Consider the following 229,374-nt stretch of genomic DNA (forward strand, 5'->3'; position numbering starts at 1 on the left):
GCGATCCCGCCCACCCGCTCAGTGCCGGCGTGCGTCTACAAGACGCACGCCGCACTAGTGGAAACGAGCCCTAACAGCATGCAGTCAGAGCAGGAGGAGAAGCGAGAGGAGAGCGAGGTGAAGAGGTCATCATTGGGGAAAAGCAGCTTGTTGTGCTGTGTGGGGATTCTGAACGCGAGTGAGGATGGAGGAGGCAAGAGAGATGGGCAGGCAATTGTTGGGTGCTGTTTGTCTGTCATTCCAAATCGGGAAGGGGGGGAGCATCCTCACAAGTTTTCCTCAGGCAGCAAAAAGTCTAGGACCGGCCCGGGTAATGACTGGCTGTTCCTGTGTCCCCCTATGTGGTCAGTGTATTAAAAAGAAAGTATACATACCTGGGGCTTCCTCCAGCCCCCTCCAGGGTTATTCCTCCTTCACCTTGTCATTCTTTTGCAATTGGCCCCAGAAAGTTCTCTGGTCCAGGGCCAACTGCAAATGCATGGCAGTGATGGCGCTGCTGCTCCTGGGCCTGACTGTGCCTGCGCCGACTGGCCATGACTGAACAACTTACCAGGGCCAGACCAACGAGGAGTCAGTGGGGGCATTGCCTGGAGGGGGCTGGAGGAAGCCCCTGGTATGTATAATTTGTCAGGTACACTTTAAATAGCATCATCATCTGCAGTGGCAGAATATAAAGAAGAAAAAATGATACTTACCTCGAGAGTGACGCCTCTGGATGACCCTCACCCCCCTCCACTTCACCATTGAGGACGAGTGTGGGCGCACTGCGCAGGGGCAGGATGGCTCGCGCCTCTGCGGTAGCCCAGAGCTGGCAGGAGAGGCAGGTGAGCGCGGCTGTCTCACGTGGCTGTAGTAGTGGCAGTAGCAGCACTATCTTATATTCTAGTTCTTCCCAACAGTGCAATGGGCAGCGGTTAGGCCCCTTTCAGACAGACAGCTGAACTGTGCACTTGCCAATTCGTTCAGCCTCCTGTCTGCCGCCCGCCAGTGCAATTCAGGTGCAATTTAAATTGCAGCGATTGCAACACCACGCGTGTCAAGCATTGACACCTGGCGGTGTTACTGGGCAGCGGAGGAACGCGGACACGCTCATATCTCACTCCGTGGGCGAGCCGCCTGTACAGCACTGGTGCCGAGCACTGACAAAGGGCCCTTACAGGTTAATATAGACATAAAAAGTATCAATGAAAGGACACATCCGGCGTAAAAAAAAAAAACCCAAGATCTACTTACCTCTGGCTACCTCCAGCCCCTGGCAGCCATTGTCCCTCGCCGCAGTTCTGCTCCCAGCCGGTGTCCTCTCTGATGCAGATGTCTTCTGTGCCTGTGCGAGTGCACAGCAGTGGCGCTTGCAGTTGCGTTCTGCACAGGCGCAGAAGATGCTGACCTGGCGAGGTCGGCATCTGCAACAGAGGGGATCCGTGGACACCGGTTGGAAGTGGAGCTGCATTGAGGGACAGATCGGCTGTCAGGGGCTGGAGGAAGCACCACAGTAAGTAGATCCTGTTTTTTGTTTTTTTGTTTTTTTACCTTGGAACTGTCCTTTAATATATTTTTTGTAAAATACAAAATTCAAAAGGAAAATTTCTCACTAAATTGCAAACAGTATGTGTCACTCATGGTAACCCTGGAGTTGGAAAATATATTTGGTCATTTTTGTACTCCAGTTTTAGCCGAACCCATCTGGCCAGGTCATTCTAGCTTATACAGCCAGTTTAACCTTTCTTCTTAACCAAAAATACTGAATGTTTACAGCTATGCTGTTGGACTGTAAACACAGACACAGTGCAAAGTCCCTGCTACTAACCCCCCAAGCTACATAATACTATAGATAACATCTATTCAGAGCAGACCTTGCACCTAAAGATAAGTCAGTAAACATGGTTGCCCCCATCCAGGGGCAAAGCCAGGAAGAATAGGGCCTCATAGCAAAATTTTGGTTGAGCACCCACCTCCCCCCACCCAAAACATTATAAGGCACCTTTGTGCTCCTCCCACCTCCCACACAAACCAGTTTTAGATAATAAGAGGTGGTGCCCCCCAGAATTAGGCAACCCTCCAGTATTGGTAGCTAGAGGTACACCTTGTAGTAGGTAGCCAGAAATGCTCCCAATTGAAGGTAGCCAGAGGTACTCCAAGTATCAGCAGGGCCGGTTGTAGACTTTTTGCTGCTTGAGGGTACGTTTCCACTCGAGCGAATCTGCATGCGTTTCCTGCATGCAGATTCGCTCAACCAATACAAGTGGATGGCGCTGTTTCCACTTGTCAGGAATTCTGTGCGGCTCGCTATGCAGAAAAAATCTGCACAGCAGAGCCGTCCGAATTCGCACGCCGCACACCCGCACGCGAATCGTCGATAATGTAACTAAATAGGAAAACCGCAAGCTCTTTAGTCTTGCGGTTTTCCCGGCGTTTCCGCGTGCGATTTCGTCTAAAAACCCATGTCAATGCTTGCCGGCATTGACATGGTTAAAATCGCGTCGTTAAAACCGCGGGCAATTCCGCGTGAAAATCCGCATGGAAACGTCAACGAATCCGCAACCGCATGCGGATTCGTTGACGCGGTTTCCGCGAGCAAATCGCGCCGCTCAAGTGGAAACGTACCCTCAAGCAAACTTGTGAAGATGCGCCCCCTCCTCAGTCAGGACAGCAGTGCCACCTCCTCTCTTCTGCTGTGCAAGTCAAATGAAACACTGCTGCCCTCCTGCCTCCCCCCTCCTCACTCACTGTCAGACTCCTCACACAGCACAACAAGCTGCTTTTCCCCAATGATGACCTCTTTACCTCACTCTCCTCTTGATTCTCCTCCTACACTGACTGCATGCTGTTACAAAAATGCTGCCCCTGTAATCTCTCTGCCTGATGCAAAATGTTTCACCTTGCTTCATGAGAGAACTACTACATTTGACCGATACTTTCCATCCTGCTTTTCAGTTGAGTACATTTGTGTATTCGACCAGATATCGTCCAATTTCCACCAATCGAGCAGAATGGAACATTATCGATTGTCCCCCGATACAATAAAATGATCGAGCCGAATGGTCGTTAAAACAGGAAAATTGAGTCGTATATAGGCAGTGGGCACCTTAATACACAGTGTGGCAAAAAAGTTAGAGACACCCCTTATTTGAAAGAGTCCAGCAGTGATGTAGAGTGATGTAACAATGCAGATTTGCTCATATAAGGAACGCTCAGGTATGGACGATGTAGTGATCATGGAAGTTAATGTCAAAATGGGTGAGACGAAAAGTTTAAGTGACTTTGAACAAGGGATCATCGTCGGTGCAAGAAGAGCTGCTGTTAGTGTCTCTGAAATGACGACTCTTAGGATTTTCTGGCCCAGCAGTATCTCAGGTTGTTAAAGAGAAACCGTGACCAAACATTGAACTGCATCCCAATCAGCAGCTGAGTAATACCCCCTTTTCCAGGAGAAATCTATTCCTTTTCTCAAACGGATCATCAGGGTGGTCTGTATGGCTGATTTTGTGGTGAAACCCCTCCCACAGTGTGATGTCAGCGCCTCACAGCACTGAGGTACTGACATCACACTGTGGGAGCCTTGTTGCATTGAGGGAAATAACAGCTGTTTACAACTGACAAAAAAGAAAGCAGCATCTCCTTCCACTGACATTATCACCTGCCAGCGGTGAAAATGTCACCATGTGATAAATGTCAGAATGTAAATCAGGGAGAGGAAAGATTTTACAATGAGCAAACACTGACTAAATCATTTATACAAATTAAGCACTTTTTTATTACATTATTTTCACTGGAGTTCTTCTTTAACCACTTGAGGACCACAGTGGTAACCCCCCCTAAATATCAGGCCAATTTTTACTAAAATGGCCACTGCAGCTTTAACCACTTAACTACCAGCTATCGGCTGGTCGTTTGTGGATTTCCATGGAGCGGCCGTTCCATTTCAGTTCATGATGGGGGGCTCCGTGAACAGCCTGCGAGCCTCCGATCGCGGCTTGCAGGCGAAATGTAAACACACGAGGAAGAATTCCCCAGCGGAGATCGGCGATCCCCGCCCTCTGTTTGGACGGGGATCTCCGCCGTCTGATAGGCTGAAGCCTATCAGAGGAGGTACAGGACGGATCGCCATCCTGTACCGCCCACAGAGAGAATGGGAGGGAGGGAAGGAGAGGGAGGGGGAATATCGCTGCGGAGGGGGGCTTTGAGGAGCCCCCCCCCCGCTAGGCCACACAGCGCGGCGGCGATAAGACCCCCCCCCCAGCAGGACATCCCCCTAGTGGGGAAAAAAGGGGGAAGTCTGGTCGCCCTGCCTGAAATCTGATCTGTGCTGGGGGCTGAAGAGCCCACACAGCACAGATAGTAGAAACATCATGCGGTCCTTATGTGGTTAAGCTCAACACCGCACACGAACCCCCACCCCCCTTTTCCTCCCACCAACAGAGTTGGTGGGGTCTGATCGCCCCCCAGATGTTTTTTTTTTGTGTAATAAATATTTGTTTATTTTTTAAATATTTTTGACTATTTTTTAGTTATTTTCTTATTTCCCACTCCCTCCCTCAGTCAGCCAATCATAGCAATTGGCTGTGGTAGGCTTCAGCCTGTCACTGCCGATCGCTCCTGTGTCCCTCAGGGGGACAACCGTGTCACACGGACACGGTTGTCCCCAGTACAGCGCTGCTGCAGATCGCAACGCTGTAGTATGTAAATAGATGGCGGTTATGCCGTCTAACAGTCTCCCGAGCAGCAATAGGCGCTCAGAGACTGAAGGAGGGGCGGAGCTCCGATCTCCTGCAGTAGCCGGCTCCAGGACTTGACGCCAATTGGCGTTAGGTGGTCCTAGGGCTGCCGCCGTGGCCACGCCCATTGGCGAGGAGCGGTCGTTGTGTAGTTAAAGAGTGGTACATACGATGCAATTTTCCGTCAGATTGACGATCAAATTGATTATTACCGACAGATCGGACCTGTCGGAAATAATTGTTTCGACAGTCAATCTGACAGAAAATTGCATTGTGTGTACCAGGCATTAACCATAGACTTCAGCCGGCACCCAACATAACTGGCACCACAAAAGTCCATACTGGTTCAAATCCCTGGCACCTCCCATGGGACCATCAGATAGCCAAAAAATCATACCTTGCGTATGGCTGTCTTTTGATCTTTTTTTTTTTTTTTACTCTCCTGGGAGGACTGATTGTGTCTGGACCAGTATGCAGTAATACCTCCCAACTTTTTGAGATGAGAAAGAGGGACACTTAAGCCACGCCCCTGCCACACCCCTGATCACGCCCCCATCACACCCCTAGTCAGGCATGCCATAAAGATTTCATAAGATAAATACGTTGTTTTATAATTCAAACCACACTGGTCCTTTCTATCCTGGTTAATTTTCCTTCATATTAACATCGGGTCATCGGGTGCCCCCTCCACTCACTTGCACTACTGCACAACAAGAGACTGAAATCCAGGGTATTGAGGATTGCCAATGATCCCTCGCACCCAGGCCACCGTTACTTCAGTTTGCGCCCTCTGGGCCGAAGACTTCGGGTCATCCCCACAAAGACTGCGAGACATAGGAACTCCTTCTTCCCATCGGCTGTCAGCCACTTGAACTCACTCCACATACTTCCATCTGTGCAAGACCAAACAAGCGGGGGGGGCGGGCTGCGCCACTCCCGATCGGTCAACTGAAGCAACAACCTCACAAGGCCAACAAGGCTAACCGCTGGTCAGCTCTAGGCCACAAATGAACTGTGATGTATGTAATTTTCGGACGCAAATGTAATGTAATCTATCTCTGCTGCTATGCACTCTTCTCTGTCTTCTTCCTGAGCTATATGTATGTGCCAAAAATAATTCCGGGCATGATTGCTCATGCTTGGCGAAATAAATGATTCTGATTCTGATTTTAAAATTAGTAATGATCAATTTAAAGGACGGGAATAAGGTTTAGAGTCAATCAAACACATTTTTTAGTAGAGAAATAGATATATTTACATAGAAAGAGGGACAAAGTCCTGAAAGAGGGACAAATGAGGAGGACAGAGGGACAGGGCTCCCAAAGAGGAACAGTTGGGAGCTATGTTGTGCAGTGCCCAGTAAGTGGATCAGTGAGTACATTACCTGCAGCACACTCCACCCGCCAGTCTATCACTAGTGATAATGTGTTTATCCAGAGAAAGCAAACAGCTCTCTATTGTCAGTTATCTGCTAACTGGATTAACTCACCCTGACTACTCATTAACAACCAGTACACACATACGTCATTGTAATCGCATACAACTACCAATTGTAATCACATACAACTACCAATTGTAATCGCATACAACTACCAATTGTAATCGCATACAACTACCAATTGTAATCGCATACAACTACCAATTGTAATCGCATACAACTACTTTGCCTTCTATTCTATTCCTCTGATCATCTGGAGTTTGAAGTAGCTTCTTGCATTACAGATAAAAAACGAAGATTGTATGGCTTGCTTTTATGCTGGGACTACACGGCTCGATTCTGAGCCATTTAGATGGCTCGATAGATAATTTCCGACATGTCCAATCTCACGCCCGATCGATTCCGCGCTCGATTCTGCATGGAGGACAATGGGAAAAGATAAGAAAAACGAGCAGAAGATAAAAGAACCGCCTGCAGAATTGAGCGGAAAAATCGACCCGTGTATTCCCAGCATAATACTAAATAGAGGTGGTAAAATTGGTAGGAACCTCTGCCCTCTGATAAGGGGGAACCCTGCTTTATGACTGCGATTTTCTGCATTGTTTTTTGTTTTTTTTGTGGGGGCGTTTCGCATTTGCAATTCTGTATGTTGCGATTTTTTGGAATGCAATTTTGTGCAGACCAATGAAGGTAATTTACATGACATTACATGTAATAACTTCAAATTTGCATGCGAACATTTGCAATTCCCATTGGCTTAATGGCTTGCATCCTATGCAATTGGCATGTTCTTTGCGGGAAAAAAAAAGAATACATTTTTTCTTCGGCAGAAAATTTTCATCTGAAAATTCTCACTTCAATGCAAGTCAAATGCGGCCCCGTTGACTTGTATTAGACCTGCGGGCAATGCAAATTTAGAAAAGCGGAAAACGCATGCGATTTTCAGTTGAGTCAGTTGAGTTTAGCCAAAGGATATGATTGTTTTATTAATATTATTGAGTATTTATATAGCGCCGACATCTTCTGCAGTGCAGTACAGATTATATTGTCTTGTCACTAACTGTCCCTAATGCTGGGAATACACGGTGCGTTTATGCCCCGGAATCGAGCCACTGGCTCGATACCGGCGCGTCTCCGCTCGTCCCCGTGGGCATTTATTAATCTTCCGTGTGTTTCTTCTTTTGTTCTCCCCGCCGGTATCGAGCGCGGAATCGATCCGGCGGGGTATCGGACAGGTCGAAAATGATCAATCGAGCCATCAGCGGCTCGATTGATAATTTCAAACAAACCGTGTATTCCCAGCATCAGAGGGGTTTACAATCTAATTCCTACCAGAGTCATACAGTATGTATTGTGTAGTGTATATATTTCGTAGTCTAGCGCCAATTTAGGGGAAGCCAATTAACTTATCTGTATGTTTTGGGGATGTGGGAGGAAACCAGAGTGCCCAGAGGAACTCTACACAGACACGGGGAGAACATACAAACCTCATGCAGATAGTGTCCTGGTTTTATGTTGAATTTGATGCGTTTATCGAGCCGATTATCTAATCGATTAGAACCATTGCACAGTGTATGTCTAGCTTCACAATAATCTGCATAAAATAAATATACTACCAAAACATGACATGTCCCCTACAGATAGCATTGGTCTTATTATGGACAAGATAACGGCACAGACGCAGTCCCTGCTCCTCTATCCACATAGAAAGTCTGGTGAGGTTAGTAAGTTTTCTCCTGCGGCGTCTGCCTTTCCCCGCACGTCTTCTGTCTCTCGTGCTCCCACCTTCCAGTTCTGTGTCCTCCTCTCTGGTAAACAAGCCTGCCAGCCAAGATTGCTGCACACCCCCTGACAGCTCCCCATCCCAGCTTAACCCACTAAGGCCTTGTTCATATTGCGCTCGGCTCGCATGTCCGTCCGCGCTGGGCTTATTTTGAGGCGTTTTTTGTTTCTGATTCCCAGTGCTTGGGTGGGCGATTCTTTTTTGTGGTTATCAGTTTCCGACGCGTTTTCCCCGAGCGTTTTGTTAATTCACTCCCTGACGCAAGTCAAGAAGTGAACTCTTTGATCCCGTAAATAATAAATACAATGTATTTATTCTTAAAAACGCCAACGCAATCGCTCCACAAAGTGGTTTTGTGAGCGGTTTTCCTATATCTTCTATTGAGGCAGAATCGCCTCAAAAATGGCTCAAGCACAGCTTCTCTAAACAGATCGGAAACGAACCACTTAGATATGAACTATCTCACAGAGAATCATTGTGTAAGCGCTTTCAGGGCGATTTTGAAAAATCGCCAGCGCTTAAAACATAACAAAAACACCTGCAGTGTGAACAAGCTCTAACTGCTGTATATAAAACGACTCTAAAGGGGCCCATACACTCTGGTAGGAGTTAGATTGCCGATATACAGACGATTCGATCACTGTGATCAAATCTGATGTGAAATCGTTGCGCAAACGCTGACCGAATGATCGATTTCCGTCTGAAATCGATCGTTCCGTCGATCTGTCCATGCTGAAGATTTCGCCCGATCGCCAGTGGGTCGGTAGCGGTGTTCGAATGTCCGACGACTGACACTAGCTGCAATACATTACCTGTTCCGCCGGCACGAGTCCCCGCTGTCACTTCTCCGCTGGGCTCCGGGCTCCAGCTTCACTTCTTCCTGTCCCGACAGGAAGTTTAAGCAGTAGAGCGCCCTCTACTGTTTAAACTTCCCCCGGCAGGAAGTAAAGTGAAGCTGGAGCCCGGAGCGGAGAAGAGACAGCAGAGACCGGGGGACTCGCGCCGGCCGGATCAGGTAATGTATGCAGGGGGGGCGGTAGCTCCACATATTGTGAATCGGTTTCATAGTGAAATCGATTCACAATCTGTTTGCAGTAAAGGCAGCCATACGATCCCTCTCTGATCAGATTCGATCAGAGAGGGATCTATCTGTTGGTCGATCTGATGGCAAATCGACCAGTGTATGGCCACCTTAAAAGGAATTGTCTTGGTTAACCTTTTCGGGACCCCGTGCATTAGATCCTACGCCACACTTCTGGCTGTTCTAGCCTGATGCGGTGTAGGATCTACGCCGGCCCGCCATTTCCGCTCTTGACGCGATCGTGCGCACCCGGAGGGGGAGATTAAGCTGTCATATGGCAGCTGACATCTCCCCGAGTGATCAGCAGCCATCGTGTATGGCTGCTGATCACGTGATCACTACGATCGCCGTCGGATCGTAGTGATCACTTTGACAGCGGCGGCAGGGAGGAAAAGAAGAGGATCCACTCACCTCCCTGCTGTTCCAGCAACGATCAGCGCCCCCCTCTGCTCTGGCCGGCATCTCCGCCCTTATGCCTCTCAGTTCCGGGTCCCGGCTTGATGACGTCATCAAGCCGCGACGCGGAACTGAGCGGCATTAGGAGCGGAGATGCCGACCAGAGAAGAGGAGGCTACTGCGGCTCATCGCTGGAGCCTGGAAGGTGATTGATGGCTGCTGGCAAAAGGGGGGACACCTGCCACCATGGGGGGACACACTGCACAGCCAGCCACAGAGGGGATCCGGCTGCCTGACCCCCCGAAACGCGCACCCCCCCCACCACAAAATGCCTGGTCCTTAAAGGGGGTTAGGCGGCCGGTCCCGAAAAAGGTTAAACTAAAGCTGCATACACACATGAGATAACAGTTTTTGAAAAACAAAAGATCAAAGATCACCTGCAGATAATCTTTTTAAAAAATAGTTTGCAAAAGACCTCCAAAGTTAAGGTGGCCATACATCAGGTGACTTGGTGGCCGATCGACCATCCAATTTGATTATTATAATCAGATCGGATAAAAATCAGTGCCACCTAGGGCAGCATGATCGATGATGTGACCAATTTCGAGAAGAAATTGGTCACGTGTATTGATCATGCTGATCTTGCAGCATGATCAATACATGTGACCAATTTCTTCTTCTCTTGGTAGAGCCAACACGCTCGATCAGATGCGCGGCGGTAAGGGTACGAAGTATTGGGACGAATGCAGCGGAACCTCCGGCGCAGTCCCCCCCTAGTGTGAAATGTACCCCGTGCAGTATACTTTACCTGTCGGTATCTGCGGATGGCTCTGATCTCCGCCCATATACACGCGCCCCATGTGGTTGCCAGCATAATGTGTGCGCCAAGCGGATCCGTGGAAACCAGCCTTATCAGCTGAATGACCGTTTGTACGCATGCCCGATTTGACTTCCAAACGACCGGTCTGAACAACTGGTCGTTTGGAAAAATCAGAAGTGTGTATGTACCTTAAGGCTGCTTTCACAGTGAGACGTTACAGGCGCACGTTAGTGCAGCCTGTAACGCTCCCCAACGCACAGCAATGTAACTGCAATGGGCTGTTCACAGTGCCCACGTTGCGTTACATTCTAACGCTGCACGTCAATCTAAAGTGCAGCATTCTACGGCGTTAGAGCGGCTTTGCCGCGTTAGCCTGCTTGCACAGGCGCAGTGATTAGCCACATGGCTAATTAATATTCAGTGCACTGTGCTGACGTCACTGGCGGGACCACGTGATGCGGAGTGTTCCGCTCACGTGGTCTCCACCAGCGCATGCGTACTATAGTACGCATCACGGACACATAAAAGCCGCTTAACGCGGCTCTTTGCTAACTTCCTCTGCCACCACCACCATGCGTTGCGTTAGGTGCACGTTATGCGACCTTAACGTAGCTCCTAATGCAATGTCTTAGTGTGTAAGTAGCCTAGCTGTGTACACACGTGAGATAAAGTCTTTGAAAAACGAAAGGAAAATAGTCATCTGCAGATAATCTTTGTAAAAAAAAAGTTTACAAAAGGCCTCTAAAGATAACGATGAATGGTATTTGTCTCTCAATCCTTCAAACTGAATAAAGTTGGAAGCTCAGAGTGAAGCAGAACTCCTAGGAGTGTGTAGCGATCCCATTCATACTCGGGCAATTTTTTGGGGAGGAATTGCGCTGCCTCCTAGTGGCTGATGTCAGTTGGGTGGCAATGGAAACTGTAGTATTTATAGCCATGCTAGATAAGGCTGTGGTTTAAAGTGGACCTGAACTCTTGCACAGGACAGAAGGAAAATAGCGAGACATGCACCCTGTAGCCTGTCTACTTCCCCCTCATCTGTGACTAACCACAAGTTATAATTTAATCTCTCAGCTGCGTCATCTGCCTGCCTCTGCAGAACTGCTAATTTGCAAACACAGGATGTTACCCCTATACCTGCTTCTGTGAGAGCAGGATGTAGACACACTGCAGATTTATTGCAGGATTTGTATCAGCTGTAACAGAGACATTTTTTCTTTAAAGGTTATTATGCTGTTGCTTATCTTTTTGAGCAGAGAGGAAGTTCTGAGTTTCGGTCCACTTTGACTGAGATCTGCAGTGCAAAACAGCAAACTAACTGCCGCTTTCTGAACAGGGTGTGTCTCCAATCGCTTGAGAGGTCAGGCTACATCGACCGTATGATTGATCGGATCAAATACCCTTGATGGTGCCAATCAATGACAATCGATTGTTCTACCAAATGTTCTGTCAAACTTTTAAGGTGGCCAGTAACGGTCCAATTTCTAGCGAAAAATCGTTCGAGCGATCAGAAATTCTGATCGGACAAAAAAACGTTCACTACACCGTCAACTAACCAGGCACCTGGCCCGGATGGCATGCATCCTCGGGTCCTAAGGGAATTAAGTTCAGTTATAGATAAACCCCTTTATCTTATCTTTTGTGACTCTCTTGCAACTGGCAGAGTCCCAGTGGATTGGCGTACAGCCCACGTTTTCCCATTATTTAAGAAGGGCAAAAAATCTGATCCAGGAAATGATAGACCTGTAAGTTTAACATCAGTTGTATGCAAACTATTTGAGGGGTTACTAAGAGATACTATACATGACTTCATAGTAGAAAATAATCTTATTTCTCAGCATCAACATGGGTTTACTAAAGACAGGTCCTGTTTGACTAACATGCTCAGCTTTTATGAGGTAGTGAATGCTAATATGGATATTGGGAATGCTGTAGATGTGATATACTTGGACTTTGCAAAGGCCTTCGACACTGTTCCCCACAAAAGTCTGGTGCAAAAGTTGAGGATGCAAGGACTGGGGAAGAGTCTGTGTTCATGGATAGGGAACTGGCTAATGGACAGAAAACAAAGAGTTGTGGTCAATGGATCATACTCAAAATGGGAGACTGTTAGCAGTGGGGTCCCACAGGGGTCTGTTCTGGGTCCAGTGCTCTTCAATTTATTTATTAATGACCTAGTAGATGCAGTAGTGAGCAATGTTGCTATTTTTGCAGATGATACAAAATTGTGCAGAATCATTAACTCTCAGGAAGATAGTGTCATATTGCAACAGGATCTGGATAGGATGGCTATATGGGCACATACATGGCAGATGAAATTCAATGTTGACAAATGTAAGGTCATGCATTTTGGACGTACTAATGGTCTAGCACCATACAAAATAAATGGGATACAGTTGGGGACATCAAACTTGGAGAAGGACTTAGGAGTACTCATTGACAAGTTAAATAATCGTACTCAATGCCAAGCAGCTGCAGCTAAAGCTAACACAATTTTGGGATGCATTAAAAGGGAAATAAAAACTCGAGATGCTAGCATAATATTGCCCCTGTTTAACTCTCTAGTAAGGCCACATCTGGAATATGGAATTCAGTTCTGGGCACCACATTACAAAAAAGATATTGCAGTTTTAGAGCAGGTGCAGAGACGAGCAACAAAATTGATGCGTGGGATGGAAGGTCTCACTTATCGAGAAAGGTTAGATAAACTGGGTTTATTTAGTCTAGAGAAAAGACGCCTTAGAGGGGATCTAATTAACATGTATAAATACATCAGAGGGCAATATAATACCTTGGCGGATGAGCTTTTTGTCCCTAGGCCTTCTCAAAGGACTAGAGGACATGATCTGCGCATGGAGGAAAAATGTTTTAGCCATTTATTTAGGAAAGGGTTCTTTACAGTAAGAGTGATTAAGATGTGGAATGCATTGCCACAGGAAGTCGTTATGGCAAACTCTATACCTGCATTTAAAGGGGGCTTAGATGCTTTCCTTGCGTTGAAAGACATCCATGGCTACAATTACTAGGTAATGCCTAATGATGTTGATCCAGGGATTTTATCTGATTGCCATCTGGAGTCGGGAAGGAATTTTTCCCTTTAGGGGCTAATTGGACCATGCCTTGTAAGGGTTTTTTCGCCTTCCTCTGGATCAACAGGGATATGTGAGGGAGCAGGCTGGTGTTGTACTTTATACTGGTTGAACTCGATGGACGTATGTCTTTTTTTAACCAAAATAACTATGTAACTATGTAACCAATCATTGCTTCCTATCTATCACGACCAACAAGAAAATCGAAATTTTGGTTCGACGAAAATTCAATCGGACGATTGTTTTTATAATCTTTCATTATCGATTGTGCCCATCAACTGAGATTATTTACAACCAATCCGATCAGAATTTCTGATCGCTCGAACAATTTTTCGCTAAAAATTGGACCAGTGGCCAGCTTTAGTCTGATCGGATTGCTTATCATTTTCCTCTCTATTGGTGGGCCAGACCAATCTCACAACAATCAGATTGGAAATTGGATGGTTAGTGCCCACAGTTCGAATGCCAGCATGTTGCTTTTTCATCAAATGCAAGCGTTAACCAGACAAGCAAAGATACAGCAATAACGATGAGGACAATGTACTAGTACAGACCCATACACATGCTAGATATTCCTGGGTGAAGACAATCGTTTTTGGGTCACCTCTGCTGAGCATCTTGTCTATGCATTATTAAATCTGTCTGTCTCTCTTTCGTTCTCATTTGTCCCTCTTTCAGGACTGATGTACAGATCTGTGTAAATACTGTATATGGATTTTTCTTCTGAAGAATGTGTTTAATTGACTCTGAACTTTATTCCCATCCTTTAAATTAATATATTTCTTATTTGTAAATGTTAATATGAAGGAAAATAAACCAGGATCGAAAGGACCAGGGTGGTTTGAATTATAAAACAACATACAGTATTTTTCTTTTGAAATCATCATATTACTAGCTAAAAGACCCACTCATCAAAAACAACTTTAAAACATTTTCAAGGGAAAATGTAGTCTTTTTCAGGCGCCTACAGTCAAGCAGGGCTGGTTCAAGTAACAATTGGGCCCTAGGGCAAAATTAGCCTGGGGGCCCCCCAACAGACACCCCCTGACCAAAAAGCGTCATTAGAGGCCCTTTGTTGCAGCCAAATCTCCCTCCTGGGCCCCTGAGCTGGCTGCTGACCCTCCCCCAATCACCTCCCAACTTAACAGACTCTGCAGAGTCCCTGGGGAGCAACAGTTAAGATGGGGGAGGGACACCTTGGGGGGCCCTACAGTACAGTGACCAGACGTCCCAGATTGCCCGGGGCGCGTCCCGGATTCGGGGTCCGCTGTCCCAGGCTGCATGAGGTCCCGGGAAACGTCCTGCTTTCAGCAGCGGGACGTCCCGGCCTCGGGACTCTGGCCACTCTATCCCTCATGAACTGGCAGCAGCGTCTATAGACGCCGTGCCAGTTCATTGCCCGCAGCCCCGCTCCAGCCTCCTTCTTTCGGTGTCTGTTCCGACACCGGCAGGCGAGCAGGGCTACGGCAAGATGGCTGCCGAAGCCCTGTACTGGAGACTATACGTGTCTCCAGTACAGGGCTTCGGGCGCCATCTTGCCGTAGCCCTGTCAGCGCGGGAGACGAGCAGGAGGAAGGTGGTCCCGGGAGCAGCGCGCCAGAGGCAGGAGACTTCTGCCAGGTGAGTAAATGCTTTCTTTTCCAGGTGAAATTTGCTCCCATTAAGTTTCTTTTCTGGTGAAATGTTTGCCCGCATTGCGTTTCTTTTCTGGTGAAATGTTTGCCCGCATTGCGTTTCTTTTCTGGTGAAATGTTTGCCTGCATTGCGTTTTTTTTTCTGGTGAAATGTTTGCCCGCATTGCGTTTACTTTCTAGTGAAATGTTTGCCCGCATTGCGTTTCTTTTCTGGTGAAATGTTTGCCCGCATTGCGTTTACTTTCTAGTGAAATGTTTTCCCGCATTGCGTTTCTTTTCTGGTGAAATGTTTGCCCGCATTGCGTTTACTTTCTAGTGAAATGTTTGCCCGCATTGCGTTTCTTTTCTGGTGAAGTGTTTGCCCGCATTGCGTTTACTTTCTAGTGAAATGTTTGCCCGCATTGTGTTTCTTTTCTGGGGAAATGTTTGCCCGCATTGCGTTTACTTTCTAGTGAAATGTTTGCCCGCATTGCGTTTCTTTTCTGGGGAAATGTTTGCACGCATTGCGTTTACTTTCTAGTGAAATGTTTGCCCGCATTGCGTTTATTTTCTGGGGAAATGTTTGCCCGCATTGCAGTAATTTTCTGGTGGAATGTTTGCCCGCATTGCAGTAATTTTCTGGTGAAATGTTTGCCCGCATTGCGTTTATTTTGTACTGACATGTTGCCCGCATTGCGTTTATTTTGTACTGACATGTTGCCCGCATTGCGTTTATTTTGTACTGACATGTTGCCCGCATTGCATTTATTTTATACTGACATGTTGCCCGCATTGTGTTTTTCTGGTGTCCGGGGTAACTGTTACTGCATTTATTATTTAATGGTCATAGATGGCTATGTTTGCTGCTTCGTGGTTACGGTATACTATTAGCATCACACAGTTTCTGCACACCCATGATGCAAAGTCTCGTTTGTCCACATCATGGCGTAAACACTGCTTTCTTATGCCTCGCTGTTACATCATTACGTTAGTTCCGCCCATACAATGTCATGGCCACGCCCATTTTTCGCCAAGGCTCAGTTGATTGCTCAGTTGATTATGCCCTAAATATGATGTACTAAACTTGCTTTTGACTTAATAATGTACTATGTTTTTCTTTGTACAATAAAGAATATATATATAAAAAAAATGGGCACTAGGCTTCCGCTGCCACCTCCCCACCCCGCCCCACCCCTGCAATGCATGTACGGCTGCACGCCCGTCCCCCTGCCCTCGTCTTCCTCTGCTCTCTGAAGTAGTGTTGTCCGGATCATGAACGATTCGGATCTTTGATCCGAATCTATTTTGTGAGTCGAATTATCCGAATCATCAAAATGAGTGATTCGGATCGCAAAAGGGGCGGGGCCAGGAGCGACACGCCCCCTCTCAGCGGGCAGCGGGGTCCTGGAAGCAGAGCAGAGATGGATCGCTCTGTTGGATGGGAGCCAGCCTTGCAGGGACAGGTAGAGGGGACATGGGTGCCACTGCCAGATATGTGTAGAGCACACATACTGGCTATAACATGCTGCTCATTACAGGCTGTCTGTTCCGTAGTGCTGCACAGTGAACACATTGGAAGCTTTTGGCACAGCTCAGTAACTTTGCAGGCACTGTGATTGCAGCGCAATATGATCCTCCTGCACTCGCTCTAAACAGCTGCACTTTACTTCTGGGAATGCTTTGGGGAATGCTTTCTTTCACTGCGACGTTTGCATTCAAAGTGTACAGATGAACATATAGGTGAAATACATGTAAAGCATATGATTGCAGCATGTGGGTATTGTGTGCAAACATTTCTGCTCTCTGCTCGTCCCTCCTCCCTTCTCTGTCCACTCCCTGCCCTCTGTCCATCTTCTCCCCTTCTCTGTGTGTCCACCCCCCTCCCCTTCTCCTGTCCACAGCAGGGAAAGACCTGTCCTGCTATTCATTTCACCTCCGAATGCTTTGGTAGTAAAATGATCCGAGATTCGGATCAAAGATCCGGATCTTTTCAATGATCCGATTCGAATCATCCGGATCATTGAAAAGATCCGAACTTCGCATCTCTACTCTGAAGTCTATCCACATGCCACGCATGCGCGCCAGGCACAACACACGGATACAGGCACAGGAGGACGCCGTAACAGGGATTTTATTATATAGGATGCGTGACTAGGAGTGTATCGGAGGCGTAATTAGAGGTGTGGTTTAAGTGTCCTTCTTTCTGATCTCAAAAAGTTGGGAGGTATGAAAGTCGGCATCCTGAATAATTGACTGCATTCTACTATATGTCACTGCAGGGCCTAAGTTCTTAGTCACATTTTGCCCGGAGCTCCTCCTTAATTTCAGCAGAATCCAGTGGAGATTCCGCCGTTATCGGTGTCTGAGTGGCGGCGTGTGTTGCAGTCAGGGAATGGGGGTCTCTAATCTAATCATCCGCATTCCTGGTATAACACAGCTCATACCATGCGGCTCGCAGCAGTCGGCTAATGCAACAGACACGGGACACGTGATAAATAATATCCGGCCCATAATCACACAGGCATCCTGTTTATTAGGAGGTCCTGCTAATGCTGATCATATACTGAATAGGCCAGCCACACTCCAGCCCGGATGATATACCATGTGGGGGGGGGGGGGGGGGGCAGTGATTACATCCCAACGCCAGATCACACTATGCTAGCTTAAAGGGAACTAAGCATCAAAAAATTGTCAAACGTAAACTTTTTGCTGTTTTTGGGATGCACCCTAACCTGCCTCCCAATGTAACCCCTTTCCTGATGCCTCACCCTAACCTGCCTCCCAATGTAACCCCTTTCCTGATGCCTCACCCTAACCTGCCTCCCAATGTAACCCCTTTCCTGATGCCTCACCTAACCTGCCCCCCAATGTAACCCCTTTCCTGATGCCTCACCCTAACCTGCCTCCCAATGTAACCCCTTTCCTGATGCCTCACCCTAACCTGCCCCCCAATGTAACCCCTTTCCTGATGCCTCACCCTAACCTGCCTCCCAGTGTAACCCCTTTCCTGATGCCTCACCCTAACCTGCCTCCCAATGTAACCCCTTTCCTGATGCCTCACCCTAACCTGCCCCCCAATGTAACCCCTTTCCTGATGTCTCCCCCTAATCTGCCTCCCAATGTAACCCCTTTCCTGATGCCTCACCCTAACTTGCCTCCCAATGTAACCCCTTTCCTGATGCCTCACCCTAACTTGCCTCCCAATGTAACCCCTTTCCTAATGCCTCACCCCAACCTGCCCCCCAATGTAACCCCTTTCCTGATGCCTCACCCCAACCTTCCTCCCAATGTAACCCCTTTCCTAATGCCTCACCCCAACCTGCCCCCCAATGTAACCCCTTTCCTGATGCCTCACCCTAGCCTGCCTCCCAATGTAACCCCTTTCCTGATGCCTCAGCCTAACCTGCCTCCCAATGTAACCCCTTTCCTGATGCCCAATGTAACCCCTTTCCTGATGCCTCACCCTAACCTGCCTCCCAATGTAACCCCTTTCCTGATGCCTCGCCCCAACCTGCCTCCCAATGTAACCCCTTTCCTGATGCCTCACCCTAACCTGCCTCCCAATGTAACCCCTTTCCTGATGCTTCACCCCAACCTGCCTCCCAATGTAACCCCTTTCCTGATGCTTCACCCCAACCTGCCTCCCAATGTAACCCCTTTCCTGATGCCTCACCCTAACCTGCCTCCCAATGTAACCCTTTTCCTGATGCCTCGCCCCAACCTGCCTCCCAATGTAACCCCTTTCCTGATGCCTCACCCTAACCTGCCTCCCAATGTAACCCCTTTCCTGATGCCTCACCCTAACCTGCCCCCCAATGTAACCCCTTTCCTGATCCCTTTCCTGATGCCTCACCCTAACTTGCCTCCCAATGTAACCCCTCTCCTGATGCCTCACCCTAACCTGCCTCCCAGTGTAACCCCTTTCCTGATGCCTCACCCTAACCTGCCTCCCAATGTAACCCCTTTCCTGATGCCTCGCCCTAACCTGCCCCACAATGTAACCCCTTTCCTGATGCCTCACCCTAACCTGCCTCCCAGTGTAACCCCTTTCCTGATGCCTCGCCCCAACCTGCCCCACAATGTAACCCCTTTCCTGATGCCTCACCCTAACCTGCCTCCCAGTGTAACCCCTTTCCTGATGCCTCACCCTAACCTGCCTCCCAATGTAACCCCTTTCCTGATGCCTCACCTAACCTGCCTCCCAATGTAACCGCTTTCCTCATGCCTCACCCCAACTTCCCCCCACAGTCCAACCTGGCACCTATCCTTCTAAGTCCAGCTAATAAAGCACACCTGAAGTGAAGCTGCCATTTTTATTATCTTTTAAATAATGCACATTGCCTGGCTGTCCTGCTGATCCTTTTAGAATTTGAAGTTTAGAGTCAAACACATTTTTTCAGTAGAATATTATACATATATTTCCATAGATCTGTACATGCGTTCTGAAAGAGGGATAAATGAGGAGGAAAGAGGGACAGAGGGACAGAGAGACAGGGCTCCCAAAGAGGGACTGTCCCTCCAAAAGGGACAGTTAGGAGCTACGGTATAACTGAAATCCTCTCAGCAGCAGTACTGGGTTGTGAAGTCTTCCCCTGTGTGAGCCTCAGAGCTCAGGTGAGGGGTAAGGTCCATGGGGACTGCGGGACGCTGTTCATATTTCACCAAGTTGGTGGAATGTTGCAAGTTTCTAAAAATACTCAGCACACCCGCTTCACACCCAGCCGCCAATGAGATATCGCCCAGAAATGTCCACATGTTCCAACAGCTGCAATGTCATCATTATTCACCTCAGCTGAGGAAATAAACACAGCCTACTGGAGGCCTTAAAGAGAACCTGAACTGAGAATAAAAAGTCAAAATACACATACTCAGGTCATACTTACCTCCTGTGTTTTCTACTCATCAATCTCTTTCTCCTCTCCTGTGTCCTGTTTGTCCACTGTGATCAATGGAATTCTCCATCCTCCATTTTGAAAATGGCCATTACCCATAACAGCTTCCGGGTCAGCACACCGTTAAACTGTAATATCACCCACTTGAGCCATAGGTAAACATGGACATTACCTTGCACATTCAGTTGTAACTGACAGCAGCTGATATATTTAATTTCTGGCAAAATCTTGTCAAAACTGGAAGGAATCGTTGTAAGGAGAAAATGGTGAGCTTCTGAGAGGACCTGACAGCGAGGTACGTGTGTAATATTCACTTGCAAGCAGGGCCGGCGCTACCATAGGGGCAAAGGGGGCAACTGCCCCAGGGCCCCAGCATCCATAGAGGTCCCCAAGTGTCCCCATAATCCACTAAATTATGTGGCTGAGCCCCATGCCCCATGTCCTCCCTCCTCCCTCTGCAGCATTAGGAGGCAGTGAGGACAGGAACACACTCGCCTTGTCCAAGTTCAAGGGCATGCAGTACCTATAATTAAACCTCCAGGAGGTTTGGGCGCAGGGTAAAGCCGAAAAAACGGCTCACCTTGCTCTTGCGTCCGGGCGGCATTAATTAATATCCCCCTGAAGGTCGCTGTCGATTGTGGTGGAATGATGTCAATCGGCAGCCAGCTATTGCTACTAGTTTTTAAAGTAATTTGGGCACTGTCTATTGATGCAGAGGTAACCACGCATTACCGCCGGACTGCCGAGGCAGCGGAAGTCATGTAAGTCAATGGGCGCCGCATACCTTTTAAAAAGGTTGCGGCGCGTATGCACGAAATGACAAAATACGACAGGGATCCCAGGGATATCCAGTGATGTACTTCCTGTCCAGCAGGGATTACATCACTGGGCGGGGAGTAGTGCGGAGCAACACTATGCATATGACTCTGTTAGCGCACTCCGCGGTGCAATGCGGTGGGGGCGGGGCATCACACTGCAAATGCACATCTCAAGAATAAAACTGGCCTATAGGAAACCTGATGAGAATACTGTGCTATACTTACCTGGGGCTTACTCCAACCGCCTTCAGGCCATTCGGTCCCTTGTCACCTCCCCGGGCTGCTCCGACCCTGCCGTTACCCCGCTGGACAGCCCGGTACATTGGCTAAGTCACTCTCCGTCATGCATATGCGTCCCGTCCGCGCAATCCCCTGCCTCTGGCAAGGTATGGGGCAGATTCAGTACTGTAAGAACGTGGCAAAAGCCTGATCTGTTTTATATAATTTATTACCCTGGCGTTCTATCTCCCCAGGATTTCTGTGCAAAAAGTGGTTCAATTAATTTCCAATCATTTTCAACCAATTTTTTTTTTTTGCAATCAAGTTATTGTATTGAATTCAATAAAAAAAAAAAAAAACAATGTTTGCTGCAAGATGTTGATGATGCTGGGGGGGGGGGGGGGTACAGGGATCGGGAAGGAGGAGGAGGAGAGGGGCCACCCACAGCCCACATAGAAGGGGACACCAAGCCCCCCCCCCCCCCCCGCATAGAAGGGTGATCCCCGCAGGCCACCACCAGCCCACATAGAAGGGGACACCCCCACCCGCCCGCACAGAAGGTGGATCCCCGCAGGCCACCACCAGCCCGCACAGAAGGGTAAACACCCCCCCCGCACAGAAGGGGATCCCCGCAGGCCACCACCAGCCCGCATAGAAGGGGAACCCCCCCCCCCGCACAGAAGGGGAAACAACCCCCCCACACACACAGAAGGGGATCCCCGCAGGCCACCACCAGCCCGCATAGAAGGTGAAACACACCCCCCCCCCCCCGCACAGAAGGGGGGTCCCCGCAGGCCACCACCAGCCCGCATAGAAGGGGACCCCCCGCAAAGAAGGGGGAGCCCCGCAGGCCACCACCAGCCCACGTATAAGGGGACACCCCCATCCCCCCCACCCCCGCACAGAAGGGGGATCCCCGCAGGCCACCACCAGCCCACATAGAAGGGGACACCCCCACCCGCCCGCACAGAAGGTGGATCCCCGCAGGCCACCACCAGCCCGCACAGAAAGGTAAACACCCCCCCGCACAGAAGGGGATCCCCGCCGGCCACCACCAGCCTGCATAGAAGGGGAAACACCCCCCCCTGCACAGAAGGGGAAACAACCCCCCCACACACACACACACACAGAGGAGGATCCCCGCAGGCCACCACCAGCCCGCATAGAAGGTGAAACACACCCCCCCCCCCCCGCACAGAAGGGGGGTCCCCGCAGGCCACCACCAGTCCGCATAGAAGGGGACCCCCCGCAAAGAAGGGGGAGCCCCGCAGGCCACCACCAGCCCACGTATAAGGGGACACCTCCATCCCCCCCACCCCCGCACAGAAGGGGGATCCCCGCAGGCCACCACCAGCCCGCATAGAAAGGGAAACCCCCCTCCCACACACACAGAAAGGGGAATCCCGCACGCATCCAGCACATTCTCTGCCCCGCTGGCTGCTCAGGGATTCCCCTGGGTGGCTGGATGCTAGTTCTGCATGCTGGGGGTAGCACAAATCGCTACCCACAGCGTGCAGACAGGCATCCAGCCATCCTGGGGAATCCCTCTGATCAGTAAAAAGTGCAGCGGGCGGTGCAGAGAAACAGGAAATCTCCCTGTCGGCGTGGAGGAGCTCAGCTCGTCATTACCGCCTTTTGCATGTTTTTCCTGGACGAACTCAGCTCAGCTCGTCCATACCGCCAGGGAGGTTAAAAAGAAAAAAAATGATGCATTGATGATTACAGAAAAAATGAAAAAGAAATAAACAATACAGCCAACAGTAAAATGAAAGCTACCATATTTATTTCCTTTTTACGCAATACCAGTGGGCCCACAACATCACAGCCAGATAGCGCCCGCTAGCCGTACTTTGGCATTGCCAGGCAGAGCGGAGGCGCCTTCTATGCCTACCATGCGTACATGATCTGCAGCATCCACAGCTGACATGGTGAGTCAGCTCGCAGCCAGTGCACAGAGACTATTGCATGCTAAAGCCTGACGGCAGTGCGAGATATGTCCAGCTGACCTCCCTAGACTTGTAGATGGGAATGGCCTGCACCTCACCCCTCCGTGCAACTTATGGATGTTAACAGTTGGAGTGGAGTGAACTTGAGAGTGACATAAGCCAGATGATCCATTGCAGCAAGGGATTGGCCCGTGGACAACTGGAGAGAAGTGGAGTGGAGTGGTGAAGCTGAGCTATCTTAAGCCTTGGGACACTGCAAGTATAAAAATATTAAAGTATGCATAAGATGATCTATGGGAGAACTTGCCCCATATAACAAGATTCTGGCTTGCATTCCTCTATCCCGACTAACGCTTGCTTGCTGCACTTTGCTCTATAACACAGGACTTATCCCCAATAGGGGGAGGCAGCTGCTGTATGCATGGAGCAGGGTGGTGTGTGAGTTGTGGGTGGACTGGGCTTGTGCGCATGGAGCAGAGGAGTCCAAGACAGACTCTGTGCACACAAGCTTAGAGCATTGATCTAGGGGAAATGTGGGATGGCTCCTTGGTTTTATTGTTCTAATTTCTGCGCAGAAATAGGTTTTTAATACTGTCTGTAGTTTGGTCGCAAAAGGTGTATACCGGCAGCTCTATATGTTTAATAAAGTATCATTTTTACAACTGAGAGGTACTAGGTGTATATGGCCAATTTTGTGCAATAACTCTATACATAAGTGTCTGAATAACACCAGAAACAAGCATGCAGCTAATCTTGTCAGATCTCACAATAATGTCAGTAACACCTGATCTACTGTATGCTTGTTCAGGGACTATGGCTAAAAGTAAGAGGCAGATGATCAGCAGGGCTGCCAGGCAACTGGTATTGCTTAAGAGGAAATAAATATGGCACCCTACATATCCATCTCATTACAGTAGTCATTTAAGTGTCTATTGGTCAGATCTAATCCTTAGGATCCTGCAACAACCAGTCTGTTGGAGTGACAGAGGGAAGTCTCTGAGTCCAGCAGGTGCTTCCTGTGTCTTCCTGGAGACCGCCACTGCCGTGCGTGGACCCCTGGAACATATCCAACAAGAACTTGTCAGGTATGTCATTGAGGCCATGTTCCATGCGTACAGGTGCGGCCATAATGCACCTGCAGAGTACACAAGCGGCTCCTTGCTACTACACAGGCACGCCCATAGTGGCGCAAACACAGTGCTGCTGCAGAAAGACACACACAGCCAGGAAATTTCAGAGGATCCCGGGGAGCAGTGATGGGGAGGAGAAGGACACTGAAAGCCTCTGGAAGGATCCAGAAGCGTCCCTCTTCCTGGGTAAGTATCTCTCTTTTGTGTTCCAGGCCACCTCAGGTTCTCTTTAGGGTTTCTAAATTCACAGTAGCTCAGTGACAGCAGTGAAGGAACTAGACATTTGCGAACACAGCCTTTTACCACTGCAGGTTGTGTTTCCCTTATGGACCAGAGCAGTTTTCACCTTTCAGCACTCCTCCCATTCATTTGCCAATAACTTTATCACTACTTATCTTACTAAAATAATCTATATCTTGTTTTTTTCACCACCGATTAGGCCTTCTTTGGGGGGTACTTTTTGGTAAGAATTATTTCATTCCAAATGCATATTAACGGGAATAATAAGAAAAAAAAATGAAAAAAATAATTTCTCAGTTTTCAGTTTATTTAAAATAAAAACGTGCTACTGTGGATAAAACCCACACATTTAATTTGCCCATTTGTCCTTGGCTCTTATAACATTTAATCAATGTCCCTAGTACAATGTATGGTGACGATATAATATTTGGAAATAAAGGTGTAATTTTCAGTTTTGCATTCTTTTAAACTACAGTATATCACTAATTACAACCCCTTATTTGCAAAAATAACAGCACTATATCCTCATGACATACATATTAAAAAAAAAGTTGAGTCCCTAAGGTAACTATTTATGTTTTTTTTTTGTATTTTTTTAAAGTGTTTTATTTTGGTAACTATGGGAGAGTGGGGGAGGGGGTTAATTAATGGGGGATGTATCTATTTTATTTACTGTATGTAGATGTATTTTTACTATTTGGCCACTAGATATCACCCCACTTTATTCCTGTGTTCTGTGAACAGTACACAGAAAGTAATGTGTTTGTGTTCTTACTTTCACCTTGTGAACACCTACTGGCATCTCACTGATGCTGGCGATCACTATCTAGACTGTCCCTGGTTAGCAATAGGGACTTGATTAGTAATAATTGCTATAAATACATCATTTGATGTTTCAACACCTTTAGCTTGGTATGTGCTGGGACACACATTAAGTTAAAATTGTGCAATGTCTTAGTAGCAACTGGCAAAGTGGAGGGGTCAGTGTGTATTGTGTTTTGCCTAGAGTACAAAAAAGGCCAGAAACTGTCCTGATATGGGGTCATATATGGTTATATAGCCACTCCACCTGCTAAGGGTGTTCAGCTAGTATTCAATATCAGTTACACATCTTCGGGCCATTCCATAGATGCATTAGGGCGCGGGTTTCAGGACACCACACACGCATCTCTTCACTTGGTCTGCTGTCTCCGATTGGGTCCTCTCGAAGCTGCATACAGCAGCTGTGGGACACCTAAAAATCTGACAGAGAAGCTTCTGAAGTAGAACCTGTAGTTCCATTTTTTCAGCTTCATCAAGACGATTCTGGCTGCACACCACGCCAATGACTTGAGTTGAAGGCATCTCAATCCTTGTCCTGATGTCCACCAAGATCTCCTTCACTTGGGCTCTGTTGTAGTCTTCTTTGAGGAACGTTGAGCTGAAGACCACCAGGATGAGCGGGTGCGGGAAAGACCTTGAACTGGAAAGTTGAGAACACTCTTCTGAGGTCATGATATTCCTTCTCAAATTCAGTCCTCCCTCATCACTAGATGGATTGACATCTTGGTCATCGAAGAGAGCTTTGATAAGTTCCTTGAAGGCACCAGCTTTTTTAGATGGACGGGTGGAAGGGCAAACGTTCCCCAAAAGTAAAAATCGTTCTTTGCCCCCAAGTTGGCAGACAAGATCTTGAAAAGACCTATCCACGTCATAATTTTGATATTCTGAGTAGAGTTCTTGACCTTTAAAACAAAGTATTGAAAACTTAAAAATCAGGTTATATGGCATTTTATACATCATTTAAAATAAAACATAATTCATATGAATACAGAACTTTTTATATCAGTAATAAAAATATATACTGTATTTATAAATATTATTGTGAGTAATATCAATTATTTTATTCTTTATCTTATTATTTTATATTGATTCATAAGGGATCAGTCTTTACCTATTAATTATATTACCTGTTATATCATCAAAAAGCAAATGTTTTACCTTCAGAGACAACAGGAATGTCTTGTCCTTCACAGAACAAGTGTTCATTGTGAAAAGTCCCCCAGTGTTATTCAGTATTGTTGATCAAGTCTGTTAAATGTTTGCTATCTGTTAAAGGAGATACCTGTTGATCTTGGGACCACTTAAAGGGCCCATACACTGGTCGATTTCAGCCTTTAGGGCCCATTCACACTTAGAACCGCAGAACGCCGGCGATTGCCGCCGGCGTTTTGCGGGAGTGATTTTCCCGCGATTGTCGCGGAAAAATCACTGGACACTGCGGCGGTTTTGGAGCGATCGCGATTAGCGTGCTTTGCACGCTAATCACGATTGCAAATCGCGGAACGCTCGTCGCCGGCAAACCGCTGCATGCAGCGCGGTTGCGGTTATCGCTAACCGCAACCGCGGCAGTGAGAACACTGCCATTCGCTACATTGTGTAGCGGTTCTTGCAGAACCGCTAGCGGTTTGCCGTGAGCGGGAATCGTGCGATTCCCGCTCAAGTGTGAATGGGCCCTAAGGTGGCCATACACTCGTTAGATTAGCAGCAGATAGATCATCAGATAGATTTCTGATCTATCCTATGTGTTTAGGAATTTTTTTTACTAGGAACAGATTTCAATAGATTTCAGTTTGAAATCTATTAAAAATCAATCTGATGGCATTTTTTTGCCATCAGATTTCCATTAGGGCCAATGCAAAATGATAAGCAATCTCAACAGATCGACCTAGCTTTTCCAACCTGCCAGATCGATTGAAATCGATCGAAATCGGCCACAAATCGGTCGATTGGTCAATCGATTTGCAATCGACCAATCGATCGATCGATTTTGATCGATCGGCCAAAAATCGGTTGAGTGTATGGGCCGCTTTAGATTGATTGATCAATTAGATCGATCAGAATTTAATTGCCGATTGATTGGTCGATCAATCAATTTGCGGCCGATTTCGATCGATTTGATCGGACAGGATGGAAAATCTAGGTCGATCTGCTGCTGGTAGCAGATCGATGGCCCATAGAGTTGCATTGGATCTAATGGTCCAGTTGGCTGATGGTGTAATGGTTAAGGGCTCTGCCTCTGACACAGGAGACCAGGGTTCGAATCTCGGCTCTGCCTGTTCAGTAAGCCAGCACTAATTCAGTAGGAGACCTTTGGCAAGTCTCCCTTACACTGCTACTGCCAATAGAGCGCGCCCTAGTGGCTGCTGCTCTGCTCTGGCGCTTTGAGTCCGCAAGGAGAAAAGCGCAATATAAATGTTATTTGTCTTGTCTTGTCTTGTCTTGTCCAATAATGCATTTAGATTGATTTTCAATACATTTCCAATAGATTTAATTCTGAAATCTATTGGAAATTTGTTCCTAGTGTGTGGCACACATAATGCTGGGAATACACAATGAGATTTTTCAGTTGATTTACTGTCCAATCTTATTTTCCGATAATTTTTCCAATCGATTTTCTTATCAATTTCCATTCACTTCTATAAGAAATCGATCAGAATGATCGAAAATAAGATTGGACGTGTCGGAAATTATCTATTGAACCATTTATCTGCTGAAAAAATGTATGGTGTATTCCCAGCATAAGATAGATTCCTGTCAGATTCAACTTGACAGGCATCTAACAGAAATCTACAGGGTCTGATGGTCGAATCTGTTGTAAATCTATTGTATGGCCACCTTTTATGTAAGCTAGAATGCGTTGTTTATCTTTGCTATTGTGTATGTAAATATAATAACAAACTAAGGTCAGGTAGGCAAACATACTAAAATGTAAACCATTGCGTTAAAGTAGAAAGCGTTGTTGTTTATGTAAATATAATGACAAACTAGAGTCAGGTTATGCCCTTCTGTACAAGCAGCTGATTGGTCTGTAGCCAAATACACTGAAATGTATAAGCAGCTGATTGGTCTGTAGCCAAATACACTGAAATGTATAAGCAGCTGATTGGTCTGTAGCCAAATACACTGATATGTATAAGCAGCTGATTGGTCTGTAGCCAAATACACTGAATTGTATAAGCAGCTGATTGGTCTGTAGCCAAATACACTGAATTGTATAAGCAGCTGATTGGTCTGTAGCCAAACACACTGAAATGTATACGCAGCTGATTGGTCTGTAGCCAAATACACTGAAATGTATAAGCAGCTGATTGGTCTGTAGCCAAACGCACTGATATGTATAAGCAGCTGATTGGTCTGTAGCCAAATACACTGAAATGTATAAGCAGCTGATTGGTCTGTAGCCAAACACACTGAATTGTATAAGCAGCTGATTGGTCTGTAGCCAAACGCACTGATATGTATAAGCAGCTGATTGGTCTGTAGCCAAACACACTGAATAGTTTAAGCAGCTTATTGGTCTGTAGCCAAATACACTGAATTGTATAAGCAGCTGATTGGTCTGTAAAATCCTGCATACACTGACTGTCTATATATACCTTGTTCCTAATACATAAATCAGAGCATTAACGTTGTACTTAGGGCATGCCTCGTTATTGTTCTCCTGCACACAGAGATCACACACATGAGCGACTTGGGAATTTGAGGGTGGAGCTAAAAAGTTGAGTTCTGATCACCTTTTCAGTGTGCCCTTATTTGACAGATTTGATTTGTTCAGGGGAATATCAATAGCCAGGGCATGCATAGCGACTGCTACATGGAGCAGAGTGTTCTGTACAGAGAGATAGGCACCAAGTGTAACAAGTTAGAACTCTTTACTGAAGAAAACCCTGCAGAGATAAAACATACACCACCGGCAGGAAATGCAGCTTACTTAGAGCAGAGAGGAGCAGAGAGTGAATACAGGAAATGGCAACACTATAGAGATCTTCACATCATTCTACAGACAGTGACATCTTGTGGTTGCTTTACTATACTGCAGTTTAATGTTACTCTGTTGATACTGCCAACAGGACCCACCTGATCCGTAATGTGCTCTCTGCCTTTTTCATTTTTCTGTGTTCCTCCACCAGGCTGTGACTTTACATCTCTGCTCCTCATATACTGTGTGCCCTGTACATTGCAAGTGAGTGTACAGTACATAACAATGTCTTGTTATTTCAATGGGGTATGAGCTGGTGCCAATACTAAAGACAGACAGAAGGGAGCTGTGAGTCTGCCCCTCCTCATGCAGGATGACAGACTGAAGGGAGCTGTGAGTCTGCTCTTCCTCCTGCAGGGTGACACAGACAGAAGGGAGCTGTGAGTCTGCCCCTCCTCCTGCAGGGTGACACAGACAGAAGGAAGCTGTGAGTCTGCCCCTCCTCCTGCAGGGTGACACAGACAGAAGGGAGCTATGAGTCTGTCTCTCCTCCTGCAGGGTGACACAGACAGAAGGGAGCTGTGAGTCTGCCCCTCCTCCTGCAGGGTGACACAGACAGAAGGAAGGTGTGAGTCTGTCTCTCCTCCTGCAGGGTGACACAGACAGAAGGGAGCTGTGAGCCTGTCTCTCCTCCTGCAGGGTAACACAGACAGACAGAAGGGAGCTGCGAGTCTGTCCCTCCTCCTGCAGGATGACACAGACAGAAGGGAGCTGTGAGTCTTCCCCTCCTCCTGCAGGGTGACACAGACAGAATGTAGCTGTGAGCCTGCCCCTTCTCCTGTAGGGTGACACAGACAGAAGGGAGGTGTGAGTCTGTCTCTCCTCCTGCAGGATGACACAGACAGAAGGGAGCTGTGAGTCTGCCCCACCTCCTGCAGGGTGACACAGACAGAAGGGAGGTGTGAGTCTGTCCCTCCTCCTGCAGGGTGACACAGACAGAAGGGGGCTGTGAGTCTGTTCCTCCTGCAGTGTGACACAGACAGAATGTAGCTGTGAGCCTGCCCCTTATCCTGCAGGGTGACACAGACAGAAGGGAGGTGTGAGTCTGTCTCTCCTCCTGCAGGGTGACACAGACAGAAGGGAGCTGTGAGTCTGCCCCTCCTCCTGCAGGATGATACAGACAGAAGGGAGTTGTGAGCTGGCCCCTCCTCCTGCAGGGTGACACAGACAGAAGGGAGCTTTGAGTCTGCCCCTCCTCTTGCAGGGTGACACAGACAGAAGGGAGGTGTGAGTCTGTCTCTCCTCCTGCAGGGTGACACGGACAGAAGGGAGCTGTGAGTCTGCCCCTCCTCCTGCAGGGTGACACAGACAGAAGGGAGCTGTGAGTCTGCCCCTCCTGCAGGGTGACACAGACAGAAGGGAGTCTGCCCCACCTCCTGCAGGGTGACACAGACAGAAGGGAGCTGTGAGTCCGTCCCTCCTCCTGCAGGGTGACAGAAGGGAGCTGTGAGTCTGCCCCTCCTCCTGCAGGGTGACACAGACAGAAGGGAGCTGTGATATAGATATAAAACACAGATATAAAGCAGTACTGTAGCACATGGAAGGGTAGCCCCAAGAAAGGTGGCCTAGGGGTGGTAAAAGTATAAGCCTTGCTTTGCTTGCTGAAATGGGGTGAAAGAGCCCTCAGCTGTCAGGGTGACAGGCATTTTTCCATGGAATGTTTGTGTAAGTAGCAGCAGGCTCTGAGGTATGTGTGAAGTGCCTCTCCTCTATGACCAAACAAAGTGAAGTGTGCAATGCTGATAACTGATAATAGCAGGAGGAGGAGAGGCAGAACTAGAACCAAGTATAGTAGAAAATGATGAGATGTGCGGGGCCCATGGGGTAGGGGTGCAAGCAAGCCACTTCTATACGTTTTGCCGCCTGAGGCAAAGTTTTGAGGATGCCGCGACTCCCACCCCATAGGTAGTATAATTGCCCCCCGGGATAGGCAGCTTGGAGGGGGTAGCAGCCAGGAAGGGGGAGCAGCGGGCACAGCGGTGGGGAGGTGGGTCGGATTTGCACAAAATTCAAGAGGTCCTTCCAGATTTTCTTTAAGCCCCCAGAAAGGAAGAAGTTTATTAAAAAGAATGATATTACATTGTACCTAATTTGTTCAATATTTAGTTGCTGACAAAATATTGTGTACATGGAAAATTATCTCCTTCAACTTAAAAGTCAATCAAACAGGGAGCAAGTGCAGATAAATCATAATGTTACATAAAGAGTTGGCTGAAAGGATGAGGGGCAGTTCTTTTGGCCAAACAAAGCCTGTAATATATATGCAGCTAGAATCAGATGGGAGGTTTCCTCATAGACTTCTCACAGCTTTATTGAACACCTGAAATGAAAAACAAAAGTTACAACCCCACAGGCCCCCACGCAACATGGAGCCTCCTACACCCCTCCCCCTTGCACATGGGTGCCAGTCAAAGCCTGCTCAACCCTCCAACCCCACCTTGCAGCTGGGTGGTGCAGGGAGAAGCGCTGCATTGGGTTTTCTCTTCCTCCTAGTGGTCACTCACTCTATGCTGCACTCCTAGCTGCTGATCATGTGACATGCAGCAGGAGGCTGAGGATGGCAACATAGAGCGTGCTGCTGCTGGGAGGAAAAGGAGACCCCACGCAGTGCTGGAGCAGGTACAGGTAAATATTACATGGCTCCTTGTGCTACTTTGCTAGGTAAGAGGAAGGAGTGTTCCCAACCCCAGGCAGAGGCGTAGCAATAGGGGGTGCAGAGGTTTGCGAACACATCGGGGCCCTTGGGACAGAGGGGCCCCGAAAGGCCCACCCTCAACTGCAGAATTAGCTTTCTATTGGTCCTGTGCTCATAATAATCACTTCTATAGATACTTTGAATTGTAGTAATCATTAACAAACTGCCCTTCTTGCACCTCTGACACTGTAGTTGCCATTGGTAGATTTTGGTGGCAAGTATCAATTATAATGTATAGAGTGCTTGGGGGGCCCCAATGTAAAACTTGCATCAGGGCCCACAGCTCCTTAGCTACACGACTGACCCCAGGGGTCACAAAGATTGCAGGGGGGGAGGGGCTTTTGTTACACTAGTGGATTCTTATCTCAATAATGAGAAAGCCTCTGGATGGTCTTCTTCAGATTCTTCAACATCCCACCATTCCAGCACTAGGTCCTTACTATAACTATTCGACTAAAAGTCCATACCCTAAACACGAATTTTACAAACAATTTTTAGCATCAAACTATTTTTTCCACAATATTTAAAAACAATATTTAAACGAAAATTTGTTGAACAACGTTTTACGAAGCACGCCAACCACAGCGATTGTTTATTTTTTAACGACAGCCATGTTGGATTAAACCGTGGATGATTGTTCCGATCCTCATTCACTTTTGTGGGTTTTGCCACGATCTTTTGTTTACGATGATGCAAACAGTGCTTGTAGATTCGGCCAGAGGGATCGGGGAGCGATCATTCTTTGGGGGGGAGACCCCCAATCCATCTGGCTGTGATCAGCCCTTGGGGGGTACTTAGCTTTAGGTTTCCTCTGACCAAGAGCGTCCAAGGGTCTTGGACAAGTACATCCAGTTTGAGCATGCGCAAGTAAGGTCTGCCTACAATTGTGATTGGAGGAATAGAGTAACACGTGAGCGCCTTTGTTCTGCTGGTCATCTGTAGACCTTACTCATGTATTCCCACCAGAGCCTGATTTGTACATTTTACTGTCCATGGCCCATTGTCACCAGTCCCCTCCCCCTTGGGCCTCGCCCCATCCTGTGCTCGGCCATCACGTGTTCTCCCCATCCTGTGTTGTGTTCCCCCAACACCATACCCCCCCCTCCCAACCTGTGCTCCGCTGCTTGCCACGTGGCCAACGGACCGGGTCTGTGACTGCTGCAGCTTAAATGTTTGGTAGTTTAACTACCTGAGTGTGCCAGCCCACTGCCCGCCCCTTGCTTTCTGGTGCCCTAGGCCATGGCCTTCAGGCCTTACCTCAAATCCGGCCATGATTCCCAGTCTGAACGTGCTGTTGTCGGGACTGCGGTAGATGAAGAGGGACCTGTGCAGGAATGGTGGGCTATAGAAGGATCTGGAAGGCCTCTGGACCATCCAGAGGCGTCCAATTTCCGAGGTGAGTATAGATACTTTTGTAATCACTGCAGGTGTGCTTTTATCGCTTGTGAAATGTGTGAGATAGTTGTGGCTCAAAGTTCCATCTGTGTGTTGCAATACAAAGATAAACACATAAGCACAGTACCTTCCCAGGAAATTTGGGTGGGATATGACAGATACATGATAACCTTCTATCCAGCACGGAGATTGCACGTGTGAGGAGATGGCTCTGTGGTAGAAAGCACAGACAAGGTGGCCTCTAGCTGCCTGTAGCCTCCAGTAAGCAGAGTAACGAGCAGCTCCGGCTTACTGGCGCAGAACAGCCAAGCTCGCGCTTGAAGTGGAGCATGGGTGGCCCCCGATCAGATTACCGACATTTCCCTTGTCAGTAATCTTTAGAGGCTCGGCAAAACGGGGTACTGAAGGATGCCTAGGGAAGCCTCATTAGGATCCAGTGGCTCGCCTCTCCTTAGATAGGAATGTGATTTTGTACACAAGCTTTGGTTCGGGGTACAGTTTAAATCAGAGCAAAAGCTAAAGAAACCTCAGCTCAAACTCACAGATTGCAAACAGATTAGCATAACACTTAAAAAAACGATATTGTTGGTTCCACATATCCCCCTTCCACCACTTGACCCTTTCTTCTCCTCCAGACTGCGTTCCAGGGCCATCAGGTTAGCAAAAAAAACCCCTCTCACCCTGGCAACTGCTATCTGGATCTTCTAACCTCAGTCAACTGCTACAGGTCCTTACCCACTTGGACCGCTAGACACCAGGGCCGGTTTAAGTAACAATGGTTTAAGCAACAATGGGGCCCCAGGGCAAAATAAACCTGGGGGGCCCCCAACAGATACCCCTGCAACTTTTTTGCAGCTGGTATAGTCAGGGTGTGAAGCCCCAATCGGTCGGCGCTCCACATTCTGGCTATCCCAGTCTGCATGGGGGACAAGGGGTCAAAAAGGTTCAGGAGGGGGGACCCCACATCATTTAAAAAAAAAATTCCCACACTCTAAACATAAAAAAAAAAAAAAAATTGGGAGAATAGGAAAAAATGCCAGGGATCTTCATACAGCCATATTGCGGCTGTATAGCGATCCCTGGCCAAAGCGCTGCGGCTGCGTATGGACCCCCTGGAAACCCCATCAGGAAATTCATTGCTTTTTCTTTTGATACATGTAAAATTACACTACCGCTAGGTTTGCTACTAAAAGTGACATTTACCGCATTTAAAAGTATACTTTTTTCCTTCTAAACTTTCAAATCGATTTTCTCAAAAACTATTAGGTCTTTTTGAAAACATTTTTTTTCCTCTTGTAGCCACTGGGGGCCACTACAGGCTCTGGGGCCCTGGGGCAATTGCCTTCTTTGCCTCTATGGTAGCGCCAGCCCTGCTAGACACAGAAACTCCTTCTTACCCCAGGCTGTTCAACTCCTTAACCTGTACCTCCAATCAGCCCTCCCCCCCCCCAGATCTAGGGTCAAAGCTATAGGCTTGCTATACACCAGCGGTTCTGGATGCTTGCCTGGCTTACAGGGGCATGAAGAGATCATTTGCATTTCCAGTAGTGGTGCATTGTGGGTAACCACAAATGTTCACTTAAAGGAAACCTAAACCGAAAAAAAATGAGTTTCACTTACCTGGGGCTTCTACCAGCCCCCTGCAGCCATTCTGTGCCCTCGTAGTCACTCATGGCTCTTCCGGTCCCCCGCTGCCAGCTAGTTTCGTTTTGCCGAATGGGAGTCGGCTGGCCACCAGGCGTACCTTTTTATGCATTCCTGCTGGTGCAGGAAGCCATCGTGGACATTAACACGTACATTTTTATGCGTTACGGGTGCGTTTGTTAATGTCCGCGATAGCTTCCTGCACGGGAGTGGGAATGCGTAAAAAGGTACACCTGGCGGCTGACCGACTCCCAGTCGGCTAAAACGAAACTAGCTGGCAGCGGGGGACCGGAAGAGCCATGAGTGACTACGAGGGCACAGGATGGCTGCAAGGGGCTGGTAGAAGCCCCAGGTAAGTGAAACTCATTTTTTTTTCGGTTTAGGTTTCCTTTAAAGGTGAATTATTGCAAGTTTCCTTCTGTTTTATGAAGGCAAATTTCACCAAGCATTGCTTATTAGTAGGAGGGCTTTTCGGTCTCTTTTAGCCACCTATACTTTCCTAGTGGTTTGGGTCACCCTGAGCTGCTTGGTAACTGGTAACTTGGTGGCATGATTGGACATATGTCTGATCAAGGGAAAAAAGTCTAAGAGTACACTTACCTGAGGTCGTCTGCAGGGCCATGAGCCTCTAGCCCCGTGGGGTGCAGTCAGACATAAGAGGGGAACCCACCAGCAGATTCCATCTGTGACCCCACACTCACCAAAGGGTGATGTGTGGGGTGGGATTAAATCGACCGTTAGTATAGGGACCCCTCTCTGAAATTGGCCTTGCCATTGGCAGAGGGGCTTACCCACATGTCTGGCGATATGAGGAACCAACAATCTCATTTTTTGAGGGGTTGTGCTAATCTTCTGGCTGTCAGTGAGTTTGAGTCGAGGTCACTCTAAATTTCGCTCTGTGTCTCTGCCCAGCCTCTTCAGCTCCTCCTATGTAAAGCCTGATACACACTTTCAATTCTGTTTGGCCAATCACTGGCCAATTTTATCCCCTCCAGGTAGTATGAGAGCTTACCTACACAATCTGCTCGTAGTATTCAAAATCTATAGGACCTCACACTACATGGAGATGGTATAATTGAATCATAATTGAAAATGTGTTCAGCCTTTAGTTATCAGCCTGAATTGAGCGACCACACTTCTTTGCTGGTTACTTAAATCATTAACTGTAATTGAGTGTTAATATTTTTCTGATTGAAAACAAATATTTCACTTTATTTTTTTAAAGGACAACTGAAGTGAGAAGATTATGGAGGCTGTCATATTTATTTACTGTTAAACAACTCCAGTTGCCTGGCAGCTCTATTTGGCTGCAGTAGTGTCTGAATAACACCAGACATGCAACTGGTTTTGCTTAACCACTTAATGACAATGTATCGTATTAAAACGTCATGTTTGGGCCTGTTAACGGCAGCATGATGTTTTAATACGTTGCTCGTTGCCGCCGCTGCTCCACTTGTTTGCGCGCCACTCCCGCCGCCGTTTCCGTCGGGATTCCATGTTCAGTGATTGGGGAAGAGGACCGAGTGGTCCTCTACCCAATCGCAATGCCTGGAATGAATGGACGTGACCGCGATCAGCAGCCACTTCCATTCATAAAACAGGAAACAGCCACAGTGTAGTTAGATGTAAAAAAAAAAAGTGAACACTTCCTATAATGGGAGAGTGTTCACTAGCACCATCTTGTGGCCAAAAAGTAAAATTACACATATAGGCACATACATAAATACATACACAATATTAATAAAATCAATAACTTACACTTCCAACCCCCCCCCACCCGGAAAAAAAAACACTTCTAAAAAAAAATCAGTTTAAAAAAAAATACATAAATAGTTGCCTTAGGGACTCAGCTTTTTTAATCTATATTTTATAAGGACAGATTACTTCTACTTTACAACATAGGGGCTTGTAATTATGGACCGGACCAAAAAAAAAAAAAAACAAGACAGAAAAATAACACCTGTATTTCAAAATAATATATTGTCGCCATACATTGTGATAGGGACATAATTTCAATCGTTTAATAATTGGGACAACTGGGCAAATAAAATGTGTCAGCTTTATCCACAGGAGAATGTTTAATTTTAAAACTATAATGACCGAAAACTGAGAAATAATGAATTTTTTCCATTATTTTCTTATTTTTCCCATTAAAACGGATTTAGAATAAAAAAATTCTGATTAGTAAGATGTACTACCCACGAAAGCCTAATTGTGGTGAAAAAAACGAGGTATAGATCATTTTCTTGTGACAAGTAGTAATAAAGTTATTAGGGAATAAAAGGAAGGAGCACTGACTGACAGGTGAAAATTGCTCTTGCCCTTGAGGGTGAACTGGTTAAAAGGAAGTAAATATGGCAGCCTCCATATCCCTCTCACTTCAGTTGTCCTTTAAACCCTTTTTTGTAGTAAATCTAAAAAATGACAATGTAATATAAACAATGCAGTCTATAGAACCATTTTTATTGTTAGAACACCACTTGCCTCTAAGTTTCCTTCCCAGCGTTCTGTCGATGGTCCTCTTTACCTCTTTAATGGATTCTGGTTGGAAACTGCAGAAGCAGCAAATACCCCAGGGCTGCTTTTTAAATATCTGAGTCATCAACTTGCCCAGATGCTCCTTGGCTTTCATAATGCTCTCTTCCTCGTAAGGTTCCTGAGAGTAGACAATGGCGACCACCACTGATCCAGACTTCCTGGTCCTGATCTGAACATCCTTCAAGACCTCCCTCACAAGAGTCGTGTAGGTGGACTCCCTTAGTAAGGTGTCCCGAAAGACAGGCAGAATGACAGGATAATCCAGCATCCTACATTTAGCTGGTGACTTTGAGGTAACACAGCTCAGGGCTTTGCTTGTTTCCTCACCAGCTCCTGCATCTTTCATCCAACTGGGATAGTTGCGGGGTTGGCCAAAGAGAGTGAAACAGAGTTCTTCCAAAACTCTTCTGTTCTCGTCATTATTTTCTGGGTTGACTCCCGCTTGGCCAATGAGGAGAATGTTCTCCTTTCCTCCCAGACTAGAGATACTTTCCTGGAAGAGCAAATCCAATGTTGATTCACCCACAGTTGCATATTCATTAAACTCGACAGGGTTCAGTGGTGGCATCGTCTGGAGTGGTTGGTTTTCGTTCAGGAGATGCAGGTGGCAAGACGTTGGCCTCTGCGGTTGAAAGATGGATGAAATCCACTGAGAGAAACTCATACTTCCCAGGCAAATGTCTCTTCAAACTCAGTCTGGGTCTTCTGCATCCACTGGTCCTGTCTAAATCTCGGTCTTTACGTAGTTCTTCTCTTCTTCCATTAACATGGTCTTCTCATTTCTCTATATCATGCCTCTCGTGTACCTGGTCTTAGAGTCTTGCATCATTGTGGTCAGTGGAGTGGCAGCATGCTTAGTCCTATTCCTAGCTCTCAGCACTTCATATCTAGCTAGAGCAATTAATCATTAATCAGGAGGAGCTTACGTTGCATTTAAAAATTTACATTGGAGTGAGCTATTAAGTAATAAGGTGGATAGAAAAGTAGGAAAAGGTAATTTGAGAGGCAAACTCTCAGAAAAGAAAACCCATTTTCCATTTTAAAGAGACACTGTAGTTACATATAGTGGAATGATTCGGGATACCCACTTTTACAGTAATTTTCAGCATTAAGTTTTAGTATCAGAAAGACTTCCTATATCTATATATTGCTATATAGTGGTATGTAGTCCTCCCCTACCAGTGATGCTTAGCCTAGGCTATTTAGCTATGAACAATTTCCTCCTGCCCACCAGAGCATTCTGAGAGACCAGGAATTATTTTCACTGGCTTCAAAATTCGCAGAAACAAACATTCTGCAGAGATCCCCTGGCAGGACTAAAGATGTCATCACGTGTGAGAAATTTCAGAATGTAAATCAGGGAGAGTAAAGATTTTGTAATGGGCAAGCACTGACTAAATACTGTATTAATGAATAGTGTAAAAAAAAAGCAATTTTTCTCACCTCTTACCTGGGGCTTCCTTAAAGTGCATCTAAACTGAGAGGGATATGGATGTTTCCATTTAAACAATACAAGTTGCCTAGCAGTCCTGCTGATCTCTTTGGCTGCAGCAGTGGCTGAATCACACACCTGAAACAAGCATGCAGCTAATCCAGTTTGATTTCAGTCAGAGCACCTGATCTGCGTCAGGCAAAGGGAAGGTGGGAGATTGGGTGGTAGTTTGAGGTTAGGGAGGGGTCGAGTGAGGGTTTTTTTCAGCAGGGGTAGTACATTGTCCTGTTTGAAAGCTATGGGGAAGGTGCCTGTGGAAAAGGAGATGTTGAACAAGGAGGTAAGGACTGGGGCCAGGCCAGGGAAGTGGGGGCGAAGGGTGTTTGTGGGTACAGGGTCAAGGGGGGAAGAGACAGGAGGCGAAGAGAGGCCTCTGATCGCTGCTGGAGCCATAGATGAGGTGAGACGTGCTGCTGTTATTTACATTTATGCACGGGGAGTGGAGGAGATATGGGAAGTTGCAGAGGAGGACACAGGGACAATACAGGGAACCCCCAACATTGTGGGGGGGGTTGTCGGTTTGTATCGACGGGCGTTCGTAAGTTGGGGCTTCCCGGTACTTGGCATATAAGACACAGGGACTTTTTCTCTCCATGTTTTGGGGAGAAAAAGTGTCTTATATGCCGAAAATTTGGTACTTACAGTACCTCAGTAGAGGGAAGTCTCTGGATAGTCCAGAAGCATCACACATCCTCCTCGAATCTACCCATTCAGGAGTCCTCCAAATACATTCAACAAGAGCTTGTGGAATATGTTCTTGCAGCCGCAATCCCATCCATGTACAAGCGTTGGCGCACTGCACAGGTGTAAGTGCGTACGTTAAAAAAGGGCGCACGGTTTTAAACGATAAGCATGAATAACTTTTAAAAAATAAATTGTGCTATATTTCGTTTAAAAATAATGTTTTATAAAGTTATAAATCATTAAATAATGTGTATGAAATCGACAATTATAAAAACGTTAATCTTCCGTTTAAAAAGTGAAACGTATAACGTTTAAAAAAAAAATACTAAGTAACCCTCCCTGTACCTACCCCTAACCCCTAGACCCCCCTGTTGGTGCCTAAACCTAAGACCCCCCTGTTAGTGCCTAAACCTAAGACCCCCCTGTTGGTGCCTAAACCTAAGACCCCCCTGGTGGTGCCTAAACCTAAGACCCCCTGGTGGTGCCTAAACCTAAGACCCCCCTGGTGGTGCCTAAACCTAAGACCCCCTGTTGGTGCCTAAACCTAAGACCCCCCTGGTGGTGCCTAAACCTAAGACCCCCCTGGTGGTGCCTAAACCTAAGACCCCCCTGGTGGTGCCTAAACCTAAGACCCCCCTGGTGGTGCCTAAACCTAAGACCCCCCTGGTGGTGCCTAAACCTAAGACCCCCCTGGTGGTGCCTAAACCTAAGACCCCCTGGTGGTGCCTAAACCTAAGACCCCCTGTGATAAGCATTAATAACGTTTTAAAAAATATTGTGCGGTTTTTCGTTTAAAAATAATGATTTTAAAAAAGAAAATTTTTTACAATTTTTCGTTTATAAATAATGTTTTAAAAATATTGTACTGTTTTTCGTTTAAAAATAATGTTTAGAAAATTATAAATCATTAAATAACGTGTAATCATGAGAAGCAGTTATAAAACATTAAAAGTCTCCGGGCGCCGCTTTTAAAACGTTATTTTTCTCCGGCGCCCTTTTTTCCTGTTGGGCGCCGATTAAACGATATTTATTATGGGAGTGAATGGCGGCGCCCTTTTTGTCCACCTGCCTCATGCGCCCAAATTTCCTGCTTCCGGTGTAAGTACGGCCTGCACCGGCACAGTAGCATGGAGCTTCTCAAGCACAATGGAGAAGAGGGTTCTGCTGGGCAGTGGTGGGGTGGAAGAGCTTTGGAGAAGTCCTTCCTCTGCTGAGGTAAGTATCTAACTTCCCCCACATTGGTACTACGCATGTGCGAGCACGGACTCACACATGCGCACTATGGACCCGTTCATCTACAGAAGTAATCAGAGACACACGGTATTTCCAAAGAATGTCCAAGGAGGGCCAAAGACGTATTCAACCTGCAGGTCCAGTGTTTTTATCTGTGGACAGTGGTGGAAAGAGGACACAGAGAGAGTACAGGGAAGGTTCGATGTGATCCAGAGCCTTCCCTCTACATAGGTGAGTATCTAAAGATGGCCACACACTTATAGATGGCTGCCAGATCGATCATCAGATAGCTCCCTCTCTGATCAAATTGGATCAGAGAGGGATCTATAGCTGCCAACAAACTGTACACAGATCTTCAATAGATTTTAGCATGAAAACTACTGAAAATTTGTGGAGCTCTTTCTGTGGCCTGCCAGACCCCCCAGATCTCCCCCACCTAATGTGTAACCCACAGTGTTGCAACATAGCTACTCTAACCTGTTCGGTGGTGCGCCGCCTCCCTTGTCTGGTGTCTTCTCTCCATGCCGCGCCACTCCTCCCTTTGTCTTCTATCCCGGGGAGCCTTTGTCCTGTGACAAATAGTATGGGCCGAACACTAGAGGCGCAGTGTCATGTGATAAAAGCTGGAAGCTGAACACTAGAGGTCCGGTGTGTCATGTGACAAACGCTAGAGGGCAAACACTAGAGGCCCAGCATGTCATGTGACAAATGCTAGAGGCCATACACTAGAGGTCCAGTGTGTCATGTGGCAAACACTAGAGGCTGAACTCTAGGGCCCAGCGTGTCATGTGACAAACACTTGAGGCCAAACACTAGAGGTCCGGTGTGTCATGTGACAAACGCTAGAGGGCAAACACTAGAGGCCCAGCATGTCATGTGACAAATGCTAGAGGCCATACACTAGAGGTCCAGTGTGTCATGTGGTAAACACTAGAGGCTGAACACTAGGGCCCAGCGTGTCATGTGACAAACACTTGAGGCCAAACACTAGAGGTCCAGTGTGTCATGTGACAAACGCTAGAGGGCAAAAACTAGAGGCCCAGCATGTCATGTGACAAATGCTAGAGGCCATACACTAGAGGTCCAGTGTGTCATGTGGTAAACACTAGAGGCTGAACACTAGGGCCCAGCGTGTCATGTGACAAACACTTGAGGCCATACACTAGAGGCCCGGCGAGTCATGTGACAAATGCTAGAGGCCAAACACTAGGGCCCAATGTGTCATATGACAAATGCTGAAGGCCATACACTAGAGGCTCAGCATGTCATGTGACAAACGCTAGAGGCCAAACACTAGAGGCCCAGCATGTCATGTGACAAACACTAGAAGCTATACACTAGAGGTCCAGTGTGTCATGTGGCAAACGCCAGAGGCTGAACACTAGGGCCCCGCACATCATGTGACAAACACTCGAGGCCAAACACTAGAGGCCCGGTGTGTCATGTGACAAATGCTACAGGCCATACACTAGAGGCCCGGCATGTCATGTGACAAATGCTAGAGGCCAAACACTTCAAGGCCCAGTATGTCAGGTGACGAACGCTAGAGGCCATACACTAGAGGCTTGCTATGTCATGTGACAAACACTAGAGGCCGAACGCTAGAGGCCCAATGTGTCAGGTGACAACTGCTAGTGGCCATACACTAGAGGTCCAGCATGTCATGTGACAAACGCTAGGGGCCAAACACTAGATGCCCGATGTGTCATATGACAAGCGCTAGATGCCGAACACTAGAGGTCCAGCGTGTATGCCTTGGTGCCTCTAGTGTTTGTGACATGACACAGGCTTCCTGGAAGAGAAGACACAGGGAGAAGTGCATAGAGAGACGATACCGGACACAGAAGGAGGCACGTCAGAGGTCAGGTGAGAGGTAACTCTGCTGCCAACACTCTGCATCAGTTGTCCCCATATGGAAATCCGGCTCCCAGCCCAACAGCGAGCGATATCTTCTGTCTTATACAACTGACAGATTTGATTGATTTCTGGTGGCGGGTATCGTTCCCAACATCTATTTATAGCAGGACCACTTGGGGACATGACTAGATCGCCTAGGTAGGTTGAACAGCTTTACCGGCAGACGGCGGTGGAACGATGGACCACACGGAGCGGAGGACTGGGTAGTCTCTATGCTGTCCACAGCTTTTCCTCTACTTAGGAAAGTATGAAACCTGATGTGACTTTCTCATTTGAGGTTTACTTTAAATGGCAGGTTCTCTTTCTCCCTTCGCTGTGCCCTTTAGCTTACCACCTTGTTTGTCAGCTACCCTACCCTGCCGGCCATTGTATCTCGAGATATTTGTATTTTACTAATCACAGTTTCCTGGTACTGGATGTACTATCTGGTTACCTGATTGATAATCCAAAGAGCAGAGGCTGCTTTGTAGTCTGTGTGTACCGATCCATTCTAAAGGGCCACTTCTGTGTACTTGTCATTCCTTTATTGGCACGCCGTAACCTTCACATGAGTAATATCGTTATGATTGTCTCTGTTATTGTTTTGTAAGTTAAGGTATGTGAAGAGATTCCAATATATTTTTTGTCTACACAACCCCCCCCCCCCCCTCCTAGAGTAAACAGTACATTATTGGAGATTAAAGCTGACCTGAACTCTTGCACAGCACACAATGAAAAGTATGTTCCACATATAGTTGCTGAAGAAATTCACTGATCTGTATTCTGTGTTTGTTTAGCCAGATCAAACTGTCTAATAAAGCTCTTATCAGTGACTGTGAATAGACTGCAGGAGAGCTGAGGCAGCCCTCCCCATACAGTAAATACTGAGGCTTAAAGGGATCCTTAAAGAGGAACTCCAGTGAAAATAATGTAATAAAAAAAGTACTTCATTCTTACAATAATTATGTATAAATGGAGTTAGTCAGTGTTTGCCCATTGTAAAATCTTTTAAATCCCCGATTTACATTCTGACATTTATCACATGGTGACATTTTTACTGCTGGCAGGTGATGTAGCTGCTGCTTGCTTTTTTGGCAGATGTAAACAGCTATTTCCCACAATGCAACAGGGTTCCCAGACAGGAAACTGCCAGGAGTACCACGGTCCTCAGAGTTTCTTGTGGGAGGGATTTCACCACAATATCAGCCATACAGCACCCCCTGATGGTCTGTTTGTGAAAAGGAATAGATTTCTCATGTAAAAGGCGTTATCAGCTACTGATTGGGATGAAGTTCAATTATTGGTCAAGGTTTCTTTTTAAGCCTAGGGAAAAAAAATCAGTTTTACTCACCTGGGGCTACTACCAGCCCCCTGCAGCTGTCCCGTGTCCTCGCAGTCACTCTAGGATCCTCTTGTCCCCAACCACCAGCTACTTTCATTTTCAGCCGACAGGCTTAATGCGCCTGCACAGGCCTGGCTACGCGTCTCCTTCTTCACATCCTTGTCCACAATAGCGGCCTGAACGCTATTGCAGACGGTCACGCATAGAAGGCTACGTGTGGCCAGGCCGGTCGGGCCTGTCGACGAAGTGAAAGTAGCTGGCAGCGGGGGACAAGAGGATCCAATCGTGACTGCGAGGACACTGGACGGCTGCAGGGGGTTGGTAAAAGCCCCAGGTGAGTAAAATGGATTTTTTTTCTTTTAGGCTTTAAGTGAACCATAGACGAAGCCCCCTCATGTATTTTACCATATATATCAGTGGGAACATTAGAGAAAACCCCTACCCTGCTCTCTGTTTCATTCTTCACTGCTCAGCCTGCTTGTTATCAGCCCTGATAAAATCCCCAAGGGAGCTAACGTAATGTATCCATACGCACCATGCACATACACAAGCATAAGCTGTGTGCATGCTGACAAACACATAAAGGGGAAGGAGGGAGTGCACTGAATTAGACCCTAGCCACAGGGGTCAGTAACAAGAAAAAAATACATATATCCAGGCACATCGCCTCTAGTTAGGACATTAAATAAGTTATTAAGGAAAGGGAGGTGTTGAAGGGGGTGTGGCCAGAAAATTAGCAAAAATCTATTTTTTTGTTTTTATTCTCGCATGCAAATGTTCAAACAAATGCATTCACAGATTCACTCATCCAGGCACAACTGTTATCCCTACAGCTAAGTTAAAAGCCGGGGTTTTAGTTCACAGAAGAATGTATTCTTATGCTTAGTCACCTATACTGCGCAGAAGTACCCAGGTAAACATAGGTGTCCTAACGCTGGCCCTGTAACATGCATAGTGCAAACATGCAAACATTCATTTTTTCTCTAATGTTCCCACTGATACATATGGTAAAATACATGAGGGTGCTTTGTCTCTGGTTCCCTTAAAGAGACACTGAAGCGAAAAAAAAAATGATGATATTATGATTTGTATGTGTAGTACAGCTAAGAAATAAAACATTAAGATCAGATATATCAGTCTAATTGTTTCCAGTACAGGAAGAGTTAAGAAACTCTAGTTGTTATCTCTATGCATAAAAGCCATAAGCTCTACAGAGGGCTGTTTTCTGACTTTTATTATCTCAACTGTAAGTGGACTATTTACTTTTTCTCTGCCAGAGGAGAGGTCATTAGTTCACAGACTGCTCTTAAAGACTCATTTTGAATGCTGAGTGTTGTGTAATCTGCACATATTATAGAGTGATGCAATGTTAGAAAAAACACTGTATACCTGAAAATAAAAATATGAGAATATTTTCTTTGCTGCTAATCTTCTAGTAATTATTCATAGTACACAACCAATTCACTATATCATATTTTTTTTTTTTCCGCTTCAGTGTCTCTTTAAGTGACTGTAAGTGCCTCAGTGATCCCTGCAACTTCAGGTTTTATTTAGGATTTCCATAAATTGTAATAAAGATTTTTTTCCCCACAAAGGTTATCATGCTGTGTGTAATCTTTTAGAGCAAATAAAAGTTTTGAGTTTCAGAAGACGGAGCTGAAGTTACTTTTAACACAATAATTCCTCTTCCACCAATTGCTGGAAGCCGAATTATTTCATTCCCCCACTATCCATGGCTGCCTGGAGGGGCAATAGTATTTAATACGGCCAGGACTTGTGCAGCAGCAGGATCAGTCATATACAGGCTGTATGATGTATCCTGCGCCCAGCTCTCCCGCGCCGATTCCTCTCATACGCATATAAATACATAATAATAATAATAATAATAATAGTATGGTAGAACATTAGGCTATGACTATGTTAGGGATAAGATTGTGAGCCCCTCTGAGGACAGTCAGTGACATGACTATGTACTCTGTAAAGTGCTGCAGAAGATGTCACTGCTATATTAATACATAATAATAATATGGTAGGACATTAGACTATGACTATGGTAGGATTAGATTGTGAGCTCCTCTGAGGACAGTTAGTGACATGACTATGTACTCTGTAAAGTGCTGCAGAAGATGTCAATGCTATATAAATACATAATAATAATATGGTAGGACATTACACTAGGACTATGGTAGGATTAGATTGTGAGCCCCTCTGAGGACAGTTAGTGACATGACTATGTACTCTGTACAGTGCTGCAGAAGATGTCAGTGCTTTATAAATACATAATAATAATAATATGGTGAGACATTAGACTATGCTGCTGTGAGACTATGAATATGGAAAGATTAGTGTAACAATTGTGGAATTATTCCCGTGGTCAGCACACAGGATGCGCACTGACACTGCGGAAATCCTCCACAAGCGTATAATCTGAGAGAACCCAGCTTTGGTGCAATGCACCTGTACAGGGGAATTCCCACCGGCAGATGGAGCTGTGGACTTCAGAGGAACAGATCCTCTGCACAGCCACAGATGCCAGACAGGAATTGTACGAGGGGAAGCAATGCAGGACAAGATAGCCCTTAAGCCCCGTCTACACGGGGAGATGTTGTAGCGATCCGGCGGCTCGATTAGCCGCCAGATCGCCTCTTCCGCGTGCCCGCCGCGTCCCCGCTCACCGCGCGTGCGCTGCATTCGATTCCCCGCTCGTGCCCGCTCGTCCCCGCCGGCGCCGCTTATCTCCCGCACGATTCCTTGCCATTGTCTCCTTGCGGGGAGCGAGCAGGGAATCGGCGGTGCGGAGATCCGTCCTGTCGGATCTTATCAATCAAACCGCATCAGCGGCTCGATTGATAAGGAGCATCGCGGCCGCATCTACTCGTGTAGATGCGGCTTTAAAGAGAGAGAGCACAGAGACAGAATGTATGTGTGTCCACCAATCTAGTCGCCAGAGCGACGATGAACACACAACCGTGAAGACCAGGTGGGAAAGCAATCGCAAGAGATGGCGATTGCTAACAGCGACACAAGACTGAATAAGCACAGAGAAGGAATGTATGTATGTCCACCAATCTAGTCGCCAACCAGTGACGGCGAACACACAACAGTGGAAACCAAGTGAGAACGCAATCGCAAGAGATGCGATTGCCAATGAGAATGAGCACAGGGACAGAATGTATGTGTGTGCACCAATCTAGTCGCTAACCAGCGACGGTGAACACACAACAGCAGAAGAAAAGTAGAAACGCAATTGCAAGAGTGGCGATTGCCAATAGTGACACAAGACAGAGTAAAGGTTAAACACAGTAGCAGAGAGAAAGGCACAGCATATCATACAATGAGAACGTCAACGAAAAAATAACAAACGCAATACCTAAACGCGGTCACCAGCGACAAGCGCGTTTACGGCGCAGTCTCCGCACTTTAAGCGCAACATCGACAAGCACGCCACCCTGACTAACTAAGGAACACAAATGAACAAATAACAGGAACGCTTGCTAAACGGCTGGCTTACCGCAGACAACCGCAAGCGTTTGCTCCAGACAGACAGACAAACGGAAAACAGGAATAGGTCAGATAAGATCCACCGCTCTTCCACCAGAGAGAGTGCGATCCGGGTTCAGGGATAGGACAGGAAGGATCCACTGCTCTTTCTGCCAGAGCGAGTGTGAACCGAGTACAGGAATAGGCCTAGCAGGATCCACTGCTCTTTCTGCCAGAGCGAGTGCGATCCACACGGCAAGACAGACAGAAGGAGCAACCAGTAGCAACCGCAGCTACGGTAAAACTCCAAGACATAGACTAGAGAGATCCACTGCCACTACCGCTAGAGCAAGTGCGATCCAGGTACTGGACCAAACGATTCACCATCGCCAACCGCTGGCGACAGTGCAATCGCAAGGACAAGACAAGACACGCAATACAGATAATACAACCTGACTGCACTAGAAGGATTGCCTAGTCCCCAGTAATTACTCTAAGATATCTTTAGCAAACAATAGCAAGGCTGACACTGCAGGAGTGTATAAACAAACCATCATGACCAGCAAAGGATTGTGGTATCACATGGTATTTATGCTGCAAGCCTTCAAAGGAGGCGGCTAGATAATTTGCATGACAAATGTATGCAAATTCCTCAACAGCAGAGCAGGTCTGAAACTTGCAAAGTGAAGACAGGTCTCTCTTCCAGAGACCTGCAGCCCACAGACTTGAGGAATGGTCAAACAGCTGTCTGCCTGTGCAGCCAGCTGAGCGGATCATTACAATTAGATTGTGAGCCCCTCTGAGGACAGTCAGTGACATGACTATGTACTCTGTAAAGTGCTGCAGAAGATGTCAGTGATATATCTATATATATAAAATCGGATGTGGGTATGTGTGTGTGTATGTATGTGTGTATGTGCCGCGATCACTCGAAAACTGCTTGACCGATTTGAACGAAACTTGGTACACAGATCCCTTACTACCTGGGATGATAGGTTCTAAGGGTCTCGCATCCCCCCTGCACACCTGGGCGGAGCTACAAACAGCAAATCAGATTTCACCCATTCAAGTCAATGGAAAAAATGTAAAAGGCTGCCATTCTCACAGTAATCAAGCCACAGTCCCCACACTTGGCACAGGTGGCCACTTGGTGACCGAGGTTACAAATCCATGAAAAGTGGGCGGAGCATACAACAGCCAATCAAATTTCAGCCTTTCATTTTAAAGAGAGTCTGAAGCGAGAATAAATCTCGCTTCAGACCTCATAAATAGCAGAGGCATGTGTGCCCCTGCTAAACCGCCGCCATCCCGCGGCTTAACGGGGGTCCCTGATCCCACAAATCCCCTCGATACAGCCAGGGAGCGCTTCCTGGTTGGGGCAGGGCTAACCGCCGCAGCCCTGCCCCACGCGCGTCTGTCAGCGTGTATCTCCGCCTCTCCCCCGCCCCTCTAAGTCTTCCTTCACTGAGAGGGGCGGGGGAGAGGCGGCGATGTGCCGCTGATAGACGCGACTGGAGGCAGGGCTGCGGCTGTTAGCCCTGCCTCCAGAAGCGACCAAATGTACGACCAAGTCGTGCGGGGGGGGATTTGGGGGTGAAGGGACCCCCGTTTAGCGGCGCGATAGCGGCGGTTTAGCAGGGGCACACATGCTCCTGCTAACTATGAGCTCTGAAGCGAGATTTATTCTCGCTTCAGAGTCTCTTTAAATTGGAAAATGTAAACTGCAGCCATTCTTAGACTGTTAATCGCAGGGTTCTCAAACTTGCCACACTTGGTCACTGGGTGAATGCGATTAAGATTCAAGAAAATGGGTGGAGCCTACAACAGCCAATCAAAATTCACCTATTGATTTTCAAGAGGAATATTTAAACTGCTGCCATTCTTACACTGTTAATGACAGAGGCTTCAAACTTGCTACAGTCGTCATTGGGTGACTGGGGTCCAAATTCACTAAAGGGGCGGGGCCAAATACAGCCAATCAGATTTCCTTGGTGGATAAACTGCTTCCATTCATGCATTTTTGATGCCAGGAACCTGAAAGCTCACAAACGTGGTCATTGAGTGACTGTGTGTCAAGGTTTCAAAAAGTGGACGGAGCCAAAAACAGCTTTTACTGGGAAAATATAAACTGCTGCTATTCTTACACTGTTAATGACAGAGGCTTCAAACTTGCTACAGTCGTCATTGGGTGACTGGGGTCCAAATTCACTAAAGGGGCGGGGCCAAATACAGCCAATCAGATTTCCTTGGTGGATAAACTGCTTCCATTCACGCATTTTTGATGCCAGGAACCTGAAAGCTCACAAACGTGGTCATTGAGTGACTGTGTGTCAAAGTCACAAAAAGTGGACGGAGCCAAAAACAGCTTTTACTGGGAAAATATAAACTGCAGCCATTCTTACATCGTTAATGGCAGGGTTCTCAAACTTTGCACAGTTGGTCATTGGGTAACTGAGATTAAGATTTTGGAAGGTGGGTGGAGCCTACAACAGCCAATAAAAATTCACCTTTTGATTTTCAAAGGGAATGTTTAAGCTGCTACCATTCTCTTATACTGGTAAAAGCAGATGCCTCAAACCTGGTACAGTTGGTCACTGGGTGACTAGGGCTCAAACTCAGAAAGGGGGCGGAGCCACAAACAGCCAATAAGATTTGTTTATTTTTAAATGGGAATATACAAGGTATTGATACCAAGGACCCCAAAGCTGATAAACTTAATAATTGAGTGACTGTATGTCAAGGTTAGAAAAAGTGGGCGGTGCCAACAACTACATTTTTAACATGGCAGGGTTCCCAAACTTTACACAACTGGCCACTGGATGACTGGGATGAATATTCAAAAATGTGGGTGGAGCCTACAACAGCCAATCAAAATTTACCTATTGATTTTCAAGGGGAATATTCACATTGTTACCATTCTTACACTGTTAATGGCAGAGGCCTCAAACCTGGTACAGTCAGTCATTGGGTGACGGGGGTCCACATTCACTAAAGGGGTGGAGCCACTAACAGCCAATCAGATTTGTTAGATTGATTTCAGCCATTTTGTTATTGGCAGGGTTCTCAAACGTGACACAGTTGGCCACTGGGTGACTGGGACTAATATTCAGGAAAGTGGGTGGAGCCTACAGCAGCCAATCAAAATTCACCTTTTGATTTTCAAGGGGAATATTGAAACTGCAGCCATTCTTACACTGTTAATGGCAGAGGCCTCAAACCTGCTACAGTCGGTCGTTAAGTGTCTGGGGTTCCAATTCAGTAAAGGGGCGGAGCCAAAAACAGCCAGATTTCTTTGCTGGATAAACTGCTTCCATTACCATAATTTTGATGCCAGGAACCCAAAAGCTCACAAACTTGGTCATTGTGTAGTGACTGTGTGTCCAGGTCACAAAAAGTGGGTGGAGTTAAAACAGATTTTTCTGGGAAATTGTAAACTGCAGCCCTTTTTCACTGTTAATGGCAGGGTTCTCAAACTTAGCATAGCTGGTTACTGGGTGACTGGGATTAATGTTCAGAAAAGTGGGTGGAACCTAAAAATACCAATCAAAAATCACATGTCGCTTTTCAAGGAGAATATTACAATTGCTGCCATTCTTGCACTGTTAATGGCACAAGCCTCAAACCTGGTACAGTTGGTCATTGGGTCACTGGGGATCAAATTCAGAAAAGGGGACAGAGCCACAAACAGTGAATCAGATTTGTTTCATTTCATGGGAAAATACAAATTATTGATGCCAAGGACCCCAAAGTTCACAAACTTGGTGATGGAGTAGTGCCTTTGTGTCCAGGTTACAAAAAGTGGGCGGAGCCAAAAACAAATTTCACTGGGAAAGTGTAAACTGCAGCCCTTCTTACACTGTTAATGGCAGGGTTGTCAAACTTTGCCCAGATTGTCACTGGGTGACTGAGATTAATATTCAGGGAAGAGGGTGGAGCTTATAATAGCCAATCAAAATTCACCTGTTGATTTTAAAGTGGAATATTTAAATTGCTGCCATTTTTCCACTGTTAATAGCAGATGCCTCAACCCTCCTACAGTTGGTCATTGGGTGACTGGGGTTCAAATGCTGGAGAGGGGTGGAGCCACAAACAGCCAATCTGATTTGTTTAATTTCTATTATTGATGCCAAGGACCCAAAAGCTCACAAACTTGGTCATTGAGTGTTTGTGCGTTAGGGTTAAAAAGTGGGCGGAGTTAACACCAGCCAAATACATACACAGGCAATGCTGGGTCATCAATGGGTGGAGACAAATACAAATTTCACTGGGGAAATGTAAACTGCAGCCATTCTTACACTGTTAATGGCAGGGTTTTTAAACTTTGCACAGTTGGTCACTGGATGACTAGGAGTAATATTCAGAAAAGTGGGTGGAGCCTACAAAAGTGAATCAAACTTTACCTATTGCTTTTCAAGGGGAATATTTAATTGCTGCCATTCTTGCACTGTTAATGTCACAAGCCTCAAACCTAATACAGTTGGTTATTGGGTGACTGGGTTTCAAATTCAGAAAAGGGTGTGGAGCCACAAACAGCCAATCAGATTTTTTCATTTCAATGCAAATTATTGATACCAAGGACCGCAAAGCTCACAAACTTGGTCAGTGAGTAATTGTGTGTTAGGGTTAGAAAAAGTATGCACTATGCAGAGCCAACACCAGCCAAATACATACCCGGGCAACCCCGGGCGTCCAGCTAGTAAATACATAATAATATGGTAGAGACATGACTACGGTAGGGATAAGATTAGATCCTTTGAGGACAGTCAGTGACATGACTATGTACTCTGTAATGTGCTGCAGAAGATTTTAGGGCTATAATAATGTGGGAGGACATTAGACTATGATAGGGATAAGATTGTGAGCTCCTCTGAGGACAGCCAGTGACATGACTATGTACTCTGTACAGTGCTGCAGAAGATGTCACTGCTATATAAATACATAAGAATAATATGGTAGGACATTAGACTAGGACAATGGTAGGGTTAGAGTGTAAGCTTCTCTGAGGACAGTCAGTGACATGACTATGTACTCTGTAATGTGCTGCAGAAGATGTCAGTGCTATATAAATACATAATAATAATAATAATAATAATAATAATAATAATAGTGCATGTGAAGCAGACCAATTGCTCTGAGACCAATAAAATCTTTGATCCGGGAATCTACTATCTGCACTAATTTTCCATGGAATGATTTGGAGATTATGGCGCCCACTCGTTTTCCGTTGTGTTGCTTGATTGCCATCTTGTGGCTGTCATGTAGAACTGCAGTGATCCAGATCAAACTACCACCGCAAAACACTCAATCTTTGTTTCAGTAGTTTGTTGCCATCTTGTGGCTCACAGCACAAACTGCAGTCAACCAGACCATTATACTGTAAATTTACATTATTATTGGTTTACAGATGTCAGCATCTTCTGTGGCACTGTACAACAGAAAACAGGGCATAACAATACAACATAAACCATATAACAGTTAAGAATACAAAACAATGGGGGAAGACAAGGAGGACATGTTAGCTGCACTTTTTTTTATAGGGGGACATGATCGCTGCACTTGTTACAGGGTGACATGATGGCTGCACTTGTTATAGGGGGACATGATGGCTGCACTTGTTATAGGGAGATATGATGGCTGCACTTGTTATAGGGGGACATGATGGCTGCACTTGTTATAGGGGGACATGATGGCTGCACTTGTTATAGGGGGAGAAGATGGCTGCACTTGTTATAGGGAGATATGATGGCTGCACTTGTTATAGGGGGACATGATGGCTGCACTTGTTATAGGGAGATATGATGGCTGCACTTGTTATAGGTTGACATGATGGCTGCACTTGTTATAGGGGGACATGATCTCTGCACTTGTTACAGGGTGACATGATGGCTGCACTTGTTGTAGGGGGACATGATGGCTGCACTTGTTGTAGGGGGACATGATGGCTGCACTTGTTATAGGGAGACATGATGGCTGCACTTGTTGTAGGGGATACGATGGCTGCACTTGTTATAGGGGGACATGATGGCCGCACTTGTTATAGGGGGACAGGATGGCTGCACTTGTTATATGGGGACATGATGGCTGCACTTGTTATAGGGAGACATGATGGCTGCACTTGTTATATGGGGACATGATGGCTGCACTTGTTATAGGGGGACATGATCGCTGCACTTGTTACAGGGTGACATGATGGCTGCACTTGTTGTAGGGGGACATGATGGCTGCACTTGTTATAGGGGGACATGATCGCTGCACTTGTTACAGGGTGACATGATGGCTGAATTTGTTATAGGGGGACATGATGGCTGCACTTGTTATAGGGGGACATGATCGCTGCACTTGTTACAGGGTGACATGATGGCTGCAGTTGTTGTAGGGGGACATGATGGCTGCACTTGTTATAGGGGGACATGATCGCTGCACTTGTTACAGGGTGACATGATGGCTGCACTTGTTGTAGGGGGACATGATGGCTGCACTTGTTGTAGGGGACATGATCGCTGCACTTGTTACAGGGTGACATGATGGCTGCACTTGTTATAGGGTGACATGATGGCTGCACTTGTTATAGGGTGACATGATGGCTGCACTTGTTATAGGGGGACATGATGGCTGCACTTGTTATAGGGGGATATGATGGCTGCACTTGTTATAGGCAGAGGTGGGCCGAACGGTTCCTGGCGAACTTCAGGTGGTTCGCCTTCGCAGGCGAAGGCGAACTTTCCCGGAAGTTCGATTCGCCCCATAATGCTCTATGAGGGTCAACTTTGACCCTCTGCATCACAGTCAGCAGGCGCATTGTAGCCAATCAGGCTACGCTAAGCCCTGGAGCCCCACCCCCCCTTATATAAGGCAGGCTCCGGCGGCCATTAGCCTCACTCGTGTGCCTGCTAGAGACAGAATAGAGACAGCTGCTGCAGACTTGTTCTCCTAGGGACAGCTTGCTTAGCTGAATCTTATTTCTATAATAGCGCCCCAGAAAAGCTCTTTTCAGAGCTCATCCTGCTGTGATCAATTTTTTTTTTCTGTGTTTGAAACTGACACTTGTGTTGTTTAGACAGCATTGCTAATTCATACTGTGTGTCCCACTGCCAGCAGCAGCAGCACATTCAGTGACTACTACCTGTGTGTGTGATACACTTGTGTTGTTTAGACAGCATTGCTAATTCATACTGTGTGTCCCACTGGCACTGCCAGCAGCAGCAGCACATTCAGTGACTACTACTAGAGTTGAGCCGAAATTTTCATAATTTCGCATTACTATAATTACGCATGCGAAATTTGCGATTACGATGCGAAATTACGGTAGCGTAATTGCCATTAAAATCGTAATTGAAAATACCGTAAGCGTAATTTTCAACGCGTAATTTCGCGTTTCGTTCATGCCGTAATTTCGCATTAAACCATACCGTAATTTCGCGTTAAACCATACCGTAATTTCGCGTTAAACCATAACACTCCGTATAATATAAAAAAGCCGCCGACTTTAAGGGTTAATAGCAAAGCCCCCTTAAATACTAAGAGCCTCAAATTTGGAGAATATTTTAAGGAGATCAGAAGGAATAAGAGGAAAAATTTTTTTTTTCAAAAAGACCTTATAGTTTTTGAGAAAATCGATGTTAAAGTTTCAAAGGAAAAATGTATACATTTAAAAACCCGCCGACTTTAACGGTTAATAGCAAAGCCTGCTTAAAGTTTAGGAACACCAAATTCCCAGGTTATATTAAGGGGATCAGTGGGAATAAGAGGAAAATTTTTTTTTTCAAAAAGACCTTATAGTTTTTGAGAAAATCGATTTTTAAGTTTCAAGGGCAAAAATGTCTTTTAAATGCGGAAAATGTCAGTTTTTTTTGCACAGGTAACAATAGTGTATTATTTTCATAGATTCCCCCAAGTGGGAAGAGTTTTACTTACTTCGTTCTGAGTGTGGGAAATATAAAAAAAAACGACGTGGGGTCCCCCCTCCCAGACCTCTTTAACCCCTTGTCCCCCATGCAGGCTGGGATAGCCAGAATGCGGAGCACCGGCCGCGTGGGGCTCCGCACCCTGACTATACCAGCCCGCATGGTCCATGGATTGGTGGGTCTCGGAAGGGGAGGGGCAGCCAAGCTTTCCCCTCCCCCTCCGAGCCCTTGTCCAATCCAAGGACAAGGGGCTCTTCTCCACCTCCGATGGGCGGTGGAGGCCGCCTTTTCCTGGTCGGGGGGGGGGTTCATGGTGGAATCTGGGAGTCCCCTTTAAAAAGGGGTCCCCCAGATGCCCACCCCCCCTCCCAGGAGAAATGAGTATAGAGGTACTTGTACCCCTTACCCATTTCCTTTAAGAGTTAAAAGTAAATAAACACACAAACACTTAGAAAAAGTATTTTAATTGAACAAAAAACATAACCACGAAAAAAGTCCTTTAATATTCTTAATTAACCATTAATACTTACCTGTCCCTTTAAATAAATGATCCCTCGCAATATCCTCGGAAATGTTCTATCAGTTACAATGTAACAAAGTTATTTACAATGTAACAACTTTGTTACATTGTAACTACGCCGCACCCGACGTCACTCGCCGCTCAGCCGCCGCATACACTTACGCGTCCTTGCAGGACGCTAAGTCCCCGCCGGCTCCCGCTGTCCACCCCGCCCACATCTGTCACCCACATGTGGGTGACATGTGGGTGACATGTGGGAGAGCCGGGGAGGGCAGCGGGGCCGGCGGGGACTTAGCGTCCTGCACGGAGTCTGGACCCGACAGAGCTCTGAGCTATATAGCTCAGAGCTCTCTAAGCATCTTTGTATTTGGGCTCCAAGGAGCCCCATTGGTCCTTAGCAGACCAATGGGGTTCCTTCTGATTTAAAGGAACCCCATTGGTCTGCTAAGGACCAATGGGGCTTCTTGGAGCCCAAATACAAAGATGCTTAGAGAGCTCTGAGCTATATAGCTCAGAGCTCTGTCGGGTCCGTGCAGGACGCGTATGCGGCGGCTGAGCGGCGAGTGACGTCGGGTGCGGCGTAGTTACAATGTAACAAAGTTGTTACATTGTAAATAACTTTGTTACATTGTAACTGATAGAACATTTCCGAGGATATTGCGAGGGATCATTTATTTAAAGGGACAGGTAAGTATTAATGGTTAATTAAGAATATTAAAGGACTTTTTTCGTGGTTATGTTTTTTGTTCAATTAAAATACTTTTTCTAAGTGTTTGTGTGTTTATTTACTTTTAACTCTTAAAGGAAATGGGTAAGGGGTACAAGTACCTCTATACTCATTTCTCCTGGGAGGGGGGGTGGGCATCTGGGGGACCCCTTTTTAAAGGGGACTCCCAGATTCCACCATGAACCCCCCCCCCAGGAAATCGCGGCCTCCACCTCCACCGCCCATCGGAGGTGGAGAAGAGCCCCTTGTCCTTGGATTGGACAAGGGCTCGGAGGGGGAGGGGAAAGCTTGGCTGCCCCTCCCCTTCCGAGACCCCCCAATCCATGGACCATGCAGGCTGGTATAGTCAGGGTGCGGAGCCCCACACGGCCGGTGCTCCGCATTCTGGCTATCCCAGCCTGCATGGGGGACAAGGGGTTAAAGAGGTCTGGGAGGGGGGACCCCACGTCGTTTTTTTTTTAATATTTCCCACACTCAGAACGAAGTAAGTAAAACTCTTCCCACTTGGGGGAATCTATGAAAATAATACACTATTGTTACCTGTGCAAAAAAAACTGACATTTTCCGCATTTAAAAGACATTTTTGCCCTTGAAACTTAAAAATCGATTTTCTCAAAAACTATAAGGTCTTTTTGAAAAAAAATGTTTTCCTCTTATTCCCACTGATCCCCTTAATATACCCTGGGAATTTGGTGTTCCTAAACTTTAAGCAGGCTTTGCTATTAACCGTTAAAGTTGGTGGATTTTTAAATGTATACATTTTTCCTTTGAAACTTTAACATCGATTTTCTCAAAAACTATAAGGTCTTTTTGAAAAAAAAAATTTTTCTCTTATTCCCACTGATCCCCTTAATATAACCTGGGAATTTGGTGTTCCTAAACTTTAAGCAGGCTTTGCTATTAACCGTTAAAGTCGGCGGGTTTTTAAATGTATACATTTTTCCTTTGAAACTTTAACATCGATTTTCTCAAAAACTATAAGGTCTTTTTAAAAAAAAAATTTTTCCTCTTATTCCTTCTGATCTCCTTAATATATTCTCCAAATTTGAGGCTCTTAGCATTTAAGGGGGCTTTGCTGTTAACCCTTAAAGTCGGTGGCTACCTAACATTGATCCATGCGTCAACTTTTCCGCTTGGGAGCATGGCCATACGCATTAATTTCGTAATACCCACTGTAATGCAAAAATTACGCGAAAATTACGCTTACGCAAAATTTCGCAAAATCATTCTTCATTACAATTATGTACTTACGCCCATAATCGTAATTACACTAATTACGCGAAAGTTCGCAAAATCGTAATTACGTCATTACGCTCATCTCTAACTACTACCTGTGTGTGTGATACACTTGTGTTGCTTAGAGAGCATTGCTAATTCATAATGTGTGTGTACCACTGCCAGCAGCCCACCAGCATTCAGCAGCACATTCAGTGACACCTGTGTGTGTGACAGGGAGCTGCACATTGTACTACCTACCCAGTACTGCATTTACCTACTACTAGTACCTGTTGTGTTTAGTTAACCCACCTCATCACTGCATACACCTACGTTTGTGTTGAGTGAACCCACCTCGCTGCACATAACTACCTTTTGTGTTGAGTGAACTTGCGTCACTGCATATAACTACCTTTTAAGTTGAGTGAACTCACCTCACTGTATATCTACCTTTTCTGTAGAGTGAACTCACCTCACTGCACATAACTACCTTTGGGTTGAGTGAACTCAGCTGACTGCATATAGCTACCTTTTTGTCTTCAGTGAACTCACCTCACTGCATATATAACTACCTTTGGGTTGAGTGAACTCACCTCACTGCACATGGCTACCTTTTGTGTTCAGTGAACTCACCTCACTGCATATATAACTACCTTTGGGTTGAGTGAACTCAGCTGACTGCATATAGCTACCTTTTGTGTTCAGTGAACTCACCTTACTGCATATATAACTACCTTTGGGTTGAGTGAACTCACCTCACTGCACATAGCTATCTTTTGTGTTCAGTGAACTCACCTCACTGCATATATAACTACCTTTGGGTTGAGTGAACTCACCTTACTGCACATAGCTACCTTTTGTGTTCAGTGAACTCACCTAACTGCATATATAACTACCTTTGGATTGAGTGAACTCACCTCACTGCACATAGCTACCTTTGGGTTGAGTGAACTCACCTCACTGCACATAGCTACCTTTTGTGTTCAGTGAACTCACCTCACTGCATATATAACTACCTTTGGGTTGAGTGAACTCACCTCACTGCACATAGCTACCTTCTGTGTTCAGTGAACTCACCTCACTGCATATATAACTACCTTTGGGTTGAGTGAACTCACCTCACTGCATATATAACTATCTTTGGGTTGAGTGAACTCAACTGACTGCATATAGCTACCTTTTCTATTCAGTGAATTCACCTCACTGCATATAGCTACCTTTTGTGTTCAGTGAACTCACCTCACTGTATATATAACTACCTTTGGGTTGAGTGAACTCACCTCACTGCACATAGCTACCTTTGGGTTGAGTGAACTCACCTCACTGCACATAGCTACTTTTTGTGTTCAGTGAACACTGCATATATAACTACCTTTGGGTTGAGTGAACTCAGCTGACTGCATATAGCTACCTTTTGTGTTCAATGAACTCACCTCACTGCATATATAACTACCTTTGGGTTGAGCGAACTCACCTCACTGCACATAGCTACCTTTTGTGTTCAGTGAACTCACCTCACTGCATATATAACTACCTTTGGGTTGAGAGAACTCACCTCACTGCATATACCTAGCTTCCCCCCAAGATGGACAAAATGGACAAACCAGGTAGAGGAAGAGGTTAGAGGCAGACCCAGAGGAAGGCCACCTGGCACTGGCAGGTCTGTGCGAGATGGTGTTGCTGTGATTTCGTGCGGACCTTGCCCAAAGTACAGTGCTCAGAAGAAGGCACGTGCCATCACTTCCCAAAATTGTGAGGACGTGCTTGAGTATTTAACACAGAACACCTCATCTCATGCAGCCACCAGCGCTACAACAAGCGCCACATCCGCTGCATTTGACACTTCGCAGGAGTTATTTGGTGGTGGTGGTGGTGGTGAAATCACTGATTCACAGCCACTACTGCAACAACAAGAAGAAGGCGCAGGTACACCACCTCATACGTCTGAGTTAGGTGGCGATAGTATGGGCGTAATGTGTGAGGAGGGGCATGATGATCCACCTGAAGTTGGTGCAGTTGAGGAGGTGTCTGAGGAAAGCGAAGCTGGGCAGGAGGATTATGATGACGATTATACGGATGTCACGTATGTTCCTAATAGAGGAGATGACCAGGGGGACAGTTCAGAGGGGGAGCCAGAGAGGAGTAGGAGGAGACGACTCCATGATAGAAGCAGAGGGAGCTCGTCCTCAGAAACAGCTGGGGGCAGTGTCCGGCGCCATGTATCGCCAGCTATGGCCAGCCAGCCAACATGCCCTTCAAGGTCAGCTGTTGATGCCACCGTAGTACCATCACCCCAGGGGGGCTCTGCGGTTTGGAAATATTTTACGCTGTGTGCCTCAGATAGGAGCAAAGCCATCTGTTCTCTCTGCCTCCAAAAATTGAGCCGTGGAAAGGCCAAAACTCACGTAGGGACAAGTGCCTTACGAAGGCACCTGGAGAAAAGGCACAAACAGCTATGGGAAGAACACCTGAGGAAAAGCAGCTCCCCTCAAAAGACAAGCCACCCTCCTTCTCCTCTTCCTCCTTCAGGTGCATCGTCTTCATCCGCTTTCTCCCTTGAACCTTCACAGCCACCCTCCTTCACACCGCCTCTGCCCTTGAGCGGTTCCTGCTCCTCTGCCCACAGCAGCAGTCAGGTGTCCGTGAAGGAAGTCTTTGAGCAGAAGAAGCCAATTTCGGCCAGTCACCCTCTTGCCCGGCGTCTGACAGCTGGTGTGGCGGATCTATTAGCTCTCCAGCTATTACCATACAAGCTGGTGGAGTCAGAGGCTTTCCGTAAATTTGAGGCCATTGGGACACCGCAGTAGAAGATACCAGGCCACACTTATTTTTCACGAAAAGGCCATACCCAAACTGTACCGTGCAGTTCAGAGGCAAGTGGGGTCATCTATTGCAAAGAGCGTTGGGTCAAGGGTCCACCTGACCACGGATGCCTGGTCTGCCAAGCACGGGCAGGGCCGCTACATTACGTACACAGCCCATTGGGTCAACCTGGTGACCGATGGCAGCAAGCAGGGAGTATGTGGCTGCGCAGCGGAGCGACTTGTCACACCTCCACGGCTTGCAGGCAGGCCTCCTGCCACCTCCTCTCCTTCTCCTCCAGCTACATCCTCTTCGCTGTCAACCTCCTCCTCCTCAGCTGAGTGTCAGTTAAACTCTAGCGGTGCTGCCATCTCCTCTTCCTCTCCAGCTACACAGCCCCATCTCCCCACAGCATGCCAGGTACGACGGTGTCACGCAATTTTAGACATGTCTTGCCTCAAAGCGGAGAGTCACACTGGAGCAGCTCTCCTGGCTGCTCTTAACAAACAGGTGGAGCAATGGCTGACCCCGCACCAGGTGGAGATCGGCAACGTGGTGTGTGACAACGGCAGCAATCTCCTTTCCGCTTTGAATTTGGGAAAGCTGACACATGTACTCTGCATGGCACATGTGCTGAATCTGGTCGTGCAAAGATTTGTCTCAAAGTACCCAGGCTTAGAGGACATCCTGAAGCAGACCAGGAAGTTGTGTGGGCATTTCAGGCGGTCTTATACGGCCATGGCACGGCTTGCGGACATTCAGCGGAAAAACAACTTGCCGGTGAGACGCTTGATATGTGATAGCCCGACTCGCTGGAATTCCACCCTGCTCATGTTCTCTCGCCTGCTAGACCAGGAGAAAGCCGTCACCCAGTACAACCACAGTAGAAGGACACAATCTGGGAAGATGGGGATGTTGTGGCCCAACAGCTGGACACTGATGCGAAATGCACGCAGGACCATGCTGCCGTTTGAGGAGGTGACCAACCTGGTGAGTCGCGCTGAAGGCACCATCAGCGACTTGATCCCCTACGCTTACTTCCTGGAGCGTGCCGTGCGTAAAGTGGTGGATGAAGCTGTGGAGGAGCGGGAACAGGAACAGCTACGGCAGGAGCAGGCGTGGGACCAATTTTCAGCCGAACCACAGGTTTCCTCAACACCTGCGGCACCACAGAGGGGGGAGGAGGAGGAAGAAGAGGAGTCGTGTGGGGAAGGAGAGGAGTCAGACTCGGATGATTATGAGGAAGGTGTTTCTGTGGAGGAGGAAGAGGCGGCAGCGGCAGAAGAACAACCGCAGCAGCCGTCACAGGGGGCTTCTGCTGCTCCACGTTCCCGTGGTATTGTCCGTGGCTGGGGGGAGGAAGAGGAGTTGCGTGACACCACTGTGGAAGAGCAAAAGGAGATGGAGAGTACGTCTGGATCCGACTTTGTGCAGATGGCCTCTTTCATGTTGTCCAGCCTGTTGAGGGACCCCCGTATCAAAAAACTCAAGGGGAATGACCTGCACGGGGTGGCCACGCTACTTGACCCTCGGTACATGCACAAAGTGGCAGACCTGTTACCAACTCCACACAAGGCAGAAAGGATGCAGCACTTGCAGAACAAGCTGTCAATGATGCTTTACAATGCATTTAAGGGTGATGTGACAGTACAACGCAATAAAGGTACCACTGGCAGTATTCCTCCTCCTCTTCACCAGTCCACACAGGCAAGGACAGGCCGCTCCAGCGATCTCGGGGTGATGTCGGACATTCTTTAGTCCAACGCCTCGCAGTAGCCCTTCGGGATCCACCCTCCACCAACGCCTGGACCGGCAGGTAGCCGACTACCTGGCCTTAAGTGTGGATGTACACACTGCGACTGCGAGCAGCGAGGATGAACCCTTGCTCTACTGGTTGCGCACACTTGACCTGTGGCCAGAGCTGTCCCAATTTGCCATACAACTTCTCTCTTGCCCTGCCGCAAGCGTCCTGTCAGAAAGGACCTTCAGTGCAGCTGGAGGCATTGTCACTGAGAAGAGAAGTCGCCTAAGTCATGACAGTGTTCAGTACCTGACCTTTATCAAAATGAACGAGGCATGGATCCCTGAGGGCTATTGCACGACCGAAGACTAAGTCAGTCCCCACACACAGCATCTCTGCCTGCAGGCCGTTTGACTGCCTTCTTCGCCACCACCACCAGGGTCCAGGACTCTAGGCGGATTCCAGAATTTTTAAGGCCGCTGCTAGCAGCGGCCGCTATACTAATTTTTCTTGGGCATGCACATGCCTGCCTAATTTTTATGGCTGAACTGCAGGCGGCTGCAACAAAAAACAAAAGTGCAGGCGGCTGCAACAAAAAACATGTGCCCATCCCCCTTCGTGATTATTACCTTGCCGCGGTGAAGGGGCTTGCGTATCACAATGAAGCAATGACCGCCGGCTATATGAGTGTCTCGGGTGGGGGTGGCACACCAAAGATAATAAGGTCGTTGTTTCATTGTGGTCAGACCAAATTTGATCAGCTGGACAGTCACTGTTCTGTCATTCAGTTACATCAGCCGGGCGAGCATATGGGCTGAAAAGCCACCATCACCTGCACTCTCGTCTCGTCATGGTGCGCACCAGTCCAGCACGATCGTCACTACACAAACGGCTGTTTGCAGTCACTGCATACCTTTCACTGCATCTGTGACTGCACATTATACCTGGCAGTCAGTGCATAACTTGCACTTGAATGGATACAGTTTCAAACAATTTAAAAATACAACCATCTAAAGTTTCAAACAATTTAAAAATACAACCATCTACATTTTCAAACAATTTAAAAAAATGCCAACAAAAATTGCCCTCCGTAAAACATTCTTGGCAAATGCTTTCGACTTGGTTTGTCTTCCGCTGGCTCAAGGGTCCATCTGACCACAGATGCCTGGTCTGCAAAGCACGGTCAGGGCAGCTACAGCATGGGTCTCAGCAGGCTCCCACTTCGGGCCGGAATCCAACCTTCATTCCCCGCGGTGACAATGTCAGACTTGCCCTCCATAACGGATTCTCGCCGGAGACCAACCTGGTGAATCGCAGTGAAGGCACCATCAGACTTGCCCTCCATAACGGATTCCCGTTAAAGGATTTAAAGTTGACTCATTACAATTAGGGCCTCAAAAGGTCCTCCTGAGTCCTGTATTGTTGTTTTTGGTCACTACCTCGGGGCGGGCGGGCATGCCTGCCTGCCTGCTGCCCTCCTTGCCTGGATGTGTGGTGGTAGCCGTTGATCAGGCTCCAACTCCGGAACGCAATACAACCATCTACACTTTCAAACAATTTAAAAATACAACCATCTAAAGTTTCAAACAATTTAAAAATACAACCATCTAAAGTTTCAAACAATTTAAAAATACAACCATCTACATTTTCAAACAATTTAAAAAAATGCCAACAAAAATTGCCCTCCGTAAAACATTCTTGGCAAATGCTTTCGACTTGGTTTGTCTTCCGCTGGCTCAAGGGTCCATCTGACCACAGATGCCTGGTCTGCAAAGCACGGTCAGGGCAGCTACAGCATGGGTCTCAGCAGGCTCCCACTTCGGGCCGGAATCCAACCTTCATTCCCCGCGGTGACAATGTCAGACTTGCCCTCCATAACGGATTCTCGCCGGAGACCAACCTGGTGAATCGCAGTGAAGGCACCATCAGACTTGCCCTCCATAACGGATTCCCGTTAAAGGATTTAAAGTTGACTCATTACAATTAGGGCCTCAAAAGGTCCTCCTGAGTCCTGTATTGTTGTTTTTGGTCACTACCTCGGGGCGGGCGGGCATGCCTGCCTGCCTGCTGCCCTCCTTGCCTGGATGTGTGGTGGTAGCCGTTGATCAGGCTCCAACTCCGGAACGCAATACAACCATCTACACTTTCAAACAATTTAAAAATACAACCATCTAAAGTTTCAAACAATTTAAAAATACAACCATCTAAAGTTTCAAACAATTTAAAAATACAACCATCTACATTTTCAAACAATTTAAAAAAATGCCAACAAAAATTGCCCTCCGTAAAACATTCTTGGCAAATGCTTTCGACTTGGTTTGTCTTCCGCTGGCTCAAGGGTCCATCTGACCACAGAAGCTACAGCATGGGTCTCAGCAGGCTCCCACTTCGGACCGGAATCCAACCTTCATTCCCCGCGGTGACAATGGCAGACTTGCCCTCCATAACGGATTCCCGTTAAAGGATTTAAAGTTGATTCATTACAATTAGGGCCTCAAAGTCCTGTATTGCATGCCTGCCTGCTGCCCTCCTTGGATGTGCAGTGGTAGCCGTTGCTCAGGCTCCACACCGGATTCCATCCCTCATTCCCCGGCCATTACCCGGGGTCACAAATGGCAGACTTGCCCGCCTCCATATGATTCTCGTGAAAGGAATGTGGTGTCATCTTTGCCCACCATAACTGGTTCTCGTTAAAGGATTTAAAGTACATTCATTTCAAATACACAGCAGGGCCTCGAAAGTCCTCCTCCTGTATTGTTATTTTTGGTCACTACCTCGGGGCGGGCGTGCACGCCTGCCTGCTGCCCTCCTTAGATGTGTAGCGTTGCTCAGGCTCCACACCGGATTCCATCCCTCATTCCCCAGCCTTTACCCGGGGTCACAATGTCAGACTTGCCCGCCTCCATAGGATTCTCATTGTAGCGGTACTGAACAAGTACACAGCAAGTAGAAAATGTAATTTAAAAACAAAACGTAAGCTTTTTAACAGTGCCATGGAAAGTTGAGAAGGAAGTCATACATTACCTGACATCACTGAGTGAGGAAGAGCAATCTCGCCATGTTGCGCAGTAGTCCAGCACGGCCGTCACAACACACAACAAACAGCTATTTGCGGTGCGTTACACAGTGAGTTTGGTGTGTCGGTGTGAAGCAGTACTCTAATTACACTCCCTGATTGATGTATACACATGCAAGATGTTTTAAAACACGTTAGGCCTGCAATTTAGCATTCAATGTGATTTCTGACCTTAAAACGCTGCTTTGCGTCATATCCAGATTTTTCCCCGGGACTTTTGGCATGTATCCCACTCCGTCATGCCCCCCTCCAGGTGTTAGACCCCTTGAAACATCTTTTCCATCACTTTTGTGGACAGCACAATTTTTTTCTATTTTTCAAAGTTCGCCTCCCCATTGAAGTCTATTGCGGTTCGCGGACTTTTCCGTGAACCGAACCTTCCGCAGAAGTTCGCGAACCCGGTTCGCGAACCTAAAATCAGAGGTTCGGCCCATCTCTAGTTATAGGGGGACATGATGGCTGCACTTGTTATAGGGGGACATGATGGATGCACTTGTTATAGGGAGACATGATAGCTGCACTTGTTATAGGGGGACATGATGGCTGCACTTGTTACAGGGTGACATGATGGCTGTACTTGTTACAGGGTGACATGATGGCTGTACTTGTTATAGGGGGACATGATGGCTGCACTTGTTATAGGGGGACATGATGGCTGCACTTGTTATAGGGGGACATGATGGCTGCACTTGTTATAGGGAGATACAATGACTGCACTTGTTATAGGGGGACAGGATGGCTGCACTTGTTGTAGGGGGACAGGATGGCTGCACTTGTTATAGGGGACATGATGGCTGCACTTGTTATAGGGTACCATGATAGCTGCACTTGTTATAGGGGGACATGATGGCTGCACTTGTTATAGGGGAACATGATGGCTGCACTTGTTATAGGGGAACATGATGGCTGCACTTGTTATAGGGGAACATGATGGCTGCACTTGTTATAGGGGGACATGATGGCTGCACTTGTTATAGGGGGACATGATAGCTACTCTTGTTATAGGGGAACATGATGGCTGCACTTGTTATAGGGGGACATGATGGCTGCACTTATTATAGGGGATATGATGGCTGCACTTGTTATAGGGAGATACAATGACTGCACTTGTTATAGGGGGACATGATGGCTGCACTTGTTATAGGGGGACATGATGGCTGCACTTGTTATAGGGAGATATGATAGCTGCACTTGTTATAGGGGGACATGATATCTGCACTTGTTATAGGGAGACAGGATGGCTGCACTTGTTATAGGGGGACATGATGGCTGCACTTGTTATATGGGGGACATGATGGCTGCACTTGTTATATGGGGGACATGATGGCTGCACTTGTTATAGGGAGACATGATAGCTGCACTTGTTATAGGGGGACATGATGGCTGCACTTGTTATATAGGGGACATGATGGCTGCACTTGTTATAGGGAGACATGATAGCTGCACTTGTTATAGGGGGACATGATGGCTGCACTTGTTGCAGGGGGACATGATGGCTGCACTTGTTATATAGGGGACATGATGGCTGCACTTTTTATAGGGGGACAGGATGGCTGCAATTGTTATAGGGGGACAGGATGGCTGCAATTGTTATAGGGGGACAGGATGGCTGCAATTGTTATAGGGGGACATGATGGGGCTGCACTTGTTATAGGGGGACATAATGGCTGCACTTGTTATAGGGTACCATGATAGCTGCACTTGTTATAGGGGGACAGGATGGCTGCACTTGTTATAGGGGGACAGGATGGCTGCACTTGTTATAGGGGGACATGATGGATGCACTTGTTATAGGGGGACATGATGGCTGCACTTGTTATAGGGGGACATAATGGCTGCACTTGTTATAGGGTACCATGATAGCTGCACTTGTTATAGGGGGACAGGATGGCTGCACTTGTTATAGGGGGACAGGATGGCTGCACTTGTTATAGGGAGACAGGATGGCTGCACTTGTTATAGGGAGACAGGATGGCTGCACTTGTTATAGGGGGACAGGATGGCTGCACTTGTTATAGGGGGACATGATGGCTGCACTTGTTATAGGGAGACAGGATGGCTGCACTTGTTATAGGGGGACAGGATGGCTGCACTTGTTATAGGGAGACATGATGGCTGCACTTGTTATAGGGAGACATGATGGCTGCACTTGTTATAGGGAGACAGGATGGCTGCACTTGTTATAGGGGGACAGGATGGCTGCACTTGTTATAGGGGGACATGATGGCTGCACTTGTTATAGGGAGACAGGATGGCTGCACTTGTTATAGGGGGACAGGATGGCTGCACTTGTTATAGGGGGACATGATGGCTGCACTTGTTATAGGGAGACAGGATGGATGCACTTGTTATAGGGGGACATGATGGCTGCACTTGTTATAGGGGGACAGGATGGCTGCACTTGTTATAGGGGGACATGATGGCTGCACTTGTTATAGGGAGACAGGATGGATGCACTTGTTATAGGGAGACAGGATGGCTGCACTTGTTATAAGGGGATATGATGGCTGCACTTGTCGTAGGGAGACATGATAGCTACACTTGTTATAGGGAGACAGGATGGCTGCACTTGTTATAGGGGGACAGGATGGCTGCACTTGTTATAGGGGGACATGATGGCTGCACTTGTTATAGGGAGACATGATAGCTGCACTTGTTATATGGGGGACATGATGGCTGCACTTGTTATAGGGGGACATGATGGCTGCACTTGAGATTGGGAGACAGGATGGATGCACTTGATATAGGGGGATATGATGGCTGCACTTGTCGTAGGGAGACATGATAGCTACACTTGTTATAGGGAGACAGGATGGCTGCACTTGTTATAGGGGGACATGATGGCTGCACTTGTTATAGGGAGATATGATGGCTGCACTTGTTATATGGGGGACATGATGGCTGCACTTGTTATAGGGGGACATGATGGCTGCACTTGAGATTGGGAGACATGATGGCTGCACTTGTTATAGGGGGACATGATGGCTGCACTTGTTATAGGGGACATAATGGCTGCACTTGTTATAGGGGGACATGATGGCTGCACTTGAGATTGGGAGACATGATGGATGCACTTGTGATAGGGAGATATGATATCTGCATTTGTTGGGGGCAGGGGGCAGATAAAAGAGGCACCAACGTGGTTTGAAGCAGCAATCCCTGTTGTGACACATATTATATTATGGTGCATATAAAACACATTAATATTTTAGTATCTGATCATATTGCAGAACATGTAGAAGCTGGTGAACCAGCTGAAGTTTTATCCCACAGGACTTGTAAAACCAGAAATTCACATCTCAAGAACATTACGAGGCCGATGGCTAAAATCCAAAGGTTACAGAACCCTGTAGATTTGGTGCTATCACAAACCTCCGGGCAGCATGGCTGCTCCCTGGCTTACACCCCAACTTTATGCACACAACTATATATAACATCAGCAAAGTACTCTGTGTGCCCAAATATTATCAGACAAGCTCTTCTGAATCTTTAGTCAACCTGAAGCACAACAGCAGAAAGGGTTAACAGCAGGTTTTATGTAGGTGAGGCAACTGGCATCTACTGTTCTGACTGTAAAGTGGCCAACAGAGATAATACTGCAAATGGTAGTATGAAGACTGTCATTCATAACAGGTCATCAGGGCCGCCGTCAGGGCGGTACAACCAGTACTGCCGTATGGGGCCCGAGCAGAGTCTGGGACCTGAACTGCCTGGACTTGAGCACCATTACTTTAACGGGCACCATGGCATTTGTCACTGCATGCTTGCTGACAACCAATATGATCACCAGTGCAGCAGCTCCCTACATGCCCATTCACCCTTCACCTCCAGGCTTCTCCACCCCTTCCCCATTCCGTGCTTGCACGCCCTGGGCTCTGCGCAGTGCTTCAGTGGAGCGTGCATAGTGCAGAGCTGAAGTTTGATGGCAAACCCCGAAGTCAGAAAGAGAGAGAGACGCCTCTCGAAGCAGGATTGCTGGAGACCTGGCTGGAAACGCTGGCTAATTTTGTAGGGGAAACGCTGGCTAATTATGCGGATGAAGCGCTATCTAATTTTGTATGTTTCAGGGTGGGGTCAGTAGGTTTGCCCAATATGGGGCCCAAACATTTCTAATAGCAGCCCTGATGGTCACTGTTAGTGGTCTTCTGACTCTAAGGCAAGGATTAAACTTGTTGAAGATCGCATGCGAAAATCACACATTCCGTGATAAAGCGCACGCAAATTTTCAGTTAATGAGATGTATTTTTTCCTGTCAGTTACCTTCATTGGTATGCACGGGAGAAAAAAATCCCAAAACGAAAATCCGCATACTAACCCGAAGAAAAATTGCTCACAGAAATTCTACCAATAGGGCTCTTTCCCACTAAGACGTTGCGTTAGATGCGACGTTAAGGTCGCATAACGTGCCCCTATCGCAACGCATGTGAGCTTTGAAGTTGGACGTTATATAGAGCCGCGTTATGCGTCTCTTGATGCGTCCGTGATGCGTACTTTTTGGCGCATACTATCGGATGAAAACGGCGCATGCGGCAAAAAAAAAAACAGTACTGAGCATGTGCAAACATCTGAACGCAGCCACATACGAGAATATCGCACAGCACGCTGCACTTTAATTTACCGTGCTGCGTTATACTCCAACGCAACGTGGGCACTGTGAACAGCCCATTGATTTTTCATTGCTGTGAGTTGGGCTGCGTTACAGGCTGCTGTAATGTGCGCCTGTAACGTCCCACTGTGAAACCAGCCTCAAGACTCGAAAAATTGCAAATGCAGATTCGTTCGGGCGGGAAATCTCATGCAAACAACATTAAGACAAGTATGAAGATCGCCAAGACTGCTTTTCCACTATCAGCATGTTACAGTCCGTTTCCGGTCGCTTGTGGATCGCAAAATGCTAGGTACAGTCATGCGGACTAAATCCAGTTGATTAGGGTGAATGCTTCCATTAGTGCAATGTATTTGCGATGCAACTTTTTCCCAATTTGATTGACTATTCCGCAAAATATTTTCTTGCTTGTTTTTTTACCAAATTACATTGGAATCGCGGTAATGGAACATACAAAGAAACGCATTTGCGAAAAGGGCCCTAAGTCATTACCCCGAGGGACCAGTAACCAGATCAGTTGTCCCTCCTCCTTTGGCTGCATGCTTGTTCCAGCACAACCAGGATAGCCGGGCTGCTGGCTTCTTTAGATGCAGAAAACAGGAGGATCGCCTATTGTGTCTCCTCCACCCTTGGCACCTGCCCTGTGTGTCGCACATGCACACCTTAAAGGGGAACTGAAGAGAGAGGTATATGGAGGCTGCCATGTTTATTTCCTTTTAAGCAATACCAGTTGCCTGGCAGCCCTGCTGATCCTCTGCCTCTAATACTATTATCCATAGCCCCTGAACAAGCATGCAGCAGATCAGGTGTTTCAGACTTTAAAGTCAGATCTGACAAGACTAGCTGCATGCTTGTTTCTGGTGTTATTTAGATACTACTGCAGAGGAATAGACCAGCAGGGCTGCCAGGCAACTGGTATTGATTAAAAGGAAATAAATATGGCAGCCTCCGTATACCTCTTACTTCAGTTCCCCTTAAAAGACATAATTATTGCAGGACCAATTGAGGGGGACAGAGCTGTGAACTGTCAATTGTCTTTAGGAAGATGTGGTAGAACTTTAGAAGAAAATAAATATGGTCAGGTGACATAAGTGTGTCGCTTTTCATGTAAAGTTTATCCCCATTTACGGCCATCTCTGGTGAGGAACCAGCATGTTTGCCTACTTAGCCCTCCCCCCATTCTTTCGTATGCTGCGCTCCTCCATAGCAACGCAGCTGTTAAAACCTCAGCCCCAAACAGATGCCCGGTGAATCATGTCCCGACCTCTGCAGATGAGAGTAATTGTACGTGTGTATGTGTAAAAGGCAAGGTTTGACACTTACCTCAGTAGGGGGCAGGTTCTGGATGCAGGGCCGGCGCTACCATTAAGGCAAAGGAGGCAGCTGCCCCAGGGCCTCAGAGCTTGTAGGGGCCCCTAGTGGCTACAAGAGGAAAATTTTTTTTTCAAATCAGCCTTATAGTTTTTGAGAAAATCGATTTTAAAATTTCAAAGGAAAAAAAAAACACATTTAAAAACCTGCCGACTTTAATGGTTAATAGCAAATCCACCTTAAACGCTAGAAACCCTAAATTTGCAGGATATGTTAAGGAGATCATTAGGAATAAGAGGAAAAAACAATTTTTCAAAAAGACCTTATAGTTTTTGAGAAAATCGATTTTAAAGTTTAGAAGGAAAAAAGTATAGATTTAAATGCGGTAAATGTAACTTTTAGTAGCAAACCTAACGGTAGTGTAATTTTACATGCATCAAACGAAAGCGCAATAAATTTCCTGACGGGGTTTCCAGGGGATCTATACGCAGCCGCAGCGCTTTGGCCAGGGATCGCTATACAGCCGCAATATGGCTGTATGAAGATCCCTGGCATTTTTTCCTATTTTCCCAATTTTTTTTTATGTTTAGAGTGTGGGAATTTAAAAAAAAAAAAATTATGTGGGGTCCCCCCTCCTGAAACGTTTTAACCCCTTGTCCCCCATGCAGGCTGGGATAGCCAGAATGTGGAGCTCTGACCGATTGGGACTTCACACCCTGACTATACCAGCTGCAAAAAGGTCCCCTAATGCCGATTTTTGTTCCGGGGTATATGTTGGGGGGGCCCCCAGGTTTATTTTGCCCTGGGGCCCCATTGTTGCTTAAACCGGCCCTGTCTGGATGGGTCAGAGGCTTTCCCTCTTCATCTTTGCGCCTGCGCTACCGTAGGTTTACATGGGCTGATGCGCATGCACGAGTGAGGTCCGCAAATGTGCAGTAGCACTAAGCTGCTTGTGAACAGAGGAAAAAGCCCTGCACAAGCAATGCTACTGTGCGAGATCATACAGGGATGGAGGATGGGGAAGCTTCCCTCTACTGGGGCTATTATTCCACCTTTGTTTTTATTCTGTTTTGATTTTATTTTTTTCCCCTTCAAGTACGCTTTAAGCAGGGGCATAACTAGAAATCACTAGACCCCCTGCAGAATTTTGGATGGGGCCCCCTTCTCTCTAGAGGGGCTCTCCAGTCTTAGCTTGAAAGGCTGATACTTTGCACCACTTTTACTGGCTTGATGAAGTGGGTCTGTACCCACAAAACGCGTTGCTTGTGCAAAATAAACAGATTTTTTTTCTTTCAATATTGATTGTGTGTCTGAGAAGTAAGCCACCTCTTATCTGTTTTTGATTTTATTGTGGTTTTAATCGTTTTATTCCTACTGGGCGCTTCTCTACATTTGATGTACTGAATTAGGACTGTCTACAATTCTTTGTCTACAAAACCTTGTATGATTCCTTAGCAGTGGCTTAGCAGATGCAGTCATTAGAACAATTGTGCAGAGTCTAGAAAGCTTTTTCTCTCCGCACCCTTATTTGTCAGTGTCTCAGGAGGACAGGGTTAAAGAAACTTCTCCCCACACAGGGCCCCCTGTGGCTTCTGGGCCCCCCTGGACTGCATTTCTTGCAGGGTCAATTGTTATGCCCCTGTCCTTAAGTCATCTGCAAGTTAAAGTATGAAGATCATTTTTAACTATCTGGTGGTAAGTGTGGGCCAAGATTGCCCGCAATCTCTCTGGATGACGTTCAGGACCTCAGATTCCATAATTGTACCAATTAGATTGTACCAATCAGATTGGACCTATTAAATTGCATGATTGGACCAGTCAAACTGGACCAATGGAATTGCACTATTGAACCAATCAGATTGGACCAATCAAATTGCACAAATTAGATTGGGCCAATAACAATGTACGATTGGACCAATCACACTGAACAAATGGACCAATCACATTGCACTACTAGAATAATCAGCTTGGACCTATCACATTGCTTGATTGGACCAATTAGATTGAACCAACTGTGCAATTTGATTGGTCTGATCTAATATTGTGCAGTCATGACCAGGCATGGGCATAAATTCGGATTCGGGTGATCCGGATATTATCTATCCGGATTTCACCCAGTAATGCTGTGCGGGCTGTGCGGGAAGGGGGGGGGGGAGGGTCGAGCTTACCCTTCTGACGTCTTCTTCGCTCGTCCCTCGGCGCCTCCTACGATGCGTTCCAATGTACGTCACGTGATTATAAACACTTCCTCCTTCAACCCGGAAGGAGGAAGTGTTTGTAGTCACGTGACGGCGGATTGTGGGAGGCGCCGAGGGACAGGCGAAGAAGACGTCAGATAGGTAAGCTTGACCCTCCCCCCCCCTCCCCCCCCCCGCCCACCCTGCACAGCATTACTGGGTGAAATCCGGATAGTTACTATCCGGATCACCCGAATACGAATTTAAGCCCATGCCTGGTCATGACCCCAATCATCCTGTGACTGACTGTGCCAAGTGGACGCTATTGTTATCAGCCTAATAATTACTGAAATTGAAATTTTCCCATTTAAAGAGGATTTGTAATACAAAAAAAACAGCCCCTGGGGGGACTTACCTTGGGAGGGTGAAGCCTCTGGATCCTGAGGCTTCCCCCATACTCTTGTGAGTTTGAATTTTCCAGGTTGACCCCATAACTATGTGGTCCAAGTTTGGTGAGTTTCGCTTTAGAGCTGTATGAGTGACAGTATTATGAAATTTTCCAATGAAAAAGTGGGGTCTTCGGTGAACCGGCCCAGGAGCACGGAGGGTGGGACCTCTAAAAAAAAGTGTACAAAGTGTATAACTGTACTTCTAAAACTGTAGGAGGAGGACCTTATAGAAGAAGCTTATTTTCAATTGTTTTCAGCATCATCCGCTTTTAAAGGGACACTGAGCAGAAGTTGACAGTGCCATAATAAACTTACCTTGGGCTTTCTCCAACCCCCATAGTCTTTGAGGGCCTTCGGCGTCCTCTGGGCTCCCTCCGATCTTTAGCCGGCGGCTCCGTTAGCCGTTCGGATTAACCAGAAGTTGTGCCCATGATGCACGGCCCTTCTCGTGCATTCTGCGCACATGTTGTTCATTCTTTAGAGAGCCACGCTTGTTCAGAACGTTCACGGTGTGCAACGGAGCCGATGGCTGAAGGACAGAGGGAGCCCAGAGGACGGCGAGGGACCTCACAGACTACAAGGGACTGGAAGAAGCCCCAGGTGAGTTCATTATCGATGCACAAAATGGAGACGGCACACAAATGGCTTCAGTAGAAAAACTGTATTAAAGCATGTAGAGGGACACACGACATGTTTCGGGCGGAGCCCTTCCTCAGGTGTGCCACACCCAACACCTGTGACACTTAAAAACCCACCCACAAAAAGTCATGAGACCAACATAGTCACATGACCAATTAGCATCAACAACTATACAATTTCCATCTGGGGAACTACACTAACAGTGTCTACCCCAGTTAACTGAGGAGAAGATCACCCAGATACTGTCTTAAAGAGAACCCGAGGTGGGTTTGAAGAATATTATCTGCATACAGAGGCTGGATCTGCCTATACAGCCCAGCCGCTGTTGCTATCCCAAACCCCCCTAAGGTCCCCCTGCACTCTGCAATCCCCCATAAATCGCAGCCACGCTGCTGACAAACAGCTTGTCAGAGCTGGCTGTGTTTATCTCTATAGTGTCAGTCTGCTGCTCTCCCCGCCTCCTGCAGAACTCCAGTCCTCGCCTGCATCCCTTCCCTCCCTGCTGATTGGAGGGAAGGGACGGGGGGCAGGGACCGGAGCTATGCAGGAGGCGGGGGAGCAGCTGAGACTGACACTACAGATGTAAACACAGCCTCACAGCACGGCTGTGATTTATGAGGGATTGCAGAGTGCAGGGGGACCTTAGTGGGGTTTGGGATAGCAACAGAGGCTGGGCTGTATAGGCAGATACAGCCTCTGTATGCAGATAACATTCTTTAAACACACCTCGGGTTCTCTTTAATACATATCCATACATTTTCAACATTAATTCATTATATTCATAGGTATACATCATTCTAGCAAGAAACGATACCCTTCCTGATAAAGTCCTGTTTCATACACTCTGTGCAGACAGTTTCACCCTAGGAGAAAAGGACATCATAAGAAACACTTTAGGCTCAAGTATTCATTTAGGCCATTTGGACATACACAATTAAATTTTCTTATCCATTTTGCCTCACATTGCAAAAGTAACTTTTTTCTATTACCCCCTCTAGCGAGTACTGGCACATCCTCAATCACAAAGCACCTCAACTGGCTCGCCCTGCGGCGATACTGTAAAAAATGTCTAGAGACTGAAGTCTCATACTCTTTTTTACCCAATGCGAAGTTTGTAACATCTCTCTTGTGCTCTTGTATCCTCTCTTTCACTGGTCTTTCCGTCTTTCCAATGTATACATACCCACAGGGGCACTTGAGCCCGTATACCACATAGGGACTCAAGCAAGTAAATCTGCCCCTAATGGGTATGCCTGCACCAGTGGAAGGATGGAAACACTGCTGCCCTTTATAATGGCACCACAACAGTTACAACTTAAACATGGAAATGTGCCTTTTCTAGCGCTCGGGGTTACCTCCTTCTTTTTGCAATATCTGACCTACAAACCCAATCCTTTATTGACCTGCCCCGACGATAAGCAAACACAGGGGGTTCAGCAAACAATTTGCCAAACTCCCTGTCCTGCCTTATCGCACTTTCGGCTTCTGCTGAGGGTCCATTTAAGCAGCTCCCAAAATTCAAATTTTTTATTCGGGTTGTCATCAAGAATACTTGGTCCAAGTATGGTAACTGTACAAATGGTGGCAATTTGAACATTGTCCCAGTCAAAGTCAATAGGCTGTGTGCGGGGTGGAATTATAATCCTATGTAATAAAACCGTAATGCTGGGAATACACGGTTCGTTCTGCCGTGCGTTTCTGCTCTCAATCGTTTTTGCCGCTCGATTCAGCTCTCGATTTTCTTATCTTCCGCTTGTTTTTCTTATCTTTTTCCATTCACTTCTATCAGAAAACGAGAGGCAAAGAATCAAAAGTGAGATCGGACATGTCGGAAATTATCTATCGAACCATTTTATCAGCTTAAAAACAAACCGTGTATTCCCGGCATAATGCTGGGAATACACCATAGGTTTTTTCCGCAGATAGATGGTTCAATAGATAATTTCCGTCATGTCTGATCTTATTTTCGATTGTTTTCTGATCGATTTCTCATAGAAGTGATTGGAAATTGATAAGAAAAGAAAGGAAAACGATCGGAAAATCGATCGAAAATAAGATCGGACTGTAAATTGACTGAAAAATCTCACCGTGTATTCCCAGCATAACTGTCCCTGCGTCATCCTCCTGTCTCTGTGTCCCGTGTGTTTTGGCTACTGCGCATGTGTAGCCGTTGGGAGAGTAGGAGGATGGGGCTCAGAGGGTGTGGCCGGAGCAACCATAGGAAAAAATAGACAATTGCCCCAGAGCCTGTAAGGGCCCCCATGTTGTCCCTCCCCCATCTTAACTGTTGCTCCCCAGGGACTCTGCAGAGCCTGTTAAGTTGGGAGGTGATTGGGGGAGGGTCAGCTGCCAGCTCAGGGGCCCAGGAGGGAAATTTAGCTGCAACAAAGGGCCTCTAATGATGCTTTTTGGTTGTGGGGCCAGGGCCCCCCATGCTAATTTTGCCCTAGTGCACTGCATTGTTACTTGAATCGGCCCTACCAGAGGGTACCGGCAGACGGGTGCACACTGACATGCGGCGGTGAGAGAGACCTAGAGCACGTTTTTAAATGGGCTTAAGTCTACTAGATATAGATAAAGCTAAAAAAATAAATTAAATAAAAATGCGCAGCTCCAATGTATGTTTATAGAAGAAAAGTGGAGTTTTCCTTTAATGCGGGTGGAGCTATGTGGAGGAATTAGCATGCTGTGGGAGGAGCTGCAGAGTTAGTATAGGGTGGGTGGGGCCACAGAAACAGGTGGTGTGGCTGCTGTGGGAGGAGCAGTGCAGAGAGATCAGAATACTGTTGCTGTGGGAGGAGCTGTGAAGAGAGATTAGCACGCTGTTGCTGTGGGAGGAGCCGCAGAGTCACTATAGGGTGGGTGGGGCCGCAGGTGATGTTGCAGGAAGTCAGTGTGGCTGCACACAGGTATAGAGCCATGTGGCTGCAGTGTGTGACGTATGCAGTGTACAGAGGAGCAGCTGCTGTGTGATACAGGCAGAGGAGAGCCGGGGAAGGTTGGTGTAATGTCTCTATGCTGTCTCTGTAGGCTGCTCCCTGGTGTCTCCCCATCCTGGGAAATACTGCATGGCTGCACAGTGTCTCCCCATCCTGGGGGACCAGGGGACACACTTCATGGCTGCACAGAACTAGTCTGGCTGCTTCTGTTTATTCACCATGTCATACACTCCTGGCTGTAATATGAGATCTGTGAGTCATGCCAGGAGTGATGCAGGCTGGGGAGTCCCTGCACTGTGCTATCTCAGTGTAGCTCTTATCTGTGATCAGTGTCAGCTGAGAGTTGTTCAATGGTTCCTATTATTGTCTGGATAAGGCCTGATATCTGTGAAGTGTGACCATTATCAGCTAATTATGTTCTCATACAGTGCACAGTGATCATTATCGGTGAATGATGTTGTTATACAGTGCGGTGTGACCATTATCAGCTATATATGTTATACAGTGCGGTGTGACCATTATCAGCTATATATGTTATACAGTGCGGTGTGACCATTATCAGCTATACATACCTCCCAACTTTTTGAGATGAGACAGTGGGACACTTAAGCCACACCCCTGACACACCCCCAACCACACCCCCTGACATATATATGTGCCCATGGGTGTGGAGGCAAAAAAATGATCGAGGCCCCAGCGGGCGGATGTGGTGTGTGAGATGCGGGTCTGGGATAATATTGTCCCTCCCTCCCTCCCTCCAAATGTGCCTCCCAGTGTCCCCCTGTATGTAGAGATAAGAGCGGAGCGGGCAGTGTTACCATTCCTTCTCGCGTACGGGCATCTGGTCTTCTCTGCTTCCTGTGACGTCACAGGAAGTAGATGGAAGACCAGATGCCCGTACGTGAGAAGGGATGGTAACACTGCCCGCTCTGCTGCGCTCTTATCTCTACATACAGGGGGACACTGGGGGGCACATTCGGAGGGAGGGAGGGACAATACTATCCCAGACCCGCATCCCACACACCACATCCGCCGGCTGGCGCCTTGATCATTTTTTTAATTTTTTTTGCACATCTGACCCCCCAGCCGCCCGGGACACTGGGGGGTCATAACGGGATAGCGGGACAGCCCCCCAAATCGGGACTGTCCCGCCGAAAACGGGACGGTTGAGGGCTATGGCTATATATGTTATACAGTGTGGTGTGACCATTATCTGCTATATATGTTATTATACAGTGTGGTGTGACCATTATCTGCTATATATGTTATTATACAGTGTGGTGTGACCATTATCAACTATATATGTTATTATACAGTGTGGTGTGACCATTATCAGCTATATATGTTATTATACAGTGTGGTGTGACCATTATCTGCTATATATGTTATTATACAGTGTGGTGTGACCATTATCTGCTATATATGTTATTATACAGTGTGGTGTGACCATTATCTGCTATATATGTTATTATACAGTGTGGTGTGACCATTATCTGCTATATATGTTATTATACAGTGTGGTGTGACCATTATCAACTATATATGTTATTATACAGTGCGGTGTGACCATTATCAGCTATATATGTTATACAGTGCACTGTGACCATTATCAGCTATATATGTTATTATACAGTGTGGTGTGACCATTATCTGCTATATATGTTATTATACAGTGTGGTGTGACCATTATCAACTATATATGTTATTATACAGTGTGGTGTGACCATTATCTGCTATCTGTTATTATACAGTGCACTGTGACCATTATCAGCTATATATGTTATTATACAGTGCGGTGTGACCATTATCAGCTATATGTTATTATACAGTGTGGTGTGACCATTTTCAGCTATATATGTTATTATACAGTGCGGTGTGACCATTATCAGCTACATATGTTATTATACAGTGTGGTGTGACCATTATCAGCTAATGTCAGAATAATGTGGGCGTGTGTGATGTCACGTGTACGCCGGCAACCACATGGGGCACATGTATGGACGGAAGGTGGAGCCCAGACTGGTAATAGTGCACTGGGCACCAGGGGGGCACGTTTAGCTTTGTTGGGGGGGCGTCGTCGAGGGTTCCGTCACGTTCGTTGCTTGTCCTGTTATCACTTGCCGTCACGGCAGCACATCTGATTAACTACAACGCCCGGGCATCTTGCAGCTTGTCCGATCGACATGCTCGGCCCAAAATTGTTCACATCCACGAATGGGCATAAACTTGCCGATTCATCCGATTCAATAATGATTGAATCAGATGGTCAGTTGGCCACCGAGTCGCTGGATGTATGGGTACTTTAAATAGTCCCCACTATGGGCGGTGGCCTATTATCTCTTGCAGGGGGTTCTTGGCCAAGACCCGTTATCTCTTAAAGGGATGCTTAACTTTCTCGCCGGTTATCCCGAGCTCAGGTCGGGGTGACCCGCCACGGAGGATTGCTCTGGCCCTGCTGGGCCGATTAGCATATTTTTTTTTTTTTTTGTTACATGCAGCTAGCACTTTGCTACTACCATAATGCTTAAGAGGATTTGTAAGTAAAAGGAGATTTTGTAAGGCTTCAGAGTCTCTCTAAGGGTGCATACAGACATGCGACTATAGTCGTTTAAAACGATCGTTACCGACGGCATTGCCCGACGATCGTTCGTAAAAAGTGCACGAACGATCATTAAAACGACCGACCAACGATATATGTCGTTGGTAAAGAACGATCCATTCTGCCAGATCTTTTCCAACGACCATCGTTCAAAAAGTAATGTCTGTAGAACGATCGGTCGTTGATCGTTCGTTCTCAAAGCTTTGCACATGCTCAAACAGTTCTTTTTGACACTTGAGTTTGAAATTAGTTTATACATCATGTTGCGCACGCAACGCTCGTTCCAAGATCGTTCGTACACGAACGATGTTCAAAGTAGCCTTTCTTCAAACGATCATCGGCCGATACCTCCTTTAACATCGTTCGTCGTTCAGAACGAACGATCGTTATCGTATGTCTGTATGTACCCTAAGTCATACAAAAAAAAGTGTTTTACTCAGGACTTCCAGCAGCCCCCTGTAGCCATCCTGTGCCCTCGTAGTCTCCATCAGATGCTCCTGTCCCCCGCCCGACAAGCCTAGGAACGCGAGTGATTCTTCACGTTCCGGGCCGCAATAGCGCCCTCTATACTGCTATTGCTGCCAGGAACGCAAAGAATCACTCGTGTTCCCAGGCTTGTCGGGCCTGTCGCCGAAAACGTAAGTGGCTGACGGCGAGGGACAGGAGCATCTGATGGAGACTACGAGGGCACAGGATGGCTGCAGGGGGCTGGTAGAAGCTCCAGGTGAGTAAAACTTTTTTTTTTTTTTTTTTTTTTTTTTTTTTTATGACTTAAGTGTCACTTTATGGTGGCCATTCACTTACAAATTTGCAGCAGATTCGACCATCAGATTTCGGTCCGATGCCTGTCAAGTCGAATCTGAAAGGAATCTATCTGATGTGTGCCACACACTAGGAACAGATTTCCAATAGATTTCAGAATTAAATCTATTGGAAATCTATCTACATGCATTTTTGGACCATTAGATCCAATGCAACTCTATAGGTAGCCATACACTGGTCGATTTGCCATTAGATCGACCAGCTGACAGATCCCTATCTGATCGAATCTGATCAGAGAGGGATCGTATGGCTGCCTTTACTGCAAACAGATTGTGAATCGATTTCAGCCTGAAACCGATCACAATCTGTTGAGCTACTCCTGCCGCCTGTCCCGTCCCCCCGTATACATTACCTGAGGCTGGCTCCCGGGCGTCTTCTCCGCGCTGCACGGCTCTGTTCCGGCTCCATCCCGGCGCTTCCTGTGTCACTCCGTGACCAGGAAGTTCAAATAGAGGGCGCTCTATTTGAACTTCCTGGTCACTGCAGTGACCCAGGAAGCGCCGGGATGGAGCCGGAACAGAGCGGTGCAGCGCGGAGAAGATGCCCGGGAGCCAGCTTCAGGTAATGTATACCTGATCGGATCGGCCGTCGCTAGCGAGGCGCTCCCTACCCGCAGGCGATCAAGGGTAATTTCCCGCACGGCGTGATCGACGGACCAATCCGATTTCGGGAGGAAATCGGATCGGCGGGTGCGTTTACCGCGAACGATTGGCAGCAGATTCGATCCCAGGATCGAATCTGCTGTCGAAACGCCCGCAAATCGGGCTAGTGTATGGCCACCTTATGAGCCATGGATCTACTACCAGCAGTAGATCGACCTAGATCTTCCATCCAGTCAGATCCATTTCATAGAAATCGATAGATTTGAAAGAATCGATTTCTGATTAATCGATTCTATAGAAAAGATTGATCGATGGCTGAAATTGACCCGTGTATAAGCTCCTTCAGACTGCATGGCCTAGGAGAGCCCACATTTACTCTTGGTACCGGGATCAATCTGTATGGCCTCCTCTTGAAACTTCCTCCTTGTCAAACCTCAAGTAGCGTCCTGCTATCTGGAAAGCCCTGATGGAAATCGAGAGGTTGATGACAGGCCAGATTGTATTAGTAACGTTTAGCGATTGCATAGCTTGAATAAACAAGGCGGCACAAGGAGCCCTCCACTTATATTCTTTTCTAAAGAAATGTTTGTATGGGCAAGAAAAACGATCCTCTCTCTAAAAGTCGTGCATCTCAAGGGGGAGGAAATATTTCAGAAGATTACTTGTTTCCTCACTGTAAAGCCTTGTATAGACAGTTCTTGGATGAGGTGGCCGGCCGGGGCTGCCCCTGCTGACATTCTAGTGCCCCCTGACCTCCCTTGGTGCCTCAACCGGGGAGCAACCTGGCTTATTGTCTCAGCTAAATGCGGGCCTGCAGAAAAATGTGTCGTTATAATTTCTGGGCAAACAAGTTTTGGCTTTCAGATTGTGTGTTTTTTTTTTTTTTTTTTTTTTTTTTTCCCCTCTCGTTAGTTGCTGATTCTTCTGGTCAGCCAGCATCTTCTAAATCGGGGTCCAGCCTTCCAACCCAGTTCTGGTTGGAGGATGACGCTTTGGCTCTTGGAAGAGTTCTAGGAAACTGGATCCATCAGGCCAGCACGGTGGCATAGTGGTTAGCACTCTTAGCATGCAGCGCTGGGTCCCCAGTTCAAATCCCAGCTAGGTCAACATCTGCAAGGAGTTTGTATGTTCTCTCCGTGTCTGTGTGGGTTTCCTCCGGGCACTCCAGTTTCCTCCCACATTCCAAAACCATATAGATAAGTTAATTGGCTTCCCCCTAAAATTGGCCCTAGATTACAATACATGCACTACATGATACACACATAGACATATGACTATGGTAGTGACTAGATTGTGAGCTCCTCTGAGGGACAGTTAGTGGCAATACAATATACTCTGTACAGCGCTGTGTATTATGTTGGAGCTATATAAATACTTAAAATAAATAAATCAGAGGTGGATTTGAGTGTCTGGAGAACATTTTTAGGTTTGAAGTAATCCTAAGGGGATATCAAAAATGTATACATACCTGGGGCATCCTCCAGCCCCCTCTGGCCAGATCGCTCCCACGCTGCCGTCCTCCGCTATTGGCCCCCGGTAAGTTGTCCAGTCGGGCTGTGCATGTTCCCCCGTCTCGCTCCCATAGCTGGGAGCATTCTGCGCCTGTACAGTACGCTTCCAGACAGGGGAGTGCACACAGCCAGCCTGCGTCTGTGCAGTATGCCCCGGACCGGAGGACGTTCCGGGACAATTTGCGGAGGCTGGGGGCAGCGGAGGATGACAGTGTGGGTGCGATCTGGCCAGAGGGGGCTGGAGGAAGCCCCAGGTATGTATACATTTTTGTAATTCTGCTTGGCCGGCTGCCAGACGGGTATTACCGCCTACTAACGCAGTAATTCCCTGGCAGCCTGAAGCAAACAAGTGCGCGAAAGCCTACTGCTTAAACGCTTCCGTGCATGCGTGACACGTAAAACTTGCAGTGGGTTTTCATACACGCATCGCTATAGACTTGCATGACTTCCAGACCAACGCAGTAACTGTCGGAGATGCAGTGGGAAAAATATCACTTCCGTCGCATTGCGCTGTACAGCATCAGTATGAAAGTCCCCATAGACTTTCATTGCCCTGCGTTGGGTGCAGTAAAACCACCCCACCACACCGTCCCTGTGTGACAGTCCCGTAAAGATCTGGAACAAAGAAGCTAGATTTTTAAAGGGAACTCTAGGTGAGAGACCTAGGGAGGTTGACCATATTTATTACCTTTTAAACAATGCACATTGCTTGGCTGCCCTGCTGATCCTCTGCCTCTAATACTCTTAGCCATAGACCCTGAACAAGCATGCAGCAGATCAGGTGTTCTGACTGAAGTGTGACTAGATTAGCCACATGCTTGTTTCAGGTGTGCAATTCAAACACTAGTGCAGCTAAATAGATCAGCAGGACTGCCAGGTAACTGGTATTGTTTAAAAAGAAATAAATATGTCAATCTCTGTATGTCTCTCACCTCGAGTTCCTTTTTTAAATGACTGAGACGAATGAACACATTGATCCATTCCTTACCCCACCCAACCCCACCTTTATACTTCCTGTGAGCGAGAGTGCTCACTTAGGCCTGGAGCACACCAAAAACCGCTAGCAGATCCGCAAAATGCTAGCAGATTTTTAAAACTCTTTTTCTTCCTTCTCTGCAGCGTTTCAGCTAGCATTTTGCGGTTTTGTGTAGCGGTTTTGGTGTAGTAGATTTCATGCATTGTTACAGTAAAGCTGTTACTGAACAGCTACTGTAACAAACGCCTGGAAAACTGCTCTGAAGTGCCGTTTTTCAGAGCGGTTTTGCGTTTTTCCTATACTTAACATTGAGGCAGATACGCCTCCGCAATCCAAAATCTGCAGCAAGAGAAAGAAGAAGAAAGTTCCAGCACTCTCTTAACTGCAGCAGGAGATGGGACTTAGACCTGGTAAACCATTGAATGCGTAAGTGTGGTCTCTTTGAAAGGCGTGCACGGGTTGGGTAAGAGGCAGCAAATCGATGTGGAAAGGGAGATGGGGTGTAGCCAGCACTGCGATTCAAATGATTGTTTATTGAGATAAAAAGATGCACTTACAATTAGTTCAGGTTGAGTCAGGTGGGATGCGATGCGGATGTGGTGGGCGCCAGGTCTAGATCCCCCTGCGGACGTCCGTTTCGCGCGTCTAGCGCTTGTTCACCGCAGTGGGGGAAAAGGATGGGGGCGGGCCGTCTCGGCGCGAGTTTCATACTCGCGTCCCGGCGGCACTTCCGCCTACGTCGACCAACCACGCCCCCAGTTTCCATGGCAACCCGCGACGCCCGCCCGTCTCGTAAAGAGGACGGAGAGCGTCCCAGTAACTACGCAATGCGTGACGTGTCAGTCAGGGGCGGCCAGCCAAGCCAATCCCCCACTGCGATGAACAAGCGCTAGACGCGCGAAACGGACGTCCGCAGGGGGATCTAGACCTGGCGCCCACCACATCCGCATCGCATCCCACCTGACTCAACCTGAACTAATTGTAAGTGCATCTTTTTATCTCAATAAACAATCATTTGAATCGCAGTGCTGGCTACACCCCCATCTCCCTTTCCACATCAAAATCTGCAGCAGCCCGGGAGTCTGCAAAACGCCTCCCGCTCTGGTGTGCACCACCCCATTGAAATACATTACCCTAGCATATCCGCAGCCGCAAGCGGATCACAAAAACGCAGCCGAACTGCTCTGGTGTGCACTAGGCCCAACAGCATGGAATTTAAAAAAAAAAAAAAACACTGGCCATTTTGCAGCCAAATAGTAAAACTACATGTCCCACACCCAAAAAATACCCAAATAAAATTTTTAGCTAAAAAAAAATAAAATAAAATTACAATTAAAAAAAAAAAAAAAACAGTTACCTATTAGGCTCTAATTTTTTTTTTTTTTTTATTTTAATATGCATGTCAAGCGGGTATATTACTAATATATATTTTTTAAATTATAAGCTTGTAAATAGTGATGGATGCAAAACTGAAAAAATGCACCTTTATTTCCAAATAAAATATCGGCGCCATACATTGTGATAGGGACATAATTTTAAATGGTGTAATAACCGGGACAAATGGGCAAATAAAATGTGTGGGATTTAATTATGGTAGCATGTATTGTTTTAAAGCTATAATGGCAGGAGGATTGCTCCGGCCCGTTGGGCTGATTTGCGTAATTTTTTGTTGTTGTTGGCACTTTGCTAGCACTTTGCTAGCTGTGTGAACTCGCCGTGTTAGAGGGTGTGCCCCCGCCCCCCCTGCGCGGGGGAAGCCCTAATTTCCTCATGGGCCTGAGGGGGTGGGGGGATGCTGCTGCTCAGCGGCTGTCATGTAGCTAGCACTAGGCTAGCTACATGATTTTAAATAAAAAACTGCGCTGCCCCCTGGTGGTTTTAATTGACCTTCAGGGAGGTTAATATTCCTATAAAAATGCATTTAGAAAAAATATTTCTTATCAAAATGCACCACCCAAAGAAAGCCTAATTGGTGGTGGAGAATATAAGATCTAGATCAATTTATTGTGAAAAGTAGTGATAAAGTTATTAGGGAATAAAAGGGAGGAACACTGACTGACAGGTGAAAATTGCTCTTGCCCTTGAGGGTGAACTGGTGAAAAGAAAGTAAATTGAATGAATGGGAGGTGAAAATTGCTTGGATGCATAAGGTGAAAAACGACTGAAGGCTGAAGTGATTAAACTCATGCCTGGAACTGATGACCTAGTGCAGGCCTGGGCAAACTTTAAGCAGCCCTGGCCGCAATCTTCGATCCCCATTGCTGTCTCTCTGAAACCCCCCCCCCCCCCCCTTCCCGCGCAGAGTGGGTGTTTGGGGAGAGTGGGTGTTTGGGGACGGTTAACTCGCCTTATCGTGGGTGTCATTGACAACATCCGTGTCATGTGATATGCCGTCAGTACGCGTCAGAGTATCACACACTGGACTGGACTGACGTGTCACATCACATGCCACTGTTGCCAAGGAGACCAAATACTGGAAGAGGCGATTAAGTGAGTTAATCCTCCGCGTATTGCCGCTCTGCAGGGAGGGGGAAGGAGAGGAATACGGATGTCCGCAGCGGGCCGGATTGACAACTGGTGTGGGACTTTTTTTTCTTTTTTTTTTTTACTTCCTCTTCATTTTAATGCAATAATATAATCTGGAGTATGTATGTTTATATCTCTGGCTGCTAAGTCGTCTTGTTGTAATTCCTCAAAGGATTGTTTCCTAATCCTCCTAAAGGTGGCCACACACCATACAATTTTTTAAATATCTGTTCAATTTAAGAATTGCAATCAATTTTTCTGACTGATTGTAACAAATTAAAAAATATGACCAATGTACCACACACCTATGTTCAATTTTTCCCCAATTATGATAAAAATGATTGGAAACTCTGAGAAAATTGCATGGGTGTGTATATTAATAATCTTACAATCCAACACACACCATACAATCTTTAGAGAAATTGAACAGAAATATCTGGCATTCCGGATCGATTTAAATCGAAAAAAACGGGAATTCCGATCGGATTTTTCAGTCGAATGAAAAAAAAAGCTTTCGATTTTTTTTCGAGAGATACGATCATTTTCATCGAATTGCTGTAAAATCGGATCAGTTTATTGTATCGTGTGTGGCCACCTTAAGTGCTTACAGGTGTATTTAGTCATACTTTATAAGGTAGTATTGTGATCTAAACCTTCAATGAATGAAATATTGAGCGTGTTCAAGCATTGGCCCCTTGCCAGCTTTCCTCCCGCGATTCCAGTAAGTGCAGTACTTGTACTCTGGTTCCCCTTTTATGCAAGACGATTGCCTCATTCCACAGTTAGGTCATTTTTGAAATCTGAATTACGGTAATGAGCTAATCCCATTCATAATAATAATTACCCACCCAAATTTGCGGCACTTTTGTTTTTTTTTATAGTCTGGGCCGACAGCCATCTTGTTTTCAATTGTGGATAACAATACTCTCCCAAATGCCCACAATCCATCAAGAAGGGCAGTTTTACCTTTTTTATACTGTAGGTGTCGACTCTACAAAACAATGTGTGTGTTTGTTTGTTTCTTCTCGTCACAACACACCTGAGCATACCATCATGTCGTGCTTAGACTGTGCAGTTAAAAAGTGTTGCCTAAGAACATGGTTCTGTCTAGGTTAGGGGTGTCAAACTCAAATACAAAGTGGGCTGAAATTGAGCTCTGGGACCATGTCGCGGGCCAACCTCAATGTCTCGTGGTCACATCCTTCCCGTATAAAGTTCCCTGGTGTCTAATGACTCCCCTCCAACCCCTATACAGTTCCCTGGTGTCTAGTGGTCCTCCTCCCTCCTGTATGCAGTTCCCTGGTGTCTAGTGGTCCTCCTCCCTCACCTATACAGTTCCCTGGTGTCCAGTTGCCCCCTCCCTCCTCTATACAGTTCCCTGGTGTCTAGTGGTCCTCCTCCCTCCCCTATACAGTTCCCTGGTGTCCAGTTGTCCTCCCACCTGTGATGATTTGCTCAGCTGCCTGTGCAGGCAGGCAGCCGTTTGACCATTGTGTAGGTTTGCATGCTGCAGGACTCTGGAAAGAAGAGCTTCTGTCAGTTTTGCAGCTTGTGCTTGCAGAGGAATTTGCATATGTTGTCATGCAAATTGCCTGGCCACATTCATTGGAGGCGTGTACTATAAGTACTATGTCTTTCCCACAATGCTTCGCTGGTCATAAGGATTTCGTCCTAAGTAACACTCCTGGTGGGGTGTCAGCCTTACTCTCTGTTTGAAGATCAGCTTAGAGTAATTCCTGGAAACTGTGCTAGGCAGATTCCCTAATGCAGTTAGGATTGTTTATCTGTTTGTTTGTTCTGTTGCCATTGTCCTGTCCCAGCGGTGGTCGACAGGAAATGGTTCTGATCTCTGTTCTTGGAGTATAGCTGGTGCAGCGGTTGCTACCAGCTATCTCTTCTGTTCTGTCTCCTGGGATCGCGCTAGCCACTTTTCGCTAGCGCTGGGGATCCTTCTGTTCTGTCTCCTGGGATCGCGCTAGCCACTTTTCGCTAGTGCTGGGGATCCTTCTGTTCTGTCTCCTGGGATCGCGCTAGCCACTTTTCGCTAGCGCTGGGGATCCTTCTGTTCTGCTACTCTGTACCTGGATCGCACTCGCTTCTCGCTAGTGCTGTGAATCCTATCTCTCGCTTGTCCCTGTTTTCGTGTGTCTGTCTTATCTGCTACGACCGCTTGCTGGAGGCTCGGTGAGGTAACCGTTAAGCAAGCGTTCGCGTCCTCTGTTTCATGTTTGTCTGTCGATGGTTAGTTAGGCGTGCTTGTCTCTATTGTGCTTATCACGTGGAGACCTTGCATAACCGCGTGCACTGTTGCGAATGAGTGCGGTGTTCGCGGTTAGCTAGCGTTTGTTATTTTCCGCATCTTCTCATTGTATTATTTGCTGTGCCTTTGCTACCCTCGTATGCTATTCTGATCTGCCTTGTGTCACGTCTGGCGATCGCACCTCTCGCGATCGCGTTCCTATTTCATATCTGCTGTTGTGTGTGTGTGTGTGCGCGGTCGCGGGGTGGCGACTGGATTGGCGCACACACATACAACCTGTCCCTTTGCTCGTTCTCATTCGCAATCACCTCTCTTGCGATTGCGTTCTGCGCTTCGTACAATTCCCGTCTGGCATTTGTGAAGGTACAGAGGATTGGTTCCTCTGCACTCCCCAGCGCCATCTGCCGACAGGAATTTCCCTCTACAGGTGCGTAGCACCTTTTGCTGGGTGCCTGCAATTACACGCTTGTGGAGGATTTCCGCCGTGTCAGCGCACGCGTTGTGCGCTGATCACGGAAAAAAAGTTCCACAATCGTTACACCACCCTCCATACAGTTCCCTGGTGTCTAGTTGCCCCCTTTATCCCCTATACAGTTCCCTGGTGTCTAGTGATCCTTCCTCCCTACCCTATACACTTCCCTGGTGTCTAGTGGTCCTTCCTCCCCACCCTATACAGTTCCCTGGTGTCTAGTGGTCCTTCCTCCCTACCCTATACACTTCCCTGATGTCTAGTGGTCCTTTCTCCCCACCCTATACACTTCCCTGGTGTCTAGTGGTCCTTCCTCCCTACCCTATACACTTCCCTGGTGTCTAGTGGTCCTTCCTCCCCACCCTATACAGTTCCCTGGTGTCTAGTGGTCCTTCCTCCCTACCCTATACACTTCCCTGGTGTCTAGTGGTCCTTCCTCCCCACCCTATACAGTTCCCTGGTGTCTAGTGGTCCTTCCTCCCTACCCTATACAGTCTTCCCTGGTGTCTAGTGGTCCATCCTCCCTACCCTATACACTTCCCTGGTGTCTAGTGGTCCTTCCTCCCCACCCTATACAGTTCCCTGGTGTCTAGTGGTCCTTCCTCCCCACCCTATACAGTTCCCTGGTGTCTAGTGGTCCTTCCTCCCTACCCTATACACTTCCCTGGTGTCTAGTGGTCCTTCCTCCCTACCCTATACACTTCCCTGGTGTCTAGTTGTCCTTCCTCCCTACCCTATACACTTCCCTGGTGTCTAGTGGTCCATCCTCCCTACCCTATAGTCTTCCCTGGTGTCTAGTGGTCCTTCCTCCCTACCCTATAGTCTTCCCTGGTGTATAGTGGTCCATCCTCCCTACCCTATACAGTTCCCTGGTGTCTAGTGGTCCTTCCTCCCTACCCTATACACTTCCCTGGTGTCTAGTGGTCCTTCCTCCCTACCCTATACACTTCCCTGGTGTCTAGTGGTCCATCCTCCCTACCCTATACACTTCCCTGGTGTCTAGTGGTCCTTCCTCCCTACCCTATAGTCTTCCCTGGTGTCTAGTGGTCCTTCCTCCCTACCCTATAGTCTTCCCTGGTGTCTAGTGGTCCTTCCTCCCTACCCTATACACTTCCCTGATGTCTAGTGGTCCTTCCTCCCTACCCTATACAGTTACCTGGTGTTTAGTTCTTTCCCCCTAATGGCTTCCCTGGTGTTCTGATGGCTAACCTTGGCACTCCAGCTGAGGTGGAAGTACAAGTCCCATGAGGCATTGCAATACTCTGACAGCTCTAAGCATAACTCTGTGAGGCAGAGGCATGATGGAATTTGTAGTTTTGTCACAGCTGGAGTGCCAAGGTTAGCCCCCACTGACCTAGGTTCTAGGGCATCCCCTCCAATAGTTTTCCTGGTTGTCTAGGGTGGGCCAAACATAATGCAAAATGGGGAAACCACTTGGGGGCCAAATTTAATGGCTCTAAGAGTTTGACATTTATGGTCTAGGTGAACTGAGCACCTCCACTAATTAGTAGGGGGAGTAGATGATTCTTAGCACAAAGAAGTTAGGCCAGGCACTGGCTTTATTTCAGTCTGCCGCCATGTCCATGATACAAGACAGTTCCATACATTCAAGTGTTGCAAGAATTTATCTGATCTGAAGTTCTGGGTGGTGAAGGGTTGGTGGGGGAAACGGTGACCAGGGGATGTAGGACGGCACAATAGCCATTTCGCGCCGGTGTGGAGCTTGCTCACGTGCTCTGAATTCCGTGGGTCAGCGGCGGCGCGCTCAGGATCCGAGAGATATGCCAATAGGCCACACCCAGCATCGCCATCATTGGCCCAGGGAGAGTTACCTCATAGGGATCAAAGGTAAAGTGGCAGAAATTTGGCATTTCCCTCTCCCCAGTCTTCCTCCAGACTCTGGCACCTTGATTTCCGAATGACATGCAAAAGTTGCTTTCATCCGAAAAAGGTACTTTGAACCACTAAGCAACAGTCTAGTGCTGTTTCTCTGTAGCCCAGGTCAGGCGCTTCTGCCGCTGTTTCTGGTTCAAAAGTGGCTTGACCTGGGGAATGCGGCACCTGTAGCCCATTTCCTGCACACGCCTGTACATGGTGGCTCTGGATGTTTCTACTCCAGACTCAGTCCACTGCTTCCGCAGGTCCCCCAAGGCCTGGAATCGGTCCTTCTCCACAATCTTCCTCAGGGTCCGGTCACCTCTTCTCGTTGTGCAGCGTTTTCTGCCACACTTTTTCCTTCCTACAGACTTCCCACTGAGGTGCCTTGATACAGCACTCTGGGAACAGCCTATTCGTTCAGAAATTTTTTTCTGTGTCTTACCCTCTTGCTTGAGGGTGTCAATGATGGCCTTCTGGACAGCAGTCAGGTCAGCAGTCTTACCCATGATTGCGGTTTTGAATAATGAACCAGGCTGGGAGTTTTTTTAAAGCCTCAGGAATCTTTTGCAGGTGTTTAGATTTAATTATTTGATTCAGATGATTAGGTTAATAGCTCGTTAAGAGAACCTTTTTATGATATGCTAATTTTTTTGAGATAGGAATTTTGGGTTTTCATGAGCTGTATGCCAAAATCATCAATATTAAAACAATAAAAGGCTTGAACTACTTCAGTTGTGTGTAATGAATCTAAAATATATGAAAGTCTAATCTTTATCAGTACATTACAGAAAATAATGAACTTTATCACAATATGCTAATTTTTTTAAAACGACCTGTATAGATAGGAGACTGCTAAAAGGTGTATTCACCTATTTCAAAAGCAGGGAGCTAATCCCAAACTCCCATGCATATTCTTTCCCTACTCTTATAGGGCAAGGAGATGGAATAATTTAGATATGCACAGGGGGATAGATGCATATCAATCAATATTCATTGTTATCTTGATTAGAGTTCTTATTTATGGGTATCCTGTATGGCATCCAAGATAATGCAGCATACGCTGTCTGGGGAATATTTAACAGGAAAAATGGCGTGTACTAACCTACAGCTGCTGCGTGTCCTGTAGTCTACAGTGAGCTGGAAAAAAACGCCTAGATAAATGCGTCCAAATGTAGCCTGTCCTTTTTTCTAAGTATTTTTTTTTCTTCCACCCCAAAAGAAACATCTGTGTAAACTTCGCTGCAAAAGCAATATGTCTGCTCCAGCCCAGCATGCAGCTCAAACCTCAAATATCAGTAATAATAAGACATTATAGACACTGGCCCACAAATGTGCTACCTGCTGAATCCCACCAGGTGGCGCAATATAAGTCCACCTGAGCTGAGTGATGAAGGCTGACCTATTTAGGATTAGTAGCCACAGACCCTGAACAAGCATGCAGATCAGATGTATCTGACTGAGGTGTGACCATATTAGCCACATGCTTGTTGCAGACGTGTGATTCAGACAGTACTGCAGCCAAAGATCAGCAGGACTGCCAGGCAACTAGTATTAAAAGGAAATAAATTAAGTTCAGGTTTCCTTTAAAGGGAACCTGAGAGGATGAACTATACATACCTGGGGCTTCCTCCAGCCCCATACGCACGGATCGCTCCCACACCGCCGTCCTCCGCTGTCTGGATCCGCCGCCACCGGGTTCCATCATTGCCGCAAGTCGGCCGGCGGACGCGGCCAATCCCCCGCATCACAGGGTGCTCTCCCCATACAGATACGCATGTGGCTGCTTACTGCGCAGCCGCATGCGTACATGTATGGAGGGAGCCCCTGTGATGCGGACAATTGGCCGCGTCCGCCGGAAGTGACGGGCCCGGTACCGGCGGATCCAGGAAGCTGAGGACGGCGGCGTGGGAGCAATCCAGGCTTATGGGGCTGGAAGAAGCCCCAGGTATGTATAAAATCTTTGCCTTTTTTCACCCCTCGTTCCTCTCTGGTTCCCTTTAAAGTGGACCTGAACTCTTGCACAGGATAGAAGGAAAACCTAGAGAAATGCACACTGTATGTATTTAGAGAGTTTAGCCTGTCTAATTCCCCCCCCCCCCCCAATCTGTGGCTAATCACAAGTTGTAATTCGATCCCTTACTTGTGTCAGCTGACTGCCACGGCAGGGATATCATTTGTAAACAAAGGATGTTATCAATGTTTATATCCATGAAAGCAGGAAGTAGACACACTGCAGATTTATTTTAGGATGTGTATCAGCTGTAACAAAGAAACCGGTTTTCTTTAAAGGTTATTATGCTGCTGCTCATCATTTAGAGCAGAGAGGAAGTTCTGAGTTCAGTTGTCCTTTAACCACCCTGGCGTTCTATTAAGATCGCCAGGGCGGCTGCGGGAGGGTTTTTTTTTTAATTAAAAAAAAACTATTTCATGCAGCCAACTGAAAGTTGGCTGCATGAAAGCCCACTAGAGGGCGCTCCGGAGGCGTTCTTCTGATCGCCTCCGGCGGCCAGAAGTAACACGGAAGGCCGCAATGAGCGGCCTTCCGTGTTTCGCTTACCTCGTCGCCATGGCGACGAGCGGAGTGACGTCATGGACGTCAGCCGCCTCCGATCCAGCCCTTAGCGCTGGCCGGAACTATTTGTTCCGGCTACGCAGGGCTCGGGCGGCTGGGGGGACCCTCTTTCGCCGCTGCTCGCGGCGGATCGCCGCAGAGCGGCGGCGATCAGGCAGCACACGCGGCTGGCAAAGTGCCGGCTGCGTGTGCTGCTTTTTATTTGATCAAAATCGGCCCACAGGGCCTGAGAGGCACCCTCTGGCGGTAATGGACGAGCTGAGCTCGTCCATACCGCTAAGGTGGTTAAGCCACGTCATTGGGTAGGGCGGTAACAGGGGCCACTGTATACATGCTAGATTATTGGCAGGCCACCTCGGCCATGTTTCATCTAGCGTGTGTATGAAGTGACGCCTGGGCGAGTTCAGCTTAGCCCCCCTAATGGCAAAGCGAGTGCAAAAATTAAACCTTCAACATAAAATGAAGAGCTTAAAAAAAAGTTAATGAATATCTTAGAATATCCAAAGTACAAGTGTGAGTGAAAAAAACTGCTGAAGTGTAGCAATTAAACATTCCCAATTCAACAGACCATTGCTGGGTAAGAGGCCACCGTGAAGGTCAATGGGTACTTTGATCTCCAGGCTCCTTTTCCTTAGCAAAATTTAACTGAGCCTCCACCATGTCTCACAGTTGGTGTGGTATTTTCTATGAACAATTCCCCCCCCCCCCCCTTCTCCATAGAGGTATAACAGATGCCAAATGATCTAGTTTTGTCTCAACTGTCGAAAGCCCCATTCTCTCAGCAGCATTGCAGTTTAATGCATTTGAGCAAATCTGGTCCGAATTTTTTATGTTTTTGACCCATAGTCCCCTTTTCTTCTTCCGCAGAGGCCACTGTCGCTCAGAAAGTGATGGATGGTGTGATGGGCTTCGGAGCTTTGCTTGTATCTCTTCAGAAATCCTTCTTGGCTTCCACCCATCCTTCTGTCCATTCTGGTATTAGTTCTCATATAGCTACATCCAGAGATGTTGGCTACAGTTCCATGGACCTTCAAACTTTATACTTACTACTTTATACTAAGATCATCTGGTTGCTTGAAGATGGCCTTAAAGGGTACCTGAAACGAAAGGGTGTAAAAGGTTTTTTTTACACATACCTGGGGCATCCTCCAGCCCCCTCCTCGCAGATCGCTCCCTCACCGCCGTTCTCCGCCTCCTGGAAGCTCCAGTAGATGCCGTTATCTTTGGCCAGTCGGCGCAGTCCACCTGCGCACACTCCCCTGTCGCGCTTCCGTGGCTGGGAGTGTTCTGCGCCAGGGCATGCATGCCAGGCTACACGTGCATTATGCCCCGACTGGCGAAGATAGCTGAATATTTACCGGAGCATCTAGGGGGGCGTAGGACAGTGGCGAGGGAGCTATCTGCGAGGAGGGGGCTGGAGAAAGCCCCAGGTATGTATAAAACGTTTACACCCTTTTGTCTCAGGTTTACTTTAAGTTGCCCATTACCAGTACAATCTCCCATCTGATCAACCGTTTGATCGATCGGATTGGGTACCATTGATGGTGATACCATTGATCAGTGAACTATGGTTCTACCGATGGTTCAGTCAATCTGTATTTCCAAACTATTCTTTTAATTTGATTGGATTGCTTATCAAACTAAGCCTGAACGATTGTTTCTGATCAGTAGCAACAATCGAATCTTCTAGTCGATCATTCTAAAATTGGATCGTTATTAAGCACTTTCTATAGTCTTTGCCTTGAACGTGGTTGTTTATAATCTTTCTAATCTCCACAGACCTCTTCCTCCTTTGTTTTCTCTGTAAAGTGCTGCAGAAGATGTCAGTGCTGTATAAATGTATTATTATTATTATTATTATTATTATTATTTTGATTCAGGCCTCTTGCACACTGCAAGTGATTCCGATTCCGCTTTTTAATCAGTTTTTACATCCGATTCAGATTCCGATTTGCAGTTTGCTCCCTGCACACTGCAAATCGGAATCTGAATCGGATGTAAAAACTGATTAAAAAGCGGAATCTGAATTTGAAACGCTTGCAGTGTGCAAGAGGCCTTATAAAGCGCCAACATATTCCGTGGCGCTGTACAAACTAAGAAACAAACAATAAAGACAATAGTCTACACCAATCTATGAAATACAGAATCGGTACCAAATACAAATATTCAAAATATGTTTAAATGTGTTACCAATTCCAAGACCCAAAGGGCTTGATTCACTAACCGGTGCAAAGGCCGGTTAGTGTGCCTTATCACTTAGTGGGCGCAAACCACGGCACTAAGTAGTTTGCGCCCACACATCAGTCTTAGTACCGCTCACTGCGCGGGTGCGCCTATATTAGTGCGCGGTGCGACGATAACGTCGCACCCGCCGCCCCTTGATACTGTTGCATCGGGTGCCCCTGAAACGGCGTATTAATGCGTTTAAGGGGCAGCGGGTGCGATGTTATCGTCGCACCGCGCACTAATATAGGCGCACACGCAGTGAATGGGGCTGCGCGCACTAGGGGCAAAATAAAGGCTTTTCACATCGGGGCTAACACTTAGCGCCAGTTAGTGAATCAAGCCCAAAGGGTGAATAATAATAATACGGTAGGACATATGACTATGGTAGGATTAGAGTGTGAGCTCCTCTGAGGACAATCAGTGACATGACTATGTACTCTGTAATGTGCTGCAGGAGATGTCAGTGCTATATAAATACATAATAATATGGTAGGGCATTACACTATGACTATGGTAGGATTAGAGTGTGAGCTCCTCTGAGGACAGTCAGTGACAGGACTATGTTCTCTGTAAAGTGCTTCGGAAGATGTCAGTACTATATTAATAATATTATTATTATTATTATTATTATTATTTATTAATAATAATAATGGTTGGTCCACTGTGCTAAAATAAATTTTTTGTTTCACTTTCACATCTTAATAGTCATCATTAAGGCTGGATGATACCCTCTTTTTTATATACATAGATATATTTTCACTTCCAACTACTACTTGGGGGGCCGTCTACCTTGTCTAAAATGGTCTCTTCAAGTACCCCCTGCAGTATGAGTACTGTGTGAAAACCTATGTGTTAGGCTGAAGAACTGCTATGCTCACTTAGCCTTGAGGTGTAGTTTAAATATTTAAAAGTCAGATTAATTATACAAAGGTTCCCACAGAACCTGTAACTAGGTGGGGTAAACATGTTGGCTGTTCTGTACACAAGTTGCAGAGCAGTAATCTATGCATACTGTGTACAGAAGTTGTGGTGCTGTAGGGTCTGTAGCATGTATAGAAGCTGTGATGTGCAGGTAGGTATGCAGCATAGCATTTTGTGTGTGGTGTAGTATAGAAGTGTCGGTGCAGTACATATTTAGGAGGTGTAGTACAGCAGTGCCATTGCTATGTGTGTACAGGAGATGCCCTGTAGAAGAGTTGGTGCAGTGTGTGTACAAGAAGTGTAGTACATGAGGTGTACGGTTGGAGTTGTAGTACAGCTGTGTCTGTGCAGTATAGGTGGTGTACAGTTGGAGTTGTAGTAAAACAGGTTATGTGTGGAATATGTTGTCCAGGCGTGTGTACAGGAGTTGTAGTACAGCTGTGTGTGTACAGGAGAAGTTGTAGCAGAGGTGTATAGCAGTAGTAGTAATAGATTAATATAGGAGTAGTAGTGCAGCAGGGTAGCATGGTGTGCCCCCCCCCCCCCCCCACCCCCTCCTCTCTGCTGTCTCTCTGTGTCTGGGTGTTGCTGCCTCTCCCTGGGATGTATAGGAGTAGTAGTAGTAGAGGTGTATAGGAGTAGTAGTAGAGGTGTATAGGAGTAGTAGTAGTAGAGGTGTATAGGAGTAGTAGTAGTAGAGGTGTATAGGAGTAGTAGTAGTAGAGGTGTATAGGAGTAGTAGTAGTAGTAGTAGAGGAGTATAGGAGTAGTAGTAGTAGAGGTGTATAGGAGTAGTAGTAGTAGTAGTAGAGGTGTATAGGAGTAGTAGTAGTAGTAGAGGTGTATAGGAGTAGTAGTAGTAGTAGTAGTAGAGGAGTATAGGAGTAGTAGTAGTAGAGGTGTATAGGAGTAGTAGTAGTAGTAGAGGTGTATAGGAGTAGTAGTAGTAGTAGAGGTGTATAGGAGTAGTAGTAGTAGTAGTAGTAGAGGAGTATAGGAGTAGTAGTGCAGCAGAGTAACATGGTGTGCCTCTCCCCCTCCTCTCTGCTGTCTCTGGGCGTTGCTGTCTCTCCCTGGGATGTACAGTAGTAGTGAAGGTGTATAGGAGTAGTAGTAGTGGAGGTGTATAGGAGTAGTAGTAGTAGTAGTAGTAGTAGAGGTGGATAGGAGTAGTAGTGCAGCAGGGTAGCACGGGTGCCTCTCCTCCTCTCTGCTGTCTCTGGGCGTTGCTGTCTCTTCCTGGGATGTAGAGTAGTAGTAGAGGTGGATAGGAGTAGTAGTAGAGGTGTATAGGAGGAGTGGTGGAATGGTATAGGAGTAGTAGTGCAGCAGGGTAACACTGTGTGCCTCTCCCCCTCCTCTCTGCTGTCTCTCTGTCTCACTCTCTGGGCGTTGCTGTCTCTCCCTGGGATGTAGAGTAGTAGTAGTAGAGGTGGATAGGAGTAGTAGTGCAGCAGGGTAGCACGGGTGCCTCTCCTCCTCTTTGCTGTCTCTGGGCGTTGCTGTCTCTCTCTGGGATGTACAGTAGTAGTAGTGGTGTATAGGAGTAGTAGAGGTGTATAGGAGAAGTAGTGCAGCAGGGTAACACTGTGTGCCTCTCCCACTCCTCTCTGCCATCTCTGGGTGTTGCTGTCTCTCCTTGGGATGTACAGTAGTAGTAGTAGTGGAGGTGTATAGGAGTAGTAGTAGTAGTGGTGTATAGGAGTAGTAGTAGTGGTGTATAGGAGTAGTGGTGGTGTATAGGAGTAGTAGTAGTGGAGGTGTATAGGAGTAGTAGTAGTGGAGGTGTATAGGAGTAGTGGTGGTGTATAGGAGTAGTAGTAGTGGAGGTGTATAGGAGTAGTAGTAGTGGAGGTGTATAGGAGTAGTGGTGGTGTATAGGAGTAATAGTAGTGGAGGTGTATAGGAGTAGTAGTAGTGGAGGTGTATAGGAGTAGTGGTGGTGTATAGGAGTAGTAGTAGTAGTGGAGGTGTATAGGAGTAGTGGTGGTGTATAGGAGTAGTAGTAGTGGTGTATAGGAGTAGTGGAGGTGTATAGGAGTAGTAGTAGTGGAGGTGTATAGGAGTAGTGGAGGTGTATAGGAGTAGTAGTAGTAGTGTATAGGAGTAGTAGTGCAGCAGGGTAACACTGTGTGCCTCTCCCCTCTCCTGTCTCTGGCCGTTGCTGTCTCTCCCTGGGATGTACAGTAGTAGTAGTGGAGGTGTATAGGAGTAGTAGTAGTAGTGGAGGTGTATAGGAGTAGTAGTAGTGGTGTATAGGAGTAGTAGTAGTAGTGGTGGTGTATAGGAGTAGTAGTAGTGGAGGTGTATAGGAGTAGTAGTAGTGGAGGTGTATAGGAGTAGTGGTGGTGTATAGGAGTAGTAGTAGTGGTGTATAGGAGTAGTGGAGGTGTATAGGAGTAGTAGTAGTGGAGGTGTATAGGAGTAGTGGAGGTGTATAGGGGTGGTAGTAGTAGTAGTAGTAGTGTATAGGAGTAGTAGTGCAGCAGGGTAACACTGTGTGCCTCTCCCCCTCCTCTCTGTTGTCTCTCTCTCACTCTCTGGGCGTTGCTGTCTCTCTCTGGGACGTACAGTAGTAGTGGAGGTGTATAGGAGTAGTAGTAGTGTATAGGAGTAGTAGTGCAGCAGGATAGCACTGTGTGCCTCTACCCCTCCTCTATGCAGTCTCCCTCTCTCTGGGCGTTGCTGTCTCTCTCTGGGGCGTACAGTAGTAGTGGAGGTGTATAGGAGTAGTAGTGCAGCAGGATAGCACTGTGTGTGTGTGTGTGTGTGCCTGCCTCTCCCCCTCCTCTCTGCTGTCTCTCCCTGGGATGTATAGTAGTAGTGGAGATGTATAGAAGTATAGAAGTAGTAGTGGAGGTGTATAGGAGTAGTAGTAGTAGAGGAGTATAGGAGTAGTAGTGCAGCAGAATAGCACTGTGTGCCTGCCTCTCCCCCTCCTCTCTGCTGTCTCTCCGTCTCTGGGCGTTGCTGTCTCTCTCTGGGATGTACAGTAGTGGAGGTGTATAGGAGTAGTGGAGGTGTATAGGAGTAGTACTGGTAGTGCAGCAGTGTGCCTCTCCCCCCTCCTCTCTGCTGTCTCTCTGTCTCTGGGCGTTGCTGTCTCTCTCTGGGATGTAAAGTAGTGGAGGTGTATAGGAGTAGTGGAGGTGTATAGGAGTAGTGGAGGTGTATAGGAGTAGTACTGGTAGTGCAGCAGTGTGCCTCTCCCCCCTCCTCTCTGCTGTCTCTCTGTCTCTGGGCGTTGCTGTCTCTCTCTGGGATGTACAGTAGTGGAGGTGTATAGGAGTAGTAGTGGAGGTGGATAGGAGTAGTGGAGGTGTATAGGAGTAGTACTGGTAGTGCAGCAGTGTGCCTCTCCCCCCTCCTCTCTGCTGTCTCTCCGTCTCTGGGCGTTGCTGTCTCTCTCTGGGATGCACAGTAGTAGTGGTGATGTATAGGAGTAGTAGTGGAGGTGTATAGGAGTAGTACTGGTAGTGCAGCAGTGTGCCTCTCCCCCTCCTCTCTGCTGTCTCTCTGTCTCTGGGCGTTGCTGTCTCTCTCTGGGATGTAAAGTAGTGGAGGTGTATAGGAGTAGTGGAGGTGTATAGGAGTAGTACTGGTAGTGCAGCAGTGTGCCTCTCCCCCCTCCTCTCTGCTGTCTCTCTGTCTCTGGGCGTTGCTGTCTCTCTCTGGGATGTACAGTAGTGGAGGTGTATAGGAGTAGTAGTGGAGGTGTATAGGAGTAGTGGAGGTGTATAGGAGTAGTACTGGTAGTGCAGCAGTGTGCCTCTCCCCCCTCCTCTCTGCTGTCTCTCTGTCTCTGGGCGTTGCTGTCTCTCTCTGGGATGTACAGTAGTGGAGGTGTATAGGAGTAGTAGTGGAGGTGGATAGGAGTAGTGGAGGTGTATAGGAGTAGTACTGGTAGTGCAGCAGTGTGCCTCTCCCCCCTCCTCTCTGCTGTCTCTCCGTCTCTGGGCGTTGCTGTCTCTCTCTGGGATGCACAGTAGTAGTGGTGATGTATAGGAGTAGTAGTGGAGGTGTATAGGAGTAGTACTGGTAGTGCAGCAGTGTGCCTCTCCCCCTCCTCTCTGCTGTCTCTCTGTCTCTGGGCGTTGCTGTCTCTCTCTGGGATGTAAAGTAGTGGAGGTGTATAGGAGTAGTGGAGGTGTATAGGAGTAGTGGAGGTGTATAGGAGTAGTACTGGTAGTGCAGCAGTGTGCCTCTCCCCCCTCCTCTCTGCTGTCTCTCTGTCTCTGGGCGTTGCTGTCTCTCTCTGGGATGTACAGTAGTGGAGGTGTATAGGAGTAGTAGTGGAGGTGTATAGGAGTAGTGGAGGTGTATAGGAGTAGTACTGGTAGTGCAGCAGTGTGCCTCTCCCCCCTCCTCTCTGCTGTCTCTCTGTCTCTGGGCGTTGCTGTCTCTCTCTGGGATGTACAGTAGTGGAGGTGTATAGGAGTAGTAGTGGAGGTGGATAGGAGTAGTGGAGGTGTATAGGAGTAGTACTGGTAGTGCAGCAGTGTGCCTCTCCCCCTCCTCTCTGCTGTCTCTCCGTCTCTAGGCGTTGCTGTCTCTCTCTGGGATGCACAGTAGTAGTGGAGGTGTATAGGAGTAGTAGTGGAGGTGTATAGGAGTAGTACTGGTAGTGCAGCAGTGTGCCTCTCCCCCTCCTCTCTGCTGTCTCTCCGTCTCTGGGCGTTGCTGTCTCTCCCTGGGATGGCCGCACCGGGGAGGGGTTAGGGGAAAAGTGAGCTCAGCAGCAGCATCAGTCGCACAGGATGGAGCGAGTGTGACATGTGTTGCTGTTGCAGGGGCCGCGGATGAAGAGGTGACAGCGGGTGAGGAGCAGGTGAGTCTTCCTCGGGTGGGGCAGTTAGCAGAGGTCGCATTGTGTGTGAGGTGTTTGCAGCACTGCGGGGAATGCAGCCAGTCTCCACGTGATGTCCTGTCTGTACAATGACTGCAGGATAGTGTTGTCCGGATCATGAACGATTCGGATCTTTGATCCGAATCTATTTTATGAGTCGATCATCCGAATCATCAAAATGAACGATTCGGATCGCGAAAGGGGCGGGGCCAGGAGCGACACGCCCCCTCTCAACGGGGTCTTGGAAGCAGAGCAGAGATGGATCACTCTGTTGAAAGGGAGGCAGCCTTGCAGGGAGACAGGTAGATGAGAGAGAGGGGACATGGGTGCCACTGCCAGATATGTGTAGAGCACACATACTGGCTATAACGTGCTGCCCATTATAGGCTGGCTGGCTGTTCCGTAGTGCTGCACAGTGATCACATTGGAAGCTTTTGGCTCAGCACAGCTCAGTAACTTTGCAGACAGTGTGATTGAAAGGCAATATAATCCTCCTGCACTCGGCACTAAACAGCTGCACTTATCTTCTGGGAATGCTTTCTTTCACTGTGCGACCTTTTCTTTCAAAGTGTACAGATGAACATATAGGTGAAATATATGTAAAGCATATGATTGCAGCATGTGGGTATTACGTGCAAACATTTCTGCTCTCTGCTCGTCCCTCCTCCCTTCTCTGTCCACTCCCTGCCCTCTGTCCATCTTCTCCCCTTCTCTGTGTGTCCACCCCCTCCCCTTCTCCTGTCCACAGACCTGTCCTGCTGTTCATTTCACCCCGAATGCTTCCGGTAGTAAAATGATCCGAGATTCGAATCAAAGATCCGGATCTCTTCAATGATCCGATTCGAATCATCCGGATCATTGAAAAGATCCGAACTTCCCATCTCTACTGCAGGAATGGCTGAGGCTGCACTATGCAGTCACCCTCTGACTCTGCTGTGTGTGAGGAGGCGGCCGAAGCTGCAGGAGTGACGTGACTGGACTTTCCATATACCGATGTTCCAACTAACTAGCATACATTGACAAAACAGCATACATTTAAAGTGATATACCCCTTGTTAGTAGAATCAGCGTCCCCTTGCCCGCTCGCTTCGCTCGCTGGGCTGCGGGCTCGGTCCTCGCTTCGTTCGGACAACTTTTTATTCTAACTCTATGTCCACTTGGATAGTGGAGATTGCACATCAGCACACAGGCAGCTAACTGGGGTTGAAAAGGTTAATGCTGCTGATGGGTATTATGGGGTTAATGTACGACCTGCATGACTTTGCACATGCTCAGCATTTGTATGCTATTCTGTCGGGTATGCTAAAATGTTGGAACACCGGCTCACTGACACCCAGAACTGGAGTAGTTACCCAGGGCAACCAGTCAGAATGTTTTATTCTGGAAGTACTGACTCGCTGACACCCAGAACTGGAGCAGTTACCCAGGGCAACCAGTCAGAATGTTCTATTCTGGAAGTACTGACTCGCTGACACCCAGAACTGGAGCAGTTACCCAGGGCAACCAGTCAGAATGTTTTATTCTGGAAGTACTGGCTCACTGACACCCGGAACTGGAGCAGTTACTCGGGGCAACCGAGCACAGTGCTTCAAAATGCTCTATTCTGTTCTCACTGACACCCAGAACTGGAGCAGTTACCCAGGGCGACCAGACAGAATGCTCTATTCTGGGAGTACTGACTCGCTGACACCCAGAACTGGAGCAGTTACCCAGGGCAACCAGTCAGAATGCTCTATTCTGGGAGTACTGACTCGCTGAAACCCAGAACTGGAGCAGTTACCCAGGGCAACCAGTCAGAATGTTTTATTCTGGAAGTACTGACTCACTGACACCCGGAACTGGAGCAGTTACTCGGGGCAACCGAGCACAGTGCTTCAAAATGCTCTATTCTGTTCTCACTGACACCCAGAACTGGAGCAGTTACCCAGGGCAACCAGACAGAATGCTCTATTCTGGGAGTACTGACACCCAGAACTGGAGCAGTTACTCGGGGCAACACAGCACAGTGCTTCAGAATGTTCAGAATGCTCTATTCTGTTCTGGAAGCACTGACACCCAGAAGTGAATCAGTTACCCAGGGCAACCAATCAGAATGTTCTGAATGCTCTATTCTGTAAGCACTGACATCCAGGACTGGAGCAGTTACCCAGGGCAACCAATCAGAATGTTCAGAATGCTCTGTTCGTTTCTGGAAGCACCGACTCACTGATGCCCAGGACTGGAGCCGTTACCCGGGGCAACCAATCACAGGGCTTCAGAATGTTAAGCATACTCTATTCTGCTCTGTGTTCTGTTCTATATGCTATTCCAGCATTTCTCAGCATCATTTTGGCATTCACCCCGCCAAAGCCTGTGCTCACCAAGTACCCCTTCCTACAGTAGAGATTATCTCAAATACCTGCAGTACAATCTTTCATAGTAAACCTCTGTCTATGGTAAACTCAGTCCCCTGCTCCCAGCAAATGTGTCTGTATGAATATGCATATAGTAAACTACTTGACCAGGTGCCGTGAAGTTGACTATAAACAAACATTTGTAAAGCGGTTTTCTCCCGTAGGACTCAAAGAACATAAGCTTGGCTCAGACCAGTATTTGGCAAATTGTGGTACAGAGGAAGAATTCTGCAGGTCCACAAATGTCAGGCTAAACAGTTGGCTTTTCAGTCTGGATTCAATGGGCTGACTTTACTGGGTGTGGTAAGGAATTCCAAAGGGTAGGGGCAGCATGACAGAAACCTCTGGCTCCAGGTTGTAAAGTGCACACTGGGAATGACCAAGTATATGGATCCTGCTGATCTGAGGTTGTGAGAGGTGTGGTGCAGCTTCAGCAGGTCCTTTATGTATCCAGGGCCCAGATTGTGCAGGGATTTGAATGTCAGCAGTCCACAGTAATGGTCTGTAAACTGTGTCGCCAAGATTTTACTATTGGTTTTATTTTGCTAAAATACTAATGTAGTTTTTAAAGAGGATGATCGGTTTCTTCAACTTTACATTTGTTATACTTAACCTGTTGAGGACCCTGGGCTTACACCCCCTAGTAGTGACCTGGCTATTTATTACTAATTAGGCCACTGCAGCTTAAAGGCCTCGCTGCAGGGCCGCACAACTCGGCACACAAGTGATTCCCCCCTCTACCCACCAACAGAGCTTTCTGTTGGTGGGCTATGATCGCTCCCAGGATTTTTGTTAATTTTATTATAAATATTTAATTGTTTTTTTCTAATAAAAAATATTGCTATTTCCCCCTCCCCCTCGCCAGCCAATCAGCACGATCGGCTGTCATACATAGGCTTCAGCCTATGAGAGCTGATCACTCTCCTGTGTCCCAGGAGGTGTCAGACGGCTGTCTCCAGTACAATGCTGCTGTAGATCGCAGCGCTGTACACTGTAAATATACGGCGGTTTCACTGTCTAACAGTCTCCTAGCGGTGATCACTGCTGGGAGACTGAAGGTGGAGCTGATCTCCATCATTCAAGTGGAGATGCATGCGCATCGACGCACGTGATGAAAAGACACGCCCCCCCCCCCAGGGAAAAAACGCCCCCAGGACTTCACGTGAGGACTGGCGTGAGGCGGTCATTTACAGTTTAAAGGTCGATTTCAGCCAAAAAAATTAAGCATTTCAAAACTGACACGTTGTGGTGTAGTTCATCTCCTCGTGGGGATACTCGTGGTTTTCTGTTTTTTAAAGAGACTCTGTAACTTGAAAAAGATCCCCTGGGGGGTACTCACCTCGGGTGGGGGAAGCCTCCGGATCCTAATGAGGCTTCCCACGCCGTCCTGCGTCCCACGGGGGTCTCGCTGCAGCCCTCTGAACAGCCGGCGACAGACCCGACTGTAGCTTCAATATTTACCTTTGCTGGCTCCAGCGGGGGCGCTGTGGCGACTTTCGGCTCGGAAATAGACGGAAATACCCGATCTCCGTCGGGTCCGCTCTACTGTGCAGGCGCCGGAGACTTGCGCCTGCGCAGTAGAGCGGACCCGACGGCGATCGGGTATTTCCGCCTACTTTGGAGCCGACAGCCATCAGAGCGCCTGCGCAGGAGCCAGGAAGGTAAATATTGCGTCACGGCTGTACGGAGGGCTACAGCGAGACCCCCGAGGGACGCAGGACGGCGTGGGAAGCCTCATTAGGATCCTGAGGCTTCCCCCACCCGAGGTGAGTACCCCCCCAGGGGCCGTTTTACCGTTACAGTTCCTCTTTAAAGCATTTCCTGAACGACAGTTTTGTGTCTCACCTTGGATATCCTTTAACCACTTGCCGACCGCACGCTTATACCGTGCGTCGGCAAAGTGGCAGCTGCAGGACCAGCGACTCAGTACTGCGTCGCCAGCTGCAGGCTGATTAATCAGGAAGCAGCCGCTCGCGCGAGCGGCTGCTTCCTGTCAATTCACGGCGGGGGGCTCCGTGAATAGCCTGCGGCTCGCAGGCTAAATGTAAACACAAGCGGAAATAATCCGCTTTGTTTACATTGTACGGCGCTGCTGCGCAGCAGCGCCGTAAGGCAGATCGGCGATCCCCGGCCAATCAGCGGCCGGGGATCACCGCCATGTGACAGAGGACGTCCTGTCACTGGCTGCACAGGACGGATAGTGTCCTGTGCAGCCCGGATCACCGGGAGGGAGAGGTAGGAGAGGGAGGGGGGTGAATGTCGCCGCGGAGGGGGGCTTTGAGGTGCCCCCCCCGCAACTAGCCTGCACGCAGGAGCGATCAGACCCCCCCCTGCACATCATCCCCATAGGGGGGAGAAAAGGGGGGCAATCTGATCGCTCTGCGTGCACCCTGATCTGTGCTGGGGCTGCAGAGCCCACCCAGCACAGATCACAACAAACATCGCTGGTCCTTAAGGGGGGGTAAAGGGTGGGTCCTCAAGTGGTTAAAAGACACCAGAAGAGGAATATGGAATAGAACATTTTTTTTATTTAATTGTAAGCTATACTAGTTACCTGGCGGTCCTGCTGATCCGCTGCCTCTAATACTTTTAGCCATAGCCCCTGAACAAGCATGCAGATCGGGTGCTCTGGCATTAGTCTGACATCCCATCCATAGCTGCATGCTGGTTTCAGCTGTGGGATTCACACACAATGGAGCAGAGAGTTTAGAAATCTGTCAGCCTCAGGCTCCTTTTTAACGATTTATTATGGAAAATTAGATGTAAAATATTTACAAATACAGATAAGACCTGCATGTCTCCCACACTAACATGCATTGTGAATTTCCTTTTCTCCTATGTTGCTATTACTTACAGTAGGTAGTGAAAATCCGACAGGTTTTGGACTAGTCCATAGCCTCATGGGGGATTCTCAGTATTTACTTTATTCTTTACAAAGGCCATCCTTGGAAAGTGTCTATAGAAAGACGCTAGCTTGCCTGCACACTTCCACACTCTTCTGGCAGCTGGACCGAGCAACTGACGTTCAGTAAGTGCTTTGAAAAATGAAGAAAACCTTGAAAATCCACCATGAGGAAATGGACTAGTCCAAAATATGATTTGTAGTGCTTGCTGTAAATGACAAGAACATAGGCGAAAAGTTAAGTAAAGTGCATTAATCTGTGCACGCATATTTTAAATATTACAATTTTTTTCGTGATGATGGTCCCTTTAAAAACAAACAAAACAAACTACCCATACTGTTTTATATTCTGTTGTACAGTATACAGTAGGGGAACGTACACTCGCTCTCCATGGGAGCCTCCCAGCTATGCAGAAATATGACAGGTGGAATTACAGTATCAAATGAACTTTACAATGCCTACCTCACCTCTGCCTTTCCTGTGCTGACAATAACACTTTGCTGACTGCCACATGTGTTTAATCACTCCTCTGCAACCGGTCCGCCTATGGCAGCCTCCGTATCACACTCCCCTCGGTTTCCCTTTAACTTACTAATCGGAGCAGCCTGCATGGAAGTATCTGAACACCGTGTCTGTACAGTGATCACTCCTAAATTGTCATCCAAGACAATCGCCAGTGGTCATTTCTTGTGATCACAATTGTAAATGTGTGCAAAAATTTTGGCTGTAAATCCGATATTAAAGGAGAACTGTAGTGAGAAGGATTTGGATGCTGCCATATTTATTTCCTTTTTAAGTAATACCAGTTGCCTGGCAGTCCTGCTGATCCTCTGCCTGTAATGCATTTAGCCACAGACCCTGAACAAGCATGCAGCAGATCAGGTGTTTCTGACATTATTGTCGGATCTATTTGGATTAACTGCATGCTTTGTTTCTGGTGTGATTCAGACACTACTGCAGCCATATACATCAGCAGGACAGCCAGGCAACTGGTATTGTTTAAGAGGAAATAAATATGGCAGCCTCCATATCCCTCTCACTTCAGTTGTCCTTTAATAGAAATACAGTAGTGCTGGGGTGTTAGTGATTTGGCGCTGCACATCAGTTTTGTCATGATGATGTCATGACTCCTGTGGCGATGACTGACTTCTTTTCATCTCTGGGTATCGCAAACAGTTGGCTTGGGTGATAAGGCTGGCATCTCCACACAGCTTCAGCTACAACTCCCTGCCAATAAAGTGTCTGTCAATCAATTGTCACAACAAAGCACACATGCTAGATGAGTGAACGATCGTCAAGTGAAATGACCGCTATCGGCTGTTTTGCACAACTTTTATCTAATGTGTGTATGTGCCTTTAGGTTGCTGTAGCATGGGACTTGCAGACAACTACCCCTTTCAAATAAAATATGGATTTAAAGCGGAACTGTAAATACAATTTAAGCACAGTGTTCCACTTACCTGGGGCTTCTGCAAGCCCCCAGCAGCCGCCCTGTCCCGCGCCGGTCCTGACCGAGTCTCCGTTCTCCCACCGTAAGCTCCATTCCGTTCCTAGACTTCAAAGTCGACGCCAGCGCAGCCCTGCCAAGTGTATCCTTTCCTTTCGCACCCTGATATCGCAGAGGGGAACGCGAAGAAATAAGCGTGGCCAGAGCCGCGCAGGCGCAGTGGCCCGACGGTGAAACCGAAACTAGCTGGCGGCGGGAGAACGGCGGCTCAGGCAGGACCGGCGCGAGACAGGGCGGCTGCTGGGGGCTTGGGGAAGCCCCAGGTAAGTGAAACAGTGTGGTTAAATTGTATTTACAGTTCTGCTTTAAAGAGACTCCGTAACAAAAATTGCATCCTGTTTTTTATCATCCTACAAGTTCCAAAAGCTCTATGCACACTGCCTGTGTGTTATTTAGATTAGGGCAGCTTCTCTCTGCTCTCTTATCTTTTACAAGCTGGATAAATCGTCCTCTGAGCTGGCTGGGCTTTCACATACTGAGGAATTACAGACAAGGGCAAAGCTGTTTGCAGGAAGAAAAGAGCAGCCTGAAACTTCAGTGCATGAGAGATGCAGGGGGAAAGAAACACACAAATGATCTCTTGAGATTCAAAAGGAAGGCTGTATACAGCCTGCTTGTGTATGGATGTATTTTCTATGTGTGGACATACTGTACATCAACCTACTTCCTGTTTTGGTGGCCATTTTGTTTGTTTATAAACAAACTTTTTAAAACTGTTTTTAACCACTTTTAATGCGGCGAGGAGCGGCGAAATTGTGACAGAGGGTAATAGGAGATGTCCCCTAACGCACTGGTATGTTTACTTTTGTGCGATTTTAACAATACAGATTCTCTTTAACCTCCCTGTCGGTAACCCCGAGTCAGGCTCGAGGTAGGTGTGCGTGCAGCCATTCTCCTGCCTTCCTCAGAAACTCTGCATCCCTCTAGTGAGATCACCATTTGTCGACAGATGGCAATTTCACTACAGGTTTACAGCGCCACCCGGAGGACAGAGGGAGAATGGATCCCAGGGAGGAGAGTAAATGCTGGACTGCCGAAGATCTCTCTAGCAGATGAAGGCTACCATATGGATGTTTCCGGTTAATACCAGTTGCCTGGCAGCCCTGCTGATCTCTTTGGCTGCAGTAGTGTCTGAATCCTACACCTGAAACAAGCATGCAGCTAATTAAGTCAGAGACTTCTGATCTGCATATGCTTGCTTGGCTAAAAGTATTAGGGTTCGTATAGACGTACGATAAAGATCGTTTGTTACGAACGATTCGTGACGTTTACACGATATTCAAATTAGACGGAAAAGATCGTTCGTAATGAACGATTGTGTACACACGTGAACGATATAAGTATAAAGTACTGAACGACGAACGATTAAAAAATGCGTGCGGAAACGGAAGTGACGTTATGACAGGCAATAAGAACATGCGTTATCGGACGATCTTTGTACACACTGCAACGATTGAACGATTATCTTTCGAAAAAATCCGCCGGGTTGGATCGGTCAGATTGAACAATAACGGTCGTTATCATCCCAAAAAACGATCGTTGGAAAATTTGGAGCGCACGATTATCGGTCCGATTGTCGTTATCGTTCGTTTTTGAACGATCGTTATCGTACGTGTGTACTCAGCTTTAGAGGCAGAGGATCAGCAGGATGCCAGGCAACAAGTATGAATATGGCAGCCTCCATATCCCTGTCGCTTCAGGTGTGCTTTGATACGACCCTTAGTGATGTCAAAATGAACACCTGGCACAGAATGCATCTAATGAGACCCAGGCAGTTACGTTTCATAAATGGGCTGTTTAGTTTCAACACAATCGCGCAGAGATCTAAATCGAGCCATTTCCTGTGATTGGAGAATGAGAATCCCGGGGTCTCCCCAATAATACGCCAGGGGTATCGCCAGCCAGCAGCTGCGGCAATCTTCCTGCATGGAGAGGGCCTGTGTGTCTGGCATTCCTCCCGCCTGACCTCAGGAAACCACAAGGCCTGTCTGGCACAGACTGGATGCCGGGATAGGCTGTGACATGCCGGAGAGACAGCCAGCTCTGATGCCAATTACCCTGCTTTACACAGCCATTTACTCTCTGCTTCTGTGGACTCTGCTACTGACAGGGTAATGCTGGGTACACACCATACATTTTTTCTGCTCGATTTTCCGCCCCAATCGGTTTTTCCGCTCGATTCTGCTCTTGATTATCTTATATTCCGCTCTTTTTTTTCTTTTTTCCATTCACTTCTATAAGAAATTGACCGCAGAATCCATCGGAAGGCATATCGGACATGTCGGGCATTCTCTATCGGATTAATCTATAGAGCGGAAAAAACTTATTGTGTGTACCCAGCATAACTGTGCTGAGATCTGAAGGAATATGTCATGGGGTACTGACAAGGTGGTAAATGATAACCATCGATTGTTTGTGCACCTCCTCTTATGCGCATGAGCTCAGCTTAAGAGAGGGATATGGAGGCTGCCATGTTTTATTTCCTTTTAAGCAATACCAGTTGCCTGGCAGCCCTGCTGATCCTCCGCCTCTAATACTTTTAGCCATAGACTCCACTGCAGCAGATCAGTGGAGACCAGATGTTTCTGACTGAAGTATGCCAAGATTAGCTGCATGCTTGTTTCTGGTGGTATTCAGACACCACTGCAGCCAAATAGATGAGCAGGGCTGCCAGGCAACTAGGATTGTTTAAAAGGAAAAAAAATATAGCAGCCCCATTTGTGTCTGGCTTTAGGTATGCTTTAAAGGGAATGTCCAACAAAATAAAAAAATGAGTTTCACTTACCTGGGGCTTCTACCAGCCCCATGCAGCCATCCTGTGCCCTCGTAGTCACTCACTCCTGCTCCAGTCCCCCGCTGGCAGCTTTCTGACCTCGAAGGTCGGCGGGACGCATTGCGTACATTTTTACGCATTCCCACTAGTGCAGGAACATTAACACATACATTTTTACGCGTTACTGATTCAATGCGTAAATTTTTACGCATTGAACCAGTAATGCGTAAAAATGTATGTGTTAATGTTCCTGCACTAGCGGGAATGCGTAAAAATGTATGCAATGTGTCCCGCTGACCTTCGAGGTCAGAAAGCTGCCAGCGGGGGACTGGAGCAGCAGTGAGTGACTACGAGGGCAGAGGATGGCTGCATGGGGCTGGTAGAAGCCCCAGGTAAGTGAAACTCATTTTTTTATTTTGTTGGACATTCCCTTTAAAGGATTTTTTTTTTTTTTTTGTTTGCTATTTGAGTGATAAATCGCATAGAATTTCTTGTTCTTCTTATTGATATTGGTAGATTGGAAGTGGCTGATTTTTCTTATCAATTTTTTAATGAATATTGAATGGTGATTGTCAATTTGGGGAAAAATGTGTGAAACATTAGTCCGATTTACATTACATTAGTCAAATGTTACTCAATCAGAAAAATGAATTGTAATTCTTGAATTGAAAAAACGTATAAAGACAAATTGTATCGTGTTTGGCCACCTCAAGTTCCTGCTGTGATGTGGCCATTAAAGGGAACCTAAAGTTAAACCAAAAAAGTTTCACTTACCTGGGGCTTCCCCCAGCCCCCTGCAGCCGCCCTATGCCTGCGCCATCACAGGACGATCCTCCGGTTCCCTGCAGCGGGTGAGTTTCGTTTGTGGCGACTGGCCGGTCAATGGCCAAGGCACCTGCGTTGGCCTGGCCGCACCTGTCCTCGATCACGCTTTCGCCACTGGGAGCGTCCTGCGCAGTATGAGATTTTCTCATACTGCACATGTGCAGAACACTCCCAGCGGCGAGTGATACTTTTAGTGAAGGTATCACATTAGTGAAACTTTTTGTGGGTTTCAGTTTACGTTCACTTTGAAGTGAACCTCCGCACTAAAAATCTACTCAGCAGAACTGAAAAGGCTTGGTGTTTCTTTAACAGTTTCACAGCATCAGAACTTTGTTTTTCTTACCAAAGCATTTTTAGCTAAGCTCCGCCCCACCAAAGAAAACTGCCCGGGCTTTTTTTCCCTGATGCTGTGCAAAGCATGATGGGATTTCCTATGTTATTCACGTTGCCTAGCAACTGGGAGGGGTAATCAGCACACAGGACAGTTGGAACTGTGTCTCATGCTCCCGGTCACCTCCTTTCAACCAAAAAGATGGCTGCCCCCATGAATCACAAACAGTTGCCTGCTCTTTTAAAACAGGGTGGGTAAGAGATTATATTACATATCATCTATTTTAATTAACATAACTAATGTAACTTAATGACAGTATGTTTGTTTAGGCTGGAGTTCCTCTTTAAACTCCTGAACTCTTGCACAGGACAGAAGGAAAACCTAGAGAAATGCACCCTGTATGTATTTAGATAGTTTGGCCTGACTTATCCCTCCTCATCTGTGACTAATCACAAGTTGTAATTTGTTCTCTCGGCTGTGTCAGCTGGCTGCTTAGGCAGAGCAGCTTATTTGTAAACACGGGATGTTAACCCTATGCCTGCTTCCATGAAAGCAGGAAATAGACACACAGCAGATTTATTGCCGGATTTGTATCCGCCGCACCAAATATTTTTCTTAAAAGGTTATTATGCTGTTGCTTATCTTTTAGAGCAGTGAGAAAGTTCTGAGTACAGGTCTGCTTTAAGATTTTCTGGGCTGAAACAGTCAGTGCTGATCATTTCAGTCGATAATCTGAAGTTTGTGAAGTTGTACCCTGAAAGTGCTGCCCCCCCCTCCCACTCCCCCCCCTCTAGTAATCAACTGTGGCGGAATGCTTCCATCTGATCTCTTTTGTTCCTGTGGCAACTTCAAAATAAGTTCTGATGGGGTGGCGCTAGACCTAGGCATGGGCAAACTTGGCCCTCCAGCTGTTGAGGAACTACAAGTCCCACAATGCATTTGCCTTTATGAGTCATGACTCCATCTCTGAGGTTGGGGTTGAGGGGACAGGGTTGGTTACAGAAGTGGGACAGTTGGGGGGCTATATGACAACCAGCTAGAATTAGGACCAGTAAAATGGAGACATGCAAGTCGACAACTTCCTGAATGAGAATCCCCCTACTTCTATGCAGGCAGGGCTGCTGATTAGAAGATGGATCACCCCTCTTCATTTGGTCTCTCCCGCCTGGCCAGACTTGTAACAGCCATTACATCCTTGCCTTGAGCTGCTGACGCGGTCGGTTGATGTAACGTCTGTGCATATTTTCTTCTACAGAAAAGTTAGTGAAGGGGCCAACAATATTTTAATTAATCTTTATTGCACATAGTTTTTAATGGACGCAACCTCATCGAAGTCTCATTTATATTGTCGAACGTTCCTTTATTAAGTATCGTGAATGACGCACTGTTGTTCCATTCCCAATCCAGTAAAATATGATGGGATGAAACTATTCTCTGGCATGAGAGGAAGTCATATATGTGCATTTATAAAAAAAATCTCAGCTTGACCTATTGGGCAGAGTTCCCAGTTATGGCGGTATCTGCTTCCGTCAGAGGCTGATCACACAGCTGCCTCGCTTCGGGACAGATTCCTCCGCTGAATCCCTGGGTGGCAGAAATGAGGTCACTTTGTTTGTTTTGTTATTCTTAAAGGATACCCGAGGTGGCATGTGACATGAGATACACGTGTATGTACAGTGCCAGGCACACAAATAACTATGCTGTGTTCCCCTTTTTTTTTTTTCCTGCCCGAAAGAGTTAAACATCAGGTATGTAAGTGGCAGTTCCTGTCTGAGTCTGGACTGGGCCAGACTACAGTGTGACCCTCAGTGATAAGACATGACAACTATAAACACCTAGCAGAAAATGGCTTCTGAGAGCAGGAAAGCGATAAAAAGGGACAATAGTTCATAGATTTTAGCTCTGGCATAATTCAATGAATGTGTCATTGAGCAAAAACAATAAATCAGTAAAAGCTTAAAAATAGATTTAAATACAAAACTGTGGAATATCTTAAATTTTTTTTTTAGGAGAATGAAGATAGATACAATTATTCCATTAGTTCATTTTCACTTTGGGTGTCCTTTAACCCTCCTGGCGGTCTATTAAAAACCGCCAGGGGGCAGCAGAGCAGTTTATTTTTATATTTTTTTTAAATCATGTAGCGAGCCCAGGGCTCGCTACATGATGGCCGCTGTGCAGCGGCATCCCCCCACCCTCTGCGATCGCCTCCGGCGATCTCCGATCAGGAAAGCCCGTTCAAAGAACGGGATTTCCTGGAGGGCTCCCCCCGTCGCCATGGCGACGGGCGGCATGATGTCATTGGGAGTCCCGATCTACCCCTCAGCGCTGCCTGGCACTGATTGGCCAGGCAGCGCACGGGGTCGGGGGGGGGAGGAGGGCGGCGCGGCTAATCGTCATGGAGTGGCGGCGATCGGAGTGCACACGCAGCTAGCAAAGTGCTAGCTGCGTGTTGCAAAAAAAAAAAATTATGCAAATCGGCACAGCAGGGCCTGAGAAATCCTCCTGCGCGGCATAGCCCATGCTCAGCACAGGCTTACCGCCAGGGAGGTTAAGGATGGAACATTGAGAGTTAACTGTGTGCCATCCCCTTATACACAATGCCAGTTGTAACAAGCATGAAGCCAGTGGAGTCCCAGCAGGGCCGAGGCAGAGACGAGTGAGGCTCCAGCCTCAGGGCGCAATGTAGGAAGGGGTATACAACTCACTCAGCTATCATTCCCCTATTGCAAGGGGCTACATGGCAGGGACTGCAGGTCAGGTAACTAGAGATTAAGTTGTTGGGGGCCCTGGGGCACCTCTTAGTCTAATAGCAATCAGTGTGTGACGGCTGGGGTGGGAGGGATGGAGAGGCACACTTTGGTGTCTCAGCCTTGGGTGCCGGAGGACCTTGTCCCGGCATCTGATCTGCTGCTTATTCTGGGCCAGTGACTTGATGATTTAGAGGTGGAGCATCAGCACAGAAGCCAGGGAACTGGTATTGTTTACTAATGAATGAAGATGGCAGCCTCTGTATTCCTCTCACGTCAGGTTCTCTTTAAAGCAAACCAGAAATGAAAAAGAAAAGTCAAAATAACCACACACACGTCATACTTACCTCCTGTGTAGTCTACTCCTCAATCTCTTTCTCCTCTCCTGCCTCCTGTTTGTCCACTGTGATCAATGGAATTCTCCTTCCTCCCATTATGAAAATGGCCATTACCCCATAACAGCTTCCTCGTCAGCACAGGTTTTATACTGTAATATCACCCGCTTAAGCCATAGGGAAACACTGACATTACCTTGCACATCAGTTGTCCTTTTAGTTATAACTTACAGCAACTGATATACGGTATTTCAGTTCTGACAAAATGTCAGAACCGGAAGGAGTCACTGGCCCAGCTAAGCCGAGACCCAGGAAGTACCTCCCAGGGCATGGCTTAGCTTCCGATTGGAGGGCGCTCACGGAGGCGGGCAGTGGCGGGGGGGGGGGGGGGGGGGAGGCGGGGGAGCACGCAATTATTGACAGGCTGCAGGTAAATAGAAGGCTAGCGACAAATAGATTGTCGCTAGCCTGGTGCTTTTAACAAGGGCACAGCAGACCCGGCGGGTGGGACTAGAGGCAGCAATAGCGAGACCCAGAGGCATGTGATTATGCACTGAATATGCCTCTGTGTCCTCTTAAGGCTTAAAATACCCGCCTCGGGAAGCCTGGTATACACATCCAATTTTGGTTGCCAACTGATTGGCCAATTTTACCCCTTCCATGTATAGTAGAGTCCCAGTTAACGGGAACTCCGGCATCTGGCAGTCTCAGCTAACCAGCATGTTTGGCGGTGGGGAATGGGGGGGGGGCATTCCTTACTAAGATTGCACAGCGGTGTGCAGCAGAAAATGCTTCTGAAACCTCCAGCGCTCTCCTTTACACGTCCTGCAGCTCCCAGCTGCTTTGCGGTGTCCTCGTACGGCTCCCTGGAGTGTCACATGACCCGCATCGGGTCACATGATACACTGGGGACGTGCAAGTAGGATGCGCAAAGCAGCTGGGAGCTGCTGGAAGTAAAAATGATGGCGCTGGAAGATTCGTATGTGGCTCCTGCTGCAAAACGTTGAATCTATTGGGGGGGGGAGTTTAGTGTGTTTTTTTTTTTTTTTTTTTTTTTTTTTTTTAAATGCTGGACTTCTCACTTCTCAAGCAACCGGCAAGCACACCTATCCGGCGTCAGACCTTCAGGCAATCCCCGCCTGTGCCGAATACACGAGACTTTACTGTAGTATGAAAGCTTCCCTACACAATCTATGCATAGAATTCAAAATCTGTTGGCCCTCCTACTGCATGGAGGTGGCAAAATTGGCCAATCAGAATTTAAATTAATTTCATCGCCTGAAAAAAATGCTAACTATGGCCTCAATTCACTAAGATCATGCTGGAGATAAGGCAAGAGTAAACTTTATTTAGTTAAACTTTATTTAGAGTTATCTTATCTCTTCATTCCTTACGTTACCTCCTCTGTAGTTAATTTACCTCCTCTGTAGTTATTTTTACATGCAGTTAATGAACAGCCTGTCTTTAACTCTGGAGTTATTTTAAGGATTGGAGAGTTAACTTAAAGACAGAAGAGTTAACTTTAGGTTTGCCTGAGGCAAAATGTTTCCTGAATACGACATGCCTTATCACCATGGTAACAACTCTAGAAGAGTTATTAAAGACAGGAGATAAGCTTAGTGAATTGAGGCCTATGTCTTTTGATGGCAGTTCCGGCAGTGGGCTCTATATACGGAGGATGAGCAGAAACCGCTGTACGGTAGCAATTGTGTCGGCAGTTTAGTGGTCCATCACGGGGGATTGGTAAACATCGCCAGAGCCATAAATGCAGACACAAATTTGATTGTCTCAAAATCTAGCATGTGGGCATAGCTGTATACTCGTTTTATATAGAAGCATATACACTATATGCCTGGGCTTCTCTTTAGCGCCCGTTCAGAGACCTGCTCCAGCCTAGGACTGTCTGTTGCAGTTTTGGTGCTCATACCCCTCCCCCCTCTCTGTTGTGAAGAGGACCTGTCACTCCAGATTGTCTGGTCAGTCTTGGCATTGGAATAGCAGGGAGAAACTAAATAGAAGGAGACTTCTTTAGTTTTGTCTTGCTTAGCCTTGCCCTGCCAGTTTGGGAAATCTGTCTGCAGAGAATGAAGATTGTCCAGTTTGTCAGAGGATTTTCCGAGTGAGAGTGTACACAAACTCGTGTTACACAAACACACGCCCTGTGTGTGTGTGTGTGTGTGTCTGTGTGTACGGGCAAGCTGCTTCCTGTGGCCACACCTCCTTATTATGTGGTCAATTTACGCCTATTAAACACCTGCTGCCTTTTTTTTCCCCATCAAATTGCTTTCGCTTGAAGTCTTTGTATTCTTGTGCTGCGGTGAAAACCGATATGAACTCAGAACTTCCTCTCTGCTCTAAAACATAAGCAACAGCATAATAACCTTTAACCTCCTTAGCGGTATGCCCAACACTGTCGGGTATACTTCTTGCTGGCCTCATGAGTCCCCCCATGCATAATTGTGATCCCATGCCTGTAAAAACTTTAGCTAGGCTAGCTAGTATAAGTGTCCAGCTCCCTCCTTTCGCCTGCGATTTTCTCTCCCCCCCCCCCCTCCCCCCCCCATTAATACATCACCCAGTCTGGGTCCAGCGATCGCGCAGACTCGCATCACAGCTCCGATCTTCACTATGGGGAGGATCGCTCATGACGTCACCGACGTGCTCATGACGTCACCGACGTCATGCGAAAACCCGATCCTCTCCATAGAGAGACCGGAGCTGTGAGAGGAGTCTGCGCGATCGCTGGATCCATCCAGGCTGGGTAATGTATAAACGGGGGGGATCGCAGGCAATCGGGGGGAGCTGGACACTTGTACTAGCAAGCCTAGTGCTAGCTAAAGGTTTTACAGGCAATGGGATCACATTAATGTATACATGGGGGACACAAACTGGCAAAACCTCCTGAGCAGCGTAACGCACAGGAGGTTAAAGCAGAAACTTTTCTTTGTTACAGCTGATATAAATCTTGCAACAAATCTGCAGTGTGTCTACTTATTGCTTTCATGGAAGCAGACATAGGGTTAGCATCCTGTGTTTACAAATTAGCTGCTCTGCCTAGGACTGATGAGATTCCTGTGCTGATGCAGCTGAGGGATCAAATGACACTGGTGATAAGTCACGGATGAGAGGGAATTACACAGACTAAACTCTAAGTACATACAGGGTGCATTTCACTATATTTGTTTCCTTCTGTCCAGTGCAAGAGTTCAGGTCCACTTTAAAGCCTATTTTAAACACCAGGCTTATTCTCGTAGTGATTAGGATTAGTGAATGTAAGCAGTGTAGAAAAGCAAAGTGTTGGATGAAATGCTTTTTTTCCCACAGGCCAGATATGGTTTCTAAACTCCACTGCAGATCCCCTCCTCTTCCTTCTGCCTTTAGCTGCATCAGTCATGTGACACTCAGTGTAGGAGGGACAACAGTTGGGGATCTGTGTTTCCCAGCACACTGGCTCCTCTAGGTTCGTGCCTAGTGTGACTAGTGTTCTATCCGGCCCTGCAGACAGTAGTGCCCCTAACTCTGTATGGATAGCTGTGTCTTCTACTTTAAAGGGGAACTGAAGAGAGAGGTATATGGAGGCTGTCATGTTTATTTCCTTTTAATCAATACCAGTTGCCTGGCAGCCCTGCTGGTCTATTTCTCTGCAGTAGTATCTGATTAAAACCAGAAACAAGCATGCAGCTAGTCTTGTCAGATCAGACTTATAAGTCTGAACCACTGAAACACCTGATCTGCTGCATGCTTGTTCAGGGGCTATGGCTAATCGTATTAGAGGCAGAGGATCAGCAGGGCTGCCAGGCAACTGGTATTGTCTAAAAGGAAATAAACAGGACAGCCTCCATATACCTCTCTCTTCAGTTCCCCTTTAAGATGATCTTCCTGCTGCCTTTTCTTTGGGGTCCCTTCACACTGCCTCAGATCACTGACCTCAGGAGCTTACAGTCTAATCCCTGCCTCATATCACTAACCTCAGGTACTTATGCTGGGAATACACGGCTTGATTCTGAGCCATTTAGATGGCTTGATAGGCAATTTCCGACATCTCCGATCTCCCGCCGGATCGATTCCGCGCTCGATTCTGCATGGAGGACAATGGGAAAAGATAATAAAAACGAGCGGAAGAGAATCGCCTGCAGAATCGAGCGGGCAAAGCGATTGGGGGCAAAATCCAGCCATGTATGCCCAGCATAAGATTCTAAGGACAGTTTGATATAAAGAAGGGATAAGCGTTCAGAATATTTTTACTTGGAGGTGTGGCCTTTGTTCAGGGGCGGAGTTTAGGGCACCAGAACGCTTGTGCCTATGGGTCTCTGAATTGTAAATCAGGCCCAGCAAATCCTGCAATAAATCTGCAGTGTCTACTTCCTGCTTTCATGGAAGCAGACATGGGGTTAACATCCTGTGTTTAACAATTAGCTGCTCTGCCTAGGCTGATGAGATTCCTCATCTGAGAGATCAAATTACAATTTGTGATTAGTCATAGAATGGGGGGAATCAGACTAGCTAAACTCTCTAAATACATACAGGGTGCATTTCTCTGTTTTCCTTCTGTCCTGTGCAAGAGTTCAGGTCCACTTTAACGGCGTTGTTTAGTTGGAAGTAGTATCAGGTTTTGCTGTGAGACTTCATATTGTAATACTGTACAGTTAGGAGTGTGCGGGCAAGACACATGAGCAGTGTGTTCGGAGAATCTCCATCCTATAATATAATACAAAGTTATACTTCCACATAAGGATTCTTCTAAAGGTCAGATCCCGGTGCTGTTCTTGGCAAGTAGCAAAGGACATTGGCCGGAAATCCACAGTTTAAAAAAAAGCCTGTTTTATAACCAAAAAAAGATGCAAAGAGAAGAGAGACCGTTTGTGGAAGGACAGGCAATTTAAACACAGCAACAGATTAGTACACAGGATACAAACAGTCTATCATCTATACATCAGTATATACAAATAATGTACAATAGCATTGGGGGTGTTTGTGGACATCCTGCTTAGCATTATGGGTATTAATAATATTAATATAGTAACATACATTAGACAGTTAACTGGATGAAATAGTCAGTCAATTTATAGAGTTAGAGACTCTGAAGCGAGAATAAATCTCGCTTCAGAGCTCATAGTTAGCAGCGGCATGTGTGCCCCTGCTAAAACGCCGCTATTGCGCGGCTAAACGGGGGTCCCTGATTCCCCAAACCCACCCCCGCAAAACTTGGTCGTAGATTTAGTCGTAATTTATTCCTGGAGGCAGGGCTAACGGCTGCAGCCCTGCCTCCAGTCGCGTCTATCAGCGGCACATCGCCGCCTCTCCCCCGCCCCTCTCAGTGAAGGAAGACTGAGAGGGGCGGGGGAGAGGCGGAGATATGCGTTGACAGATGCGCGTGGGGCAGGGCTGCGGCGGTTAGCCCTGCCCCAATGCGGAAGCACTCCCCGGCTGCACCGAGGGGAATTGGGGGTGAAGGGACCCCCGTTTAGCCGCGGGATAGCAGCGTTTTAGCAGGGGCAATAGCAATTTAGCAATAACACCAGAAACGAGCATGCAGCTAATCTTGTCAGATCTGACAATATTGTCAAACACCCGGCCTGCTGCATGCTTGTTCAGGGTCTATGGCTACAAGTATCAGAGGCAGAGGATAAGGAGGATGCCAGGCAACTGGTATTGTTTAAAAGGAAATAAAAATGGCAGCCTTCATATCCCTCTTGTCACAGTTGTGCTTTAATTGTAAAAGATGGCCAGATATCTATTGGATGTATTGTAAACAACTGACCTGTTTTATGTGTGCTACAAGAAAGAGATTTAAAAATAAACAAAAACCTCTTTGAATATGTTGTAATTCATGATGCTGACAATCGAAAAACCTAATGCATGTTTCGTGTGCAGCAGATGCTTCTTCAGAGGTTTCATAACAATGAACTTGAAGCTCAATACATACAATTTGCTGCTTTTTTTTTTCTGCAGTCTGTTACTGCAAAATGCAAGGACCTTGGCAAAATAATGGAGATCTCAGGAATACTTTTACACTGATACCACCTGATTGTGGTCTGAATTTTGCCTGATCGCGAACATCAGTCCTGCTGCATTTTTTGAGCGTTGTTTGTGTTCCTAGAATCCATAACAACTACAAACGGCAATGGCAGACTACATGCAGAGAATTGCACTGCAAAAATCATAAGCAAGACATTTTGAATCAGGATGATACCATTTATTGGCTAAGGCCCCGTTCACACTTGCGTTTTGCCATGCAAACGGACCGGATCCTGATCGGATCCTGATCGGATCAGGACCTGATCCGGATCGGAACCATACGGTTCCGATCCGGATCCGGTCCGTTTGTATCAGGCATGCATCAGGCTGCCATCCGGATCCGTGGGCAAAAAATAGCGAAATTTTAAGAAAAAAATGTTGGGATCAGCAGAAGGTGCACCTGTAGAATCAGGTTCCTCCGCTGTAGACCTCACCTCCACCTCCGACATTCTGCCAAACAGCTCCAGCACGTCTGTCACTGCTGCTCCACTCCAGACATGCTTGGCCCATGTGTCCCCATCCGAAATGGCCGCTTGGATACGCATAGGAAGTGGGGTAGAACGTCAGGTTTTTGTAGGGAGTGTGTTCTGTGCCTTCCGTTTCCCATTGGTTTCTGTGTTCCTGATGGTGCTGTCAGGCTCAGGTCAGGCTCCAGTCAGGATGCGTGGGCCGGAGATCCGGACACAAAAAATAGCGCATGTTGGAAAAGAGTCCGAAGTCCGGATTCCGGTCCGGCTCCGTACTGTACGGAACGTACGTATGTGAACGTCCGCATAGCCTTTGCATTGCTATGCGGAACGTACGTTCCGTTTGTACAGTATGCGGTCCGGATCAGATCCGGAAAATCCGGATAGCGAACGCTAATGTGAACCGGGCCTTACTTAGAAGAAAAAGAGTACCTTTTATATACTCGCATATAAGCCTAATTTTTCAGCACAAAAAAAAAGTGCTGAAAAGTTACTCCCCTCTGCTTATATGCGAGTCAGTGGAGCAGAACGGATGGTGGAACAGGTTTTGTTACTGGCAGAGGAGCGTAAGGATAGTGCACTAGCGATCCTGCTCTTGTCAGCTGGCAGCAATTTTTCTTCGGTCCGGCGACCGGAACGTATCCGTACCAACGGACGCATGTGAATGGATCCATAGGTTAACACTGGATCCTTTCACATCTGTTCCGTTTGTACAGTATACGTTCCGGTTACGTTCCGGTAAAAAACACTAATGTGAACCGGACCTTAGAGACACGGGATCAGCAGGAGAGAGAGGCGCTCATTCAATACTTGGATTGGATACAGCTTTTTTGAACTCCTGTATAGCCTGAGGAAGCGGTGCTGTGGCCCGCGAAACGCGTTTCATCTTTAGGAGTTACACTTTTTAATAAATGCATTCTACTCTACCTCAGAGTCTTGTTGTCCACTGCTAGAGGGAGGTAAGTCCACCTTACCTTCCCTCTTTTTACTGTTTTTAAGTAATCGTGTTTTTACTCTTTTTGGCGCCTCTGTTCTATCTGCGTTTGATACATAGGATCAGCAGGAGAGGCAGGCAACTGGTATTATTTTAAAAGGAAAAAATCCATATCCTTCTCAGTTTAGGTTCCCTTTAAGGACTCCGTAACAAAAATTGCATCCTGTTTTTTATCATCCTACAAGTTCCAAAAGCTATTCTAATGTGTTCTGGCTTACTGCAGCACGTTCTACTATCACCATCTCTGTAATAAATCAACTTATCTCTCTCTTGTCAGACTTGTCAGGCCTGTGTCTGGAAGGCTGCCAAGTTCTTCAGTGTTGTGGTTCTGTGATGCATCTCCCCCCTCCAGGCCCCTCTCTGCACACTGCCTGTGTATTATTTAGATTAGGGCAGCTTCTCTCTTCTCTCTTATCTTTTACAAGCTGGATAAATCCTCCTATGAGCTGGCTGGGCTTTCACATACTGAGGAATTACATACAGGCAGAGCTGTCTGCACTCTGCAGGAAGAAACAGCCTGACACTTCAGTGGAAGATAGCTGCAGGGGGAAAGAAACACACAAATGATCTCTTGAGATTCAAAAGGAAGGGTATGAATGTATTTTCTATGTGTGGACATACTGTACATCAACCTACTTCCTGTTTTGGTGGCCATTTTGTTTGTTTATAAACAAACTTTTTAAAACTGTTTTTAACCACTTTTAATGCGGCGAGGAGCGGCGAAATTGTGACAGAGGGTAATAGGAGATGTCCCCTAACGCACTGGTATGTTTACTTTTGTGCGATTTTAACAATACAGATTCTCTTTAAGTCACTGACACAGAATGAGCTGCAGATCAGAGGCTCTGACTCCACTGGCTGCATGCTTGTTGCAGGTGTGTGACTCCAACTCAACTAAAGCTCAGGATGACAGCCAGGCAACTGGCATTGTTTATAAGGGAATGAAGAGGGCAACCTCCATATCCCTCTAACATTAGGTTCCCTTTAACTACAACGGTCTATATAGAGTTTCTAGAGGAATAAAACAACAAAACAAGCCATTGTGCAGGAAAGGATCTGCTTTAGCATAACAGGCACAGGGTATAGCAGTGTGTTTGCATCACAGTCACATATTTGTATAAGATGCTGCTAAATACATATTTAATGCAAAGTACCGTGTGCTGCTCACTCGCCAGGCGATACCTCCGACAGATGGAGGGTAGAATGTATATTATATCATTATAATGGATGCGTACAAGGAGTCAGGCACGGAATATAGCAATGTGTTTGCATTGCAGGGAAATATTTTGTATTAGATGACTATAAAAGCATATAATGCAAAATGCTGTCTATAAACTGATCACACGCAATATGCGATCACCTGTTCAGTAATAGAGCTACAGGGAGGCGGAGAATGGGCGGGACTGTCTGCACCCTCTGCCATGGGGGCTGCCATTAGGTTACCATAATGCACTGTAGGCACGTGCCTATAGGCGCCTGATGAAGGAAAGGTGTCTACTCCCCTTCCCAAGTGCCTCCCTCCCTTCTTCCTTATGCAGAGTCCTGATGAGTGTAAATGGGAACTTACTCACCTGGCTCATGTCATTCCACTGACCAGATCTCCCTTCAGTCAGGGGCACCTCCTAGCTACTTGGGTTCCTCTAGCGACGTGATACTTAGGGGCCACCTCTAGCTATTTAAATTTGAGGGTATCTCTGGTTACCCAATACTAAAGGGCACCTGTAGCTACCTATGCCAGGCAAGGGAAGTAAGGGAGAAGTGACAGCTTGGTCAGCCAGCACACTTGCGGTGCAGTTCGTAGGAGTTTGTAGGTTCATGGAGGGCGGAGTCTAAGGTGCCAGGACATCTGTGCTTATAGGCTCCTGTGGGATAAATCCGGGCCTGGGGGCTGCACATGTGTCAGTCATGAAACCATTGTTTGGGCAATCTTACCACATCTGCATAGTAGAGGATACTCCTAAGCCGTTCCTTTATTTATGGTTGTATCCCCTCCTGCTCTCTCTGTTGATGAAACCTCTTTTGAGGTACACAGAGTTACAAGAATATCAGGGACTGCTAAAGGGGCCACCCCTGTTATTGCTGTCAGGGTAGGAGCAGACTAGAGCGTTTTTGGAAGCGTTTTGGTATCGCCAGCGATTTCCAAAAACTCTTTGCCAATGAAAGTGAGTGAGTGGGGGGGGGGGGAGGAGAGAGAGACCCATTAGTGCGATGACCAATAGGGGTAATCGCAATCGCAGGACATGACACATTTTGAGCACCTTTGCGCTCAATGCAAAGTGTATATCCTCTAATAATAGGCAACTGTCCCTGCGTACAGCGCGACGGGCGGGTGTACGCAGAGACGGATATATATATATATATTATTCTCACACACATTGCTTTGGGTGGCCGAACAATTAGCTTATTAAAAAACGTTATTATACTTACCGGGTCTCGTGTCTCCTCCTTCCTTCGGAGGGCGGGGCTCGGGCTGAAGGACGACGCCTGGTAAGTATATAAAGTATTTATTTAAAAAAAAGAAAACGGGCAATTGCACATCGGAAGTGCTGATACTGTACAGTGCTTCCAAGCGTCGTGGAATCGCCATCGCAAATGCACTGCAGCGATTCTTAGTGGGTTCCAGGCCTGTGCTGAAGCATTTACACTGGTGCCCAGTTCGATCTTTTACTGGGGAGTATTTCTGTCTATATGCAGCCTTTTACATTTACTAGAAAAGTTGTTGTTTCGATTAAAGCACAACTGAAGTGAGAGGTATACGGAGGCTGCCATATTTATTTCCTGTTAAACAATAGCCGTTTTCTGGCACCCTGCTGGTCTTTTTGGCTGCAGTAGTGTCTGAATCCTACCAGAAACAAGCAAGCATGCAGCTAATCTTGTCAGATCTGACAATGTCAAACACCTGATCTGCTGCATGCTTGTTCAGGGGCTGTGGCTGAAAGTATTAGGGCCTGTTTCCACTACACGCAGATTCTGCATGCAGAAAACTGACTCCAATGAATGCCTATGGGCCTGTTTCCACTGAACGCGATTATTCTGATGCAGATTTCCCATATGCATTCATTGGAGTCAGTTTTCTGCATGCAGAATCTGCGTGTAGTGGAAACAGGCCCTTAGAGGCAGAGAATTAGGGATTTGTTCTTCTGTTACCGCTTAACCCTAAATTATATTATACGTGTCCTAATATTACATGAAAAGCTTGAGTTTTGGGATTAGGTCCACTATACCTATCAGTGTGAGAATCCTGAGCTTTATGTGGCATTCAGATTGTTTGGCAGAGACCTGAGTTGGCGCAGGAGAGTTTTTGGGACAGACGAGGGAGTTTGTGGTGTGGGCAGAAATTTTTGGGGCAGGTAGAAGAATTTTGGGAAGGGGTGGGATTTTTCTGGGAAGAGCATTTTGGTGACAAGCCGGAGAATATTTTTGGGTGACAAGCAGGCAAGTGTTGGGGAAATAGCAGGAGATTTTTGGGGGAAGGGGTGTGAGTTTTGGAGACGGACGGGAGAGTTGGGGGGGGGGGGGGGGTTGGAGTTTTGGGGGATGGATTGGAGAGTTTTGGGGGATGAATGGGAGAATTTAGGGGAGGGGCGGGAGAGTTTTGAGAAGGCGCTGGAGTGCTTTGTGGGACAAGCATGACCAGGGCAGGGCCCAATCGGGATTGCCTGCCCTTCCCTTTTACCAAACCCATGACAGAAAACGCTGTGACACCAGTTGGGGAAAAACGGCCACAGCTTTATTAAATTTAACAATTGTATAAAAGCACGCGCTCTGGAAGTCCCTTGACAAATGCCTCTGATTCTTTCCTTGATGTAAAAATACTGTACCAGCCCACTAGCCTACCAAATTCCTTATTACCGTAATCCATCATTTAGTCCATTGTGCCATTGGCCAACATCTGATGATGTTGGCTCCATCCAATTGACTCAGTGGGTACTTCCCTGAAGGTAAGAAAGCCGGCATTGTCAAGGACCCGCCTTCCATCAATGCCTTCTTCCTTTGTACCAGCCACCAGCCTACCAAACTTTGTTCACCATATGCCTCCTCGGCTCACTTTACTTGCTTCCATACCTGGCTCGGTGGATACGTCCCTTGAAGTGAACCAGGAAAATGAAAGGGGGGTACCCATCTTTACCGCCCCTGTATCTCACCAGCCTACCAATCAGAGTGAGTGGGTACTTAATGATGCGAAAGAATAGCGGCATTGTCAGGGGGCGTCCACCTGCTGTGACGAAGATGTTATTGAGACAACAAGAGATAACAACAGGTTACGTTGAACGAAAGTGTGTATCCCTTCACCCCCTAAGCCACCAGCCACATTCTGACCAGTGACCATGGGGACAAATTGTTGTACACAGTTGGATTCCTCATACAAAAGACTGAGCTTGCTGCCTGCATGCAGTTTTGTTCCCTTTACCTGGACCACCCTCTTTTGACACTTAGCTAGCCCTGTGACCCTTCCCACTAGACATCTGATCTCCCTCATTCCTAGCCAGGCCATCCCTGAGCCCGCCCTGTCATGTGCCCTGTCTCCTATGCTATCGCTCAGCTCCCGGGGCTTCTGGAGAGTTTTCAGGATGGATGGGGGAGTTTGGGGTACAGACGAGGCTGGGATAGAGTTTTGGGGACAGACGAGGCTGGGTCGGCCATACAATGAGCCCTCTCTGAGCTGCAGTGTTTGTACAGTTATGCAATAGCCTGTGCTGCAGTCAGAAGGTCCGGGCCTGGCATGCTGCCACAGCCTAATCTCTCCTCTATGAATCATATTTTCTGCTGCGGTGTAGCCTGGCACTCCCTGAGATCTCTGCATGAAATGCTGACTGGAAATCTCTCCACACTGCAGCTCTGGAGTGCCGGCACTCTGTGGAGACCGATAACATCTGCGTTACCATCCGGGACTATCCCAACCAGCAGATCTGTCCCATGATATCCTAATACATACAAACAGAGAAAGCTAGTTTCGGCGGAGTACAGGTTTGTGCTGTAATGTACTATAGAAGTTTCACCACAGCTCCGAGTCACTTCTTAAAGAAAACCTGTACTGAAAACAAAAGTCAAAATAAGCATACACAAGTCATACTTACCTGCTGCGTAGTCTACTCCTCAATCTCTTTCTCCTGTCCCGCGTCCTGTTTGTTCATTGTGATCAAGGGAATTTTCCGTCCTCCATTTTGAAAATGGTCATTACCCATAACAGCTTTCTGGTCAGCACACAGTTAAACTGTAACACCGCCCACTTGAGCCATAGGGAAACATGGGTATTACCTGGTACATCAGTTTTCCTCTCAGCTATAACTGACAGCAACTGGTATTTTATTGACAGCAACTGATATATTTCAGATCTGACAAAATGTTGTCAGAACTGTAAGGGATTATTGTCAGAAGAAAATGGTGGGCTTCTGAGAGGAACTGATGGCAAGGTAACTATGTAATGTTCATTTGAAGTTACCGCATGTGTTTATTTGAAATATTTTTACTCAGTACAGGTTCTCTTTAAGTTCAAACAAGGTGATGGAATCAAGGGAAAGATAATCCAACAAGGCACCGGTTTCCAAGCGAAAAACGCAAGCGTATAGAAGTCTGTTTATTTTCCTGTTAATGGAAACCTGAAGTGAGGATATGGAGGCTGCCATATTTATTTCCTTTTACATAATACCAGTTGCCTGGCAGCCCTGCTGATTTATTTGGCATTAGTAGTGTCTGAATCGCACACTTGAAACAAGCATACAGCAAATCTAGTCACACTTCAGTCAGAGCACCGGATCTGCATGCTTGTTCAGGGTCTATCCCTACAAGCATTAAAGGCAGAGGATGAGTAGGACAGCCAGGCAGTGTGCATCGTTTACAAGGAAATAAATGTCAGCCTCCATATCCCTCTCACTTAAAGTGAGATAAAATTCTGACATAACATTCAATAAAATGGTGTTTTTCTACATTTTATTACCCATTTACTTATATTTGCTTTTGTGCACTGCACTAGTAATCTTGCTTGTTTACAAATTACAAGGTCCCAGAGTACAGTTTATCTGCTCTAAAAGCTGCCACTGCACTTTATTGCCTAGATGCTGTATTTATATATTATAATGCATCCAGTGATCACTTCTGAACTGCACACATACTAGAAGCAGAGAGAGCTCAATTTCGCAGTTTGCTAATGTTTACTAAATGTATCTGACAAAGGAATGTAAACAAAGGTTAATGTTATCTCTTCTGATATACCCAGAAGCTGCCCAATGAAGCAAGGAGCTTTCCATTGAAGAATAAAGTGCTGTGTTTAACTGCTTGAATGCTGTTCTGCTCCTTTTTTTTTTTTTTTTTTTTTTTTTTTTGTGGTAGTAGGTTTAACCACTTGAGGACCCACCCTTTACCCCCCCTTAAGGACCAGCGCTGTTTGTTGTGATCTGTGCTGGGTGGGCTCTGCAGCCCCCAGCACAGATCAGGGTGCACGCAGAGCGATCAGATCACCCCCCTTTTCTCCCCCCTATGGGGATGATGTGCAGGGGGGGGTCTGATCGCTCCTGCGTGCAGGCTAGTTGCGGGGGGGGGGGGCGCACCTCAAAGCCCCCCTCCGCGGCGACATTCACCCCCCTCCCTCTCCTACCTCTCCCCCCGGTGATCCGGGCTGCACAGGACGCTATCCGTCCTGTGCAGCCAGTGACAGGACGTCCCCTGTCACATGGAGGCGATCCCCGGCCACTGATTGGCCGGGGATCGCCGATCTGCCTTACAGCGCTGCTGCGCAGCAGCGCCGTACAATGTAAACAAAGCGGATTATTTCCGCTTGTGTTTACATTTAGCCTGCGAGCCGCGATCAGCGGCCCGCAGGCTATTCACGGAGCCCCCCGCCGTGAATTGACAGGAAGCAGCCGCTCGCGCGAGCTTCCTGATTAATCAGCCTGCAGCTGGCGACTCAGTACTGCGTCGCTGGTCCTGCAGCTGCCACTTTGCCGACGCACGGTATAAGCGTGCGGTCAGCAAGTGGTTAAGGCTGTAAATATATTTTATGTGTTCCCATGGGACAGCATTGCTATGCAATCCACGTGTGAAATTTGATACTAATTGTAAGATTTTTTTTTTTTTTTTTTTATGCAGAAGCCTGAACCCAAAATTTGCAAATTGCCACCCAGAAATGCAATTCTACCCAAAAATGGCATTGGATGTGCGTCGACTGCTGATTTGCAAAAACGTGTAAATGTTGGGGTTTTTTTTCGGACGCGTGCGTACCTTGCTATTTACAAATAATCCACTTATTGGAGAGACTCAAAAAAACTATGAGCAAACTAGACCTCCGGTTTGTGTTTGGAAACTCAGGATTCATATAATCAGTGTTGCCAACCGTCAGTAAATTTACTGACAGTCAGTAAAAAGTCAACAAATCTGGGCTGTCAGTAAAGTCCATAAAAAAAAATTTGTGGTGTCCGTAACAAAAAACCCTCTGTCTGGCCTGGTGCACACCAAAAACTGCTAGCAGATCCGCAAAATGCTAGCAGATTTTGAAACGCTTTTTCTTCTTTTTCTGTAGCGCTTCAGCTAGCGTTTTGCGGTTTTGTGAAGCGTTTTTGGTGTAGTAGATTTCATGTATTGTTACAGTAAAGCTGTTACTGAACAGCTTCTGTAACAAAAACGCCTGGCAAACCGCTCTGAAGTGCCGTTTTTCAGAGCGGTTTGCGATTTTCCTATACTTTACATTGGAGGCAGAAACGCCTCCGCAATCCAAAATCTGCAGCAGCCCGGGAGTATGCGTTTCTGCAAAACGCCTCCCGCTCTGGTGTGCACCAGCCCATTGAAATACATTACCCTAGCGGATCCGCACCCGCAAGTAGATCGCAAACAGCAGCGGAAACGCTCCGGTGTGCAGTAGGCCTCTTTCTTAGATCCCAGCACTTACTTTTTATCAGTTCACGAATCACTGTGGAATGTACACTGCTCTAGCTAAAGGTGGCCATACATCTGTAGACTTGGCGACTGATCGACCATCAGATAAGACAATTATTATTGATATTACTAAAATCAGTGCCATCAAGAGCATGCCTAGTTGACAATCAAACCAATTTTGGGCCGTAATTGGTTGCATGTATCGATCGCATGTTACAATCGGACATGCTGGAAAAGCTCAGGTTGGCATGCTCGATAAGGTGTGCAGCGGTAAGGGATGCGATAATCGAGAACAAATGTGACGGAAACCCCCGGTCGCATCCCCCAAATGTAAATGTATCAAAGTCTTCATCCCCCCCCCCCCCCCCCCCCTCCAGATGCCGTGCATACTTCACCTGTCCGATGTCCGCCACTGCACTCTTCTTCCTCATTCGTGTCCCACGTGGTTGCCGGTGTATTTCATGTGGGGCGCATGTGTGATATCTTTCATTTAATTTCAATAATATTAGATGTCAGTAAAAAAAGTGTTCTGTCAGTAAATTTTTTTGTGCTTTGTCAGTAAAAACGTATTTCTGAGGTTGGCAGCACTGCATATAATGCAGAAACAATTTAAAATTACCTTGAAAGGACAAACTTATAAGATAAAGAATTGTATGTGTAGTACTGATGATAAATGGGACATAAGTAGTATAGAAAAGGATGAAATTAAAAAGGACAAAAAAAAGACGATAAAATATTTTTGTCAGTTTCATAGCTTTATTTATAACATTGCATCATTCTGTCACAGCTGCAGTTCAGAATCCACACGCTGTCTTTTAAGCTGAAAAAGATACAGAAATAATTACTCTTCTTTTTAAGACTAATTTTATTGATATTATAACAATACAACAGCATCTACAAGAGCCCCAAAACTCATCCATACCCCCAACCCATCCTGAGCCCACGGTCTGTTCCCACCCCCCTGCAGACCAGCCCCACATAACACTATACAGTAGTCACATCATGGAGAGACCGAGTGGTTTTCCAAATATAGATGGCAAAGGTCCCCAGAGTAGAGGCCTGCATCGGGTCGGGTACCTGCAGGTTACCAGAAATGCGGGTTGGGTTCGGGTACCCGTTTTTGATTTAATAGGGTTTCGAGTGCTGGTCTGGTGCAGGTACCAGATTCACCAGAAAGCGGGTTGGGTGCGGGTCTGCCACTGTCGGTCATACTGGTTGGATCCAGTTACAGAAATAATTACCCTTTGAACTTTCCCCGCATTAAAACCTTTCTACCTCTGTTCTCAGTGACAGATGTCAACCTTTTCAGCTTTTATTTACTTTTCAGGAAACCAGTCTAAATTGACAAGCTGTTGACAAGACAAGCTCTTTTGTATAATTCAAGTTTTTTTTTTTTTTTTTTAAACTCTTGCTGTTTTGGAAAACAGAAAGGGGCTTTACATAATTTCTTATTAGGGCCATTAATTTCGGCTCTTCCTGCTCAGTAAGCCAGCACCTATTCAGTAGGAGACCTTGGGCAAGACTCCCTAACGCTGCTATTGCCAGTGGCTGCAGCTCTGGCGCTTTGAGCCCGCCAGGAGAAAAACGATATATAAATGTTCTGTCTTGTCTAGTACTACCCGTATATGTGTGTATGTTTATCTCATCATGTCACTTCAGGTGCACTAAAATGTGAGTGTAATGCAAATAATAAAGTATTTGTCAGTGTTCTATATAAGCCAGTTTATTCTGACAAATTGCCAGCTTATTTCACTTTGGTCATTTTACTATATCAAAGCCGGCTTCAGCCAGTTAGAAATCTCACGTTTTTTTTGTTTGTTTTTTGCAAGTATAGTAACGGTACTCTGTTTGGTGTACGTATCATCTCCAGATGCCCATCTTCCTGCATGAGTGATAGGTTGCATAAGGCAGAAGGAAACTGATTTACATCACTTGGCAACATCCTCTGCAGCAGCTCAATATTCCCAAACTTGTCCTTAGAGCTTAGGGCCAGTGCGTGTGATCTGCAGATAACCCTGCCTATGCACAGGGGGGTCATTCGTGTCTCAGGGATATGGATTCCTCTAGTTTATGGAGGATCGACTTTGATTCTCCTCTGCTCTAAATAAATGACAAACTTGGATTAACTTTACAGCCCAGGAACTAAGGCAGTGAGTGAAGCGTGCTGACACTCCCGTTCAGCATGTACTGTAAAGGTGTCTTTGTAATGCCTTGTGTCGGTGCAGAGCTTCCCACCAGTTCCTCCAGCATATTATGGCTTCTTCCCGTCCTCCCGTTTAGTTATTTAACATTGCTGAGATGTTCATTACCCCACCTGTGCCTGGGTGAGGCCGCCAGTAGAGCCTGCACCATTTGGACTCAATAATAGGTCGGTAGAATACCACATTGGGCTCTATTCTCAAAGACTTCCCGCATGCGGTAAAGTACATGCGGGAAGTTTGCGACCAAAATACCGTCAAGTTGACATTCTCAAAATGTTCCGCATGTTTTTTCCATGCGGAAAAAGTGCGGTAAAAGTGCGGGATCCATGCGGAAAAGTCGGTATTTTCCGCAATAAAAAAATCAATTCTTAAAACTGTTCAGGCACATCACGTCGTTATTTACCGATTTTTTTTGGGTTTTTTTTTTTGTTTGTTTTTTTTATCACCTACAAGTAGTAGGTGATATATTCTGCATCCCATTGACTTTAATGAAGTCTGGAGGCTTAAAGAGACTCTGAAGCGAGAATAAATCTCGCTTCAGAGCTCAAAGCTATCGTGCCGCTAAACGGGGGTCCCTTCACCCCCAAAGCCCCCCCCCCCGCAAGACTTGGTCGTACATTTGGTCGCTCCTGGAGGCAGGGCTAACCGCCGCAGCCCTGCCTCCAGTTGCGTCTATCAGCAGCGCATCGCCGCCTCTCCCCCGCCCCTCTCAGTGAAGGAAGACTGAGCGGGGCGGGGGAGAGGCGGAGATACGCGCTGACAGACGCGCGTGGGGCAGGGCTGCGGCGGTTAGCCCTGCCCCAACCAGGAAGTGCTCCCCCGCTGCACCGAGGGGATTTGGGGGATCAGGGACCCCCGTTAAGCTGCGGGATAGCGGCAGTTTAGCAGGGGCACACATGCCCCAGCTATTTATGAGGTCTGAAGCGAGATTTATTCTCGCTTCAGACTCTCTTTAAGGGCTGTGCTTGCTGGACTTTAACAATTTTTTAAACACTTTTTCATTCGACCTTCATGCATGATTTCCGCATGAATGATGGCTGTTTCCACATCTTTTTTCCCGCATGCGGAAAACATGCGGGAAATATTAGTGAATGTGGAAAAATTGCGGAGTTTACCGATGGCGGAAATATAGCGGTAACATTTTTCTGTGTTTTTGTCATCTTTGTGAATAGAGCCCAATCTGTGTTTTAGGCTGGGTTTACACATAACAGAGCGTGAAAGGTCGCGCTTTCTGTCATGTGTTTTTAGTGTTTGCGTTTATTTTTCTATCGTTTTGCGTGCATTTTTTGGCGTTTGCTGTTTGCGTATACAAAACGCATTGTATGCGTGTTCCATGCATTTTTATATTTCAATTTATACAAATCATTAGGAAGACAACAGGAAGTGGAAATACATCACACAATAATTTAAAAAAATGCATATAAAAACGCATGAAAAAAACACATACCATTGCGTTCCCAGTGACTGTCATTTATGTGCGTTTTTGATGCGTTTTTAAATATTATGCAATGCACACATACAAAACGCATATGCGTTTTTTCATGCGGCCCATAGACTTCCATTAGCGGCAAAAAAGCAGCGTTTTCCACAACGCTAGCATTTCTACTAAGAGTGCACCCAGCCTCAGGCTATTCCCCCCCCCCCCCCCCCCAAATTCACACATGCGGTAATGCAGTAATAGTCATTCACCAAAAAACATGGCTTTGATTCACTGATGATCTGTTTGGTAAAAAAACAGTCTCACCAGTTGTGGAGGAGGTCGGGCAGCAAGCTGTGTTGTGCTATGTGAGGTTTTCCCACCTCTGACCAGAGTTGAGGTGATTCTTCTGGTGGTCTGCCTTAGGCCCGGTTCACAATGTCCTTAAAGGACAACTGTAGTGAGAGGGGTTTGGAGGCGGCCATATTTATTTCCTTTTAAGCCATACCAGTTGCCTGGCTATCTTGCTGATCCTCTGCCCCTAATACTTCTAGCCATAGCCCATGAACAAGGATGCAGCAGATCAGGTGTATCACGGATGAAAAACTCATGCCTTGAAAAAACTGATCCGTGCCATTGATCATTTATCGTACAGATCAGTTTTCTATCCATGCCAGTGTGAATCGGGCCTTAAAACCTGAACTGAAAATTTAAAGTCAAAATAAGCATACACGAGTCATACTTACCTTCCATGTAGTCTACTCCTCAGTGTCTTTCTCCTGTCCTGCGTCCTGTTTGTTCACTGTGATCAAGGGAATTTTCCGTCCTCCATTTTTTTAAAATGGCCATTACTCATAACAGCTTTCTGGCCAGCACACAGTTAAACTGTAATATCGCCCACTTGAGCCATAGGGAAACATGGACATTACCTGGTACATCAGTTTTCCTCTCAGCTATAACTGACAGCAACTGATATTTTACTGACAGCAACTGATATATTTCAGATCTGACAAAATGTTGTCAGAACTGGAAGGGATTATTGTCTGAAGAAAATGGTGAGCTTCTGAGAGGAACTGATGGCAAGGCAACTATGTAATGTTCATTTGAAGTTACCTCATGTGTTTATTTAAAATTTTTCTCAGTACAGGTTCTCTTTAAAGAGGTTCTGTATGGGTTTTTAAAAACAATAAGTGTCACTTGCCTGGGGCTTCTACCGCCCCCCTGCAGACATCTTGTTCCGCGGCGGCCTCCACGATCCTCCGGTTCCCGTGCCATGGGTCACTTCCCAATTATTCATCTAACTAGACAAATGCCACTGCCACTGTATGTCTTATCTAGGCGATTTTTATATATGGTATAATTTTAATTTTTTTAAAAAAAAAAAAAATTATTTTTTTTTTTGCTGGTGAAGGTGTCGGCCATCATGGAGTCGCCGGACACGCCGGACGGCTGTTTTCAGGACCACTTGGACAACGCAGACCTGGACATCGAGGAACTGGTTGAACTGGACTCCATAAGAGAAGATGAAGATGGTAAGGGCTCTATCATGGACTGTCGGGTAATGAATACAGCAACACGAGAGTATGTATACAGGAGTATAATGTTCTCCTTAAAGGGAATGTGAAGCGAGAGGTATATGGAGGCTTCCATATTGATTTCCAGTTGCCTGGCAGCCCTGCTGATCCTCTGCCTCTTTAGCCATAGCCCCTGAACAAGCATGCAGCAGATCAGGTGTTTCTTACATTATTGTCAGATCTGACATTAGCTGCATGCTTGTTTGTTTCTGGTGTGATTCAGACACTACTGCAGCCAAATAGATCAGCAGGGCTGCCTGGCAACTCGTATTATTTAAAAGGAAATAAATATGGCAGCCTCCATATCGCTCACCTGGGGTTCACTTTAACCACTTCACCTCCAAAGGATTTTTCCCCTTAAAAAAACAGTGCTAGTTTCACCTGTCAGCACTCCTTCCATTCATTCGCCTGTAACTTTATTACTACTTATCACAACAAAATGATCTATACATATATTTAATTTTTTTTATTTTTTTTTTTTTACACCAATACGGCTTTCTTTGGGGTATACTTTTTGCTAAGAATTATTTTATTCTAATTGTGTTTTAACAGGAAGAATAAGATGATGATAATTTTAAAATACATGCTACTATAATTTAAAACCCACACATTTTATTTGCCCATTTGTCCCGGTTATTGCAACGTTTAAAACCTTTTTCCCTGTCACAATGTTTGGCGCCAATATTTTATTTGGAAATAAAGGTGCATTTTTTTTTTCAGTTTTGTGTCCATCACTAATTACAAGCCCATAGTTTATAAAGTACCAGTAATATACCCTCTTGACAAACATTAAAAAAGTCTCTAAGGTAGCTTTGTATGGTTATTGTATGTATTATTACTACGCAAAGAGGAAGCAATGCGTGGACGTGTAAGTATCGGGTTATGTGAATGAAGGCACCGTCTCATAGACTGCTGTGGTCATTCACACGGGGACTGAACTGTGTTCCCATTCATTGGTCTCCCGGCTAACGATTGGCGGCAGTATAGGCGGTGGGTACACGTGCGCGCGTTAGGGGTGTGTCGAGCAGAAGTGCACGGCAGGCAGGGATATAGTAGCTATGTCTCTGCAAGAAGATATGGGGAAATGCAGGGATGTAGTTACTCATCCCGGGGGATGGGGAAGTGGTTAAACAATGCCAGTGGGGAGTTTGGGTGACAGCATAGATGCCCATTGAAATATTGGTATGGGGGAGAAATTTGGGCCAATATACCAATATTTCAATGGGCCGCTAGGAGACTGTGAGATGGCGAAACGGCCGTCTATTTACAATGTACAGCGCTGCGAGGCTGGCGGGGGGAGGGAGGGATAGAAAAATAAAAAACAATAGCAAGATTTATAAAAAAATAAATAAAACAAATATTTGTAAAAAAAACACAAACACTCTGGAAGCGATTAAAGTCCACCAACAGAGGGGAGAAAAGGAGGGGGGGGGGGGAAATCACCTGTGTGCTGAGTTGGACGGCCCTGCAGTAAGGCCTTAAAGCTGCAGTGGCCTAATTAGTGAAAAATAGCCTGGTCACTAGGGGGGTGTAAGCCTACGGTCCTCAAGTGGTTAGCTGTGGGGGAGGGGGATGGTGTTAAATTTAGGATTCGGTAGAGGGAGGGCTCAGTGTGAGGACAGGGTTATGTGTAGCTGTAGTAAAATATCAGTATTACCAATATTTTACTGTAAAGTACAGTAAGAAATGACGATCGTTAAATATCTGTAAACTTACAGATATATTGCAATAGATGTTTCTGTGCACCCACATTTCCAGGCACCCCTCCTTAATGTACGCCCTGAAACAAGCATGCAGCTAATCTAGTCTGATTTCAATCAGCAGAACAGCCATGCCATCTGCATTGTTTAAAAGGAAATGCATATGGCAGCCTCTATACCCCTCTCAGTTCAGGTGTGCTTTAAACCCCCAGTTTCTAAGCCTTTTTCACATTATTCAAAATGTAAAGTGTACCTGAGACAGGCGGGGGGTGTAGCCATGGCTAGGGATGCCGCTGTGGTGCTCAGCCACTGTGTTCTTCCACCTGGGGCCTTTTTTCATAGTTTGGGCAACATTCAGGAAAATAGCAGCAGGCAGTGCAGGGGACTGTACTACTTCCTGCACTAGGTGTAGCACCCCTCCCTGTCCCGTGGGCAATGTGTCTCCTCGCTCTCTACACACAGCCTGCAGTGAGTGAATGTGTAGAGCAGCAGGGTGAGTAGAGAGAATGATTGCTGTGCTGCAGCTGGGACATTAGCAGGTAGAGGTGACAGGATGTGTTTAGTGCTTCAGAAGTTGCCTGTCATTAGTAGCCATGTGCACTGGCTGCAGTAATGCCCTGATTGCCCTGGACTATTGATTATTTATCCTGATCAGAGTAATTCATCAATAATGCAGGGCAATAATGCGGTTACAGAAGCCAGTGATGCAGGTGCTGACAGCTACTTCTGTAGTGAGCAGAGAAGCAAGCTCTAGGCAATTTAGATTACTTTGATTGCAGATCCCCCTCCCACCCTGTTGTCTTCCCCCATGACCCTTTCCTCTTCTTATATTTCAGTGGCTACTTTTAACAGCATGTCCCTGCCTGACAGCACTAGTAATGTCTGCAGTCCTGGTGAGAGGTCTTCCTGCCATTTCTCCTCTCCCACCTGGCTCCCTGTCTTGTGTCTCTACCTCTGTACAGCGCTACGGACGATGTTGGCGCTATATAAATAAATAAATAAAAAATAATCTCCCCCCCCCCCCCCCTCCTTCTATGCATCCCTCTCTTTCGTATGTTCCCCTTTTCTGACTGACTTCAGAGGAGCTCGCAATCTAATCATGCCATAGTCATAATCTAATGTCCTACCATATTATTATTATTATTATTATTATTATTATTATTATTATGATGTTTTATTTATAAAGCCGTGAACTCTTCTGCTGCATGGCCATGTCATTGACTGTCCTCAGAGGAACTCGCAATCTAATCCCTGCTATAGTCATAGTCTAAGGCAGGGGTCTCAAACTCAATTTGCCTGGGAGCCGCAGGAGGCAAAGTCAGGATGAGGCTGCGCCGCATAAGGGATTTTACGTGTCCCCGCCGCAAAGCGAGTGCTGCAGAGCCCCCAAATCGCCCGGGGGGGGGGGGGCAATCCGCCGGCATTTCCTGGAAGGGGCAGAGCTTTCAGCTTCAGCTCTGCCCCTCCCGACGTCAAACGCAGCGGATCGCCGCCTCTGCCCGCCCCTCTCACTCTTCCTTCACAGAGAGGGGCGGGGAGAGGCGGCAATCCGTGCGGCGATTGACGTCAGGAGGGGCAGAGCTACAGCTGGAAGCTCTGCCCCTCAGCGCAGTCGTGGATGTTTGCCCGGGAGACTTGGGGGCTCTGCAGCCCTCGTTTTGCGGCGGATTACTTGGGAGCACTGAAGCGAACTATAAGGTAAAATAGGCAAAAATAGTTCGCTTCCGTGTCGCTTTTGCTGGCGTGGGCCACAAAATATTGTATCGAGGGCCGCAAATGGCCCACGGGCCGCGAGTTTGAGACCCCTGGTCTAAGGCCACATACACACATCAGACCATAGTCTTTGGAAACTGAAAGATCACAGACCAATCTTACCACCCTTCATGTAGTATGAGAGCCATACTCTACACAGTCTTTTCTATGGAGCTGAACTCCACATCAGACAGAAATCTTTGCAAGATGCTGCACACACAGATGCTGTACAGACACAAAAGATCAGTATCTGCAAAAGATCCGTTCCTGCAAATTGCATTCATAGTCTATGAGATCTGCAGATCCTCATACACACCTTGTTTAACTGACATTCATCTGCAGATCAGACAATCATCTGCAGATCTGAAAATCCATCCTGGTGAATCTGATCTGCAGATGAATGTCTGTTAAACAAGGTGTGTATGAGGATCTGCAGATATCATAGACTATGAATGCAATTTGCAGGAACGGATCTTTTGCAGGAACGGATCTTTTGCAGGAACGGATCTTTTGCAGGAACGGATCTTTTGCAGGAACGGATCTTTTGCAGGAACGGATCTTTTGAATGTGTACAGCATCTGTGTGTGCAGCATCTTGCAAAGATTTCTGTCTGATGGGGAGTTGAGCTCCATAGAATAGACTGTGTAGGTATGGCTCTCATACTACATGGAAGGGGGTAAAATTGGTCTGTGATCTTTCATTTCCCAAAGACTATGGTCTGATGTGTGTATGAGCCTTAATGGCCTACCATATTATTATAGTGTGTGTGTGTGTGTGTGTGTAATGTGCTGTGGAAAATGTCAGTGCTAAATGTATCAGCGCTGCGTAATATGTTGGCGCTTTATAAATACAATAAATAAATATGTACATACACACAGAGTACATAGTCATGTCACTGACTGTCCTCAGAGGAGCTCACAATCTAATCCTACCATAGTCAGTCTAATGTCCTACCATATTATTATTATGAATTTATATAGCGCTGACATCTCCTGCAGCACTGTATAGAGTACAGCGTTTCATAACTGTTAGCTCCGTCCACATCCTGATGACTCCTTTTCTCCCAAAATTTGCAGCGATTAGCTCGGCGCCTCGACCCATCAACCCTCCCATCAAAAAAATTGGTTGTTTGACACAAGAAAAACAAAACCTTTTTTCAGAGAGAGTGTGTGAAAGTTTCCCCTGCTGAATACAGAGTGTCTTTGTGTTGGAAAGCCCCCAGCAACACAATGGTGAGGAAGAGAGGCTTGCTGAGTCTCTGAGGCTCTTCCACATTCCAGTGGAGGGGGTCAGTGACCGCTGAACGGCCAAGGTCCTCGGTGTAAATGGGACAATATGGCTTTGGAAGTTATTCATGTTGTGAAAGGCATGCTTTGAAAGCACCGTAATGGTCTATAAGCAGTGTGGGGAGCATTAGGGAAAATGTCCTACTGTGTGTCTGCATGGATGTATCTCTACACATCCACCCATCCAGTGCTCCTTCTCTCCATACTGAGTGCTGACAGTTCTGATCACTTTCTTTATTTTTTTTTCAGCTTCTCATCTCAGCCCGTTCCTTGTCATCCACGACCTGAAACCACTGAAGCATCAGGGCTCTGTCTTCCTAAAAGGGGTCCCGGTGACGGCACATCCAGCACAGACTGAGCGCTACACCAGCGGATCAAAGGTGATGGAGATTAAGATTTAAAGTGTACCTGATATGATGGAATGCAAACGTTCTATACATACCTGGGGCTTCATCCAGCCCTCTTCGACCTGAGCGCTCCCTTACTGCTGTCCTCCGCCTCCTGCATCCTCCGCTATGGTCTCGGTAACTCCTGCCGGGTGACACTGACAGAAGGAAGCTATGAGCTGGCCCAGTCCTCCTGCAGGGTGACACAGACAGAAGGGAGCTGTGAGTCTACCCCTCCTCCTGCAGGGTGTGACACAGACAGAAAGGAGCTGTGAGTCTGCCCCTCCTCCTGCAGGGTGTGACACGGACAGAAGGGAGCTGTGGGTCTGCCCCTCCTCCTGCAGGGTGACACAGGCAGAGGGGAGCTGTGACTCCGTACCTCCTCCTGCAGGGTGACACAGACAGAAGGGAGCTGTGAGTCTGTCCCTCCTCCTGCAGGGTGACACACAGACAGAAGGGAGCTGTGAGTCTGCCCCTCCTCCTGCAGGGTGTGACACAGACAGAAGGGAGCTGTGGGTCTGCCCCTCCTCCTGCAGGGTGACACAGGCAGAGGGGAGCTGTGACTCCGTACCTCCTCCTGCAGGGTGACACAGACAGAAGGGAGCTGTGAGTCTGCCCCTCCTCCTGCAGGGTGACACAGGCAGAAGGGAGCTGTGAGTCTGACCCTCCTCCTGCAGGGTGACACAGACAGAAGGGAGCTGTGAGTCTGTCCCTCCTCCTGCAGGGTGACACAGACAGAAGGGAGCTGTGAGTCTGCCCCTCCTCCTGCAGGGTGACACAGACAGAAGGGAGCTGTGAGTCTGCCCCTCCTCCTGCAGGGTGACACAGACAGAAGGGAGCTGTGAGTCTGCCCCTCCTCCTGCAGGGTGGCACAGACAGAAGGGAGCTGTGAGTCTGCCCCTCCTCCTGCAGGATGACATATACAGAAGGGAGCTGTGAATTTGCCCTGCCTCCTGTAGGGTGACAGACAGAAGGGAGCTGTGAGTCAGCCCCTCCTCCTGCAGGGTGACACAGAAAGAAGGGAGCTGTGAGTCTGCCCCTCCCCCTGCAGGGTGACACAGCGGGGTGATGCAGACAGAAGGGAGCTGTGAGTCTGCCCCTCCTCCTGCAGGGTGACACAGAATGACATGCAGTATGTGTGTTTCATGTCTATGTTCCTTAGTGTGTATTGACTTATACAACCTGTCTTTTTAGGTCCGCACCAGCACTTTATACTCCTTTCGTCTGACACATGGACCGTTCCAATGGACCATCAAAAAGAAGTTCAAACATTTCCAGGAACTGCACCGGGATCTGCTGAGGCACAAGCTGTTTGTCACCATCCTGCCCCTGAACCCGCTGACACGGTTAGTGTGCTTACTCTGAAAGCGGCATGCTTTGTAGCTATCAGACTAGTGGAATCGATTTCCAGCAATGAGAACAGAAAGTAGGCCGGATTTCGCCAAATTTTTGTCCAAATTCCAATCGGTCTGCAAGAATCTCCAAATTGGATTTGTGAAACTGGCATATTTGAATAGTTAAACGCTTGTTAATTGACAAAAAAATGTCAGGTGATTTTCCGCATGTGTTTACGTGTAGGAAAAATGCCCAATACGGATGCTAGCCTATGCATTGACATTGCTGTGCGTATTCCAGGTGCAGAAAATCGCAGAGGTTCGCATGATGTGGAAAGGCAGCCTAAAGCTGGCCATACACTATTCAGTTACTATATAAATAAACAAAAACTGACACTTACCTGGGGCTTCTTTCAGCCCCCTGTAGCTGCCCTGTCCCGTGCCGTCCTCCTCCGATGCGCCGTTCCCCGCCGCTGGCACCGTGCTAATTAGTCTAACTAGACGAATAGAGCAGCGGCTGCATGGCTGTGGCCTCGCGCGGGCTCACGAGCTTGGTGCGCAGGCGCAGTACAAGATTACTTCCTATTGCGCCTGCACAGTAAGCTCCCGATGATGTGCACAGAAGCGAGCCTGCATGAGGCCACGGCCACCCAGCGGCAGTTCTATTCGTCTAGTTAGAGGAATAATTAGCACGGTGCCGGCGGCGGGGAATGGAGGATCGGAGGAGGACAGCGCGGGACATGACAGCTTCAGGGGGCCGATAGAAGCCCCAGGTAAGTGTCCGTTTTTTGTTTAATATAAAGACAAACGCTTATATCGCGCTTTTCTCCTGGCGGACTCAAAGCGCCAGAGCTGCAGCCACTAGGACACGCTCTATAGGCAGTAGCAGTGTTAGGAAGACTTGCCTAAGGTCTCCTACTGAATAGGTGCTGGCTTACTGAACAGGCAATGCCGAGATTTGAACACTGGTCTCCCATGTCAGAGGCAGAACCCTTAACCATTACACCATCCAGCCACTGCTTAACCTCTTGAGGACTGCAGGGCTAAACCCCCCTAGTGACCAGGCCATTTTGAGTAAAATTGGCCACTGCAGCTTTAAGGCCAAGCTGCAGGGCCGCACAACACTGCACACAAGTGATTCCCCCCCCCCTTTTCTCCCCACCAACAGAGCTCCCTGTTGGTGGGGTCTGATCGCTCCCCCCATGTTTATTTTTTTCCCGCCCCCCAACTCCGCCCCCCAAGCAGGAGATGCGCGCGCAGCCTGCGCGCGATCTCCTGCAAAACAGAGCCCCAGGACTTTACGCCAATCGACGTTAGGCGGTCCTGGGGCTGCCGCCGCGGCCACACCCATTGGCGTGATGCGGGCGGCAAGAGGTTAAGGATTTGTAGCCAGGCATGGCCTTGCCTTTTGTGTTCAACAGTTGTCAAGAGAAAAATTAGACAAGACAAATATCATTTATATTGCACTTTTCTCCTGGCGGACTCAAAGCGCCAGAGCTGCAGCCACTAGGACGCGCTCTATAGGCAGTAGCAGTGTTAGGGAGACTTGCCTAAGGTCTTCTACTGAATAGGTGCTGGTGTACTGAACAGACAGCTGAGATTTGAACACTGGTCTCCTGTGTCAGAGGCAGAGCCCTTAACCAGTACACTATCCAGCCACTATCCATGTAGGCAAGAGAACCCCTTTAAGGGCTCTGCTTCTGACACCGGAGACCAGGGTTTAAATCTCAGCTCTCTCTGTTCAGTAAGCTGCACCTATTCAGGAAGGAAACCTTGGGTAAGACTCCCTAACACTGCTACTGCAGCTCAAGCCCTTTGAGAAAGGAGAAAAGCGCAATAAAAATATTGTCTTGTCAGCCAGTTGTCTCTAACCGCATTAAAGGACAACTGACGTATATGGAGGCTGCCATATACATTTCCTTTTAAATCATACCAGTTCCCTGGCAGTCCCGCTGATCTATTTGGTTGCAGTAGTGTCTGAATCACACCAGAAACGAGCATGCAGCTAATCTTGTCAGATAAATGTCACAAACGCCTGATCTGCTGCATGCTTGTTCAGGGGCTATGGCTAATAGTATTAGAGGCAGAGGATCAGCAGGGCTGCCAGGCAACTGGTATTATTTAAAAGGAAATAAATATGGCAGCCTCCATATCCCTCTCACTTCAATTGTCCTTTTGAAGCAACATGCTTAAGGCTGGGAACACACTTGTCAGTGCGTGAAAGGTCACGTTTTCTGTCATTTGCGTTTTTAGTGCGTTTTTGTGCGTTTGCATCTTTTCCCGCACATGTGTTTTTCTTGCGTTTTGCGTGCATTTTAATGCGTTTGCGGTTTGCATATACAAAACACATGCGTTTTGCATGCGTTTTTTGTATGCATTTTATGCAAATCATTAGTAAGTCAACAGGAAGCGGAAATGCATCATAAAACATATTTTTCTTAAACAAAACATGCAAAACGCAATACCTTTGCGTCACCATTGAAAAAAACATGCAACAAAACCAGTGTTTTAAAACTCACACAAAATGCATATGGCTTTTTTTTTTTTGTTTTTGTTTAATATGGGTTTTTTTTTTTATGCTGCCCATTTACTAACATACGCATAAACTATGCATTTTATGCAACTCTAGCGTTTCTGCCTAGTGTGTTCCCAGCCTAACAGTGGACTGCATCATTTTTTTCCCATAATACATTGTGCTGCTTAGTGGATCAGGTCAGGTCAAAGAATAAGTATATGGACGTATATTACAGACGTGTGTCCCACCACATGCTATTCAGTCACACGTCGCCTGGAGTTATAAGTTATCTGTCACTCTCTCCTCAGGTTCACAGTGGCTCGCTCCCGCTCCACTCCTGCGATCCCCACCACAGGGACGATGCCCTCGCTGCCGCACGCTTCTGGTGACTCCTCCCGCAGGACCTCCAGTAAACAGGTACTCTGTGAAGATGGCTAATCTCCTAAATCCGGCATCAATTCGTTTCCAGGTTCCAGGCAGCCTGTAATCTGTTAATAATGGGATGTGAATGGCATGACCGTCTGTGCAGGCCTTACATAACCGAAAGCTACCCACAATGCACCAGTGCTCAGCCAGACATCTGCCTGGGACTTGTTTGTTTCACTTAGCTGTTATTAGTTAATTCAGTTTTTACAGTTTATTTTGTACACAGAGGCTTGTTTTTTACTTTTAACCTAGATCAGTCACAGTTATGGAAGTAATAGAGTGTTCATAGACTGCTGACGGGGGAGCCTGCGGGGAAAAAAGGACACCGTGAGGAGAACGGGAATGTTCTATAGGACCCAGAGCCTTCCCTTTCCTTAGGTATTTTTTATTTTTATTCTTACTTCAGACTCCCTTTTAAAGAGGAACTGTAACGACAAAACGTCCCCTGGGGGGTACTCGCCTCGGGTGGGGGAAGCCTCCGGATCCTAATGAGGCTTCCCACGCCGTCCTCCATCCCTCAGGGGTCTCGCTGCAGCCCTCCGTGCAGCGGTGACGTAATATTTACCTTCCTGGCTCCTGCGCAGGCGCTCTGATGGCTGTCGGCTCCGAAGTAGGCGGAAATACCCGATCGCCGTCGGGTCTGCTCTACTGCGCAGGCGCAAGTTTCCGGCGCCTGCGCAGTAGAGTGGACCCGACGGAGATCGGGTATTTCCGTCTATTTCCGTGCCGAAAGCCGCCACAGCACCCCCACTGGAGCCTGCAAAGGTAAATATTGAAGCTACAGTCGGCTCTGTCGCCGGCTGTTCGGAGGGCTGCAGCGAGACCCCTGAGGGATAGAGGACGGCGTGGGAAGCCTCATTAGGATCCGGAGGCTTCCCCCACCCGTGGTGAGTACCCCCCAGGGGAGGTTTTTGTTGTTACAGAGTCTCTTTAAAAAGGATCTGCAGCTTACTATTGGAAAGTAGGAGAGGAAGCATAAAGCACAGTCACTCTGCCATACAAATGGTGATTCCTGGTTTCCAGAGAGTGGGGTGGTCTCGGGCCTGGAATGAAATAGTGTTAAGGCTCATACACAAGGGGCACAACTGTCGCCACAAACACGTGGCACGCGCATGTCTGAGCGGCAGTTGCCCCGTGTGTATGAGGCGCGCACCCCGAACTGTCGCCGGAGACAGCAGTTGCCGTGCGATTGAAAATTTCAATCACCGGCAACTTCTGTCTCCGCAACTGTCGCTAGTCCGCTGCGTGTGTATGTGCGGACTAGCGACAGCTACCCACAGCCAGAAGGGAGGTTCCGGCAGGGGGAGGAAACTTTCGGCGACAGCTTCCGCGGCGTCTCTGCCTGTTGGGCAGAGAGGTGTAGACAGCTGTCGCTAAGGCGGAGCTGTCGCCGAGCTGTTGCGCACACGTCTCCTGTGTGGCTAGCAACAGCAACAACGGTGCCCTGTGTGTATGAGGCTTAATCTTAAAAGGCTCTGGATTTTTAGTTTCATGTTCCTGACCATTATTGTGAACCACCTTTTTGTCTTGTAGAAGTACCTGGCAGAATATCTCAATGGGCTGCTGGGGACAGCCTTCTACAGAAACTACCACGCAATGGTGAGACGGCCCCTCTTGTCCACACCCCCTGTGACTCCGCTTTACCCTGGTATAGTAGCTGGTCCACAGAAAGCTTAGAATACGGATGATGCAACTCATTGGCCGATTCAAATGACTTCAGCACTAAGCTATATAAGTAACGTCTACTTCAGAAGTATGGAGTGTGAAGAAGATTTTACTTTGGAGGCTTACCCTTTTAATCTTTTGATTGAAGTGTATAATCTTCTAAAGTTTAACTCCTCCTACTCCTCCTCTACCTACCCCTCTGACACCTCTTCTTACTTCTCTACTTCCTCTCTAACTCCTCCGCCTTCCTCTGACTCCTTTTTCTCACCCTTCCCCAATGACTCCTCTGACTTCCCCATCTCACTCTTTACTTCTCCTGCCTTCCTCTCTGACTCCCCTGCCTCTATTTCCATGGCCTTCCCACACATGTTCTGCCTTCCTCTCTGACTTCCTGTTTGACTCTTTGGCCTACCTTTTTACTTCCTCTTCCCTTTTTCTCTGATTCCTCTTCCTTTCTTCTCTCTGCATCCTCTGACTCCCTTTCTGACTCCACCATTCTCTCCTACTCCACCATTCTCTCCTACTCCTCTGAATTCCTTTGGGACTCCTCTGCCTTCCTCTCTAATTCCTCTGCCCTCCTCTCTGACTCCCCCTATTTCCCTCTGACTCCTTTGCCTTCCTTTCTGAAACCACTGCTTACCTCGCTAACTCCTCTCCCTTCCTCTCTGACTGCTCTGCCTTCCCTCTCCTTCCTTGTTTACTTCTTTACCTTCCTCTCTACTTCCTTTGTCTTCCAGCACCTGTTCTGCCTTCCCCTCTGACTCTTTTGCCTGCCTTTCTGACTCTTTGGCCTACCTCTTCTTCTTCCTTCTGAGGTGTCCTCAGTTTCCAGGAAATTATGACTTACTCAGATTCTCTGTCCTCTACTTTCCAGTTGGAGTTTATAGAAGTCAGCCAGCTATCCTTCATTTCAGACCTCGGACCTAAAGGACTGTGAGTAGCAGCTTTCATTTAAAGGAGAACTCTATGGTTTATGGTTTATTACTGGATTGTCCATTCAATAGCCGTTACATTTTAAATTTATGTTCTCTAAATTTTATGTCCTTCAAACATAACGAGTTGCAGAAAAGTTAAAGCTCTTCTCCAGTTTCAGATATAAATATTCCAGAGAACAGTGACAAAATTACTGGACATCCATGCAGGATATCCAGTCATAGATTTGCTGATCATATCAAGTGTCTAATCAGGTGTTGACATTTTGATCACGTGACCAGAAGCAACAGATCTCAGGCTGCACGTGTCCTATAGGTGTAGCACTCTTAAGCTATAAATGCACTGATGGATACTGTCACCCAGCAGAGGTCAGGATTCGATCCCTCAGGCAACAGTTTGAGGCCCGATGCTGTACAGATGCGTCACTAGCCTGCGACGTGCCTGTTGCTATGGTGAGTGGATGGACAATAAGTGGAGCATGATGGAGCAGCCTACCGCTGGTGTGTAGAGATAAATGTGCACATCGCTCATCAGGGATCGCTTGAGATGCCTGGTCTTTAGCAGATGTCAGGCAGCAGCTGTGCATACACAGGATTCACACAAGATTTTTGGCCAAAGAGGTCTTTATTGGCTGCCAAGGCTGAGGTCAATCCAGCGCAGTGGCGGCGCCCCTAAAATTCTCCAAGCACCCCCAATGCACCCCCCCAGCGTGATTGGACTTTTAGTGTCTAATAGACGCCGTGTCAGTTCACTGACAGCAGCAGCTCGCAGCTTCGACAGCAGCAGAGCAGGGCAACGGTAAAATGGCGTCCGAAGCCCTGCTCTGGAGACTTTGAGTCTGCAGCGCAGGGCTTGGGTGCCATTTTCCCATAGCCCTGCTCAGCACGGGAGTTTCAGACAGTTGCTGGCTGCACTCTGCAGAGGATCATGGGAGCTGCGCGCTGGACGGAGGCCGGGAGGACGTCTGGAGTGCTGCAGGTGAGTAAATGGTTTTTTTTTTTATTTTTTTTATTAACAGCAGATGTATGTTCTGGCCAGGTCTGCCACATGATTGCACGTATTTTCTGGCCAGGTCTGCCACATGATTGCACGTATTTTCTGGTCAAATCTGCTACATGATTGCACGTATTTTCTGGTCAAATCTGCTACATGATTGCACGTATTTTCTGGTCAAATCTGCTACATGATTGCACGTATTTTCTGGTCAAATCTCCTACATGATTGCACGTATTTTCTGGTCAAACCTGCTACATGATTGCACGTATTTTCTGGCCAGGTCTGCCACATGATTGCACGTATTTTCTGGTCAAATCTGCTACATGATTGCACGTATTTTCTGGTCAAATCTCCTACATGATTGCACGTATTTTCTGGTAAAACCTGCTACATGATTGCACATATTTTCTGGTCAAATCTGTTACATGATTGCACGTATTTTCTGGTCAAACCTGCTACATGATTGCACGTATTTTCTGGTCAAATCTGCTACATGATTGCACGTATTTTCCGGGCAAATCTGCCGACATAATTGAACTTGTTTTCTGGGCAAATCTGCTCACATTATGTGAATTTTCTTGTGAAAACCTGCACAATTATATGGATTTTCTGGGGAAAGGGTCACCAAAACTTGGGCCCACTGTCTTTTCGTTGCTGCGATCCTATGTGTGTTTTTTTTTTTATCCGGCTTTCAGTGTCTGAGTTTTCCTCCCTCGCCCCTCCCTCTCCTTCCCACCCCCTGCCCCGTCCTGATTTGATTAAGACGGCGATCCGTCCTCTTCTCCACCTCTCTTAGGCATCAGCCTATGAGAGGGCTTTGATCCCCTGCCGCTCTGAGGGACAGCCGAGTGTCCCCCATACAGCGCTGCACTAGATAGCAGCGATGTATGGATGTAAACAAAGAGGATTTCTTTCCCCTTTCGTTTACTACAGCCTGCTAGCCATGATCGCGGCTAGCAGGCTGATTACGGAGCGGAGCTCAGTGAACCATCAGGGACCGATCGCACATGTGCACATGTGTTCCCTGCTAAACTGCAGCTCCAGGGCTTGATGCCAATTGTTGATAGGCGCTCCATTGGCGGAACGCGATCGTTATGTAGTTAGAGTCTAAAGCGAGAATAAATCTCGCTTTAGACCTCATAGTTAGCAGGGGCATGTGTGCCCCTGCTAAACCGCCACTATCGCGCCGCTAAACGGGGGTCCCTTCACCCCCAAATCCCCTCGGTGCAGCGGGGGAGCGCTTCCTGGTTGGGGCAGGGCTAACCGCCGCAGCCCTGCCCCACGCGCGTCTGTCAGCGCGTATCTCCGCCTCTCCCCCGCCCCTCTCAGTCTTCCTTCACTGAGAGGGGCGGGGGAGAGGCGGCGATGCGCCGCTGATAGACGCGACTGGAGGCAGGGCTGCAGCTGTTAGCCCTGCCTCCAGGAGCGACCAAGTCTGCGACCAAGTGTTGCAGTGGGGGGTTTGGGGGTGAAGGGACCCCCGTTTAGCGGTGCTGTAGCGGCGGTTTAGCAGGGGCACACGTGCCCCTGCTAACTATGAACTTTGAAGCGAGATTTATTCTCGCTTCAGAGTCTCTTTAAGGCACGTACACATGCTAGATAAAATTCAGAATTGCTGTTTGCCAATTCCGGAAACAGAAGTCAGACAGATCACGTGATCTCCACCAGCCAACCAGTGGCTCACAAACCAGTCACCTGACTGAATACCGTAGATTACGTACCTCTCTGTGAATCTTCTGTGTTATGATCTGGTCGTCTGTGTTTTGTCTGTGATTGTGCTGAACCAACCTCTGTTTTCAGGGAAGGCTTCATACATAAGAGATCGGGGGGACACCGAATCCAGGGGCTCAACTGCTTCGGCCACCATCGGATGTGCTTCCGCTGGTCCAAGAGGTGAGAGATGAACATAAACATCAGAGCAAAACATATATAAACCCTGGACGGCCGTTCATGTGCTTAGACAAACTTTATTTATACAAAAATTGAACAGACCACAAAGCAGCTGGGTTCCCCTATTAAAAAAACTTAAAATCAAAATCAAGAGTGTTACCTGCCGTAGGTTTTCTATATGTGCCAGTGGTGAGTCGCCCACCCTCCTTTCTGATTGTTAAATCCAAAATGGAATTACCTCCTCATTCCGTACATAGGGGAACTTCAAATTTCTCTGGTTCGACCCTAATTGATCAACAAATTTATCAAGGGTTTCCTTTGTCCCCCGCCAGACCAGGACTACGTCGTCTATGTACCTCAGCTAGAGCCGTACATGCTCCTGGAAGAGGCACATAGGGTACACATCCTGCCGCTCCCACAGGCCCAAATGGAGGCACGCATACTTCGGAGCGCAGGATGCCCCCATCGACATGCCCCTGGCTTGGCGGTAAAACCGTCCATTAAAGACAAAGCAGTTGTAATTCAGTAGTAACTCAAGGGCTTCAAACAGAAATTGGTTGTGGAGTAGGGAGTCAGGGAAGTGCTCCTTCAGATAGAAAGCCACTGCTGCAAGTCCGATTTCGTGGGGAATGGAGGTATATCGTCCCTCTACGTCAATACAAAAGGTCATCAAATTGGTCTGCATAACCAGAGGGCAACTGCCCACGGACATTTGAAGTGCATTGATACTAGTGTAGCTGCAGCTCCATAGAGGACTTAGGGTGTGCGGCGGTGGTGGGTCCACCTACACACTCACTATACTGGTGGCAGACACGTTTGGCATAGGCTGGGCGACCAGTCGTCTGCAATAACCTGATGGTGAGAGGTGGAAACATAATGGGAAGGAGCGCTCCCTCCAGTTCTGCATTTGATTTTAAGTTTTGTTTTTTTTAATAGGGGAACCCAGCTGCTGTGTGGTCTGTTCAATTTTTGTATAAATAAAGTTTGTCTAAGCACATGAAGGGCCGTCCAGGGTTTATATATGTTTTGGTCTAAAAAACGCTGTATGATCCCTCCTCTTTTTTGAGTAGTGCAGTTTTGCTGGTCTGCTCGCATCTTTATATTACTCAACTATAAACGTCAGAGCCCTCACAGGACAGCAGAAACACATGGATATCATTATTATAAAAACAATGTCAGTCATCTCTCCAGCCATTTCCATGTGTTTGGAGTGATTTGGCACTGGTGATGTCACACCCATTGCAGAGCACACAGAGGAGGGCTCTATGGGAAGCCCCGCCTACTTCCTTACTCCTCACCTTTTTATTTTTTTTTACATAGTGGCTTGAGCTGTGATTTGCACCATGGTCAATGATTCAAATCCTCCTCCAAAGGCAGAAGCCTTAACCATACGCTATCCAGTGGACCTGATATACCGATGATTATCTCATCATCATGTCACGTTTTTTAAGGTACCCTTTAAAGGGAACCTAAACTGAGAAGGATATGGATTTTTCCTTTTAAAATAATGCCAGTTGCCTGACTCTCCTGCTGATCCTGTGTCTCTAGTACTTTTAGCCACAAGCCCCTGAACAAGCATGCACATCAGGTGCCCTGACTGAAGTCAGACTGGAGTAGCTGCATGCTTGTTTCAGGTGTGTGATTCAGCCACTACTGCAGCTAAAGAGATCAGCAGGACTGCCAGGCAACTGGTATTGTTTAAAAGGAAACGCCCATATCTCTCTGTTAAGGTTCCCTTTAACGGGAACCCGAGGTGAAAGGGATATGGAGGCTGACATGTTTGTTTCCTTTTAAATAATTCACATTGCCTGGCTATACTGCTGATCCTCTGCCTCTAATGCTTTCCGCCATAGCCCCTGAACAAGCATGCAGCAGATCAGGTGTTTCTGACATTATTGTCAGATGTGAGAAGATTAGCTGCATGCTTGTTTCTGTTTTTTTTCAAACACTACTGCAGCAAAATAGATCAGCAGGGCTGCCAGGCAACTGGCATTGTTTAAAATGAAATGCGTATGGTAGCCTCCATATGCTTCTCACTTCAGTTGTCCTTTAAGTTAGTAGAATAATCTCTTCTCCTCCTCTTTGTCCCACATCTTGTTTGTTTGTTTCCTTTTCCTCTGAGCTGATTGGAGTGCTTTGTCTTGTAGGTGGCTGGTGGTGAAGGACTCTTTCTTGCTCTACATGAAGCCGGACTCGGGAGAGATTTCCTTTGTGCTCCTCTTTGACCCGGAATTCCAGACACAAGTGGGGAAGAAACACACAGAGAGCAAGTATGGCGTCCTGGTGCAGAATTACTCCCGGTAGGAAGGGTTCCCCCCTCTGTTCCTTACGTTATATTATTTTTTTTATTATCGTATCCTTTTGTAGCGCTGACACATTCTTATAGAGAGCCTTGGATGAATGACACCGATATTTGCTCCTCGGTGGGGACACAATCTAATCTACTTCTCACACCAAGGAGATGGCCTTTATCGAGGGTCAGGAAGTTGGTGTGGGGGGGGGGGGGGGGAGAGGGCTCCTGAGTGTTTCTTGTAGGGGGGTAATCTGCAGTAACCGGAACAGACCACACAGAATAATGGGGGTACCTGGAGGCTCTGTGCAGAGAGTGTGTTGGTGTTCTGGGACTTTTATTATGTCGAGACCAAAATGCTAAGTTCTGTTTTCACGGTTCCCAAACCAATTCTGAAATACTTAGACTGAAAGCCTGCTGCTTTTTCATGGGTGAACTGATAGACTTGTAAGCTCCACCCCAACACTAGTACACCTGCCCCGAAGATGAAGAAAGGGCCTCCTGTCGCGGACATTCAAAAACACTGTGCACCAATTTGGGCATGGCGTAAACCGGAAAAAAATTGGTTAAAGTGTACTAGAGATCATTAGGCTTGATTTATACTTACCCAGGGCTTCCTCCAGCCCCACGAGCAGCGCAGAGTACCCCACTGTCCTCCTTGGCCCCTCCGTTCTGGCGCTACGACTGCCAGTAATACGGTCAGTCGCCGCCAGTCGAGGTCTTCTACACATGCGTGGCTCTGCAGCGCGCACCCCGCCGATTTACCATCCCCTGGAGCGCGCGGCGCCGTAGTACTGTGCAGGCGCAGAATTCTCCAGGGACTGGTGCGTGACGAGTGGTGCGCACACAGCTGGGCCACACAAGCGCAGAAGGCTGCGACTGCCCGGATCGCCGGGAGTCATAGCGGTTTAATGGAGGGGCCAAGGAGGACGGCCAGGGACCCATGGGGGTGAAGTGGTTAAAGGTGGCTACATTTGGTACAATCAAAGATTAGATTTTCTGTAAAATTAGTAGCTGATGCCCCCTTTCCCATGAGAAATCTTTACCTTTTCTGGAATAGATCATCAGGGGGGTCTGTATGGCTGATGTTGTGGGGAAACCCCTCCCACAGTGTGATGTCAGGACCATGGTGCTTACACTTTTGCTGTCTGCGAACTTGGTTGCATTGTGGGAAATAAAGACTTTTTCCAACGGCAGCAAGCAAGCAATATCTCCCTCTGTGCATAGAACTCTGAGTAACAAACATTCTGTACAGATCACCTGGCAGAACTAAAGATGTCACCACCAGTGATAAATGTCAGAATGTAAATCAGGGAGAGGGAAGATTTTAAAATGGGCAAACACTGACTAAATCTACAAATTAATATTTTAAATAATCACTTTAATTCATTATGTCATACCTCCCAACATTTTGAGATCAGAAAGAGGGACACTTGTGCCACACCCCTGCCACACCTCAAACCACGTCCCTGCTACACTCCTAACCACTCTCCTGATACACCCCTAGTCACACCTCAAACCACGCCCCTGCTACACCCTTAACCACGCTCCTGATACACCCCTAGTCACACCCCTGCCACATCTCAAACCACGCCCCTGCTACACCCCTAACCATGCTCCTGATACACCCCTAGTCACACCCCTGCCACACCTCAAACCACGCCCCTGCTACACCCCTAACCACGCTCCTGATACACCCCTAGTCACACCCGTGCCACACCTCAAACCACGCCCCTGCTACACCCCTAACCACGCTCCTGATACACCCCTAGTCACACATATTATATATATTTTGCTAGGAAAAATGTTTTATAATTCAAACCACACCTTTCTAACCTGGTTTATTTTCCTCCATATTAATATTTGAAAATAAGAACTACTGTATATCAATTAAAGGCTGGGAATAAAGATTAGAGTCATACACATTTTCAGTAGAAAAATACATATATATTTACACAGATCTGTACATCCGTCCTGAATGAGGGATAAATAAGGGGGACAGAGTGACAGGGTGAGAGGGACTGTCCTTCCAAAAGAGGGACTGTTGGGAGCTATGAGTGTTATTTTCACTACAGGTCCTCTTTAAGCCTCTAGTACACTCATGAGAATTGTGCTTGGCGATTTTGTTTTTGCACATGTGTTGCCAAGGGAACCGGAGCTTTATAATTGGGGAAGAATGCGAGTCTGGCAGTGAGGTTTCATTCCTTCTCTCTGGTGTGTCAGGCGGGATCTCAGCTCAGCACAGAGGCGGAGGCTGGACCACTTTCCCCAACTTGTTATCACAGGAAATTCAAGGGCCAGTAATCTTAGTAATGTGACATTGAACTCCATCCAGCCATGTCATGTGGAGGCCTCACTGTACATACAAGGAATAGAATAGCAACTTTCATGCAGTGGGCCTGTATGAGATGCAGAGTAGTGTGTTTTTTTGTTGTTGTTGATTTTTATACTGTATTAGTTTCATTCAGGGCCGGATTTGTACTTCTTACCGCCCAAGGCCAATGTCACCAGCCGCCCCCTTTCAGTATAGGTAGCAAGATAACCCTTCCCTCCAGAATCGGTAGCTAGATGACCCCACCCCTCTTTCCCTCCAGTATAGGTAGCCTGATGACCCCTTCTCCTCCCCCTCCAGTATAGATAGCCAGATTACTCCCTTAATCCCTTCCTTTCCCACTTCCCCCTTTCAGTACAGCTTGCCTCCACACCGTAGCAGCCATCAGTGTCACTCACTTCTCTGCTTGTCTCCATTGCAGAAGCTTCCTCTTCCCCTCCGTCTCCAATGCTGCCAAAGTCAGAAGCCGCCCCCACCACAATGCCACTGTGCACAGAGAACATGGCAGCCACTGCACAGATAGCTGGCAGCAGAGTACTCAAGGTCAGGCGCCCGCCTGATCTCCCTGCATTGCAGCATTTGCAAGCTTGCAAATGCTGCGCCAGTTTAGTCTGCTGCTTTGGTGCCCTTGCTTCTGCGGTGCCCTAGGCCATGGCCTAGGTGGCCTAGGCCTAAATCCAGCCCTGGTTTCATTGCTTTATTACACTTTAAAGACTACCTAAAGTAAAAACACAGAACCTGTCATGCCAGGTCTTAAAGGGACCCTGAGCAGAGCTAAAAAAAAAAATGAAATCTGGACTTACCTGGGGCGTCCTCCAGCCTCCCGTAGCCCACTGGGTCCCACTGGCGACCCCGTTAAGCTGGGGATTTTAGCTGAAGTCGTGTGCAACTGCGCCTCGGCGGCCCGTCCACGCACCCTCCTTGATCATGTACCCATCGCCGTAAGCCTCCTGCATATGCAGTCTTGAAAGACTGAACCGTGCATGCGCAGGAGGCTTACGGCGACAGGTGTGTGATAGTCGGGTGGGCGGACGCGCCACGCAGGCACAGTTACTCATGAATTCAGCCTAAGTCCCCAACAGGATCAAAGAGGGGGATCCAGAGGACACCGAGGGACGTCGCGGGTTAGTGGTGGCTAGAGGAAGCCCCAGGTAGATGCAGATTTTTATTTGTATGCACTGCTCAGGTTCCCTTTACTTGACTCTAAACTTTATTCCCATCCTTTATATGTATTTTTCTAGTGAAAATGTGATTATTTACATAGGTGTGTAAATCAGCCCTGAAAGTGGGACAAATGAGGGAGACAGAGGGACTGGTGGGAGCTATGCCTTACACTATAGTATATAGTCCATACCTCCCAACTTTTTGGGATAAGAAAGAGGGGCACTAAAAGAACCCCCCCCCCCTCCCCCGGCACACCCCTAGTCATACAATCGACAAACCATTCATAAATTAGGACTCTTTCACACCAGAGCCCATTTTCTGCGGTTTAACGCAAAGTCGAAACTTTGCGTTAACCATGGTAAAATGAAAGTCCATAGACTTTCATTTTACCTTTCACATCCGACGCTGCATTTGGTGTGATGTGGTTTGGTGCACCTGGGAGCTTTTCATCGTCAGGAGCCGGTGTTTTCCCATCGGGTGAATTAATTGCTACCGCCGCTGATTGCGTCGCACCGCAACATCCCGACGCCGCCGCAGGCTATTCAACACATGCAGGAGAACCGGTACTGCATACGTTCTAGATGTGAAAGAGCCCTTTGACCACTTCAGCCTACAGGGTTGAGATTTTTTTACATCTGAGCAACTTTCACCTCCCATTCATTTGCCAATAACTTTATCACTACTCATCACAAGGAATGGATCTATATCTTGTTTTTTCCGACACCAATTAGGCTTTCTGTGGGTGATACATTTTGATGAGAATTTATTTATTCTAAATTCATTTTAACAGGAATATTAAGAAAGAAATGGAAAAAAATCATTATTGCTCAGCTTTTGGCCATTATAGTTTGAAATTAATACATGCTACCATAATTAAACCCATGTACTTTATTTACCAATTTGTCCCGCTTATTACACCATTTAAATTATGTCCCTATCACAATGTATGGCGCCGATATTTAATTTGGAAATAAAGGTGCATTTTTTTTCAATTTGCGTCCATCACTATTTAGAAGCCCATAATTTAATAAATCATATTGATATACTCCTTTGACATGAATATTTAAAAAGTTCAGACCCTTAGGTAACTATTTATGTTTTTTTTTTTTTTATTTTAATTATTGTAATTTATTTTATTTTTTATTAAAACTTGTATGTGGGTATTTTTGGTGTGGGAGGTAAACAGGGGATTTTAAATGTCTAAAAATGTATTTGTTTAATAAAATGTGGTTTGGGGTGTAGTTTTACTACAGTCAAAAAGTCCTGGGAGCGATCGATCTCGCTCCTAGGAAGAGGAAAGAAGACCAGAGCTCAGAAAAGCCACAGCGTCTCAAGAGACGCTGTTGGCTTTTCTCCGGGGGGGGGGGGGGGTCTGATCAATGAAAGGGATCTATAATCCCTTTCATTGATCGCTGGGCTAACGGCCGGCGGCGGGAGCGCGCACGGGGGGGCCCGCGGGAGTGCTCGCGACCCGCGGGAGTGCGCGCAGCCTAACCGGACGAAAATTTTCATCCAGTTAGGGTGAAGTGGTTAAGCAAAAGATGCAGTTTTAGATTTCATACCTCACTGGTCCTTCCTATTACCATTCGTTTTTATTCATTTAAACCAGAGTTCCCCAACTCTGTCCTCAAGGCCCACCAACAGTACATGTTTTGCAGGAAACCACAAACATTCACAGGTGGGGTAATTACTGTCTCAGCAGAGCTGATGATCTACCTCTGTGGACTTCCACAAAACATGCACTGTTGGTGGCCTTGAGGACAGGGTTGGAACACTGATTAAACGATTGAAAACAAGAAATATATCCATTTAAATGATGGGAATAAAGATTAGAGTTCATTAAACATGTTGGTACTTATCCGTTAGCCGGGTACATCCGGCAGGTGGCTTTAATTACTATTCCTCCTCCAGGCCGACATGGATAGTAGGGAAAGATGTAACTGCTGCTGGTTGCGCCCGGCTAACAGAAAAGAACCAACATGTTATTCAGTAGAAAAATGCTTATATATTTACACAGATCTGTGCATGTGCATCAGTTCAGAAAGAGGGACAAATGAGAAAAGAGGGACAGGTTCCTAAAGAGGTACTGTCCCTCCAAAAAAGGGACACTTGGGACCTATGTATAGTCCATGTGAAATATTGATTTTAGCCATAATGGAAAGCTGAGGTTTCCTCCTAGTTACGCCGCTGATAAACCAGTTTCCCTTCCTGTGAAAGATGAGAGCTTCTGTATTCCCATCGGTGATAGCAGAACCTCGGGCATTCCCTAGAAGTCTGTATAGCGTGTCCCTCTGTGGGAAGATGTGAAGTGAAACAGGCAGTTCTGAGTTCTAAGGCCTTGGTTCTCAACATGCGGTACGTGTACCCCAGGGGGTACTTCTGATGGTTCCAAGGGGTACTCAGTCTTGATATACCTAACCAAGAATAAGAAATTTAGAGTTTTAGAAGATAACTCTTATTTAAAAAACACCAAATTAGTATTTTAGCTAATTAAAAGCAATTGTAAATGCTTGGAAATTGTTTAGAAACAATTATCATGTACTACGATTAAATATATATTTGTCATTGGGTACTTGTGATAATGTTTACTATGCTAGGGGGTACTTGGTGAGTACAGGGCTTTACAAAGGGGTACATACCAATAACATGTTGAGAAACACTGATCTAAGGAGTGAAGTTCCTGTTATAAACAAAAAAACACTGTTAGAAACTTTGTGCAAAGCCAGGACAGGAAAAAACATGACTATTTAGCAAGCAGCTGTATGAGGAAACTATAGGTATTTGCTAAGAACTCTGCTCTTGTATTCTGATCTTTGTTATGACAGGACTTCTACAATTTTTATCAGAGGTGGAGCAGGAGGGCATTTTGGCTGCTTCTTCCAAGTTTTCTTGAGGAAATGCACAGCACAAACTATCGCCTCACCGTGAGATGATGCTACACCCCCCCCAAGCCACGCCCTAATCCTACCCACTGCTCTGACGCAACTGCACAGCATGACGAGGGGTTTGACGTGCTCGGGTAGGAATGTAATGTCAGCACTACAATCAAAATCACTTAGCGACTAGTGATTTCTAGTGAACCCCAGCCATAAAGCGCATGAACAGGGAGCAAAGCTCATGTGACCACTGTTTTTAGCTCACAATTTATGTAGTTAAATGCGTCATCTTTTTAAGGGGACATGGCTATCCCAAACCCTGCTATCCTGGACAGTTCACCGTTCACCGTGAAATGCAGCAACGACTAAACCCAAAAGTGGAGACGCAAGTCTAATACTTTCCTCTTAGGGTTCAGCTGGTGGGTGGGTCAGTCAACTGTGACCATGTAACAACCAAAGAATGAAAAACCGTTTATTCCAAACCACATTTCACAGCATCCCTGCTTTACAGTAAACAATGTGTCCTCTGGATGAACTCACAGGAAGTAGGGCTGTTTTCCACTAGCAGCGTTTTGCGATGCTATTCCGATCGGAATGGACATATGCCTTTTTTCAACCAAACTATGTAAATGTTTCACTTCCTTCTAGAATGGTGGAGGAACAGGAGGGCTACTTAAAGGATACCCGAACTGACATGTGACATTATGAGATAGACATATGTATGTACAGTGCTTAGCGCACAGATAACTATGCTGTGTTCCTTTTTTTATTTCTCTGCCTGAAAGCGTTAAATATCGGGTATTCAAGTGGCTGACTCAGTCCTGACTCAGACAGGAAGTGACTACAGTGCAACCCTCACTGATAAGAAATTCCCCTTTTTTACCTCTTTCTTGCTCTCAGAAGCCATTTTCTGCTAGGAAAGTGTTTTATAGTTGGAATTTTTTATCAGTGAGGGTCACACTGTAGTCACTTCCTGTCTGAGTCAGGACTGAGTCAGCCACTTACATACCTGATATTTAACTCTTTCCGGCAGAGAATGAAAAAAAGGAACACAGCATAGTTATGTGTGTGCTAGGCACTGTACATACCCATGTCTATCTCATCATGCCACATGTCACTTAGGGTATCCTTTAAATGATACCTACAGTAGAAACAATATGAAGGCGGACATACAGAATTTTATTGCCTGGCTTTCCTGTGATCAGTTGGCTGTAAATACTTTTATCCATAGACCCTGAACAAGCATATACAAATCAGAATTCTGACTGCATTAGCCACATGCTTGTTTCAGGTGTGTGATTCAGACACTACTGAAGGACAACTGAAGTGAGAAGTACAGTATAAGGAGGCTGCCTTATTTACTTACTTTGAAACAATTCCAGTTGCCTGGTAGCCCTGCTGATCTATTTGGCTGCAGTCGTGTCCGAATCCCACCAGAAACAAGCATGCAGCTAGTCTTGTCAGATCTGACAATAATGTCAGAAACACCTGATCTGCTGCATGCTTGTTCAGGGGCTATGGCTAATAGTATTAGAGGCAGAGGATCAGCAGGATAGCCAGGCAACCAGTATTGCCTATATGGAAATAAATATGGCAGCCTCCATATACCTCTCACCTTGGATTCCCTTTAAAAATCCTGCATTTGCTTTATAAATAGAATGAAGTAAATACCTGAGCAGGAAATCTCCAGTGTTTGTATAATTATGTTGCTGTGTGTTTCTCGCAGGTCGCTGGTGTTGAAGTGTAACGGGTACCGTCAGGCCCGCTGGTGGGGGCAGCAGATAAACCAGATTGCAGAGGATCATGGGAAGGACTTCCTGAGCACACACCGGTTTGAGGCCCACGCTCCTGTGAGGGAGAAGACACAAGTGAAGTGGTGAGGAGGGCGACTCTTCATATTTACCTGTTACTCTGGGCCTTGTGGGCAGAAGTGTCCTAAAAAACACAAACCGTGTCTATTGCCTATAGCAACCGCTTACCTGCTGAGCATTCTACTAAACGTCTTCAGTGAAAGGTTGTCCTAGCTGTACTATGCTGGGGCTGTCACACACGTACAGCAAAATTTCTAGTGTCCGGCTAGATGGTGGCTTTCCAGCTTCTTCTGTGCACAGCTCCTGGCATGTCACATGACCTGTGGCAAGTCATGTGACATACAGGGAGCCGCTAGAAGCTACAGGACGTCACTGGAGGCTCTGTGAGTATTCTTTTGCCAGCAACTCCCCCCAAAAAACAGTCCCTGTTATCCCCTCAGGCATGCTGGTTAGTTGAGTGTTCCGGTTGTGTGAGTTCCTGATAACTGGGTCTTCGCTGTACATGGGCTGCTGTGACGTGTGCTTTGCAGACCATGTAAAGAATAAGGAAGGTCGTGAGATGCTGACTGAGAAGTTGATGCTAATTTTAGGCACCTTTATTCAACTTGGAAGTGGACCACTCAAATACCACTGCTGCTTAAAAAAAATACTATCAACTTTGAATTGTTATTATTACATTTTATTTATAAAGCAAATCTCTTACATATTACACAGCTCTGTACAATAGTTAGGTGAGACATTACAACATTAAACAGTTTTACACAGGCGGCATTATAGCGTTCAACAATGGTACACAGAATAACGATGTGACAAGGTAGGTATAAATCTAGCAGAAGAGTCACTGAGTCCATACGGTGAGGGAGAAGAGTACACGGGGAGGAGAGCCCTGCCAAATAGGCTTACAATCTAAGGGGTGGGGAAAGGGACACAGAAGGGGTGTAATTCCAAGGGAGGGGAATGCAGGTATAAAGATGGTGGGTAAGCAATGGTGAATTGATGTCTTTAACCTCCTTGCCGGTTATCCCGAGCTCAGCTCGGGGTAACCTGCGCAGAAGGATTTCTCAGGCCCTACTGGGCCGATTTGCATAATTTTTTTTTTTTCCTACACGCAGCTAGCACTTTTTGTACGCGATCGCCGCCGCCGAGCTGCCCCCCCCCCCAGACCCCTGCGCAGCATGGCCAATCAGTGCCAGGCAGCGCTGAGGGGTGGATCAGGATTCCCTCAGACATCCCGACGTCCATGACGTCATCCCGCCCCGTCGCCAATGGTGACCGGGGAAGCCCAGCAGGAAATCCCGTTCTGAACGGGATTTCTGCTTACTCTGATCGCCGGAGGCGATCGGAGTGGCTGCAGGGATGCCGCCCAGGGCTCGCTACATGATTTAAAAAAAAATAAAAATAAAAGTGCTCTGCTGCCCCCTTGCCGCGGGAATTGGACCGGCAAGGGGGTTAAGGCCTGCTTGAATGAATTGAAGGTGGGGGAGAGCCTGATGGTGGAGGGAGTTCCATAGATTAAGGGCTGCTCTGGAAAAGTCCTGGAGCCTCACGAGTGAGATAGTAATGCAGAGTAGACATTTGTAGAGAGTTGGAGGAAGGGGAGAGCAAGTTGGAGAGAACCTCCAGACAAGAGATGGATGGTGGATGAATTTGTATGCCAAGCAGAGCAGGTTAGATGTAAGTTTGATGTCTGAGGGGGACAGAGAGTTAGCAAAGGGACTTGTGAAGAGGAGTGATGGGAGGAGTGAATGAGCCTGGCAGCTGCATTCATAACAGATTGTAGGAGGTGGAGTCTGGTCTTGGGAAGTCCTGAAAGTAAGGCATTGCAGTAGTCCAGATGGGAGAGGACTATAGCATGGAACAGGAGTTTGGCGGTGTCGGGCGATAGGTAGGGAGTGAAGCTTGGTGATGTAGAGATAGAAGGGGTGGAACCATGAGATGTTCCGGGATGGGGGGTAAAGGAGAGCATAGAGTTGAGGGTAACACCCAGGCAAGTGGGTTTGAGGGGCAGGAAGGATGGATGTGTTGATAGGATTTCATTAAAGAATCCACAAGGTTGATCGCGAGGAAACCTGAACACTAGACACAGACAGGCCCTGGAGGGCAGTGAGCCCAGGACCCCAGCGCACAGTTCTCATCAGTCGGGCATCTTACTGCCCACAGTGTGTGTTTTATAATTCACCATTATTATCCTTATATTGTTACTCCTTCTGCACGTCTTCAGGTTCGTCAACGGAGCCACTTATTTTGCCGCTGTGGCGGACGCTCTGATGCAGGCGAAAGAGGAGATATTCATCGCAGACTGGTGGTAAGTTGCAGCTTCTGATGCCATCTGTGGTGCCAGCTGCACTATAAGCGCTTTTCTGAGCACTTTGTGATAGATTAGCGCTTTCTGAGCACTTTTTAAAAACTGCTCCCATTCACTTTCATTAAAATCGCTGTAAAAATTGCTGCGATTGCGTGATCGCGTAGATTTTTACTGCAATTTTAATGAAAGTGAATGGGAGCGATTTTTTAAAAAAGTGCGAATCGATCACAAAGCACTCAGAAAAGCGCTTATAGTGTGGATGGGCCCTTCTCTTAGTATTTATAGTGGGGAGGCAGAGAGTGCCCTTCTCTTAGTATTTGTGGCTAGAGAGTGCCCCTCCAGTATGAGTAGCCAGAGAGCGTCTCCCGAGGTATAGGTAGCCGGAGAGCCCCTCTCAGAATAGGTAGCCGGAGAGCCCCTCCCAGAATAGGTAGCCGGAGAGCCCCTCCCAGAATAGGTAGCCGGAGAGCCCCTCCCAGAATAGGTAGCCGGAGAGCCCCTCCCAGAATAGGTAGCCGGAGAGCCCCTCCCAGAATAGGTAGCCGGAGAGCCCCTCCCAGAATAGGTAGCCGGAGAGCCCCTCCCAGAATAGGTAGCCGGGGAGCCCCTCCCAGAATAGGCAGCCGGGGAGCCCCTCCCAGAATAGGCAGCCGGAGAGCCCCTCCCAGAATAGGCAGCCGGAGAGCCCCTCCCAGAATAGGCAGCCGGAGAGCCCCTCCCAGAATAGGCAGCCGGAGAGCCCCTCCCAGAATAGGCAGCCGGAGAGCCCCTCCCAGAATAGGCAGCCGGAGAGCCCCTCCCAGAATAGGCAGCCGGAGAGCCCCTCCCCAGTATAGGTAGCCAGAGAGGTACACTCAGTATAGGCCACTCCCAGTGTAATTAGCCAGAGAGTGGCCCTACCAGTATATAGGTCTCCAGGGAGCCCCCCCCCCCATTTTGAGTAGGCAGAGAGAGAATGCCCAGCCCCATGCAGAGTGCACAACAGAGGGGTGTAGCACTCCCCTCTCCAGGCTCCAGCCACATGCAACCCATCTTCATCCTCCTAGGTGTGCTGTCTCTATGGTGCGAGCTCTATCCGTCGTCATAGGACAGTCGTCGCTCACACCACAGAGAGTGCCTACCTAATCTAACCTATACTGGGGGGCACCTTCAGGAGTAAGATTCCGGTCAAACGCTACCAAAACCTCCAGACACAGGAACAGCTTTTTTCCTCAAGCGGTAGCCATACTTAATGCTGAACCACGTTAGAGCTGCTAGGACTGAAAGTAATCAGCACAGAACTGTAAATGAACAATTCTCACATTGCTTACTGCCACTATACTTATAATATCCTTAACTTGTAATATTCACACTGTCTGTCCTTGTATTGTTTTTATTTGTGTTTGTTAAGCAACTGCCAAGACAAATTCCTTGTAGGTGCAAACTTACTTGGCGAAAATAAATTGATTCTGATTCTGAGAGGAAGATGAAGACTTGTCCCTGTCTTAGACTGCAATGCTGTGTGCAGCAGAAAATGCTTCTGAATCCTCCAGTGCCATCCTTTTCACGTCTTGCAGCACCCAGCTGCTTTGCGGCGTCCTTGTACGGCTCCCTGGCATGTCACCTGACCTGCATCGGGTCACATGATGCTTTGGGGCCGTGCAAGGAGATCGCTACAAAGCAACTGGCAGCTGCCAGAGGATTGGTAAGTATCTTCTACTGCACACCGCTGTGCAGTGCATCCATTGGGGGGAGTGTAGCATCATCTTTTAACACCGGTTGCTTGACTCTTCAAGCAACCGCAAGCACACATATCAGGCATTCCCCGCCTGTGCTGGATACATGAGACTCTACAGTTAATTACTAATAATAATAATGTTCAGACTGGGTGTTGTACAGTAGGGTGTGCTCCAGTGACCTCTGCTGGAAGCTAGGCGTTACTGCAGTTCAGGCAAACAGGACACTTGTGCTGCTACTAAGCAGCACATACTACAGAAAAGCATTATGATGAAATAGGGTCCTGGGCAAGATGGCATTTTTTTTTTCCAGTGCTGATGGTCATCTGGCTTTTTTAGTAAGTTTTGGTGGGGACTAGCATCCAGCAGGCCCCTAGACTCTCTACAGGCCCTAGGCAGCTGGATGATCCGGCTGGAGCATATTCGTGCACCTTGTTCACATTGCGTTCGGCTCGCGTGTCCTTCCGCGGTGGGCTTTTTTTCCGCCTTTTTTTAAATACTTTTTCTGGCGATTATCTGCGAGTTCGCTCGTTTCTGTAAGCGCTTTTGCAGAGCGCTTCCGTCTTTTGATCCGGAAAAAAATCTGGAAACCATAAATACAATGTGTTTTTTTTTTTTTCTTTTTAAACGCTCACGCAATCGCTTGCCAAAGCAATTTTGTGAGCGTTTTTTCCTATACCTTCCATTGAGGCAAATTGCCTCAAAAATGGCCCAATCACCGCTTTTCAAAGTGGATCGCAAACGAACTGCTCTGATGTGAACTCTCTCATCGAGAATCATTGCTCAAGCGCTTTCAGGGCGATATAAAAATGGATATAATTTGTACAAGGCCTCACTGAGTACTTCGACTCTTAGATCTGGCTAAACAAACGAAACACAGAACACAGAGCAGTGAATTTCTTCAGCAATGCCGCGCAGGAGGATCTCTCAGGGTCTGCTGGGGCGATTCGCCCCATTCAAAGTGCTGTGCGCGCAGCCAGCACTTTGCTAGCCGCGCGCACAGCTCGATCGCCGCCGTTCTGCGGCGATCGCCCGCAGCGGCGGAAGAGGCCCCCCCGCCAGAGCCCTGCGCTGCCCAGATCAATGAGTTCCGGGCAGCGCTATGGGCTGGATCGAGTGCGCATGACGTCAGGACGTCGGCTGACGTCCATGACGTCATGCCGATCGTCGCCATGGCGACAGGAGAAGCCAAACGGGAACGCGTTATATACGCGTTCCCCTGTTTGCTATTGATGCCGGCGACGATCGCACTAGAGGGCCACATGCGCCCTCTAGTGGTGTTTCATGTAGCTACCACTCTAGTAGCTTTACATGAAACAAAAAAAAAAAGGATTTTTGCCCATTTTGAAAAATAAATTAACCGCCAGGGAGGTTAAATACCTTTCATAGGTGTGTTTAGCTTCTAGGGACAACAATGGATGATTTGCATATTTCAGCAGTGATGCATTGTGGGTCATCTTGCGGCTCACTCCAACCTGAATTATCACAAATACTTTCTGTTTTCCTATACAAAACAAAGTTTGCTTTCTTAAAGAGACACTGAAGCGAAAAAAAAAATGATATTATGATTTGTATGTGTAGCACAGCTAAGAAATAAAGCATTAAGATCAGATACATCAGTCTAATTGTTTCCAGTACAGGAAGAGTTGAGAAACTCCAGTTGTTATCTCTATGCAAACAAGCCATTAAGCTCTCCGACTTAGGGTACGTACAGACATACGATAACGATCGTTCGTTCTGAACGACGAACGATGTTAAAGGAGGGATCGGCCGATGATCGTTTGAAGAAAGGCTACTTTGAACATCGTTCGTGTACGAACGATCTTGGAACGAGCGTTGCGTGCGCAACATGATTTATAAACGGATTTCAAACACAAGTGTCAAAAAGAACTGTTTGAGCATGTGCAAAGCTTTGAGAACGAACGATCAACGACCGATCGTTGTACAGACATTACTTTTTGAACGATGGTCGTTGGAAAAGATCTGGCAGAATGGATCGTTCTTTACCAACGACATATCTCGTTGGTCGGTCGTTTTAACGATCGTTTGTGCACTTTTCACGAACGATCGTCGGGCAATGCCGTCGGTAACGATAGTTTTAAACGACTATAGTCGCATGTCTGTACGCACCCTAACTTAGTCGTGGAGAGGGCTGTTATCTGACTTTTATCTCAACTGTAAGTGAACTGTTTACTTTTTCTCTGCTAGAGGAGAGGTCATTACTTCACAGACTGCTCTGAAAGACTCATTTTGAATGCTGAGTGTTGTGTAATCTGCACATATTATAGAATGATGCAATGTTAGAAAAAACACTATATACCTGAAAATAAAAGTATGAGAATATTTTCTTTGCTGCTAATCTTCTAGTAATTATTCATAGTACACAACCAATTCACTATATCATATATTTTTTTCCGCTTCAGTGTCTCTTTAAGAGAACTTAGTGTATACAAAATGTTGTAACTCAAGTTGTCTGTAAATGATGGACTCTGTATAGATGATCCATGAGATGGTATTTTTTCAAGCTCAGGCAAATGTTTTTGCACATTGCATTCACCTTGGTACTGAGCCATCTAAAAATCAACATCTGCTTCATTTCATTAACTCATTGACCTATTGCAAACTGCATGCAGCTTGTGACTAAAGTGGGGGGGCATTAGCATCTAACTGACAATCTCCATCGTTGAGCACTATAGGGCAGCACGATGGCGTAGTGAGTAGCACTCTTGCCTTGCATCGTTGGGTCTCCGGTTCGAATCCCAGCCAGGTCACCATCTGCAAGGAGATTGTATGTTCTCCCCGTGTCTGTGTGGGTTTCCTCCGGGCACTCCGTTTCCTCCCACATCCCCAAAAAACAAACATAAGTTAATTGGCTCCCCCCTAAATTGGCCCTAGACTACAATACATGCACACTACATGATACATACATAGACATATGACTAAAGTAGGGATTACAATGTCAGCTTCTCTGAGGGGCAGTTAGTGACAAGAATATATCTATCTATCTATCTATCTATATACACATTCTGTACAGCGCTGCGGAAGATGTCGGCACTATACAAATACATAATAATAATATACTGGGGACACTTATTTATTTATATAGCGCCGACATTACACAGCGCTGTACAGAGTCTGTTGTCACTAAATGTCTTTTGCAGGAGCTCACAATCTAATCCCTACTATAGTCATATGCCTGTGTATGTATTGTAGTCTAGGGCTAATTTAGGGGAAGCCAATTAACTTATCTATCTCACGCAGACAGGGGGAGAACATACAAACTCCATGCAGATAGTGCCCTGGATTGGAACCAGGGACCCAGCGCTGCAAGGAGAGTGTGCTAACCACTACACCACCATGCTGCCCAACACTACACTAATATTGGGTAGAGCCTCCCTTTTGTCCTCAGAACTGATAGAGCACAGTGGTCTGTACACACAGATAGGCACCCAGTATAACAAGTCAGAACTCTTTACTGATGAAAAACCTGCAGAGATAATCATACACCACCATCGGGAAATGCAGCTAGCTTAGAGCAGTGGGGAGAACACAGTGAATACAGGAAATAATGATACCATAGAGATAGTCATCACATTTTACAGACAGTGATATCTTGTGGTTGTTTTACTATACTGCAGTTTACGTAATGGTCCTGTTGACACTTCCAACAAGAGCAGCCTTAGGTTTTCATGGCTTGGCTTCCACATGACGCTGGAAACCAACAGGTGTGTCACAACACTCACTGAGGGCCGCCAGCTGTCTGACCTCTGTACTTGGCTTTAGTCCTGTTGAGAACCTGTCATGTCGATTTGTTCCTTGGATGACTGTTCTTTCTGTCTGTTCTCTTCTGTACAGGCTCAGCCCAGAGATTCATCTCAAGCGACCGGCGGTGGACGATGTCTGGAGACTGGACATCATCTTGAGGCGGAAGGCAGTGAGTACTTTTGACACCTTCTGTTTTCTGCTTTCATTTTCCTCCAGGTCGTTTTTAACTTGACGGAAGTCTTAAAGGAGTCATCAGGCAAAAAAAAAAAAAAAAGTTTAATGCAGCCATCCTGTGCCCCCGTAGTCCCTCACTGCTGCTCTGGTCCCCCTCCGTCAGCTCATTAAGTTTTTGCCGACCTCGGGGTCGGTGGGCTGCATTGCGTACATTTGTACGCATTCCCGCTGGAACAGGAACATTAACACATACATTTTTATGCATTAGTGGTTCAACTTGTAAAATTTTACGCGTTGAACCACTAACGCGTAAAAATGTATGTGTTAATGTTCCTGTACTAGCGGGAATGCGTAAAAATTTACCCAATGCGGCCCACCGACCCCGAGGTCGGCAAAAACTAAATGAGCTGACGGAGGGGGACCAGAGCAGCAGTGAGTGACTACGAGGGCACAGGATGGCTGCATGGGGCTGGTAGAAGCCACAGGTAAGTGAAACTTTTTTTTTTTTTTTTTTTTTTTTTTTTTGCCTGATGACTCCTATAAGTAATAGTAAAAAGTTACGTTTATCTTACCTGGGGTTCCCTCTAGCCTCCTGTAGTCCATCAGGTCCCTCAATGTCCTCCTGGTCACTTCCATTCGCTGCTGTCAGCTCCTCTAAAGCCCAGTCAATTTCGCATCCATAACCGTTCTGCGCAGTTGCATGTTTTACAAGCTGTGCATGCACAGAATACTCCTGAACACAGGAGGGCAATCGAGGCGCCATCGGGCAGGACAGTGCATGGGGGTGACAGCGACACAACCGGGAGGACAGTGAGGGACCTGAATGACTGTGTTCGGTTGTGGTCTGGAGAAGATGTGCTTCCGCCACAGGCTTCTGCGAGTAACACATCCACTGTATGGAAAAATCACCCAGAATGGGAGTTTGCATTGTGTTTACCGGGCGGATCAAACAGATTCATTCCCGACTGATAAGAGTGCACAGATCCCAATAACAATAGGATGCTATTAATACTATCTCATAATATCCAATCCTCTCCAGTGCGGGTGATAACAATTTCCCACCATGCATCTCTACTGTTAGGGCCCGTTCACATCTGCGTGAGAATCGCGCGATTCCCGCTCACCGCAACCCGCTAGCCGTTTTTTAAAACTGCTTAGCACATGGTTTGCTATAGCAGTGTTCTCACTGCCGCGATCATGGGCGTTTTGTGATTGGCGATAATCGCAAACGCGTTACATGCAGCGTTTTGGCGGCGATTCTTGAGTGATTGCAATTAGCCTGTATAGAACCGCTAATCACGATCGCTCCCAAAATGCTACAGTGATTTTTCCGCGTTTTAATCGCCGAAAAATCACTCTGGCAAAACGCTAGCGGTAATCGCTAGTGTTTTGCGATTTTAGGTGTGAATGTATCCTTACTGCAGCAATCGCAGACAACACAGCATTGGCTGAGAATCACTTTAAAGGACAACTGTAGTGAGAGGGATGTGGAGGCTGCCATATTTGTTTCCTTTCAACAAATACCAGTTGCCTGGCAGCCCTGCTGAGCTATTTGGCGGCAGTAGTGTCTGAATCACACAGCCCCTCAACAAGCATGCAGATCCTGATCTGAAACAGATCAGCAGGACTGCCAAGCAACTGGTATTGTTTAAAAGGAAACAACCATATCCCCTTCAGTTTAGGTTCCCTTTAAGAATTCCCCATCTGACGTTGTGTGGGGGTGTTTGTTCAAAGTTCACGAGAAGAAGCTGCACATACACGCTTGCTTTTATGGTCTAATATAGTCTAGTCTAGTGTCAGGTTCCTAGGAACAACTTTGAGTAGTGATTTAAGGTGGGGACAGAACACTTCCAAAATCCAGAGGAAGGCTCAGCAGAGACTGTTCTTTCTACACCAATTGAAAAAATTCGCTATGCCACAGAAGCTGCTGTCCAGCTGCTACACTGCCACTATTGAAGCCACCCTCTGCTCCGCCATTATAGTGTGGTATGCGGGAGCAACTGCCAGGGATAAGTATAAACTTCAAAGAGTCATCAGATCAGCAGAAAGGGTCATCGGCTCCCCTCTGCCACCCCTAGACCTGCTCTATACTGCTAGATTGAAGAAAAGAGCGAACAGGATTTTCCAGGACCCCTCCCACCCAGGCTACCGGTTCTTCAAGCTCCTCCCATCGGGCCAAAGCTACAGAACCATTCGCCCTAAAACCAACAGGCGAAGGGACACCTTTTTTCCTCAAGCAGCCCTCCTGCTGAACTCCAGCCACTCGAGGGGTACTCTTGCCCCACTTAGCTCAATACTCTAGGATGTGGCACATAGGAGCCCGATCCTGCTCAACCCAGCCGTCACCCTGATACACTTCTAGGATCAACTCAAGTCAAGGTGCTGCAGAATATTTATCCCCGGGGCCAGACAAATCCACTCCCTGGTGCGGCTATTCGTGAACAAACTTGCATGTCGCACAGCATCGACTATTTTTTTGGGGTGTATTGTGTAGTGCATGCCTGTCTTTGCTTGTTTTCATTGCTTTCATTGTTTAACGTCTAAGTGTCTATTCTCTCTATTGCCAATGCCATGTGAACCACAACCAATTCCGGGTATGACTTCGGTCGCACTTGGCGAAATAAAGATTCTGATTCATGATATTTTGACTTGTGGTCATTTATAAACGATAATTTGCCTGCTAGTTTCACCTGGGTAAATAGTTCATTGTACTCAAGAACCATTGTTTGTTGTTATGTTTTTACCCCATTGGACTGCTCATCAACAAAAGCTTGTCTGTCTGACCACAGGTCATGGGTTGTTTGTATGCACACTAGAAAAAAATCGTTGTAAGCTAATTTTAAGCAGTAAAGTTTTTATATAACAATTGGACTATGTATTCCAGGAAAGGTTTTGTTTTTGTGTTGTGTGGAAGTGGTTGCAAGATTTTGAGCCTTTTTTTTTTTTTTTTTTTTTGTCGTTGTCCTCATTGCAGAGATTTGTCTTTACTTCTTTTTCCCAAGACCTCCACCAAGCTTTCTGGTCTTAAAGGGGAACTGTAGTGAGAGGTATACGGAGGCTGCCATATTTATTTCCTTTTAAGCAATACCAGTTGTCTGGCAGCCCTGCTGGTCTATTTCTCTGCAGTAGTATCTGAATAACACCAGAAACAAGCATGCAACTAGTCTTGTCAGATTTGACTTTAAAGTCTGAAACACCTGATCTGCTGCATGCTTGTTCAGGGGCTCTGGCTAATAGTATAAGAGGAAGAGGATCAGCAGGGCTGCCAGGCAACTGGTATTGTTGAAAAGGAAATAAACATGGCAGCCTCCATATACCTCTCTCTTCAGTTCCCCTTTAAGATACCTGAAGTAAGAGCAATATGGAGACTGACCTATTTATCTCATTTTAAACTGTGTACATTGCCTGGCTGTCCTGCTGATCCTCTAATACTTTGCCACAGACCCTGAACAAGCATGCGTCAGATCAGGGGATTCTGACTGAAGCCTGACTAGATTAGCCGCAGGCTTTTTTGGGTGTGTGAGTCAGAGACTACTGCAGCCAAAAAGATCATCAGGACAGCCAGGCAACTGGTATTGTTTAGCAGGAAATAAATATGTCAGCTGCCATATGCCTCTCTTCAGGTGTCCTTTTAATATGTAAACTGTCAGTCCTGGGACAGGAAATAAGAGGGGACAATAAGCAGTTGTACTGTAGAGATTTGAAACCTTTCCTGTTTTTATATCTACTTTATTGGCTACTGTTTCTGTCACTCTTGGAGAGAATTACTCACTTCCTGTTTGGACAGGAAGTAATGGTGCTTCTTACAGATGGGGGACACAGGACGTGTATAGGATTTTAATGTGTGTATGTCTGATTGTGGTTCCCAGTTGTGTGACTAGTGAGTAAAGAGGTTTCGGTCTTACAGGAAGAGGGCGTCCGTGTCTGCATCTTGCTCTTTAAAGAGGTGGAGCTGGCTCTGGGAATCAACAGCGGATACAGCAAGAGAGCGCTGATGCTGCTGCACCCCAATATCAAGGTAACCACAGTCCCTCGTTAGGAGCCCAATCCTCTGTCCCTCTTTCTCACTTCATTGTCCCTCTTTCAGGACTCCTATACAGATCTATGGAAATGTATGTATTTTCTACTGAAAAATGTGTTAAATATTCTCTAAATGTTGTTTCTATCATTTTAAATTGATATATTTCTTATTTTAAATGTTAAAATGAAGGAAAATTGTTGATGGGGTGGGGGGGGATTTTGAGAGAGACCAGGAGGAGGGGGGGGAGGAGAGACCAGGGGGGGAGACTAGCATGGATTGAATTATAAAACTGTCTTTTGCTTCTGAATTATTTCTGGTATCCGTGTCTAGGGGTGTGTTGGGGGCGTTGTTCAGGGTGTGTCTTATGCTGGGTACACACTATGAGATTTTCTGCCCGATTTACTGTCAGATCGAATATTTCCAACATGTCCGATTTGCTTTCCTACTGATTTCCGAGCAGTTTCCGATTGATTTCCTATTAAAGTGCGCAGAAATCGATCGGAAAATGCTCGGAAATCGATCGGAAAGCAAATCGGACATGCTGGAAATAATCGATCTGACAGTAAATTGGCCAGAAAATCTCAGTGTGTACCCAGCATTAGAGTGTCCCTCTTTCTTATCTGAAGAAGTTGGGCGGTATGGTCACTTGTGTATAGTCGGCGTCTGCAGTGTTTCCCATTGGCATTGCTGTTATCCACCATATTACAAAGCAGCGTACTCAAGCTAAACCGCCATCGTGCGAAATGTATGATAATCAGCGGGTCCGCTGAGAATCGTTAAACATCTCAATGGTTGTAAAAGACATAGATTATCAACCATGTAGACTGATCCATCCTGGCGGATCGTTTTGGACAATAATCGAAGTCAGTAGCTTGTATCAAATGATAACAAATGATCACTCCATTCAAGCTACTCGGGCACTTCCGGGTCCTCATTGTCACGCTTCCGTCAAAGATCCAATCTGTGGACCATCTTTGTTCTGTCATTTAATTCATCCATGCTCTAATGTTATTCATTCGACGCTTACCATCGGGGATCGCTCGTTTTGTTTTTTGTTGTTTTTTTTAACCACCGGGATCAATCGTATATACGGAGCTTTAGACATGGCCAGGAAGATGCTAATAATTTTAGGTTGATGCAAATCTTATGTAAATTAAAGCAGCATGGAATTGGTCCAATCGAGTTAGAGCATGATGGTTTTGACTGTCAATTTCAAGCTGCAAAAATGTGCTCATCTGTACGCATCGGAATGAGACGTCATCTGTTTTTGCACATTTTTGTTTTTCTTTTTAAAACCATGGGTACACCATGTGGCAAACCATGTGGCTTAATACACTGAGTCATCACTGTCCATATCAGACCTCATCCTCTTCTTCTATCCATTTACCTGAAAGCCTCTCCACCATCTTTATTTTCGCATAACCGCTGCATGCCAGGTTCCCATGTCAGTGTGTCTTTCTGTTCTTTTTCAGGTGATGCGTCACCCGGATCACGTCTCCTCCACAGTCTTCCTCTGGGCTCACCACGAGAAGATGGTGGCCATTGACCAGTCTGTTGTGTTTTTGGGAGGTCTGGATCTGGCCTACGGCAGATGGGATGACCACGACTACCGACTGACAGATGCAGGCCCAGCCAAGATGCAACAACAGGTACTGGCCTAGTCTGCTCAGAGGGTCTCTACAGGACGCTGAACTAGTGATGGTCGTGTCTAGGGGAACTCACGGAGAAGCATGGGATCAGTTTGGTCAGGCGATAGATATGTACGTTTCTGATTTGCTAGTCATTATCCTGTTCTAAAGCAGGATGTGATCCCAGGCATGGCTGTGGAGTCGGAGAGGAGGAGATGGAGCAATTTTGGATACCTGGAGTCTGAGTCAGTAGTTTCATAAACTGAGGAGTCGCATGATTTTAGTACCCGCTCCACAGCCCTGATCACAGATTTTTAAATCTCTGATTTGCTATCAGCTGAGCAAACAAATCACATGCTTCTCCATGAGTTCTCCTAGACACGACCATCACCACTAGGTGCCCTGTTACTCTGACACTTATCTTGATGCTACTCCAATACTTCACTACTATTACTGTAATACTTCCCTGCTGTTACTTTAACTCTACTGCTCCATCACATTGCACCTATTACTACTCCTATTACTGCTTATACATCCTATGACACCATCACACTGCACTCATCACTCTGGCATACAACTACAACTTTAAATACCACTATTGCTAATACTCCAAGGAAGGGCTGTCCAAATGGTGGCCCACGGGCCAAATCCAGCCTGCGAGAACTCTTACTGTGGCCAGTCTGTGTGCTGTGTTACTCCTCCTCTCAATACTTTTGCCAGGCCCACCGCTTTCTCTCCGATTGCTCCATCCCCAAAAAAGCCAGAACGTTGCTGCTCCGCCCTCTCCAGACCAAGGCTTCCGGGGCTTGGCCCTTCATGTCCACAAAGTTGGAGAGCACTGCCTGAGCCACGACAAGGTCCTCCAGCACCCAAGGTTGATACACCAAAGTGCGCCCCTCCATCCCTCCCACCCCAGCCGTCACACACTGGGCTTGCTTCTGCAAAGCATGATAACTGCTATCACAGCATCAGCTGTGCGGCGTGCTTATCACACGAACAGCACGATCACGTGCGCTTTTCACGTGAAATGTGCACGTGATCACGAGATAACCTTCGCTTATCACGTGAACACGCTGTTCGTGTGATAAGCACGGCGCGCAGCCGATCCCGTGATAACTGCTGTGACAGCAGTTATCACATTTTACAGTATAAAGCCCAATGATTGATATTAGACTAAGAGGCTCCCCAGTGTCCCCAACACCTTAATCTCTAGTTGGCTGGCTTGCAGTCACTGCTGTGTATCCCCTTTTCATATTTCTGTATCAAACAGCTGAGTGAGTTCTGCGCCCACTTCTTCGCTGCACCCTGAGGCTGGAGCCTCTCTCGCCTCGGCCTAGCGCTGAGCACTGGCATAATTGGGCCACAACATTTGTGTGCCTTCTATGTGACCATTCCCGCCTTATCATTGATAATTGTGAGTAGGTCTGTTTTGAGCATCCACCAGTATAGCTACGGTTAGATGTCATCTCATTGGGGTTGTACAAAAAAGGTCCTCAAGGCTGCTGTAACCAGTGCACAAATTACTGTTGGCCATCACACCTTACTCGAGCCTTTCATTCAGGTTTGATTAGAATGAGATTTACCTCCTGTGCAGGAAGGTGTGATAAGTCAGCTTTGCTTGTTACCTGGTATGATGCTTTCAGTTCAGGTGCCCTTTAATGTAGCTCCTACCAGACCTCCCAGTGCCTCTGACTTCCTACGATGCCTTCTTCTACTTCCAATACTCTTTCCTAGTAGTGCTTTATTGCAGTTGCTCCAGTCCATCTGTTGCCACTCCTTATAATCCATCCTTTTAGAACTTCTGACTCCTCCGTACTGTAGGCACGTGCCTACAGGCGCCTGATGACGGAAAGGTGGCTCCACTCCCCTCCCTGAGCGCCTCCCTTCCTTCTTCCGTATGCAGACTGATGAGCGTGTAAATTAAGTGTTACTCGCCCGTGTCTTTGCATTCCACTGACCAGAACTCCTTTCAGTTAGGAACACCCCTCGCTACTTAAAGGAATACTATCGATTCACATATTTTTTTACAATTGACACAGGAATTGTTTGGGAAGTGCTGCTAAGTACCGAGTAAACAAAGAAGTTGCTACTAAAATGTATACACGTTATCAAAATACGTTCAAACTTTACTGACGCCAAAACTGACGGCTGACTGAACCATGAGGAGAGGGGGAAATTCCCCTCACACTTGATCAGATAACTCTATGTGTAGCTCTGTGTGTGACAGAGAGACAGGACACAGGAGCTGCAGCTGATGGGAGCTCTGTTTCTGACTGAAGTGTCTGAAGAGAGCAGAGGAAATGTAACTAATTGTCACAGCTTTTTCATACTGTTTTTGCTTTCAGAGTTTGATATGTTTGATATATTCTTTCTGTAGTCTGATATGCAACTCTGGCTGTGCATTGAAGCAGACACCCCTTCTGCAATTGATTTGTCCCAATATAGCTAAATCCTACCCTCAATAAATTACAGCTTTTGCCTCTGATATTTAACATGAAAAGTAGGAAAATGTTTACACAGCTACTTAGACATTATTTGTACATTGTCATTTTAGAACACTTGGGTATTGATAGTATTCCTTTAATACTGTGTCTTGGTATTAGGTATCCAGAACGATCCAGACAGCTGTAGCTACCTATGATGGGCAAGGGAAGTAAGGAAGAAATGAAAGCTGGGCCAGCCAGCACACTTGTGGTGCGGTTCGGAGTGGGTTTGTAGGTTCGTAGAGGGCAAAGTCTAAGGTGCCGGGACATCTGTGCCTATGTGCTCCTGTGATGTAAATCCGGCCCTGCTACTACTTGTGACTAATTTCCCAACAGTCTACCGATTACTCCACATGACTTCTGCTTAGTACAACTGCTAATCCTTATGACCGCTCGTCCTACTTCTTAACTCTGAGGCTGGTTTAACACTGCAAACTGGCGGCAGCATCGCGCTTGCCACACCGCCAGACACAGGCCTTCAGGGAACACCAGGTTAGTATACGGTGTTCCCTGTCTGGCCACCAGCCAAGCAGGAAGTGATGCACGCTTGCCGTCACTTCCTGCTTCGCAGAGTGCGCAGAAGCGTATTGCTAAAATAAGGTTCCGTGCATGCGTGCCACAACGTCACGTAGCCAACATTTTTAAATTCCCCGTGTCGCCATAGAGTAACACGGCTTCTGGTCTGACGCAGAGTGACGCAAGTATGCGCTTTAACGTAGTTTTGTCCTAGCTTCTGGGATGCGTCAAGAATGTCACTTCCGTTGCATCGCGCCGTACCGTGGCAGTATGAAAGTATCCATAGACTTTCATTGCCCGGCAGTGGGCTGCAGTAAAGATACCGCACCGCCCCGGTGATAAAGGGCCCTCAGGCTCTTCACTACACATACTTTTCTCCTAACTCCAACTTAAAGAAACACGAGGTAAAATTAAACTAATGAGATAAACAGTTGTATCTATCCTTTTTTATATCCCATGATTTTATTTTTGATTTATATTATTTTAAGTTTTTACTGTTATCTTGTTTTTGCTCAATGACCCCTTCATTGAAGTATGCCAGAGCTAAAATCTATGAACTATTGACACTTTTAATCTCTTTCCTGCTGTAAGAAGCCATTTTCTACTAGGAAAGTGTTTTATGGTTGTAATTCCTTATCAGTGAGGGTTACACTATAGTCCAACCCAGTACCGACCAGGTTCCAAATGGGCAAAAACTGTCACTTGTATACCTGAATGTTAACTCTTTCACGCAAGGAAAGGAAAAAAGGAAAGCAGCCTAGTTATTTGTGTGTTTGGCACTATACATACACATGTCTATCTCATCATGTAACCTTGTGTTGTGTATTATTTAAATCCTTGCTGCTCCCTATGTATCCTTTTCTTAATGTTGGTTAACTTCTCCTGGGAGTTCCTTCTCGGTGCCTCAGACCTTCTCCAATTATTTGTGACCCAATTTAACTTCTCACAATTCCTTCTAGTATTTCTATACACACTTCTGGCTAAACCTAACTTGTTAAACACTTTCTGCCCCATAACCCCTCCCAGTACTTTGTATGCAATACATAACTTCCTGTAACTGCTTCTGCTTCTACCAATCATAATTCCACCTATTACCTCTGACCGGGATTTGTCTTCTCATAACTCCCAACTCTGTTCCTCATAACTCAAAATATCTGGGGCCTCATGAATATTTTTTCTAATGGCCCAGACTTCCTTTTTAAAGGTCACTCCACCCAAAATTAAAGTAGAACGGAAACTATTTGCGATAATTCAGCCTTAAAGAGGGACTCCAGTAAAAATAACGTAATGAAAAATAAAGTGCTTTATTTTTACAATAATTATGTATAAATGATTTAGTCAGTGTTTGCCCGTTGTAAAATCTTTCCTCTCCCTAATTTACATTCTGACACATGGCAACATCTTAACTGTGGTCAGGTGATGTGTGTGGCCAGAGATGATGCCTTTTTGGCTGTTGGAAACAGCTGTTATTTCCCACAATGCAACAAGGCTCCCACAGTGTGATGTCAGCACCATGGTCCTGACATCACACTATGGGAGGGGTTTCACCACAGTATCAGCCATACAGAACCCCCTGATTATCTGTTTTAGGAAAGGAATAGATTTCTCATGGTAAAGGGGGTATCCGCTACTGACTGGGAAGAAGTTCAATCCTTGGTTACGGTTTCACTTTCAGGGAGCAACTGTGGTTTCCCATAATGCATCACTCCTGAATATGCAAGTAATCGCTTTATGTGCCTGAAGCCAGGCTCACATCCGGAACCACTGGAGGCATAGAGCCTTATCAACCCCACATGATGCCTACAACCTGTTTCTGACTTATTGGTTCTCATCAGTTCATCTTGTGGGCTCATATGGCTCTATGACAGCTCATGGTGACCCACAACCACCAGGAAGGCAGAAAGGGGCTAAAAGAGACCAAAAAGCCCACCTACTAGAAAGCAATGCCGGTATATAATTTGCCTTCTTAAAACAGAAGGCATTTGCGATAATTCAGCTTTAGGTGAGTGACTGTGGTTTCCCATGATGCATCACTACAGAACATGCAAATCCTCTTTTTATGCCCTTGCAGCCAGGCTTACATACAGAGCTGCTGTTCTATAGCCAGCCTATCGCTTTTACAGAGCCGCAACAATCCAACATGCAGACGGCCTGTTTCTGACTATCTGGTCGTCATCAGTGCATGGCAGGGATCAATATGGCTCTATGGCAGACTTTCTTAACCTTTTTATCCTTGAGGAGCCCTTCAAATAGCTTTAGGGTCTTGGTGAACCCCCTACGTAAAAGCTAAACATTTGCATAAAGCGGGAAGGGGTGGGGATGATGAGGAAGTGTAGGTTCAATAGAAAGGACCAGCACTCAGCAAACGGGACAGACCACGTCACAAATTGCACCTTGGTTCACACAACACCGTGCAACCCCCAATACAGCATATCAGACTTGAGCAGAAAGAAATCCAGGGCGGGCACCAGCGTTGCTTCACCATAAAGCTGTTTATTGTTCGGCAGATGGTATAAACAGAGGAGGCTCTTGATGAAGAGTTCCCCCTAAACAGCCATTTTGTGAGGCCTTCACATCGTCAGAGGTCTCTTGGAGGGTGCAGGCCTCTGACGATGTGAAGTCCTCACAAAACGGCTGTCGGGTAGGGTGGAGCGCTCTCCATTGGGGTCCTCCTCTGTTTATACCATCTGCTGAACAATAAACAGCTTTATGGTGAAGTGAAGGCTGGTGCCCGCCCTGGATTTCTTTCTGCTCATGATGATGAAGTGAGAGTATGTTTATTATGCAGATCTTAAAAGTGGGTGTGGTTAAACATTGTTTTATTGTAATAGCATCTTCCTTCCCATAGTACTAGTGCTCCTTATACAGCCACCTAATATAATATCCTTCATAATACGGCCTCTGTATTCTCCTTTTTGTACTGTCCCCCAATTTATTCCTCAACATAACAGTGAGTGGCAAGGACCTAGAGGAGCCAAGGAGGTATGTTTGTGACCTTCCTCGAATTCCAGGGATAGCTTGCTGGTTCCTCAAGGAACCCTGGGCATTCCCTGAACCCTGGTTGAGAAAGCCTGTTCTATGGGATAGGGCTTGGGCCAGTATTAAGTAATACTCAGCTAGCTCATGGAGACCCAAAACCACTAGGGAGGTATAGGGGGCTTAAAGCGACCGGAAAGTTCTTACTAAAAAGCAATGCAAAGTATAATTCTTAAAACAGAAGCTACTTGTGATAATTGAGCTTTAGGTGAGGAACTGTGGTTTCTTCTTAGTGCGTCTGGATCCACCCAAAAATGATCGACTTCTGGGGAAAATATTTTCCTGTGGTCGCGTGTCTCCTGTCTCTTGAGGTGAAATCTTTGCGTTGTATTACCGGTGTTCCAACATTTTAGCATACCCGACAGAATAGCATACAAATGCTACTGAGCATGTGCAAAGTCATGCAGGTCGTACATTAACCCCATAATGCCCATCAGCAGCATTAACCTTTTCAACCCCAGTTAGCTGCCTGTGTGCTGATGTGCAATCTCCACTATCCAAGTGGACATAGAGTTAGAATAAAAAGTTGTCCGAGCGAAGCGAGGACCGAGCCCGCAGCCCAGCGAGCGAAGTGAGCGGGCAAGGGGACGCTGATTCTACTAACAAGGGGTATATCACTTTAAATGTATGCTGTTTTGTCAATGTATGCTAGTTAGTTGGAACACCGGCCCAATGACTCAATAGAGTATTTTTTTTCCTTTTTAATATTCTGAATATACAGCAAGACGAGAGAGACTCTGATGGGTGTACAGATTCAGGAATTCCATTTGGGAGATCTAAACTGTGAAGTACTTGAGGCATTATATAAAGTCGTTGGAGGACACTCCACACGTGCTCTAATGAGCTAAAGTATGCATTGGTTGGACTGATCTTTGACCTTCTCCTCATACTCCATGTAACCCCGTCCCATATCTCCTCCTTTTTCTCTGATAGCTCTTTTCTTTCACTGTCTGTCCTCTCGCTGTCTGTCTTTCTTCTCCTATAAGGTGGCCTCCCGCTGTCTCTCACCAGAACGGATCCAAGACTGTGGCCGCTCCCCTTGAGGAACCTCAGAGGTTGACCCTTCCCGAGGAACCTGAGATGGGCACCCAGTACTGGCTGGGCAAAGATTACAGTAACATGATCTTCAAAGACTGGGTGCAGCTGGACAAGCCTTTCGAGGGTAAGAATCCGGCAACTTCCTTTCATCAATTTCTTGTACGGACAAAACCCTAGTGGGCTGAACAACATTGTCTGTAGATAACAGTATTCTAAACATCTTATTTGTCTATATTACCCTGCCGGAGGAGGGGCAGACTCACACCTCCATTCTGTCTGTCACCCTGCAGGAGGAGGGGCAGACTCACAGCTCCCTTCTGTCTGTGTCACCCTGCCGGAGGAGGGACAGACTCGCAGCTCCCTTCTGTCTGTGTCACCCTACAGGTGAAGGGGCAGGCTCACAGCTCCCTTCTGTCTGTGTCACCCTGCAGGAGGAGGGGCAGACTCACAGCTCCCTTCTGTCTGTGTCATCCTGCAGGAGGAGGGGCAGACTCACTGCTCCCTTCTGTCTGTCACCCTGCAGGAGGAGGGGCAGACTCACTGCTCCCTTCTCTGTGTCACCCTGCAGGAGGAGGGGCAGACTCACAGCACCCTTCTGTCTGTCTGTGTCACCCTGCAGGAGGAGGGGCAGACTCACATCTCCCTTCTGTCTGTGTCACCCTGCAGGAGGAGGGGCAGACTCACAGCTCCCTTCTCTGCGTCACCCTGCAGGAGGAGGGACAGACTCACAGCTCTCTACTGTCAGTGTCACCCTGCAGGAGGAGGGGAAGACTCACAGCTCCCTTCTGTCTGTGTCACCCTGCAGGAGGAGGAGCAGACCCACAGTTCCCTTCTGTCTGTGTCACTCTACAGGAGGAGGGGCAGGCTCACAGCTGCCTTCTGTCTGTGTCACCCTGCAGGAGGAGGGACAGACTCACAGATCCCTTCTGTCTGTGTCACCCTGCAGGAGGAAGGGCAGGCTCACAGCTCCCTTCTGTCTATGTCACCCTGCAGGAGGAGGGGCAGACTCGCAGCTCCCTTCTGCCTGTGTCACCCTGCAGGAGGAGGGGCAGACTCACAGCTCTCTACTGTCAGTGTCACCCTGCAGGAGGAGGGGCAGACTCACAGCTCCCTTCTGTCTCTGTCACCCTGCAGGAGAAGGGGCAGACTCACAGCTCCCTCCTGTCTGTGTCACCCTGCAGGAGGAGGGGCAGACTCACAGCTCCCTCCTGTCTGTGTCACCCTGCAGGAGGAGGGGCAGACTCACAGCTCCCTCCTGTCTGTGTCACCCTGCAGGAGGAGGGGCAGACTTGCAAGCTTTCTTTTCCTGTTATCTCTTTGACTGCAGACTTCATCGATCGGACAAAAAACCCGCGAATGCCCTGGAGGGATGTTGGACTGGTGATTCATGGGAAATCTGCTCGAGATGCATCGCGCCACTTTATTCAGCGGTGGAACTTCACGAAGGTGAGGTTTCCCATGATGATGATCCCTTAGTGTAACGTTTGTATATGCTTTGCATCCTGACATACATGCATGGGCCGCACAGAACCGCGCAGCAGTGGTAACGGACTCAAGCTAGCTGAGGAGGCGGAGTCGTATCTCCGCTGTGATTGGTTCTCCGCTCTCTTTCCTGAAGCGGTGACTTTTGTGTTTAACGTAACTTGTTTGTACTTTACAGACTGCGAAGTCTAAATATAAAGGCCAGTCCTTCCCGTACCTGCTCCCGAAGTCTCTGAGCACAGCGGAGAAGTATCCATACACGGTGCCGGGATGCCAGAGTGCCACTGTGCAGGTGAGGAGGGCACGCTCTGCGGGGGGGGGGGGGGGGGTCATTGGCCAGAGAACTGTCTGTTCTTGGATGCATTCTTGTGTGATGAGCAGTACGTATTGTAATATGGAGAGGGGAGGGGAGGGGATGCCTGTACCATCTATATATATATATATATATATATATATATATATATATATATATATATATATATATATATATATATATATATATATATATATATATATATATATATATATATATATATATATATATATATATATATATATATATATATATATATATGGCTATGTGCCTCAACCTTCAAGCAAGAAGAAGTAGCGCCCTGCCCCCAGGGCCGGTCCAAGCAAGAAGGGGCCGGTCCAAGCAAGAAGTAGCGCCCTGCCTCCAGGGGCGGTACTAGACTTGCCGCCAAGCTGGAAGGGGTAGCGGGCAGGAAGGGGCTTTTGGGCACAGCGGTGGGGAGGGGGGGTCAGACCCCCCCTTCCTCACCACCTCTAGGTTAAGTTAAGCAGCAGCCACCGCTATTAGTAAGAGGGAGTGGGCGGGGATGACTCACCTCTTCCGCGTTCCAGCATGCGTCGTCACTTCCTGCAATGTCGTCCACTTACAATACAGTGGGCGGCATTGCAGGAAGTGACGACCGTGGAACGCACGCTGGAACACGGAAGAGGTGAGTCCTTCCCACCCGCTGCCTCTTACTAGTAGCAGCGGCTGCTGAGCTTAAGCTGGAGGGGGAGTGCAGATGGGGGACCCAGGTGAGGGGCGGGGGGGTCTGACCTCCCGAACCCCCCTTCCCCCCCCACCGCTTAAGCTGGAGGGGGAGTGCAGATGGGGGACCCAGGTGAGGGGCGGGGGGGGGGGTCTGACCCCCCCCCCCCCCCCGCCGCTTAAGCTGGAGGGGAGCGCAGATGGGGGACCCAGGTGAGGGGTCTGACCTCCCGAGCCCCCCCCCCTTCCCCCCACGCCACTTAAGCTGGAGGGGGAGCGCAGATGGGGGACCCAGGTGAGAGGGGGTCCGATCCCCGCCGCTGTGCCCAATACCCCCTTCCTGCCCACTACCCTCTTATGCGGCGTATGTTACGCCGCGGGTCTGCTAGTACTACATATAGGGAAATAGCAGCCTGTACCATATTATGAAAAGTGGAGAAGCAGCCGGTACCATACTATGCATATGGGAGGTGCAGCCTGTACTACTCTATGGATAGGGGAGGGGCAGTCTGTACCATACTATGCATGGGGGGAGCTGCCTGTACTATACTATGGATAGGGGAGGGGCAGCCTGTACCATATTAGAGAGAGCGAAAGAGTAGCCTGTACCATACTATGCATAGGGGAGGAGCAGCCTGTACCATACTACATGTAGGTAAAGAGCAGCCTGTACCATATTATGAAAAGTAGAGACGCAGCCTGTACCATACTATGCATAGGGGAGGAGCAGCCTGTACCATACTATGCATAGGATAGGAACAGCCTGTTCTATACTATGGATGGGGGAGGAGCTGCCTGTACCATACTATGCATAGGGGATGATCAGTCTGTACCATATTACAGAGTGAGGAAGAGCAGCCTGTACCATAATATGCATAGGGGAGGAGAAGCCTGTCCATACTATGGATAGAGGAGGGGTAGTCTGTGCCATACTTTGCATAGGGGAGGATCAGTCTGTACCATACTACAGATAGAGGAGCAGCCTGTATTTAATTGGTGGTAGCACAGTCTTAACCTCATCAGTTCCTATATCTTGCACATTAAGGGCCCGTTTCCATTAGATGTGATCCGGCTACATAGCCGCATCGCACCGCGGGTGTCCCGGTCTCAATGCACGACAAGGGAGCAGTTTCCATTGCGTGCCGAGCGATCCATGAATCTGCAGCATGCTGCAAATTTTCACACCGCTGCATCTGCCCGCTGTCCCCTCCATACACTTCCGCATCGTGAGCGCCAGCAGAAGTGATGCAGTGCGACGAGGTAGCCGCATTCGCATCACTTATCAATGGAAAAGGGCCCTAAGGCCTGGGTGTAGCCGTGTGCTGAATAGACGTGACTAGTCTCCCGAGGCTGAGTAGGGTTACGCGGCGCCACATAGGTTAAAGACTGCTTGGGAGATTGGGACATAGGAACTGATAAGACCGTGTATCCACCAGGCCTTACAGCATCTGATTAACTGCACTGTTTCCTAACCCCTCCCCTTTTCTGTACTGCCTGCATATCCCTCCAAAAACATTTAGTAAAATACTTCATTTTAAACTTTATTAGTGTGTTGGTTGTGTTTGGATGTATGTATGTTGAACACACCTGTGTGTCTGCAGGGGTTGCAGCATATAATGCAGAGCTGTGACTGGTCTCTTTCCCTTCTGCAGGTGTTGCGTTCGGTCGATCGCTGGTCAGCAGGATCTAATGAATGTTCCATCCTCTACGCCTACCTGCACTGCATATCCACTGCCAACCACTACATCTACATAGAGGTGAGACTGCCCATGTTCCATACCTCCCAACTTTTTGAGATGCGAAAGAGGGACACTTAAGCCACGCCCCTGCCACACCCTTGACTACGCCCCCATCACACCCCTAGTCACACATACCATAAAGATTTCATAGGTATCTTGTTTTATAATTCAAACCACACTGGTCCTTTTCTATCCTGGTTTATTTTCCTTCATATTAACATTTTACAATTAGTAATATTTCAATTTAAAGCATGGGAATAAAGTTTAGAGTCAAACACATTTTTTGTAGAGAAATATATATATATTTACATAGAAAAAGGGACAAAGTTCTGAAAGAGGGACACCTGAGGAGGAAAAAGGGACAGAGGGACAGGGCTCCCAAAGAGGGACTGTCCCTCCGAAAAAGAGACAATTGGGAGCTATGCATGTTCTACTAAGGCTCCTGCCTCCTCCGAACACTAACCCTCCCTCTAGCTACCTCACAGCTTTCAGGCCTGCTTATGTCTTGTTGGTAAATACTACAGGACCCCTTTAGAGGCCTTGCTGAGTGCCTTGAGGGGTCAGAGCTGTTCTGGCAGCACAGGTGAGGCCTTGTGTAGTGCCTTGAGGGGTCAGAGCTGTTCTGGCAGCACAGGTGAGGCCTTGTATAGTGCCATGAGGGGTCAGAGCTGTTCTGGCAGCACAGGGGAGGCTTTGTGGAGTGCCTTGAGGGGTCAGAGCTATTCTGGCAGCACAGGTGAGGCCTTGTATAGTGCCTTGAGGGGTCAGAGCTGTTCTGGCAGCACAGGGGAGGCTTTGTGGAGTGCCTTGAGGGGTCAGAGCTGTTCTGGCAGCACAGGGGAGGCCTTGTGGAGTGCTTTGAGGGGTCAGAGCTGTTCTGGCATCACAGACGATTAGTTGTGGAGTGCCTTGAGGGGTCAGAGCTGTTCTGGCCGCACAGGAGAGGCCTTGCTGAGTGCCTTGAGGGGTCAGAGCTGTTTTGGCAGCACAGGCGAGGCCTTTCTGAGTGCCTTGAGGGGTCAGAGCTATTCTGGCAGCACAGGCGAGGCCTTGTGGAGTGCCTTGAGGGGTCAGAGCTTTTCTGGCAGCACAGGTCAGGCCTTGTGGAGTGCCTTGAGGGGTCAGAGCTTTTCTGGCAGCACAGGCGAGGCCTTGTGGAGTGCCTTGAGGGGTCAGAGCTTTTCTGGCAGCACAGGTGAGGCCTTGTGGAGTGCCTTGAGGGGCCAGAGCTGTTCTGACAACACAGGTGAGACCTTGTGGAGTGCCTTGAGGGGCCAGAGCTATTCTGACAACACAGGTGAGGCCTACACAGCCTTAGGAAATCGGTTTTTATGTTTTGGCTGATCAGCGGATTTACACATAACTGCAGAGCCCTCTGCACAGGCAACTGAGGAACACAAATCTGCAGACAGGAGACAAAGCATGGCTTCCTCTGCACAGGAAGTGAGTCACCAGCTGAACTGCCATGACAACACTCTGGCTCAGGTCTGTATGACTCACACCTCATTGTGGCCAGAGACGCCCTTACCCGAAAAGAAAACATTCCCAAAGCTGCTGGCATTGCTGATCCTCAAACAGGAAGGTCACGGCTTATTTTGTACATTATTAATTTATGAATCATTTATTCAATATTTACCCGTATTCTAATCAAATTAAGAAGTGGAAAATACAGCGATGGATCATCTGTGCCTTGTTGTTAAATATAAATATTGCTTCAAAATACAAAACTACTTTTAAAGAGACCCTGAAGTGAGTCTAAGTTCCCTTTTTTAACTTGTAGTTATGTTCATCACTATAACACCTGCTAAACCGCCGCTATACCGCGGCAAAATGAGAGGTTAATACCCCCAAATCCCCTCTTCTGTGTCCAGGGAGCGCTTCCTGCTTGAGGCAGAGCTAATGGCTGTAGCTCTGCCTCTTAGCGCATCAATCCCCGCTGATCGCCACCTCTCCCTGCCCCTCTCAATCTGCCTTCAATGAGAGGGGCGGGGAGGGCGGAGATCTGTGGGCAGATTGACGCGCATGGAGGCGGAGCTGCAGCTCCTAGCTCTGCCCCCGTGGGCAGCAAAATCCATGACCAAGAAAGTCGTGGATTTTGGTGGGGGGATTTGGGGGGCATTAACCCCTCGTTTTGCCACGGGATAGCAGCGGTTTAGCAGGGCTTATAGTGATGAACATAACTACAAGTTAAAAAAGGGAATTTAGACTCCAGTGTTTCTTTAAAGAGAATCTGTATTGTTAAAATCGCACAAAAGTAAACATACCAGTGCGTTAGGGGACATCTCCTATTACCCTCTGTCACAATTTCGCAGCTCCTCGCCGCATTAAAAGTGGTTAAAAACAGTTTTAAAAAGTTTGTTTATAAACAAACAAAATGGCCACCAAAACAGGAAGTAGGTTGATGTACAGTATGTCCACACATAGAAAATACATCCATACACAAGCAGGCTGTATACACCCTTCCTTTTTAATCTCAAGAGATCATTTGTGTGTTTCTTTCCCCCTGCAGCTATCTTCCACTGAAGTGTCAGGCTGTTTCTTCCTGCAGAGTGCAGACAGCTCTGCCTGTATGTAATTCCTCAGTATGTGAAAGCCCAGCCAGCTCAGAGGAGGATGTATCCAGCTTGTAAAAGATAAGAGAGAAGCTGCCCTAATCTAAATAATACACAGGCAGTGTGCAGAGAGGGGCCTGGAGGGGGGGAGATGCATCACAGAACCACAACACTGAAGAACTTGGCAGCCTTCCAGACACAGGCCTGACAAGTCTGACAAGAGAGACATAAGTTGATTTATTACAGAGATGGTGATAGTAGAACGTGCTGCAGTAAGCCAGAACACATTAGAATAGCTTTTGGAACTTGTAGGATGATAAAAAACAGGATGCAATTTTTGTTACGGAGTCTCTTTAACCACTTCAGCTCCAAGGGTTTTTCCCCTTATCGTTCCTTTCATTCATTCTTTATTGCTACTTATCACAACAAAACAATATATCTTGTTTTTTTTGCCACCAATTAGGCTTGGGGGAGAGGGGGGGGGGGGAGTTTGCTAAGAATTGTTTTATTCTAATTGCATTTTAACAGGAAAAATAGAAACCTTTAAAATATTTAAAAGAATACATTCTACCGTGATTAAAACCCACACATTTTATTTGCCCAATTGTCCCGGTTATTGCAACATTTAAAATATTTCCCTAGAGCAATGTATAGTGCCAATATTTTATTTGTAAATAAAGGTGCATGTTTTCAGTTTTGTGTCCATCACTATTTACAAGCCCATAGTTTAAAAATGAGCAGTAATATTCTCTCTTGAGATACATTTTAAAAAAGTTCAGTCGCTAACTACTAAAAGCAAAAAAAAATGGGTGATTAAGGGATAGTGTGGGAGGTAAAGTGTTAATTTTAAATGTATTTGTGGTTCTTTTTAAAATGATGATCATGTGTAGGTGTAATTTTATTATTTGGCCACAAGATGTCCTCGCGCATTACTTTCTATTGCGTACCTATAGTGCCTTAAATAGGAAGTAATGCGTGGATATGCTCCGTCAGAAGTAAACTAATGATTGCAGCATCTCATTAATCCCTGCAATTATTCACACTGCGTTCCCATTCATTAATCTCCCGTCTAATGATTGGCGGCGATAACGAGCGCAGAAGAGCGCAAGGGAAGAAGTGGGAGTGTGCAGTGGGGGCAAGGGACGTAGTAGCTATGTCCCTGCGAGGTAAAGCGGGAATTTGCAGGGACGTAGTTACTCATCCTGGGGAGGGGAAGTGGTTAACCAGTTCATGGTCCACTTTTTTTTACCCCTTTAAGGGAAGGTCCAAGGTAAAAAATAAACAAAAATCAACTTACTTCGGGCTTCCTCCAGCCCCTGCCAGCCGTCCTGTGCCCTCACCACACCTTCCCTCCAGTGGCTCCCGGTCCCCTTCGGTGCAGATGCCGACCTCGCCAGATCGGTATCTACTTATAAACTAGGCCTCTGATACCGGAGGGGAGCCCGGGCCACCGGCGGGGAGCGGAGCTGCGGCGAGGGAACAGTATGGCTGCCAAATGGGGTTTTTTTTGTTTGTTTTTAACGTTTAAAATGTTTTTTGTTTTTTTGCCTAACTTTATTGAATGATTGATTGTTGCTAGCAGCAGTCATTCACAGCCGGAGCGCGCACGTGCATGCGCTGTGGCAGGGCAACAGTTTTTAATGCAGGGCATAGATTCTACGTCCTAAAACCTACAGCAGGCACTATTTAGGACGTAGAATCTACCCCCTGAAACGGAAACTAGATAATGGGAATATTGCATAATAAAATCACATCATTTTATAAGCCCATGGGATGGTCACTCTGCCATACACACATACAGCTGCACCAACACACAACGGCCGTATATATGTAATTGCACAATCTCCCTGAGGGTAGAATTCCACAGATGGAAGTCTACAGAGTCCAAGCACTTTGACCAGCATCTGTGTCTGCTTCTCAAGAACAATCAAGTGAGAATCACAACAAAGGAAACCTTGTAGCGGTAATTCTTGTAACCTTCATAGCAGTTTAGTTTTGCTGGCCTGTATGCCGCCATGCCTTCTCGCAGAAAACACTAAACAGTTCTTTAGCAGCAGGGCCGAATTTTTCCTGCCGATGGGGAAGTGCGCCTTCCCCTGCCTGGCAGGCTCGGCAGGGTAGGGGTGGCGGCAGGGAGAGCTGATACATAACTGTCCAATCGTCTGCTTCTTCCTCCACCGTAGCAGCGACGTACTCCCGGCAGATTTCCTCGGTTCTGATCACGTGATATGACGTTACAGCGCCACCCGGCGACGGAAGAGGGGTGATGGAAGGGTCTCCTGTCACTGGTTGACGCTGTAACGCTGACACGGTCTCCTGGATCCGGGTCACGACATATCATGTGATCAGAGGTGATTGGGACCCAGAAGACCTGCCGAGACTACAGCCAGTGGAGGAAGCGTAGAAGCCGTCCGGAGCAGGTAAATCTAGCTTCTTACTCCCTGCCTGCACTAGGCAGCCACATGAGTTCCCACGTTATGCTAGGAATACACGGTTCGTTTCTGCTGGTCGTTTCTCCTCTCGATCTTTTTGCCGCTCGATTCTGCAGTGGATTCTCTTATCTTCCGCTTGTTTTTCTTAACTTTTTCCATTCACTTCTATCAGGAATCGAGTGGCGAAATGATAGAACGGGAGAGCGGACATGTCAGAAATGATCTATCGAGCCATCTATCTGCAGCAGAAACAAGCCGTGTATTCCCAGCAGTAGAGTTTTATATTGTACAAGCAGCTTTAAAGAGAACCCGAGGTGGGTTTGAAGAATATTATCTGCATACAGAGGCTGGATCTGCCTATACAGCCCAGCCTCTGTTGCTATCCCAAACCCCCCTAAGGTCCCCCTGCACTCTGCAATCCCTCATAAATCACAGCCACGCTGCTGACAAACAGCTTGTCAGAGCTGGCTGTGTTTATCTCTATAGTGTCAGTCTGCTGCTCTCCCCGCCTCCTGCAGAACTCCAGTCCCCGCCTGCATCCCTTCCCTCCCTGCTGATTGGAGGGAAGGGCCGGGGGCAGGGACCGGAGCTATGCAGGAGGCAGGGGAGCAGCTGAGACTGACACTACAGATGTAAACACAGCCTCACAGCATGGCTGTGATTTATGAGGGATTGCAGAGTGCAGGGGGACCTTAGTGGGGTTTGGGATAGCAACAGAGGCTGGGCTGTATAGGCAGATCCAGCCTCTGTATGCAGACAACATTCTTTAACCACCCTGGCGTTCTGATTAAATCGCCAGGGTGGCTGCGGGAGGGTTTTTTTTAAATAAAAAAAAACTATTTCATGCAGCCAACTGAAAGTTGGCTGCATGAAAGCCCACTAGAGGGCGCTCCGGAGGCGTTCTTCCGATCGCCTCCGGCGCCCAGAATAAACAAGGAAGGCCGCAATGAGCGGCCTTCCTTGTTTTGCTTAGATCGTCGCCATAGCGACGAGCGGAGTGACGTCATGGACGTCAGCCGACGTCCTGACGTCTGCCGCCTCCGATCCAGCCCTTAGCGCTGGCCGGAACTTTTTGTTCCGGCTACGCTGGGCTCAGGCGGCTGGGGGGACCCTCTTTCGCCGCTGCTCGCGGCGGATCGCCGCAGAGCGGCGGCGATCGGGCAGCACACGCGGCTGGCACAGTGCCGGCTGCGTGTGCTGCTCTTTATTTCATGAAGATCGGCCCAGCAGGGCCTGAGCGGCAGCCTCCGGCGGTGATGGACGAGCTGAGCTCGTCCATACCGCCCAGCTGGTTAAACACACCTCGGGTTCTCTTTAAACAAAGTATGTCATTTGTAGCTGCTTAAAGGGGCACTACAGCGAAAAACTGTAAAATTAAAATATGTCCAAACATATACAAATAAGTACGTTTTTTCCAGAGTAAAATGAGCCATAAATTACTTTTCTCCTATGTTGCTGTCGCTTACAGTAGGTAGTAGAAATCTGACAGAAGTGACAGGTTTTGGACTAGTCCATCTCTTTATAGGGGATTCTCAGGAATATATTTTCAAAAGCACTTAGTGAATGGCAGTTGCTCCATCCAACTGCCAAAAAAAACGGTGTCAGGAGCAGGGAAGCTGACCAGCATCATTGTATAAATCCTTTTTAGGGAATAGCTTTATAAAGAATAAAAGCCTTGCTGAGAATCCCCTATGAAGAGATGGACTAGTCCAAAACCTGTCACTTCTGTCAGATTTCTACAGCCTACTGTAAGTGACAGCAACATAGGAGAAAAGTAATTTACGCCTCCTTTTACTCTGGAAAAAACGTACTTCTTATTTGTGTATGTTTGCATATATTTTAAATTTGTCACCATAGTGCCCCTTTTAATGTTACATAGTTACATAGTTATTTTGGTTGAAGAAAGACATACGTCCATCGAGTTGATGTTAATAATCCTATAGTGAGCCTGACATTTATCTTTGCTTTTTCCCTCAGAATCAGTTCTTCATCAGCTCCACCGGCGGCCGATCGATACAGAATACCATCTCGGAAGCCATTGTACAGAGGATAAGTCGAGCGCACAAGTAAGGAGACACTGCATGATTACACTATTCATCGTCCCGGGCGTGGGGCTCTACTGAACCCATATATAAGAGCCCTTTCACACTTGTGTGCTTTACTAGTGCTTTCAGCATTGCTCAAAAGCGCTAGCGTTTTAAGAAGCGCTTGTTCAATGTATTGCCTATGGTTCTGTTCTCATCTAAGCGTTTAGCGGTTTGCTCAAACGCGTAGCATGCAGCATTTTATGAGCGATTCAGAGCCGATTGCCGTTTTAATGTTAAGTATTAACTATTAGCTAATTACTGAAAAAACGATTCCTACACAGTGAAAAAATCGCTTGGAAAGCGCTCATAAAAACGCTGGAAAAAGCCAGAAAATTGCTTAGCGCTTGCGTCTAGCGATTTTAGGTATGGATGGGCCCTAAACCACACACTGCATGGAGAGTGCTGCCTAGTTCAGCACTAAATTGCAATGGTCACCACCTCTCCCCACTGTCATTTTCTATTTGTTGCAAGGAAAGGGGAGGCCCCATAACTGATTGTGTAGGTAAGCTACATAACCTTAACCCTTTAGCTGCCAATTTATTTAGAGGCATGCAAGTGCTCCAGGCTGATTTATTTGGCTTATTTTTTTTATTTATTTGTTACATTTCTTCCCTTCTAATTAGAACTGCTGTAATGTGTATTTATGGCCACTTGTCACTAGGGGGCAGTGTGAGAAAATAAGAGGACTTCTGCTTTAAGTTTCTGCTAGTGGAGAGAGATGAAAGCATTCCAAGAATTTACAGCACAAGAAGTTCTGCTGGCCGAGGTCAAAAGCAGTGCACTTATCTCACATGAGATAACTCTATTGAATGGAGTTTAATATTTTATATTTTTATTGAATTTTTCAACAACAGTAAACATATAACATATTGTACATGTCGCTTAGATTGTACATGCATGTGACAATTTTTAAAATACAATTACTTAACATAGAGAAACTAAGAATTATTCGTCAAGTCTTATAACTATCTATGCACTCTTATACCAAGTTACATACATGTATCCATAAATTTTCCAATATTACTGGGATGTATGGGCAATAACCCACTTCTCACTTTCATCTAGTTATTTATCAGTTGGGAGCTCTTGGAACTACCTTAAACTAGTAGATTTCTTTCGTCATATATTGTGTTGAAGCTGAGGCTCCTTAGTTTTGTACTCCTTCTGGTTTCTGACTACCTTAGTTCTTCCTAGATATGATGCTGTGATTCTCTGACTCTCCCAATATTGGTAGTCGGAGGTCACAGCGTACATGAGGGCCCTTCATTCAGAGGGGAGGGGGGGAGTGGGAAGGGGGGGGGGGAAGGATCCATATCCAATATGGCTCTGAGGTATCCAGCTTGATGTGCTATACTCTTTTATTTCTTGTGTGGCTATCATGAGAGTAATTATCAGCAATGGTTATTTATTTATTTATAAGGTCGGTCTCATCCAGTCAAGGGACCAGTGGTCTAGGTGCAATTTTTGGTTATTACGGAGTTTAAATAGTTTCTCCATTTGGAGGTTGAATTGAAGGGTATTTTTTAGGGTTCCCATATTGGGTTTGTCAGTTTGTTTCCAATTGGACACTATTAGTTGGCGGGCGATGCATAAAATATGGGTTGTGACCATCCTCAGATGTCTAGGAATCTCATCTAGATCTTTAGAGAATAAGGCCATTTTAGCGGTCAATTTGAAGTTGGCGTCCAATATTTTAGATAATGTTACCTCTATTTCCTCCCAGAAGGGACGTATTGTGGGGCATTCCCAAAGGATGTGTATTAGGGTCCCTGGGTGGGAGCATTGCCTCCAGCATAATGGGGAGTTACTCGTGGAAAATTTGGAGAGCTTGACCGGGGTGTAGTACCATTTGGTTAGTATTTTCTGAGTAGTTTCTATGTGGGACGCACACTTGGAGTACTTTCTAATGTTAAAAATGGCTCTGTGTATTTCTGGTAGGTTTATTGGGGTCTGGAGATCATATTCCCAAGTGCTTATATATTTGTTTAATGTGGAGAAACTATTTTTTGAGATCCAAGAATGCCATAGAGTTATCCCTCCTTTTTGGTGTATCGGGCTAGTCATATAGGCCCAGATGTCTGAAGGGAATTTGGGCAGGATTAGAGGGTTTGTTTTGTGGAGATGAGCTATCTGGAGATAGCTGTATTGTTCCGAGTCTAGAAGTTTATACTTCCACTTAAGGAAAGAGAAGGACTGGAGTTGTTTATTATTTATGATGTCATTCAGGCGGGTTATCCCAGCCGCTATCCATCTGGTAATATTGAGATTTGGGATTATAACCTTAAGTATTTGTACAGGGATATCAAGTGTGGACATTTTTTCTGAAGTTAGATTCAAATTGAGGACATGTTTCCATGCCAAGGCCGTGGTTGATATAAAGGGGTGCGATTGAGTTTTGAGAGACCTACCCATTAATGTTAGGTATATAATGTCCTGTAGTGGAATGTTTGATAGGTTTCTCTCTAAGAGGGCCCAATTTTTAGTTGGTGTTTCCTCCCACCAAAAATGCGCCATATCTAATATAGATGCGTATTGGTACTTTTGAGGATTGGGTAGGCCAAAGCCTCCTGCTTTGCTTGGGATAGATAGCGTTTGGATGGAGAGTCTATGTTTCTTGGCTCTCCAGATATACTGAGATACAGTGGAGTTGAGGGTCCTGAAGAATTTGGGAGGTAGTGTTATTGGTATGGTTCGAAAGTAGTATAAGATCTTAGGAAATATAAACATTTTGTATGCTGCTATTCTACTAGTCAGGGAGATTTCCTGTGGAAGTAGATTAGACAAGTCTTCCTTTATTGTCTGTAGTAATGGAGGAAAATTGGCAGAGTATATCTTTTTGATCGAAGAAGGTATAATAATACCTAAATATTTGGTGCCTGTTTTAGTCCATGTAAAGGGGTATTCTCTAGATATTTTGCTTTTAAGTGAGTGTGACATATTTATTCCCATTAGAGTGGATTTGTGATCATTCACTTTATATAATGATACTTTGGAAAAGTCTGATAAGGCTTCGCATATTGCTGGTAGAGATTCAGAAGGTTTTTCCATTGTTATTAGCACATCATCTGCAAATAGGTTAATTTTTGCTTCCGTCTTACCACAGGTGATACCAGTTATAAGTGGGTTCATACGGATATACTCTGCCAATGTCTCCATTATCAATACAAAAATCAAAGGCGACAGGGGGCACCCCTGTCGGGTTCCATTAGTGATGGAAAACGTCTTAGATATAAACCCTGCCACATTAACACATGCTGTAGGAGTCTTATATAAAGCTAATATAGCTTGTTGAAAGTTTCCCCCTATCCCAAATTTGCTCAAGACAGCTTCCAAGAATCCCCAGTGGACCCTATCGAAGGCCTTCTCTGCATCCAAAGCCAGGAACAGAGAAGGCCTTCGAGAGGACTCCACCTTGTACAACAAATTCAACACTCGTCTTGTCCCATCTGCTGCTTGTCTGCCCTTGGTGAAGCCCACCTGGTCCAGCGCCACCACTTCAGGTAGTAAATCAAATACTCTGTTTGCCAAAATCTTTGCATAGAATTTTAAATCACAGTTCAATAGCGATATTGGTCGGTAGTTGGAAGTAGATGTAGGATCCTTACCATCTTTGGGGAGCACTGTTATAATTGCTTTAGTGTATTCTGGGGGTATATTGCCTGATGTAATGAACTGGTTGTAAATTTTTGTAAGAGCTGGAGCTAATAGGGTGTCAAAGGTTTTAAAATATTCATTGCTGAAGCCGTCCGGGCCTGGGGCTTTGTTGTTTTTGGAGTTTTTTATTGTCCTAAGCACTTCTGAGACTGTAATTGGAGTATTAAGGGGCTCAGCCTGTGCTTTAGAAATTTTGGGGAGGTTTAGCTTAGTTAGAAATTCAGAGATCAGGGTTGGGTTTGGTTGGAAAGTGGATGGGTCATCTTTCAAATTGTAGAGTTTCCCATAATAATCACTGAATGCGTCCGCTATTTGTTGGGGATTTGTTAATAATTGGTTTGTAGAGGGATGGGACAGTTTTAGGATTTTTGTTCTGGCCTGTTTGTTTTTTATCATTTTTGCTAAGAGTGGACTTGCTTTATTATCTTGGTGATAGTGTGCAAACTTTAGTTTTGATATCCTAAAGTCATATTCGGAGGATAGAGCCAATCTAAGCTCCTGTCTGAGGTCAAATAGTGTTCTCTGGTTTATTTTGGGAGAGATTTTCTGGGAGGCTTCAGCAATTTTAATTTTTGCCAGAATTATATCTATTTCCTTAGACTTCGCCTTTTTTGTATAAGCCCCTAACTTAATCAGTTCCCCCCTTAAGACAGCTTTATGAGCTGACCAGATCACTACATCCCCGACTTCTTCAGATGAATTCAAGTCAAAATAATCCACTATTTTTCCTGCAATCAATGTTTGATTTGTGTCTGGTAAGAGCAAGGAGTTGTTCAACCTCCAGGGTGGTCTGCTAGTCCCAGGTGGGCCCCCCAATTGCAAGCTAATTGGTGCGTGGTCTGACCAGATAATTGTGTGAATGTTAGCCTTTTGCGTTTTTTGTAGTGTATATCTATCCACCAGGAAGAAATCTATCCTAGTGTATGTGCGGTGTACTGGGGAGAAGAAGGTAAAATCTTTTTCTGCCCCATGAGTAGCCCTCCATGGGTCATATAGGTCTAACTTAGCCAGCAATCTTGGTAGTTGCGAGGTTTTTAGCTGGGGATTTGTTGAGTCTAATTTCTTATCATATATAGAATTAAAGTCTCCCCCTATTATCAGACACGAGGACTGGTTTTTCCCCAGCTTAGAAAGTAGCTTCCGGAGGAATTTGATTTGGCCGTTGTTCGGAGCATAGAGGTTTAGGAGGGTGTAGTTAGTGTTGTCCACAGAACATTCAATTAGGATGTATCTTCCTTGTTCGTCTTTTTCAATTTTTTTGATGTCCACTTTTAAATCCCTGTGGAAGGCGATGAAAACCCCCCGTTTCTTCTTCCCAAAGTTGTTGAAATATATTTGTGGGTAACTTGGGTGTGAGCAGTTAGGAGCATTGCCTTCCTGGAGGTGAGTTTCTTGTGTAAATAAAATATCCGTATGTAGGTTTAAAGCTTCCTTCCATAAAGCGTGTCTTTTAACTGGGTGATTGAGACCCTTGACGTTGATTGACGTAAATTTAAGCATTGCTATGCAGGATAAAAGGCTTTGGATAGTAGCTGAAGGTTTTTATAACAGGCTGGATATACTGGATCATATGATGGGGGGGAGGGGGGGGGGACAAGGTGCCCAGGGTTTGTTGACCGGCAGGTAGTAGCTCTCCATATGTATATGTTATGGTGTGACAAAAGTTCAGGAGCCAAGAAAAAAAAAAAAAAAAAGAAAAGTAAAACAACCAGGAGACAAATAGTCTCAACAACAACCATAGAACAGTTTTGCTCATACCATCTCTAGGTGGGGGGAGGAGGTGAGTCTGTCTCTCCGTCTTTGACAGAGCCACCTTCTAGAGAACTCGGTGCCACTTGGGACGGGCCTCCTATATTTAGATAGTTAACTGGGTACTAGGCTGGTTATGTCTTGGAGGAGCGGAGCTGGCGTTGGTCTTTGGAGTGGCTGTGATTGATTTGGAGTCCCCATGTGTTCAGAAGTTTTGCCCCCTCCTCTGGGGTGGAGACAACCCAAACTTTCCCGTCTTTGTTAATTAAAAGTTTGGTGGGGAATCCCCATTTATATGGGATGTTTTTATCCCTGAGTGCCTTTGTTGTGGGCCACAATGCTCTTCTTTTAGCTAGCGTAGCTTGTGAAAGGTCTGCAAACAGGGTGATATCCTTATAAGGATCTGGTAGGGAGCCATGTTGCCTTATAAAGTGCATCAGCTCTTCTTTTGCGTGGTAGAATTGAAAATTGCAGATGACATCTCGTGGTGTGGAGTCGGGTAAGTGCTTGGGCCTAGGCAGTCTGTGGGCTCTTTCAATGCATAGTTCAATGTTAGACAGGTGCGGCAGGGCGGCATGCACAATTTTCTTTATCAGATCTTTCAGTTGAGAGATGGGTACAGCTTCTGCTATCCCCCTAAGCTTCAGATTAGCTCTCCTGTTTCGATCTTCCAGATCGGCTGTTTTAGCTTTAAGCCATGAGATATCAGTCTGGTTCTCATCTATGCAGTCCACCGCTTTGTTAAATTCTGATGTGAGGGATGACACACTTGTTTCTACCTCTGCCACCCTGTCTCCTAGCAGATCAACAGATCGCTGTAGCTTGTTTGAGATCTGCACAATGTCAGCTGTCATAGAGGATTTGAGGGACATGATTAAGTCCTTCATGTAGCTTTGTGTCACTGTTTGTTCTGAGGCTGGGAATGTCTCAAGCGCTGCGTATGTGGTGAGAGCAGCAGGCCCTAAGATGGCCGCTGGGCCTACCTGTTCTTCCAGCTCTGTCAGCCTTAGCTTTGATTTGGCTGGGCTTCTGACCGCGGGTGAGCCGCCATCTGACGAGTCTCCTTCCTGATGGATGTCTGCGCTCTCCGTGTTCTGTGTCTCAGCCGCAGAGGAGTGGTCTGGCTTCCTCGCTATGCCGGCGCCATCTTTGCCCCTGTTGCGCGCATGAATGCCTGCAAACAGCTCCGGTAGTTTTTGGGGTTTCAGCTGCCGTTTGGTGCCCTTTTTCGCCGCTGCTACCTCCATCGCTTCTTCCGACATGTCTGCGGATTAGTATGTTGCCCAGAGCTGCTTTATTGCCGCTTTTGATAGAGGTTCGACCCGGAGCTCTCGTCTCACACGTCCAGCGTACTCGCGCGACGGACACGCCCCCCTATTGAATGGAGTTTAAAGAGAATCTGTACTCTAAAATTCCTACAATAAAAAGCATACCGTTCTCTTCCTTATGTTCTCCTGGGCCCCTCTGTGCTGTTTCTGCCACTCCCTGCTGCAATCCTGGCTTGTAATTGCCAGTTTTAGGCAGTGCTTACAAACAAAATACATGCCTTCTAACCACTCTGAGAACAGCTTACTGTGTGACTCATGCAGAGCTTGGAGGGGGTGTGTAAAGCTTCTGCCAATGACAAGCAGTGCTGCACATTCCACACATTCCAGCCTCAGCCAACAGAGCCGACAGAGGAAAGGAGATAAGATTTATTACAGAGACAGTGCAACTAGGAAAGGCTGCAGTAAGACAGACCACATTAGAACAGTAATAGGAAGTTATAGGATAGAAGAAATAAGGCTCAGAATTTTGTAGTGTCCATGAGTACAATTTTTATCGAAGAATCTTATTACATTAATAAGATAATTCCGGTGAAAGAGAAAAGATTGCGCTTAATGAATCCACCAGAATTACAGTTTTCAGCTTTCAATTCGTATCCAAAGCAATTTCAAAGCTTTAATCAGATTTATAAAAAAAATCCGCCATAGCAATCATCTGTTTTTTAAAGGAATCTATCGATAATGCTATCATTCAAGATCGATTAGGTTCACCAGCTTCTCCTTTTTTTTCTTACAATGCAATCTGAGTAAACCGATCTAAAATAGGATTGTCCGCTAAACCTCCTACTGTTAAAGGGAACCTTAACTGGCGAGCAAAAAAAAAATTCACTTACCTGGGGGCTTTCCCAAGCCTCCCGCAGCCGTCCGGTGCCCGCGCCGGTCCTTCGGTGCCCTCCGGTCTCCAGCCGCCGCTAAGTTTCGTTTTCACTTCCGCATTCCTCGTCGTAAACTGCAGTAAAGCGCGCCGCATGACGCGTTTGGCGTCATGCACATGACGCGTTCGGCGTCATGCGGACGCGCTTTACTGCAGTTTACGACGAGGAGAGCGGAAGAGGCCCGAGGACGACTGGCAGTCGTCCGAAAACGAAACTTAGCGGCGGAGGGAGACTGGAGGGCACCGAAGGACCGGCGCGGGCACCGGACGGCTGCGGGAGGCTTGGGAAAACCCCCAGGTAAGTGAATTTTTTTTTGCTCGCCAGTTAAGGTTCCCTTTAAAGGGCTCCTTAAAGCGGAATTGTCGCGAAAATCTTAAAATTGAAAATGCATACAAATAAGAAGTGCATTTCTTCCAGAGTAAAATGAGCCATAACTTATTTTTCTCCTATATTCCCATCACTTACAGTAAGTAGTAGAAATCTGACATTACCGACAGGTTTTGGGCTAGTCCATATCTTCATGGGGATTCTCAGCATGGCCTTTATTCTTTATAAAGACACTCCCTGAAAAGGATTAATACAAAGATGCTGGCCAGCCTCCCTGCTCGCTGCACACTATTTTGGCAGTTGGACGGAGCAACTGCCATTCACTAAGTGCTTTCTTTTAAAAAATAAAGAAAACCCTGAGAATACCCCCCCCCCCCCCTATGAGAAGATGGGCTAGTCCAAAATCTGTTAGATTTCTGCTACTTACTGTAAGTGATAGAAACGTAGGAGAAAAGTAATTTATGGCTTATTTTACTCTGGGGAAAAATGTACTTCCTATTTGTATGTTTTAAGATTTTCACGATCTTCTTAAAGGGAAGGTCTGCGCTGAAAATAAAAAACAAACTCCACTCACCGGTGGCTTCTTCCAGCTCCTGGCAGTCGTTCTGTGCCCTCGCCGCAGCTCCTCTCACTCCCGGTGTCCAGCGATGAAGAAGCCGACTTCGCCAGGTTGGCTTCTGTGCGCTCCACGCTGCGGGTCACGTGGTGTATGCGACGTCATCGGGTCTCTACTGCACAGGCACAGAACTACTGTGGAGACCCGATGACGTTACGTACACCACGTGACCCGCTTCATGGAATGCACATGAAGCCGACCTGGCGAGGTCGGCTTCTTCAGCGCAGAACACCGGGAGTGAGAGGAGCTGCGGCGAGAGCACAGATCGACTGCCAGGAGCTGGAAGAAGCCCCAGGTGAGTGCAGTTTGTTTTTTATTTTCAGCGCAGACCTTCCCTTTAACTCTGTGGGGCCAGCATTAGGGAAGTTGGTTGGTAACAATACCACTGTCATGCCTGTCGTGGTGACCGAAAAAAAAAAAAATTAAAAAAACACACGGACACTGGAAGCCTGATCTGGTGCAGTATTCTTAAAGTGTACTCGAGGTGACATGTGACATGAGATAAACTTGTATGTACAGTGCAAAACATATTAATAACCAGGGTATTTTTTTTATTTTGCTGCCTGAAAGTGTTACTTTCTAGGCATGGAAGTGACGGCTTCTGTCTTGTCGGTAGCTTGTCAGGAATATAGTAAACATCACTGATAAGCAAAGTACGGCCATAAAAGTTTTCCTGGCAGAATACAACTTAGGACAGGGAGAGATAAAATACATGAACTGTTGACCTTTTTCTAACATGACTTAATAGGCTGCCACTGATTAGAGACAGTAAAATATTCAACCTACTTTGTAAATATTTAAATATAAAAGAAAACCATGGGATTCTTAAAGTGTACCAGAGCTTAATAAAATGTTTTGTACATACCTGGGGCTTCCTCTAGCCCCATCCATTCAGATCACTCCCACGCCCCCATCCTCCGCTGTCTGCAGGTTCAGGAACCGGGTCCCTTCACAAGCGTCAGTCGAGTCAGTCTACGCAGGAGAAGTGCGCCCTGCTGCAGAGATGCGCAAACAGCACATTTCACTTGTGTCAGACTGACTCCAACTAACGGCAGTGACAGGACCCGGTACAGAAGCTGCCGGCAGCGGAGGACGTCGGCGTGGGAGCGATCCGAGCAGATGGGGCTGGAGGAAGCCCCAGGTATGTGTCAAACATTTTATTGTAATCCGCTCTGAGTCTCTCTATAACGTAATTTTTAGAATGATCTTATGTTATCGGTTTATTTTCACATAGGGTATACCATCAACACAAAACTGCTTAAATGGAACCCAATGTTGTAGTTTGATACTCACACTTTTCAGTTGCTAGCCTTAGCAACCCCTATGATCACATGGAGGGCAGTACCATCCCCACTCTGCCTTGGGATGGTCAGGGTTTCAAAAATTAGAACCTTATGATAGCATCATTAAATTTCTAATCTGTAGCTTAAATGTTGGAGGAGCCCAAAATATGCTAAAATAGTTAAAGGGGTGCTGTAGCCCATTATACCGGGGGCTTCTACTGGCCCCCTGCAGACATCTTGTTCCACCCCGGTCCTCAAGGATCCTCCAGTCCCCATGCCACGGCCACATCCAATTAGTCTAACTAGACGAATGTCGATGCGCGGCAGGACGTGTCCTCGCTGCCACTCGCGTCTCCGGGAGCTTACTGCGCAGGAGCAGTATGAAGTTTTCTCATATTGCACAGGCACAGTAAGCTCCCCGAGGCGGGATCGAAGACGGGTGTGGCCGCGCAGCCGCAGTGACATTCGGCTAGTTAGACAAATAATTAGATGTGACCCGCGGTGGAGAACGGAGGATTCTTGAGGACCGGCATGCGAATATCTGCCAGGGGGCAGGTAGAATCCCAGTTAAGTGACAGGTTGTTTTTTTTTTGTTTTTTATAAAGCGCTACAGTACCCCTTTAACAAAACAAAAAAAAAAGAAGGGAAGTGTTTTTCCTTTATAAGCAGACTGATCAAGGAATTGTTAATTTCATGCAATAGAGCACCACAAGACAATGCATTTCACAGCTGTCTGCCGCTTCCTCGGGTCAAAATAGTGCTTCCAAGTCAGCGCAGTGGAGCTCTGCGCGCCTTTGTGACAAAGCTGCTGCACTGCACTGACTTAGAAGCTCTGTCTATTAAACTGAAGTAGTATAAGCCAATTTAACTCTAAGCCAACACTTACCTTCCTTGTAAATGGATTTTAAACATTTTAGCATATTTTGGGGGCCTCCAACATTTGTTCTGTGCATACTGATTTTAATATGCTCCTAATGTAAATAAAATGAATTGAAATTAGCGCTGCTTATTAACCAATGATCTTCCTGTGCAGGGAAAACGCCACCTTCCGTGTCTACATTCTCGTTCCCCTGTTGCCCGGCTTCGAGGGGAACATCGATTTGGGAGGAGGAAATTCCATCCAGGCTATTTTGCATTACACTTACAGGTAATGTGGTTTTCTGGTTCATTAATAATGAAAAAATATTTAAGGGATGCCCATAAGATGTGAATGATTCTGAATTGATATAAATACTTTAGCTAAATTTATGCAGCTTCAAATTGTACCAATCAGCTGCCACGTTTAATTGGCCTATTTCCATTTTTTAATTCTTCACATCTCCTTGGCCATTCATAATTTTAACGTTGGGTAGTTAATTTCATGTTAACCCTCTAAGTCTAAATCTCTTGCGGAGTCCAGTGGTGTGTGAGGCCTTTGGTTTGCTGGTCTGTTTACCGGCCATGGAACTTTTTTGGGCTCCTTGTCCCTCATTTTATTTTATGTCGTGAACAAGGAGCAGGACACCCCAACTTGGTTGGCAACCCCTAAAAGTCTTTGACAGAAACCTATTTGGAGGCCACATCTGGAGAATCTGCAAAAGGATATTAGCTTGGTTGGTTGAGGTTTTGCCTACTCCTATTGGTCATTGCAAAAATCAAGCACCTCATTCCCCCAGAAGATCTGCCAACCTTAGTTCATGCCTTTATCACATCCTGACTGGACTACTGTAATGCTCTCTACACTGGCCTTCCAAAAAAGGTCTTGTACCGCCTACAGCTGATACAGAATACTGCTGCCAGACTGCTAACCAACCAACCCCGTCACTGCCACATAACGCCAGTCCTGCACTCCCTTCACTGGCTACCTATAGAATGGAGGGTCCTATTCAAGATCAGCCTACTGACATTTAAATCCCTGAATAATCTAGTCCCTGGATACATGAAAGATATGTTGCAGCTACGTAGCAATCCCCGCATTCTCAGATCCACAGGTTCTAATATTCTAGTCATACCCAGAGTCCACTTAGAAACTTTTGGTCCCAGAGCCTTCTGTCATGCTGCCCCTACGTTTTGGAACTCCTTACCTCAACAGATCAGGACAGCTCCATCCCTGGACTTGTTTAAATTCAGACTGAAAACCCACCTGTTCAGTTTGGCATTTGCAGAAATATAACTTTTGTTGTGTGAATACTTCATCCTACTACCAATTACTGAATCTGAGAGAGCCTAAGCGCTTTGAGTCCTATGGGAGAAAAGCGCTATAGAAATGTTATTGTATTGTATCTTGATATCTGTTGTGGCAATAGAGCTGATTGTCTTTACTGTTGCTTTGTCGGCCAGTTTGCAAGCAACTACTGTGACCAAGACCACGCTCCCCTCTCGTCATAATCCATGTGTGTGGTCTGTAGTGCATGTTTTGACCATAATGGGTTAATAGAAGATTTGTAGACCACTCACTTTTTAATACTGTTTCTATAGACCCCATTTGTCCATAATTGGTTTCTGTTTTCCCCGCTGACATCACAAAGGCCTAACATGCATTTTTGCACAAACTTTCTGGTTGTACGGAATCGGTGTCCAACCTAAAACCACAGATTTCACTCACCTCTACCGTCTGGCTATTCTGGTCACTCTCTAAATGATGAAGCTATTTTGTTGTGAATGGACACATTTTTATAAAGACTAATCCTTCTGCAGCTCTGTTGGAATAATTCTTTCTCCTTTTTTCCAGTTCCATTTGCCGCGGAGACACTTCCATCATCTCTCAGCTGAAGGAGGAGAGTGAGTGCCGGGGTGGTTGGACCTCATGAGTGGTGGGTGGTTGGTGGTGGTGGTGGGTTCTCTGGTTTAGGGCTTCCTCTCATCACTGTCTCCTCTTCCTCACAGTGGGGGACAACTGGCGTCGCTACCTCTCGGTTTGCGGTCTGAGGACTCACGGGGACATGCCTGATGGATCTCTGGTCACCGAGCTCATTTACATTCACAGCAAGATGCTGATTGTAGATGACAAGAGGGTCATCATTGGTACGTTTCTCTGCCGTTCTGTTTAGCTGGTCGTGGCGAGTGTCAGTCGGGCACCTACGTTATTTATTTATACTGTAGTAGTGTATGTAAATTACTGACCAGTTCCTGTAGCACTTTACATCCGCAACATACTCTCAACAGGACTCTCTAACTAATGTTCCTGCAGCATTTAAAGGATCACTGCCGTGAAAAAAAAATTGACAGAACCGGCAGGTTTTGGGCCAGTCCATCTCCTTATGGGGGATTCTCAGGGTTCTCTTTTTCAGCAGCATTTCCTGAACAACCATTTAACTGACAAAATAGTAAGATACCAGCCAGCCTCCCTACTCACTTGCACACTATTTTGTCAGTTAGACTTTGCAACTGCTGTTCAGGAAATGCTGTTGAAAACAAAGAAAACCCTGAGAATCCCCCATGAGGAGATGGACAGACCCAAAACCTGTTGGTTCTGTCAGATTTTTACTACCTACTTTTTTAACAATAGTGGTCCTTTAAGAGACAAGTTTCTCAAAAGAAAAAGAAATAGTTTTATGTGTCACGTGATCTCTCTGGTCGGGTCTTCTTCAACGCAGGAACGAATCTCTGCTCCAGGCCACTGAGATCAGATATAAAGTGGAATGAAACCCAGCATTTCTAATTTGCTCTAATAGATTATTTACAGCATATTCTATACAACCAGCATTTTTGTTTTTTTACTAGAAATGCATTCAAAGGGTTAACACAGGCTTTAGAAGCTTCCTTGCCTGCAGAGCTGGCGCTTCCGAACTTTACATAATGTTTTTTCTTGTGTTTAATTGTATCTGTTAATTGTGTGAAATGTAAACCAAGCCTTCTCTCACACTGCCCGGTCTCCTGAACAAAGTCAGACATGCATAACTGCTTTCTGATTAAGTTAGAGGATGAATAAAGCAGTTATAAATAAAATGCAAAGTCCGCTCTCAGAGCCAAAAAAGTGTACTTTAGGAACGTATAATTTCTAAATGAATAATAATACTTATGCACAAAAGCAAATATGCTAACCGTATGGCATATAAAAAGTAGGAAAACATGTTTTTTCGGAATATTATGTCAGGGTTTTATACCGCTTTAAGCAAGCGGAGTCAGGGTAGACTGTGAAACATCAAACAAAACTGTTAACTGCCACTAAGTACCAAGTCAGCGGTACGACCTGCCAACGACTATACGAAGTCCTGCAACAGAGAGGTTATACACAACAACCTAGCTTCTATGCAGCAATACAGTCTTTCTACACCAGGGGTCTCAAACTCAATTTACCTGGGGGGCCGCAGGAGGCAAAGTCAGGATGAGGCTGGGCCGCATAAGGAATTTCACAATCGCGGCGCATCGCCGCCTCTGCCCGCCCCTCTCACTCTTCCTTCACAGAGAGGGGCGGGGAGAGGCGGCGATCCGTGCGGCGATTGACGTCAGGAGGGGCAGAGCTGAAGCTGAAAGCTCTGCCCCTTCCAGGAAATGCCTGCGGATTGCCCCCCGGGCGATTTGGATCGTTTCGCTGCGGGGATGCGGCGGATTACTTGGGAGCACTGAAACGAACTATAAGGAAGCTTTTGCCGGCGAGGGCCACAAAATATTGTATCGAGGGCCGCAAATGGCCCGCGGGCCGCGAGTTTGAGACCCCTGTTCTACACAGTAATGGCTCTCTGAGGTGAGGGTCATTTTCTGTGTATACAGGTAGATTAGGCGTTTAATCAGGGCTGTCCAACTCTAGTCCTCACATATTTTTCATACAGCTCAAATTAATTATTGTGACTAAATCGGAAAAGCTGTAGCTTATCAAGTACCCAGTGGAACAGGAGTGGGACCTCTACAACCACCCACAAGCAAGCCAGAGGGCCTTGCTGCTTATCAAGTACCGGTAGAACTTTTTTCCATTTCTCAGTTCATCCTAAACACTGGCAGGAATATGGGCCTCAATGGCTGGAGTTGGACAGCCCTGCTTTAAATTAGTTTATATCATGTAGTTACAAAAGTGAAAAGAGTGCATTATAAGATTATGGAAAACATTTTATGACTAACAAATGATGTAGCCAGCAGTTAACTTATAAAATGGGATTAAAGGAGAAATACTTGGGCTTCAGATGGCATCTGTTTTAAGGCTTTTAGACTACAGTGCTTAAGCAAATTAAAAGTCCAGCATAATATGTTCTTCCTGTGGTCTCCTTCAGATGTTTCTTTGTACATGGTAACACTTCCTGTTAACATTCTCAATATTGAGGTGGGTGAGTACCTGAGAAAGTTATCGAAGCTTCCAATTCCATACCTTCATTTTCCAAATGTACTTTGCACCGAGAATCCCTCAAAAAAATGTTCTTGATGGCATTTGACTCCTAGAAAGTTAGCAAACTATTCCAAGGATGCATCTCCTCGCTTGCAACCAAACTGGCACTCTACTACACCTCCTGTGGGAATCTCCAAGTAGTCAACTCCTGTGGCTCGCAGTTCACAAATTGACCACTATTGTATCCTCTTCCCATGTGAACCTTTCCTCTCAACTAGCTCTACTTAGAGTAGGTCTAGAATGCGGTTCCTTTAACCCTTTAGCAGCCAGTTTATTTAGAGGCTTGCAAGTGCTCCAGGCCAATTTATTTTAGAACATTTTTTTCTCATTCTTATTACATTTCCTGGTTTCTAATTAGTACAGCTGTAATGTATATTTATGGCCACTTGTCACTAGGGGGCAGTGTGAGACAATCACAGAGGACTTTCTGCTTTCAGTTTCTATATTTTTCTGCTAGTAGAGAGCCATCGAAGCATTCCAAGAATTTACAGCAGGAGTTCTGCCGACTGAGGTCAAAGGCATTGCACTTATCTCAAACGAGAGAACGCCATTGAAGTTGCCTATGGGTTAAAAAGCAAGCTTATTGTTTCTCAATTCCCATGCATGAAATGCGGCTTTATCACTTCTGCTCACAGACTGGGCTTCATGTCCTACACCTACCTAGGTTCTTTAGTTGGTTTGGGCGTGTGGAAATACAGGTCGTGTCAACGGGTTGCCGTTCGGTTGGCCATGTCGTCGGTTGCTAGTGGACTTCTGTTGGACGTGTGTAAGGGCCTTAATGCATCCTGTTGTGTCGCTGTATTTTAGTGTAAACCGAGGAACAATTGTTTTTGTTTTCTTCTTATGTTAAAAACTTTATATTTAAACCTAATAAAAATTATAGCTACAAAAACTTTCTCAGGTACTCTGTACTCACTAAAGACAGCTGTCTCCGTAGAAAAGGGTCGACCATTTTTAATATCGACTTGGATTAAAAATAATTGCTGCTGTGCGATTCGCATGCGCCACTTATGACCTCACGGATGGTTGTCCATAGTTTTATCTTGGGCGCTGCGTAGAAAAGTGTATAAAGTAATAAATGGGATATACACTGTGTCACATCTAGTTACAGTACCACTGTGCAGTATATTTATATAAACTTTTTGTTTGTGATAGAAGCTTGTATGAAGAGCACGACTTACTCCATTTTGTTTTTCTGACTAGGCTCAGCTAATATCAATGACAGGAGCATGCTGGGTAAGCGGGACAGCGAGCTGGCTGTGCTTGTGGAAGATACAGAATTTGTTAATTCCACCATGAACGAAAAACCGTATCAAGCTGGAAAGTACGCCTTAAGCCTCCGAATGGATTGTTTCAAGTGAGTTATAATTATTTATGGCTGATATAAAGTGGGGTCTGCCTCAACCACTGATATACTCATAGAAAAATATTGATCTTGAGGGCCCAGAGAAAAACTTGCTGACACTGGAGTCTATGACACTGAAGATCTCAGCCACAAAACTTGCTGATATTTGGTGGTTCCACGACAGTGATATTGAGGGACCCTCATCAGTACCATATAATCAAAAATGTCACTTACCTGGGACTTCCTCTAGCCCACCGTAGGCTGCGAGGTCCCCCGGCATCCTCCGGGCTCCTGTCCTTGTCCCTCCGGCGGGTCCGTTACCGACGACACCTGGGCCGGCTCTTCCTGGTTACTGACGCTCTGCGTCCTCATGCCAGCCGCAATGCGTCATTGTGGCGGCCAGCGTGACAGTCCTGCGCATGCGTGGTTTAGAGTTTATAAACCGTGCATGACTGTCACGCTGGCCGCCGCGAGGACCCTTAGCGGCCAGCGTGATGATGCGGAACCAAGAAGAGCCGGCCTGACACCTGGCCCGGGTGTTTTTGGTAATGGATCCGCCAGAGGGACACGACAGGAGCCAGGAGGACGCTGGGGGACGTCTCTGCCTATGGTGTGCTGGAGGTAGCCCCAGGTAAGTGAAATTTTTGATTATACGGTACTGCTCAGGGTCTCTTTAAGGATTCACTCATTGAATAGCAGAACCAGAGACTGATTTCTGGAAATGCCGCAAAGGCCATGGCCTTGGGTGCTGAAAAAGTAGAAGGGCGGCAGGACTTGGGCAGAGATGTCAAAATAAAACATTTCTCCTGCTCCAAAGTCGCCCTGCTTTGTTGCGCACACACAGCCTGAATTCCAGAGCTCCGTGCATCTTCCTTACTTCCTGGTGTGCATGCTTACTTCCTGGTGTGTGAGGAGACAGTGCTATCTCCTGATGACCCAGGAACATACAAGCTTCAGTTTAGTGCCAGGGTTGTAGAGAAAAATTATCAGTTCTGATTCTGAGACCTTCTTTTCTGCCTTACCTCTGCTGTGTTCCCCCTCCTGCTTGTCTCAGCAACCCTGGGGGTTGCAACCTGTTAGACATGAGCAGGAAAGTAGTTCACTGTCCACTAGGGTTAGTGGCCCATCAATCTTTGTGGGAGGCTCTGGTGAAGACTTTCTCTCTGGGGTAGCAATATTTTTCCACAGGTGCCATGATGGCCATGCTACACATTCGCATTTGAGGCTGACAGCCTTCACTGTAAAGATTTTCTCTTGTTTAAAAATTGCACTGTGTATAATTTATCTGCACTCTTCCCCTTTGCAGAACCATTCTGGGCGCTGAAACCCCTCCCTATTTGGATGTCTCTGATCCCGTTAGTGACAGCTTCTTCAATGACTTTTGGAATCGGACTGCACTGAACAATACAGCGATTTATGAGAAGGTAACTGAATGAAAGTTAATCTCCATACACACCATTTGGTGGGACTTCATCACAAGTTAATGTTGTAGCACCCAGTCATTTTGTGTTTTTGCATAGAATAGGGCATGAGGTGACCTAACCCAGGCTGTCTGAGGGGCAGGTGGGTCATAGAAGGTCCAATAAAGGGTAAGTTTGTAGGGGGGAGGGGGGTATTCACGGATCCACAGGCCCTAGTCAAGGAAAAGGATTTTTTAATGCAGAACAGCATTGTTGTTGTCACCTAGCATGCATGACTGTCACCAGAAATGTACCTGAACTTGGGATTTTATCAGAGATTGAATATCAGCATGATGACCTGAGTGAATATGGGGCTTGTAGAAGTCCTAGAGGAGGTGGAACTTTATTACTTTGTTGTGTGGACTGCACTTTCTCACTTTAGTTGTTGTGTCCTAAACTATTATCTCAGACTGAGCAGCATGTGTTTATTCTGACCCCATAAGGTGTCCTGCCCTGTATCTGTTAGGGCTTGTATGAAAGACAAAGAAAAACACAGTCAAGAAGCCCAATAGTGTATTATCGATGATGATGGAGATAAAAGTTGCAGCAAAAAGAAATATTGAGGTCAGGCAACCACTATGTGCACACGAGGGGGGATATTAGACCTGTCCGCACTCAGGTTAAGTCGCTCTACATAGAAGGAAACTGGTGTGCACACCCATCCACCAGGGGGATCACAATGGCATGTAGAAGAATAGAGGTGCCAACAGAATAAAATATAATCAAGGCTTAAAAACAAATAAAATGGAGGGCAAGGGTGGACTTACCTCCCCAGGACAAACACAACAATTCTATGGGCCTGATTCACAAAGCGGTGCTAACAGTTAGCACCCTGGTGAAAAGCCCTTTATCACGCCTAAACTCAGTTTAGGCATGAAAAGTTTAGGTATGATCAGTTTAGGTGTGATAAGTTTAGGCGTGATAAGTTTAAGCACCAACTGCGTTAGCACCGCAGTGCACAGCTGATCAAAAGTTTTGCGCTCGCAAAGTCTGGTGCACTTCGCATAGAGTTTAATGGTGCTGCTTTGCGTGCGGGACTTTGCTCGCTATCTACACTTATCTAAACTTATTACGCCTAAACTGGCTTTTCACCAGCATGGTGCAATGGTTATCACGCCTAAAGTCTTTTAGGCGTGCTAACTGGGTTAGCACCGCTTTGTGAATCGAGCCCTATATGTTTACCTCCCCAGGACAAACACAACAATTCTAGATGTTCAAAAAAAGCTTTAATTCTTATTCCAAAAACATGCAACGCAGTTGCAAACAACTTCTGAGTTGCTCCTGTTGTGTTTTTGCCTGAGGAGGCAGGCTTGAGACCCGCGAAACACGTTGTATGTTTTTGGAGTAAGAATTAAAGCTTTTTTTGAACATATAGAATTGTTGTGTTTGTCCTGGGAAGGTAAGCCCACCCTTGCCCTCCATCTTATTAAAGCCTTGATTATATTTTATTTTGTTGATGCCTCTGTTCTTCTACATGCACCTGTTAGAGCTTATTCACACTAAGGGCATTTTTGCCTATTTTAAAAAAAAAAAAAAAAAGAACTTGTGACAAAAAAAAAGTTCCCCTGGGGGGTACTCACCTCGGGTGGGGGAAGCCTCAGGGTCTCAATGAGGCTTCCCCCGTCCCTGTTGGCTGCAGGCAAATCAGCGCTGGCTCCCCCGAAGTGTCCAGGTATCCTCCCTCGACAAGCCTGATAAGCGCTGATATATTTACCTTTCCTGGTTCCAGCGGGGGCGCGGTTGCGGCTCTCTGCACGGAGATAGGCGAAAATAGCCGATCTCTGTCGGGTCTGTTCTACTACGCAGGCGCGGGAGACTTGCACCTGCACAGTAGAGCGCCCTGACAGCGATCGACTATTTCCGCCTATCTCTGAGCGGAGAGCCGGTACTGCGCCTGCGCTGGAGCCGGGAAGGTAAATATTTACATCCCCGCTGTTCGGCCGCCACCGCGGGACTGAGGAGGACGGGGAAGCCTCAATAGGATCCGGAGGCTTCCCCCACCTGAGGTGAGTACCCCCTTTGCCGTCGATTTTCAAAATCTCCCTAAAAGTGCTTGTGCAATGATTCCCTATGAGAGTGTTCACATCTGAGCAATTAGAGTCCAATCCGCTCAGCAAAGCGCTGCCTGGACCATTTTTGGGGGCGATTTGCCTCAATGGAAGGTATAGGGAAATTGTGAAATGCTTGCAAAAAGCTCTTTTGTATAGCGATTTTCCCCAGCGCTTTCATGAATAAATACATTGTATTTATTTATTTCCGGGTCACAGAGTTCACTTCCTGACTTGGTTCCTGAAGTGAAAAAACAAATTGCTCTGCAAAGGCGCTTTATAAAAAAAAAAAGGCATGTAAGTGCCGGGAGGCACTAAAAGAAAAAAAAAAAGGCCACAAAATCGCTAAACGCTGGAGTCAGCGATCGCAATTTTAGATGTGAACAAGGCCTAAAGTAAATATGAGACCCCCAAAAAAGTCTTGATACTTACCTTTGTAGAAGCAGCAGAGTATTACCATGTCATCAGCCATCAGTAAAAGCAAGACGTTTTGAAGCAGGATGATATCATTATTGGTAGTAAGGAGTAAGTTTGCCAATTAATGGTATCATCCTGATTCAAAACTTCTTACTTACCTATGGAAAGGGATGGCTCTGGATCCTATTGAGCCTTCCCTGTCCTCCAGGGAAGTCCTGCCACCTCCGGGAGCCCTCGGAAGACTTTGGAGCACTTGTGTCCCGGAGTGCTCCCGAAGACAGACGGCTCCGTACTACGCAGGCGCAATAAGATCTAGATCCTTTCTTCTCCATATGTAAATATCAGATTATTTTTTTCCACTTCAGATTTACTTTAACCACTTCGGCCTTCAGTGTATTTTCACCTTGTGCATCCGAGCAATGTTCACATTTCAGAGCTCCTCCCATTCATTTGCCAATGACTTTATCACTACTTATCACAACAAAATGATCTATAGCTTGTTTTTTCCACCACCAATTAGGCTTTCTTGTTTTTTTTTCTTTTGTTTGTTTGGGGGGGGGGGGGGGGGGGTTGTAATTTTTTTTTTTTTTTTATACAAAAGTTTTATTTGGTATTTACGGGAGCGTGTGGGAGGTAAGAAGCTGATTTTAAATTATGTCTAGGTCTTTTTATTATAATAAATGTATGAAGGTGTAATTTTACTATTTGGCCACAAGATGTCATCAGTCATTAGCTTCCTGCAGGAACACGAACTAATGCATGTAGGGGTAACTTACAATGTTTACAGATGACTGCAGGCATCTCATTGATGCTGCGATCATTGACACAGGGACCTAGATCTATGAATTAATTGATCTCCAGGCTAACGGGCAGTGGCGAGAACGAGCGCGTGGGAGCGTACAAATTGGCGATCGTGGCAGAGTACATATATCGACGCCCCAGAGGCTTAGATGAAGTTTTTAGGGGCGTAGATAAACTGTACCAAAAACATTAAGTATTTAAAGCGGACCTGAACTCAGAACTTCCTCTCTGCTCTAAAATAAAATGCAGAGCTTCTGTTTGGGTTCAAGGTGCGTTTGTAGTTCCTGGGGGGGCTCAGCGCATCTCTGATTGAAGGCCATTCGGAGGCGGCCTGGTGTTGCGCTGATCCACCTTTTGCGCAATTTTCGATTTTTCAATTTTACTTGGTAGCGCGCCCAGGTTATGCATATGCATAGGTAGGATTTAGTTAGTGTTAGGCCCCTCCCATGGAGGATTGACTTCTTCGCAGTGGGAGGGACGAGTACTTAATAGGTTGCATGCAAGCTGTTACAGGAAACCAACATCCTCCTCCAGTGGTAGACAGGTCATGTGTATGCTCGGTGTGTATTATATCCCACAAGTGGGGCTTGCACTCTTTTGCAGGTAGGAACTAGTCTGTTTTTAAGTAGCGCTGCTCATTTCCTTGCTGTGTACTAATGTAATTCGTTTTTGGTCAGCTGCTCCCACTTAACAGCCATGCTTTTGGTGTATATGCAGAGCTTCTGTTTGGGTTCAAGGTGCGTTTGTAGTTTCTGGGGGTGCTCAGCGCACCTCTGATGGAGGTCATTCGGAGGCGGCCTGGTGATGCGCTGATCCACCTTTTGTGCAATTTTCTAAAAGATAGCCGCATAATAACCTTTAAAGAAAAACATTTCTTTGTTACAGCTGATACAAATCCTGCAATAAATCTGCAGTGTGTCTGCTTCCTGCTTTCATGGAAGCGGAGCTAGGGGTAACATCCTGTGTTTACAAATTAGCTGCTCTGCCGAGGCAGCCAGCTGACACAACCGAGATCAAATTACATTTGTGATTAGTCGCAGATGAGGGGGAATTAGATAGGCTAAACCACGGGTGCCCACACTCTCTATATACATACAGGGTGCATTGCTCTCTGTTTCCCTTCTGTCGAGTGCAAGAGTTCAGGTCCACTTTATTGAGGTGACCATACAAGCATTGATGTTCTTGTAAGATTTCTGGCATCAAATCTGCTGAGAATCGATCACACTAGCATGTCTGATCGATCAAATTTCAGTCGATTTTGGCCTAAAATCAATCGATAGTATTGACAGGATGGGAAATGTATGTTGTTTAGGGGCTTGGTGGGAGCAGTGGTGGAATAATGGGCACTGCTGCATCAAACCATTCCATTGAAAAGGCGAGGCAGTGGTTGGCATTCTTCTCTTGTGAGCAAAGTAGCCAGTACAGCTCAAAGTGACTTCATAAGGTTTCATGCATAGAAAACAGGGTTAGACAACGTGTTTCACGGGTGTCTGCTTCCTCAGGTAGACAATGCGTTTTGTGGGTGTTGCCCGCTTCATCAGGTCAATAGAACCCACCAAAAAGTGCTGTATGGCTAGGGTAAAAAGACTTGACGTAAGAACCAAACAACTTTTTCTTTCAATTCCTAATTGTCTTCATTTTTGCCACCCTTCTAGGTGTTCCGCTGCCTCCCAACAAACGCTGTGCAGAGTCATCCTGAGCGCCAAGCCTACACCGCCGTGACCTGCCCCGCCACCACGGACCCCGTCACATCCAGAGAACTGCTAGCCCGCGTGAAGGGCCATCTGGTGGAGTTCCCACTGCACTTCCTGTCTCAGGAGAACCTCTTACCGCCACTAAATAGCAAGGAAGGAGTCATCCCGACTGAGGTCTGGACATGACCCAATCACAATCTAGAACTGTCCAAGAGGAGCATGAAGAGGAGCGTCTTCCAGGACTACACAAATGCCTCCAAGTACTTTCACACCATTTTGTGTCCTCTCAGCACTTACTGGGATCTCGTATCCCAGATACAATTCCTTGCGGTTCTTGCTCTATGAACACACCAAGAATAATTTACCGAGATTGGAAGATGAGACAGGATCTGGCAAACATAGCCTGGAATTTTTTTTTCTAACAGTCTTTTGCCTGGCTCATATCAGGTCATAGAGGGGCTGCCGTAAGGTTAGCTGATCAACAGTTGTCTGGCAACATTTTCTGCACATACTGCAAGAAATCTGCTTTAATAACTGCAGGCTGTCCTGGATTTTTAGGTTCAGTTCTTGCTGTAAGTGCTGCATGTGATGCAACAGCACAAAGTCTCACTAACCTTTCAGCAATGCTCACAATGTCCTGATATGACCCATGTAAAAGCTCAAGGTGTTGCCGACTAATTGCAAACCGGTGCAGGTTTTGCATCTTTTTGGTGCTGTAGTTTAGCATGACTTTAACCTCCACAGTGTAGCGTGCTAACTCCGTCTCTATGTATAACAGTCTGTGCTACTCCCCGCACTGTGCGTAAGGCCTTGTGTGACTCCCAGTGCTGCACACAGTGTCCTGTGCCTCCCCCATCTCTCTGCACAGAGCCCTGTGTCTCCCCCATCTCTCTGCACAGAGCCCTGTGCCTCTCCCCATCTCTGCACAGAGCTCTGTGCCTCTCCCCATCTCTCTGCACAGAGCCTTGTGCCTCCCCATCTCTCTGCACAGAGCTCTGTGCCTCCCCATCTCTCTGCACAGAGCTCTGTGCCTCCCCCATCTCTCTGCACAGAGCCTTGTGCCTCCCCATCTCTCTGCACAGAGCTTTGTGCCTCCCCAGCTCTCTGCACAGAGCTCTGTTTCTCCCCCATCTCTCTATACAGAGCTCTGTTTCTCCCCCATCTCTCTGCACAGAGCTCTGTGCCTCCCCCATCTCTCTGCACAGAGCCCTGTGCCTCCCCCATCTCTCTGCACAGAGCCCTGTGCCTCCCCCATCTCTTTGCACAGAGCCCTGTGCCTCCCCCATCTCTCTGCACAGAGCCCTGTGCCTCCCCATCTCTCTGCACAGAGCCCTGTGCCTCCGTCATCTCTCTGCACAGAGCTCTGTGCCTCCCCCATCTCTCTGCACAGAACTCTGTGCCTCCCCCATCTCTCTGCACAGAACTCTGTGCCTCCCCCATCTCTCTGCACAGAACTCTGTGCCTCCTCCATCTCTCTGCACAGAACTCTGTGCCTCCCCCATCTCTCTGCACAGAGCTCTGTGCCTCCTCCATCTCTCTGCACAGAGCTCTGTGCCTCCGTCATCTCTCTATACAGAGCTCTGTGCTTCCCCCATCTCTATACACACCGTGTTCTATGCCTCTCAACACTTCACACAGGGCCCTTCGCTACTCACTGCTACACACAGGGTCCTGTACCACTGCCATCTCTACACCAGTGTTGCCAACTCATCCCTTTAATTACTGACACATCTAAGTTATACAGGTTCTGGGGCTATTTGCACATAATCAGTGCTTTAACTGCATCTACCTAGCCCCAAAACCTGTATAATTCATATGTGTCAGTAATTAAAGGGATGAGTTGGCAACACTGCTCTACACGCAGGACACCTGTATCAATCCAAGGACTGCATGCCCAATGTCCTCAATCCAAACCTTACATTCTCCCACTATTCTGTATACATTCCATCACTAAATAATTCAATCTCTGTTCATTCCAGATTTGCACAGAGTGTGCTGTGCTCAATTTAACACTATACTATGCACTCTGCACCTGCACTTAACTATTATAAATGCCTGATCTGCGTGTAGTAGTTTCATTCCACTGTCACCCAAACTTCACAAGATAAACCCACCTCCACCCAAACATCATGTGCTAATCCCACCCTTGCCCAAAAATCATGTGCTAATCCCACCCCTGCCTAAACCTCATGTGCTAATCCTACCTCCACCCAAACCTCATGAGCTTAATCCTACCTCTACCCATATCTCATGATCTGATCCCACCTCCACCCAAATCCCATGAGCTAATCTCATCTCCACCCAAACATCACAAACTAATACCACCCCTGCCCAAACCTCATGTACTGATCCCACCTCCACTCAAACTTCACAAGCTAATCTGATCTCTGCTCACTTCTCCAATCCAAGCCTAATTCTTAGCACTGCATGTAGCCTACAATCCTAATCCCAGTTTTACACCCAGTCTCCTGCCCTAATCCCAGCTCCACATCCAACCTTCTGTCCTAATCCCCTTATCCCAGCTCTTTTCAAGCCTTCTGTCCTAAACCCAGCTCTTCCCAGCCTTCTGTCCTAAACCTAGCTCTATTCCCAGCCTTCTGTCCTAAACCCAGCTCTATTCCCAGCCTTCTGTCCTAATCCCAGCTCTACACCCAAATCCCAGCTCTAAACCCTGCCCCCTGCCAAAATCCCAGCTCTACACCCAGCCTCCTGTCCTAATCCCAGCTCTACACCCAGCCTCCTGTCCTTATCCCAGCTCTACACCCAGTCTCCTGTCCTTATCCCAGCTCTACATTCAGCCTTCTGTCCTAATCCCAGCTCTACACCCAGCCTCCTGTCCTAATCCCAGCTCTACACCCTGCCTTCTGTCCTAATCCCATCTTTATACCCAGCCTCCAGTCCTAATCCCAGCTCTACACCCAGCCTCCTGTCCTAATCCCAGCTCTACACCCTGCCTTCTGTCCTAATCCCCATCTTTATACCCAGCCTCCAGTCCTAATGCCAACTCTACACCCTGCCTTCTGTCCTTATCCCAGCTCAACATGCAGCCTTCTGTCCTAATCCCAGCTGTACCCCCAGCCTCCCGTCCTAGTCCCAGCTGTACACCCAGCCTCCTGTCCTAATCCCAGCTCTACACCCAGCCTCCTGTCCTTATCCCAGCTCTACACCCAAATCCCAGCTCTAAACCCTGCCCCCTGTCAAAATTCCAGCTATACACCCAGACCGTTGTCCTAATCCCATCTTTACACCCAGCCTCCTCTCCTAATCCCAGCTCTACACCCAGCCTCCTGTCCTAATCCAAGGTCTACACCCAGCCTCCTGTCCTAATCCCAGCTCTACACCCAGCCTCCTGTCCTAATCCCAGCTATACTTCCAGCCTCCTGTCCTAATCCCATCTTTATACCCAGCCTCCTGTCCTAGTCCCAGCTCTACACCCAGCCTCCTGTCCTAGTCCCAGCTCTACACCCAGCCTCCTGTCCTAGTCCCAGCTCTACACCCAGCCTGCTGTCCTAATCCCATCTTTATACCCAGCCTCCTGTCCTAGTCCCAGCTCTACACCCAGCCTGCTGTCCTAATCCCAGCTGTACACCCAGCCTCCTGTCCTAATCCCAGCTCTACACCCAGCCTTCTGTCCTAATCCCATCTTTATACCCAGCCTCCTGTCCTATTACCAGCTGTACACTCAGCCTTCTGTCTTCACTGCAGCTGTACACCCAGCCTGCTGGTCTAATCCCAGCCTCCTGATTTCCAGGCATGCACCCGGTTTTCTGTCTCAATCCAAGCCTACATCCTAATATCCACTTTGTATGCATTCATGTGCCCTGATTCCAGTTCTATGCAAAGTTCCCTACCCTTAGCCTCTTATTTCATGAACCCCAAGTGCGCTCAGCAGCTGTATGTCCAATCTCTGTCGTTCTGTGCCTGTACTCGTCTTGTTAGTGTTCCTGTGCATTGGACTTAGTATTTACGTTTGTGACTTTGTCTTTATGCCTTAAATAATTGCCTGTGTGTTCTAGCCCAGACATCATATGCTAATTCTTCAGGTCGTCTGTATATATTTTCTACCATTTGATATGTATAAATACATGTATTGCAATTTCCAGAACTGATTTAGCTATGCAGAACATTCTTCCATAGAGTGGAGAACGTTTACCAGTGTGGCTTCAGCGTTGCCTCAGTGACGGGTGGCTTCAGAGTGGAGAACGTAGACCCGGTGTGGCTGGGGTGTCACCTCAGTGACAATGGTGGCTTCAGAGTGGATAATATTTACTCCATGTGGCTGCAGTGTCACCACACTGACGATAGTGACTTCAGAGTGGAGAACGATTACCCCTTGTGGTTGCAGCATTACCAAACTGAGAAATGGTGGCTTCAGAATGGAAAACGTTTACCACTTGTGGCTGCGGAATCGCCACACTGACGGTGGTGGCTTCAGAGTGGAGAAGGTAGACCTCTTGTAGCTGTGGAATCATTACACTGACAGTGGTGGCTTCAGAGTGGAGAAGGTAGACCTCTTGTAGCTGTGGAATCATTACACTGACGGTGGTGGCTTCAGAGTGGAGAAGGTAGACCTCTTGTAGCTGTGGAATCATTACACTGACGGTGGTGGCTTCAGAGTGGAGAAGGTAGACCTCTTGTAGCTGTGGAATCATTACACTGACGGTGGTGGCTTCAGAGTGGAGAAGGTAGACCTCTTGTAGCTGTGGAATCATTACACTGACGGTGGTGGCTTCAGAGTGGAGAAGGTAGACCTCTTGTAGCTGTGGAATCATTACACTGACGGTGGTGGCTTCAGAGTGGAGAAGGTAGACCTCTTGTAGCTGTGGAATCATTACACTGACGGTGGTGGCTTCAGAGTGGAGAAGGTAGACCTCTTGTAGCTGTGGAATCATTACACTGACGGTGGTGGATTCAGAATGGAGAAGGTTTTTCCCATGTTACTGTGGCCCACTGACCGTGGTGGCTTCATATCAGTGCTTTGTCTGCTGTACCTTCTATGGCGGAACCAGGAAATTCTATTCCAATGAAAACTGGATTTCTTACATGTCCAAATACTCAACTCCTGTACTGGGGAATGTCTACCCTGTATATTCTTAAAAGAATCTCTTGAAATGAATAGGAAGGAGGCCATTGTGGACTTCCCATTGGCTGAACAGATTCCAGAGTTAAAGAAACATCTGCCCTCATTAGGGAAAAAATACATCTTCTTGTAGTATGTGGTCCAACAGACTTTATATGCTATGAGCAGATTGTGTAGGTAAGTTCTCATACTACATGGAGGTGGTTACATTGGCCAATCAAAATGGTATGTGTGTATCAGGCATGGCAGACCATACAAAGCTCCCATCCTACAGCCCCTCTGGTGCCGCCCTGCAGGCCATACCTTAAGGTGCTCCCGCAGCAAAGCACTGATTTAGCGAATGAAAATGTGTGAATCTTGTGTTGCCAATAAATATTTTATCATGTTTCATACAAATCTGTCTTTTCTGCATTTTTCTGGCATTTCCTTGTGTGTTATTTACCCCAGCATTGGCACTCACTGTGCCTGCAAGTGTACAGAAAAGACCCTCCCCACTGCTACTCAGGGAGTGCTGCGATATGCCCCAATGACGAGCCGAGGTACCACCTTCGAGACCATCGGCTCCAAAGAATGTACGGAGCAGCCGGCATGCCATATATTCAGGCTGCATGAATGAGGACAGCGGAGGCAGCATTCAGCTTCCTGGAGGTAGTATGTCTGTGAGGGCATAGCAGAACATCTGTGTCCACTGAGCCCAGAATGTCTTCCTTTGTCCCCCCAGATCAGGGGCCAATAAGCATGCGGGGACAGAGGAGACAGATGAGCATTTTGGGATGCATTAAAAGGGAAATAAAAACTCGACATGCGAGCATAATATTGCCCCTGTTTAACTTTCTAGTAAGGCCACATCTGGAATATGGAATTCAGTTCTGGGCACCACATTACAAAAAATATATTGCAGTTTTAGAGCAGGTGCAGAGACGAGCAACAAAATTGATACGTGGGATGGAAGGTCTCACTTACCAAGAAAGGTTAGATAAACTGGGTTTATTTAGTCTAGAGAAAAGACGCCTTAGAGGAGATCTAATTAACATGTATAAATACATCAGAGGGCAATATAATAGCTTGGCGGATGAGCTTTTTGTCCCTAGGCCTTCTCAAAGGACTAGAGGACATGATCTGCGCATGGAGGAAAAACGTTTTAGCCATTTATTTTGGAAAGCGTTCTTTACAGTAAGAGTGATTAAGATGTGGAATGCATTGCCACAGGAAGTCGTTATGGCAAACTCCATACCTGCATTTAAAGGGGGCTTAGATGCTTTTCTTGCGTTGAAAGACATCCATGGTTACAATTACTAGGTAATGCCTAATGATGTTGATCCAGCGATTTTATCTGATTGCCATCTGGAGTCGGGAAGGAGTTTTTCCCTTTAGGGGCTAATTGGACCATGCCTTGTAAGGGTTTTTTCGCCTTCCTCTGGATCAACAGGGATATGTGAGGGAGCAGGCTGGTGTTGTACTTTATACTGGTTGAACTCGATGGACGTATGTCTTTTTTCAACCAAAATAACTATGTAACATACGGAGACGTACTGTATACAGTATACTCGACTATACATCTAGAAATTAAGGTCTGACTCACTAAATAAAAGTCTAGGGATCGACTTATACATGAGCCATGAGCACATTGAGTAATGTGTGTAGTACTAATAGTGACTTTCCCATTTGCAGAAATTTACCCAGTGGTAAGTTATACTTTGAGGAAAGGAAATGCCCAGAAAACACAGGTCTGAAAGTCCTGGCCTCAACAATTACCAAGGAAAGGGGCAGGGAGAAAGATACTGGTCTGCATAAAAAGGAGTGAATAATTGTAGCACTTGGGGGGCCTGGAGGAGGTATTGTCTGCACTTAAGTGCCTAGAGGCGTTAATGGCTGCAATACTTTATGCAGTGCAATCATTAACCCTTCCTGATCCTCAAGTGCAGCCATTAATTTTGCTGGGTAGACTTATACTTGAGTCAATAAAAAATTCCAGCTTAAGAGGGTCAAATATTGGAGTCGACTTATACGCGAGGACGACTTGTATTTGAGGATATACGGTACCAGTATTTACACAGAAGGACTGTATATTTGATGCTGCTTCCCCCATCTACAGCTTGGTCCCTCCTCGCTGCAGCATTAATGTGGAATATAACCCTGCATTTCAACTTTGCTCTAAAACATTATTTACAGCATATTATATGCAACCAGCATTTTTTTTTTTACTAGACCAGCATTGGAAGGGTTAAACACAGAAGTTTAAAGTTCCGTGGAGAGATATGCAGAAGTTCAGATAGATACATTTAACTAAATAGAATGTAACAAGTGATAAATGTTACACACTCTTTGGCTGTCTTCCAGCTCCTTCTCAGTCAGAGAGAGTGAGTCACATTCAACACTTAGATACATTTATGTAAACAAAATGTATCTATGACAGCTTTGGATGTGTCTGCAGTTCTCTCCAGGAACTTTAAAGCTCTGTGTAACCCTTCCAATGCTGGTCTAGTAAAAAAAAAATGCTGGTTGCATACAATATACTGTAAATAATGTTTTAGAGCAAAGTTGAAATGCAGGGTTATATTCCGCTTTAAGGTTGGCACTGGTCCAAATTGTATTATTCGGTCCATAAGATGCACTGACGTTTTCTCCACTCTTTTGCGGGTGAAAAAGGTGCATCTTAATGTCTGAAAAATATGGTACATACTGCTTAAAGAGGAACTGTTGCGAAAATCTTAAAATTTAAAAAACATACAAATAAGAAGTACATTTCTCCCAGAGTAAAATGAGCCATACATTACTTTTATCTTATGTTGCTGTCACTTACAGTAGGCAGTAGAAATCTGATATTACCGACAGGTTTTGGGCTAGTCCATCTCTTCATAAGGGATTCTCAGTATGGCCTTTACTCTTTATAAAGACATTCTCTGAAAATTATTGATACAAAGATGCTGGCCAGCCTCCCTGCTCGCTGCACACTATTTTGGCAGTTGGACGGAGCAACCGCCATTCACCAAGTGCTTTTAAAAATAAAGAAAACTCAGAACCCCCCTATGAGAAAATGGGCTAGTCCAAAATCTGTTGGTAATGTCAGATTTCTACTACCTACTGTAATTGAAACAATGAAAGGAGCGCAGTTGGATAGTATTGCAGCTGTGAGGTGGGCTGGCTCCAAAGCCCAAAGTGAAGATCAATAAAAACAAAGTACCTCAGCGCAAAAGTCAAAATACTCTGCTGATTAGCAGTGATTCAGGAATGATAGCAAACAGTACCTGTCTCGATGGTTTCCCACCTCCGGATCCACACAAAGTGCCCAGGAGTGTTACTCTACTTGCTGTAATTCCGACATCCAAGGGCTGAACTGCTAGAATAGCAGCAGCGCCGTCCGCCCGCACGAGCTCCGCTCTCTGGTGCAGCTGGATGGCTTCCCATCCAGCTGTCACTTATTTCAAGAAGGTAAGCAGTGGCCCGGGAGGGGGGAGGGGTTACAGCAGGCTATATTGGGGAACCTACCTGGCTAACCTATACTTGGGGGAACCTACCTGGCTCACCTATACTGAGGGCACCTACACTTATATAGGAGGCGGTGCCTATACCTGGCTACCTACCTATGGAGAGGGTTGTTTTGTTTTTGTTTTATTTTGTTTTTGGTTGCACCGCAGCTAAAATGTGCTGGGTAATTGTTCCAAATCGGGGGTGTAAGGTGCATCCTGACAAGGTTGCCTCAGGCAGCACAAATTCTAGAACTGGCCCTGAGTGTAATGATCACCCCTCGGGATAACCCCTTCTTTCCATAGTAAACATTTGATAAAGGTTGTCTGAGGAGTCCATAATGTATTACTACACAAAAAAATACTCATCTGATAATCACTCCCATCCTTAATTAGCAAGTTCCAAAGGACTGATATCCTCTCTGGAATAATGTAAATACACTTTTGCTCTGGTTTAGAAACACAATATTTACCTCTCTGCTAATAACACACATTGGTTTAATTAATCATCTGCCATCCTCGGGGGGACATACTCCCCAGATTATGTGTCAAAATGTAAACAGAATGGAGCCAAATGAATGTACATCTGGAGAAATGATTGGGGCCCTGGAGAGAGTATGACGGCTCCCATCTGAAACTCCTCACACCGGCATAAAGCTGTGTAACCGATCCGGGGTAATTGTGGGTGATCAACCGGGGGGCACTGTCTGTATCCAGCAGAGGTATTAGCGTGTATTATTCTATCCACGGTTCAGCTGATACCTGCGGCTAATTAGCGGCCTCAGAGGGAATATTAACATCGCTACAAAATTAACCACTTGCCGACCGCCCACAGCCGATGGGCGGCGACAAAGTGGCCCGCAGAACGACCGCAATACGCCGAACGGTGGCAGCAGGTTCTGCGCTGTCCTACTGGGGATCGCACGCTCATTGCGTGCGCATCTGCCGGCAATAGGCTCCGCCCACCCGTGACGTCAACCCGCCGGCCGTTGGGAAGCGCCCCCCCCCCCCCCACACACACACACACACACCCTCAGATCCTCCCCAGACCCCCCCCCCCCCTGTGTACTGTATACATCTATTCTTCCCTGTAATCATGCACTGATCACCTGTCAATCACCCCCTGTCACCACCTGTCACTAACACCCATCAGATCAGACCCAAACCTGCCCCTTGCGGGCACCTGATCACCCGCACGAACCCTCAGATCGCTCGCAGACCTCCCTCAGCTCGCCTCCGAAGTGCATTGTTTACATCTGTTCTTCCCTCTAATCACCCACTGAACACCCATCAATCACCCTGTCACCACCTGTCACTGCTACCCATCAGATCAGGCCCTAATCTGCCCCTTGCGGGCACCCAATTACCCGCCCACACCCTCAGAACGCCCTCAGACCGCAGCCCCCAGCCCTGATCACCTCGCCAGTGAATTTCTTGCATCTATTCTCCCCTCTATTCACACCCTGATCACCTATCAATCACATCCAAAGAAAGAACGAGACGGCACACAACTGGCTGCAAAAAAGTTGCTTGTGTATTGCGGGCAAGACACTACATGTTACGGATTATAACATCCTTCATCAGGTGTAAAACAGCAGTGGCACATACACAGGCATAAATAGACATCACAATCTGTACACCCCACCCTTCTAAGGCTCCACCCATGAAGCCAATTAACCCTTAAGTCCAGTATCACAAAGTTCATAGTTATGTGGCACTCCAAATAGGCTACCAATTATACATGCATAACTGACCGTACTCCTGGCACTTCCATTGCAGGACTACCACAGAAACCTGTAAATAAAGCATGTGGTTAAAATCCTGTAAACTTATTGACTACAACAACAGATACAATCGATTTTTCTTATAAAAAACATTTGAGGGGCAACCTTTCATTCATGCCTCTAGGGGCAACCACATCCATGGAATATATCCATCTTGCTTCCTTTTTGTTTTAGCACTTTCTCCAAATTACCACCTCTACTAGGTGGATTCAAGGCCTCCAATACACACCACCTAAGTTGTGCAGCATTGTGGCCAGCTGCACAGAACTGTCTAGCCACAGGGGTATCATAGTTTTTGCACTCACCTTCTGCATATTTGGTAATAGCTCGCTTATGTTCCTGTATGCGGGATCTCACAGCTCTGGTGTTTTCACCCACATACATTGGGCACTTCAGCCCAAATACCACCCATGCAGTGGAACAATAGTGTCTCCCTTTAATTTTGACGTCCCTACCTGTATGTGGGTGACTAATGCTTTCCCCTTTTATAATGGCGCCTACTAGTGTTGGGCGAACACCTGGATGTTCGGGTTCGGGCCGAACATGGGCCAGATGTTCGGCCCGAACGCCGAACTCAATGGGACCCCCGAACATGCCCATTTTGGGGGCCCTATGGGGTCGCAGGCATAAGGGGGGAGCATGCCCCGATCGCGGGGGGGGGTCGGAAATTCCCCCCACCCCCTCCGCTAGCGCTCTGCCCGCTTCCCCATAAAAAAAGTTTAAGGCAAGTTAAATAGTACTTGGTGGCTGGCCTGGCACTGGCAGTGGAGTGAGGAGGAGGAGGAGTCCGAGTAGCAGAGTGACGCGTTGAGGCCGGGCAGCGGGCGGTTCAGCGGTAGTACCCTTGTGGTACTTCCGCCCTTTCTCTGACCTCACGTCCTCTACGTGATGACGCATACGAGGGTACGCATAACGCGTACCCTCGTATGCAGAGGATGTGAGGTCAGAGAAAGGGCGGAAGTACCACAAGGGTACTACCGCTGAACCGCCCGCTGCCCGGCCTCAACGCGTCACTCTGCTACTCGGACTCCTCCTCCTCCTCACTCCACTGCCAGTGCCAGGCCAGCCACCAAGTACTATTTAACTTGCCTTAAACTTTTTTTATGGGGAAGCGGGCAGAGAGGGGAGCGCTAGCAGAGGGGGTGGGGGGAATTCCCCCCCCCCCCCCCCCGCGATCGGGGCATGCTCCCCCCTTATGCCTGCGACCCCATAGGGGGGCCGTATTGCGGCATGTTCGGGCGAACAGGGCCCTGTTCTGCCGAACAGGGGCCCTGTTCGGCGGCCATTCAGTAGTTCGGGGCGAACCCGAACTTAAAAGGCCGAACACCATCAGGTGTTCGGCTGAACTCGAACATCACCCGAACAGGGTGATGTTCTGCAGAACCCGAACAGTGGCGAACACTGTTCGCCCAACACTAGCGCCTACATACGTTGCAGTTGAGACAAGGGTGAGTCCCCAACCTCTCCGTAACCATATTATCCTTAGGGGGGGGGTCATATTGGTGTGTCTTACCCTGTCATAGATGGTTTTACCTCGTCTGATGGAAAACAGGGGTTCATCTTTAAAGAGTGGCTCCAAAACTTTATCATTGCTCAACAATGGCCAAAATCTACGCACTGTACTCTTTATCAATTCGGTATTTTTACCTAAGTTGGTAACAAGTGGTATTCTATTGGGGCCCCTATTCCTTTCTGTCTTTTTTCGAAGATGAGATCTATCTAATGTCCCATCTTCACTGCTGATTTTTTTTTTTTTTTTTTTTTGTTATACTTGTTTTTATTTTGTAAAAGAATGATTTCTCACAAGTCCTATAACAATAATGTCAAATATAACAGTCAAACATTTTGATTTTAGAAGGAAGACAGATAGAAAAATAACCGTAGCTTATAGTATATAGGAGGTAGAGTGTAGTCCAAATCAAAACAATATCTGGTAGCTTTTTTTGGGAAACCCCATTGTAGTTTAGAGTTCAGGGTGAGTCCATTCTTAATGGTGCAGTTTCAAACAAGTCTAAAACAAAGGACTGGAATTTTAGGAGGGCGAGTGTCCATATATTTCCAGTGATGCGTTCTGGGATTACCTGTTGGGAGAGAGGGAGGGGTGGGAGCCCCTTATAGACCGGAGAGGAGAGAGAAAAAGAAAAAAAAAGGAGTGTTGGACATACACAGGGAGGAAGCTAGAAAAGAGTGGGAAAATAGGTTAGGAAGGAGAGTGGAAGGAAATAAGGGTATCTCCTAAGTAGAAGAGTATAGGAATAGGGCCACATCTATACAGCTCTGAACCTTGTTGAGTGTTAGAAGGGTAAGGTGGTGTTAAGGGCCTGGAGTGGTTTGAGACCTGAGAGAGGAATGGTGATATCAAATCACTGAGGATAGGGGGAACAATTGTGTGGTGGGGGTAAAAGGGTATAGGAGGAGTAGTATGTACCCTGTTCAGGGGGGATGATATGTAGGCGAAGCATAGGGCCAAGCATCCCACACTGCTAATTTTTTTAACCCTTTGTGGGCTATAACCTTTCTCAACAAATTTGGATGTCAAAGTGCGACTAGTTCTCAAATAGTCATCGTCTCTTGCGCATATCCGTCTGGCCCTAAGGAATTGCCCCTTTGGGATAGCTTTTACGACGTGGCTGGGGTGGTGACTGTCCGATCGCAACAAATTGTTGCGATCAGACGGTTTCTGAAACATTTTCGTAACAAAATGGCCATCCATTATTTGCAAAGTTACATCTAGGAAGTTAATGCTCTCACTAGAAACCTCTAAGGAAAA

General features: G+C 46.8%; 2 protein-coding genes across 3 annotated transcripts; one reads left to right on the forward strand and one right to left on the reverse strand.

The window, feature by feature from the left end:
• Positions 1–24,466: 24,466 nt before the first annotated feature.
• On the reverse strand, positions 24,467–38,094 carry LOC137560906 (uncharacterized). Its single transcript, XM_068272065.1, has 2 exons — positions 37,200–38,094; positions 24,467–25,904 (listed from the first exon to the last, which is right to left on the reverse strand). The coding sequence occupies exons 1-2, from the start codon at positions 37,915–37,917 to the stop codon at positions 25,315–25,317; spliced, it is 1,308 nt and encodes a 435-aa protein (XP_068128166.1). The 5' UTR covers positions 37,918–38,094; the 3' UTR covers positions 24,467–25,314.
• A 39,344-nt stretch (positions 38,095–77,438) lies between these two features.
• On the forward strand, positions 77,439–221,749 carry LOC137562523 (phospholipase D2-like). Of its 2 annotated transcripts, none has more exons than XM_068273933.1 (25): positions 77,439–77,545; positions 135,889–136,009; positions 141,039–141,169; positions 142,370–142,521; positions 145,333–145,441; positions 146,984–147,049; positions 147,990–148,048; positions 150,845–150,937; positions 153,082–153,234; positions 161,323–161,472; positions 163,629–163,712; positions 169,283–169,361; positions 173,274–173,384; positions 174,860–175,036; positions 182,062–182,212; positions 183,416–183,534; positions 183,749–183,862; positions 186,223–186,327; positions 193,271–193,359; positions 204,243–204,356; positions 205,920–205,969; positions 206,075–206,212; positions 209,712–209,865; positions 211,160–211,277; positions 216,235–221,749. In XM_068273933.1, exons 1-25 carry the CDS (start codon positions 77,489–77,491, stop codon positions 216,457–216,459), a joined length of 2,919 nt encoding a protein of 972 aa, XP_068130034.1. In that variant the 5' UTR covers positions 77,439–77,488; the 3' UTR covers positions 216,460–221,749. The 2 variants fall into 2 exon arrangements, with proteins under 2 accessions (XP_068130034.1, XP_068130035.1); XM_068273934.1 differs by lacking the exon at positions 77,439–77,545 and adding an exon at positions 101,570–101,676.
• The last annotated feature ends 7,625 nt before the right edge of the window (positions 221,750–229,374 follow it).

The sequence above is a fragment of the Hyperolius riggenbachi genome, chromosome 3 (assembly GCF_040937935.1).
Source record: "Hyperolius riggenbachi isolate aHypRig1 chromosome 3, aHypRig1.pri, whole genome shotgun sequence".
NCBI lineage: Eukaryota > Metazoa > Chordata > Amphibia > Anura > Hyperoliidae > Hyperolius > Hyperolius riggenbachi.

What these genes read in the sequence shown, in the direction of transcription:
- LOC137560906 (XM_068272065.1), bottom strand. Translation starts at nt 37,917, where the DNA reads ATGAGTTTCTCTCAGTGGATTTCATCCATCTTTCAACCGCAGAGGCCA. An exon ending in GCTGGGAAGGAAACTTAGAG is followed by an intron (nt 25,905 to 37,199) that starts GCAAGTGGTGTT and finishes TTTGTTTTAAAG; the next exon opens with GTCAAGAACTCTACTCAGAA.
- LOC137562523 (XM_068273933.1), top strand. Translation starts at nt 77,489, where the DNA reads ATGCAGTGTACAGAGGAGCAGCTGCTGTGTGATACAGGCAGAGGAGAG. An exon ending in GCAGGACCTCCAGTAAACAG is followed by an intron (nt 145,442 to 146,983) that starts GTACTCTGTGAA and finishes TTTGTCTTGTAG; the next exon opens with AAGTACCTGGCAGAATATCT. An exon ending in ATACAGCGATTTATGAGAAG is followed by an intron (nt 211,278 to 216,234) that starts GTAACTGAATGA and finishes CCACCCTTCTAG; the next exon opens with GTGTTCCGCTGCCTCCCAAC.